Source organism: Lotus japonicus, chromosome 3, assembly GCF_012489685.1.
Source record: "Lotus japonicus ecotype B-129 chromosome 3, LjGifu_v1.2".
Taxonomy (NCBI): Eukaryota; Viridiplantae; Streptophyta; class Magnoliopsida; order Fabales; family Fabaceae; genus Lotus; species Lotus japonicus.
The window spans coordinates 82,259,390-82,503,188 of NC_080043.1; the positions used below are offsets into that span (position 1 = coordinate 82,259,390).

Genomic DNA, 243,799 nt, shown 5'->3' on the forward strand with positions numbered 1-243,799 from the left:
GGCTGAATTTGAGATGAGTATGATGGGAGAATTAAAGTACTTTCTGGGAATACAAGTTGATCAACACCAGAAGGAACATATATCCATCAGAGCAAAGTACACTAAAGAACTCTTGAAGAAGTTCAATATGCTGGAATCTACAGTGGCCAAAGACTCCAATGCATCCTACATGCATTTTGGAGAAAGAAGATAAAAGTGGTAAAGTATGCCAGAAGCTCTATCGTGGAATGATAGGTTCACTTCTATACTTAACTGCATCTAGGCCAGACATATTATTTAGTGTTCACTTATGTGCTCGTTTCCAATCAGATCCAAGGGAAACCCACTTAACTGCTGTTAAGAGGATCCTAAGGTATCTGAAAGGCACCACTAACCTTGGCTTGATGTATAAGAAAACATCAGAGTATAAGCTTTCAGGTTATTGTGATGCTGATTATGCTGGAGATAGAACAGAAAGAAAAAGTACTTCTGGAAACTGTCAATTTCTGGGAAGCAATCTAGTCTCATGGGCAAGCAAGAGGCAATCAACCATTGCATTATCAACTGCAGAGGCAGAATATATCTCAGCAGCAATATGCAGCACACAGATGCTCTAGATGAAACATCAGCTGGAGGATTATCAGATCCTTGAGAGCAATATCCCAATTATTGTGATAACACTGCTGCAATCTCGTTGAGCAAGAATCCTATCTTGCATTCAAGGCAAAGCACATTGAGGTAAAATATCACTTCATTAGAGATTATGTGCAGAAGGGCGTACTTCTTCTGAAGTTTGTTGATACTGACCATCAATGGGCAGATATCTTTACAAAGCCCTTAGCAGAGGATAGATTTAATTTTATTCTGAAAAAATCTAAACATGGACTCTTGTCCAGAGTGAAGATGGATCAGAACCTCTGACTATGATACTTCTTGATCAGAAGATGTCTAGTCCAGAAGGTAACTCAATCAGAGTGTGTGTGCCCACTGGTACTGACTCTGAAGCTGAGACAACAACACGTGTGTCAGAATTTCTGATGCATAATTCCTTGTGCCCGGTGTGACAGTCTGTTATGATTGCGTGTAGATATGCTTATCTCCTGTGTGTGATTGTGTATTTTACTGTTACTATCTATCTTTAATTTTCAGCCGTTGATCTTAAAGTGCTTTTTGAATCAACAACGGTTATTTGATAAAACCCACTATACACACACGTTCTCGTTCACTTCCGGTTTTTACTCTCGCACTCTCTGCTTTTCAAAACCGCCTCTTTCTTGATTTCTCTCTCGATCTCTCTTCATCCTTCAAACTTCATCTTCTACCTCAAACCTTCAACCTCTTCAAAATGGTGAGACAAACCAGAAGATCTACTGCAGATGCACCTCAGTTCCCTCACATGGAAGTTGGTTTGGCAACGGGTCAAAGGGGCTCTGAAAACCTGGCACAAGAACAAGTTCAAGCTCAAGAGCAGATTGTTCCAATTGCAGAACGGGGCTGTGCCGTTCACTGCGTATTTGCTCCTGAGGAACTCCAAGTCCTAGCAGAATGGAGATTCGACCTCGACAACCTGGCTGCAAATGGGTTTGATCTTCGTCCTGAAGTCCAAGCTCAAGGTTGGGGAAACTACTTCAATCGACTTCGAGGACCGGTGTATGAGAAACTGGTAAAGGAATTCTGGAAGCACGCAGACTGCGATGATACTCAAGTGGTCTCTCACATTCTTGGCAGGAAGATCATCATCACTGAGAAGTCATTCGTGAATCTGCTAGGAGCAGAAACTGCTTATGGGTATCGGTTCCAACTGACGGAATCCAAGCTGAAACCCAGCACCAAAGACAAAGTCAACAAGGCCCTGTACACCACCTTCAAACCGGGCAAGACAAGTTACAAGGTGATGGACCTTCACCCCAAACTCAGAATCTGGCACAAGATCCTGCTCAACTGCATCAATCAGAGACCGAAGGGCAGTTCTCCAGACTACATCAACTTCAACCAGAAGGCGATGTTGTTCTTCATTCAAGACAAGGAGAAGATCTGCCTTCCCTACTTCCTGTTCTCCTACTTAAAGGAATGCATCCGGAAGTCTCGCACCACCGCCTCCATCAAGTCTGCAATCAAATATATCCCTTTTGGGAGGCTGCTCTCAGACTTTCTCATTGAAAGCAACTTGGTGCAAGATTTGATCAATGCTGGTTGCACAGAGGATTTGAGCACAATTGTCAGTGATGTCTTCACTGCAAACTCCTTGAAGAAGATGGGCTTAATCCAGAAGAAGATTGCTCCTGCTCGTGAAGACACATCCTCTGACATCAGAAGCAGAAGGATGCCTCTGAATGACTACCCTCTGTGGACACAAGAAGACCATCCTGAAGCCATCAGATGCTATGTTGAAGACCTCAGGGCTCAAGGTTTCGAAATTGACCTTGATGATTTCGTCAGCAGACTACCACCAGCTCCAGAGTTTCCTTCTCCTCCCAAGAAGAAAGCTCAGAGGAAGATGGTTCTGGAAGAATCCTCTGAAGAATCTGATGTCCCTCTGGTCAAGAAGACGAAGAGAAAGCCTGATGATGGTGATGACAGTGATAGTGAGGATGGTCCTCCAAAGAAGAAGCAGAAGAAGAAAGTCAGAATCGTGGTGAAGCCTACTCGGGTGGAACCAGCTGCTGCAGTGGTCAGAAGGACTGAACCTCCTGCCAGAGTGACTCGATCATCAGCACATTCAAGTAAGCCTGCACTTGCTTCTGATGATGATTTGAATTTAATTGATGCACTTCCTATTTCTGCCTTGCTTCAACACTCCTCAAATCCACTCACTCCTATTCCTGAATCCCAACCAGCCGCACAAACCACCTCTCCACCACATTCCCCAAGATCCTCTTTCTTTCAACCTTCTCCTACTGAAGCACCACTCTGGAATTTGCTTCAGAACCCAACCTCTAGGTCAGAAGATCCAACCTCTCTCCTTACCATTCCATACGACCCATTATCTTCTGAACCAATCGTCCAAGACCAACCTGAGCCCAACCAAACAGAACCACAACCCAGAACGTCTGATCACTCTGCTCCCAGAGCATCAGCACGTCCTGCTGCCAGAACCACGGATACAGACTCATCAACAGCCTTTACACCTGTATCCTTCCCAATCAATGTTATTGACTCTCCTCCCTCCAATACCTCTGAATCAATTAGAAAATTCATGGAGGTTAGAAAAGAAAAGGTATCTGCCTTGGAAGAGTATTACCTTACCTGTCCAAGCCCTAGGAGATATCCTGGCCCTAGACCTGAACGTCTAGTTGACCCAGATGAACCTATCTTGGCTAATCCTATCCAAGAGGCAGACCCCTTAGTTCAACAAGCTCACCCTGTCCCTGACCAACATGAGCCTATTCAACCAGACCCTGAACCTGCACAATCAGTGTCTAACCAATCCTCGGTTAGATCACCTCACCCTCTGGTTGAAACTTCAGACCCTCACCTTGGAACCTCTGAACCCAATGCTCCCATGATTAACATTGGTTCTCCACAAGGTGCCTCTGAAGCTCATAGCAGCAATCACCCAGCCTCTCCTGCACCCAACCTCTCCATAATTCCCTATACTCACCTTCAACCCACATCTCTCTCTGAGTGCATCAATATTTTCTATCATGAAGCCTCTTTGAGGCTCCGCAATGTGCACGGTCAGACTGATCTCAGTGAGAATGCTGAAAATGTGGCTGATGAGTGGAACAATCTGAGCACTTGGCTAGTGGCTCAAGTTCCGATTATGATGCAGCTCCTGCATGCAGAGGGCAGTCAGAGCGTTGAGGCTGCAAAGCAAAGGCTTGCTAGAAGGGTGGCTCTTCACGAATTAGAACAGAGAAATAAGCTTCTTGAAGCTATTGAAGAAGCCAAGAGAAAGCAAGAACAGGCAGAAGAAGCTGCACGTCAAGCAGCAGCTCAAGCTGAACAAGCCAGACTTGATGCAGAGCGTCTTGAAGCTGAGGCTGAGGCAGAACGACTTGCACCAGTTGTGTTTACTCCTGCTGCTTCTGCTTCCATTCCAGATCCTCAAGCTGCTCAGAATGTTCCTTCCAGTTCTACTCAGACAAGCTCATCCAGACTCGACATCATGGAACAACGTCTTGATACTCATGAATCCATGCTGATTGAGATGAAGCAAATGATGATGGAACTTCTGCGACGCACTGACAAACCTTAGTTTAGGATCTCTTCTTTTTCCTTCTTTTTATTTAACGTTATTTTATTCAAACTCTGTTTCTTTTTATTTACTTATTCTATTCTATTCGTTTGTGATTATATATGCATATCCTTATATATATGTGTGTCACATATGTTTGCAAAAATCTCGTTTTATTCATAATTGTTTTGTGTTTACATCATATTTCTTTACATCATATAATCTAGAATGGAGGATCTCTCCTCATTCTTCTGCACTCCTGGCGCTGCTCTGACCTATCCTTCTCCAGACGCTCCAGTACATGCTGGATGTTGCTGAGCCTGATCTTTAGCTCATCCCTCTCCAGAATCTCTTATGAAGTCTTGAGCTTCTCTTCCAAACTCTCTTTCTCTTCCAGCAGCTTGAGTTCAAGCCGGCTGAGTTCTTGCACCTCCTCCACGAAGGCAAGAAATTCCTTCAGATCTCTCTCCAACTCTGGACGCAGGTCCTCTTCCAGCAGTGTTCTTGTCAGCTCCGCGATGGTAGTTGCACCCTCTGGATGCCTGATGTTCAGGAACAAGTCCTCTTCAAAGGCTTTCTTCCTCAGCTCTTCTAGTGCTACGTTGTATGATGTCATTTTTTTTCTTACTGAAAATTATTCGAGGTGTGAAGCTTACCTTTCTCTCCAACGCTTTTTATAGGCTTCACTTTCTCTCTGAAAGTTAATGCTATTACAGTTTCTCGAGGTTAAGTTCTTGGTAACTGACCCTTCTATTTACTCACTTGACCGGTGGTAAACGTTCATCCCTTGCATTAACTCTTCTATTTATTTTCGCCTAACTCTGATTCTTACCTCGTTTTCATTTTCTTTTAAACTTAGACCTTCTCTAAGGGGGAGTACCTTGTACTTCAAGCTAAGTTTTTCACACCCCAAGCTTTTTGCTTATGACAAAAAGGGGGAGTAAACCCAGTTTTTGATGTGTAAGATGTGTTAGTGTGATTTATTTTTCTTTTGGAGAATTTAAGAGTTCCACCTTCATGACCATAGATGTGTCACTGGGCAAATACAAGGAATACATTTCACTTCTTCTGAAGTGATTCTAAGTTGACTCTGATACCCAAGACTCTGATACCTTGTCCCTGACTCTGATCACTTATGCGCTCTGATTATTCGTTTTTCATCTATGTCATAAGCTTCTCACTCTGAACTCTTATATTTTTTTTTAGCTCAGAATCTAGACTTTACTAACGTTTTCATCAAGTATTAGATTCAGGGGGAGCTAAGCTCAGAATCAAGCAGTGACTTGAATTCAGAATGAGCAAGATAAACTATTCACATCAGGATAAGTCTTATTCTATATCTCTAAACTCTGAGTGAATTCAGTTTAATGTTTAAGAATTGTTCATCAAAAATCTTAGTTTTGTCATCATCAAAAAGGGGGAGATTGTAAGATCAAGTTTTGATCTAGTAGTACAACTCTATGTTTTGATGATTACAAGTTAACCTTTTGATATGAACAATTGTGGTACTCTAACGTGTTTTTCTGAGTGTGCTATTTACAGGCTCTGACCTCAACTCAATCTCACACAAATCAGAAGCACTGTGTATAAAGGGTAACCCAAGCAACGCTTTCGCATTCACCATGTTCAGTATGAACAGTGGAAAAGCTTCAGAAGTTCTGAAGCTATACAAACTCTGATGTGGACTCAGTCGCTAGAAGCTCTGAAGATCCAGAAGTTCTGATAACCAAGAAACACTGAAGGTTCAGATGTTCTGATGGTGTAGAAGACTCTGAAGTCCAGAAGCTGAATAGTGGAAACTCTGAAGTCCAGAAGCAAGAAACTCTGAAGGCCATGTTCTTCCCTCTGAGTTCAGAATCAGAAGATACAATGGTCAGAGGATCTGTGCTTTCCCTCTGACTCTGATCAACCGGCTTCACAAGTTCCAATATGAAGTATTCCCCTGATCAGAAGTCTCCTAGGTTAAAAGGTCAAGTCGCTATCCAAGTACAAAAGCAAGTGTACCTTCCTGACGACCTACCTAACGTTCTCAGCCACAGCAGAAGCTGGATTTTCCAGAACTTCCCTCCAACGGTAGCATTTCCCATGCAACGCTCAACCCTAATCCTTGGAGTATATATAGAGGCTGAAGATTGAAAGAAGCGGCGAAGAAACTAAGAAGAAGCAATACACACGCGCAAGACATATTCAAAATATTCTAAGCTTTCTTTCATCTGAAATTCATTTAGTTTACACTCAGCTTATTTAGAAGCAAAACCTTTGTAAACACCAACCTCAAACAGTTGTTTGATTTTCCTTAAGGGACCGGGTAGGTCAGTATCCTTAAGAAGACTAAGAGAGTGAATCTTAGTGGTGATTCCTTTAGGAGATCAAGGTTGATCGGATCCTAGAGAAGACTAAGAGAGTGAATCTTAGTGATAGCTAAGTCAGTGTAATTGTTAGTCACTTGTAGGTTTCAAGTGCAGTTGTAACTCTTATCTGATTAGTGGATTGCCTTCATTCTAAGAAGGAAGAAATCACCTTAACGGGTGGACTAGATTAGCTTGAGGGATTTATCAAGTGAACCAGGATAAAATACTTGTGTGCTTTTCTATCTCTTATCTTTAGCACTTAAGTTCTCGAAAGATTTGCCAAAATCTTTAAGGTGGAAGTTTTGTACTGAAAACGTTATTCAAACCCCCCCTTTCTACCGTTTTTCATACCTTCAGTGTTTACTATTAGCTTTTTAGAAGCAAATCTCTTGTAAACAATTCTTTGATAAACAGTTTGTTTAGTTCCTTTAGGAGATCAAGGTTGATCTGATCCTAGAGAAGACTAAGAGAGTGAATCTTAGTGTGAGCTAAGTCAGTGTAATTGTTAGTCACTTGTAGGTTTCAAGTGCAGTTGTAACTCTTACCTGATTAGTGGATTGCCTTCATTCTAAGAAGGAAGAAATCACCTTAACGGGTGGACTGGAGTAGCTTGAGTGATTTATCAAGTGAACCAGGATAAAATCCTTGTGTGCTTTTCTATCTCTTATCTTTAGCACTTAAGTTCTCGAAAGATTTGTCAAAATCTTTAAGGTGGAAGTTTTGTTCTGAAAACGTTATTCAAACCCCCCCTTTCTACCGTTTTTCATACCTTCAGTTGGGGAATAGGTCTTCTGTGCTAGGTTGTGTGACTCTGCAAAGAGTGAAAATTGATTGTCTGCAAGCGATTTTTCGCTTTGAATTGATTGAAGTTATTGCTTAATCATACTGTATAGTTGTGCCAGAGACTATCTTGTGATAAGTACCAACTGTTTGTTTAACTAAGCATATGATGGTAAGCCCTGGCCGAATGGCTTAACTATAGAAGTTACACGAGGTTTAGAATAACCCACTAAGCCTAGAAAGTAGTATTGCGCCGATGCGATTATAAGGAAGGTAGAAGCCGAAGAATGAATCTCAGAGAGATTCCTCATGGATAGTATACGTATGATGTCGAGGGTGTGTAGTTCCGTAGCGACATCATTGAAGATTTATCATCAGGGTGTATGTGACCACTGGATGATAGGAAACTCATTGACTGTTCCAGTGGGCTTTTTCTAGATTTCCACCTTCGATGTATTAGGCCTGATCAACTTAATATTGAGGGGGTGATATTCGGAATCACAGCTGGCTATGGACTTTGATAGAAGGATTGGTAAGATTAACTTGATTTGATCGAAGATTAGTTGAATTTGGGAGGAAAGTTTGTATTAAGCACTTGATTGTACAAGATTAAGATTTGAACCTTTGGAAGTTGATGATTGTCGTATAGACATTAATTGGTTGGTTCGTGTGATTACTCCAAGTAGAGGTAGACTAAGTCAAGAGATTTAATGTTGGAAAAATATTAGGTATTTTCTCGGAAGTTATGAAGTCATAGGTTATGTGATTACTGAGTGGAATTGTTAGAGACCAAATAGGTTGGATTTAATCAGGTTATAGATGATAGCTTGATAGTAGCAAGATTGAGAAGAATTAACTTTGAACTAGATTGTTGTAGTCGAGTTCGAGGAATAAGTTTTGCTAAGTGCATGATTAATTTGTGGAGACATTATAGTCTTAAGAGATGAATTTTCACTTGAAAAGTGTTGAATCAATGATTAAGTTAGAAAAAGAAAGTTTTAGCATAAGTTGAATCCTTGAGGTTGTTGATATGGATTTCAAAGAAAATATGCTCAGATTACTAAGTGAGATTTACTAAGTTGGATTGGAATCTTAGGGTTAAGATTTACCTTGAGAGTTGAGAATCACGTACGAGTAGGAGATTGGAGATCTGAAGATGAGTTGCGGATTAAGACCATTGAGGTATAGTATAAGAGAGATCTTGAAGTAAAGAAATTCTGAGTTGTGTAGAGTTTTAAGGTTGGTTATAAGTTGGTAATCGATTGATGTTGATTATGAGATTGCGGACATAATGAACCATGTGATAAGATTTGAAGGATGTTAGCATAACAAGTTATGACTATGGATATCAAGATCAAGTTATGAGTGTGAGAGCATGACGACACTTATCAGGTCGTTTGTGTAAGCGAAGGAGTTATAGTTTTAAGAAATGGATATTCACTTAAGAAGTATTGAAGGGTTAAGGGCCATTAGAGGACCAAACTTGGTGAAGGTTTACGTTTTAAATCTATGGATTTCTGTCTAAGGTGTGTAGGACCCGAAGTTTTTCAGAACTTGATTGAGGGATTAAGAAGTTGATTGACGAGATGGTGATTGAGATACAGAAAGGAAAGTGCTAGTATTAAGATGAATACTTGAAGTCGTTATATTTGGGCAAGTTTCATAGAGTCTAAGAGTGAATGGAACCTTGTTATGGATTCTGATGAGGTATACTAGAGTTAACCAATGAATTCTACTAAGTTGAATGAGGATCCTAGGGCTAATGTTGACCTAGTGAGCTGAGATTCATGTACGCATAAGAAATTTAGTGGCGTTAGCGGTTACGATAACGGTTAAATCTCGGAAGGTTGAAGGATCGAATGATAAAATGACTAGTTAAGTCCCTTGGGGTATGGTTATGAGTTGATCTTCTAGGGAATGAGTCTCGTGATGTGCTAGGTATTAAGGCTCAAGTCGAGATTTAATTGGAATGGTGACTAAGTAGAAGATTGATTTCATGGTACTATATGGGATTTAGAGGAAAAGATCAAGGAATAATATCCGGAACTTTTTACTGACCCTTAAGTTTCGAGGTCGAAACTTTCTTTTTGGAGGGTAGTAATGTAAGGCCCAAGTTTTTAAGCTTGTGTCAAGTAAATAGAATCCTATTCACGATTAGGGTTGATGTATCGTGAAGGGAAACCTGAACTAGAGTTTACCAAATGAAATAAATATGTGAAGGAGAAAGTTCAGGAAAAGTCTGAGGATTGTATCGAAGTCGATTTAAGTTATAGCACGACTAATATTCGCTTTAAAAACCTAGGACAAGAATCTTAGGAAATAACACTATGTTCCACCCTTGGAACACTGTAGGATTTTAGTCCAAAAATCTTCAGAGAAATGTTAGAACTTCTCTTTTTCCATATATCAAAATCGTTTCGAGGCGAAACTCTAGGATCTACGAACGTCCGATTCCAATCATCGGAAGTTTGCCGAAACCGAATCCCTGGTATTTCAAAACCCTAGAATCAACCGACAATGAAGACTTTTTCTATTCAGAGCTTCAAATGAAGATTCTACACGCGTACACCCATTTCTCTTGATGATTTCAATCTTTCTTCAGAAGGAAGTTTTCCATTCCGACATTCGATGCAAAAAGCAACTTATCGGGTAAAATAGTTTTACACCGACTATGCATTAGTTGCCAAAAATACAAGGAGACATCTTTTTAGTTTTGGAATTCTTTTGCCAAAACATATCTTAGAATTCACGGAGAATGACGCCGGAAAAATCAGATTCGCGAAACTTTCATTTTCCCGCGAATTTCCATCTTTATATATAGCAAAGAAAGGAAGAAAAACACAAATTCTCCTCCATTTTCTCTCCCAAAACCGCGACCAAGAACAAGGAAGAAGGAAGAAGAGTTTTTCTTCATCGTTTGCTTGATCGTCGATCAATCAGTTGCTACTTCAAGGTTTCGAGGTATAGTCGCTAATCCTTACCTCTGATCGCTTTTTCCATAGCTTTTCTGTAGACTTTTCTGAGCTGATAGTTTATGGGTTTTTGCAAAACTATCCTGAATCTTTCATTTCTGATTCTAAACCTCTTCTTTATGTGCCCAAGATCACTTCTGCCGGGTTAGATTTTCCGTTATGTCGCCGGAATTCCGCCGGAATCAATTTTAGCCTTAAATACCCATTTTTGGAGTTTTTGGAGTAAAGCTTCAACCTTTAGGCTGAAAACTATCGCCTTAGCTTAGTGCTAGTAGGATTAGTTGTCATAAACGTCGTTAGTAACGTCCCTGTCAAATTTGGTTTTTGGGATTTCAGTTTTGAAATTTCTAAGTTAAAAATCATGACCAAAATACCCCTGCGACAGTTTTTGATCCGATAATTTTTCCGAGTTCAGAATACCCTTAGTTACGGCTAATGATAGCATAGGAACCAAGTTTGATCGAAGAAAAATCGAGCCCCATAATTGTGAAAAGTGGCCGAACCTATTAGGGGGGGAGGAGGAAAATTTCCTTTTCCGAAAACTTGTCTTTCGCGCTACATTATCGTACCTTAGAGTATAGATTACTTCGTGTAACCTTAGTAAGTATCGATAGCTTAGTTTTCGATAGATTCTGATAGTATTTCTGTGACTTTGCTTTAAAGGAACTTTTGAGGAATTTCCTGAGGAGCAACGCTTTGCTTGTGAGGAAGAGTTAGAAGATAATCCTGGAGAATCTGCAGGTGAGGGCATCTCACTGAATCTCTAGTTAATGCTTAGGGTCGATGCTTTCGACATTGATTTACTGTTTATGCACTTGTTTGTGTTTGATTGAAAAAATGTTTTCTGAGGCTTCGGCTGACAATGTAGATGATGCATCTACTACTATGTTTTTTATGATTGACTTACATGCTATGTGCTAAGTGGGTACCTTAGGATGTGTGGTGCATGCTTATATGCTAAGTGCTATGTGGTTATTGCTTAATATGTTGATATATGACATGTTGATTGATTGTGCTGAGTTATTTATGCTTTTGCAATGAAATCTGAGTTTCTGAATGGTGAGAATAGCGGGCAGGTCATGCCGATTTTATTTTGAGAGTTTTGAGAAAGCTTGATAGGACGAATGAGATTCGGGCCTTGTTATGATGTTTATGGATCGAGACATTCTCTGGAGTCATTTGGGGATTTGGAGATCCCGAGAGCTTATATGATTTGCGATAAGACTAAAAGGATAGTATTTTGTAAAGAAAACTCATAAGACATTAAACAACCTCTAAATCTTTAATTAATGATAATAAACTCGAAAGGAAGGCGTGGAAGTCAAATCTTAGTTTTGGAAAACGAGAAGTGTCGTCGGATCCCAGTGTTGAGAAAGTTGAGAGGCTTCGAGTATGTAGATGTTGTGGTGCTGTTGGAGCAGCGTTTGTTATTGTGCTGTTGGAGCAGCTATGTTGTTGGGCTATCCTGGGGATAAGTCCGGGGAATTGATAGTTCCCGAGTATGTTGATACTCTTGCTCATTGAGCAGTTGTGACCATCGGATTGAGATGAGTCGGATGATTTGGAGATCATCATGAGAGAATGTGTGTTGTGGAAAGAAGTGTCTTTTGTCGCAGAATCGACTTTACCTTAGGGTAAGCTTTTAGAGACTTTAATTTAGCTAGAACACGTGGCGACATGTCGAGTGAGATTCGGAGACGTTGTTTGACTAATCATCCTGCATTCATGCAACATTAATGGGGTATTAACACAGGACGTACTCTGGACCTCGTCGGATTCCAAAATGGTCATAAGACCCGGATTTCCGTGTAAGAGCGTCTGTAGACGTCTCTTGTAGCAGACCGAAATGGCAGACCTACGGGTTACGGCTGATCTGACTACCGCTGATGTTGGAGTAAGAGGTACGCGGGCCGAAATGGTCCCACCGTGGCTGGTGCTAGGGCTGATCCGTTGATGTCCATCCGTTCCGGATTGCATATTGGTTGACTGGGTTAACCTGCATATCATTTCATGCGACATGCATACTGACTTAGTTGATGAGTGTGTTTGATACTTGTTAGTTCTACTTGATGCATGTTAACTGTGTTTTACTGTCGTTATATTCTTTGTGGAATAATGCAACCCTAGGAGGTTATCCCTAGTTATAAGCCTAAGTGGCTAATCTTTTAATGGTATCTATTGGTGGTATTATTTATATAATTCTTTGGAGTTGACCCTCGCGTCTTCTGTGTGTGCTTTGGCGAACAAACGCCCTTTGTCAGATGTCTTTGGCGGGCTGATTCATGATGGTTCATCCTTCGGGAGGAACTAGGGTTGAGATGCAGGAACTGGAGCGTATCGCGGTTGCGAGAGGAGGACGGATGGTGTATGTAGACTAGGTCGTTCTGGATTTCGAATTCGGACGACGATCATGCTAGCATGTAGGATTGAGTGTTAGTGTGAGCTCCTCGAGATGGGATTAGTGTAGGAGTAGAGTCCTAGCTCTGAACATCATTTGTTCCTTTGGGAACAGGGTAGTTTCCCACCTATAGCTTTTTGTGTGGTTTCTTTACGGGAATCACAGGGAGTTGGTTGGACTTAGGAGGTCTTGTTTTAGGCCATCTGGGCTGACTTATTCTCAGTTTTGAGGGATGGTGTTGCGGACACTTCACCTTTTTATTTGGTTTGTACATATTGCCTACGGGCGTTACAGTTTTCTTTCCGTCACTGGAGGTTACTCGTGACGAGGTTGTTACTTACAGCGGGGGCTGTTTATATATTGTATATTAGTTCTATTGCTTTTCGCATTTGGGTTTTATTTAATTCAGTCTTGTCTTAGTTATTATTAAAAAAAAATATTCACGTTTTTTCCGCATTAAGTTTATTTTGGTTACTAAAGTGACGCCACCGAAATCGGGGTGTTACATATAGTTTGCCTTTAGGAGATCAAGGTTGATCGGATCCTAGAGAAGACTAAGAGAGTGAATCTTAGTGTGAGCTAAGTCAGTGTATTGTTAGTCACTTGTAGGTTTCAAGTGCAGTTGTAACACATACCTGATTAGTGGATTGCCTTCATTCTAAGAAGGAAGAAATCACCTTAACGGGTGGACTGGATTAGCTTGAGTGATTTATCAAGTGAACCAGGATAAAATCCTTGTGTGCTTTTCTATCTCTTATCTTAAGCACTTTATTTGTCTCGAAAGATTTGCCAAAATCTTTAAGGTGGAAGTTTTATCTTGAAAACGTTATTCAAACCCCCCCCTTCTACCGTTTTTCATACCTTCAATTGGTATCAGAGCGCAAGTTCTGATTACCACACCTAACAGTGTTCAGTGATCCGGGCCGGTGTGAAAAACAATGGCTACCACCAGTGAAACACAGAAAGATGGATACAATGCAAAGCCTCCCATGTTCGACGGTCAAAGGTTCGAATATTGGAAAGATAGACTAGAAAGTTTCTTTCTGGGTTTCGATGCAGATCTCTGGGATATTATTGTGGATGGCTATGAGCATCCAGTTGATGCAGAAGGCAATTAGATCTCAAGGTTATAGATGACTGCAGATCAAAAGAAGCTGTACTCACAACATCACAAAGCTAGAGCAATTCTTCTAAGTGCTATCTCTTATGAAGAGTACCAGAAGATTACAGATCGTGAGTTTGCAAAGGGCATCTTTGAATCCTTAAGGATGTCTCATGAAGGAAACAAGAAAGTGAAGGAATCAAAGGCGCTTTCCTTGATTCAAAAGTATGAATCCTTCATCATGGAACCAAACGAGTCCATTGAAGAAATGTTCTCCAGATTTCAGTTGCTTGTAGCTGGAATACGACCTCTCAACAAGAACTAATTAGAAAACACTGATGAAGCATAAGAAGCCTGAGCTTAATGCTTGAAAGAAAAACATGCATGATATTATACCTTGGTCAAAGGAGTAGGTGCCGTATTGCAGGAGCAGACTTTGACAAACAATGATATATCATAGACCACAAGCTTGATGGCTTATTGATGTGGGAGTATGAGAACCACAAAATCTAACAAACCTTATCATCCCATAACACTCACACTCTTCAAAGTTATTATCTAAATGGAGGGGAGGGGAGAAATTTTTAAAATCTGATTTTATTTGAATTGGTTCAAACTTTAGGAAGAGAGAGGAGGATAATTGTAAGACCTGGATTTTCAGAACAAGTTAAGTTTCCGACTCACACGTAGAATCAGTGTAAGCGTGACAGGAGTTTGATATTTGAGGAAGATTAATGAAGAAGAAAGTTCAGGAATTGCTTGAGGAATGTTGCGTAGTTGTTTTCGGAGTTAGTGCGAGTCGTCTGCACACCTGCCTTATGGCGAGCGTGTCTAGAATAGGCTATTTCGCTCTTAAAGCAACGTTTTGAGTGAGATTTCGAACTCTCGGAAAATTTAAAGATTCTCTTTATTTTTCCATCGACCAGCGTTTCATTTCGGAACTCTGGACTGTACGCACGATAGGTTTCACTTTTCGGATGTCCGCCGACGCTAATTTCTTTGCTTCGAAACCCTATTTTCGAGCAATGGATGAAGACTTTTTCTATTCGGGACTTCTAACGAAGATTCCGTCCGCGATGCCAGATTTGTTTCGACGTTTCCAATCTTTCTTCAGAAGGAAGTTTTGTCGTCCGGCGATCACAGCAAAAAGTAGTTTTTCGGGACAGATTTAACTTACACCGCTTTTGAGATTTTCGATATCGTTTTTCCCATATCATAGATATTTGTTTTGAGTTCTGGATTTCTGACGCCAGAATCTCTCTTAGAATTCCTTGGTGAACGTGCTGCAAAAATCGGAATCGCGAAATTTTCATTTTCCCGGGATTTCGCCCGCCTATAAATAGGCGAAAAAGCAAAATATCTTTCATTTTCCTCCATTAGTGGCCCAAATTCGTGGAGAGCAAGGGGGAGGAGATTTTCGCGAAAACTTGACCAATCTCCGTGCAGTTCGTCCCTACTTCTAGGTATCGAGGTAACTAACACGATTCCTACCTCTGATTGTTGTTTCTGTTGCGTTTCTGAAGTCGTTTCTGTGCTCTAAGTTTTGAGCTTTTTCTAAAATTGTCCGATTTCTCTGATTTCTCGCTTGGGTTATGTTCCTTATGTTCCCCTGAGTCTAAAACCTCTGTCAGTAAACTCTGATTGCGATTCAGTTGTCCAGGATCTGAAAAATTGACTCAAAACTCTTTTTGTCTCACATTTCGAAACTTTATTGTCAAAAAGACTTAATCTGACTTCGTGCCTTTAGGATTTGTTGTCACGGATGTCATGAGGATCATTGCTGTCAAATTTGTTTTCAGAACTGATAACTTTGAAGTTTTGAGCCTTTATTTTGGACCAAAATGCCCCTGCGTAGTCGTATTTCGACCCGATTGTCCGAAAATTGTTCTGACAGTTTCTTTGCCTTAGTTTTACCCTAAAACTACCTTGTAAACTGATTTGATCGAAGAAAAAGAGCCGAAGCTCTTTTCTCCTTATGGCCGTGGGCTATTTCCTAAGGGGGGGGGGAGTTTTTCGTTTTCGAAAACTTGTCTTTTCGTACCTGATTGTCCCATTCTGAAGCTTTAATGCTTTTTCTATCGTTTATGTATTGTTTTGCGATCGAACTAATCGATTTTGTTTGGATTCTGCTTTGTTTTTCTCCGAGGTTCAGTTGAGGGAACTTTGGAAGACTCAGAGCAATTGTTTGAGGAGAACTTTGTTTGCGAAGCTGGAACAGCTCGAGGTTAGGGCAACTTACATATATATTAGCTATGATTTCATAATAGGCGTCGATAAATTCGACTTATGCTTTGCTATGATATTGATTATGATGATGGTTTATTGTTATGAATGTTTTCATAACTTATGATGTTGATGTTGTGTTGGATTGAGCGTTTTGACGCGACTTCGGAGTGGAGATTCATTGATCTGGTGATCTTTGACATTTCGGGTTGGATGAACAACCCTAGGCAAGTCCAAACGAGGGGTTTGAGGCTTAGCCATTTGTTGGGATTCGTTTGAATACTTAGACTTTCCCCGGGAAACTTCTTTTGGAGGGTTTTTGGAAAACTTAGAATGATTAGAATTTCGAAAACTAGAGACTCTGGGAGACTTAGACTTTGAGAAGTAAACTCATAACTTGACTAATTCAATTCGAAACGTTTTTACTAAACGAATAATCATAGGAGAACTAAAGGGGAGAATATTTACGAAAGACGGGGAAAAGTCGGCTTTTGTTGTGGGTTTGGAGAGTTTTGGAATTGGGGAAAGCCACTAAGGTGAGCTATGGTGATGATTGAAAGTCACCGAGTACTCTAGTACTCTTGGGAGTGTTGTTCGAGTCGTGCTGTATTGACCGGCACAGACTCTGGGCTTGTTTGTGGGTTTTGTGGTGGGAGTTGTGTTGTATTGACCGACACTAACTCATGGTTTTGTTGGGATTGGGTTGTGAGCTAAACACTTCCGTGGTAAGGGCGATTCGTTGTTTGGCTAACCATATTGCATCAATCGGGTGAATAACGGGAATGGTTCACCTGTGCATATCATATGGTGAATAACGGGAATGGTTCACCAAGGATGAATAACGGGAATGGTTCATCCAGGATGGATAACGGGAATGGTCCATCCATAGTGAAGAACGGGAAGCTTCACTGAGGCGTGAGACTTCGTGAAAGCATGGAACTTCACTGAAGCGTGAGACTTCGTGAAAGTGAGTAAGCTTCACTGAGGCGTGAGACTTCGTGAAAGCAGAAACTTCACTGAGGCGGGAGACCTCGTGGAGACGGGAACCTTCGCTGAAACGGGAGACTTTGCGGAGGCGTACACCTTTGCTGAAGCGGGAGACTTTGCGGAGGCGTGCAACTTCACTGAAGCGTGAGACTTCGTGAAGGCGCGAAACTTCACTGAAGCGTGAGACTTCGTGAATGTGTGAGATTTCACTGAAGCGTGAGACTTCGTGAAAGCGTAAGACCCCATTGAAGCGTGAGACTTCATGGAAGCGTGAGATTTCATCGTCGTTTACCCTAGGGCAACGACAGGGAACATTGGTTTAGTTGGATACGTGTGTGTTGGGAGGACGATACATTGTTTGACTAACCTTATCACCTAACTTCATATGTTGAGATTATGATGATTTGATGTTGATGAACATCGTTAGGTATTAATGATTGAACTGTGTAGGAGATTCGAGAACATGCTATGTATATACCTTAGAGTAGGCAATACATAACTTATATGTATATATATACAACATATGTATATATCCCCTTTATCACAAGTTGATTGTATATCTATTGTATTCTGTAAGTTGACCCTAGCGCCTTGGCTTTGTTTGTATGTTTGTGTTTGGGCGGTCGGCCTGCTGCCAGGCGTCTGTCAGCCGGTTCGTGATGATTCGTTGTGCGGGAAAGACCCGGAGCGGAACGACTATTACTGAAGCTTTCGACGAGGACCCGGACTTCATGCCTGATCGAGGGAGGGTCGATGATAGTAGTGTGGGGTATGGGTGGTTAGAGTCTTTTGGAGTTGGTTGTTACTGTAATAGCTCTGATTCGTTTTGCTTTTGGGACAGGGTAGGTTCCCGATGCATGGCTTTTTGTGTGGTTCTCTTACGGAGGGATCACAGTGAGTCAGTCGGACCATAGGGGTCTTTGCTTAGGCCATTTTGAGGCCGACTTTCTCCTAGTGGTTTGTAATTATACTTTTTCTCACTCACAGTTCTGGATCTGTAAATATTTGCCTACGGGCACACTACTTTGGAGTCACTGCGAGTGTGTGGGGCGTGGAAGTGCAGCTGAGGCTGTACATGTTTATATTTGATGTATATCGGTTAGTTTAGTAGTTGGGTTTTGTCTTTACTTCCTTATCGTTTTGATTTAAAGGAAAGAAAACGAAAAAAAATTACCTGTTTTCCGCGTAAAGATTATTTTTGGTTACTAAAGTGACACCTGGAAATTGGGGTGTTACATTGTGGTATCAGAGCTTAGTCGAGTCTTTTGGGAGTCTTTGGGGAATAGGTCTTCTGTGCTAGGTTGTGTGACTCTGCAAAGAGTGAAAATTGATTGTCTGCAGAGCGATTTTCGCTCTAATTGCTTGCGTTACTACTCAATCGGATTGAGTGGTTTGTCTAGTGCTACCGTATGGTTAGTACTAATCGGACGTTCGATGGGATATAGGATGGTGGATCTTAACCGGATGGCGGAGGCTACACGTGAGCATCATCAACGACTGATGGCGACAGCAATGTATCAACAAAGAGGAATGAACCGAACTGGAGCTGGGGGACCAATGAGGTCAGGTTCCCAAGGCTACAACGGAAGGAAGAGCTACCATAAGTGGGGACCATATCAGCGTTCCGAGGGAAGAAATCTTATCTCAAGAGAGTACAAACCGACGACTGCTGATACTGGGGGGGAAGCCAGTTGGTGACAAAGGAGTGACATGTTTTCGTTGCAGAAAGTTTGGGCATTTTGCTAACAAATGCTCAGTGATTGGACGGAGATGCTTCAAGTGTAACCGAGAGGGGCATCTAGCTGTGAACTGCAAGACCAAAGAAAGTCTATGCTTCAATTGCAACCAACCGGGACATTTCTCCCAAGATTGCAAGGCACTCAGGGGCGAATCATCAGGGAATGTTGGGAAAGGAAAACAACTTGCTCCAGAGGAAAGGATTCATGCCAAGGAGGGCAAGAGCTGAGGAGTTGAACGAGGAAGAACGTGGGAACGATGTAGGACCTTATTCGAGGTTGCTCGTGATTTAACTATAGAAGTTACACGAGGTTGGGAATAGCACACTAAGTCTAGAAAGTAGTCTTCCACCGATGCGTTTATGAGGAAGCTAGTAGTTGAAGAACGAATCTTAGGGAGATTCCGTATGGGTAGTATACGTGTTATGTTGAGGGTGTGTAGTTCCGTAGCGGGATCCTTAAAGGATTTAGTATCAGGATATTTGTGACTACTGGAGGATAGGAACTCATTGACTGTTCCAGTGGGTTTTTCTAAATTTCCACCTTCGATGTATTAGGCCTGATCAACCTAATATTGAGGGGGTGATATTCGGAATCACAGCTGGTTATGGACTTTGATAGAAGGATGTGTAAGATGAATTTGAATTGATTGAGGATTAGTCGGATTTGGGAGGAAAGTTCGTGTTAAGCACTTGATTGTGAAAGATTAAGATTTAAATCTTTGGAATTCGATGAGTGTCGTATAGACATTGATTGGTTAGTTCGTGTGATTACTCCAAGTAGAGGTAGACTAAGTCAAGAGGTTTAATGCCGGAAAAGTATTAAGTAGTTTCTCGGAAGTTATGAAGTCATAGGTTATGTGACTACTGAGTGGAATTGTTAGAGACTAAATAAGTTGAATGTAATCAGGTTTTAGATGATAGCTTGATGGTAGCGAGATTGAGAAGAATTAGCTCTGAACTAGATTGTTATAGTCGAGTTCGAGGAATAAGTTTTGCTAAGCGTTTGATTAATATGTGGAGACATTATAGTCTTAAGAGATGAATTTTCGCTTGAAAAGTGTTGAATTAATGATTAAGTTGGAGAAAGAAAGTTTTAGCATAAGTTGAATACTTGAGGTTGTTGATATGGATTCCAAGGAAATATGCTAAGATTACTAAGTGAGATTTACTAAGTTGGATTGAAATCTTAGGGTTAAGATTGAATCTTGAGAGTCGAGAATCGCGTACGAATAGGAGATCTTATGGGTGTAGGTGTGACAATAGGAGTTGAATCTTAGAAGATTGAAGACCTAAAGGTGAGCTTCGGGTTAAGACCATTGAGGTATAATATAAGAGAGATCTTGAAGTAAAGGAATTCTGGGTTGTGTGGAGTGTTAAGGTTGGTGATCGATTGATGTTGATTATGAGGTTGCGGACATAATGACCATGTGATAAAATTTGAATGATGTTAGCATAATAAGTTATGATTATGGATAGCAGGATCAAGTGGTGAGTGTGGAAGCATGACGACATTTATCAGGTCGTTTGGGTAAGTGAAGGAGTTATAGTTTTTAAGAAACGGATATCCATTTAAGAAGTATTGAAGGATTAAAGGTCATTAGAGGACCAAACTTGGTGAAGGTTTAGGTTTTAAATCTATGAATGTCTGTCTAAGGTGTGTAGGACTCGAAGTTTGTCAGAATTTGATTGAGAGATTAAGAAGTTGAGTGACGAGATGGTGATGGAGTGACAAAAAGGAAAGTGTTAGTATTAAGATGAATACTTGAAGTTGTTATGTTTGGACAAGTTCCTCAGAGTCTAAGAGGGAATGAAACTTTGTTATGGATTTTGATGGTGCACATTACGGGTACCAAGTGAATTTTGCTAAAGTTGAATGAGAATCCTAGGGCTAAGGTTGACCTAGTGAGCTGAAATTCCTGTACACATAAGAGATTTGGTGGTGTTAGCGGTTACGATAACAGTTAAATCTCAGAATGTTGAAGGATCGGATGATGAAATGGCTAGTTAAGTCCCTTGAGGTATAGTTATGATTTAATCTTCTAGAGGATAAGTCTCGATTGGTGCGAAGTGTTAGGGATTTCAGTAAGTGTAAATAGGTTTGAGTGAGGGAAGTTCTAAGGAAGAAGACGATAATAATGGATTGTTAGATATTAAGAAGAGGATTATCTTATAAGTTGTTGATAACTTGATGTTGAAGGGGATAAGATTAGTGAAGGACAAGAAATAAGGACATAAGTCGATTTTTAATTCGAATGGTGACTAAGTAGGAGATTGATTTCATTGTGCGAGTGATGATAGTTACGAAGTTGGATGTGACGTTAATGGACTATTAGATTCCAACGCAATATTTCGTCTAGGAGTTATCGAACGGACAAGTGGAGTTTTGGACTGTAGATGAAGATCATGAGGACGAGTTGAGTATTTACCTTAAGATGACAGAGAGGCACCGAGTTTAAGAAGAATTTCGGACGACCGAAAGTAAAGAAGTAAGTGGCTAAGATGGTGCGACTGCACGGAATGCCAACCGGTATCATTTCAAGCAGAGGTCCGACGCAAGTAATCGAGTCAGACGACATGAGGTTGAATGATGTTTTGTCTTTTGAGACGCCGATAGTTAGTAGTGGGGATAGAAGAGTGAAACAGTTAAGGGGAAGGCAGATTGCTTAAGTAAAGATTTTGAGGAACAATGACACAGGCACTACTACATGAGAATTGGAAGATAAGATCGAGGAACTGTATTCCGGACTTTCTCAGAACTCTGAGTTTCGAGGACGAAACTTTCTTTTTGGAGGGGAGTATTGTAAGACCTGGATTTTCAGAACAAGTTAAGTTTCCGACTCACACGTAGAATCAGTGTAAGCGTGACAGGAGTTTGATATTTGAGGAAGATTAATGAAGAAGAAAGTTCAGGAATTGCTTGAGGAATGTTGCGTAGTTGTTTTCGGAGTTAGTGCGAGTCGTCTGCACACCTGCCTTATGGCGAGCGTGTCCAGAATAGGCTATTTCGCTCTTAAAGCAACGTTTTGAGTGAGATTTCGAACTCTCGGAAAATTTAAAGATTCTCTTTATTTTTCCATCGACCAGCGTTTCATTTCGGAACTCTGGACTGTACGCACGATAGGTTTCACTTTTCGGATGTCCGCCGACGCTAATTTCTTTGCTTCGAAACCCTATTTTCGAGCAATGGATGAAGACTTTTTCTATTCGGGACTTCTAACGAAGATTCCGTCCGCGTTGCCAGATTTGTTTCGACGTTTCCAATCTTTCTTCAGAAGGAAGTTTTGTCGTCCGGCGATCACAGCAAAAAGTAGTTTTTCGGGACAGATTTAACTTACACCGCTTTTGAGATTTTCGATATCGTTTTTCCCATATCATAGATATTTGTTTTGAGTTCTGGATTTCTGACGCAAGAATCTCTCTTAGAATTCATTGGTGAACGTGCTGCAAAAATCGGAATCGCGAAATTTTCATTTTCCCGGGATTTCGCCCGCCTATAAATAGGCGAAAAAGCAAAATATCTTTCATTTTCCTCCATTAGTGGCCCAAATTCGTGGAGAGCAAGGGGGGAGGAGATTTTCGCGAAAACTTGACCAATCTTCGTGCAGTTCGTCCCTACTTCTAGGTATCGAGGTAACTAACACGATTCCTACCTCTGATTGTTGTTTCTGTTGCGTTTCTGAAGTCGTTTCTGTGCTCTAAGTTTTGAGCTTTTTCTAAAATTGTCCGATTTCTCTGATTTCTCGCTTGGGTTATGTTCCTTATGTTCCCCTGAGTCTAAAACCTCTGTCAGTAAACTCTGATTGCGATTCAGTTGTCCAGGATCTGAAAAATTGACTCAAAACTCTTTTTGTCTCACATTTCGAAACTTTATTGTCAAAAATACTTAATCTGACTTCGTGCCTTTAGGATTTGTTGTCACGGATGTCATGAGGATCATTGCTGTCAAATTTGTTTTCAGAACTGATAACTTTGAAGTTTTGAGCCTTTATTTTGGACCAAAATGCCCCTGCGTAGTCGTATTTCGACCCGATTGTCCGAAAATTGTTCTGACAGTTTCTTTGCCTTAGTTTTACCCTAAAACTACCTTGTAAACTGATTTGATCGAAGAAAAAGAGCCGAAGCTCTTTTCTCCTTATGGCCGTGGGCTATTTCCTAAGGGGGGGGGAGTTTTTCGTTTTCGAAAACTTGTCTTTTCGTACCTGATTGTCCCATTCTGAAGCTTTAATGCTTTTTCTATCGTTTATGTATTGTTTTGCGATCGAACTAATCGATTTTGTTTGGATTCTGCTTTGTTTTTCTCCGAGGTTCAGTTGAGGGAACTTTGGAAGACTCAGAGCAATTGTTTGAGGAGAACTTTGTTTGCGAAGCTGGAACAGCTCGAGGTTAGGGCAACTTACATATATATTAGCTATGATTTCATAATAGGCGTCGATAAATTCGACTTATGCTTTGCTATGATATTGATTATGATGATGGTTTATTGTTATGAATGTTTTCATAACTTATGATGTTGATGTTGTGTTGGATTGAGCGTTTTGACGCGACTTCGGAGTGGAGATTCATTGATCTGGTGATCTTTGACATTTCGGGTTGGATGAACAACCCTAGGCAAGTCCAAACGAGGGGTTTGAGGCTTAGCCATTTGTTGGGATTCGTTTGAATACTTAGACTTTCCCCGGGAAACTTCTTTTGGAGGGTTTTTGGAAAACTTAGAATGATTAGAATTTCGAAAACTAGAGACTCTGGGAGACTTAGACTTTGAGAAGTAAACTCATAACTTGACTAATTCAATTCGAAACGTTTTTACTAAACGAATAATCATAGGAGAACTAAAGGGGAGAATATTTACGAAAGACGGGGAAAAGTCGGCTTTTGTTGTGGGTTTGGAGAGTTTTGGAATTGGGGAAAGCCACTAAGGTGAGCTATGGTGATGATTGAAAGTCACCGAGTACTCTAGTACTCTTGGGAGTGTTGTTCGAGTCGTGCTGTATTGACCGGCACAGACTCTGGGCTTGTTTGTGGGTTTTGTGGTGGGAGTTGTGTTGTATTGACCGACACTAACTCATGGTTTTGTTGGGATTGGGTTGTGAGCTAAACACTTCCGTGGTAAGGGCGATTCGTTGTTTGGCTAACCATATTGCATCAATCGGGTGAATAACGGGAATGGTTCACCTGTGCATATCATATGGTGAATAACGGGAATGGTTCACCAAGGATGAATAACGGGAATGGTTCATCCAAGATGGATAACGGGAATGGTCCATCCATAGTGAAGAACGGGAAGCTTCATTGAGGCGTGAGACTTCGTGAAAGCATGGAACTTCACTGAAGCGTGAGACTTCGTGAAAGTGAGTAAGCTTCACTGAGGCGTGAGACTTCGTGAAAGCAGAAACTTCACTGAGGCGGGAGACCTCGTGGAGACGGGAACCTTCGCTGAAACGGGAGACTTTGCGGAGGCGTACACCTTTGCTGAAGCGGGAGACTTTGCGGAGGCGTGCAACTTCACTGAAGCGTGAGACTTCGTGAAGGCGCGAAACTTCACTGAAGCGTGAGACTTCGTGAATGTGTGAGATTTCACTGAAGCGTGAGACTTCGTGAAAGCGTAAGACCCCATTGAAGCGTGAGACTTCATGGAAGCGTGAGATTTCATCGTCGTTTACCCTAGGGCAACGACAGGGAACATTGGTTTAGTTGGATACGTGTGTGTTGGGAGGACGATACATTGTTTGACTAACCTTATCACCTAACTTCATATGTTGAGATTATGATGATTTGATGTTGATGAACATCGTTAGGTATTAATGATTGAACTGTGTAGGAGATTCGAGAACATGCTATGTATATACCTTAGAGTAGGCAATACATAACTTATATGTATATATATACAACATATGTATATATCCCCTTTATCACAAGTTGATTGTATATCTATTGTATTCTGTAAGTTGACCCTAGCGCCTTGGCTTTGTTTGTATGTTTGTGTTTGGGCGGTCGGCCTGCTGCCAGGCATCTGTCAGCCGGTTCGTGATGATTCGTTGTGCGGGAAAGACCCGGAGCGGAACGACTATTACTGAAGCTTTCGACGAGGACCCGGACTTCATGCCTGATCGAGGGAGGGTCGATGATAGTAGTGTGGGGTATGGGTGGTTAGAGTCTTTTGGAGTTGGTTGTTACTGTAATAGCTCTGATTCGTTTTGCTTTTGGGACAGGGTAGGTTCCCGATGCATGGTTTTTTGTGTGGTTCTCTTACGGAGGGATCACAGTGAGTCAGTCGGACCATAGGGGTCTTTGCTTAGGCCATTTTGAGGCCGACTTTCTCCTAGTGGTTTGTAATTATACTTTTTCTCACTCACACTTCTGGATCTGTAAATATTTGCCTACGGGCACACTACTTTGGAGTCACTGCGAGTGTGTGGGGCGTGGAAGTGCAGCTGAGGCTGTACATGTTTATATTTGATGTATATCGGTTAGTTTAGTAGTTGGGTTTTGTCTTTACTTCCTTATCGTTTTGATTTAAAGGAAAGAAAACGAAAAAAATTACTTGTTTTCCGCGTAAAGATTATTTTTTGTTACTAAAGTGACACCTGGAAATTGGGGTGTTACAATAATGGAGGGGAGCAAAATCCCTCCAACCTCAATTTTTTGTAAAATTATATGTTTAGAATTTCAGGCTTTAATTTGTTAAATCTGCAAAATGTTATATTTTAGAATTCCAGACGTTGTCAACCAAGTTTCCAAGGTACTTATCAATTTAATGAGCTTACCAGTAATACATGAACTTAGCTTTGTTTTATATAGCACAGTGCTAATATCATCTATTATTGCAATTCAAAGTCATTTTTGGTTGTGTTGATGCAATAATGACTTAAGCGGTCAGAATTGCAGGTATGTAAATATATAAAAGGGTATAAAAATAATTTTAATTATAAAATTTCTTCCTCTTCATGAATCAAATAAAAATAAATTATTTTTCCTTATCTTTCCTTTTGTGAACCAAACGTAATAAGTATTAAAATCACTCTCCTCCCTTCCCCTCCCCCCTCCATTCAAATCTCTCCCCTCCCCTCCTTTAAACCAAACAATATGTAAGACAAGAGTAGAGAAGAACAACAGATTAAAAACTTAAAGTGTGATGCTCTCAATTGTTGGGTGCACTCGATGTTGGGATGCTTCACTCTACTAGGATGCAATGAACATCTGGAAGATGTCTCTATGGTTTCCTTCGTTGTACCCATCTTCCCAACCATATGCATTAATTCCACAGAAAACTTTCTCATCATTGAAGTGGCATGCCGTAAATATTTGACTACTTGCATTTGCTAGTTGCCAATTTCTGACCCACGTGCATTAACACCGATGATATTGAAGGAGAATTATGCCTATATAAAGAACACCAAAACTAAAGAAAGAGCACAACAACTGATCAGTGAATCATAATTATAAATCAAAAAGAGAAATCCAATAGACTAGGGAAAATGAGTCCCAACAATATCAAACAAAATCATCAACTTCCCACAATAGAGGTTGATGATGCTTACCAAGCTGCTTTGGTGCTATATATGTTTTAGTAGAATCATGCCTGCAATATTAAATGCTGCTATTGACCTCAATTTGTTTGAGATCATAGCAAAGGCGAAAAAATGTGGTTTAATGTCTGCCTCTGAGATTGCTTCTCTTCTTCCAAATTCCCAGCAGCACCAAGAATTGGCTAACAGGCTTGAACGCATGTTGCCTGTGTTGGCTAGTTATTCTCTTTTGAATTGCTCCATTCGAACCAATGAAGATGGAAAGAGAGAGAGGGTTTATGGTCTCACACCCGTTGGTGAATACTTTGCGTGTGATAGCAACAATGGAGGAGGCTCTTTGGGTCCACTCTCAACTTTGATGCACAGAGGATATCACGATATTTGGTAATCAACATAATAATATGCTCATCTAATTTGTCTCACTTTGAGTTTTACCTGGCTAGCATCTATTACATTAAGTATTTTTTTATTTTAATATCTCTTTAAATTTACAATGCAGTTTCTTTCAGTTTTTTTTTCTAAATTACTTTTATAATTTTGTTTTTAATTTTAAGATGTCTATTCAACATTTTAAAAATCATTATTTCAAAAATAGCTGAAATCCGATTGTTTGGAAAAACCATTATGATTAACTTATAAGGAAAATCTACAATAACATATGAGACAGAAAATAAAAAAAGTACTTTTAATTAGTGTAACTAAACACAAATCAACTTAGCTAAGTGGGTTGATGTAGTGGCTCAACACTCCATTCCTTAAGCAAGTGGTAGGGTTCAAATCTCAACTCTTTTGAATGTAAAGCTCATTGGTTAGCCCCTACCGTTTAATGAGTTGACTGTGGGGCTAGAGATCGGTCTTATGACAATGCAAGGTTGTGGAGATACCTTCGTCAGGAAACACAAATTAACTTATCCTTTTCTCAAAATCTCAGGAAAAAAAATCACTATTTTTAGATAGTTAAATATGTTCATAGTACTTTAAAATATGGGCATGAACTGGATCTGACCTCTCTAAAAAAATTCCATAACTTTTAGAGACCAAAGTCAATTCAATGGCTTCATTTTCTAGCGGTTTATATCGATATTAAAATCAAGAATAATTAATTAGTGACAGTTAAAAATCACGGCTAATACACAAAACTGCCATAAAAGGTATGACAAAGACTAATTTCACCTATTTCATTAATGTTGGACTTTCAAAAATATTATAATAATAAATAATAATGTTGAAGATGAAAGCTATAATATTTTTAGAGAGACTAAATTTAATTCACCCCTATTTTAAAGGGACTAAAACCATATTTAATCTTTAAAATTATTATTTCTAATATGAAACAAACGCATTAAACTCTTTCAACAAAATTTCATGAAAATTTGGCAATGATTTTGTTTTGTTTCTTTACCAGGAATGATGTAAAGGATGCAATTGTGGACCCAAATAACAACAACCATTTCCAGAAACTTCACGGCTTGTCCAATTGCATCCTTTACATCATTCCTGGTAAAGAAACAAAACAAAATCATTGCCAAATTTTCATGAAATTTTGTTGAAAGAGTTTAATGCGTTTGTTTCATATTAGAAATAATAATTTTAAAGATTAAATATGGTTTTAGTCCCTTTAAAATAGGGGTGAATTAAATTTAGTCTCTCTAAAAATATTATAGCTTTCATCTTCAACATTATTATTTATTATTATAATATTTTTGAAAGTCCAACATTAATGAAATAGGTGAAATTAGTCTTTGTCATACCTTTTATGGCAGTTTTGTGTATTAGCCGTGATTTTTAACTGTCACTAATTAATTATTCTTGATTTTAATATCGATTTAAACCGCTAGAAAATGAAGCCATTGAATTGACTTTGGTCTCTAAAAGTTATGGAATTTTTTTAGAGAGGTCAGATCCAGTTCATGCCCATATTTTAAAGTACTATGAACATATTTAACTATCTAAAAATAGTGATTTTTTTTCCTGAGATTTTGAGAAAAGGATAAGTTAATTTGTGTTTCCTGACGAAGGTATCTCCACAACCTTGCATTGTCATAAGACCGATCTCTAGCCCCACAGTCAACTCATTAAACGGTAGGGGCTAACCAATGAGCTTTACATTCAAAAGAGTTGAGATTTGAACCCTACCACTTGCTTAAGGAATGGAGTGTTGAGCCACTACATCAACCCACTTAGCTAAGTTGATTTGTGTTTAGTTACACTAATTAAAAGTACTTTTTTTATTTTCTGTCTCATATGTTATTGTAGATTTTCCTTATAAGTTAATCATAATGGTTTTTCCAAACAATCGGATTTCAGCTATTTTTGAAATAATGATTTTTAAAATGTTGAATAGACATCTTAAAATTAAAAACAAAATTATAAAAGTAATTTAGAAAAAAAAACTGAAAGAAACTGCATTGTAAATTTAAAGAGATATTAAAATAAAAAAATACTTAATGTAATAGATGCTAGCCAGGTAAAACTCAAAGTGAGACAAATTAGATGAGCATATTATTATGTTGATTACCAAATATCGTGATATCCTCTGTGCATCAAAGTTGAGAGTGGACCCAAAGAGCCTCCTCCATTGTTGCTATCACACGCAAAGTATTCACCAACGGGTGTGAGACCATAAACCCTCTCTCTCTTTCCATCTTCATTGGTTCGAATGGAGCAATTCAAAAGAGAATAACTAGCAAACACAGGCAACATGCGTTCAAGCCTGTTAGCCAATTCTTGGTGCTGCTGGGAATTTGGAAGAAGAGAAGCAATCTCAGAGGCAGACATTAAACCACATTTTTTCGCCTTTGCTATGATCTCAAACAAATTGAGGTCAATAGCAGCATTTAATATTGCAGGCATGATTCTACTAAAACATGTACAACAACCATTTCCAGAAACTTCACGGCTTGTCCAATTACCAGTATTTGAAGAAAGATACAGATCTAAATCTCTTATTTAACAAAGCAATGGCTAAAGTTGGCCCATTAGAAATGAAGCGAATCCTTAAACTGTATAAAGGATTTGAGGGAGTATCAACATTGGTTGATGTAGGTGGTGGAGTTGGTCAGGCCTTACAAAAAATTATCTCTCAATATCCTTCAATAAAAGGAATTAATTTTGATTTGCCTCAAGTAATTCAACATGTAATACCTCTTCCAGGTAATATATATTATTCCCTTTTAGTTTTCATTATGTCTGAACTACTATTTTTTAACAAAGTAATCGTAGAAATCACCACAAGTAAAGTCTTAGGTGACTCACTAATATTTTGACATGTATCATAGGAAGTTCTAGCTCATGACACATACAGGGCGATCTAAGGTTGAGCCTCATATATATTAACTGGAGTGATTTAGACAACATTTTAAAAAAGGGAACAATTATGTTAAATTTCTAGAAAAATATTGGTTTATGTTCATTTAGCCAAAACTAATTAATTAGAAAATACATGTTTTGCTTAAAGGGATTGAGCATGTTCCAGGAGATATGTTTAAAAGCGTTCCAAAGGGTGATGCCATTTTGCTAAAGGTTAGTGAGCTATATGAAAGTTCAATTTTATATTATATATATATATATATAATATAAAATATGTACTAATCACATTTTTCCATTGTCTTTGGTCATTTCAGCTTGTATGCCATAATTGGGCAGATGAAGAATGTGTGATGATTTTAAAAAACTGCTACAAAGCTTTGCCAAAAGGTGGAAAGGTGATTGTTCTGGACTACATAATGCCAGAAGTCCCAAATCCAAGCAACATCTCTAAGCATATTTGTGCTATTGATAATGTAATGTTTCTTATAAATGGTGGAAAGGAAAGAACAGAGGATGAATTTAAGATTTTGTGCATGAGGGCTGGATTTTCCAAATTTTGTGTTCCTTGCAGTGATTTCTTAGCTATATCAGGAGTGATGGAGTTTCACAAATAAAAATAACAATACAATGACTTTGAATTTCAATAAGTATTGTTAGAGTTGGAAAAAGTTTGAGGGGGAAAATGCTGAAAGACATTATGCAATTTATTTTTCTATGTAATTATGCAGAATTATGAGTTCTGCTTTGATGTTTTTGTTTTTTTAAGGTCTCTTGATTTCTGGTGGCTTAATTGTACAAGGGCTTTGGTGGTTCTCTTATATTTTTCCCTTGTTAGGTTTGTTGTGTTTGTAATTGGTTACATCTTGTACTCAAAACTCATTTTCATTATTGATAAAGTTTGTTAGGTTATACTCCTACTGTTTTCGAAATGGTTGTTGTTTTAGTTTTTCAAATATATTCTAAAATGGTTGTTGTTTTAAGAATTCAAGACAACTAATTATTTCATTTTCTTCCATATATACCATCATTTAATATTATATCTCTCACCTACCGCCTTCAATTCTCACCAATCATAATTCTCACCAATCACAATTATCACCAATCACGTACTTAACAAATAACTATCATTCTTTCTCTTTAAAAAACTAAAATTTAAATAAGAGTGTTTTAGCCAAATTTAATATTAATTAATGAACTATTAAACTGTGTGTATTACTTTAAATAACAACCATTTTGGAATGGAGTACAAATTATATACTATATAATATTTCTGAAACAAAAAAATGACAACTCCGACAAGTGTCACCCGGCCCCCTCATTCTATGACTTTTTTTCATAAGCTTTCTCTCTCATACTATAATTAGTAAGTAGATGATGTCAAATTTATATTTTTTGATTTTTTAATAATTTAACTATTAAATAATTCCATATTTTTGAAAATGATTAATGTATTAATAGTTATTAATGACATTAGAATAATTAATAAAAGTCAATTGTGTCTTTTTTTCAAAAATAAGTATTATATTAATTTGACATTTAATGGTTTTTCATGACATTAGAATAATTAATAAAAGTCAATTGTGACTTTTTTACTATTAGATGTATGTTGACAAAGTTTTTTTTAATGATTATGGTTATTTTTTATATAAAAAAATAAAATAAAAAATTGAATGTAATATCTCACGTTCAAAATGATATTAAACATGTTATCAAAAAAATTGATATGAAACAATTTTAAAGGATTGGTTTGGAGATGAATTCATAAAATTTGTATTAAATGTTTCTGTATATACATCTGAAAGATGAAAATGATTTTGATATATTTATTCAATCCTTCACACATACACGATTTCATAATTCAGACCAAAAATAATTTCCATAGTTTGGTTTACATCTTCTCAAGCCACACCATAAGCATTGGTATGGGTAAGACCAGAAAGACCCTTCTTGACTCATACCCAAGGATATTCATATTCTCACCAATCTCCCCAAGTGAATGCTACAACTTCATCATGATTCATTTTCAACAAGAACTCTTCACCCTTTTCATTTACCACCCTAAACCTGCAATCCCTCAACATTTTCCCTAAATTTCAAACATTCATCTAAGAGACAGAGGTGAGGATTGACTATAATTTTGACTCACCATCAATTTTGATTATAAGTTGTTTCCTTTAGGGCCGACCTGATATGTCTCTTCCTTCTTGGTTGGTGAATCAACGCAAGGGTTCCCTTGCTCTGTTAGACGGCGTGGGTGAGCCTTTCCCTTGCCCATCTCTCGATCGAAGTCCTTGCTTCCTCTCGGCGACGACAATCGTCCTTCGTTGCTTTCTTTGCCTTAACCTCTAGCACTTAGGCTCTCAATCTCGCAACACTCCACCTTCGTTCTGAAACATTGCTCTCGTTCTCATTGACACCACAGTCAGCGACTCGATCAGTGCTATGTGGTTTCCTCTTTCTGTGGGTTGGTTGGGTTGATTTCATGGGGGGGGGGGTTGGTTGGTTGGCTGGGTTTAATTTGTCCTGGGTTATGGGTATTTTCTAGGTATTTTACATTGGAGATTTCTGGATTTTTTGGTGGTGGTGTGGGAGTGAAGGGGAGGAGGTGGGGGAGAGGTTCTAAAACTGGAAATCACTCGAGTTGTGAGGTCAAGAGGTGGCGGCGGCGACATGGCCGACGCTGGTCAGGTGAACGACGGTAGGTTGGGGAAGATGAAGAAGAACAGGGGATTGGGGAAGATGGAGGGAGATTGGTAATTTACATTTTTATCAGTTTTTATCATCATTTAATTATAACAATCCAATAAAAGAATATTCCAAGATTCTCAGAGCCAACGACATATGATGATGGTGCATTAGTGGACCAATTTTAAAGTTGTCCACCCTAGTGGGCACCGTATTTAATATTTAAGATAGAATCAAACCAAAACAACACTCTATGTATTTAGACTTTAGAGCATATTAAAATAATCACACCTGTATCTATATCTATAGAAGAAGTTTTTGCAACCTTAAGGGTAAACTAGTAATGCAACAATTTGTTACACTACATTAAAAATTTGACTATGGTCATTTTGATAAAAATGAAAATTATTCTCCTATACTCAATTATAGCCGTCCATTTCATAGAAATCTCATTGTCTTTTTGCATTTTCAAATGTATTCACTAAACTTAATTATAAAAATCGATCAATGCATTCATTCATAGGGTAGGGGGTCTTAAGAACCTTTGAAGAGACCTTTAATAATCTTTCATTTTTTAAAAATTTTCCTCGAAGAGGCTTTAAGTGAAATACTTTTTTTTACGTGAAACTCTATTTGACTTTTCTTTGGCATTAATCACATTAGTTGCGCTTGTTAGGTCTGAGTAACAGGTGTGTGACATGGTTTTTTTTGGTATAATAATATTTATTTGCTTTTAATACCATAAAATTTACCAATTATTTTATTTTATTTCTCTGATAATTTAATTTTTAAAAAGTGAGATATTATGTTACGTCAACTCAATGCAATAAACTATTAAATTATTTTATAAAAAACTAAATTAAATAACGTAACATTAAGATTAAAAATACAGAAAAAAATTATTACGCTTTTACAAAACAAAATCAGTTACATTCATAAATAAAAAATATATTTCTATATCTAAAATAAGTTTATTCTTTTAATTCATAATTTTTTATAAACATAACAAACATTACACAGATTTTAAACGATTTTACATTATAAATAAAAAAATGAACATTCCCCGTGCACACACGGGGAACAATACTAGTTAGGACCTAAGATTATAACAAGGTTTCTTTTCTCAAAAAAGAAAAAACAATTATAGCAAGGTTCATTAATGTTTTGATTCAATAACAAAGGTGGAATCAATGAATATAAAATCGGGGCGTTTGCCCTCCCAAGTAGCCAAAAAAAAAAAATGAATATAAAATCCATGTGTCAAACAAGGCCTACTAGAAATGTCTAAGAGCCCAGCAAGAGAGGGAGGAGCCCATTTGGGTCATGACTTGCAGCCCATTAGAATTGCCGACTCAACAATTAATTTATTCCCCCTCTTCATGTCATTGACAATTGATCAATACAGGGGATGGAGAAGACCTGAGAGAGGAGTCATCAAATGCAATGTGGATGCAAGCTTCTCACCTCAGACTAGGAATTCTGCAGGAGGCATTGTTTTCAGGGATGATATAGGAGAAGTGAGTGGTGGAGCTGCAAAGATTCTTTATGCCAACTCAGCTCTGGGTGCAGAAGCTTTGATCCTGAGGGAAGCAACTCTTATGGCTGCAAACATGGATATGCAAAGAGTTACTTTTGAATCAGATAACAAACAGGTCATTGAAGCCTGCACAGGAAGAAATTTAAAAGGGGAAATTGAACAAATCATTAGAGATATTCGAAACTGGAAAATCAACTTCCCTTCCTGGAGTTTCATATGGATCCCAAGGACAGGAAACCAATCTGCTCACTCAATTGCTGATCTCAAGAAGCAAAGAAACTTGCCTCCAAACTGGATCTGGTCCCCCCTCTTGCACTGAATACTGCTCTTCAGAATGATAAACAGGATTCGTTATCAGATAGCAACTCTATGGTAAGGAACTTTAGACAGGTCTGGGTTCCTAGACAGTGTTGATTTTTGCTGGCTAGAGTTGCTTGGGGATAACCTTTTGTTTCTGTTTTTTCTATCTAGTCTCTTTTGGGAATCAATTTTATTTGCTTCTGTTTCTGATAGGCAGGGTAGTTGGAGGAATCCTTTATGGCTTTCCTAATCTTTCTCCCCCTTTAATGCCTCACTGTTTTTTACTCCTTTGTGCTGTTGTTTTTTCCTGGTCCAGACTGCAAGCCACGTCTCTATTGTTTATGTATTGGGGCATCTGTAGGAAAGTCTGGTTTGTATTTAGGCTCAGGCCTATTGGGCTTTCGGCTCATCTTCAATGCAGTTTCTATCTTTGACCAACAAAAAAAAAAGACAATTGATCAAATACCGACAATATATGTGGGAGAAATTGAGAATCATGAAATGAGATTAAACCTAAAACATAGAAATAAGATCTTCAAATTAAATAATCCCCCGCAATAGAGACCCTTTGACCAAATATTTTCTGTCAAGCTAACACCCTAGTGAGCTACAACATTTTGTCCATTGGGTTATCTCAAAATCTCAATCAATCATGTTATATGGAAATGAATTTAAGGAATGAATGGGAACACCCAGGATGCCTTCACTTTCCAAGCATTAATCAAAATTAAACTTGGAGATATATATATATATATACAGGGGCGGACCCACGTATACCCCCTGGAAAAAAAATTTCTACTTACCCCCCTATGGTAATTTTTTTTGAACCCCCTGAAATTTTAAAATTGCATCCAGGTCCCAGACAACACTAACTCCTCTCTCTCTCTCTCTCTCTCTCTCTCTCTCTCTCTCTCTCTCTCTCTCTCTCTCTCTCTCTCTCTCTCTCTCACGCACTCATTCTCACCTCACTCACGATTCACACCCCTTGTCATGTCCTGACCACCACCGATCCTGGCGATCCACCACCGGCCGACGCACACTCAGTCCACCACGCTCTCACGCACTCAGTCCACAACTCTGTCACGCTGTTAGGCACTCAGTACCCTTCTCTCTCTCTCTCTCACGCTGTCACGCACTCAGTCCACCACCACCTGCCACCAGCACACCACGCCACCAGTCCACCGCCACTGGCTGCCGGCCGCACAACCCCAAGTACCACTCTCTCTCTCTCTCTCTCTCTCTCTCTCTCTCTCTCTCTCTCTCTCTCTCTCTCTCTCTCTCTCTCTCTCTCTGTTGTTGAAGCTTGAAGGTTAGTTAGGAATTGGAAACCCCCAAATTGAAAAACTCCAAATTGAAAACCTAAACCCCTGTGAAGCACGGGTACGCCAATTTGGCCACCGCACCGGCACCGGGTGCGGGTACGCCGTGGGTACGCCCCGGTGCGCTCCGGAACGCACCAAAAATCAACGGGTACGCCGTAGGTCATTGGGTGCGTCGGCGGTGCGGCTCGGGTACACCACTAGATACTTTAACCTAAAAAATTGATTTTTTTTTACTAATTAAATAATTAAAAAATATTTTCCCAATTCTCAGATAGTAAATAAACCTAATTTACTCCTCAGTCACGTTCTCAATTCTCACCCTCTCCACTTGAGCCGTTTTTCTTCTCTCTTCTGCACTGACGTTTCTTCTCCTCTTCTTTCTCAGTCTCTCACAGTCTCACGTAAGTTCTCTACGCCTCTACCTCTCTTCTCCTCTTCTCTCTCACGTTTAAAGCTCTATGTTAGGAGTTGTTTATGAGCTATTCTGATTTTGTGCTATTGTCTATGTTAGAGGATTGATATAGCCTTTATTTTCTATTTTTACTTCACTATATACATAAATATACATATATCTATATTAATGTACCCAGGCGTACCCGCACCTAGGATTTTCTAAAAATGTCGTACCACGTACCCGGTACCACACCCGTACCCGTGCATCCTAGCTAAACCCCCAAATTGAAATGTGAAGTGAAGGGAAATTGAAAACCCCAATTAGTTGTCAATTGTTGAATTTGCAGAGCTTCTGTTGTATGTTTGGGGTAATATTGAAATTCATAGGTTAATCAAATGGAAAGCAACCAATGGAAATTTTTACTGTTGATAATCTTGCTCTTCCTTGACGAGTTTAAAAGTTTGAGTTGTATGTGTTCCTGGGGTTTGTTTGAACTTGAAGCAGATATCCTGCATTATCTTTTTACCACTAAAAGAAAATCCTTAGACTGGGACCTTGGTCATATTCTGATTGAAAATGTAAGGGATGGAGTATTTCACTTGATTTTTTTCGTCTATGAAGTTGGCAAGAATCTTGTTTACTTGCGGTTTATTTGCAGCAGCATATTTCTCACTTTACAAATTATCCTTTCCTCACAAAACATTCCAGTCATTTTCAATTTTACATGAGAGTAATTGGTTTGATTTAAATGGTTTGATTTAGTAATTGGTTTGAGATTGGAATGTGAAGGGAAATGTTTTCAGATTGCTCAAGTCTGTCATGAATGATTTGCATATAACTTCATGTATTAATCTAATTTAAGTCTACTCTATCTTGTGAAGGTCATGGATAAATTTGAACCCTCTGACTCCGGGGTCCTGGATCCGCCACTGTATGTATATATATATATATGTTATATATATATATTTTGATTGCTAATGGACAACTTTATTGTCACTGTTAATTAAGAGACCAAAAGTTTAAGATACAAATTTCAACTCCCATATTGAATTGAATTTCAGTTCTAAAATCACACATCAATGAAATTATAAGAACAAAAAGTTCAAATAAACCTCTTCATCTTGAGTTTCAAAAAAAAAAAAAACCTCTTCATCTTGAAACAATTCCTCCCATCAGGGCTTCACACAAGTCAACTTCATGAACAAGTAATCTTAATAATATATAAAGCTCATCCACCAAAGTGGGCCACATTGCTACATAATTTCCACATGTTTGGATTCTATTGGTTGTTACTATGATTTTCCAAATGTATGTTTTTGATTGGTCCATTGGTTCTTAAATGAATTTCCACATGTTTGATTGTTATTGGTTCATATTGTTGACTCAATAAATTAGGAAATGAAAACAATAAATAATGGATATGACACCTAAAAATTAGTCACCTCAAACTAAGGAATTAAAGAAGCCTATACTAAAACAGAATTAATGAATTTAAAAGGAATTCAATTTTTGAATAAATTGAATTCAATTTTCTACTAAAATGACCTATAATATCAACTCACTAAAACGACCTATTTTATATTTTTAAAACGTGTTATCACAAAGGAATTTTGTGGGATATAACCTAAAATATTATTTTGCATCAACTCAATAAAATGGCTAGGTGCACTCTTTTTCAATTTATTGTTTTTTTCCTCTTGTTACGTAGGCACCATTTTTTTTCAAATGTCAAAATTGAAAGGAACTTAAATATATCACAACTGATTTATCAACGCTGATAGTTCTTCCCTATTTTTTTCTCCTTGATCGCCTATTGTTTCTTGACTCATAATTGACATTTGGTTGTGTTAATTGGCCAAAGAGAAAGTATGCCTACTATAAGATTGGCATCTGCTAGCGATGTTACTGATAGAATATGATTTATTCCTGCAATTATATTGATTGTATTCCTGTAATTAAGCTAGGCAAAATAGGAAATAGTTTGACTTTTGTATATTCAGTTTTGTATTTATACCCTATTGCTATCAATGAGAATGGCACCCATTCAAATCATACTATTCTCTTACATGGTATCACGACCTAACTGATCCCTACTGCTTCCGCTTCTGTTTTTCCCTGCCGGCCTCCTTCTTCCTCCCTTGGGTCACACCGCTGCCGGCCAAGCACATCTGTGCTTCCTTTCCTTCTCACGCCGCACCGCTCCTCGCCGTGCCGCGCCGTGCCGCGCCGCGCCGTTACTTGCGCTGCCTCTACGTTGCTGTCCATCTCCCACGCTAGTGCTCCTCCACCAGCGTGTGTCACTGCCACCGTCCGTGCTCGCCACTGTTTGGACCAGCCGCTGCTCCTCCGTGCCCAGCAACCGTAAGAGACGCAACACTCCTCTTCTCCTCCTCACACAAGTGCGTCTCTGCCTCCAGCACGCCCCAGCACCGTCGCCTCCTCCTCTGGCCGCCGTTCCCATCGCCAGGAGCCGCTCAAGCAAGCCAGACCCGCTTCCTCTCATTCGGGTCTTTCCTCCTGCAATTTTTTTTTCAAACCCGTGACAGCCCAGTCACGCGGGTTCCATATTCACGGTCCAACAACGGCCCTTGGTTCACCCAGACCGGTTATTTCCTTCCGGTTCACTCAGCTTTCACTCTTGTTTAATTGTTTTTTCGAGTTTTGCAGCCATGTCTTCCACCGGATCGGATCATGAGACACCCACATCATCCGTGGTTGCTGCCCCAACTCCTTCCTCAAGCAAACCGGAGTTCCACCCTGCTCTCGCTGTCAACAATATCAAAAATAGCATCCCTTTTATCCTGGAGTTAGAAAAGGATCATTATGCTATGTGGGCTGAATTGTTTGCGACCCATGCTAGGGCCACCCGTGTTATTCACCACATCATTCCCCAACCTGGGAAGGATCGTCCTGCTATGACTGATCCGGCTTATGAACAATGGCAAACTCTTGACTCTACTGTCCTTCAGTGGATCTACTCCACCATTTCCTTTGATCTGCTTGCTACAATCATGGAGAAGGGCTCCACTGCTATGGAAACATGGAATCGTTTGACTGCTATTTTTGAGGATAACCAGAACTCCCGTGCTGTTGCTCTCGAGCAGGATTTCTCCTCTACTCGCATGGATGATTTTCCCAATGTTTCTGCCTACTGTCAGCGCCTCAAACACCTATCTGATCAGCTGAGGAATGTTGGTGCTCCTGTCACCAATCATCGTTTGGTTCTCCAGTTGGTTTCTGGTTTGACTGAGCCCTTTCGCGGTGTTGCTACACTGATTCGTCAAAGCAACCCCTTGCCCACATTCTCTCATGCTCGCTCCATGCTCACTCTTGAGGAGGCTGGTCTGGCGAAAATGCAGAGCACTACCACTCACACTGCTATGCATACTTCGTCCCCGAGGGACTCTGATGACTCCTCTCAGCCGCGCTCCAACCGTTCTGGGACTGGTCGCTCGAACAATCGTTCTGGATCTGGTCGCAATCGCGGCAATCAGGGTCGCTCTAGTGGACGTGATCAGCGCGTGGGATCCCGGTCCAATGGCTCATCCGGCTCCTCTACTGCAGCTCCCAACCCACCCTGGCAGCCACCTCAGTTTCCATCTTGGACTCCATGGAGTTGGGCTCCTCCTCCTTGGGCTATGCCGCCATGTCCTTATCCCACCTCTCAGTGGACTCGCCCCACCGGTCCTCCGCGCCAGCCAGGCATCCTCGGTGCTCGTCCTCAGGCATACACTGCTAGTGCTTCCCCAGCACCCACTGACATTGCGGCTGCCATGCACACCATGACTCTCACTCCTCCCGACAGCACTTGGTACATGGATACTGGCGCCTCGTCTCACTCAGAGGCATCACAAGGTAATCTCTCGTCTTATTCTAATTTGAGTCATTTAAATCAGAAACTGATTGTTGGTAGTGGTCAGGGTATTCCAATTCAGGGCTCCGGTCACACAACCATACCCACCTCAAACCACCACAAATCTCTTCACCTTAACCATGTCTTGCTCACACCTAATATTATTAAGAATTTGATTTCTGTGCGACAACTCACTACTGACAATAACGTTTCTGTTTCCTTTGATCCTCTTGGCTTCTCGGTCGCTGATTTCAAGACGGGGATCCCTCTTCTGAGATGTGATAGTGTCGGCGATCTTTATCCAGTCACCAATCCCACTCATTTTGCTGGTCATGCTTCTGGTTTCTGGCACGATCGCCTTGGTCATCCTAGTGCTTCTGCTTTACAGTCTCTTCATAGGAATAAGTTCATTGCATGTGAACATTTGACTTCTAAAACTATTTGTGCTTCGTGTGTTTTTGGCAAACATGTTAAGTTGCCTTTTGTTTCATCCACTAATGCTACTTTGATGCCTTTTGATATTTTACATAGTGATCTTTGGACATCACCTGTTTTAAGTTCTTCTGGCCATCGTTATTATGTTTTATTTCTGGATGATTACACTGATTTTCTGTGGACGTTTCCCTTAGGTAACAAATCTCAAGTTTTTGAAATGTTCACCTCTCTCACTAATCAAATTCAAACACAGTTTTCGCAAAAAGTTAAATGTTTTCAATGTGATAATGGGCGTGAATATGATAATGCGTTGTTCCATCGCTATTGTGCTGCTAATGGTCTTATTTTCCGTTTCTCTTGCCCTCACACCTCTTCTCAAAATGGCAAAGCAGAACGCAAAATACGCACTATTAACAACATGATTCGCACTCTTCTCGCGCATTCATATGTTCCTCCCTCCTTTTGGCATCATGCACTTCACATGGCCACTTATCTCCTTAATATCCTTCCCCGAAAAGCGTTGTCAAATCAATCTCCCACTCAACTTCTGTATCATCGTGATCCTACCTACACACACCTTCGTATCTTCGGTTGTCTTTGTTATCCCTTGCATCCATCCATGAGTATTAACAAACTGCAACCGCGCTCGACTCCGTGTGTCTTCTTAGGGTATCCCCTTAATCACAGAGGTTATAAGTGTTTTGATTTGTCGCACAGAAAGGTTATTATCTCTCGGCATGTCCTTTTTGATGAAACTCAGTTTCCCTTCAAACACATGTCTCCCTCATCCACCTTGACCTATGACTGCTTCACTGATGCTCCACATCCCTCTCTTATTCATCAGTGGACCACTACACCTCCCACTCCTGAACCCCAAGCCACACCACCGACCCATCCGCATCCTCTTTTGACGGGTTCTTCGAACTCTACAACCTCCCCCTCTATATCAAGCAAGTTTAGGATCGACTCCGTGTGTTTTTGAATCATACTATTCTCTTACAGTTACTCTATGTTTCTTTTATCTAATTGTAGGTCTATAAAACTTTGAATAATTATTGTTTTTACATTCATATGAGAATGATTTTTTTTATTTGCAGATGCTCACAAGCTAAAGGCTCTTACCAAGCAGTACAAAAAATGATATAATATTAATAATGTAAACAACTGCATGTATGTATAATGTAAGAAATATCAAACATTTCTCTCTCACTCTCTCCCACCCTCCTCAGTTTCCCCCCTTTTTTTATGTGTGTGGAATAGATTTTTGTTATAATTTGTTAAAAGAATGTAATTTTTTGTGTAAGTATTCTTATTCTTTGTTATGCTTCATAAGGTGATATTCTCCATGAATTAGGTTCTTTAGCATTTACTATGCAATCATCGAGGGTTATTTATTTTTCTACACTATATGGGGGCAACTATGAATTCTTGATGTATTTAATGAGGAATTACGGCCTGTTAGCCTTTGCCAAAGTGATGTCCATATTGAGAAATGCCAAAGTGATTTGAAGGAAACAATTACAAAGGGAATGAAGAGAATATAGAGCACAGTTTTGATGTACTTGCTAAGAGAAGCTCCAAGGTGTTAATCTTATCCTCTGGTAAGAAGAGGAGAACGAAAAAAAATATGGTCTAATATAGTCTTCCATACTTTGTAATGTACAAGCATGAAATTCAACAATGTTCTTCTGGCATGGATATTATTTTTCTTACTTGATTGGCTTGGTATGAATTATTGCAGGTATAAGTTATGTTGGAGCATTTTTAAAGGCAGGATCCAAGAACATAGCCTTTGAATTCATAAATGGAACTCTTGGTGGAACTTGAGCAAAAGAAGACAGTGGATGATCAGAAAATACCCTATTAATGATGACCCGAAACAAAAAGACACAATAGCTTGCTATTGGCCTCCCTCTCCAAGTTTTTTTTTCTGCTAAAGAATCGTGAAGAGATTTGATTTTTTTTTACATTTTTTTAATAGTAAAATACATCTGAATAGAAACATAATAAAACCGGGTATCACGTATTAGTCTTATATATAAGATCTCCCATTATATTGTAGGAATATATATTATCTTCGTCTATATATGTAACTCTTTTTTAAGTTTTTGTAATTCTAAGTTTTTTTTTTTGAAAGGTGTAATTCCTAAGTTTTAACTATCACTAATAAACTTTACTGGATAAACTTTTTTAAAAATTAATGCATTAATTGATCTCATTAGATATTTTCTTAATAACTGTAATTGTCCCGAGTCTTATAAATAAGAACGAGATAATATCAATTGAGATTGAAATTAAGATAATACAATAAAATAGAAAACATAGTGGATCAAGACATCAGTAAAATATGAATCACTATTAACATCGAAGTGAGAGAGAAAATAAAGATAAAAATGTAAATTCACTTTGCCACATTCTTGACCATGTACAAGCGAAGGTTAACAAAGAAAATATCCCACTAAATTAGTAATGAGGATGATATTAAATCAATAACATTTAAATTCAAATTAAATTAGAGTTTTTTATATACATTTTTGAACTTATGCATATTCAAAGGAAGAGTTTTTTTTTTTGAAACTGAAAGATTAAATATTGTTGGGAAAATTCAATGTATCTAGATTAAGATTTTTGGAACAACTCACCTCATTGTAGCTACATGGTTTCCCCTCAGAAATTGGAGCTACACGGTTTCCATTCTCGCCAGTGGTAAAAATTATTGGAATCCTTCTTTGCTATAGACTTTAATAATCCAATAGTGAAATATGTTCTCCTTGAATTTAAAGGTAAAAATTTCTCACGAGAGAAATATTTTATGTGAAAATATTTTAATGTTAAAATTAATTTGTGCTTTTTCATAATTTTATCAGTTTTAGGAGTACACATACATATATATATATATATATATATATATATATATATATATATATATATATAAAATACATATAGTTTATTGAATTATGTATAAATTATAAGATTGTTTAAATAAAAATTACAGGATTAAAAGCTCTCAATGGATGAATCATACATTAAAATATTTTTCATGTTAACTAGAAAAAATACATATATATATATATATATAGTCTTTATTTATTTATGAGAAGAATGCAAATTACGACCCTAAGGTTTGGTTCCCATGCGATTTAGACCTTAACCTTTTTAAATGTGTATTTATCTTCCTGAACTTACTAAAATGTGCAAAATAACCCTTCTATTGATTTTCCTTTTTTAAGTTTTAATAGACTTTATCACATGACATCTCTCTTTCCTAAAGTACCACCCTCATTTCAGATTTTTTTAATAAAATAAATTAAAACACTATTTGAGTATTATATAAACATGTTTTTAAATTTTGAAGTTGAAAATTTCTTTTGTATAATTATAGGAAATCAAGACGGAAAAAAAAATTAAAAACTCTTATGTATAATAAAGCAAATCCAATTTTACCTCTCATTCAACACACTTTTTTTATAGGCAAATGTTAGTGGTTAGTTATTAGTAAGTTAGAAAATCCCTTCAAATTTCTCTTCCAGGATTCAAACCCTGGACCTTCCCCTCCCCTCTCCAACCCTTATGTCCTCTTGCTCTCATTTAACGCATGTATTTATTTAGTTTTGTAAACAATAATATATTGTACATGTTTATTTATTTTATTGTTGATAATAATAATTTTAAATGTTAAAATTTGTTTTACTAAAAAAAATTTGGAATGTTTTAAATGCTAGAATTAGGGAAGAGCGAGAATAATTCTTAAGGGGTATTTTAGGGGAAAACATGTAGAGTGATAAAGAGTATTAAAACTTAAAAAAGAAAAGTTAACAAAAGAGTTGTTTTGCACAGTTTAGTAAGTTTGGGGGAGATGAATGGACCTTTTAAAAGGTTCGGGTCTAAATCGCACATGCGGCAGACCTTCTTAAATTGCAAATTTAAAATTTTATACGGGAAAAACATATTAATTACTTAAAAATAGTTTCACGTGAATGTTAATAGAATAACTTTAAAAAATTATCTTTGTTATACAAATTACAAAAGGTACGTATTTCACTGGGAGAAAGGAGTGAAATATCTAAACACACTTCAAAGAAAATATAAGAACATACAACAGTGCATTTTATTTTACGTCAATGGGTGGTATAGTTGAGTGTCTGCAAGAAATGAGAGGGTTGTCACATCTTTGTTGTCAAACTCAGGAGGATTCTACTTTTTATATGGCTACGGTTGAACCGGAAAGACTTTTGTCTGGAACACTTAATCCGCGTGTACTTAGATCAAGATGACTAATTGTGCTTAATGTTGCTTCCAGTGACATAGTATCATTACTCTTGCCTAGAGGCAGAATAACTCATTCTAAATTTTACATTCCATTAGATGCTACCGAGACTCTGCCTTGCGATCTGATGAGGATTCTGAAATCCTGAGTGGTTACCACAAAATTTTTGAACGCCACTAAAAGTTCAGAAATGTCTAACCACGATCTATTATTGAAAGTTGATACTCCAATCATGCTTTTGAGAAATATAGATCAAGCAAAAGGTTTATGCAATGTAACCAGGTTAATTGTGGATGAACTTGGTAGACGTTTTATTGACGTAACTGTTATTACGGGAAAAAATGTTAATGACAAATTGCACATTTCAAGAATGGACTTCATTCTTCTGATTCCAAATTTCTAATTAAATTAAGAAGAAGATAGTTTCGGATTGCAGTATGCTTTGCGATAACCATAAACAAAACCCAAGGACAAACACTATCTTAGGTTGAACTCTTCCTTCCGAGACCCTCCTTCACTCATGGTCAGTTATATGTAGCTCTCTCTAGAGTACGCTTAAGAAATGGTCTTAAACTTTGTATACTGGATGAGTCGGGCAAACAATAGACCAGTTTTGTAAATGTAGTGTTTAGTGAAGTTTTTGGAAATGTTTTTTTTTTTTTGACAGGAAGTTTTTGGAAATGTTTGACGTATACAACACAATTTCATTAGCATTTTTCTCTTCATATATTATTACACGATTGACTTATACACAATTGACTTATTTATAATATGAAACTAATTTATTTATTAAAAAGTTCTAACATAAAATTTCGTGCAACTCTTTCCGATGGATCAAAAAAATAAAATTCCGTGTAACGCACGGGTTATCGCACTAGTTATTAAAGTATTTCCTTAATCTGTGGGCCCGCTTCTTCATCATCCAATCTTTATCGTTGAACTATTTACTGTCACCATCGATCATTCCATGAGCCTAGCTACGTAGAATTTCTGTCATCTGAATTCACCCCTGAGAGTCTGAGACCCTTCCAGGTTTAGCTAAAGTTCACATACAGTCATAGTAAAGTAGAACCCTATACCCAGCTAGCTAGCACCTGATATAGTGACAAGTGTAACACAGTAACAGAAAGTGCAAATTAACCTAACAATTTCCCGAGCACATTTTACTAAATTACTTAATCATAGGAACGTTTGCAAGCAAACTCAGCTACTACTTTCACTGTGCCAGATGTGGGATATTGAGCTGCTTTCAAATGATTTCTGCCAACTAAAATCAGTGATTAGGGAATGGCCCCCACTTTTTAGGAATCTACTGCACTGACTATAATTTTCCTACTTTTCTTGTACAACGAAATTATGCTTTGTTGTACCAGGGAAAATTCTTTTGGTTCTATATGTTTGCAAAACTTTAGTTGTCCTGTTTTCTACTCAATTAATAATTAATAATTAGGTCACCAAATGGATTGACTAGCTATCTATTTGGTTTTACGGTGCAACAACATTTGACACATGGTTAATTCACATTCTCAATTTCCAATACACCTCAAGATGAAAGTAAAGGAAGAAATTCTTCCGTTGAGTGAATAAACGTTCACTTTCAGAATGCAAACACACACTGTTTCATTCCATTCTTTTTACTACATGGTCAATGGCTTGCGATCAATCACATCTCCAATTGCCTCTCCACTTTTTTCTTAATTTCTTTTCTTCTTCTTTGATTTTTGAGTTTAGCTTTAATTACCAAACAATTGAAAAAAAATCAAATTTAAGATTTGACACCAACACATGCACATCAAGCACAAGTAAAAGGCCCATTTATTTGAAATGTGACGCATATGATCAGTTTCACTTTGGGGAATAATATGCCTTTTACTTTTTAGTTTTTTTTTTTTTCATTTGGGGCTTACTGACCCTCATCAAATTCTTTCAATGATACAAGTTATGTGGTCGATATTGGTTAGGCAAGCTAGTGATAATGAATAGCTAGGCTAATAGGCTAAGAGGCTCCCCTGGTGGACTGTCCTTAAACCCCGGGCCACTGCTATAACCAATCACTATCATTTCATAATTAATGTGCTAGCTACTGTGCCAAGTTAACTCATGCTTAATTATAGCACAAGTTATCTGAATTTCCCTTCCAAGTTATTCTTAGCTAGCCTATATGCTCAGGATTAATTAACAGCCGAGAAAATGAAATCAAGCCATGCACCACGCATATGTATAATTCTCAAGTGTTGGTGGTTATATACCTTTAAATTAACAGTATCATGCATGATGATGGGTGTGAAAGAAATTAAATAGAAAAAGCACAAAGAATGAAAGTGGAATTTTTCTTACGCTGTGTTTGGTAGGATAGAAGTTCCATAAAGAGAGTTGCAAGAGAGAGGGGTATACGGCGAGATATATAATTGCGCTTAAGACAATTACGTTTGACAAATTTTGTGATACCCTGAAATTCTTTTGGGTACGGTACCCTGACTAAATGAAATTGTGAAATTGAATGGCAGAGAAATAGAGAAAATTAGACCTTTTAACTTTTGTTGGAATCTTAGACGTCATGCCGGTTGTTCCAGCTGTTTTTAAGTCAGAATCTAGTGGTGGAAGTAGAAATGTATGTGATGTAAGAACAAGAGAGTTATTGACCATAATAAGAGTGAGATATGGAAATTGGTGTTTGGCGAACGACAAGATAATGAGATAATCTACTAAAATGCTCATTAATGATCGTGCTAGAGGCTTTTAGAAGTTAAAAAATTGGAGATAAAGTGGTTTTAAATCATTTAAAGTATTGTACCCTCATTTAAATTAAGGTATCATAGCAAACATATATATATATATATACTACTCCTATATGATTGGAAATTCAACAGAAATAACAATGACTACTCAAACACATAGCAGTAAACAGTGGATTATAATTTTGAAAAATCAGTGCAATAATGATAAATTTTAGAAATATTAGTGTAATGTTTCTAAGAGTAATAAAATAAGAGTAATTAGTGTCTCATAATAATTATACCTGACTTAACAAAATTATATTTTAAACAAAAGGTTAAATTATATTCCATGAGAATCTCCCGCACTCCTCCCGCAGAGGTCTCTGTCTTGCCGTAGTCTATAGAGAATTAAGTAGTAGTAGTATATTTGAAGACAAGCAATCTTCTTGGGATCACCAAAATTTTGTACACTTTTTCTTTTTTTCCATTTTCCGTATAGACACACACACATCCAAATCCACCATCTCCTTTCACTTTCTTTTACTAAAGCTGCAAGCTAGCTATACCCTTCGTCCACTTTCACTTTACCGGATACTACCATTCCAAATTCTAATTCTAATGCGTCACAACACAAAACATGGTCACCCAGCCACACGTGTGAGTCCCACACTCACAATATTTTAAATTAAGGTTGCCGCACAGTCACCGTTGTGTTCACATCGATCGTGATTCGTGGTCCTTTATATATATGGTAGGAAATCAAGAGTAATATATTGCGGTTTGATGTGAAATGAAATTTGAAAAAAATGTATATGAGATATGTCTAATTGGATATCTAGGTATCATAAGTGCAATTTAAAACAACACACACGTAGTTGTCACAAGCCTGAGTGGAGAAGTTCTTGCTAGGCACCAGGGGAGCAACACTCATAAAAAAAAGGTCCCCCCCCACACAACCCTTGAAAATGATCAATGTGGTTAATACAGGTGGTGTGTGTCTGTGTGAATATGACTGTAGACTTTATCATAATTAAGTTTTAGTTAAAAATTAAAAATATATGAAAATTTTCATGGTTTCATATATTCATACGTTGAATGATTATATTAATTAAGATAGCTACAAATCATAAGAATGAATTATAGAAGGGGCCGTGTATATGTGTGTGTGGATGAGGATGAGAACTGCTTCATTGATCTTTCCGTGTTGTTTGCTTTGGTTTGACAGATATGTATAGAGGATCTCAATGGGATCAGTGAAGGTAAGAACACACGTGTGCATGCGCGACAGTTATGGAGCATGTAGGGTCAGTTCATCACGTGTGGCTGCAAAGTGAATAAAAGCAAAAGACAATTGTTGAAGGCTAGCTATGTGTCTATCTATGCCATGTTGATGTTGCCAACCGCCTGCCTTTCAAGCTCTCAAAACCTATTTCTATGTATAATAAATGGTTTTCTCGCACCAATAATGTCTATTACAGTTGATAATTAGCTGAACTCCTTAAATATATATATTTAAGTGTTTAATGCTTAGATTGTGTTTATATGAAATTAAAAATGACGATCCAATTTGGATATCTTAGTGCAACAAAAACAATGATAGTGTATATATATGTGGTGAAAGGATGCAGGAAACTTCGCTTCTTGTTCAACAAAGGGAAGTTGTAAAGCTTCTAATATGTGCTTTAATTTCTTGTATTTCATTCTTGTTCAACAAAGGGAAGTTGTAAAGCTTCTAATATGTGCTTTAATTTCTTGTATTTCATAGTACATCCGGAATATTGGAATAAAAGAAAAAGATAACACTTTTTCTTTCTTTTCTCAGCTGTTTATCATTGTTTAATTAATAAAAAGAGAATATTTGATCTGTAAATCCTGATCGATGTATCCACCTTAATTTGTTTGTCATCTCATATCCGCTGAATTCCCCGTATTTGGATAAAAGCATACACACATTATTATTTCTATTCAACAATGTTAAACAAGAAAATATTTGGTTGATCTATAATTGAACAAAGTAAATTATTTTGGACATAAATAATTTGCGCTAACTTTCAAAAGTAGCTCATCCACATAATGCAATTCGTAATTGTTGATAGAAAGAATATATATCTAAGAAAGGAAAAAAAGGAAGCACGCATAAAAACAAAGTTGACAGCCCAGACAATATGTGTAAGCTAATCACGACCAGTTATATATTTGCTTTTTCTCCTGGTCAATTTATGAATAAACGTCTGCTAATTATTAAGGAGATTATTAGGGTTACCGTTAGAGAGATGAAGACAAATCTGTTGTAGAAGACAATAGCATGCACAAAACCGATGTTGTTAAATGTAGCATTTGACACCCTATATACATGCACCCCTGTGGTTGGACTTGGACAAGGTCAAGCCAGTGATGAAGGCTCTTGTGGCACAAGTGGTGTATGCTGTGTGGTGGGTAAGTGACATACCCAGCAAAGGAATGCCACACCTACGTAGTCTTGCCACTGTTGACAGCATGAACATGTACGTCTCTTGGATTTATATATAAAAGATTATATATTATGTGCTAAAACGGACAAATTCATGGTAGCTGAGACATTAAATCAAATCATTCACTGTAGCAGTTAGAGATTCCATGGTGTACAACCTTCTTTAGGAAGATCTTCTAACACTTCTTTTTAGGAATGAGTCTCTTCTGCTCTCCTAAACATGTCATTGACGCTCAACTCAATAATCTGGAGATACTTTCTCCAGTTAAAAATAAAATCATATATTCACTATCTCGTGCGAATATTTTATATATTTTTAGAGCAAACTATCATTATGGTGAGTTTAGATATTAGTATAGTGAAATTGCAAATTAATCCTTGGGCCGTTAGAGACTTGTTATTTTTTTTTTGAACAGCCAAATATATTAAGCAAGCATAACTGCATAAGGGGTGCTTGAAACCCAAATACAAAAACATAGGTACAAAATGGGTAGCTCACATCGTAGAGCTAAGCGTAATTGTAGGTGAAGAGTCAGGATTTAAACCTTGAAGAGAGATAATTTGTACTAATTTACTAACAACTGATACTTGTCTATAAAAAAATACAAAATGGTACCCACACACCAGATCACGTGAACAAACAAAGTAAGTCGGGCCTAAGGAAGCATGAAAGCCCAAGTCAGCCACTCACTATACACCAGTAAGGTTATGTCGCCAAGGCTTCTTGACTCCAAGCCTTGGGAGCCCGTTATGACAGTACGATCGACAAAGCCATTAATGTTAGAGTATGAGGGGAAGACCAATAATATGAGAGAGATCTATAATGGAGTTAAGAGATAAACACCATAAAAGTGATCCAACCTCACATCTTGACTCAAACCTTAAGACAATAAGTGATCCAGTGGCTTTCCAAACTTATATGATCTTTGATTAACTCATTATTAGCCAATGTAAGACTTACTACTCACACTTGAAATTTTCAACATTCTCCCAGGCAGGTGTGGAGTGAGTCCCAACATCATCATACTCCCCCTCAAGCGGAAGCTAGAAGCCTAGAACCATGATTTATGATACCACTTTTAGAGTTAGAGGGAAAGACCAAGAATATGGGAGAGCTCTATAATGAGCTTGAAAGATAAGACCATAATAGTGATCCAACACACATCCTGACCTAAAATCTTAAGGTAATGAGTCTGTGGGTTTCCACACTTATATTGTCTTTAATTAACTCATTATTAGCAATGTGAGACTTAGTACTAACACTCGAAATTTCCAACAATTAATACCCCAATAGAATCCAAGCATGGTCGACTAAGGTACACGCTAATGTGTGTTAGTTGTTCGTTGTTGCTACAGTAGACTTCTTAGCTTGATTATTGGGAGGCGGCCGTACACCTACCCCTAATACTTGTTTCATTGAAGTTTCTAATCTTATCTAGAGACTCTTCTTCTAAAACACTCTCTTTTGGTGCTTTAACTTTTTTTTTTGAAGCATAAAAAATTTATATCACCTACTTTATTTTGTTAATATTGGCTGGTGAATATTTATATGCTTTTAGTATGGGTTTAGTTTTGAGATGTTAAAGAGGTGGAGGAACTTCTACTTGGATAAATTTAAACTTGGAGTTATGTTGAAAAGGGTCGACACTACCCATTTTCACTAAACTTCTCGAGAAAAGAATATTGGCTGATAGAAAGAATCACTGAACTTCTATCTTTTTTGGTTTATCAGAAAGATAAATTACACCTGTCAGGAATCGATCCATAGACCTACTCCTACCCAACACATATGTCCCCCAACTCCTACCACGTGAGCTATCCTACTGGAACCACTGAACTTCTATCTAGCGTAATATTGAAAAGAAAACAAATAAAAAAGAAATTTACAACATAACGATTCTCTCCCTTTAGAAGGCTTTTTCTTTCTTCTTTTTTCCTACCTAGCAAACTACCAACAAATTTTCCGATTGATCCTCCTATGTTTCTTTTCTTTTTTGTTTTAGGCTTTTATGTTTTGGATATGAATTTGAGCATTTGTCGCCTTTCTCTGTTGCATTAACTATCATTGAAAAATTCATGGCTTAATCCTCAAATTAGTCCCTGTCTTTGTTTCGCCGTCTGAACCAGGTCCCTGACCGGAAAAATTTGTGGCATCAATCCCTCTTGTTCAAAAATGTTTGGAGCCAGTCCTCGCCGGAGCTCGGAGCTCCGGCAAGGGATGAAGTGACATGCTGACTGTTTAAATAAAGGTGACGTGGCATTAAAAAAACATTAAAAATTAAAAAAAATATTACACATCATATAATTAACCTAATTAAACCTATTTCTAATTGTAACCCAAATTTAACTAACCAAATTTAATTCTCCCCCAAACTTATCCTAATTTCCCCAAATTAACCCAATTCCCAATTGAATCAATTGAAATTAGGGTTCACGTGTTCTTCCTCTTCTTCTCCTCCCCTCTCCTGATCTTCTTCTTCTCCTTTGCTGTTATTCTTCTTCTTCTTCTCAATCGATTTCCCACAGTTGGAAGGGGAAGTGGAAAAGGGCCGCGTACAGGTGTGTGCTGTATTTCTTCGTAGGGATGAAGCGTTTTGTGATTGATCCGGTGGTGAGCTTGAGCGCTGAGAAGCAGAGCCAGAGTTTGGTGGCGGTGAGCGGTTCGATTTTGTACTGAGGAAGCTGTTGATTGTGGTGACGCCTACCTATAACCGTGGGTTTCAGTCCTACTTTTTGAATCGGTTGGGTCAGGTGCTGCGGTTGGTGTCGCCGCCAGTTCTGTGGGTTGTGGTGAAAACGAAGGCGGCTTCGTTGGAGACTGTAGAGGTGCTGAGGAAAACGAGTGGATGTGTAGGTATTTGGTGCACTGAGAACTCCACGGATGTGAAGGACAGAGGGGTTCATCAGAGGAACACAGCGTTTTAGCACATTGAACGCCAGAGTTTCTTACTTTTTTCCGTTTCTTGTTGTTGTTCCTGTTATGTTTGTTTTAATCTTTTTGCTGGTTTTGTTCTGGGTACTTGTTACCTTATTCTATTCTCTTTTGTACCACGGGTTGGAAGATTGAGAAGAAGAAGGAGAACAACAGAGGAGAAGAAGAAGAAGATCGGGAGAGGAGAAGAAGAGGAAGAACAGATGAACCCTAGTTTTTTTTAGTTTCAATTGATGCAGTTGAGAATTGGGTTAGTTTAGGTTTAGAATTAGGATCAGATTAAGTTTAATTAGGTTAAATATGTGTTTATTATATTAAGTTATATTATTTTTTTTAATTTTTAATGTTTTTTTAATGCCACGTCACCTTTATTTAAACAGTCAGCATGCCACTTCATCCCTTGCCGGAGCTCCGAGCTCCGGCGAGGACTGGCTCCAAACATTTTTGAACAAGAGGGATTGATGCCACAAATTTTTCCGGTCAGGGACCTGGTTCAGACGGCGAAACAAAGACAGGGACTAATTTGAGGATTAAGCCAAAATTCATTTATTAAAGATTAAGTTTTCATAACTTTTTTTTTGTCTTCATCATTCTCCTGTATTAAGTTCAACAACATTTATTTTATATTTTGTTTTAACTTTTGCTACTTTTCTAACTTGTAGGCTTTTTGAAAGATTTAACCATATAACCATGTCGATTGTTGATATATACCTGGCAAAATCCGATTCCCTTGACCCCATCCCTAAATATTGAACATATATGAATATGATCATAAGAACTTTAAGTGATCATGCAATGAAAGAGCTGGACACAATCAATATTCAATAAAATATAAGAGAAACGTGAAGTTAAGTAATATATTTCAAATTTAATCAATGTAAAAGATTCTGTTATTTACATAATTACTGTTTCAAGTAGCAAAAAAGAAGAAGGAATCTCACCATTATGTCCACTCATCAGACAAAATATACATCCTTTACATAACCTATGGCCCGTTTTACCATTTGTAAGTTCTTTATGCTTTCCATCTGTCTTTTCTTTGTTATTGCCCAAATTATCTAATTCATGAATTTATTAATAAAATATTCAATCAATATTCATTATTTTGCGATATTATAAATAAGTTAAAATAAAAATATAGCAACATATTATTAGATATTTAAATAAAAAAGTTACAATATTGTTAGTGCATATGACTTAAATCCTTATCTTTTTAACATGGTGGGCTAACCAAACTTATATATATTACTTAAAGAGAATCAAATATTTACCAACCTGAATTAACCACTCATTGATAAGTTAATCTTATTCTTGATATCTCTGATTCACCCGATATGTTCGTCATATTGGTGAGTCCAAATGGTGTGGCTCAAAAACATATATCGACTCACCTATCCATAAGACTCTACTATCACTCAAGCTTGATTCATTCTCACAACACCCTGAGTTAAATCACTCCGAGCTGACTTATTGTAAAACCTTTTCAAGTAAACAATCCTAAAACTGACACATCTCAATATCCCCGAGTAATCAACCTCAAACAGACCTTTTAAAATGCTTACCTCATAAATTATCGATAAACCATGGGGACACAACACAACCTGACCCATAGCCTCATAACCGAGACAACGTAGGTTCCAACCTATAGTGTAACACCCCATTTTCTGTTATTAGGTTATTTATTATTTTATTTTAATTAGTATTATGGTATATGGTAATTAAGTGATTTTATTAGATAATTAAGTGATTTTATTAGATAATTAAGTGATTATGTGATATAGATAAATAAGGTTTTAGGGTTTAGTGTGAGTAATTGAGAGTGGGGCCCATTGTATGGCTATTTAAGGGTTAGGAGTGAAATAGAAAGAAAGAAAAGAAAAAAAAATAAGGATTAGAAGAGAAGCAGAACAAGAAACACGTGAAAGCAGAGAAGGAGAGGAGAAAAGAGGAGAAAACTTAGAACTGATCTACAAGAGGTAGGTAAGGGTTTGAATTCATGTTTTATGGATTGGTATGATAGTGGATAATGATAGAAAGCATGATTTAGGAACCCTAGGTTGCAAAAATTCCCAAATTGAAATAGTTAGGGTTTGGTTTTTAGATGATTTTGGGGGTAGATGATAGGCTTGCATGATGCGCAGAAATTTACGTTCTCTTGTACCCTTTTTCGTGCTATGTTAATGGCCGAATTTGAAGAAGTAGTCTTCATAAAAGTTGTAGGTTTTTCTGTTACGAAACTTTTGCCACTGGTTTCACGTCATTCCGACGTCTGTAGCTTGAGTTATGTGTATTTTAGTGAGTATAGGTTAAGTTGTCCAGTTTCTTACGAACTGCGGTTAGTGTACGATTTTTCCTGATTTTTGTACTTTGAATTGTGACTTGAAAATTTATAGAGGTTTACAAAACGTGTATACGGAACCATGATAAAAATATTAGATTTTTCTGAGTATATTTGATAATTTACATCTGTTTAATAGTTCATTAGATGTGTGGTGCGCGCACATGGCGAGTTACGCAGGAAGATGTCGCAAGATGTCGCGACATGGCGAGTTGCGTAGGGAGATGTCGTGAGATGTCGCGACATGGCGAGTTATTCAGCGACATGGCGAGTTGCGTAGGGAGATGTCGTGAGATGTCGCGACATGGCGAGTTGTGCAGTGAGATGTCGCGAGATGGCGAGCATGAGCATGTCGCGAGTTTTTGGGAAAATTTAGAGAGAAATCCAGTCTTTAGGAAATAGTTGCAGAACCTGTTATATATGAATTATATTTAATTTACATCTATTTTTAATAATCATTATATGATGTTGTTTCTGAATTGATGTTATGTTTGAGATGCTAAGTTGTTGTGATTGCAAGTTGTATAATTGATAACATGTAATATGTGTTTTGTGCAACTGGTGATGAATATGCTAAAATAATTAGGAATTGGAGATGGTCCGAATATGCATATGTTAGTTGAGTTTTGCACAATACACTGCATAGTTGTCAAGAGGCAATGTTTGCTAGTTCTCGTGGAGGCTAGTGACTTGTCCCAAAACTGGAGTGGTTTTGAAGCCTAGAGCGAGGGCTTTATTGGTGGTTATCTGTCTGGAGTGGACGCGGTGATACCGCTAAGGATAACAACTTTGGTACCAAAGACATTTGCACGGAGTCACACTTGAGTCATATAAGTTATTGTAGGGAGTTATTGATGTTAATTAAAGTTAACTGCAATATCTTTGGAGAATTTTGTTGTTGTGGTAATTGACAATATTTATATTTGCTTTGTCTGAGCTATGATTATGGAGTATTGTCATACTTTGAAAATTAATTGATTATATTAAATTTTATGATATATTTTCTTTATTATGTATGAGAAATTTATGGATAATTTTTATAAGCTTTCGCATTACTTATTATTATGCTTATCCATATGATATGAGTTCTCACCTTTCTGTTGGAATGATGTTCTATGCGACATCGCTCAGGTACGGAGGACAGTGGAGCTTCTCACGAGGGTTAGTCAGAGGAGCTAGTCTTTTAGATATGCTTTTAGTGATGGGAGTCATGCTCTATTATGTAACACCGGGGAAACGCTTAGTTTGAACCTTGATGTTAGGAGTTATTTTGTGAACTCTCTTTATTTATTTTTGGAATTATGTTTTAGTTTGGAGTTGAAAAATAAATCTGCTGTGCTATGCATATTACGTTATGACACTAAGTTTGGAAATTTATATATTTATTATGAGCATGACAGATGTTTTGATTTATGGTTTTGGAGATTAAATGTGATACCCTCTTAGTTATGCATTTTACTCTAATTTATGTTATAATATTTACGCGGGGGTTTAGAGGGTGTTACATATAGCCTCACCGATGCGGCATAATTAATCGAGTGAGAGTCAAGTCCATAAAAAAAATTCAATAATCAACACTTACTAGAACCAGGCCTGACAAATGGCCTCAATATGAATCCCGAGAAATTTTGAAATGAATCTGTGTTTCACTAGCCTAAAAAACTACCCCTCGTCAGCGACACACTTCCCACGCTGAGCTCTTAGCCTAAAAAATAAAAGAAACAACAAAGAGGGGATTCATCCATCGTTCGTTAGTTGACCTAGAGGACAACACGCTCATAAATTCCAAGGGCTGGCCTTAAAACTCGCCAGACCTAGGAGAGCGAGTAATGTTGACATCACCTTAGTTCATCCGACCTCGTACCTACATGAGAGACTAAAATGAAAGAACTAGGTAAGTGAAGTCTAAGGAATATGTCATCGAAGCATTCACCAACCCTCAAAGCTATAAACCATATTTGGGTGATATATCGAATTCGTCGAATCTAATCCTTGTCTAATTTACTTGACTATTCTAGGCCATCTTTTTTTGTTGAATAATATAATGGATGAGAAAGAAAAGTAAAACCTACTGAATTTACAAATACATAGATCAATTTGATTCAAACTAATATGTTACATCAATACTAATGAAAATTGTTATAGCTAACCAAAATGACCACAAGACTGAATATCGCATTGGAGGACTGAAAGGCTTTACAATAAAGTGAACAACATGTTAGTCAGTTGGAATGATCAAAGAGAGACTCATTTCTTTTGAAAATTAATTTAACAGAATAAAGCCGACACATTTACTGTACAATTGCAAAGTTATTCAAGTGTGATCATCATCTCGAAAGTCATTCACAAATATTTCTTCAAAGCCCAATGCTTCAATTACAGGTTTTACGTACAATGCATATAAATATAAATAGAAATTCAATCATTCATTTATATGCATTCCCACTTTGAAATAAAAATTAACTTTTCATGAAAGAGAAAACGCAAGAAACCAAATGGTAATTTTATTTTTTGCATTAAAATAGTTTATGGTTAAATTTAAGGGGAAGAAGATTGCTGTAATGATTAGAATTATTTGGAATCCAAGGAATCGTCAACGCTAAGATGAGTAGGTGGTTTCATACCCACTATCCAGTATATATTATCATTGTTGTTCTCCCCACTCCACCAACCATATGAAAACAGTAACAGAGTATGGTGTTTAAATTTGAAGCAAATCATTTTTATTAGATTACAAAGTTATTTTTTAAGCCAATAATTACACAGTTGCATGCCAAACAATTCCTTAATGTTTTATTATCATTTGCGGTTAGGGCATCAACACCACGCCCTACATAGCCACTCTTAGCCTATGATACTTTTGAGCATAGCTTAGCCTTTTCTTTTCCTATAGTCCAAGCTAACTAGCTTTGAAAGGTTCAGATTTGTGCCTTAAAAATTTGTTAGTTAAGGGTTTTCAACTTAATTAGCATATCACACTGTTATGATTTAGTGGTCCTCCAAAGTTGTTGTTAATTTTTTATTATTATAATAGCTGGGTTTTCATTTCTAAATTGATTAAATGGTTGCTGCTTTTTATGCTAATTTGAAGAATAAAGGAAGAGATGCTAATTTTAATTTGTACGGTACGTGGGGAAAAAGAAGAGGAAAGAATATCATAATTATTTGATTAAACTAAATACGGATAGAGAATAATTAACAAAAGGAAAAGTAAATGATAATTTTGGACACTGAAGTTTTCTTGTTTGTTTTTCTCGAGTTTCCCTTATTGGAATCAAGCTAGATAACGTGAGAATCCCCATAAAGTTGGTTTTTTTCCTACCTCATAGCATGTAGTATGTAGTCTTTTGTCATAGAAACTGCAAAATGTTTGTGATGAAGGTTAAACGTTCAATTTGGTTTGAAACCATCAATTTAATTGAAGGATGAGACAAACAATGAGAAAAGGTCAAATTGACATGCATGAAACAAAAGAAAAACATAGGATACTAATTATGAATAATGTGAATCTTGATTTAAAATTTAAGGTACCACAGCAAGCATGAAATTTATGGTATTACATCATGTACTAAAATTCATATACCTTAATCTGACTTAAGGTACCACAACAAACACTAAATTTTTATACCTTTTATCTTAAAGTATATATCCTAATAGTCTAACATATTAGACTAATTTGGGGTTGTAGGAAAGATAATATTCAGCCAATTATAATAGAATGTGTTTATCATGAATGTATTTTTGACAAACTTGAATGTAAATATAAGCCATTAACCTTTCAAATAATTGAGATATAAACTCTTGGCTAAGCCAACCAATTTGACATCAAGGTTTTAGAGAATCCAAGCGCAGATATTTTGTCCACATCTTTGGCGACCATGCCTTATATCTCTACCCTTCTTTCTATTAAACCCATCATTTGACCTCTTTTTTGCTGCCTCTAAAATCAACAATGCCTCCATTGAAAATCTCTCCACCGAGCTGAGTAAGTTTACTAAAATTAAATTCCAAATTAAGTTTGAGATCATTAACTAAAATGAATTTGGAAAATTCAAAAGAAAAACAAAGGATCTCATTAGATTAACAAACCACTTTTTGACTATTGCTCCCACGCATATGAGATGCATGAAGATAGTGTTAATTTCAAGCAAAAGATGAGCCCACACACAAGAGAGTAAAAGCAAAAGTCTTCCTTTTTTTATTGCCATGAATAAGTGTAGAAATTCTGCCTTTGCTTTCAACTTCATCTTCATTTTCTTCACCCTCTTTAATTACTCTTTTTATATTTTCCTATTTCTTGTGCAAACATCCCCATCAAATGGATGAAATCTTATGATTCAAACTCTCTTCATTCTCTCCAACCAATGAAATATTGACATGTTGAAATTGCAAATTCGTAAGTGCTTACTCATTTTTTTTAATTGACATAATCAAAATTCAGAAACCATCTTAATCTCATCAACCATGTCCACCCTCTTTTGCTCAGTGTTGCTAAGTGATTTTATAGAGTTATGATTCAATTTTCACTTAATTTTATTTTCTATCTTTTTTTTCTTTCAATCATATCACATATTAAATCTCTTATTCTTTTTCAATCTCTTTTTTTCCTCCACTTCATTTTCATTTATGAGTTTGTGAGTGAAACAATTCAATAATACATGATATACACACAAGCTATCAAATGCAAAACCAAGAAGGGTACTGCAAAAAATTATTAACAACAACAATATGAAGGAGAAATATAATGGAGAAAGAAAAGAGAATTAGATTAAAGAACTAACAAAACAACAAAAAAGATCAGAAATCTTATTATCTGATGTAAACCCCCACACCATTAAATCCTAATTAGAAAGTACACCCCCACCTAAAATTTTTTCTCAAAATCACATCACAAAGCCATTGGCAATAGCTCGATTGGTTTTGAAATGGGTAGTTTCATACACAGGTAATTCTTCCCTATACCTCTCAATCCCAATTGCTGATAGATTATCCAATTCAAATAGGTCAGAACTTGAACAACTTTCTGCATCATCATCATCTTCATCTTCACACTGCATGCGATCATAGTCCCCTGCATTCTTTTTCTGATAATTCTTCAACAATTCTCTTGCTAACTCCTCCACCCTTCGACTCTCGTTCATCACATGCAACCTTAGCTCCTCATCGTTACTCTTTCCATAATCAGCTTCACGCAGATTCTTGTGCCCACATGGTCTGCAATCTTCATCCACTATCACACTCACAGGGCAAAATCTCACAGATCTTTTTGCACCTGATCTTGAAGATGGGGTTTTGCTCAAACAAGACCTTGAAAAAGATGAAGCTGATGAACAAGTAGAAGAAGGTTGTGCTGAGTTTGAAACCTTTGTTGTTGTTGTTGGTGGTGTAGTTGAAACCTTTGCCTTTTTGGCATTTCCTCCACCAGAATTGAAAAGAGAATTCAGAAAGCTAGCTAGCCTAGCACCTGGTGAAACGGGTTGCTTTGCTTTCTTCAATTCACCGTACAAGATTCTCAAAGCTTTGGACTTAGTTTTCCCAAAACCATGCTGTTTCGGACGGCTCGCCCCGATGCTGCCGGTCCAAACAGTCTCTCGGCCAGTGTCATTCAGGCTGGCCGTGTGACCGTTTGGACCGACCTGAGCCGTGTTGGGGCGAGCGGACGGTTTTGACCGACCGGAAAAGCTTCTGTGACCATCATCAGGGTTTGGTAATTTTTCAGAAACACTGGTCCGAATTGGCTTTGGCCTCTGCACTCCATAGAAGGACTCTGATTCTGATGAAGAGAATCCACCAGCAGAACTTGACTCTGAGGAGGAAGAGCTTGAATACATGGAGAGTGTATTGGAATTGCTTCGTGTTCTTCGTTCCAACTCAGTCAGTGAATTCCTTCTCTCAGTCCAATTCTCTACCTTCCTGGTTCTGCGAAAGCTGGGGTTTTCAGCTTCAATTTGAACACTCTGTTCTTCTCTGAAGCAGTTGCTCTGTTTCTGCTTCCTCATGGTTTCTCTGTAGAATATGAGTGATTCTTCTTTCTCTTCTGTTTGTCCTTCGTCGATGGAGCGGTAGATAACGTCAAGAAGAGTAGAAGAGAAAGAAGGGCTTTTTTCTCTGTGGTGTTGTTTCCTGTGATCTCTTGAGGTTTTCTCCCACTTTTCCATTGCTATGGTGTTGTTCTGTTTTTTATACAGAGAAGAAGAGAACAGGGGAAAACAGGGGATTTTGGATGGTATCAATTACTTGGCCTTTGTTGTCTGCTTCAAATAGTGCTAGTGTGAAAAGCTGTTGCAGACTCAGTGTGAGAAAGAAGAGAGGAATTATGAGGAGGAAAATGGAATGATTGTGAGAAAGGACAAGGCCATGGCTGTGTTTGGAAAATGGAAATCACTGTGGGAGGACATAACAGGAAAGGGGAAGAAAGAAAACAGACATGAGCATTGATGAGTGCTTGATGGTTTAGAGAGAGACAGTAATGAAAGCCGAATTCCACGCCTTGGAAGAGAAGAGAGAACAAAGGATGATTGAGAGAGAGAAGAGAGAAGAAAGAGAGAGAGTTTTGGAGAGTGGTTTCTTTTGGATGCTCTTATAAGGGATGAGGGAGTAGAACTAGCCAGGCTGTCCACAATGATGTGGAATTTCAATTTTTTTTTAAAGCCACATGTCTTATTCACTAACACAATCATGTTCAAGTCGGGTATGATTATTATAGATGATAAAACTCATTCTATTATTTAAGGCATCTGCATTCAAGGACTCAAACCTGAGACACCTGGAGTTGCATTTCAAGGACTCGAGCATGAGACATCTATATAAGTTATAACAACCCTACATAAGTTGATGTACTGTTTTGGTGGTGAATTTCACTTATTTAATATTAATACTTTGATTATTCAAATAATTATTCTCCTTCATTCTCTCCTAAAATTTTCCTTCATCACATGAAATGACACTAGATCCTTACTTTCTCTTTATATACATGAAAAGAAAGGAAATGTATTGTTTTGTAGGACCATGCAAAGTAGATTTTGATCCTAACAGCACAGTATATTTGGATCTGAGTCTAGATGCTTTGATCATGTAAAGAAGATTCCATTTCTGCAATATAAATTTATTGATATGAAAATCTGAATTTGGATGCAGTTATTCATGATCTTAACAGATATGCAGTTTGGTAGAATTTCACTTCACTGTAAAAGCTTGATCCCTTGCCTATTAAGTTCTTGAATTGGTGCCCTTTATGATTAAAGGGTTAGGGTAGTGTGTTAGCTCTTGATGGGAAATGGGAAATGAGAGATATGAACATGTGTGGAGCACTTCCAACATAAGGTATTATACTGCTGTATTATGTAGTATTGCCATGATAATCTGTTTGCACAGTCAACTAATGCGGCTCCAGAACTAAATTTTGGGCTTTATGAGTTCATTTATGTTTCTGGATTCTAATGCCCGTGATTCTTCAAATCAACACTATTCTCCTTTTGCCTATTTTAATCAAGTGCAGATGTCTAGGTATATGTTTAAAAAGAGAACGTTGAGGAGGTAGGGGGTAGGATTTGTTGGTGTTAAATTCACATATTTTTCTAAGTTTCTTAGCAGTAGTATCATGCTTCAATTTAACCTTTTTTAAGCTTGTGTTACAACGGTCTAGATCTGATAATTTGACAGCACGTAGTTGTAGGATTAGTTACGGTCAACTTATGAACGACTAAGACCGTTAGTATTCTAAAATAACCGTCTACCGATGTCTATATGTAGACCATCATTAACTTGACCATTTTTCTAAATTCTAGTCGTTAGTTACCGACGATCAAAGCGATCAATAACTTGATGATCTTTTTAAATTTAGGTATTGTCGACCAAAGTCATCGGAAGCCTATAAATCGGCCTTCACATGACATTTTCATCATGGTTCCTTATTCTTCTACTTCTTTTTCTTCTCATATGTTTTCCGTACAATCTTTCTTTAGTTTTTCTATTCAATCATCTTTAATTTAATTTTTTATAGTATAATTAGGAATACTAAATAAGTATAATAATTAGAAATATATGAAACTATGAATAGTGATAATTTGAATAGACAAAAAAGACTCATGTCGATGACAATATCAACTTTGTTAGAGGAACTTTGATAAAGTTAGCATTTCCATCAGGTGCATATCAAATCAGTTATCAGACCATCAATAACTTACCAACGACTATCTCTGTAATAATTAACGGCCTAGATATTTGATAATTATCAACGGTCATTGACAACCAAGACCCTCAGTAATTAATCTTTAACAAAAATTCAATTATCAACGACTTTTATTCATTACCGACGAATTTTGAGCATTTGTGATACCCAGTTTTTGTAGTGCTAGAAATAATGCAATAGTAAATGGATGAGTTTTTACGTTCACACAAAATGTAAACATAATTTCACATATACAAATGGTTAATTAAAAGTTTACCATATTAAGTCAACAATCAGTGGAGAAATGAAATTTGATCACGATAAATTTAGTATGAAACGCTGAGCGCTATAGAACTTCAAATCCGCACACTAGCCTTTCATTATCGGCATAAGGCTATTCCGATTCCTGAATTATAGAAGCAAAGATGTATATCCATCTGGTAGCTCCTGTTCAATTATGGAAGCTCACTTAATTGACAATACAAAAGAAATAGTAACACACATATGCTTGTTCACTTCTATCCATAGTCAAATTTGTACGTGTCTATACTAGTGGGGCAATAGGAATAGCTAGAGAGAGTTAGTGGGAGCATGATGTGTGCTTATTTGCACAATGATTGTTCTCGTGGCTCCTAAACTTTATGAAGAGAAAGAGACGGAAACAAATTTTGAAACAAAGAAGGCCATTAGAGATCTTATTAGCACTAAGAAAGGATTAGAATGAGAGAATTAATTATGAGAATATAGAAAAAAGTGATGAAAAGTGAGATTAATTAAGTTGATAAGGTAGCTAGAAAAAGGCATAATCCAAACAAATACAACAACGTGTGTGTGAAATGTTCGCCTACTAACTTAGTCTTTTGTGGCCACACATTTTGTACCTCTCTCTCACTCTCTTTCCTTCTTCCTTCCCTTCATGCTCAAGAAAATATTTCATAATGAAAACTACCAGCTAGGTTGCTAATATAATAACACTTCCACCAAGTGTCTTCTATAATTATTATACAAAAGCAATTAAATACACAACTCATATAACTAACAATCATGGGATGTTATGATGATACACGAGTCTCAACCCTCAAGTTCAAGTCTCATGCGCAAGATATTAATAATTTAGTACGTATGAAGTACTTGGCTAGTTAAAAAAATGATTTCCAAATTACAACTATTTTCTCATATCAAACAATTTGGAGATTTTATTATCATGTCACTTGTACTATAAACCATTTATGAGAAATTGATTGTTAAATTGATGAGTAATCACTCCAAAATTCTATCCTTAAGAAATAAGGATGTTCAATATTAAGTCAGAGCTAGATTTTAGTAGGATTATGAGTCCAATAATATATTAAGTGAAACTATAGTGCAAATAGATATAGGGTGCATCTTTTTGTAACCACATATATATATTAGTGTTTACAATTTTGAACGGGTAAAATTAGAGGAGATTAAAAACCAATAATAGCCTCTTTCCTCTTCATATATTTACATGATTAATATGAGAGTAGGATGCCATCATTCTTTATTATCTCTAATTTCTCTTGCTATATACACAACAAAATAGCATATGCTTGTTGTTGATGAGACTCATTGTAATGATGGAACAAGTTTCACAAATTATTTAGTATGATAAATGAAATGGGAGGTAAAAAAATAATCGGAGAATGTTCACATTGCCTAGGTCAATGCTATATATTGATCAAAGTTCTTTGATTGCAAATGCACCTAGAAATACTTTAAGCTTATATTTTTATTTTATTTTTCTCTTATACTCTTGTTTTAAAATATTGTGAGATGTAATTTAAATATTTATTTTGAAGAGGGAGGTATATTAGAGTCGTGAGATAGTTTAAGTGAAGTTTTCACAATGTTTATTTTCTACTTGTTAGTTTTGACAACGGTTATGGTTTTTCTCTGATTTTGAAATTTCACATTATATTCTCTTATTATTGATTGTCTTCATATTTTATTTCTTTATGATGTGACGTGTTTTTCCCACCGTGCATATCAGAGGCAATGGTTCAACAATGGTAACAACTTTAGGACAGTTTCCACATGGAGACATGGTTGACATCGTGAAAGTGTTGTTTATGAAAGTTCTTCCTAGCTAGAAAACATTGATGTGTAAGTGTGTTAATTGTAACCCACTTCTCTTTTTCTCAGGAACCTACCTAGTACTGCACTGCTGATAATCAGTATGCAGTTGTGGTGGTGTTCTGATAGAGAAATTGGATGGAAGAACTAATTTTGACTTGCAGTAAGTGGTTGATGCAATTGGGATTACACAAGGTGAGTATGTAATTGTCCGGGTGCATGGAACAAAGACGTTGTTTGACATTGATGCAAGGTGTGTGTTAATAACACACATGCATTGGTTGATCTGAATGCAAGATGTGTTGTGATAGGGCACTGACATTTGGTATTGATGCAAGATGCATGGTTAGACGTACTACAAGAAAACACTAAATAATTACCAACAACTTTTACCGATGATCACAAAACTGCCGCAAAATCTCACTATTACTGACGGTCAGGACATAGATAACGTGTTTAGAATTGCTTTCAGATCATGGATTAGCTAAAGAAAGTAAATTGTGAGGGTTAAGTAGATCCCATTTAGATCAAAGCTAGTGACCAATACGGGGACCCAAAACCCATTCATATATATGTCACATTAACATGGCCTAAATAGCCCCCAATTAAGATAAAGTCACTTGCATTGTGCTCCATGTTGCTATTGTCATCATCCTTTCCTAAGAACGTATTAAAGTTTATTCTTTGTGGATGTACTCTTACTCTCCACCAATGTTATCCCATTCGAATAGACACGCTACCACTTGAGCATGTTATAGGCACCACATATGTTCTATTTTTATCCGTCATTATTAAACTCTTAACTTCATAGTTAAATAATGAGGTGAGCAACCACTATGTTACGCCTCGTATTTCATATTACATTATTACTTCTTTTCATTTCTTATCCCATGTGTACATACATCATTTTTTTTACTACGTTATTCTACTACAAATATCAATGTTTATTGATAAGAAAACATTCATTTCATATAATGCGTTTGTTTTTGCCTTTCCGAAACTTTTGTTTGTAGCACCTATCATCGAAGTTGCTGTTGTCTGAAACATCCCTGTTGTTAAGGAACCAATCGCCCCACGTAAAACACACTTTGTCTTCGAAACACAAAGGCAAGACCGGTTGAATTGATGCAGCTGCAGTGAGATTTTAATAATAATAATAATAATAATAATAATAATAATAATAATAATAATAAGGATAACATCAAAAGCATCAAACGAAATCAAATAAACCCTACTACTCCCTCTTAATTTTAATTTTCAAATCACTGGATATACCGCAGTTTTTCCTTTTGGTTCAATAATAATTTGTATGGTTTATGAGGAAAAAATTTCTAAAACACTTGTTAAAATATTATTAGGTTACCTAGACATGTGTTAAAATATTATAGGACTACCTAAAGTACTACGTGATTAAACTAAAAAAGTCATGAATAATATTCACAAACTCTTGTTAATAACACCCCCTGTGCCCCTATCACCTTGACAAGATTGTCATATATGCGTGTACATGCATACACACGTCAAATGACACTATAACATGGTTTAATTTCTTTTGAAAATGTGAAATCAATCAATATAAACATAAACAGTACACTTTGTTTGATATGAACCGTTAATTACATATTCGTGTACTAGTTGAATAATTGTCTAGTATTCATGGGAAGCATGATTGATACACTGAAAGAGAAAAACATAAGTCCACTTTTCTATGTAAGCCGAGATTTCGTTTCAACAGGTTAATCAAATGTAAGTTGTATTTGTTTGATAGCCGTCAATGAATTGCTAAGAATAGAAGAACACACGAAGATGGGATTACAAGACTTAGCTTGCTACGTATATAATCGTGCTACGGTCGATATCATACCAACTTTTCCATTGTAAAACGAAAATTATTCTCAAACATACCCTTCCACTAGACATTTAATCAACATATATGTTAGCGATGGTTTTTAACTGCCACAAACATCAATGATTAAAAATTGCCCCTAATGTTTATTTTGATTGATAATTGTATGTTTACATGAACTAGCTCGTTATAAAATATGGTGGTTTCTATGAAGATGCAAAATTGGTGTGATGCTTTTTCCTTTTTGAAAAAAGAAAGAAAGAGATGCATTTGACACCTCTCCACACTACAAAGTTGGTTGGTAGCCATTTCACCATATGCTTCCATCATTTCCTCTAACTTAGTTTCAAATCGTGGGTCACCCCATCCACCACAAACCTTAGCTTCAATCAAAACTATATATTGCTTGCTTTGGCCCATTTAGATCGTTTAGTTTTCGCAATGCAACCACTTGTGATAAATCAAGCATCACGTTGCGGCTTAATGCATGTCTATCTGTTTAATTAACTATTGATCGATGCACTATTATAATTAAAGTGAATAAAAAACATTCAAAATTCCATGTGATCCGTATGAAGTATGAACTAATCAATCACTCAAGAGAGTTGCGTTGAGTAGGGAATGGTGGTGTGGATATTCTAGTCTCTACTGGTGATATCTGAAAAACACTTCGATGCTCAAGTTAGAATATGAGTGAGAAGCGGGAAAGATATGTGAATAATGCATACCTCGTGTTTCATGAATTTTGCCTTTTATAGGGTTCGCTTTTGAGGAATCTGAGATAGGAGAGTCTGAGATTGCATGGATTGTCTCGATTGCCTACGAGGTACGGTGATTAAGGGGAATCGTTGGATTGTTTGACACCTCGTTTAATTCAGACGGGTTGTAGAGAGCTTGCGTACAACACCAGGTCCTTGAATGTTGTGTCCATTCCCCAAGCAAAGAGTGGCTGGCTTTGGAAAGAGTGTGGTTAGTTTTGAAGTTATCCAATAACAAGCGACGATCAGACATTGGTGGCAATTATGTTTGAGTAACATGGGATTGATATGTCCACAAAGTTTATTTATCATGAGAAGCGTGTTGTTTCCATCGTGATTGGTAGGAGTCTGACTGGCAAATAACTTCTCGTAGGATATAAGTTGGTATTGCGTGATTAGTATGTTGGGTCTTAGTCGGTAGTTACAAGTTTTTTGCCATAGCCTTTGTTGCGGAGTGCATGTGCCTTCATGAGGTTACTCAGCATGAGTTAATAGGTACAATCTGCTCCCTTGTTGCCGTTGGCAAATGTTGGTAGTGCGGCAGAGCGCCTACCAACCAGGCGTCGGAACAGTGGTTTCAGCTCTTGGCATTAGCAGAAGCTAGTGACAAGAGGTAGCTTTTCCTACCCTAATGAAAAAAGTTGGTAAATACAACTCCTAAAAACACTGTTAAATATAATGAAAATGATGTGTGATTAGATTTTTGTTAAATTTAATGTAGCGACTCAAAAATGCCAAATCTTACTCTTTGATCATATTGAAGTCGACATTATAAATTCTAACTTCAGAAATAATGTTTGCTCAGCATCAAAACAAACATACACTTGAAGTTGAAGCACTAATCTGAAAAGGAAAAGCATGCAGCTCAATTGACTCTAGTTAAAAACTATGAAGACACTAAATAGCAAAATGAGTTGTGTGGATAAATGCTCATTGTCTACCTAGTTGAGACTTTTTGGATTCCGGTTATAACTATCATCCAATGCCATGGATTTGAGAATGAGCATTATGAGGGTCCTACTATGAGACACGAAACCTAAAATAGACTATCAAGTATCGTTCGGGTTCCACTTCCAATGGATCCAAAAGCAAAAATATGCATTTAAACATTTCAACATATGCACACATTACATTTAAAAACGTGAAGTTAATTTCAATTTTTTGTTTTTCACTGAATGGGCATTTGGGGTTGTTGGGTTATTAAAAATCCATTAGCATTATGGTAGTTAATTTTAGTAGAGTTTCTTTCAGGAGTAACAAAAAGAGCAAAAAAGCCAAGTCCTAGCCAGCACTCTGAAAGGATGATTCAAGACAAGTTGTTTTCCAGTGTCAGAATGTGAACGTGCACCTAGTCCTCCTCCTACTCTTGGGATGGAAAACACAAAATAGGGTCTAAAACTCTAAAAAGAAGAAGTGTAGTTGTCCCTATTAAAAGGGGTTGGAGGATTCAGACTTTGAACAAAAGGGGTTTATAATACAAAAAGAAAAGCTACACCAATCCCGAGGAACAGCTCCATCCAAATACAAATCTAAAGACCACTAAAGTGAACCCCATTACAACAGCAGTGCCAAGATATAAGGTTCTCTAGTCACATCCGTACTCTCTGCAAAAGAGATAAAGCACCCCTCCGAGCCCCAGGTCTCTTTTGTTTCCAGCTAATTAATCAAAGAAAATTCTAGTAAAAAAAACGGTCTTTGTTTTTTGTATTGCTTTTTCATTCAGGCTTTCCCAAAAGAAGAGAAGGTGATCGAGAAATGAAGTTTAAAATAAAGTTGCACTGAAAATATTTGTGACAGAGATGTTGTATGCACAGGATTTTATCTTAAGGCCGAAAAAAGAATTGCATTTAAATATCAATTGAGTGCAACATTAAACTTTTGTCTCAATTTATAAGAATTTTGCTTAATTTCCTTTTCTTAAATTATGTGCTCACCTTTGTTAACATTATCAACCATGGTCATGGATTCTTTTCACATGTTATGAAGCCTAGTAATGTGCATTCTAGAATTTCAATGCACTGAACCTGATTTTCAACCAAACATGACCTTTGCCTAATATGCATCCTACATAGTTAGACTGATGTGAATAGAGACTAAAATGAATTGTTATCTAATTTTAAAAAATCATTCTCTTTTGGATTGCATCATACTAATCCCCTCTAAATTTTTTGGATTGAGTCATACTTATCCTTCTCTTTTCTATGAACTCAGCCACCAGGAGATACACTTGTCACAAATTCTGAATCCAAGTGACACTATCGTGTTGATTTCACTTAAAATTAGCAAGAAAACATCATTAGGAGGACTTGGGGGATTACTATCGCCAGAGACTTATATGAGTTTTTCAGCATTATGAGAAAAATGGATTTTAGGAATCAGGTTTGACTTTCTGCAGTCAAAACTCTGAATAATTCCTGAAGCTACTGCATATTAAGGAGAATGAAAATTTAATTAATGCCTGCATGCATTTGTAAAAAAAAACAGTTAAGTTATTCATTTCACAATGGAAACAGAAACTTCTCTATATCTACTTGAGTAATTCAGTCCCTTGTACAGAAATTGGGTTAAATTCACTTTTTAATCCCCTTCAGAAATTTGTTGTCCAATTGAGGTGACCCAATTGGGGCTGCTGATATGCACCAACCTGTGCTCCAGGAGCAGCTGCGGCCACCCCAACTCCAACATTGTTGCCAATTGCTGGTCCCAAATGGTGAGGACTAGCAGCCATAGCACCTGGCTGTGGAGGAGTGTGATACATGCCAGGGAACTGCATGTGAGAAGACTGAGCTGCAGCTGCTGCATTGAAGGAAGCATGACCAGTGTGTGAAGCCATGTAAGCACCATGAGGGGTTTGCCCGGGCATGTTATAGTATGGAGTAGATTGCACACCGGGATGATCCCTTGGATTCTGCAACCAGATTTCTGATGTCTCAGCCTGTAAGTGGGAAAAAATGACACTGCATTTTAGTCTTGTAATCAAGATCAGGAAGGAAAAGGCAGGCCAGAAGCAACAAATGGTCTTATTGACAATATAATCTACAGAGATTAAGAGAACAACAGAGGATCAATCTTTACTAATCTTGCCCTAACAGTACTCTACTTCCTAGTAGATTGTGTATCACATGAATGATGGAACCCAAGATGCAGTGCATGTTTGGGTAAACGGCAGAAAACCAGTGTGAAGACAAAATCATGGTGCACAAAAGCAAAATCTAAGGGAAGTTGCTTCTATCCACCATGATTTTGACTCACCATGATTTTATACCGTGTATTAGACATGCACTCAGTGTATCGCACCTTCTGTCGACTAAAATTATGAAATTGAAGGAGAAATGGAAGTGATATCAATTTTAAGCAAATGGACTATCCAGAGTTAGGCAGAAAGGTGCACATAATTAGCTCAAGCACCAGGTCAAAGATGAGATAACCGCCAAGCAAATTAAATAGGACAAAACTCATGAGTGACCGTACTGTTTATAAACTTGTGATATGACCCTTGGTGAATATGGTCCTATTTCGAAAGAGTCCGTAAGGATGAGGCAGCAAAGAGAATCAAACATGACTTCACAAGATTATCAACTAGGTTGTAATGTAAGGTGCTTGCAAGGTTCAAATGATTAATTAGGTTATAACCTATCAGACTTTTGCAGGGGAAGATGAAAGAGAAAAAAAAAATCACAAGTGTCAGGTGCACTTAACTGAGTTGGTCTCAAATCAAGAAGATCATGAAATGCTTTTTAGCGAATATGTCTGCTTATGTTTAATTTTTGCTTAAATTCAAACAATTCTTTCCTTCACTCATCAAAACACAATGAAAGCATATTACCTGAGGATTTGGGACATAAAGATTATCTTTGTACTTGACTCGAGATGAATCTTCTAAAGTCGTTGCACCCCCGACCACACCTGGAGCTATCATGGCATACCCAGTTGGATTAGCAAAATTTCCAAATCCTGTAGGACTTCCGGCAGGAACAGGTTTGAACTGCTGAACTCCATATTTAAGGCTGTTGGCATTAAGATGAGAACCCCCTCCCGGCATCATCAAGTAACTACTGCCATTTGCTGGATGAGGATAGGGAGCACTATTTGAATATCCTGGCATACCCATAGGTGGAACGTAGACTGGGGACAGAAACTGCCGATATGGCATAAGGTTAGCATAATGTGAAACATGAACTTGTGGATACATCTGTGCCACTGGAGGTTGCTGTTGTTGCACCATGGAAATTGAGGACGCGGGAATATTGTGTGATGCATGAGAGCTCAAACCCTGCATTCACAAAAGAATACCATGTCATTTGGTGTTGCATTTAAAAGGGGAAGAGAGAAAGAGAACTCTGTCTGGTGTGTATGCTGTGAAAAGTATTCCTGATATTCATCCACAAACACCAAAGCAAAAAAAAAATGATATATTCTTGCAAATGATCTTCGAAAAACTGGTTATATCATTCAATATACAAGGTTCCAAGGGATATTAAAAGCACCCTAAGTCAAACAGACAACTTCTTCAAAAGGCTTTAAAATTTTACAAAGATAAACAAATTCAACTTAATCGTTCTGCAAAACTAGGGTAGTGGATAATCAAGAAATATTCATTAGTAGCATTTAACAACAGCTAGAATGGAACAAAATAGTTCACTCTCTCTTCTTTTTTATGGAACCAAAATGTACGAAATTTTGCTACCATATGTTCATTCTCTTGTTTTTAATAATCACCTAACATGGAATAAAACTTTAATCTTACGTTCAGTTCCATTCTAACCTGTACCAAAGGCTACATAAGTTTCATTGAGTGAACTCCATTGCTCACTCAGACACAATACAGGGTCAAGGAAAAAAGTACCATTGCTCACATAAACTCTATTAAAATTAAGTAATTAAATGACCTCAAAGGCTCAAACACTTTATTAACGTATAATTTAATTATACCTCCTGGGGAGACAGAACCTGTCCTCTTACAGATTCATCCATTGTGGGTCTGAAATAAGCAATGTCATAACCAGTTGGAGGGTCATATGCCTGTTTGGAAACATGAAGGTGAGAACGAAAAAAAGACAAAAAAAAAACAGATGTGTATATGTGATGTGATTAAACAGATATGCAACAAATGTGCCATTAAACAGGTATGAATAAATGTCAAGAATGAAAAAAAAAGGGTCGGACTAAGACCATAAACCTTTCCCCATCAAATATATTAGTAATTAACCTTGATGGGTGGAAATGCTCAGTGATGTTAACATGTTAATGAGTTTTTCCTGTTCAACTGTCCAAGACTGTTGAATATTGTTTTTCAGTTCCTTCAATTCTATTTCCCATCTCAATTGCTCTAATCAACATAATTTTCCAAAATATACACATATTAATTACTACCTCCATTCCTAGTTAATCATCCAGAAAAGTTGTATTTTTTTTCCAATTTTACTCTTTAAAATGTATTTTATCTCTCATTTATTCTTCTCACCAGGGCAATATTTGGAAAGACATCAATTAATGCTCTCTTGAAATTTCAAGTGGGACAGTTAATAAGGAACGGCGGGAGAACTACTTAGCATCAACTTATATTTCTTTATTCAGGATTTCTTACCTTTCTTTTATAATTAGATCATCGTTTCAATTAGCTTTCTACAACAAACCGAGATGATATGCACTTTTTCCCAAGCATTGTGTGTGCACTTCCCATCACATAAAATGTTAATAGCATAAAACAACCACACCATACATGCAAACGCTGAATACATAAATGTGGTCCATTAATAACTACCGTGGATTCGGGATGAGGGCCAGCCCCTCATTGATGAGGGCCAGCCATACTACCGTGGATTCATGGAATACATAAATGTGGTCCATTAATAACTTTTCATAGACCTTAAAGGAAATTTCAATGACAAACTGACTTGGATGGTAGAGTTGAAAGAAATCACTAACCGAGAAGCCTGGCATGTCATGAGAATTGTGCTGCTGTGGCTCAGAAGGTGCATAAGACGGACTACTATCACGCACCAATCCAATATTGACATAAGTATCAAGAATCTGTGGGTTTGAGGATTCTTTGTTATCAGGCAAATGTTGCTCAGCAGCAGTCGCAGATGCTGGAGAGTCCGACCCAGAACTTCTGATATGATCATCCCGTAGATCCACCTGCTTGCTCCTAGAAACATCGTCAGCGGACAACTCTTGAGCAGGTACTGTCAAGCTGACATCAAATTTAAATAACATTACAACTAGGTTATGGAAATTCATATGAACAATCATGTTCTTAGTAGCAGTATATAAGCATAACAAGTTAAGCACATTTCAGTGAAAAAAACTTTCTACACAATGAATATCACTACCAAAATAATCACAAACACTTCAAAGAACAGCTGGTAAATATTAAGCCCACCCACCCAAACGAAGTCATTAATTGTTCAAAAGAATTAAAAAATAATAGAAGCTGCAGGCAAAACAAGAATGCCAACCTTGGAGTTGATTCCACATTTGACATTTCGCTAGCTTGTATTAATTGATCCTTAGATTGCTCCATCAAAGAATCACGTTCTGTCCCAATGGTACCAAAGGTCAGTCGACACCGATCAGTCTCTGGAACTCGGATATGTTGTGCAATGATCACATTTTGGTTCTCAAATATATTTGCTTGGGAAAGTTTATCTTGAAGCTCTGCTATATCTGATTCTTTATGTTCAGAATTTTCTGCTGGAGGTGAAGCAGATTTTTTAGGTGTTCCAATCACTCCAGGACTGTTGCTTGTCTTCTGGCTTGATTTAGGTTTCCACTCTTTATTATGCTGGGAAACTGTATCAGAACACAACAAATTTCAAAACATGGATAACAGTGGCTAACAATAAAAAAGAAATCACTCCAAAACTTATATTGGCTCACTGAAGTGGGTTAGGAAATAGGTAGATTAACCAATTGTGAACACGGTATTCAAAAACAATGTAAAGAAAAATGTAATCAAAGGATTACTACACTGAAAATTGGCATTGCAACAAGGAAACTGGTCGGAACCAAGTAAAATCAAATCAGTTAAAACAAAAGCATAATACATTATAACATTCAATCATTTCATTTTGCCAACATAAACCATAAAAAAAAAAACTGAACTATAATGCTGTATACGCCCCCCCAAAAGTAAATAATTAAGTACCTAAGAGCAAACTACAACATTTTCACTCATGTTATGCTTTCACACTAATGATCTCTAATCATGAAAGAAGATTTTGAAACAATAATTTAATAGAGCCATTTCAATGATATACCTCTCTGATGTCCCGCGAGTTGTTGATGCGGCCTACTATTATACTGATTGTTAAAGGTTGGTCTGCCAACTGGAATGCCAGGGAATGAGGGTTCAGTTACATTAGTTTGACTCAATTGTTCCCTCTTTGAGATGACGCCAATTGATTGAAATGAATTTGCAGATGTACCATCTTTTCCAATAAGAGAATTAGAATTAGAACTACTGGGAACAAAAGATTGCTTCGCTTTGTTGTCTGAAGACTGCCGCTGAGCAACACCAACCACCCCAACTTCACGCTTAATTGCTCCAACAACACCCGATGATCTGGAATTCGGAGAGGGAACGTGAACTGGATCCGTTGAAGAGGAATACACCCCAATAGCAGAACTGGTTGATACCATTGTGGAAGAATTTAGATGGGTCTTATTAGGCTTAATTGGTTGCACTCGTGCGGCAGCATTCAAAATCACACCTTGCTTCTCCTCAGAAGTAATTTTCTTGACATTAGAAACTGCATCTTTTGACTGCCCAGTGTGTGCGTCAGAAGGACCATTTGGAGCCTGAGAATTCCTAGCACCAGATGAACTTTGATTGGCGTGGGCTGATGAGCTGTAACAAATATAATACATGAATTATATACAAGATTTAGCTATCTACGTGAGAAGAAATCCATGATAAATACCGCATTTAAATTATCAAATATATCTTCCAAGTCTGATTTCGAAGGCCAATTGCATTAGCTCAACATAAAGAAGGGTAGCACCAATGAGCCCTGGTCACTTTCATTTATAGTGCTATCTATTATTACGCACAAAATATTCATGGCACTATCTGTTGCAGGCCCAGAGTACACATGTACTATTTTAAGTGTCATGTAAAGGACAGAGGAACACTTCTTTTGTTTTCAAAGTATAATATTTAAATAATTTGCTGTTGTTTAACGATTTTATTCAGTGAGGTTTGCATTTTCAAGTGCCTCTGGTTTCAAGTTCAACACGAGAAAATTTTAAGGACCTAGAGTCCTAGACCCTAAACCCTAAATGCTATAACAATATTAAATTTATTCTGTAATTATTCTATCAAGAAAGGTTTATCAGTTCTCATCATTTGATTCCTTTCTAACCCCTTCATGCCTACATTTACTCTTAACTTCATATCACTTTGCGTAAGATAAAAGTTCAGTTTGCATACATCCCAACCCAGGTTTTACATAATCACATCTATTACATAAATTTATTCTATGACTGGGAAATGCTTTCACAACTTAGGTATACAAACTTTCTTTCACCTCTGAACACACTAGAATGCAACCCAAAAATGATGATTAGGTCATAAAAAGGATGTGTGTGCATATGTTGACACCTACATATCTTAAAAATAAAGCACAATCAACTGAGCCTGCCAAATCCAGATAATTTAAAAATCAGAGCATACCCCTTTTCAGATGTGCTCACTGTTGATTGCTCAATCGTTGACGTTGAATGTTGCAGTGAAGGAGGCTTTACTTCTCTATATATTTGATTTACTCTGTTGTCTCGGACAACACGAAACTCTCTGCTGACGCCTGAACAGTAAGAATGAATGTAAGGATCAATTATCATAATGTTAAAAATCATGCAATTTAAAAAAGAGAGATCCATTTAGTTATTTGAAACAAAAAGAAAAGTTATCCATTTAGTTATTCGATCTCTAGAGAAAACCACAATATGATCCCTGATCAATAGATTTACAATATAAAACAAATTAACCAGTCCCCTACCCTCTATGAGCCCAAAAATTAAAAAGATAAGCAGCAGCAGCAGCACACAAACCACCCTCTGAAGTAAAAATCATGTCATCATGATCATAACTACAAAGTGAAACCAAAATGCAACACAACTCTAGGACAATAATGATAATCAATATGTTGGTGGCTTAAAACTCATTCAGAAGATTTAACATAAAGTACAAAATAAATGCCGGTGCTGATCAAAATGCTAATCAGGGCATCACACTTTAAACTCTTAAAATAGGGAGAAAATAAGAGAATTACCAGGTAAAGTATTGCGAGAATAGTTTGTTTTTCGAACATTACGTTCATAAGGGGTATGAACTTTCATTCCTTGACCACCATTCTCAGAATGCTTCCATGGTTCAGCTGAAACCTTGTTCTCAGCATTCTTCCGTGGTTCAGCTGAAACCTTGTTCTCAACATTCTTCTGTGGTTCAGCTGAAACCTTGTTCTCAACATTCTTCCGTGGTTCAGCTGAAACCTTGTTCTCAACATTCTGAGTCTGCAATAACAATACTTGTTAATAAATTACGAAGAGAAAACCACTATTCTTCGATGTTACTATAGATTTAATGAGCCACCAAGAGAAGTATACAAGACATGATACCTCCTTCTTTCGGTCCCTCCTTCTCTTCACCTCATGGAATGTATCTGAATAAAAAACACAATGATCATTAGGAGAATATGACTTTTCACTGTTCAGCTTTTCCTCAAATCACTAGCTAATTCGGGACATAGTCAAAACACAATTTGAATTAAAAGAGAAATCGGACATGGGGCAAATATCTATAGCAGAATAATGTGCATGGTTCAAAATACAAAATTCCAGATACATACTCTAATGTACACTATACACCACCTAATTATTATTGCACTGCACACCAATGGGCGCTCACACATGCAATAACTATTTAAGCACACGTAACTTAGACCATATGATGTCTAGAAATATTCCTCCCCGGGACCATAGATTGTAGGGAATAAATCAATCATAATTTGCATCAAAGTTGGGCCTCACATCACAGAGATACCAGAGTTTCTGGATTATCTGTTAAATAGGCCTGCAACTTATCAAAGATAACCCTGCTAAACGCCTATAATTTCACTCAATATAATCTGTCATTTTTTGTTTTCCTCTGTGCTCTGAATGCAGAAGGACAAAAACATTAGATGATAACTTGGAGTAGGAACTAAACTTACCAATAGAGGAGTGGGGTCAGTGGGATTTGGGACATGGAATATTGTAATAAGAGCAAGCTTGTTAATGGCAGATGGCAGAGAGCCTCAGCCAAAAACCCGCCATATATGAAATAACGGCCCACCTATGATGGATTATGGCGGGATATAGGCCATGGTGGAAAGCCAAAAAACCATTGTGCGAAATTGCCATTGCGGCGGGTACCATGGCAGATATTTGATAACACTAGAGCAGTGTTTGTCCGAGTAAAGTTACCGATGCAAGAAAGTTAGGCAAAATGGAACCAAGTCGCCCTCGTTTTGCATCATCCCTTTGATGAGAAGAGAAGTCTGGCGTGGTTCAGGCCCACATTTTTGCTCTCTTCTCTTTTGGCGAAGATATGAGGGTGAGGAGCAGTCCTTATTTTTCATTTACACAACTATCCTTGTTAGTGGGATGTTAAAGCATTAAAAAATGTATATTTTGGGGGGTAAAAGTGGCATTTAAGTTTTAATATAAAAGTAATATTCTCCGTACTTTCTCTGTTCAACCAAACAACCGGAGAGAGTCCACGTCATTCATTCCCTTCTCTTTCATTTCTATTATACCAAACGCCCTACAAAATCTATTCTTTTTCTCATCTCTTCCTGACTTACCTTCTCTCTTCTCTCTTTCTTTCCTAAACCAAACAAGGCGTAACCGATTAGTAATTATATTCTTTCCCTCTAAATCTCAAACAAAACTGGAAAAGAAGTACAATTGGAATTGTCTTTAGCATGTGCTATAACAGTGCTGTTAATTGGCGGGTCATGGCAGAATGACAAATCCCGCCATTCATAACAAATAATGCCAGAATAGGGCGGCCATATGGCAGGATATCCGCCATGGCGGAAAGCCGAAAAAACCGAAAAACCGCAGTGGCATATATGTGATAACACTGCAATAATCATTGCCCTAAAACTTCACTAGGTGTCACTATTGATCAGCTCAAAAATCACAATAGCGACAAAACATAAGCTGCATTGCAATAATCAGCTGCAAGCCTGAATAGCGAAAAGAAAACCAAAAATATGAACAAATGCAGCCCTAGATCAAAAATCAATAAGCCAATCAAATAAGCCTTAGGTTTTCAAAGTTCAAACTAATACAAGCTCCACCAGAACCAAGAGGCTCAACCAGGTTTGCCACCAAAATCAAACCAAGGAACATTGCTCCGAACCCTCAAAAACAGGTTTCTCACACTGGCAAACTAACCACCAAAATGCAGCCCACATGTGAATTCCACACACATCAAACAAATCCTCAGGGAACAACATTTCACAGCCCTACCATAAATCAAAACCCCAAAGGCAGGGGCAAAAAAAACAAACAAACATTTAACAAAACCCCATTAATCCAAAATCCAAAAACAAGCCAACACAATCAAAAAAACACAAAATCAAAACCAAAGAAAGGGAAAAAAAAAACAAAACAAAAGTAGGGTTGAAGAAAGAAAAACAGAGTGGCCCCAACCTTGGTTAAGCAATTTCTGAGTGGTTTCATTAGGATCCATGTTGGTTTCCTTGAGGGCGACATAGATATCAGCATCGGAATGATTCCCAACGATTTCCTTGATGGATTGGATGGTTTTTCTCACCTTGGCAGAGAGTGCGTTGGTTCCAGTGCCACCTTCGGTTCGCGAAGCAGGGACCATTGCAGCGAAAAGTGAAGACGACCCAGATGAGAAGACGCTAACGCGAACTCGAAAAAGTAAAACTTGACGACGATGCAGGAGGAGGAAGGGAAAGAGAGGTTAGGGTTTTATCTGGGTTGGGTTTTTCTGTTGAGAGAGAGAGAGAGAGAGAGAGACAGTCTCTCCAGAAAGCGGCTCTGAGAGAGAAGAGAAGAGAAGTGAGTGAGGGTTTTGAAAACGTTTGACAGATGACTTTCTTTTATGTTTGAGGAAAACTGGGTTTTTGTTAAATTATGATTATGCCCTTTGGGTTAATCTTAAATTGGGAATTAATCCACGTGGGTTAGTGGAAGATACAAAATCTATATATAAAAGTTGTCATCTCACATACAACTGATACAAGCATGAGGTTGGAATTTTTGTCTCTTTAATTTGAATAATTTGAAAGTGAATCTTCTTTTAGGTCATCTGTTTCGAAATTTGTCTAAATCAATAATGATATGGGTTTATTTTAATGTTATGATGCCTCTGATTGCTCGTTCTGTGCAATTACATTTCTGATTTCGTAGTTTGTTTCAGCAGCGATATCTTGGATTATGGTGGATATGAAAGTCGCGGAATGTATTACGTAGCTGATTTTGATTGATGTTTAAACTTGGAGGGAAAAAAGTGGGGCAAGCAAAGAACGTTGTTGTTGCATGGGACACGACTTTAGCGCCCACCTGATTTGCTCCCTGTACGAGTGTAGTGACCAGATTGGTTTCGTATGGTGCAGCCATGCTAACGTGTTATGGAACACGCTGATGCGAGAATTTATGTTGATGGAAGATGGATGGCGGGTATAGGTAGTATGGGTTTGGATGAAGTGCTTTGTGACTTAAATGGAAGTTGGTTGACTAGAGTTTCGACGAGCCTAGGGTAGGGGAATTCATTCCTTGCGGAATTCCTTGTCGTTGTACATGGTATGAACCGTGTATGGATTTGGGTCATAAGGATGTTGTGTGCGCCTCAAATTGCAAAGATGTTATGGAGGTTCTCGCGAACAATGTGGATGTTACCACAACTTGGGGAACAATACTATTCTTCGCATTAGAATTATGTTTCACTGGTGATGGGCAATTAGATTGTCTCTTATTCATATGGAGCAAAATTCAGTGGCTAATGCTTTAACTCAGCAAGCAACGATTGACTGATTTTCTCGTTTTGTCTAGAGATTTCCTCCTTCCAGCATGGTGGTGCTTCAGTACCGAGACGCTCTAGATTAGCATCATTTGTTGTCTTTTAATTTTCCATTTGTAACCAGCAAAATTAGAAGAACTTTTTTTAGTTTATTCATAAAATTTAAATTCAATTTAAAATAAATGATTTTTCAAAATGTTTTTACTATTTAATTTCAAGTCTAAAATTTAAATTAAGATTAAGAACTTTGAAGTTTCTCACTAGAATCTTATATCGATCAGATATAAAAACGTATCTTTCGATTGAATGACACTTTTACAATTTTAAATGTGAAGGTGTCTCCATCTTATCTGGAGAAAAAAAAAAAAAACCTTCAATTTTTACAAATCACTTTTAAGGAAAATGAAATAGATTTATACTTTATAGTGTCTTCCCATACTCTCATCTACCCTGCCTAATAGGATCAAATAGTGATATTTTTTCGTGCCCAAATAACACATGAGAAAACTAAGATGGACCTTAGTCACACAAAGCCTCTAATCCACATGGTTCACACGCTCTAAAAAAAGTGATAACTTATAGTTGGGAAGAAGATTAACAATTTCATTAAATCACCTCATGAATAAGGAAATTTTGACTTGCCCGTTGCATAAACCCTCTTGGTTCTCATTCCTAAGTGGATAGACAACTACATTCAAATAGTTTTTGGACCATCAAATCAAACTATGTGATATTCTTTATAATCTCATTAGTCATTACAAAAATCTTGGTAAATCATGTAAGATTGTTTCTACAACATATCATATCATAAGCCCTCTGCAATGCAGTTTCATTCTCGAAAAAGGGACAATTGGTAATGCCATCAACCTCCAAAAGAAGCTGTGAATCACACGACAAATTTAAAGAAGAAACTGGGGAACCTTGCCTTTAGGTGGATGTAGGAATCATATGTATAACAGTCTAGACCGATGTTTCCTTGAAACCATACAAAGAGAATTTGGATATCAAGAAAGTCTATTACTTTTATCATGCACTGTGTTCCAACATCCAAACTATCAGTTCTATGAATTGGAGACTGGCTACCAATTTTTAGCCTGAAGACAGGACTTCCACTATCTCCTTAATTTGTGCTTTACATGGAGAAAAACAGATTTTTTTATTTTTTATTTTTTTACGTTGGTAATTTAAGTTGAAATTTAGGAACTGATGGGATGAAATAAAAGTAGAAACTACCTACTTGCAAAAGGTATGAAGTTTGATGTGCATGTGCACATTTTTCTCAAAAAAATATGTATATTGTATTCACGAATGCTTCATGCCGTATGGATCTTTTTCTGCATCATTATTTTGAAATCATCCACTAATCATATGGTAGCACATTTTTATCTCTTCATGAATATTTGTCGCTCATTGAACCTGAATCAACACATAAAATAATTTTACTCAAACATCAATACTTATGCTAGAATAATAATATCACTGCAATGCAAACATAGTTACATGATTACATGGGGCTTTAGAGGTCAGGTCATGGTGTTCTTTGCATCTAGACGTGGTGTTCCTTTTCTTTTTTTGGAACAAGCGATTGTCTCTAACATGTTACATGGATATCAGATCTTGTCCCTTCTAGCTTAACACTCACTTTGCTTTAAATATGGCAGATGTCACTCCTAAATCCTAATCTGGAGTTACAATATACAGACGGTTCTTATTTGGCCTTTCAGAAGGTGCAAAAGGCAATTAAGCCAACGTGGATTGACAGACTTGACCATCAGGACTTGGATTTGAGCCTAACTCTCTCAAGGGTCTGGGTCCGAATCTCCCTATGTAAAGAAAATCCCAAGTTGGTGGATATTCTCTCGGTAAGATCTCCTAGCGCTTCAACATGCTATTGGCGTAGTCTACACCACGCAGACCTATACTGGCCTCCACATGGAAGCAGAAAATTATTGCTTCCAACAAAAGAGTATTGCATGGAAACATGTGTAGGGCTGGTGAATCGCGTAGACGAACATACCATACCAATAAGAGCCATATCATAATTCTAAAGTACCTTTTTCACAAAATGGTTAATGACAGCAATTTTGTTAAACAAGCTCCACCATATAAAATCACGAGTTAGCCCTTAAGCTAACATATTTAGAGCTTTAATTCTATGATAAAATATGTATAACCTAACCCTTGTCCTTTGCCATCATGACAGCTATTAAATTCTCTCCATCTTTGTCCTATCTTCTATTTATAGACTGCCACTAATTCTTGATCAGTTATAGAAACTGCTAGACGTTTTCTGATGCATTGAAAGAAAACAGGTACTTGGTTATCAAAGTTTCTAGTGATTGGCTTTCTGCAAAATTTCCAGTTTAACCATTTTGATAGAACCAATTGACCAAACATATTACATCACATGGAATAGTTCAAAATTCATACAAGATGGAAAACACTAGACAATTCCCAATGCAAGAAGACACTGATGCTATCTCCCTAACAAGTTTAACTGTAACTAAAATCTCACTATCATAATTTAATTATTTCCCAACACCTGCGTTTCTCCACAGCTAAAGTGAACTCCAAAGTTGAAAGTTGCAGTTACTTGCAAATTATCCACTGGAAAAGAGGAAACTGAATCTAGAATGCACAATACTGTAAAGCTCTCAAGTTGTACTCTGTTAGCCTGCTGAAGCAGTTGTCTGTGTAAGGGGCTCTTTTCTACAGTCACAATCACAAGTATTGTTCTTGTATCCTAGCACGGTTCTCTTCCCACCACAATCTGGCGTGCACTTCTCCAAATTTTTCGCGGCTGTGCAAAAGAAAATTTTAATTTAAATGAATGTGATTGGTCATAAAAATTCAGCTTTTGAATATACAGCAAAAGCTTTGGTCAAACAATGCCATAATGTCCTGTTATAAATCATGTTTCATGACAGACTTTTAAATTCCAAATCCGTCTTAATGATTTGGTGTATACCTCCAATTTAATTTATAAAACCTAGAAGCTTAAAAAAATCAGAGAATCAAATTACTAAGCATAAACAAGATACCAAAATTAAGGAAAGACAATTTTCAAAAATCCAGGAGCAACACAACTTGGTTAGGACTTGGGAGGTATCATGCACCAGTTAAGATAGTTAGCTACAAAGAATTAAAAACTTTTGCATTAAAATAGTTTATTTTCCATTCTTATGATTTCTGCATACCTGAACCGGACACGCCTAAGTTCTCTAGCTCCACCTGGCAGCGCTCTGATGGTGATGTATACTCCTGGTTCATCCTGTTCGACCCATTCGGTTTCCATTTCACTGGCATTGCTGATTGAAAGCTCACCTGAGCGATCTTCCTCTCCCGAGGAACTTGTCCTTACAGAACCTTCAATGGATGATCTCTCAGTCTTTGGCACACTAATGGTGGAAAGATTAGGTGTTGATCCTAAACCGCTTGTTTCATAACGAGGTTGAGGTTGCCTTTGGTGGTGATCCAGTGAATCTGATGAGGAGTAACCCATTCCCATTGGTTGGTGAAGATGACGGGGCAGGCGCTCTTTACTGAGAGGAGGAGTGGCAGGGCTGTCCCTCGCAGATTCAATCCTTGAGCTCTGAAAAAGAAAAAGAGAAGTCGATTCAAAACTGAATATTCTAAATGAATTGCTCATGTGAATATAAAAGGTAACAATCCACTGCCTTAGTTAATTTATAGGTCACAGATTAAGTAGGAAGACAATCCTTGCACAACTCCATGCAATTCAAAGCCAGGTTTACCACTCAAACTCATGCATTGGTTTGGAATACACATTTAATCATGAAATTCTCAACAACAAATAACACAAAGGTGAATCCTCACCTCATCCTCAGATCTAGGTGGGGTTGGAAGAGGAACTGCATTTTGATCGAACCTTTGAACATTGTACAACTCCATGACCTTGTCGTAATTCTCTGCCCACCACCTCTGTGCTTGCCATTTATTGAACATTTCACGGCTGATCACACACATAAAATAATTAGATAAAAGAAGAAACCTGACATCTAACACAAGCACATTTTCCTTCATCAAAAAACTTTCAGCCTGTATAGGACTAAAATGGTCAGCTCATTTTGGGAGACAGCACTGGTATAGTAGTATAGACCCAAACATTTCAAAAAGTTTATAAACAGCTCCATCCCCTGGGTTCTGGGGAAACTGTTTGTGCTCAGGGTACACAAATTATTTACCAATTGATGCACCCCTGGAAGTTTTACCTACCCAGAACTATAAGTCCAAATGAGATTTGGATAATTGGATCCCCCAACATGGTTGCGTTGAGCAAAAAAAGCAGTTAAATTTTATGCTACTACAACCTCCATACGTTGTTTCCAAATTGTTGTGAGAGTGACTTAATAGAAACCTAAACTTTTATGAAAGATAGAAGTGCCTTAAGTTATAACTTGTACCAGTTATAGTTAAATCGTGTAAGTTAATGAAAATATTCAATAACAATAAAGTAGAATTTATGTTCATAAACTATTTATTGAATGGACCCTTCTAGTTTAATTCGTGTATTAAAATTTCCTTTATAATTCAGAACAGAGGGGAGTGTTCTTGACAAATTTGGTTGTCTTTCATAAAATGAAAATTGCTATGGCACAAAAGTGAGGCTGGCCTATTTAATTGCATAGCTTCCTTTACTTTATTTCCCCCTTTTACACCCCCTCTGTTCTTTGTTCTTTTCCCTTTTTCTTTTTGGGGGATGAGAGGAGGGAGGGCATTTGAATGATCAGGCTAGGAGATAAAAACCCTTTTTGCTTTTGCCCCGTTCTATAACAACCAGTGAAGCATGAGTTACTGACAGTGGAACAAAGCTAGAGGCAATACAAACAAGATAGATGCTGCCAATCTAGAATCTGGACAGCCTTTGAAAAGTATGTGATCACTCTCAAACAAACATGTACTTAATGCCAGATCAAAGAAGTGAAAGTTTAAACAACCAAAGGACAAAGTTACACTGGTTAAAAAGCTAGTTGCCTCTGCCAAATGACAATTCTGACATCCTGAAGCTACTCGCATAAGCTTCTCCCCATAATTAATTTTGAATTTAGAATCAATTACACTAAGAGCTCGTGCAATTTCCAAAACATACAAGAGAGAAGGGTAGTACCTGAACCGTATCCTCTTCAGATCATTCCCACCCTGAGGCAATGAAACAAAAGTAATAAGCACACCAGGCTCCACTTGTGCAATCCATTCCCTGGGCTCATCCTCCTCCGTTAACATCACTGACTCAGTACGTCCACTCACTGATGCTGGTGTTCCTTCCCCACTGGAAAGCCCTTTCAGTCTTGCTTCCATTTCCTTACCCCACATCCTTGGGGTTGAATTGGAGCTACCAGTTCGGTGGTAGGCCATGTGGAACCTTGCTGAATCTGAGCCCACATCAGAGTCAGCATACTTTCGATTCTTGTTATTATTGGAAGATCTTGAACAAGGCTTGCAATTCTTATAGGCCCCAGAAGCCTTCACTGCCATGTCCTTGATCTGGTAAACAAAAACTAGCTCTTTGTCACCACAGAGAAAAACAAAATAAGAAAACATTGAAAGACAACACAATTGGGTATCTTCTATTCCATGATTTGTTCCTCAAACTTCAAGGAATCACAAAAATGAAATCCTACATGCCAGGGCAGGAACAAGAACATGGACTTTTATAAAACTGACAAATTCATGTTAGCAAAATAATGAGTTTCTGAATCTCTTGTCTAACTATTAGCATTCAAATATGAAGAGAATTACACAATTGATTACTAAAACAGTTCTAAATGGCTTTGTGAATTAACCTGAGCAGTGAGAGCCTTGATGGCTTGCTTGGTGCTGGGTGTTTGCACAGCTTCTTCCTCTTCTTCTGGTTGAAGAGATCCATTATTAAGCTGCTTGGAACAAGCTATGCAAGTCAACATTTCTGATACCCTTCACCTGATTCACACTCTAAACGGCAAAAGATCACCAAGTTACACCCCAAATCAAACCAATGCTGTTATTAGAAAAAGGTTGACACTTTGCAGCAATTAAACAAACAGAAGATCTGCAGTCAACTCAATCCACCCCAAAAACACAAAAACCAAATCCTCCATTGAATGTGATGCAGTGCACAAACCCAGTCAAATTCAAACAGTGATCCAATGAACAATGAGGACCAAAATCACAACATTTCAAACACCCCTTCAGGGAAGAGATGGAGAAAAAGAAGGAGAAGGTAAAAGGGTAGGCTGAGATGTGAAAGATCTATGACAATGAGATCAAAATGCATTAAAAATGTAATCTTTATGATTTATTTATATAGCAGAGTTGGAGTAAACTAGACTCTGCCTCTCTCTAAGAGTCAGAGGAGACTTAACATAAGACACACAACACACGCATAACAACAAATACATAGAGTGCAAGTTAGAAACGAGTACCCTTTTCAGTGTTTGTGAAGAAGGGTCATTGAGATTCGGGTTCTATGAATGTATGTAGCTGATAACTCTACAACGTGTGAGGTTTGGCGTGATGACCTGGTCCACTATGTGTCTATTGTGCAGCGTGGAGCTTGTGACAGTGTGAATGTGAAGTGTTATATATAGTGAGAGAAAGGGTGTGAGAGAGAGATGATGCATGCGCCACCCTATGGTTTAACTCAGATGACACACAGAGAGAGATGAGAGACAGGGGAAAAGGTGAAAATGGGAGTGTAGCGGCGTGAAGTTATGTGCTTTGAAAAAAGAAGCATCTCTTCAGTTCTGTGATTTTTTATCCACTTCACTTTGCCCCCACACATATGTTGATGTTATTCTCCACAAAAGTTGCCTCAATTTCGTTTTCATTTTTCATAAATGATCCTGAATTTTTGCTACATAGTACTTGATTGCACTATTTGTGGCTGATTACTGGTGTCTTTGTTACATGTGTATGAAGTTTCATTTGCCCAAGAAATTGGGTGTTGTGTGATATGAAATACCTAGAAAAATGTCACATGTTATACCCCTAGAAAAAATAGGGGTATTATTGTAATTTCAGGTTGATTTGAAGTTTTGTAAATTTTACACAAGTTTTTGTCACTTTAAGTGGTATAGACTATCGAGACACTCCTTCATCATCTACTACCACTTGCCACCTCCCATTATCCCACCTTCAGTCACCTTGCGTGTTTTCAAGCCGCCTTGAACAAACCAGGTCATCTGTTTGCCATCATCATTGTCATCGTCGTTGCCCTCTTCTTGGCTCATCACCACAGTTCACAAACGTCGACAACCAGCATCTCCCGTTAGCCACACGTCTCCATCTTGCGATATATGTGTATCCCTCACTGTCTCCTTCACAACTAGATTGCAAGTCGTCTTGTCCCAATATGCCTCCCCATGTGCTATATGTGCGAACACTCATTGTTATCGTTGCTCCTTGTCTCCTTAACCATTAGATTGCGAGTCGTTTTGCCGAAGTACGAAGAGGCTTAAGCGTCAAAACCATCCACATGTGTGCACTTGTTGGCTACCACATAGTTTTGTATCTAGTTATTATGAGTTTATAGTTCAACCTCACAATAAACATTTTATTGATACTTCAAGTGCGTCTCTTTAACCCCACTAAAATACTAAGTTATGTATGGCTATGTTTGGCATGTTTAGCTGATAAGCTAGCTGAAAACTTATAAGCTAGCTGATAGCTAAAAGCTGATAAGCTAGCTGAAAACTGATAGCTGAAAGCTGAAAAGCTACGTGATTGAAACAAAAGTGTTTGGCAAAACTAGCGGTTAAACAAGCTGAAATTATAAAATGACATAAAATGACATACTTGTATAATTATTTTTATATTTAACATTACTTTATTTTCACATTAATACTAATATGGTATTAATATTAAAATTATTATCACTTTAAATATTTTTATTAACTTCAGTTATTTATCATCTTAAAAATATAATATTAATTTTTATTTATTTTTATTAATATAATATTTATAATACTTGTGGTGCGCAACGGTGTGGCGGGAATTGCATACATAAGTGTGAGGGGAAAATAAGTTTAGTGTTTTTATAAATATATAAGGGTAATGGTAGAATTTTAATAAAATAATAAGGATAAAAATGAGAATAAATTTAATAAGCTATAAGCTTTAAGCTATAAGCTACCTGAGATAGCTTATAGCTTAAAGCTTTAAGCTACTAAAATAAGCTCCTTCACCAAACACTTTTGAAGAGCTTTTAAGTTAGTCAAATAAGCTTTAAGCTAGTCAAATAAGCTATAAGCTAGCTGAAATGACATGCCAAACATAGCCTATGTATTAGCATGAGCATTACCACATGTCATAGGGGTAAACATGTAACATGTGTACTCATGCGGCTTTATGAATATGCATCATATTTTCCTTAATTAAATATAGGAGAAGAGAGGGGTGGGAAAAAAGTGGGAACCACCTACTTTATTCAATCTCTCCAAATTTAGAAGAAACTTACTCTCATTTATTTCATTTACAATTTTAGGAAATAAATTACAATCATATAACATATATTATATAAATATATATATATATATGTTTATAATAGGTAATTAGGTATAGTTATTTCACACAAAAACATCATTATTTCTTCTTCTTTCTAATCAATCGGATGAAACATGAGACTAGCTACCACTCGTTTTTTTTTCTCTTGTACTTTCTTCGTCCTTAATTATAAGACACTTTAAAAGACATATTTGGTGTTCTTTGTATAAGATCTCTTACTAGATTTTAAAAATATTTATTATCTTTTTTCAAGTATACCCTTTCTATTTACTTTGTAATTTCAAAAATTTTATTACCACTAATTTTTTCAAAACTAATACATTAATTAACATTATTACATGTTTTTTTTAATAAGCATATCTGACTAAAAAAGATATTATAATTAGGATTTAGGAATGGATGCAGTAATAACCAATTTCAAAAAAAAAATCCTCATCTTTTTCTCTCTTTTCATCTATGATTCTAGTATTCTACCACCAAACATGCCTAGTACGTGTGTGAAGGAGATTAGGAGAATGACAAGAATCTATACACAAGCATAAAATAAGGAAATGCAGTGATCGTGTGCATATGTGACATCAGTGTCATTTGAACACTCGTGTTGTTCGCAGTACGCTAATGTTGGACGCATCGGATTCAAAATTCAATGGGTGAATTCTGTGATACCCATATTTTTTTTCGGGTGTGGTACCTCGTATAGTACTTTAAGTTATAATTTTGTTATTTTCTTAAAAAAATGGATGATATATTGTTGCAATTTTTAAGAATTTAAGTTCAATGACTCAATGAACTAATAACATATTGTATTTAAGTTTGTTTATACTGTTCAATGCACAATTTGAAAAACTACGGTTTTATGTTTAACTTTCAACTTTGAGAGATCATCTAAGATCCTTTCTTGTCATGATCTTCTTTCTTCATGCCTCATCTATGTTGAACCTTGCAAATCTTCATCCATCATTTTATTTTAAGTTCAAATTGTTATATTTTTCTATTAATTTATATCATTCTGGGTACCACGCCTTAATCTGGCTTAAGGTACCACAGCAAGCACCAAATTCAATTAATAAGTGTAAGCCTACCAAAATTGTTGAAATTGGAGTTTGGAGGCCTAGTTTCTTAGATAATTGTCTCATTATTAAGTTGTTAGCTGTTGATATTATTTTGACAAAGGAATCAGAAAATGTGTTGCAGAGTCACGGGTAGAATCTAATTCAAGCAAATCAGTTGTATCTATTGATTATGTTCACATGGATCAAGCATCAGTCATATTAACCAGAAGAACTACTGCTTCTCTCTCTCTCCCTTTTGTCCATTTTTGTTCACAGTCGAAACATCTTCAAATTCAAAGCTACCATAAACTTCCTTTTCTAGGTTTTTTTCACTGTTTTGTTTCATGCTACAGTTCTAGTCAATTCTTAGTTGGTACCAATTTGATAACTGTGTTAAGTCATTCAATGCCCACATGACATGAGTAAGGACTAAGGAATGTAAAATAATTAATGTATATTTTATTATATATTAGGGTAAAAAAATTATACACCATAGCTACTTTCTTAATTTTTTTTATAAGAATTTTATCATATTTCTCCCGAATCCTTCATTCTATGAAACCATTTGTTCACGTCGTGAATTCTAGAAGACTAAGCAAGGATCAAAGTGACTCAAACTTCCTTTTATACATCTCCAAAGAAAGGAAGGAGCGAGATGGTGGTTTTTGTTGTTCCCGCGAAGCAAAGATTATTCACCAAGCGAATGAAGTGGGTCAATCTCTTTTTGACTTCGGTCAAATACTTTACCCCAGGTGAAGTACCAAATTTTCAAGTGAAAGTAAGGAATTACCCTGTTTGATTCGTAAAACTTTCACTGACATAGCTCACCAAGTGTCCCTTAAGAAATCGCCCCCTATGCGTAGGTACAATGATAAATATCAATAAAACAATTTTGACCTATATATTCAAATCTCTCATCAATATTTGTGAACCACCTTAGGGAAAGTTAAAATATTCTAGAAGCAGGAATATTATGTATGGGCTTTTGGTCCAGCTTTCACACCTCGATCGGTCTATGAGTTCTTCAGATACGCCTTCTCGTGCACATAGAGTCAGGTCAATCACCCACAAGAGTAAATCTATTACTCTATCCATAACACAAATCCACCCAAATCCAATTGATCCAAACATTAGGCTCACGATATGTTGGTCTAATGGTTGACTAGTAACATGAACTTAGTATGGTCACTTGCATGAGAGTATGACTGACCTAATGTGGAAGCTCAACCTAGTTATGAGAATATGGCCAACATGATGTGGAAGTTCACCTTGGTTCCCTGCATGAAGTATGATCAACCTGATGTGGAAGTTGTGGAATGCGAGTATTGTCGACCTAGTGCGGGGACTCAACCATACTGGTACACCATTCAATCAAATTATGCGCTATAAATTTATCAACTTTGAATCCTCCAGAGGATTCAATTAAAGTTATAGCTAAATTATATTTGAGTAAAATAATTATGCTAAATTTTTAATTGAAAATCTTAGGAATTAGAGAAATTTGTTTTAGCTGTTGAATTTTTACTAGTCTCTATCTGCATCATGGTTTCCGATTGGTGGACTGCATTTGTGCCTTTGTATTTGGTCACAACATGACACCAAACATATTACACATTCGAAAATCTTTTTACAATTGATTTTGAAATAAGATTAAATTATGGGATAAGCTATTAAAAAAAATTCTAAATTTCAGAATTGATTTTGAGAAAAATAATTGATCAAGCAAGCTAATAATTCCGTTCCTCCGGAACTCGAAATTGCACAAATGCATTGTTTGAACAAAAACAACATTGAGTTTACTTAATGTGTAGTTAATCTTCGTTAACCTGTTCTTCAGCTTACAATCTTCATTAACCTTTATCATGAATAACAAAAGAGATAAAGTCCTAATAAAGATGAAAAGATTTGTCTCCTTATACAAGGCTGCACTGAAGCGATTTTGTTACTTGCAAAAGCAGTGAGTGATCGAACTCTGTTTGCACCTAACACACCACGGGGAATGAAAAAGACAACCCAACTCTTTTTCTAAAGAGCTAAATGAAAAGAACCGTTAACAGTTACCACAAATCTTTGTGTGATGCCAAACTTTCCCTGTGCCTCAATCAGAATTCAGAATTATAGAGCTATCATTCCTTTAACATAAAAAAGCTAACTCTCTATGCATCAAATGATTAAAATATGTGAATTTTCAAGTTAGAGCTAACAATGATTTGGATTAGGGCCCAGTTTGGAAGAGCTTATTTGAGCTTATCTGACAGCATAAGCTCTTATGTCAGTGTTTGGGAGGACTTATGCAAACAGCTTATGACCTGCCATAAGCTATTTTCAGCTTATTTTCATAAGCTACTCAGGATAGCTTATGAAAAACAGCTTATGCTTATATACAGCTTATTTTTAATTTATTTCAATAAATTTTCAAAAATAGCTTATGAATAAGCGCTTATGACATAAGCGCTTATGACCATAAGTGCTTAATTAAGCTGTTTTTTCAAACAGGACCTAAATCAACTTCCTTTCGATCTGTTGTTGTCAAGAAGGGAGGAATAAAGTGAAATTAATACACTCTTTCTTGTATAGTGGAAGCTCTTTTTGTTTCTTTCCGGTTGCAACATTACACGGGAAGAGACAACCGCTAGATTCCTAATTTGAAAACGTTATAAGTAAGAAATCTTACTTCTTAAGGAATTCTAATACGTGGAATTCTGAATTTTGTTTTCTAAAATAGTTTGGTCTCTTGACGGTAGAATATGACTTGCATCAGGATAATACAGTGGCAGACTGGCTACCTCATTTGGGCTCGCGCTCCTTAGCCCCGCAATATAGTGTTTTAGATTTTCTCATGTTGAGCTACAAACTCTCTTAATGCTATTCGGATGTTGGATTCCCCCCTTGATGTCGCACTTGGGAGCTCTATTGTTGGAGATTGTTGGCATCTCAACCCCCCGTCTGTGGCCAGTGGCGGAGGGAGGGGGTGGCCCATAGGGGTCATGGCCCCACCCTGAATAAATAGTTTATTTATAGCCATTATGTGTATTGCTTTTAGACTTTTTTACCTTGCTGATATAAATTTAAAATTTATTTACCAATCTGGTGCAACTTTTAAAATATTTACACAACTAGTGTAAATCGCCACTAGCATCGGCGATATATATATATATATATATATATATATATATATGTATATATATATATATATATATATATATATTTTCATGTTTTAAAGAAATCGCCAACAGTCGTGGCGATATATATATTTTTCTAGTATCGTCATAGTCATTGGCGTTAACCAAATATTATATATTTAAAACTTTTGAGTATCGCCACTAACATTGGCGATTTTGATTTTTTTGAGTATCGTCATTCCTAATGGCGATGTCCTTTTTTCTTTTTTTAACACTTGTACTGCTTATTGAATTGAGTCCAACATTATATCTAGGGATGGCAACGGGTAGGATCGGGCACGGGTTTTATAATTACCAAACCCAAACCCAAATCCCAGAACACAAACCCAAACCCAAACACAAACCTTATGGGCGATAAAATGAAATCCATGCCCAAATCCATTGGGTTTCGGATTTACCCGAAACTCAAACCCAAACTCATTAGTTACGTAGCAACTCAATCCATAACTTAATTACTTTCATATAAAAGAAAAGTGAAATTCATAGAAAGAAAGAAAAAAAACAAATACTATTCATCATCCTCATCCATCACTAAAGTGAGACAACAATAGTTTAGAGTTTACTTTCTCAAACATACAAAAGTACAATTAATCATCAAACACTAAGAACAAAGTTTATAAATATATATATATATATATATATATATGTATGAGGGTTTTTTTGTAATTTTATGTTTCGGGTATCTTTGGGTTCGGGTTTGGGCGGGTATGGGCACGGATTTAACTAATACCAAACCCAAACCCAAACCCATAAATGGCTACAGTAACGGGCAAAACCCAAACCCAAACCCAAATCCAGTCAACTCGGATTTTGCCCGTCAAATCGGATCGGGTTCGGGCGGGTACCCATGGATTTGGACAAAATTGCCATCCCTAATTATATCCATAAACAGACCAGTTGCTCAAGAAGTACGTGACAATCTTATTTACAATTACAGTCCCACTTATTGCGGGAAGGCTGGGAAAGGATATGATGAAGTTTATATATTTGCACCAGTCTAAATGCTGGAGAAATCAGCCAATAATAATAACATACATGCATGTATGTATGATGCTTATTATGATGTAACGTTGTGTGAGTAATTATCATTGTTGTTATTGCTATGCACAAAAATGAAAATAAGATACCATTGTTCCAAAAAAAAACAAGTGTTAAAAAAAGAAAAAAGGACATCGCCATTAGGAATGACGATACTCAAAAAGTTAAAAATCGCCAATGATAGTGGCGATACTCAAAAGTTTTAAATATATAATATTTGGTTAACGCCAATGACGATGACGATACTAGAAAAATATATATATCGCCACGACTGTTGGCGATTTCTTCAAAACATGAAAAATATATATATATATATATATATATATATATATATATATATATATATATATATATATATATATATATATATATATATATATATCGCCGATGCTAGTGGCAATTTACACTAGTTGTGTAAATATTTTAAAAGTTGCACCAGTGCACCAGATTGGTAAATAAATTTTAAATTTATACCAGCAAGGTAAAAAAGTCTTGCTTTTACCCTTCACTGGATAATTCTTTCAAGTAATTGATGATGACCTGTTGGATTTTCAACCAAATACACTGGCATTTTCGTAGAACTTAATAATTAGCTACCTCAATGTGATGTTATTTAAAACTTTCCTCAGCTTATAACAAAATGAAATGTTTAGTTGGCTGTAGCAATTATTATGAAAGATTTATAGAGTTTAGATATTGTATTTACTCATAGTATTTACTCAATCCCTTCAAAATAAGAGTATCTATTTTTCCGGTCAAACAATTTAATTAAACACTTACGACAATGAGTGTTTATTGTATAAACACTTTATAAGTTAATCTGTGAAGCTTAATAAGCTTAGAATAGGTTATAAGCATATAAAACACTTATTTATAAATTAATATGAACAACTTATGAAAATAAGCTAAAAAAAATTTATATGTATGTCACAAATTGTTGACATGAGCGCTTTCTCAAACATTTGTATAAACGTTTATAATAAATTGTTAACTCAAATAAAGTATTCTAAATGCAAATAACTATTGGAAACATGGAGTATTAGAGGTGTCAAAACGGGTTAGACACAACAGGTCAGCCTGACCAAAAGCATAGGTTGGGCTACCAATATTGAAGCACGATCTAGATTTGACTTAGTTCACTAACCCATTTTTTATTTTTCTTATTTATTAATTATAAGCATGTAAAGGTGCATATTAAAATAAAAAAGTAATAGTAGTAATAAAATATTTATTTTTATTTTTATTTTATGTATTATATCACTTTATGTTTTCATGTATTAGAAAACATAAAGTGGGCCTGAGACGTTAATTTTGACCAAGCCCAACCTAACGTGAAACTCAAATTGACATTTCTATTAGGTTATTAGAGTGTCGGGACAAACTACCAAAAATACTTATCACATTATATGCTTATTTGGTTTTAAGTTGAACTCAACTAAACTTCAATTGGGATCTTTTGATTCCTTTCACGTTCCAATCGTAATGAGGTCTCGTAACTTAGTTAGTTCTTAAATATTGATGCACCGAATATGATTTTCTACTTAAAAACAAACATGCGTATTTGCCCAAATTTTTAAGGTCTTTGGTATGTTTATCTTAGCGATGTTTTCTTGATTAATGTGAAACTCCAATTCTCCCTTATAGTTTTCTTCTTTTTTTCTTCTTTTTGATTAAAAAAATTTAAAAAGGCAATAATAGAACAATTTTCCTTGAGGAGGCTGATTCCAAAGTAAGAAGTCTATGTCATGTCGTGCTCAATGTTTATATAAGGAATAGTACATATTAATATGCTTGCCTTTCCCCCAATACATGTTCAAGAGAAGAAACCTGACATTCCGTTTCAAAAACTCCTAGTATTAGCCACTGTAGCTCCATATTATCTGACAATGTATTTATAATATTTATACATTATGGTAAAACACTAAAATTTAACTCAATTTTTTGGAAGACAAGCTCTAACGAAAGCCTCAAACTCACTGAGTAAATAATCAATGACATTGGTTACTGGTTAGCAAGATGTTTCTTGAAATTACATTTTGTTAATGTGAAATCAAAAGTTCATGACAGAGACAGTTAATATATCACATGGGTGTTGCTCCATAAGTTAATAATGCATAGAAGAGTAATTAAGATTTGCTCACATTTGTTATGATACTTGAAAATTCAGACGCTATCACGCATGTAAGTGTTGAAGAATTCAATATGAGGGTGGATTCAAGGGATTCAAATCTTGTGTTTCTTTTTTTTTGGTTACATGGAGGGGCAAGGCCCCGAAAAGCGAAAAAAACGCTAAGAAACAGGAACACGGAGAGAAGCCAACGCTTCACCCATATCCTGGCACAGAAAGTGGCGACATTCTGCCAAAGGAGTTTGCAACAAGTGAATCCCAAAACCAAAGACATGGGCTGCCTTAGCAACAAGATTCGCTTCCCTTGGAGCATACCGGAACTTAACCTCGACACCTCTAGGGATCGCACGCCGAATTGCCCGCACCATTCCTGAGAACGGTTCTGCGAAAGTGTTCGACGCCGTGATCGCTTCAACCGCCTCAGCCGAGTCGCTTTCAACAATCACGCGTGGATATGTTGGCCACGGCATGGCTTCAACAGCTGATCGGATGGCCCAAAGCTCAGCCATCAAAGGGTTCGACGTTCCCAGCCGTCTACAGAAACCTTGTACCCAGTGACCAGAACTGTTCCTGAGAACACCACCACATGCAGCCTCTCCAGTATCCCAAACCGAGCCATCGACGTTATATTTCACCCACCCAATCGATGGAAAAAGCCAAACTGTACTCGTTTCACTCTGAGGACCAGTAAAACCATCAAAGGATGCTGCAGCACGCTCGTCGTGGATGCAGGAGTTAATCCACGCAATCACCTGGCTGAAATCCCAAGGTGTATGGTTGAACACAACCTCATTCCGCATGCGCCACAAACAAGAGAGACTAATCACAAATCTCTGGGTCCATGTGTTGGAATCACTATGAACAGGGCCACCTCCCATATTCCACCGCAGCCACTCCTCTATCTCCAAAGAGAAAAACGAGCTATCCAGGGTACCAGGGAGGGATGCGTTCCAGCACGATCTCGCAAACGAACAGTCTCTCAAAGCATGAAGAACTGTCTCAGAAAAGGTGCCACAAACTGGGCAGATATCATCCTCCGTCAAGTGATTGGCAACCCGCTTGGCATTCACCATTAACCCGCCATTAACGACCTTCCAAAGAAAGAACCGAAACCGTGGTGCTCCCTTCCACCTCCAAATCAACCTCCATAAGGGATCAGCTGCAGCATGTTCCATATCTTCTGTCAAAAGCTCATAAGCAGAACTCGTGGTGAAGACTCCATTGCTGGTGCGACCCCAAATGGGCCGATCAGGTTCCTCGGAAAGGTGAGTTGGAAGAGCCAACATAACCTCCTGAAAGATCACATCGGGCACCAACTCCCTGATCCTCTCCAAGTCACACAAACCAGTACCGTGGTATAAGTCAGCAATTACACAGTCAAGCATTAAAGGTGGTACGGGTTCGAGAGCTACTTCCTCTAGGGAGATACCGGAAACAAGCCACCGATCAGTCCAAACGCGAGTCGCTTGGCCACTCCCAATCTGCCATCGAATTCCACGATTAAACTCTGTCCAGGTGTTGCGGACACCATGCCAAATGGAGGACTCAGGGCTTCTACGAGTAACCCAAGGCATAACCCCTTCCCCACAACCATACTTGTGCTTCAAAACCCGAACCCATAGGGCGTTTGGCGCTGTAATCAGACCCCAATTAATCTTCATAAACAAAGCCTGGTTAAACTCATGAAGACGTCTAAGACCAAGGCCCCCCACTGACTTTGGAGAGCACACCCGATTCCAAGAGACATGGCTATAGCTGCGACCACCCGCATCCGCGCCCCAGATGAAACGCTTCTGATCTCTTTCAAGCCGATCACACACATACTTTGGCAGGAGCATGGTCTGCATACAGTAAGTTGGGAGAGCTGCCACGACTGATTGAGTCAGCGTTACCCGACCTGCCAGGCTCAAGGAAGATGCTTTCCACGATGCTAACCGCTGCTGGGAATTTCGCAGGAGGAAGTCATAGGTGTCTTTGTTAGACCGGCGATGAAGAAGTGGCACACCCAGATATTTACCCAAATCAGAAGTAAGAGAGATCTGGGCTGCACTACTCAGCTGATTAGCCCGCACCCTGCTGATATTACGGGAAACCAACATCCGTGACTTCTCCAAACTAACGTTCTGGCCCGAGGCTTCGCAAAAGCGTTCCAAACAGGATCTCATGACATCAATCTGCTCAAAAGTAGCCTCCCCAAACAGAAGCAGGTCATCCGCAAAGAAGAGGTGAGAGATTTGTGGACCACCACGGGATAGGGCCACAGGCTTCCACGCACCGTTCTCCACCTCCGCCTGAATAAGATGAGCCAAGCGCTCCATACAAAGCACAAATAAGTAAGGAGAAATTGGATCCCCCTGACGGATCCCGCGAGAAGGAGTAAACGGGGTAGTCTTTGACCCATTAAACAAGACCTGAAACGAACAGAGACTAACACAGTTATGGACCAAGTCACAAAAGTCATGGTTAAAACCCACTGCCATCAAGGTATCCTTCAAGAAATCCCAGCTGATCCTGTCATAAGCTTTTTCAAGATCAATTTTAAGCGCCACCCAACCTTGCTTCCGCTTCAAATTCCGCATGGAATGAAAAACTTCCTGTGCAATTACAATATTATCTGAGCTATGTCGTCCCGGAACAAAACTGCACTGATTAGGAGAAACTAAGGAATGCAAAACAGGTTTCAGCCTATTAGCAAGCACTTTAGTCATAATCTTGTAAACCACATTACAGAGGCTGATCGGCCGGTATTGCTTCAAGTTATCCGGTTTATCCACCTTCGGTATGAGTACAAGCAAGGTCTCATTAATCTCCTGCACCTTGGCATGGTCAAGATAACAACCCTGGATTAATTTAACAACTGATTCCCCCACAACCTCCCAATGCTTCTGAAAGAAGATGGGTTGAAGGCCATCCGGCCCAGGAGCCTTGAGAGGGCCCATGCTGAACACAGCCTGCTTGATCTCCTCCGCTGTGAAAGGAGCCTGGATCTCCTCCAACTCACCCTACCCAAGCGGGTTAAAACCCCGAGCGGCCGGTAGTGTTCTAAGCGGGCCTGGGGACGTATACAAAGAGTCATAGAACGCCACTGTCATTGAACGAAGAGCGTCCAAGTCCGTAACTAGGGCCCCCTCCGCCGTGGTGAGTGCCTCAATCCGATTACGTTTCCTACGGGTCTTGGTATAGGCATGGAAGAACCTTGTGTTCCTATCCCCATGTTTAACCCGCATGCATCGAGATTTTTGGTGCCATATCATCTCCTCCTGAACAAGTACACGATTATATTGCTGCCAAAGCTTACGTTGAAGGTTATGGAGAAAAGGGTTATGCTGCATCCTCAGTTTAGTATTAATCCCTTCTAACCTCTTCATTAGACGACTCTTTCGGCGAAACACATCCCCAAAGACCTGAGAGTTCCACTCAGTCACATCCCTCTTGAAACACTCGGAAGCAGAAGCCCAATCAGAGTTATTACGCCAAGCATGACTAACCACATGAGGGAATCGATTATCCGTCAGCCAGCACGACATAAACCTGAAGGGGCGTTCCAACACATGATGTCCCTCCTGAATGGAGCTCCTAAGAAGAAGAGGTTTGTGATCTGACTTCAATTGGGGAAGATGAAGAATGGAAGAATCTGGGTAGGCTTCCAGCCAGTCAAGATTGCAAGTGCCTCTGTCGAGCCTTTCCTTCACTCCACGCCATTCCCAAGTAAAGGGTGGGCCCTTAAAGCCCATATCAGACAACTGACAACGATCCATGCACAGACGAAATCTCCGCATGGAAGGGAAATTTGCAGCGGCGCCACCATATTTCTCATCAGCTCCCAAAATAGCATTAAAGTCACCTATCACCATCCAAGGAAAATTGGCATTGGCACCAAGGTCCTCCAGCGAGGTCCACAATAAATTCCTGGTGGCCACCTGTGGACTACCATACACAAACGTCACTAAAAACGGGCTGGTGGAAACTCCACATGTCAATTGAGCATGTACAAACTGTCTGTGAGCCTGGAGGACCTGCAGTTGGACTTCATGAGACTTCCACAAAACCCATATACCACCCGCAAAGCCCTCAGCATCCACAACAAAAGAGCTATCAAAACCTAAAGAGGAGACAATATTAGTCGCCCTAGACCCACTAGCACGGGTCTCAAAAAGTGCCATACAACTGATATGATGCCTTATAGCCAAGTCCTTGATCAATAGAGGAACCCCCTTCGCGGCAGCGCCTCTAATATTCCAGGTTAGGATATTAATCATCATAAACAAACAGTATGTAGGCATGGAGCACAGGTCCTAGGAGGACCTCTTGGTGGACCTTGGGGATAGGCTTCTATCCCTCTCCCTTCGCACCACATCATCTGGCATCCCACCACCTACAGGCTGCTGCGGAGAGCGAACCTTCGACCGCCCTGGACGGGTATGGGTTTTTGGAGAGCTACCTACTGAACTGGAACCATTGCTAGCATACATATCAGGAGTAACACGCGCTGCCTTCTTCATGGTCTTGACAGAAACAGGATTCTTTCCTGGTTCGTGCATGGGCACGTGAATAGCATCTGCTTTGTCTTGTGCGCGGGGCCCACCCTCTACACCGACATTAACTGGACCAGAAACAGTAGGAATATTCCTTCCATGATTAGTGGGGTCAATATCATGAGTCAAACTAACAGCATTATCTGATTTTGAGGATTCACCAATCCTCACTTCCTCAAATGCCGGGACCTCATTAATGCCAATCATTGCAATTACCAGGGAATCATTAATACCAATTATTTCAATATCTGATTCTTTTTCAAACTCCTGGGGATCCGCAACTGCCTTACTTGTCCCACCGACATTTGCGCCGTTATTTCCCAAGACTTGGAACCGTGAATCATGAAGGGAACGTGGTTTCGGGTCGGGTTTTGACCCTGAGCCCTGGTTCCTGATCTGTGGTGCCGCCGGAGAGGTAGGGACAACACGGGCTGCCGGCCTCCTAGTGTTACGCCGCACAATCATCCAGTCACCGAACGGATTCGCCTCCACTGGAGATGGCTGTCGTTCTGAGGTGACCATGACTCCAGCCGGTGGTGAAGTTGGGTTAGAGCGCTGGTAAAGTAGAGGACAAGACTCAACCTTATGGCCAAAGCGGCCACAATGAAAGCAAATCTGACTCAAGCCTTCGTATTCCACTTTGTAAACACGGTCATTAAAATCGAACTTAGCCACCAGTGCTTTACTCAGGTCAACCTCGATGCATAAACGAGCAAACTTAGCACGCTCAGTACTAGCAGGGATCAAACCACGCTTCTGTGCAGCCTAATGTGCAAGTTCCTCTGCTTCCTGCATCCTACTGTTACGCTCATCGATCTTCACCATCCTCCCAAGTTGCTCACCAATTCGCCATAGAAACTTCTTACGATGATATTCAACAGGAAAATTTGGCAAACGGATCCACACCGCAGCTCTGCCCAGTTGGCCCTCCTCAGGGATGAATTCCGGTTGCCATTTCTGAATAGCCAGGCAATGCCCCATGACGATCCAGGGTCCATCATCAAACACGTGCTTGTAGTCTACCTTCTCGGCGAACCGAACCACAAAGAAGTCATGACTCAGATCAATCATCTCCATTGTGCCTACTGGTTGCCATATCTTTTCCAGTCGAGGCCGCAGGAAGCTGAGGTTCATCCGCTTCCCCAAGAGCTTGATAATGATCGCATGACGCCAAGGGCGGCGTGCTTCCCATATCTCCCGCCGGGTAACCCTGATCTTAGGGCAAAGAGGATCACCTTCGGTTGAATCAGTTGCCATAGCCGCTTCATCATCATCCTCTGCCGGTTCGTCCTCCCCATCTGATTCCTCTCCTTCCATAGAGAGGGGGTCCAAATCCGGAAGCTTGTCTCGACCATTGATGCCAGAGCAGATATCCTTATAGGAGAGTGGCTTGCGTGAGAGAAACATCCTCGTAGCAGTCTCCCCTACGCCACCCAGCGGAGGCTGGCCTTGCACCGGAGGACCCCGCTTGGCTTTGAAAGTACTTCGCCGGAGGATGTCCCGCTCCTCCGGGGACACATGGCCACCGCCGCCATCACCATCAGTCTGGACGTTGCTAGCACGAGAGCCCATTAGAAAAAAAAAAAACAAAAAAAAAAAAAACAAATCTTGTGTTTCTGATATTTCATTTTTCGTCATACCAGTATAATTGTATCATGACATTTAAAAAATACACATACAATTTTCATGTTATTTTTTAATTGATCTGACATAATTTTATTTGTGTGATGAGGTTAACAACAAATGAAGACATAAGATTTCAATCCGGATTCAAAATCTTCCCATCTGATGAAAAAGGCTGAAGGCCCACCAAGTTTCGTAGAGGAGACATTATGATATGAATTATTTCAACACCATTAATATATGGGATCGAGTTAATGTTGATCAATTGAGAAGAAGATATGTTTGTCATGATGATATCAGTGGAGTGGACCATCAAGTCACATGCTTGCGAGGGAAAAGATGGGATGCGATTAGCTTTAATACTATGTTTCAAGAATTGAGAGCATGTAGACTTGGTTGGGAGAGTAAACAATGATGGTACTTTGGGATGCTTCAATCATTCTATCTGATCCCAATTCATGAGCCAAAAGGGAATGATGAATAGGACATTAACTGTTTTTAGCAATATCTTCTCAACTCTTTAAAAACACATACAAAAAAGGTACTTTGGGTTTTAGATGAATCCATGCATATATATGCATATAATTTGTGACAAGTTGAACACTACTTTATGCAAAATATGTATGGATTGGTCATAAATGGGCCAATGATAACTTTAATTTAAAGAGGTCTTATAAAAATTATTTTAATATATACTCATCTTATTACATAATTAGCCATCACTTTAAAAATTGAATCGATATGATATGACCAATTTAATTGAAAGCCAAACATGCGATCGGTCCCATCAAACATGTTAGGTCAAATATTTCAGCCAGATTTCAGAATACTAAGAGCATGTTTGTGAAAACATTCATCCAAATGTGGATGTATGTTTTTTGAATTCAACTAAAATGAGGCTTTCACATTTTGATATGTTTTGGTCTTAGGAAAACGTGAGCTCTATTTCCAAGGCAGAAAATGTAACAAAATTGAGATGTTGACGTTAATTCAAACATATTCTAAATGTGTGTTCGTAGAAAAATTAAAGTTATGTTTTATAATGTTTGAAACCTAAATTTGGCTTTCCAATATTGAAAACGAGAAAGGAGAAAATTAGATGGACTAGCTTCCAACTAAAAGGAATAAGGTGGCTTCTAATGTAAAGCGCCTTATGGGTGTTTTACAATGCACCACTCATATTGTCTTATTGTAGTAGGTTGTAATGATATAATTAAGGTTAATAGTCAAATTAGTCTCTGATTTTGTAAACGAGTTTGATTTTAGTCCCTAAGCGGAAAAATGATGTTTAGTGACAGTCATTTTTATAATTACTGGTTGTTTTTACCGCCATTATACAAAAGAGGTCGCTACGACAATCATCTTCCCCTGATTGTCCATTGGCTCCATAGCCACCACAACCTCATCGACAAGTTAGATGATCATCCCTACCTCCTCCTTCATCTCCTTCTTATGAAAGAGAAGAGAGGGTTTAGGTTGCGGGTTGATGCCTGAGGCTAGTAGTTAGAGGCGACAACAAGAAGTCGAAGAGGATGGAGGGGATGAAAATCTCGATTTTGGAGGGTTCGATGGAAGCGGGTTCACGGGTGTGGATGAGAAGCAAGATCAACTTTGGCAACAATAACAACGAGACCCATGAGGTATAGTTCATACCACAGTGGTTTAGGGTAGTCAACTTACTGATTGACTTTGATTTAGTTATTACTTATTTCGCTATTTGTAAACTTCAGGCTAAGATTTTTCCCCCACAACAAATTTGTTCCCAAAAATTAGCCCACTGTTTGGGCTCCAAACAAATCCTTCACAAAATCGTATATATTCTCACAAACAAGCACCAGGTTTGCCCACCTCCATAATCAGCCACTCTTCAATAACCCTGCACAAAGTGAACAGATCAAACTTCTGTGAATGATTGCAATAATTCCTCGAGATTATAGGGAAAGGAAAGAAAAGCTATCACAATTTACTGCACCTTACACTACAGATCCAAGCTACAAAACATGGCGGGCTGAAACTTCAATAATGGTAGTGTTGTTGATCGATCCCTTAGAGCTGAAAATACCTGTTCTATAGACTACAGTGCAAGAGATGCAGTCTGGTTTTAAATTCATCACTTTCAATATTCCCGCCACTCTTCGAAACAGACTCAAGGAATATGTCAGTTACAGAATATTTTAATGGCTGATTGAATCATGGCAGGAATTAGATTGGTTTTATATGCAACAGTGGAAGTTTGCCTACACTAGTCTATTGTATAACCAAATACTCAAGAAATATAGATGAAAAATTTGGATAAAGTCGTGGATGTTCTGCCAGATACACATTCCAGATTGAAATAATCCATATTGAATCAATGATGTGTTTGACAAGTTAAACAAAATCTGGCTTTGCAGAACAGTTATTTCAATCTTATATAAATGAATGATGAACATAAACGCGGAAATAAATAATTAATTTACCATATAAAAACCAACATTGTTCCAAAAGGAAATAACGTTACCATCAGAAAACTAATATTTCTGCTATATATAAAAATAACTTTGCATTGTCAACTAAACTACTCCAGCAAGACTATTGTAATAGACATTTGTAATTGGTAACAAAAATCATAGATCTGCCCTGCCAGGATATCGTGAGAAGGGAATCACATCTCTAATATTTTCCAGACCAGTGGCAAAAAGAATCATCCTTTCAAAGCCAAGACCAAATCCAGCATGTTTGACTGTTCCATACCGCCTCAGATCAAGGTACCACTCATATGGCTCCAGAGGCAGTCCCATCTCGCTTATTCTGCAATATAAAATCAATACAAATAAGAAAAATAAAGTGAACAATCATCCAATGAGTTCAAAATCCTTGCAAAAGGAAACAAAGTAAGCAAAGATAAAGTAAAGAGACCACATTTATGTGTTATGGATTTATAGGGTAAATTTGAATTCACCTTTTCACAATGACATCATACCGCTCTTCCCTTTGGCTTCCACCGATTAACTCTCCAACCTGAAATTACATTTACATGTTTCTCTATTATTAAAACCCAAAAAGTCACAAGGTATTAAGATATATCTGATCAGTAGCAAGGTACCCTAAGCTTACAATAACAACAAGACAGTCTATTCTCATTCGGTGGAGTTAGAAATATCATAATGTCCTATTGTAAATTATGGTTCATGACAAATATTTAAATCTAAATCCTTCTTAATGGTTTGATAACCAATTTTTCTTGGCTCTTCTACCTTCAACTATTGAATATTCTCTCCTTACTAGGATTCTATAGGTCTTCTCCCAGGAACCATGAACATGTTCAAAACAAAATATGTTGGATACATACCTTGGGGACAAGCACATCCATAGCAGCCACAGTCTTTGAATCGTCATTGAGGCGCATGTAGAATGCTTTGATATCTTTTGGATAGTTATAGACAATCACAGGTTTCTGGAATTTTACCTCTGTTAGGTATCTGCATAAAATCACACCCTGAAGTTATCACACAATACAATTCAATAAGAACAAGAATTTGCAAAAACAAATTTAGAAGTACCTTTCATGCTCAGATGCTAAGTCGATCCCCCATTTTACTTCATTCTCAAATTTCTTGCCATTCTTGACAGCTTCCACTAGTACTTCCACTGCTTCTGTATATGAAATTCGAATAAAGGGGGTGGAAGCCACCATTTTCAAACGATCAATGCAGCTTTTATCAAACTTGTCTGCCATAAACTCCATATCTTCAAGACAGCTGTCAAGTAACCACTGACACAAAAACTTCACATATGCCTCGGCGCAGTTCATATCGTCCTAATGCAAAAGCACCAAAGAAGTAAGGGATAAGTGGGCAGTTCAACATTGCACTAAACATCAAATATTTGAATTGACATTCGGCTGATAAGTATATGTCTGATGATGACTAATACATTCCTGAGAGATGAAAGAAAACAACAGTATATTTCCTTAAACTAAAAATAATAGCCACTTAAGATAACCATAATAATCTTGAGAGTGGGATCAAGTTTTGTATACCTCTAAGTCTGCAAACGCAATTTCAGGTTCTACCATCCAAAATTCTGCCAAATGCCTTGTCGTGTGAGAGTTCTCCGCGCGAAATGTTGGCCCAAATGTATACACACTACTGAGAGCACATGCATAAGACTCAACCTGAAGCTGGCCTGAAACAGTTAGAAATGCTTGACGGGCAAAGAAATCTCTAGTATAGTCCACCTTTCCATCCTTTTGAGGTATACCCGGCTTAAGTTTAGATCTCTCCTCCACCTTAGAGAGACTCTCCTTCGCCTTCTTAAGATCATCCACAGAAGCACTAATTTCCTGCTTTCTTGCTTTAGCAGATTTCAGCTGGGAAACAATCCCCCCTTTCTCCTGAACAATAAGCCTAGCAGCTTCTACATCAGCTTCCGTCGGAGGTGGATTATGTATTAGTTCCTTCTCCAGCCTCTCAGCTTCACTGAGCAAGGTTGTCACTTGAAACATTTCACCGGCACCCTCACAATCACTCGTCGTGATAATTGGCGTGTGCACATAAAGAAACCCATGCTTATTGAAAAATGTATGCGTCGCATAAGCAAGAGCATTCCGAATTCGAGCAACTGCAGAGATCTACAGTCAAACCCAACAATCATCTAATCAAACTTACTAGCTTCAAAAACACAAACCATTTCTAAATTTGCAAAACATAAAATGCAATCACTAATCAGTTCATTAGAACAAAAATACAAACACAACCCTAATAACTATCAAAAATACCAATCTACTAGCATGACTGCTTGGTTTTAACCAAATTTGATTTTTCAAAAAAAATGTAGTTTTTGTACTAAAATCCAGGGTTGTTAATGGCGGGTAGCGTAGCATAGCGGCAAGCCCAAAAAACGTTATTTCAAGCGCGCGGCAAATAGTGCTATTGCGCCGCTATGGCGCGCTATTAACAAGCCTGCTAAAATCACTTCACTTCAAACTCATTCTAACTAAAATCAATTTTCATAAAACAAATCCAATTTATACAACAACAAAATTGCTAATACTCATGCAAATGCACATTGCACAAAATTGCTAATACTCATGCAAATTGCTAGAACTATATTCAAAATTTTAAATGGCACCATCAACTGATAGAAAATGAAGCAAAAGGGTGAAAGAAAGATTACAGTATTGGTTCTGGAACGAAGGTGAACGAAATCTCTCAAGAACTCAAGAGTGAGTCTGCTTTTGGGCAAAGGATACTTGGCAGGATCAACAGTACCCACATGAAGAACCTTATCAGCGCGAAGCTCAACCTTCTGCTTAGTCCCAGACGGAGGAAGCTTGAGATGGCCATCGACGACAACACAAGTTCCGGTGGGAACAATGTGCCCTAACTCCGCCAACGAAGCCTCCACAATCACCTGCAGGTTGCCGGGGCAGGACCCGTCGTTGAGTTCCAAGAAAGCGAAGGCGTCCTTATCGGCCTTCCTTCCCGTCTTCACCCACCCGCCGACCCTCGCTTTCTGCCCCGCTAGGCCGGACCCGCCGTCGCTGCGGGAGATTATGGATCGGATTGGGAACTGAGGTGATGGTGGCGGCGGATAATTGGGCCGTCGGCGGTGAAGATTGGTCTGCCATTGTTGGCGCCGGCGGTGATCAGTTACAGTCACGGCAACTCAGACAGTGAAATGGAAAATTCAAAAACCCTTTTTTTATTTGTGTAGGGTAATGAAGAATGAAGAATATTAGAGTAATTGGACAATGGAAGATTCACTCACATGCTTGATTTTAGGGTGTCATTAATTAGCATAGAAAAGGGCTTGAAATTTGAGCTCATAGTTGTTAGCAAATGGTGCATGGGTTGGAGATTTATCCTTAGTGTGGACTTCGCAATGTTGAGTTGTTTTCTGATTCGAAGCTAGTTTTAGAGCTTTTGATAGAGGATTATCTTTTGTTTCATCGTTATGCCTCGATTATTACTTGGATTAAGAGATTGATGAGGCGTGATTGGGTTGTGTCTTGCTCTCATTTGCTCTGTGAAGGTCAAGGAAATGCAACAGCGGATTTTTTTTGGCTAAACTTGGGTTTGTCTCCTCATTCTTGTTGTCGATTTGGGATAGGCCCCCTAAGGATCTTGCTCATGTGTTGTTAGAAGATTGTTTTCCCAGGACTGTAGTTTTTATTAGTTGTTTTGTTTCTTTTAGCTATTTGTACCAAAATAATAATAAAAAACTACATTTACGCTTAGGTTCTCGCCCGAGTTTAACTAACTCTGTGTGTTTTAATTTCCGTTAAACTCAATATGTATTCATGTTAAACCTTTGATCCACGTTAAATTTAACGTGACAAATTCTAACTTCTATGCTGGTGCATTAAGATACGTGAAATCACGTTTGCGTTGATTTTAACGCTAAAACGAACATGCACTTAATGATGCGTCATGTGAACGTTATAGTCTAGTGACATATTCACATATACTAGCGTTTTTACCCCGTGCGTTGCACGTCGAATATTGATCTCATTATTTAGACACGTATTAAAAAATTAAGATATAATAAAAAAATAAGTATTCAACCAAACAAAATCAATCACAATGGTATCACATAACTTGCAAAATTTGATAATTTTTTTTATATATTTAATCCTAAATATTTTTAAAATTATGAAAAATATACTTAAATTAGATGAAAAATTGTTCCCGAGAGTTAGCAAAAGTGGTAAAAGCTATGAGACATAAGGGTTGGAGGGGAATGAAGAGTTAGGAAAAAATATTAGTTTTTACCTGAATTATTCTTAATGTAAAATGTTTTTCCCCGTGAAAGTTTTTTACCATGTGATTTAAACATAAATATATAGTACTTATTTAAGAAAAATGTTTTAAAATCTGACCGAAAATTTGGTCCCAATTACTATTATTTCGTACTCATATTAAATTTCAAACTCAATTTTTTTTACAATTTTTTAAAAAAGGAAATTCATTAACTTAAATTGAATATTTACTCCTTAATCTATGAGGTGATTCTATAAATTATATTTATTTATTTAACAATAAAAGAAACCCAATTAATTTTTGTGAGCGTTTCTTACCCGTGCATTACACAGCAAATTTTGTTCTTTTTATTTAAGTATGTATGTTCATATCAAAATTGATATACTGAAATTAATATTGCCAAGATTTACATTAGGCTTAAAAAGGTGGAGGATATTGAGGCCAAAAAACGTGGATCACACCCCAAAATAAGTCTCTGCATTTAATTACTTATCTACCAATACTTTTCAGAAAAATGTGATTAGTTTTCCCAATATGTTCGTTTGCGAAATTGAAGACATATGTTGTAAATGTCTTGACCAATTCCCACTCTGAACAATTTTTCTGTTTCTTTTGAAATTATGACCCTTTTAATTGTTTCATCGTTGTGGGCTTTTGGTTGATCCATATCTCATTTATAATGGGCTCAGTTATGACTCGTTTATATATAATGTTTTCATTTAATAGGAAACAAAGAATCAAAATTATAGGGAAATTGATTTGTATAATTAATTTGTGAAAATCTCTCTGGCTATGACACTTGTCAGCCAGAGAGAGGGGTGAGAGGAAAATCATTCTGGCAATGTCATGTGTTAATTTTTTGTGGATAAGGATTTTCTTTTAATAAGTATATAGATTAATGAGGTTGATGCAGCTTCCAACAATGTCTAGATTTTTCCACCTCACCAAATAACTTTACTCCCTAGTTAACTAAACTTCATTTGAGCTCTAATTAACAAGAACTACTTTGATAAACCTCAATTTAATTTCCTAATCATTAAGAGTATATCTATCGAACTATTGAAGGCATGATGGGAGGAAGAACAAGAACAACGGTCCTCGGCCATTTCGTCATCATCGTTCCCAACGTCCTATTAATCAAACTCCTATATATGTGTATGAGGTTGAAACTGGGCATGCGAAAGTGAAGGATGAACTCATGAACAACAAGTAAGAGTTACTCTTCCATATTTACCCCTCACATTAATTGTATGTTTTCAATTCCAAAGTTACCGCCTACCATTAATTACTACTCCCTCCGACCCTAAATAGAAGACCTATTCCAAAAAATTGCGCTTATTAAGAAAACACTTAATGTGACTAATTAGTGTATTGATTTTTTAAAAATGCATACATTATTCCTTATTTACCCTTTGTCATTTTCTCTCACTAATAATCATTGCATTTATATCAAAAGTCATAGTTAGTTGGATTAGTAGTAATTAATGGCAGGTGGTAACTTTGGAATTGAAAACATACAATTAATGTGAGGGGGTGAATATGGAAGAATACAAAACCTTTTGCTAGATTATTGTAAGAGGTCTTATATTTAGGAACATGAAAATTTTAAAATTAGGTCTTATAATTAGGAACGGATGGAGTACTAATCAAACAAGTTATTTTTGATATAAATGCAATGATTATTAGTGAGAGAAAATGACAAAGGGTAAATAGGGAAGAATGTATGCATTTTTTAAAAACCAATACACTAATTAATCACATTAAGTGCTTTCTTAATAAGCGCAATTTTTTAAAATAGATTTTATATTTAGGAACGGAGGTACTACAACCATGAGATCATAAACCTATGATGAAAATGTAAAGAATGAATAGTATTATGCACGACAAAATATTCACAATAACGAAAAATATTTGCCATAAGTAGCTAATTTAATTTCGCATTCTAGTGATTGTTCATTGCTCTTTTAAATCATGAGTTCTATCCTCTTGAGAAAGTGTGAGATGGTGGAGGAAAGACGTAAGGACAATGGTGGAGGAGAAAGATAAGTTGGGGATGATGTTGGTAGAAGAGACTAGAGAGGAGAGGAATGTCGTCGGGTGGAGGATGATGGTGGGGGTAAAGAAGAAGGAAATAATGAGAGTGGGGTGGTAGTAATTTGCTTGATTGCTTTTTTAAAAACAGTTTTTTATTTTTTAAAATCGGAAACCAAAACTTGCATAGCAAAAATGAGAGAAAACCCACACTAAAAAAAAGAAGAAGGAGAAACTCACTTATTTGCATAGTAAAATCACATAATATGGAAGAGAACTTATTTATTGTGGGAAAAACAAGTACTAAGTAGAAGGAGAATCCCTATAAATAAAACTTCTTAAATAATCTGAATCTAATCTAGCATTTTTAACTAATAGGTTTTTTTTTTGTTAAAAAAAAATCTTGACATACTCCCTCCGTTCCTGATCTTTTGTTGTTTTAACTTTTGGTCTAAATTCCAAAACTTTTGTTGTTTTACGAATCCAATGCATTTTTTTTCAATTTATTCCATGTATACCCTTATTTAATACTATATCTCTCACCTACCACCTCTTATTTTCACCAATCAAAATCATAAAAAGTTTTTTAACCAATAACTATCATTCTCTTTCTTCACTTTATCTTAACATTAAATAAGGGTGTTTATGTCAACAAATATATCAATAATTACACTCTTAAACAATGTGCATAACCTTAAACAACAAAAGATCGGGAACGGAGGGAGTATTTGTTTATGAATTTGGTCTCTTTTAGCTACAACAAAACTTTCTTTCATCCAACTCATCCCAGATCACTAATGTCACATAAGTCTGCACAATGCAATTAACAACTACATAAAGTCATAAACACAACACCATCCAATATAAGCACGTGGAGATGGATGGATTGACTAACGTTACCGCCATCAACACATTTTAGGGAAGAACATGGCTGATTGTATATTGGAAATGTTTGATATACACTTAAATATATAATATATAGACATCTACACTGAAAAAGAAAAATAGTGATAAATAATATAACTCTTATATATTTCTCATGGATTAATCTTTAAAGTATTATTATTCACTAAATATTTAATAGATAGATCAAGAATGTACTGCCAAGATCTATAGTCTGTACATTATTCATCCATCTTTGTGTGTGTTTGGAAAACTTCTGCAGATCCACGTTTGGCCCCGATCCACGTTTGGCCTCTCCAGATTTGAAACCAAACACACACTTTGTCATCTTGTTTATTGTTTATGCAGTTATGCCGGGAATTTGGTTTGGCACCCCACCTATTGGGTTTCGCACCCCACTTTATTAAAAACGGGAATTTAAATTTCGATTTTAATACGAAAAAAACGGAAATTAAAAAACCATTATGTATTTTAGCATATGTGGCACATTTTCAACCGTTCATTGCATATAAAAAACAAATCGGAATTTTAAATTCCGTTTTAAAAATGGAAATTAAATTTCCGTATTGAATACATGGGGTGCCAAACCCAATAGGTGGGGTGCCAAACCCAAATCCCAGTTATGCCTGTGGCTGGCTGCAAACATAAATAATTGGAAGAATGGAGAACAAGAAATCATGGTCCATGATGCTACAAATAATCATCGACAGAACCAATCAAACCCTGCCACATCATCAAACCTGGTCCCACTCAACCCATCCTCTGACCCACCACCACCCTTCAGCACAGCCTCCACAGCCAATAACCATACCTTCCTGATAAGCTTCGCCTGCAAATTCAGCTCAGTCAGAGAAACACACACAAAACAAAGCTTCAAGATCACTTTCCATTCAGCTTCAAATTCATTCTGACCAATCATCACGCTACTTTGATTCTTCAGCAAAACCCATTTTCCCAGAAGCTTCTGAAAAAAGAAACCCCTTTTTCTCTCTGAGCTAACCGAGCTATACCCAATACGATTCTCATTCAGAAGCTTTTCATTTCTGAGCAAATTTTCAATCTTTTTGAAAAATAACGCCACCCCATTTGTTTAAACAGAGCAAAGGAGAACGGGTTATTAGTTTATTGCTCATCCAAGAAAAAACTGAAAAAAAAGGTGGTGAATTTTCTCGAGGTTTGAAGCGAGTGGCGTTTGTTTTTGTTTTTTCAGAACATGTCTTTGATTCGGCGCAGAAAAGGGTCGGAAACCGATAAGGGGCAGGGTCAGAGTTTGGAATCGAAGGTGGAAGGTGAGAGAACCGAGAAAGAGGGAGATGATAAGAACAACAAGAGGAAGAAGACGAAGCAGGAAGTGGGGGAGGTGAAGAAGAAGAAGAGAAGGTGGTCGTGTATTGATAACTGTTGCTGGTTTGTGGGGTGCATTTGCACGGTGTGGTGGTTTTTGCTGTTTCTGTATAAGATGATGCCTGCTTCGTTTCCTCAGTATGTGACAGAGGCGATTACGGGGCCTATGCCGGACCCGCCGGGCCTTAAACTTAAGAAGGAGGGGCTCACTGTGAAGCATCCGGTGGTTTTTGTGCCTGGGATTGTGACTGGTGGGCTTGAGTTATGGGAGGGTCATCAGTGTGCAGAGGGATTGTTCAGAAAGCGCTTGTGGGGTGGTACCTTTGGAGAAGTCTACAAAAGGTATCATCAAAAACTTTGCTGGTGTTTGTGTTTATAAATCCTAATTTGAGGTTTATGGCTTTTATGATGTTTGGTCTTGCTTTGGTTTGTGGGATGTGGCTTGTGGCTTGTTTTGTTATGCTGCTAAGTGGTTTATGGTAATTGTATGTTCTTGTTTTATTTCCTCTTTTTCTTTTGTGTTGATTATGATGTGGATTGTGGTTGGTGATTGTAAATGTAAATGATCTGAAATGTGAACATTTGATGCTGATTGGTAGGTAAACTGTTCAGTAAACTTGTCACTATAATTTCAAGTTGTTGGATTTGTTGACTTATTTCTATTACTGGTGGAGTCACTGAAAGCATGATTTGAAGGGAGCTTTCCTTATATGGTCTTTGTTGATTGATGATAAGATTGCTTGAGATGGTGAAATTTTGCTCTTTTGAGTAGGTTTATACTTTTACTCATTCTAACAATTATTTGAATTAACTTTTCATAAGAAAGTTTATTCTCAGATTTTGTCCTTATAAATGATGTAGCCATCATTGACTCTGATCAAGATATTTTCTAGCACTGTTCCTATGCCTCCAATACTCATTTAGGAAGATAAATGATTACCTAATTTTGATCTTTAAAGTCCAAATTGGACTTGTTTTAATGTGTTGTCGAGTGTTAATTGTGAGGGGTTGCTTGATTGGAAGAATTTCAGTCTTGAAAGTGTAGGGATTGTTTCTGATTGACATTAATTTCAGTCAACACAAATAATTTCTGGACTATACATCAGCTACCAGCAGGAGTATTAGAATAAGTTAGTTTTACATTTGGAAGTGTTGATCCTTACTTATGTTCTAGATAAGGTGTAAAAGATAGTTCACCAAAACTAGAGATTTTGAAATGTTCTTGCTTTGCTGGGAGTATTGGCACTGCTGAATTCTTTGAGAAGCCCCTTCTTACTTCCCACGGCTGTTCCTTTTAATTTGCAATCTTTACCTACGCTATTGATGCTTGTAACTAAATTCAAAATTCTTTCAAAATAACCCTAGAAGCAGTGGAGTAAGGGATCATATCTTGTTCTCTAATTGATATTTTGCAGACCTTCTTGCTGGGCGGAGCACATGTCATTGGACAATGAAACAGGAATGGATCCACCTGGCATAAGAGTGAGGCCTGTCTCTGGACTTGTAGCTGCTGATTACTTTGCTGCAGGATACTTCGTGTGGGCGGTACTGATTGCTAACTTGGCACGCATTGGTTATGAAGAAAAAACTATGTTCATGGCTGCATATGATTGGAGAATATCATTTCAGAACACTGAGGTATTATTTTAAGTGATAAATATTGCATGGAGTTGTTATGCTTCACCCAGAGAAGTACATTGATTATGTACCTGTAACTGTAAGAAGAGAAAAAAGTTAGGATACATATATTCTGAACAACTTCTGAATCATTTCTCCCCATTAACAAATTGATTCATCAGGTGCGAGATCAAACACTAAGTCGGTTAAAAAGCAACATAGAACTTATGGTTGCCACGAATGGCGGGAATAAGGCAGTTATTATTCCACATTCAATGGGTGCCTTGTACTTCCTTCACTTTATGAAGTGGGTTGAAGCACCAGCTCCAATGGGTGGTGGGGGAGGACCACATTGGTGTTCCAAATATATAAAGGCAGTTGTAAACATTGGTGGGCCATTTTTAGGTGTTCCTAAGGCTATATCAGGGCTTTTCTCAGCTGAAGCCAGGGATATTGCTGTTGCCAGGTAACTTTACTTGGTAGTTAGGTCAGTTACTAAGTAGCAAGTTGGTGATGCCTAAGTGTGTGTTTGGATATCAGTTGAGTGTAATGTGAACGGACTTTCAACTTAATAATCTATAAGAAGAGTTATGTTACTTTTGTCTCGAACTGAACTGCTGACTTCCGTTTGCACTGGTCCAACAGGTATCCAAACATGGTCTTAATATGAGTTAGCTAAGAATATTTATGTCAGCTACTCCGAGCTACCTCTTTTCTCCAATTTTTCAAATCATCTGGGTTTTATAATTCCCTTTAAGTTAACTTTTCCCCTCTCCCTTCTTTAGAATTTCTTCTTTGAATTACAGATTCTGCTAAATAAACATTTGGATTAAATACTTTCTGTTTCTCCTACTACTGATCTTTATTGGAGAAAGAAAATTCTAATTGCATCTGGCACTCATGCTATCCTTTTTTTTTTCCCTTTGTTAAGCTTATTTTTCCATTACATTGAATCTGGTTCTTTCTTGTTATATGTATATCAAGGGCGATAGCACCAGGATTTTTAGATAATGATGTGTTTCGCCTTCAAACCTTGCAACATGTCATGAAGATGACCCGCACTTGGGATTCAACAATGTCAATGATACCAAAAGGAGGGCACACTATATGGGGTGGTCTTGATTGGTCACCAGAGGAAGGCTATCTTCCTAACAAGAATAAGCAAAGCACTGACAATACTCAGCCGACAGGTCAAGATAGAAATAAAACAAAAGTTCCCAACTATGGAAGAATGATATCGTTTGGAAGAGATGTGGCAGAGGCCCATTCCTCTGAGATTGAGATGACTGACTTTCGGGTGAGCCTATTTTAGACACAAGATTGCCATGTTTCGAAACTTGTTCGAAAACTACGGTGAAGCCAAAATCACGGTGACAAAAGCAACTTCCCTTAGCTTTTTCTTTTGTCAACCATGATTTTGGCTTCACGTGATTTTCGAACGAGCTTCCAAACATGCACGTAGTCTGGTACACTTGCTTCTTCTTTTACCATGTTGTTTTATAGTTAAAGCTCAGTTTTTTGTTAATAGGGTGCCATTAAGGGTCTCAATGTAGCAAATTCCTCTTGTCGTGATGCGTGGACTGAATACCATGACATGGGAGTTGAGGGAGTAAGAGCTGTTGCTGACCATAAAGTTTTCACAGCTGACGCAATCATAGACTTGCTTGATTTCGTTGCTCCAAAAATGATGGCTCGTGGTAGTGCTCATTTTTCTTATGGCGTAGCTGACAATTTGGATGATCCTAAATATGAACACTACAAATATTGGTCGAATCCCTTGGAGTCAAAGTGAGACTTATCAGTTTTTCACTTTTATCTTATTTGTCCGTTTATTTGAACAATTATTTTTGTTCTGCATTTCTGAATTCAATGCTTTGGTGGTAGTGCTTCATAATAGCTTAGCTCCGTCAATGTAGCATGTTCACTATATTAGTCATATATTGGTTGCCAGTGTCTCTTAAGTCTTAATCACTTCTCATATGTAATGCTTTTGTAGTTAGTGATTTTTATCTATAATTTGAAAGTGTAGGTTACTACCGTCTTTATATTGCTTTTCTGTTACTGTTATTATTATTTTTAAAGGAAGCTTTTCCATCCCTCACCTTATTATTATAATATGAATTCTCTAGATTGATCAACTTCCCTTACAAAAGGAATATGTTGCATTTGGTTGCTTATTTTATTCCCCTTATTCAAATGATGCAGGTTGCCAAATGCTCCTGATATGGAAATCTTCTCTTTGTATGGAGTTGGCTTACAAACCGAAAGAGCTTATATTTACAAGTTATCTCCCTATGCTGATTGTTACATTCCCTTTGAAATTGATACCACAGCAGATGGTGATGATGAAGATATCTGTCTGAAGGATGGAGTGTACACTGTTGATGGTGATGAGACTGTGCCGGTTCTAAGTTCTGGCTTCATGTGTGCTAAAGGTTGGCGCGGGAAAACAAGATTCAACCCTTCTGGGATCCACACTTATGTAAGAGAATATGACCATTCTCCTCCAGCCAACTTTCTGGAGGGCCGGGGTACACAAAGTGGTGCTCATGTTGATATTATGGGAAACTTTGCATTGATTGAGGATGTTATAAGGATTGCAGCTGGGGCAAAAGGAGAAGATTTGGGAGGTGATAGGGTGTATTCTGATATCTTTAAATGGTCTGAGAAAATCAAATTACCTTTGTGAATGAAGCAGATTGCACTTACATTCTTCCACAGGTCTCAAAGTCTCGTCAAGGATCACATCATATACATTTTTTGCAATGTAACTTCACTGCTACCGAAGTTCTATAAGAAACTCAGAAGCTCTGGTTCTGCTGATCAAATTCAGAGTTCAAGGATGGTGAATTGTGCAATTGGTTAAATGAAAAGGTCATGTATTTATTGAATATTATGGTTAGGAAAGTAAGCATTTGATTTATCATCATTGAGAAATGGGACCAGGGGGCATGGTTCTGATAGCTAGGGTACAACTTAAAGCATCTGTAGGTGGTTTCATTGTATCATCATAATTTTCCATATTACCCCTTTTTCTTCCTCATTATTTATAAGACTCACTAGTGTATAATCAGAAGCTCTGAGAGAATGGCAAAACGTAGTTACGGAAAGTTTAATATGCTTGATATCATGTTTGGAAATTTTCCTAAAATTGCTTCTACAGGCAAAATTAATTATGGAGAGATGATACAAACATGCTATAAATGAGTTTTTTTGTTAGACAAACTTATTGGTTGGGTCGTTCTTCTAAATTTTGAGAGGAATATCTTCCGAAAACTGTGTATGACATGATTTTAGTGGATGAAAATGGCTCAGGATATGAGCCTCTTCACATTGGCAAAAGAAGTGGGTTTAGTGGTGGCTCAAGAGCATTTGCATTGACCTGAAAGCTGGATCATGGTGATGCCCTTGTTTTTAAATTGATTGATGCAGAGATTCAGCTGAAGATGAAGAGGATACTTTGGAGGAAGAAGAAACAACAAGAGGGACAAAGGCCAAAAAAGCTGGTAGTAAGGGTGAACCAAAATCAAACAAGTCAAAAAAAAAAAAACCTAAAACAGGGCATTGTACATGAACCTAAAGAATCAACGAATCTGAACTTTGAAGGAAGAAGAAAAATGTATGTAATAATGAATCAAAATCAAACAAGGCGAAAAAGCCAAAGGCACTTATAAAGCTGCATGTTATTGTTGAATCAAAAGGGAAACCAAAATTTGAACCTGTGAAACCAAAGACGAATACAAAGCTGTCAAACAAGACAAGGAAATGCAGAGAAGGCATTGCAAGTGAAATTGGTGACATAGATAATACTTAACAGCATCTTTTGAAAAATAATGTTGTTAAACCAAGAGAGGATAGGCTAACCGGAGCAAGAAAAAAAGGACTTGTTCAGAGTGCTGATAGTTAGTTAAGGAAAGTGAGCTAGTTGAAGAAGCTAGCAAAAAGCATAGGAGAAAACAAGTTACAAAGCTTTTCAGAAAGAAAGTGTCGGCTTGGAACTATTTGTTGGGAATTTTCAAGTGTGAGTAAGTCTCACATTGGAAGCAAAGGATAAGTTTGAGCGGTTTATAAGTGTGAGGACCCATACACCCATTGCCTTAAGGTTTTGGGTGAAAGATGTGGTGTCTGGTCCACTTATGGTTTGTTCAAAGGCCAATGTGGAGTTTTATCCCCAATTTTAACCATCTCCTTTGTTTGGCCCTTTATCTGACCCAACAAGTGGTATCAGAGCCGATGGTTGGTGTAGCCATGGTTACGGCTCCTTGTGTCGAAAGTCTTCCTAGCGGTGTGGCTAGGCAGCGGGTTCCGTTGACGCGGTGAAGCGAACGGCGGTGCAAGAGTGGATAAGCTTCCGCGGAGGGGACCATGATAATGTGGAGATGACTCGCACTTGAGGGGGATATTGTTGAGAATTCAAGTGCGGAGTTGGAGTCCCACATTGGTTAAGTATGGGTGAGGAGAAGACTTTATAAGAGATGTGACCCATAAACCTAATCCCTTAAGGTTTTGGGTTAAGATGTGGTGTCCAAGATCTCTTAGTGTCTTGCTTCTCGGCCCATGAGCTCCCCTGTCTCCCCCAAACAGTGGTACCAGAGCCGATGGTTGTTTGACCGTGGGCTTGAGCCTCTGAGACTCAGGAGCACAAGCCCTGAATGACGGCCTCTGAGGTTCTAGATGAGTACAAGCTCAACTTTCGTTTGAGATGGACTCACACTTGAGGGGGAGATTGTTGGGAATTTTCAAGTGTGAGTAAGTCCCACATTGGAAGCTAAGGATAAGTTTGAGTGGTTTATAAGTGTGAGGACCCATACACCCATTGCCTTAAGGTTTTGGGTGAAAGATGTGGTGTCTGGTCCACTTATGGTTTGCTCAAAGCCCAATGTGGAGTTTGATCCCCAATTTTAACCATCTCCTTTGTTTGGCCCTTTATCTGGCCCAACAAGTGGTATCAGAGCCGATGGTTGGTGTAGCCATGGTTACGGCTCCTTGTGTCGAAAGTCTTCCTAGCGGTGTGGCTAGGCGGCGGGTTCCGTTGACGCGGTGAAGCGAACGGCGGTGCAAGAGTTGATAAGCTTCCGCGGAGGGGACCATGATAATGTGGAAATGACTCACACTTGAGGGGGAGATTGTTGAGAATTCAAGTGCGGAGTTGGAGTCCCACATTGGTTAAGTATGGGTGAGGAGAAGACTTTATAAGAGATGTGACCCATAAACCTAATGCCTTAAGGTTTTGGGTTAAGATGTGGTGTCCAAGATCTCTTAGTGTCTTGCTTCTCGGCTCATGAGCTCCCCTGTCTCCCCCAACAAGTGCTTGATCAGATATGAAGCAGCATTTGTCTCCCCACTGATGTGGTTCAACACATTATCATCAACCCACTGACGGATGTAGCCACACACTTGTCTGTGAAAGAGAGTCCATGCATCATCTGTTTTATTTGCAGGCTTTTCCTTCAGGAACACAGGCTGATAGAAGTTCTTCACATAAAGCAGGTCTTCCATTCTTTCTTTCCAAAGGGAATAGTTATTGCCATTCAAAAACACCATTCGGCTCTGATACCTCTTGTTGGGGGAGACAGGGGAGCTCATGGGCCGAGAAGCAAGACACTAAGAGATCTTGGACACCACATCTTAACCCAAAACCTTAAGGCATTAGGTTTATGGGTCACATCTCTTATAAAGTCTTCTCCTCACCCATACTTAACCAATGTGGGACTCCAACTCCGCACTTGAATTCTCAACAATCTCCCCCTCAAGTGCGAGTCATCTCCACATTATCATGGTCCCCTTCGCGGAAGCTTATCCACTCTTGCACCACCGTTCGCTTTACCGCGTCAACGGAACCCGCCGCCTAGCCACACCGCTAGGAAGACTTTCGACACAAGGAGCCGTAACCATGGCTACACCAACCATCGGCTCTGATACCACTTGTTGGGCCAGATAAAGGGCCAAACAAAGGAGATGGTTAAAATTGGGGATAAAACTCCACATTGGGCTTTGAGCAAACCATAAGTGGACCAAACCATCGACTCTGATACCACTTGTTGGGGGAGACAGAGGAGCTCATGGGCCGAGAAGCAAGACACTAAGAGATCTTGGACACCACATCTTTCACCCAAAACCTTAAGGCAATGTGTGTATGGGTCCTCACACTTATAAACCACTCAAACTTATCCTTAGCTTTCAATGTGGGACTTACTCACACTTGAAAATTCCCAACAATCTCCCCCTCAAGTGTGAGTCCATCTCAAACGAAAGTTGAGCTTGTACTCATCTAGAACCTCAGAGGCCGTCATTCTGGGCTTGTGCTCCTGAGTCTCAGAGGCTCAGGCCCATGGTCAAACAACCATCGGCTCTGATACCACTTGTTGGGGGAGACAGGGGAGCTCATGGGCCGAGAAGCAAGACACTAAGAGATCTTAGACACCACATCTTAACCCAAAACCTTAAGGCATTAGGTTTATGGGTCACATCTCTTATAAAGTCTTCTCCTCACCCATACTTAACAAATGTGGGACTCCAACTCCGCACTTGAATTCTCAACACTATTAACTAGTAAAAAAAGTTGTCGTGAAATGCAAGCATGGCTTTTTTAAGGAATCTTGGGATTTGGGAAGAAGACATGTTCTATGTGGACCCAAATGTCACATTGAATTTAAGCAATATATAAGCAACTCATTTAGATTTTAATCAAATGACAGTTTAACTTAGATGGAAGAAGGAATAATCTTGCAATCAATGCAACAGAAAGGTGAAAAGCTTCCAGTATTAGAGAATAAGAATCAAACAAGGAGAAAAAGCCTAAGGCAGCTACAGAACGGTAAGCCACGGCTAAATCAAAAGGGGAACTAACTCTTGAACAAGTGAAACCAAAGGCAGCTACAAAGCTTTCAAACAAGACAAAGAAGACATTACAAGTAAGTTTGGTGACTTAGGTAATACTTACTAACATCTTTTATTTATGTTTGCATAAATAAAAATGAGTGGTAATAGAGTGAGAGAAATATAATCACAATATTTAGTTCAGTAATATTAAAATAATTATTAAATCAGAACATACATGCATTAAAAATATTATTTAGTAACACGTAACTATTTATCAAACGGGTGACGACATCTATCAAAGAATCGTACTGAATGCTTTTAACATTTTTTTTAATTTAAAAACATGCTAGCATATTTCCTGGTTGATACAAATTTACGTTTAGAGTCATTGATTTTAAGAAACCAATATATCAAAGGTGTTAAAAATTTGGAGTGTTTGTTAGGGGAGTAGAATTTAACTTGACCGTCAATAAATCAGATTTTAATTTTTAAAGAGATAATAATGTTTGGGACACATTATATAGAGTTACAATTATATATTTATTTATTATTACAACCTTCAAAAATATCTCTCTGTTATTTCAGTGTTTCGTAGCGTTGTTTCTCATTTCTCTCTCCTCCTCCGCCTTCAAAAACCGAACCACTGTGTGATCACGACGGAACCCTTGTTCAGCGCCTCCGCTACGCTTCTCTCTCTCCGTCGCTGCAATTCGTGGCTCCGTCGTCTTCATCCTTCCAATCCCTAACTCTCCACACCCTTGCATTCTCAGCTCCATCCTTCAACTCGAACTTAATTTCGTTCTGATCAAGTTCCCTCAGGTATTTTCCCCTTTTCTTCTTCAACTCCTTTCTTTCTCTTCAATTCGTGCTACCAGAAATCAGGATCATGTGTTGATTTCATAGGTAGGTGGGTATGCGTGTTGCAAATCCGGTTGCTGAGTGAAGAAAATTAGTTTTGAAAATTTTTGTGGTTTTTGGTTGATGATTGATCAATTGAGATATATGCATTTTGTGACTAATGTGAAAGTTGAAGAAAGATGGTTTTTTTTATTGAGGAAGGAGAGGATCGGGGGAATTAAGCTAAAGGGGAGGTGAAAATCATGGCTTCTTCATGAAGATTGAATTATGGCAATAGAACTTTAATCCTTGAAGGATCTGGTGTTGTTGTGATGCACTAAGCTTTGAAGTCAAGGATTGTTGGTATTTGACATTTGAAGGCTTTCCTGGGTGGGTGTAGGGGTGGTTATGTTGAGGGCATTAGGGTTTGGATTTCTGCACTTTGTTTTAGGTTTTGGAACTGTGCAATGGTTTTGTGGGGTTTAAGGATTAGTTTTTTGCTTGGAAAGGTGCTTGTCTCATGAGGAATGAAATCGTGTGTAACCCCCCGGCTGGGACTTTGGATGATTTGGATTAATATAAATATGGTGGTGCTATTGCGGGTATAAGCCGGAACTTGTTTTTTTTTAAAATCTCTGAGATCTAGGTTATGTTGGTCATGGAGATGGGGAAGAATTCAGTATGCAGTTAGAACTTAGAAGGGAAAGAGAAAGGCTGAACAGTTAATCTGGGGGAAAGAACAGGAAGAGATTGGAGTTGGGGAGAGAATAAAAACCTTACTTTTCAAGCCTTAATTAGAAGAGCAGTTCAGTATGCTTAATTTCCTATGAAATAAAGCTTCATAGATTAAATTTTTAAGACTCTTGATTGTTAAATTACTTTGCACCAGTCTGTTGTAAATATTTATCTCACAGGCCTTATAGAATCCTTAATTCGCTATGTAAATGTAACCAGATATGGAGTCAATTTTAAATTTATTATATGGCTGCCTGAATTTCAGCTGTAGACATTTAATAGAATCCTTTGTAGTATTTCATTATATACTTTCGGCTTTGTAATGCATGCATGTATATATGTATGTCTACCCTTTCTTTTCCATCTTTTCTAGAAGGTAATTCTGTAAGTTGACTTCCTATGTATTCTAGAATCTAGATTAGCTGGTCAAGGGCTGTGGGTGAGGATGAATTTGCAACAAGTTGGACAGCCTAAATCATCTAATGGATATGGTCGTCGGAAATCTGAAAAAGAAGGGGCAACTAAGTCTGATAATAAGATTCCCTCTGGTAAATCAAATACCAGCAGATTAGTGAGCACAGGTGAACTTCTGATCCGAGTTAATTATTATTTTCTATTTTCCTTTCTGCTTTACTGATATTTATTTTTACAGGCGCGATGACTGGCAATAAAAGTGGTAGTGATGAGAGTCCTTCACATGATCGACTAGTGTATTTAACAACATGTCTTATTGGGCACCAGGTGGAAGTCCAGGTGAAAAATGGATCTATATACTCTGGAATATTTCATGCAACAGATACTGACAAAGATTTTGGTATGTTCTGTTTAGTTTGTGCTATTGATTTTGATGATATTGAAGACAATAATACTTTTATATTTCTGTTTAGCTGAATTGGTTCATGTTCTCACTTCTCATTATTATGTTTTATAGTTCATATGGTATTTGAATTTTGAAATGCTTATGTTATCATTACTGTTCTTTTAGGAATCATTTTGAAAATGGCTCGCTTGACAAAGGATGGCTCTTCGCGAGGGCAGAGGTCTGGTGTAGAACTTCTCAACAAAGCTCCTTCCAAGACTTTTATCATACCTGGCAAAGAACTTGTACAAGTCATAGCGAAGGTTTGCTACTTTATATATATATATATATTTGTAATGTACTGGGAAAAATATGGTAGTAATTTCAGTTTAAATTCTGTTATTTTTTTTAATTATTAGATTGGAGACTGTATAGGACTATAGGCAATGGTTTTTGAAAAAAAGTATTAGTCCAGGATTAGGGTAAGTTGCTTTGAACATACACTTAATGTGTTTATTGATGATACTTTTTATGTATTATTTTTGCAGGATATTGCTGTTTCTAGAGATGGCCAATCTAGTGAATCTCACTATGACATGCATCAGGAGATCATGGTTGATTCAGTCATATCTCAATCTCATCATGTTGAGATAGGGAGAGAATTGCAACGATGGGTACCTGATGAAGATGCTCCACAGTGCCCTGAACTGGAAAATATCTTTGATGACCCTTGGAATAGGTAGTTTACATTTCTCTCATTGTCCTGAATATCTTTTTTTATAAACAATTGAATTGGATTCACTGGACATGACATAGCAGGAGCTTCATATCACCAGACTTTAGACTGCCCATTTTTAGAATTATTTCTTTTCTTGAAACCTTGACATGAGATGCATGCTTGTCAGTCCCCTTTTTCTTTCTTTAAACTTTGAAGTTGGCTGAGAAACAATAGTATGTACTATGTAGCATTTTCCCGCTTACTGTAGGAATTTTATTAAAAAGAGGATATAAGATGCTGGTCAATGTCTCAATTACATTTTTTTCCTCCATTTTATAAACACGGGATGTAGGCAGGACCCCAAGAAGTGTTACCTTATCTATGATGATGAATCATTAGTCATCCTCATTGTGGATTAGAATTACCTTTGGACATTGATTCTGTAAATTTACTTATAATTTTTATTTTATTTTCTGTAATCTACTTGTTCCTTTTACTTTCTAATCACATGTTTCTTGTTTATCTACATGATTTTTTGGAATTAGATTTAGGGACAATTCGATTGTGACGATTCTATAAACTTTTTGCATGGGACCAACTTTTTAGTGGAATTTCCCTGAGGAATTCTTTAAGTAAACATGAGCTATCTAATCTAATTCTCTTTATAGGTCGCAGTTATGATATTAACAGTTTTAAGGAGGATTAGACTAGTATTACAGTTTGGATGAGATCTTTGTTATTTGCCCTGTGGGATGTTCTTGTAACAACTAACAAATGATTTTATTAACAATGAAAAGAAATCTTTTTAAGAGCTTAGGAACTTTTTGTATATACATTTATCATAGGCACTCTATTTTTCAGGCGTCATTTTTCTCCCTTTTTACTTGAGCAATATAACTCTCATTTTTTCATGTGTAGTTGAATTGTTTCCTCTTGAATCCTTCTCATTCGTCATTATTACCTATCTAGAAATATGAAAAATAAAAAGTTCAGTTGTTTTCTTGTGGTATCTCAATTCTATTCTCAGGGGCTGCCATCCAAGAACATATTTTGAAAGCTAAGAAATATAAAAATGGGCCCTGTAGAATTATCAGAAGTATATTGGCATAAAATCTGGTTATGAAATATTCTTATATAGCAAAATGGAAATTATGGATTTTGTGGTGTGTCCTTACTTATTAATACAGGGCTTACTTGAGTATAAACGACATTGTTACTACCATTATTTATATTCAGGTTTTTGTTATTTGTTTCTTCTTTCTGATTGTATGTTCATAGTTTTTCCATTTTGTTTTACATTGACTAAGACAGTTATATTATATTTAGGGGATGGAATCAGTTTGAAACAAATGAAATGTTGTTTGGTGTAAAAAGCACATTCAATGAGGAAATCTATACAACAAAGCTTGAAAAAGGGCCTCGGACAAGAGAATTGGAAAGACAAGCTTTAAGAATAGCAAGAGAAATTGAGGGTGAGGAAACCCAAGATCTTCATCTAGCAGAGGTTGGTGTGACTTCAGTCTTTTATTTTATCCCTTTGTGATTTCTGTGGTTTTTGTATTTAGTTTTCTATTTGTATCGCTCAACTACATATTTTTCTCAACAGGAAAGGGGCCTTTACCATGATAACTTTGATATTGATGAAGAGACTCGGTTCTCCTCAGTGTATAGGGGTAAAGGTGTTGATGATAGTGGATGTGATGAAAATGAGGACAAGCTGTTGGATTCACTCAATACTGAAACTTTTGGTGATATGTCTGGTTCGGTTATTATGAGGCCAGGTGATATAAGTGGCGGAAAAGGCAATAATGGAGCTCAAACATGGTCAAATTTATCCTCTGTGGTATCTCCCCAACCAGTTATTTAAGTGTTACGATTTATTTTTACTTAGTTTCAATCATTGGTCATTTTAGATGACACTGGGTTGTCCTTTCTTGTGATTGAAGACTTCCATAATGTATTCATGCTTAACTGATCTTAGTATAAATATTATTTTAGATCTGCTAGCATGTGGCATTTTTCGAGCACGAAGGCACTACTCTGTGATGTTGTCCATACTCTACTTCAATATTGCGGTCATGCAATTTTAAATGTGGTGGTTCTGTTAATTACTTGAGCTGGCAGTATTAGTAAAACATTAATAAGCAGACATCATTTGACTAATTTTAGGAGTTATGATATTTTCTTAATTATTTCTGCTCGAAAGTGTGCTAAATGTTCTGAGTCTTGTTCTGCTTTTGAAATTAATGCATTACATCAAAATCAATATATTGCCAAAGTGTGAATCATTTGGGCCAAAAGAAAGTTGGCATCAATGTTCCCATGTCCAAGCTTTTGCTTTCTCCACTCTTCTGAAATAATTATTTTACATCCTAAATTCAGTACAGTATTTCATGTTGCTTTTATATACAGGACCACTTACGCTCTGGTTCTTATGATCATGCTAAGCAGTTAGTATCTGATCTCCCTGCCCAAAGCTTATTGTTTTCGGATGGGGAAAGCAGGTGTTTGTTGTCTTCTACTTTTCTATTTATTATTATTTGTTCTCTTTTACCAAAAGGTGGCTTTTTAGAAAACATAAAGACAACCTCTTTAATGAATTCTCATTCCCTACAAACTTGCAGGATTCATGATAATTCAGTTCGTGATCTACATGGAGCCAACAATAGTACCGCAGGGGAAAGTAAAATGGTGAGTTGAAGTTTCTTTGTTACAACTCTCATACTCTTGTCTACGTCAATATCTTGCATGAGATTGTTAGTCTGATACTCCTATATCTCATTTTGTTTCTTTTTCTCCCCATTAATTGTTGCAGCAAGCTGAGGATGTCCAGTTGTCGAAATCTGAGGGTTTGTGAAATTTCTTTCTCAGCTCCTTGTTTATTGACTAGGTCCGAAGCATGATGCCTGAATCTAATGGATGAAACTAAATCAATGCCATTTAAGAGACGTTTTTTTAATTATAAATTAAGTGCTGAAGCTTTCTTCAGTACTCAATTGTACTTTGAGTGGAAGCTTTGACCTACATTTAAATTTTCATTTAATCGTTGATTCTTTCATTTAGGTATTGTATTCCTCTGATGTTGACATGTCTTAGTGCAGATTTACAGTCATCACTCAACTTGAAGAAAGATGGCTCTGATAAAGGGGAGTTATCTCCTAATGCCACCTCCAGTGCCCCCTCTGCGCATACTTTACCAAAAACTGATGAGAAAACTGGGTCAATTGGGGAGTTGACTGGGGGTTCGGCCTCTGTCAAAGCTAATGGGGAAACGAAGTCTGTAAATTCACGTAGAAGACTGGGTAGTTCTATATCATCAGGTTCAGATTATGTGGCAGGTGTGACAACATCTTCCGCTCGTGGTCTATCTCCAAGTTCTTCAGTTGGTTCACTGTCTTCCGAGAAATCATCTCTGAATCCCTATGCCAAGGTGAGAAACTTCAAAATTGACTTTTTAGGTCTCTTTTTTAGCTGGCATGTCTCAGGTCTTCCCTAATTGATCTCTCCTTTATTGTTGTCAGGAATTCAAGCTCAACCCTAATGCCAAGAGTTTTATTCCAACTCAGACACCTGTTAGACCTCGCTCCCCAGCGTCTGATGGTTCCTTCTATTTCCCAGCTGGTGTATCTACTGTACCAAGTATGCCGGTCATGCCCATGGGTATTGGAGTAAGTATTTCATGGAAAGTTGTTATCAATCTTCAGTGAGGAAAATATTTATTATACTATCTTAGTAAGTGTGTCAATATTTTCTTGCATAGGGTTTTCTGATAGGCCATTATTGTATAGGGGGTAAATATTTATTGTACTAGGTCTACTACATTTCTATCCACTGGTAGTAAACTGATATTGAATGGGTTACTTTTCTATTCTTATGGTGCTGATCCGGTATCATCTAACTTATGCCATTATATTAACTTCAGTAGAATTTCTTGGTGACTTTTGGTATATAAAAAAATATGAATCTTAGTAGTTGTTTGCTTATCTTGTTTCAAACTCCTGGAGACCATATACTTTGAGACTATCTTTGCTATTGGGTAAGAAAATCTAACTGGTAGGATGTCTGAACTAATACATTTGGAAAGCCTCTTGTGTTTACTTGAATGAAATATTCTGATTGATTATTCCATGAAGCTGAGTACATATATATATACAAGAGTTTAGGGATAGCTAAATAAGGAAAAGATCTATCCTAATAAAAGATAAAATATACTAAATATATTTATTCCCTATTTATTTTATCTACATATCTCAACACTCCCCCTCAAGTTGGAGCATATAAATCGTATGCATCCAGTTTGTCACATATATATTTTATCCGGGGACCTCGTAAAGACTTGGTAAAAATATCAGCCAGCTGATCTTGAGAGCAAACAGAAGAAGTCTTGATAGTACCACAAAGAATCTTCTCCCTAATAAAATGACAATCAACTTCTATATGTTTTGTTCGTTCATGAAAAACCGGATTAGAAGAAAGATGTAAAGCTGACTGATTGTCACATACTAAGTTCATAGGAGTAATCGCACAAAACTTCAACTCCTGAAGTAAGTGCTTCAACCACAAGAGCTCACACGTAGTATGAGCCATAGCACGATACTCAGCTTCGGTGCTTGATCTAGCAACAACACTTTGTTTCTTACTCTTCCAAGAGATGAGATTTCCACCAATAAAAACACAATAACCAGAGGTGGATCTCCTATCACCTGCATCACCTGCCCAATCCGCATCTGAATATCCAGTAATACTAGTATGACCTCTATCAGTATAAACAAGACCTTTTCCAGGCGACCCTTTTATGTATTGAAGTATCCGAATAACAGCCTGCCAATGACTCTTACAAGGAAAGGAGAGTTTAAAAACTGACTGACAACACTAACAGAGAATGATATATCAGGCCTGGTCATTGTGAGATAATTCAACTTTCCTACTAACCTCCTATATCTTCCTGGATCAGAATAAGGCTCCCCCTGGTTAGGCAGAAGCTTCACATTAGGGTCCATAGGAGTATCCGCAGGCTTGCAGTTAAGAAGGCCTGTTTCTTCCAAAATATCAAGCGCATACTTTCTTTGACAAATAGCAATGCCAGACTTTGACTGAGCTACCTCAATCCCAAGATAGTAATGCAAAGATCCAAGATCCTTAGTCTGAAAATGCTGAAACAGGTGCTGCTTAAGAGCTTGTATGCCCTCTTGGTCATCACCGGTGATTACAATATCATCCACATAGACAACAAGATAAATGAACGTCTTTGAGGATGAACACCTAAAGAAGACTGAGTGATCCGCTTCACAACGAACTAACCCAAACTGCTGAATAACATTGCTGAAACGGCCAAACCAAGCTCGGGGTGATTGTTTCAGACCATACAGAGACTTTTGCAATTTACAAACTAGTCCTGACTCCCCCTGAGCAATAAACCCCGGTGGTTGCTCCATATAGATCTCTTCTTCCAAATCACCATGTAAGAAAGCATTTTTAATATCCAGCTGAAACAAGGGCCAATGTCGCATAGCAGCCATGGCCAAAAATAAACGGACAGATGCCATCTTTGCAACTGGTGAAAAAGTATCACTATAATCCAAGCCATAAACCTGAGTGTACCCTTTGGCAACAAGACGAGCCTTCAATCGATCAATATGTCCATCAGGGCCTACTTTAACATTAAAGACCCAACGACACCCAACAATAGATTTCCCTGCAGGAAGAGGAACAAGCTCCCATGTATTATTAGACTCTAAAGCTGTCATCTCGTCAATCATCGCTTGACGCCAACCTTTGTGAGATAGGGCCTCCTGTATAGTCTTAGGTACAGTAATGGAAGATATGGTAGAAACAAAAGCGTAGTATGCAGGGGACAAGCGATGATATGAGAGAAAATTATAAATAGGATGGGGATTACGAGTAGAACGACTACCTTTCCGAAGGGCAATGGGCAAGTCAACAGGATCCGAAGCAGGAGAGGAGGCTGGATGAGGAACCAAATCACATGTCTCATTTCCTGCAGAAACTGAGTCGTGGGGCTCATCCGTTACAGTACGTCGTGGGCGACGCTCATAAGTAATGCGATAACGAGACATATCAGGAGCTGGCGCTGATGGAGTGGAAGTGTCTGCTTGAGGAGTAACGACCGAAGATGGTGACATAGACACTTGAGGAACAGGTAAAACCACAGGAAAGATATCTAGATCAGATTGTTGACCAGTTGTAACAAAGTAAGGTGTATCTTCAAAGAACGTGACATCTGCAGAAGTGTAGAACTTATGTGTGGATGGAGAGTAACACTTATACCCTTTTTGAACACGAGAGTAACCTAAAAAGACACATTTGACAGCCCGAGCAGACATCTTATCACGACCTGGTGAAAGATCATGAACAAAGCAAGTACAACCAAAGACACGAGGCAGAACACAAAATGAAGATTCCCTAGGATACAACATGAAATGAGGAATCTGATTACCCAAAACAGATGATGGCATCCGATTTATCAAATATCCTGCAGTCAAAACAGCTTCACCCCAAAACTTTAAAGGTGCATTAGCATTGATCAATAAAGTACGAGCCGTATCCACAATATGTCTATGTTTTCTCTCAGCTACCCCATTTTGTTGGGGTGTATGTGGACAACTAGACTGATGTATAATGCCATGAGACTTCATAAAAGAGTTAAAGGAATCAGAAAAATACTCTTTAGCATTATCACTTCGTAGAACACGAATTTTCAGGTAAGACGGCAAATTAAGATCAGTCATCTGGAGATTTGCCAAATTACGTACTGAATCATACAACCGCTGAATATCATTAGCATAGATGTCCTGTGCCTTTTTCCACACATCATAACATGTTTTGTAGGGACGAAAGTGAACAATCAGTCTAGGTTCAATTGCCTGGTATAATAAAGAAACAAGTTGATAATCAGCCTTCTCCCATTCCTTCTTCTCAGAAGCATCAATATCAGCACACTTTTTAGTAAGGTGCTCGGACAAACCTTGACCCAAAAACCAGATCTCAACAGCATTGGACCAATCTAGATAATTTGCCTCATTCAACTTCTCAGAAGTGATAACAGGAGTCCCAGAAAAAGCAAATGAGATGAGACTCTTCTTCTCACCCTTGGGAGACTTATCCTTCAGCAAATCCTCCATGAAGAAAAAGAACAAACAGAGACAGGGAAAACAACCGCAACCAAACAAATCCAAACACACTTCAAACGAAAGGCTCACTGACTGGAACAGGCCAAAAAACAGAAACAAGAGACCTCAAACACAGAAACGAACCACAGAAGAGGAATCCTGGAATAAAAACAAGCAAACCCAGAAAAATTGTCAGCGGCGACCGGCGGCGACGGCAGCGGCTGGCGGTGGCGGCTGATCACGACACAGTGGTGGCAGCAGCGGACTATGGTAGCAGCAGCCAACAGCAGTGGTGGCGGCCGGTGGTTGCTTCCGGAATTCTAAGTGGTAAAAATAAGGGTTAGCCTACGATGGCTGAAACCCTAAACTAAACTAGTAAACCAGAGGGAGACTTGAATCAGAAAGCTCTGGTACCAACTTGAATGAAATATTCTGATTGATTATTCCATGAAGCTGAGTACATATATATATACAAGAGTTTAGGGATAGCTAAATAAGGAAAAGATCTATCCTAATAAAAGATAAAATATACTAAATATATTTATTCCCTATTTATTTTATCTACATATCTCAACATGTTTGATCCATGGTCTTCTATTCTATTATAAGAGATGAGTATTGCCATATCTTTCATTTGATGATTGCCATAATTTACTTGGATGTGTCATGCTAGTATCCTCTGTCCCATATTCTAATGCATGTTCAGATTGGTACGGAATAGGGAGTGGCATGTGAAAGTTCACTAGCTCCTTCCATTTTTAGGTGTGTTGTCATTTTTTTGTAGGACACCTGTATTTCTTATGAAATGTAGAGAATATAACTACATAACTATTGAATGGCTTAGCTGCATCATAGGATTAAAACTTTATGATTAAGTGCCAAATTGACCTGGTCACTCTGTAGGAGACTATATAGAACTTTTAGCGATATCTCAAAGTCGCCATTACCTCTGACTTTATTCTCTTTGCAATCTTGATTATGTTGGATTTGGTGTGCAGGTTGGAACTACTTTTGCAGGGCAACAACCTATCATATATAATCCACAGGTAGCACAAATGCCATCCCAACCATATTTTCATCCGAATGGACAACAGGTGGATTTAACTTTGGTTTTTCCCTGGTGACTTCTTTGTGAATATTGATATTTCAGAATAATTACTTCATATTATTAATCTCATTGCAGTATGGACAGCTTGTTGGTCATCCTAGGCAAGTTTTCTACATGCCGAATTACCAACCTGTAAGGACTGACATGTTTTATTCATTTTAGTTAAAATTATTCTCCGTTTTCCTCATGCTTCAATACATGAGTGTGCTTTAATTCTACGTATCTCAGTTTTGCTGTCCTCAGCATTATGATAAGGTCATGATAAAATTAGCTATCTCAATATATTCATTGATATATGCTGATGTATCATGGATGTTGGATCTTCTTCCTTGTAAAATCATGGACCAGGGCTTTTCTTCATATATGCATCTTATCTGAATTTGAAAAGTCTTAGCTACCATTAATATGCCTCTGGCTGAACTTCTGTGTTCAATATTTTGGGATCTCAATCTTTCTGATCTGTTTTTACAGGAGACGCAATATAAGGGACGGAATTATTGACTACTTAGTTGATTGAATTCTGCTAAGTTCGATCCTTGCCTGAAAAGAATGAACTCAGTGGATTGTGTGGAGTTTCAAATGACCAGGATATCTGTAGCTTCTTGGAGGACATCCATGAAGTTTGATAATTCGCAGGCGAGTTGGCTCCTTGTGGGATATAAGTTACTGATCTTGTATTCAGCCATACATCTTTTGGGATTTTTCAGTTTTCTCTTCAGTATTATTGTGCAACATTTACTTAATTATCGTCTTCTATAGTTTAATTACTACCCATTCTTTTAACCTTTAGTAACCGTGTTGTGTTCCTCTCCTCTCAGTTAGATACAGGTATATTTCGTATGTTTCTAATGATTTGAGTCTAAACTCGTTGAAACGTTTGCACTGGGTTGCTGTATAACTTTGGCTTCTTTTAATGAGAGCTGAATCAGTAGGCAGTAGCTCCCATGCCATTGTGAACATGAAGGGTAAATAACTCCGATGAAAGATATTTGCAGAATTACTGAGTAATATATTAAAAATAATTACAAAATTTAGCAAGATGTTTTGGTCTAGGTAAATGGAGACGAAGGAAAGAGATGGAATGGAAGTTGTCGCTGTCAAATGATACATAGACCTTGTGAAAATGCATTAGTTCTTTATCAACCTTGGTCTCATAGCTATTATTTTTCATGAATTCAAGTTGTCCATCTGTGTTATAATAGGAATAGGATAAGAAAGTTAGATGGATAAGATAAAAGTATAATAATATTTTATCCAATTTAATGTTTGATGCGCAACAGACAGTAGTACAATATGATGTAAATTATAGGCAAATGAATGAATTATTGTATCATGGCGTCAAAGCTCTAATAGAGGGTCTTAGGTAATGGTAGTAGAGGGTGTTCAATGCATGGCAATGAAAGGGTGTTAATCTGTAGTGGTGGTGGAGGGTGTCCTGCAATGATGATAGTGATCGAGAGATCTCGATGGTGGTGGCAACGGTGGAGGATGCCGAGTTGTGATGGTAAAGCGTGTCAATGATGGTGATAGTGATTAAGGGTGGCTAACAACGGTTGTGATTATGGACTGCGCTAGGTGACAACAATGAAAGATGCTCGCAAGGATAAGGCATGTTGATGTATTCACATATTTTACTTCTGTTATAGAGCTTGTGCATAGCCGTCTGTCCACTTCTCACCATCATTTTTGGATTATAAGTCATATTCATGCTTTGATCAAGAAAATCGGGTTGTCTCTCTTACTCATACTCATCGTGAAGGAAATGTGTACGCAGATTTCCTAGGGAAGCTTGGTCCTCATTCATCTGATGAGGTTCAAGTCTTCTATGATGCATTGGATAGATTATGACCTATGCTGACTTTGGGTTACATGGACACTTTTTTTCTTTCTTTCTATAATGTAGGTCTTGTTTGATGGTTTTTTTTTTATGCCAATGGTATAAAAAATATTGCAACATGATCTTTTTAGTAAATAGTCTTATGGCTTAATTGCACTTTTGGTCCCCCAACTATTGCCTTCCTGCGAAAATCGTCCTCAAACTTTAAAATTAGCAAAAAAAGTCCTCCAACTATACATGTTGTTGCACTTTTGGTCTGCCGTTTGCCTTTCGTGAGAAAACTAATGTGAGAAGCTGATGTGGCTCCCTCACACGTGTCTCACGTGACTTTCTTCAGAGAGCTTGATGACTGGACAAGTCACATGCTTCTCACGCGACTCTAAAAGGGTTCCATGGTGAAGAAGACGATGGAGGAGGGAGATGGCCGTTGGAGCCTTTCAGAGTTACGTGAGAAGCATGTGACTTATCCAGTCATCAAGCTCTCTGAAGAAAGTCACGTGAGGCGCGTGTGAGGGAGCTACATCAGCTTCTCACATTAGTTTTCTCACGGAAGGCAAACGACAGACCAAAAGTGCAACAACATGTATAGTTGGATGACGTTTTTTGCTAATTTTGAAGTTTGGGGACGATTTTCGCAGAAAGGCAATAGTTGGGGGACCAAAAGTGCAATTAAGCCTAATCTTATTTATCTATGAGTTTGATGTAAGCTAGCACATAAACCCTTATAAGCGGCTTTAACTATTTCTATCCCTATGCTCCATGGCTTCGCCAGTACTTGGCACTCTGCATATTGTTGCTACTACAACACCTTCCATCGCCATTTTGCACCTACTAGAATTTCATACTCCCTTCACAATTTTCACTGCCACTTACTCTCCATGGTCACCATTACCTGGTATCTTTGGCAGCTACCAACTCCAAACACCATCCATTATTATCATCACAACAATCTAACATTGTCCACCAATGTTACCGCTTCCATAGTGTCATCACCTGACATCTAGGCATACTCGATACCACGTCTTAACTATGACTCCTCCGTTCCTTTTTAAGTGTTGTTTTAGAAGAATTTTTTTGTTCCTACTTAACTGTCATTTTAGTGTTTTAGGGTTACAATTTGTCAATTATACCCTTGCTTTTTCAATAACTCTACCTTACATTTTCCATAAAATTCTCCTTTCTCAATAACTATGAAGAACTTTATGACTTTATGATTAAGTGAGAGTGGTTAATGGTTTAATGATATGAGAGAGTGGAAAAAAACTTACAATCTACTATCTTGGTTGGAGAGCTTTATGATTTTATGATTGGGATGTGAGAGGGTAGAATGGGAAAAAACTCTAAAAACCCACTATCTTGGTTGGAGAGCTTTATGCTTAAACGACACTTAAAAAGGAACGAAGGGAGTAGCATTTAGCACGTGTTATTTACAACGTCTTAAAATTTACTTACAAAGAAGTCATTTTAACTTGTGAATCATAATTTTCTTGATGCATATTTGAATTTGAGTTGAATGTTCTTTGTCTTCCGTTGCGTGATTCCAAAGCATTAAAAGTGTAATAATTTGGTGACTTAAAGTTGAATGTGTTTTTTTGGCACTTTTAGATTGAACCTAACCGTTTTCTAAACACACCCGACAAAACCATGTTTTAAAGGTATTTATTTGACGGTCCTTAAATTGTTATTATTTTTTGTGAGTTAGAGTATTCTCCCAAAATATATTTTTCATAAAATAAATTCATCAATGTGTGGTTGATTTAATTAGTATATGTTTGATTTTTCAGAGATTTCTGGTGTTGGCTGCAATTTCTTGGAGCGTTCTTATGATGCTGATGTTCTGGTTGTTCCACTTTATGATTCCCCGAGGGCTTCTCATGATCATGGGTTTGCGGAGGGGCTCTTTGCCTCTCATATAGAGGAAGCTTTATGCGTTTCTCTACCCCGATATCAAGTGAAAACCTTAGGCTTAGGGGAAGACCTAAGAAAACTGATAAATGTAGAAAGAAGATTGGTCTCGTTGATTGCTGCGGGGGACTAAATCAATGGAGGAAGATGTTGTGGAGCCGACCGGAAGAGAGTTGATGGGGCTACCGATGGAGCTGTCGGAGCCTAATGGAGTTTTGACTAGGACGCGGAGTGCCTTGCATATGGGGAAACGCTTACACATGAAATATAATTGCTGTGGTTCTGCCGCCTTCTTTTAGATTGCTTCCTTGATTAATGCTCGTAGATATTATCGTCTATGGATAATTGAAATTAAGTGACTTATTGTTCTCCTAGATTAATGCTCAGAGACCTTCTTAGGGTAGGTGTGAGGGCGTCGTGGTTGGGGTTTTGGTCTTTGGGGTTTTGAGGGGTGGTGGTGGGTGCTTCGGGGTTTTGTTTTATTGGTTTGTGGAGGTTTCCTCTTTTCCTCCTTGTTTGGCTTTGGGGTTAGTCTTTGTTAAGCTGGGTTGTTGATTTTTTATCCCTTTTTAAGAGACATGTATATTTTTGATAACATTATCCTCATTAATATAATTTTTCTATCGAAAAAAGAAAATTAGTTAAATAAAAGTAAATCAAGATAAATTCTAGAATTCAACCTAGAACCATATAGTTAAGGGATCTAAATCTCTTCCATTGGAACCTATAATTAAGGCATATTAGTTGTAATTTTCTTCAAAGGACAATCACCTTCTTTAAAAATTAGAATACTGTATTGACCAAAAAAAAAAAATTAGAATACTGCTGCAAATTTTATACATTATATACTATCACATGACATGATGATTAGCTGCCAACTCTTATGGGCCGTCATTCTTCTATTTTGTTTTTTTTATCCTTTGTTTTTTACGCATAATTATGTTTCAGTGTTATTATTAATCCTAAACTAGAGTAGGTTTTAACGTGTAACTCTTCATCTGAAAACCATCTTAGTGAAAAAGTTATTTTTTCCAACAATATTCATTTAGTGAAAAGGCTATCCAATTGCCCTTGCACATATATATAAGACTGAATGTGTTTTTTCTTTTCAACACATCAACAAGCAAGCTGAAAGATACTAAGTGTTTGCCTTCAATCTCACGTACTGCAATACTCATAGTCTAAAATCCATAGTTTTGTTTTTTCTTACTTATTTGACTACTTCTTGAACTATTAGTGTCTTCTTCAAATAGTCTTTCTTTTGGTTTTTTAAATCTGTTTTCAGCATGAATGAATGTTTTGGTTACAAATAGTGAAGTATGTATTCGTTTGCTTTCTTTGTCAATACATAAGATATTACTATACTAATTATTTTATTATTTTTACTACTCTGAGATAACTAGATAGTGAACACTGTTATGACTGTATGAGTGTTTTTATCCCTTTTTGATTAATTCTGTAAGTTGATCTATAAATTCAATAATTTTTTCAACTTTTTATGTTATTTATTTTTATGCATAATATTATATCTCTCATAAAAATAATGAGAATTCATTGCTTTCAGGGTTTGTTTTGTACCATGGATAACAATGACAATGCTGCTATTCGCTACAGGGGTTTTTTCCTGTACATTGATCCTCAACTGGTACTAAGTCCTATGCTTTGTGCTTTTAAAATATTTTCCACAATTTTTATAGCATACGTGATGTTGTTTTTTCTCTGGATGCAATGCAGGAATACACTCAGTTGCCTCCTATGTTTGTCAGTGAATATGGCGACATGGTTACTGAGACTATTACGTTGATTGATGCTGGTGGATCTATGTTTAATGTTTGGATGCAAAAGAATGCTGATGTTTACATGTTCACTGCGGGTATTTCTGACCTGAGGATTCAATACAATTTGCTTCATGGTGGATGGTTGGATGTCTACTATTTGGGTCAATCTGAGTTTCATGTTAAGATCATGGATAGGGAATATAGGGAGGTTAACTACTTTTCGCCACCTATCTTTCGTGAGATTGGCTGGGTTGATGCAAATTATATACCAGTTCAATATGACAGTGATGCTGACGAGCTTAATGAGGAATTTTATAAAGAGTTTTATTTTACACTGAAAAAATCTCATGTGGTCAGCAATAAGAAGGTACATTTTATCAAGCACCATTCTAATTGATTTTTTTTTTCATTCTATACTACCTTTATGGATAAGTTAATTGAGATCTTTCCATGTTATTTTTAGGTTCTTCCTGCAGCTTTGATCAGGTTTGCTATGCTGCCTATGAAGCCAAATCGTTGTGTGTTGAGGGATGAATTTGGTAGGAGGTACTTTTGCACCCTGTATTGGCACACTACAAGGTTTAACGAAGGCCATTTCAAAGGAGGATGGATTGAGTTTATTCAAGAAAGTGGACTGACTGTGGGGGATATGGTTTATATGGGGATAGACAAGAGGGATCCAACTGTGATTCACATTGGGAAAGTTAATCCATATGCATAGTTGGAAGTAAGTAGTACAATCCTTAGTATAAGGATTCATTTTGCAACTTGGGGCTGTCATGTTTGAGAAAGGCTTTTGTATTCATGCCACATTAGAAGTTGGTGTTTTTCTCTTTTGTCATGTCTGTTGTCTTTCTATCTAAAATTAGTATTACTTTCTATTTGCATTGTTGTTTTGTTGAAGTGTTTTCTGCCTCACAAGGGAGGGGTTGTTCCCTTGGAATGGTTTTTTCAATTAATGGTTATCATTTCTAGAAAAATAAACGTGTCTTTCATAATTTTAGTAACTAAGCTTATCATCAATGGACTACCAAGAAATGGTGTGTGAATAGTCAAGGAGGAAGAAAAAAAAAGCTATTTTGACACATCTTTTTATTTTATTCTATGTGCTGTGTTTTCTTTTAGTTGTCTACTAATTAAGTTAGTTTATTTTATTGGTTTGAAAATGTGATTACAGTAAAAGTCTTTAATTTTGTGACCTACTTTCATGAAAAACGGACTCACCAATTGATATTCGCAGTAAGTACAATATCAGCAAAAGAATAATGCATAACACTAAACTACATATAGCTAAAAGAAAACAGAAGTAGATCACTTAAACTTAAAATCACAATAGATGTGATATGTGTGTTATTGAATTCATTATGTTGTTCCATATTGCACTTTAGACCTTAAAAATGAATGTTGAATCAGTTGTTGTAGAGCATGTTTGGATAACAGTTTGCTAGCTATATGTTCTAATTCAGCGGAAAGATAAATTGGTGGTGTTTCAATACCGACTCAAATTTAGCTACCAGCTCAATCCCTTTCTAGACCACTATGCTTTTGGTATAAAAAAAAAGTAATATCATAATTTAAATACGTTCTTACTATACGTGTTATCTGTATATTTAGAAAAAACCTGATATCCCATTGTGAATTTATCCCATTCAGATTTGCTTTCATGAGGCAAGTAAGTGTGCGATGCAGTCCAGATATAATTTTTGTCAGATACTCTTACCTTATTGCAGCATTCTTCTTCCCACACTTATGTTTTGCATATCTTGGGATCGATGCAACTCATTTGAAATTAATTATATTATTCTCTTATTAATTATCTAGAAGAAATAAGCTCACTAAGCTACTCTATGATCTATGGCATGCGTGAGACAACTTTGCTGCACACCATTTAATTTTTTGTTTAATCTCCTAAATGTGTTAGAAATGGTAGTTGGGTGGTTATTAAATCACACCCAACCCCTTCATGGCACTATATATATATATATGTAAGTTGGTGTATGTGTGATTTCCATATTGAGTTCCAAACCAAAAGAATCTTGGCCTCTCCAATACTTTATGCATTTTGTTCTTTCATCTTCTGCTCATGGACCGCCTGATCCGTCGTCCCCTCAGTTTCTATAAAGGATGGGTGATAGTAACTAGCCATCCATATGAGGTATCTGTGACCACAGTTTGTATATTGTAGAGCTTACTTCAATCCTCTTTGCATTTTTCCTAATTCATTTTTTTACATGTTAATAGGTTGAAACAGAAATTTATCCAGATTTTGCTAAGAAGCACAATTATGAGCTGCGTGATTACTGGCATTTGATTGATCCCCGCCAAAATGTGCATCGTGTTCGTTATGTTAGAGACCAAAACAAGGCAGTTCTGACTGAGGGGTGGGCTGATCTTCGAAATTTCTATGGTGTGCATGGTGATATGTGGGCTCTGCTCAAATATGTTGGCGGTTCATTCTTTGACATCAATGTTTATGGCATTGGCAGAGGTGAGATTGACTACCATCGAGTTGTTGTTCAAGTTTCACCGGCTTCTGATCAGCCCGATCCAATTGTCGGTCCAGCTTTACCAGCTCCACAAGCTTTTCAATTTCTTGAACCAGATCTGCCTGCCCCTCAAGTCTCTGGTCCTCAACCCATGCCTCAATTCGCTGCTGCATTTTCAGTTGAATGTTCATTTACCCAACATTTAACAGACTATCAAGCTACTGGACCTCAGATGGTTTGGTTTTAATTGAGATTTAAATATTGTTTATCATAAAAAAATTCCGCTACATATTCACCAGTTTTAATTTTGTTTTTGCATGCAGAATCTGCCCGTGCACGCCTCTACTTATCTCCGCACCTGTGGGTCGGCTCCATGGACGCTTAAGGGACCTTTAGGTGATGAGGTTCAGTGCAATATAATTGCATCTTCACAGCATCCATGTGCAAAGATAGGGAGTGGATGGAGGAGATTCTGTGAGATCCACAAGTTCCAAGCTGGTGATGTTTTGGTCTTCAAGTTTTCAAATGCACAGATTCGGGTTATAAAGGTGGAGGGGCGATGGGCTGGAAGATATTTTAGGGCTGTTTTCTGAACCTAATTGCTTGGATGGATGTTTTCCTATAATATGTGATAGTTTGTTGATGTTGTTGGTGTCTATGACTATGTATAAGTAGTCTGTGTTTGTTCTATGAGGAAGTTATGTTTGCCGTCTGTTTTATTTTGGTTACCTTAAAGTGTTGGTGTTCTTCAGACTTTTCAATGAGATGTATGGATGAATCAGGTTTAATCTATTTAGCCATTGGAAAAGTTCTTATCTATATCAAATTTTATTTATCTTCATCTTAAAAGATTACATTAATTTAGTACTTGATAATTTTTTGATGCTACTAACCCAATGAAAATATGATCATTGTTTTCAAAATTTCGATTTCTTAATTGGATAATACAGAAGCATATTAAAAAAAAATCTTACCATAACAGACTAATTTTGTTTAAGATATCTCTTTCAAAAAAAAAGTTTTTTAAGATATCTTTGGTTTGTTTTTCAAATTTCAAAAAAAATGATTTAGAGATGTCAAAACACATTAAGTTTTTTTTGTTGGAGATTGTTTAAAAATTAACATAGATTCTGATCATTGCTTTTCAAAAAAAAAATTAATTTAATAAAATATGAAAGAAACCACCTAAGGGGCTAAAAATTGAATTTAGCAAAACTGATTTTATTTATTTATTGAATTACCACAACTGGATTAAATATAAATATATATATATATAAAAATTATAGACAACTTTTTATTTTCATCACTAATGTTATTTTTTAAAAAAATTTAGAACTTTAAACTTAAGAAGACGATCCCAAAGAGCACAAACTAAGAAAAGGCTATCAGAAGCCAAAAAAAGCTTAGAAATTCAACACAATGTCCAAGTGGAAAAACCAGTTCCCACCCTTCCATAATCCAAACAAGATCGCCATCAACAGTCCTCCCTAAAATGGGTCTTCCATTAAAGATAAAACCTGTCCACCCTCTTAAGAATCAATCTATTCAGGTGCCAGTAATCCGGATGCATACAAAAATTATGATAGTTTAAATATATATATATATATATATTGAAAGTAATATATTGAAAGTAAAATTTTATTCAAATAAAAGATAGGAACAAGCAAGCGGTGTCCCTGGGCGCACCTATACTTCAGATGAAAAACATAACAAGATAAAACAGAAATAGAAGTCTTGGCCAAATGAAGTGACAGCAAGATAACAGAAAATTCAAATTGGGTAAACCAAACCAACATCCCCTGGAGCCACATCACGAGACAGCTATATTTAAATTTGGTCTTCCATATATAATCTGATTAATGGTAGATAGCTTTTATTTGAAGAAGATATAGTCCTAACTTAATTTATTATTTAAATTTGGTCTTCCCTTTCCTATATAAATAAAAAATATATTTTTTCCAATCACCCACCAAAAAAATAAGGTATATAAAAAGCTACGTTTTGACAAAAATACAAATCTTATTTATTGGATTTTCATTATTGTTTATAATTAGATAAAATCAATATCACAAATTATTATATATGAGTTTTTTTCTTTTTTTGCTCATTGGGATGGGATGGCATACTATATAGGTTGTTTGCCCCTATTTTACTCAATTAGCAGAGTTTTTACTTTAAAGAAATAGGTTAGAGTAGACTAAATAGGTTATCATAATCTAGATAGTGGGTTTTGTCTTTTATTGCTGCAGCTCAAAAAAGTATTAAATATTTTGAATTTTATTTCTCTATCTAATTACCCAGAAATACACAAATTCACCATTGCATGTTCACAATCTTTGAATCTCTTTGCTCTGTATTCTCCAGCTATGGATGCTTCCTCTGCAAGGGAAAATCGCAGAGTAAGGTTGGCATCAATTCAAGCCAAGAGAAAATGGAATCAAAACTCAAACCCATGTAATTTTTGTGTTTCTGTAAATTATTCCTCTCTTTTAATAGTATCTATTGTTTGATTATTTTTTGTTTTTATCTATTTAACTGATTTATGAACATTTTTAACTTGATGCACACACTGATGATGGAATTCCTTTATCAGGTTCAAGTTCAGGAAAAAATACTAACACTCAGACAAATGAATCACAGAATTTGACGCAAGTGACTCTCTCTATGAAAAATCCTATTATGATAGAACCTTATGGAAAAGGTATGTTGAAGTTTTTGTTTTTTATCAACAAAAGGTAATAAATATTAGAATAGGAGTATTAGGTGTACTCCAAACCAGTACATCAAGAGAAACAAACTAACTGTGAACAATAAAAAATATGAATAGACAAATCTGTTTTGCAGTCACAACCGCCAACACAAGAAAATTTATTAATTTTTTTAAGTGGTTTTATGTTACTTTGGTTAATCATTAGTTGCATGTTGACAATCTTGGAATTTTGCTCTGTATTCTCCAGATATGGATGCTTCCTCTGCAAGGGAAAATCGCAGAGTAAGGTTGGCAGCAATTCAAGCCAAGAGAAAGTGGAATCAAAACTCAAACACATGTAATTTTTGTGTTTCTATGAATTCTTTCTCCTCTTTTTTTTTTTGCTAACCCAAATGTATTAAGGAAGTACTAGGTCTAGGTGTACTTCAAAACCAAAGTAAATATACAAAGAGAAGGAGGGGGAGGGAAAAAATTGAAAACTACAACGAGTCCAGGGAAGGATCGTTTCAAACAGAACAAGTACAGCTAACTAAGCACCTTGAAACCCACCCCACATCACCCTTAAACTCTGATCTATACTTATACAAGTCAAACACCTCACTTTACTCTCACCAGAGACAGATCAAATTGTTTGATTATTTTTTGGTTTTGTCTATTTAACTGATTTATGATTATTTTTAACTTGATTTAGACACTGATGATGGAATTCCTTTATCAGGTTCAAGTTCAGGAAAAAATACTAACACTCAGACAAATGAATCACAGAATTTGACCCAAGTGACTCTTTCTATGAAAAATCCTATTATGATAGAACCTTATGGAAAAGGTAAGATGAAGTGATTTATTAATTTTTTTAAGTGGTTTAATATTTCTTTGGTTAATCATTGGTTTGTTTCAATTTTGTATTTTTGAAATAGAGAATATTAAACCTCTTGCAATGAAGAGGCAAAAAGATAAGCACACTACTTACCAGGTTGAAAGTCTCAACCAAAGTTTAGAAGAAAGGAATCAAGGTTGCAGTATGAGGAGAATTGCACTGTCTCCGTTGATCCAAGGTATAATGTTAAAATAAATGTCTAGGGTTTTTACTATTTTATATGAAATAATAAATTTTTGTTCTTTTTTTCTTCTTCTGGAAAGCCAAATTGGATTAATGGGGTGAATAAGGGGTAGATAGTTAGAATAGAAAGGTTAATACAATTAGAAAGTGATTTAGGAGAAATCTAGCAGAACATGAATGTGAAGGATTAAATCAAATGGATTTAGTACACAATTTTCTTTATTGTTCCATAATCCAGCAGTTGTTCACGTTCCCTTCTAGCAAACCCACATCATGTTGCCTTCATCTAATAAATTGTCCACTTCCTTTGTCATGCTTCTGTTCATATCTAAATTCAAACAAGATTTCAAACAATAGAGACACTGATAGCAGAGATTTTTTCACTGATAGCAGAGATTTAATTCAGCATTTATGACAGCCCTTCTAAACATATTTTAGCATTGTTCACCCATTCAAAGTAGGAATATATATGAATCCCCTCATTTTATTTCTCAGCCACCTCCAAATTCTGAATTTTAATCTTTGTTTCAATCTAATTAAAGTGAGATGCATTGGTGTACTTTTTCCTATGGAATATGAAAAATGTGATTTTTTTTCCAGTTAACATCCAAGACAGATCTATTGATGGACATGAGTTCACCACTCCTACATCTCTTTTATCTGAAAGAGCTTTTTTCAGCAGTCCAAATTGTATGACAGGCTTTGTTTCAGGTATAATGTGCATGTGTTACTAAGCTTTTATTTTTTTTCATCCACACTATGCCTTGCTTGAAAATATCTCCTAACAAAGAAATTAAAAGTAGCATTATTTGGTTTCAAACTTCTTTTTCCCATATGTTTCTGTTTTTAGAAAGAAAATTGACATTATATTAAAGTCAACCACTTGGGAACAAACTATATGAAGTGAGTAACAATGGATTAAGTGGTTTGAAACTTTTTATTTTAGATTGCGTTGAATATTTCTCGGCTTCTTTTTTCTAACTTAGAATGAGTGAATTCTCTCTTTTAGTTGTAGTAGCTATGCATGTTCATTCTTCTGATTAAATTTTTTTTTACTACTGTTTATATGTCCTAGGAATTATGGGACAATCATCTAACTCATATGGGGATAACCGAAAGAGAAGAATGAAAGATCTTAAAGGAAAGAAGTCGATTAGTAACCAAGATAAGGGTATTTAATAATGAATTTCTATTTTTTTTGTGTATTGGACATTATTAATAGAATTACTATTTTATACAGAAAATCAAATGATCCCTAATGTGATGGGTAGTGCACAATTATCATGTCAACCAGAAGTTGTTACCCAAAGCAAATATAATAATACCATTACTGATACTCCTTCAACAATTTTATCTATACCATTACCAGAAGGTAACATGTAATTTCATTTTGTTGTATATAGGAGTTTTATATTCTCATATTTTAAAGTAAAAGATTTGTTAACTCTCAATTTTGTTGTCTCATTACATATTATTAGCTAAACAAGCACGCATGAGTAGACTTGAAGCTAGAAGAGAAACTCGAAGGCTCAACAGCATAAGTTGTCATGGTATGTCTTTTATAAAAATAACTTGCCAACAATTTTTTAAGTAGACTTTAATTTATTTTTTCTTAATTTTATAGATGTCAAATCTGGCCAACAGAAAATGAAAGGGAAGGCTAAATTAAAAACTGCATTTAACCCTGCACTTGAGTTGCATCTAAGTGGCAGAAAGATTACTCATCAAAGTTCTAATCAGATTCCATTATATTCCCTGAATCCAGGTATTGAAGCAATTCACTTCAAAGTTTTGAAATAAGATGTGTTGTTGAATTAATGATCTAATATCACATTCTTTTTTTTTTACAGAGTATAACACGCCATCTTCAGAGGTTACTCAACTGTCTGCAACCACACATCATATTGGAGCTATTGAGCCTGGCTATTCTATGATAGGTACTGTTACATGTACTATTTATAATGTAATGATGTTTTATTATATTGATATACGAATTTAATATTAAGGTAATTAATATATTGCATGAATAATTGAAGGTGAATTATCTGATGGTACATTTGGAAAGACATCTACATCAAGTGGCAAGCGGACAGTGAATAAGTGTCGTAGAGGGAAGAATATATCACAACCATTATCTGTGCTTGAATCCATATCCAGGCATCAACCTGATTTTGATAGTGATAGAGGAGGCCAGCATCATACAAATGAAGAATCTGTGGAGTTTGAAGGTAAAGGACTTCAGAGGATACTTATATTATCATAGTTCGTTTAAATATGTAACATTTTATATAGTTTTTATATTTGATGTAATTTTTCTTGGATTCTACTTGGTTAGTTAACCATGCAGATGGAAGAGGCTCATCACATCATCTTTCACCATTTGTGTCACAAATGTATGCATCGGCAGAAGTTGAAGGTATAATGTGTATTCTTTAGGACTAATTCATGATGACTTACGAAATGAAACATGTATGCTTAAATACATTAATTGTTTACTTAATTTCTTACCATATTTAAATTATAAAATTGATGTGTTTTCTATTTAGCAGAATTGTTGGACTTTGGTGATGCCACTTATACATGTGGTTACTGCAACTCTATTATGTGGTATGAAGAGAGATCAGAGAAATCAAGACAGCCATTGAATCCGGAATTTTCTATATGTTGCATGAGAGGGAAGGTTGATTTGCCAATATTGCTTAAGCCTCCTACATTGCTTCTGAATTTAATAAGTGGTGTTGACCCACGATCTAAGAACTTCAAAGAAAATATCAGGGCATACAATTCTTTGTTCTCTTTCACTTCACTAGGGGGCAAAATTCAGACTGGATTGAATGATGGCAATGGTCCTCCAAATTTCATTCTTAATGGGCAGAACTACCATAGAATGGGAAGTTTGATTCCTCCTGAAGGAGCCCCTCCGAAGTTTGCCCAGCTTTACATATATGACACTCAGAATGAAACTGACAATAGAATGCGGCACTTTCGGTAATTTTTAGTTATTTCTCTGTATTTCAATTCTTCTATTATTCTTAGCGAACACCATCTTACTTATATTTTTTAACAGGTCTGATGAACGCAGAAATGTGTTGGATCCTTCACTGGTTAAAGACTTAACAGAGATGATTGATATTCATAATCCGGTAGCAAAATTGTTTAGGAGAGTTAGAGACTTTGCCAACCATAATGAGGGTTCAAACTTTTATCTGAGGTTGTTTCGTAGAAGAAACAAGGATCCAAGGGTATATAATTTGCCCACGTCTGATGAAGTGGCAGGGTTAATTGTAGGAGACATAGAGAATTTGGAGGCTGGAAGGGATATCATTGTGAAAAAACAATCTGGTGAGCTGGTTAGAATTCCTGAGTATCATGTATCATTTTTGCCCCTTCAATACCCGATGCTATTTCCATATGGCGAGGATGGTTTTCAAGATGAAATACCTGTGAGTGAGGCCTTTAGTAACGATGCAGACAGAAAAAGGTTTAAAATAAGCATGCTAGAGTTCATTTGTTTCAGATTACAGGAACGAATAACTGAATATGGAAATATTGTGCGTGCCGGAAGGTTGTTTCAGCAGTTTATTGTTGACTGCTACACAATGATTGAGGCGCAAAGGATGACTTATTACAGGAGGAATCAAGATCGTTTTAGATCAGACATACTTAGTGGTCTAGAAGATGCTATATATAGAGGTGACATTGAACCCTCTAGCGCAGGTCAAAGAATAATTTTACCATCTTCTTTCACAGGTGGTACAAGGTATATGTTTAATAATTGTCAAGATGCTATGGCTATTTGTAAAAGGTTTGGGTATCCCGATTTATTTATCACAATGACTTGCAATACTGCTTGGGATGAGATACGTAATTTTTTATCTGTTAGAGGTCAGCGACCTGATGAAAGACCTGATATATTGTCTAGAGTTTTCAAAATGAAGCTTGATCAGTTTTTGACTGACTTGAAGAAAAATAATTTATTTGGAGAAGCTGAAGCAGGCATGTATCAATTTTAATAGTCTTATCATTTAGCTTAACGTATTTCATGTATATAATTTCAGTTACAACTCTAACAAACTTATTTTTTTGATATATTTCTATAGGAATGTATACTGTTGAGTTCCAGAAACGAGGCTTGCCGCATGCTCATATTTTATTGTGGTTAAAAGGAGAAGCCAAGTTGAAGACAACCGATGATATTGACAGAGTGATATCTGCTGAATTACCTCATCCTGATCTATATCCGAATTTGTATGCTGCGGTATCAAATTTTATGATTCATGGGCCATGTGGTGCTGCCAACAAGTACTCCCCTTGCATGAAAGATGGTGTTTGTTCTAAGCGTTTTCCAAAAAAGTTTCAGAATCGTACAGTAATTGATGATGATGGCTTTCCTAAGTATAGAAGGAGAAATAATGGGATAAGCATTATAAAAAAGGATGTTGAGATTGACAACACATATGTTGTGCCGTACAATCCCACACTTCTCATGAGGTATAAGGCTCACATTAATGTTGAATACTGCAATAAATCAAATGCCATAAAGTACCTTTTCAAGTATGTTAACAAAGGTCCTGATAGAGTAACCGTTGAGATAGCTGGTACTGATCAGAGTTCAAAGAAAGAAAATGTTAGGGATGAGATTAAACACTATTATGATTGCAGGTATCTATCTCCATGTGAAGCAATATGGAAAACCTTTAAATTTGATATACATGAAAGGTGGCCTCCTGTATACACATGTAATTTTCATCTTCCTTCTGAGCAGAGTGTAACTTTCATGGATCATGAACGGATTGATGCAGTTGTGGCACGACATAAAGAGTTAGAAACCATGTTCACGTCGTGGTTTAGTGCTAACAGAGAGCATCCGGAAGGACGTCACTTAACTTATGCTGAATTTCCTACAATGTTTGTGTACGACCCCAAGAAAAAGGAATGGCGTTTAAGACAACAAGGTTTCTCTATTGGACGTCTCAGATATATTCCCCCACAAAGTGGAGAGCTTTTTTATTTGCGTATTCTCCTTACTGTGCAAAAGGGGTGCACCAGTTTTGAAAGCATTAGAACAGTAGACGGTGTGTTACACAACACTTATCAAGATGCATGTGATGCTTTGGGATTGTTGAAAGATGACAAAGAATATATAAATGCAATTAAGGAGACAAGTGATTTGGGTTCTGGTCAACAGCTAAGGAAACTATTTGCCCATATGTTGTTTATGAGCACATTGAGCAAGCCGTATATTGTTTGGGAATCAACATGGAAATTGCTATCTGATGGACTTCTTTATGAAAGGAGACGTCGTCTTGGTATGCCAGGTATTTCTAATTATTATTCAAATATTATAGTTTGTATATGAGTAAGTTGATATTTAATATTAAAACTTAAATTATAATTTAGGTTATTAGTATGTAAATAAAATTATAAAATATGATTCAATTTCCTGTGTTATATGTATTACAGAATTGCGAATTGAAGATGAGGAGCTTGAAAACCTCACTTTAATTGAAATAGAGAAGTTGCTTCAAAACAATGGAAGATCTCTTAAAGATTTTGAATGCTTTCCTTGCCCAGACATTTCTGAGATGCTTCAATTTGACAATAAATTTATTGCTGATGAACTTAACTACAATAGAGCAGAGCAAGCAGAGAAGCACATGTCATTGTTAAATTCTCTCAATGATGATCAACGGAATGCCTACAATCAGATTATGGACGCAGTTTTTTCCGAATCAGGTGGATTCTTCTTCCTATATGGTTATGGGGGTACTGGAAAAACATTTGTTTGGAATACACTGTCTGCAGCATTGAGGAGCCAACATCTAATTGTTGTTAACGTTGCATCAAGTGGTATTGCTTCTTTATTATTGCCTGGAGGTAGGACAGCTCATTCCAGATTTTGTATACCTATTGGTGCTCATGAATATTCAACGTGTAATATCAAGCAAGGAAGTCTTCGGGCAAAACTTTTACAGCATGCAAGCTTGATTATTTGGGATGAAGCTCCTATGATGAATAGATATTGTTTTGAGGCTCTTGACCGCACTCTTAGAGATTTGATGTCGATCCAGGATAAAGGGAATGCTGGAAAGCCGTTTGGAGGTAAGGTTGTTGTTCTAGGAGGTGATTTCAGGCAAATACTTCCGGTTATTAAAAAGGGCAGCAGACATGACATTATATCTGCTACTATCAACTCCTCAGATATTTGGAAGCATTGCCAAGTTCTAAAGTTGAATAAGAATATGAGGCTCTCAAGTTCATCAAGTTCAGATGATTTGGCTGAGACAACAGAATTTGCTAAATGGATTCTTAATATTGGAGATGGGTGCAGTGATTGTAATGAGTATGGAGAATATGATGTGACAATTCCAGAAGAATTACTTATTCTAGAGTCCGAGGACCCATTGCGTGAATTGATTAATTATACTTATCCTGACATCAACAATAATATGAACAACTTCAAATATTTTGAAGAAAGAGCAATATTGTGCCCCACTTTAGATGCTGTGCATATGGTTAACGAGTTTGTACTCTCAACAATTCCAGGTGAGGAAACTGAGTATCTTAGTTCTGATTCGTCATGTCCTTCGGATGCAGATTCTGAGATAAGAAGTGAATGGTTTACCACTGAATTCTTAAATGATATTAAATGTTCCGGTGTTCCTAATCATAGCTTGAAGTTGAAAGCTGGGGTACCTATTATGCTATTGAGAAATATTGATCAATCATCAGGATTGTGTAATGGTACAAGGCTAATAGTGAATAGATTGGGCAAAAATGTTATTGCTGCCACCGTGATAACAGGAACAAATGTTGGTGATAAAGTATTTATTCCCAGAATGAGTTTAGTTCCTTCTGATCCAGAATTTCCATTCAAGTTCGAGAGGAGACAATTTCCAATATCTCTATGTTTTGCGATGACCATAAATAAAAGCCAAGGGCAATCTTTATCGAATGTTGGTCTCTTTCTTCCTAAACCAGTTTTTACACATGGCCAACTATATGTGGCTGTGTCTAGAGTAAAAACAAAGAAGGGTTTGAAGATTTTAAGCTTAGATGAAAAAGGAAAGATGTCTAAATCGACCAAAAATGTTGTGTACAATGAGGTTTTTGATACTCTATAATTGATTAATCAGGTAAACACCAATTTCTATATTTCTAAATATTCTTGAACTTCATAAAAAAATTATATTCATGAACTTGATTATATTATATTCTTGGAAATTTTAATTTGTTCTTTATATTATAATGCATTATTTTATTTTATTTTTTTTTAAATTCAAATATAGAATAGAATGGTCAGAGACCCGGTATAGGAGTTCCTATCAGATGCAAAAAGCACCATGGAAAAGGAAGCTAACGAAGGCCACAATTTCCTAGCTAATACAAAGCCTGTTACACACAAGGACCTCTCATCATTTTGAAGGAATGTAATAAGCATTAAATTCATCAAGTTGGTTAGTAGTCTATATTTTTAAACTACAAAGTTATAATGTATATTATTGATCATTTAGAGTGTTGATTATACTGTTATTTTTGTGTTTAGGACATGGTTGCTCACGGCTTGGAATTGGGATATGTTTATATGCTGGCAACATTCTTCAAAAAGATGTGATATAATTGTTGATTTTTTTGCAAATGTGATTTGAATGGTGGCTGATGAAAGAGATAGCTATTTAATTTTTGGAATATAATTGACATGATAAAACTTATGTTTAGATGTTAGCACTCTTAGATATGAGATGGTTGTCATATGCTGTATTCAAGATATTTTGTTATAACCTAAGTTCTGATCTGAAATATATTTTGTTCGCAACTGTAATATTTATATGATGTTTGAAAATAAATGGTTAAATATATATTGATTAGCTATGTCCCAGGTAGAAGCTAAGTAAGCATTATAAATATATCATAATTAGTTCAAAAATAATTTTAATTTTTTTGTGAAAAATCTCCCGTGCATGGCACGGGCCACTACACTAGTACAATATTAAATAGAAGAATTCAGTCCCTATTAGGAATGAATCTAATAAAAAAATAAAATATGTGGCACAATATTCCTGTCTATCCTAAGTATGATTTCCATTTCCGCCGCCAATCCTCCTTTCCAAAACATAAGTTGTTTTAGAATTTGTATTATATTCCACTTTCAAAAAAAAAAAGAATTTATACAAGTTGTTTTGCAAATTCAATGCATTTTTTTCTTCTCTTTCTTCCTTATATACCCTATTTAATATAATATCTCTTAACTAGCACTTTCAATTTACACCAATCACAACTTTCATTATGCACATAACCAATAATAACATTTCTCTCTCCTTAATATTTTTTTTTTAGTCTTGACCAAAGTATCCCCACAGCCGACAACCGTGAGACTAATCCCTCGTCCCACGGTCAGCACACTAAGCAGTAGGGGGCTGGTTAAGGAGTTTTTTTCTATTCGCGAGAGCAGGGATTCGAGCCCAATAACAAACTATAAATATGGGTATTTCAATCAAAATATTTATCAAATAGTAATGAGTTCTTAAACAATGTGCACAACCTTAAACAACCTGTTCTGTCCTAAGGTAAGCTTACGTCAGAAGAGGAATATAAAGCAAACCCTAGCAAAGCACCTAAATAGCAAAGATGTAATAAAAAGGGAATATTCTCATTAATTGTTCAAAAGTCAGCAGTACAAGGTGATGACCTTCCCTTTTATAGAGGGTTGGTCATTTTTCCTACATTTGGGCCTGACAACCAGGGCCCAAATCCCTATGCATATAAGACAAATCCAGAAGAATCTTCCAGCTGATGTCTTCTTTCGCATGGCTGACTCCTTGTTTTGGGCGGGCATGGAAGTCTGTATGCTCCGCCCAGCCCACATGCCCCCAAGACATGAGACTCAGGTAGGTTGAGTCGAAATGTCTTCAATACGTTATTTGTCGCTTGCCTTTACTATTCACTGAGTGATTTTTGGTGGAGTTATTTGTGAATGTTGGTTGTTCTTTACTCCCCCTTTTGCTTTTGTTATTATATCGCCATTCTTCGTAATCGCTTGATATGTCGCCACTTTTATGTTTTGTTGTTACTCCGCCACTCCACTTTCATGTTTTGTTGTTACTCCGCCACTTTTATAGCGATATGTCACTATTGTCATAACCGTGAATCACGTCTTTTCAACTGACACACACAATCCTTGTTTTCCGGGATTCGTCATCATTTGCCATGAATGTAGTTTCCATTTGTGCGTCTCGAGGAGTTATGCCTTTTCACCTCACACTTTTTGAATTTCAAATCCCACGACTCTTCGCTACCTATCTCATTCATTCTCTCTCCTCTTTTCCCCTATAAAAACCCCTTTTAACCTCTCATTCCTTTACTTTCTGAAACTCTCTTTTTTACTCTCTGAAACTTCTCTGAACTTCTCTCACTTTCTCCTCTTTGAACTCCGGCGAACCTTCGTTTACTCCGGCCGTCGTCATTGCGCGGTGTTCTCCTTTAGCCGACGTTCTCCTTACCCAATCTCTCATTTCTTCCTCCGGTGAGTTCTTTACATCCTTCCTTCTCATTTTATTTTCTTTCACTTTCTTGACACTGTTCATCTTCTTCCTTTAACTTTCATGAAACTACCCAGCATGTCACTGCATAGTGTTAGTGTTTCCTCCTTAGAACTTTCATCACCTTCAACAGAGGGGGAAATTTCTGCCCTCTCTGTTATTGAAATCCAATCCTCGCCTTCCATTCATGAGGATTCCGGACCAGCCGGCTCTGTTGATTCTGTGCTTTCCTCCAATGGGGACTTATCTTCGCTCGAATGGCGTACAAACGTACATTTGGTTGAAGATAAGTGTATGTGGCGTTCCATCTGGGGTAGTATTGGGAGCATTAATTCGCTTCGAATATCTGCCCAAGGGTTTACGAAAGTAAATCCAGCCACTTCTCATAACAAAGACCTTCAGCTAAACGTTCTCCCATGCGACGAGGATGATTGTGTTCTTTTACGCAAAGAATCATCAGATGAATCGCTCGACTTCTTCTTCGTTTATGGTTATTTTTTCACCGATTTAAACATTAAACTTCCTTTTTCGCCTTTCATATGTCACGTTCTATCCTTTCTGAATGTGGCGCCTTGCCAACTCCAGCCCAACGCCTGGGATTTTATCCGTTGTTTCGAAATTCTATGTGAACATTTGAGCTTCACGCCCACCTACCCTTTGTTCTTTCTTTTCTATAAGTCAGTTACTAAGAAACCTACTTCCGTGAAGTGGGTCCCTCTTCTAGCCCGAAAGAAAATGAGTCGGTTTACTGCCCTCAAGAGCCATTACAAGGTATGGCAGAAAAAATACTTTAAAATTGTTGAGTCGCCTGGAATAAAGGATTTGTTCCGAGATTCCAGCAATTATCCTCTCTTCCCCTTTTATTGGACGAAAAACCCTCGCTGAAAAATCTCTGTTTCATATGACGCCTTAGACGATTCTGAGCGAGGGGTCGCCGACTATCTTCGTTCATTGCCGGTTGTCTCTGGTCATGAGTTGATTGAGGCGTAGAAAACTGGCACTTTAAATCAATTCTTTAGTAAGTTGATAATCTTCACACATAACTTGCTTTTTTATTCATGCCTCACTTCTAATTGTGATACTTTCCTGTGTAGCCACGATGGGTAAAGGCAAGGTCGACGCCAGCCCGTTGAAGATGAAAGAGTATCTCGCCCAATCTGCTGAGGCGGCGAGGAAAGAGCTGCAGGTGCTGAGCAGAAGAAAAAATTCGAAGGTACTTCGGATTCTGACAACCTCAGGGATCCTAAGCGCCAAAAAACTTCAGGCGCCACTGAAAGAACTGCTGGTGGTAAACCTCTTCACCAGACGACTCTCAATCCATCCGGTTTAGCCTCCAAAGGTAAACCGGTAGAGAAAAAGAAGGGACATGACAATGTCCCGCCACCCCGAGAAGATCCAAATATGCTGATTAACCGCCCGCCAACTCCATTTGGCCATGCTGGCTCTAGTTCAGCCATTGGAGGCGAGGCTCTCCCCTCTTTGCTAAGCTTGTCCGATCCTCACTTCAACGGCTTGGACTTCATGAATCGAACCTTTGACAACAGGCTCCACAAAGACATTTCTGGTCAAGGTCCCCCCAATATTGCTTCCATGGTCATTCACCATGCTCTTTCTGCCGCCAGTACCGTGGCGGGTATGGCTCACTATGTGAAGGACTTGCATGCGGCCAAGAATCATCTTGAGAAGAAGGCGGCTGACTATAAGGCTGCATATGAGCGAGCGAAGGTCGACGCTGAAACCGCCAACAAGCACCTGAAGTCTGCCGTGGAGAAATGTGCTAAGTTAACTGAAGACTTGGCGACTTCTGGCCTGCTCCTTCAAAAGACTAAATCTTTGAAGGAAGCCATTAATGTCAAACACACTGCTGTTCAGGCTAAGTGCCAAAAGATGGAAAAGAAATATGAACGCCTGAATGCTTCCATTCTAGGGCGTGCATCCATTCAATTTGCTCAAGGCTTTCTCCAAGCTAAAGAGCAAATCAGTGTTGTTGAACCAGGCTTCGACCTTTCCCGTATCGGGTTTTTGAAGGAGATCAAGGATGGTCAGGTGGTCAGCGATGATGATGTTGATATTGACCTCCTTCCTCAGTTCAATTCTGAAAGTGAGTCTGAGGAAGGGAATGACGAAGATGGTAATGGCGAGGACAAGAATGGGGATAGGGGAGAAGGACCCACAAGCTGCCGCAAGCCAAGACAACAACGCCAACAATGAGAACCTGGCTTAAATTTATTTGTTGTTTCATTTTGTTTAAGTCAAGATTTGCTTTGCCCTTTTGTTTGTTGTTGTTTAAGACATGTATGGGCCATGCCATTTTCTTATCTTTAATGAAGTTCTTTTGAGTTTAAATGTTGTTACCTTGAAGTTGTTATTTACTAAATTTTGTTAACGTTTATGTTTATATACCTTAGCCGATTTTTCGACGAGGCTTGGTTTCTAGTGGCCACTAGAATTGCCAAGACTTTTGATACTATATGGCGATACTTTCTTATTCCGAAAGGATTATTCGCGGTATTTTATACCCTGATACGATTTGCGCCGCATAAATTCGTAATATAAATCAAAAAATAAACAATTTCTTGAAATGATTTTTTTCATTACTTTCCATACATGGGAGCAATTGTCCCTTCATTCTTTACATATGCCGCCTCATTAAAAACCTTTCCAAAGAAAGGGAAAAAGAGTGCGGCTTCATTCATTTTTGTTGTTCCCCTTAGCTAAAATACTGCTTCAAATGTGAGGCGTTCCATGTTCGTGGAATCTTTTGACCATTAAGTTGTTCCAATTTATAAGCTCCTCCTCCAACATCACCAATTATCCTGTAAGGCCCGCCCCAATTGGGCGAAAGTTTGTTATGCTTGTCGGGTATAGTATTCTTTCGAAGCACCAAGTCTCCTACCCTCATAGTTCTTGGAACCACTTTTGTTGCGAATTTCCTTGCAACCTTCACCTTCCCCGCCTCATTCCTTAAGTGTGCCTCCCGTTGTTCCTCAGGCAGCAGGCAGCATGATTAGATTCGCTATCAAACTCTCCCCATTGTCGTCCTCATTAAACCGGGTTACTCACCAACTTTGGTTTTCAACTTCCACAGGGAGCATGGCATCAGTTCCATAAGTTAGACGATATGGGGTTTCCTTCGTGCTTGTCTGTTCAGTCGTGTTATATGCCCATAGGACGCCTGGTAGCTCCTCCGCCCAAAGACCTTTCGCCTCATCCAATTTTTTCTTTAAGCCCTTCAGAATAACCTTGTTGGCTGATTCTGCCTGTCCATTGGTCTGTGGATGTTCCACTGACGCAAATCGCATTTCAATTCCCATCTCCGCACAAAATTCCCTGGTGACATTGCTTGTGAATTGAGCCCCATTGTCCATTACCAAAGCCATGGGGACCCCAAACCTGCACACAATTCTTCGCCACAGAAAATTCCTGACTTTGGCGGCTGTAATAGTTGCCACTGCTTCCGCTTCTATCCATTTAGTGAAATAATCAACCGCTACAATGATATACTTCATTTGTGCCTTTGCTACTAGGAATGGTCCCAAAATGTCAGTCCCCCACATAGCAAATGGCCAAGGTGCCATCATGGTTGTTAACTCTTCAGGCGGGGCTTTTTGTAAGTCAGAAAAAACTTGACATTTTTCACACTTCTTGACGTATTCCAGACAATCATTTTTCATCGTCGGCCAGTAAAATCCTGCCCTCAATACCTTTACTGCCAATGATCGCCCACCTATATGACTAGAGCATACTCCTTCGTGAACTTCCACCATGATTCCCTAGGCTTCTCTTGTGTCAACACATTTGAGCATAGGAGACATAATTCCCCGTCGATATAGCTCACCGTCTACCAGTGTGTAAAAACTTGCCTCCCTACGCTTTTCTTTTGTGTTCAGATCATTATCCTTCGGGGGATTTTTGAGGAAAGCCTTGATTGGCTCCATCCATGAAGGCTCGCCTTCAATCACTGACTTCACTGCTTTTAACTTAACCTCCACCAAGTCAATACTGGGGCGAGGAAGGGTTTCCTGGATGACTGTTTGATAGTTGCCTAATCGCCCCGTACTGGCCAATTTTGCTAGCACGTCAGCCCTTTCATTTTGACTTCTTGGAACATGTTCTATTCTGATTTTCTCTATCTCCATCATTAATCTATGTACCACTTCCAGGTATTTAGAAAGTTGTGGGTCCTTCACTTGATATTCGCCTTTTACTTGTTTAACAACCAGCTGTGAGTTGCCTTTAATGAATAATTTCTGGACGCCTAATTCAATGGCAAGCCTCAATCCGGCGATTAGTGCCTCGTATTCTGATTGGTTGTTGCTCGCCTTAAACTTGAATTTCAAAGATTGCTAGATGACCATCTTATCCGGGCTTTCAATAGTTATTCCTGCCCCGCTTCCCGTGTCGTTGGAGGATCCATCAACGGACAGGACCCACTCTCCCTTAGTTTTCTCGCCTTTTGTGGGTGTTAATTCCGCCACAAAGTCAATCAAACTTTGGATTGTAACTTGGCCCCTTGGCTCATACTGTATATCATATTCAGACAACTTGACTGACCAGCTGACCAACCGCCCTGACAAATCGGGTTTCTGGAGTACCTGCCTTAAGGGAACATCAGTTTTAACTCTGACTTGGAAACTTTGGAAGTATGGCCTAAGGCGCCTCGCTGTTTTTAGAATTGCCAAGGCCGTCTTTTCAATTTTTTGGTATCGCAATTCAGCTCTTTGCAGAGTATGACTCACAAAATATACAACCTTCTGCCTTTTCCCTTCTTCCTGAAGCAACACCGTACTGACCGCTTTATCCGTGACCGCCAAGTAGAGCGTCAAAGGAACGCCTGACGTGGGCTTGGATAGTACCGGTAGCGTTGCTAATGATTCTTTCAATTTGATAAAAGCTTGTTCACATGCCTCGGTCCATTGAAACTTCGAGTTCTTTTTCAAACAAGTGAAGAACGAAGCCGCTTTGTCTCCCGCCATGCGTCCTGTTAAACGTTGTACTTCCTTGACACTTGTTGGGCTTTTCATTTCCAAGATCGCCTTGCCTTTATCTGGATTTACTTCTATCCCCCTTGATGTTAACATGAATCCCAGAAACTTTCCCCCTTGAATCCCAAATGATCATTTCTCGGGATTTAGCTTCATTCGATATTTTCTTAGTTGAGCAAATGCTTCCTTAAGAACATCGCCATGGTCACTAGACCTGGCGGACTTAACGATCATGTCATCCACATATACCTCCATATTCCTGCCAACTTGGCTTGAAATTTTTTTATCCATGAGACGTTGGTATGTAGCTCCCGCATTTTTCAAACCAAAAGGCATGGTTTTGTAACAATAATTCGCCTGATTAGTCATGAATGCTGAACTTTCCTCGTCCGAGGGATGCATCATGATTTGATTATACCCAGAGTATGCATCCATGAGACTTAAAAGTTCATTTCCGGAAGCCCCATCCACCAATTTATCAACATTGGGAAGAGGATATGAATCTTTGGGACACACTTTGTTCAAACCTGTGTAATCCGTGCACATTCTCCACTTCCCATTGGCTTTCTTGACCATCACTACATTGGCGAGCCAAGTTGGGTACTGTACCTCTCGAATGAATTGAGCCTTGATTAATTTTTCAGTTTCTACTTGCACTGCCTTGTTCTTTTCATCACTCATTCTTCACCTTGGCTGGATGACCGGTGTCGCCCCTGGCCGTATGGCCAGTTTATGAGTGATCACATTGGGGTCAATCCCTGGTACATCATAAATTGCCCACGCAAAGAGATCCAAATTATCGCCCAAAAGGGTGATCAACCTTTCCTCCTGCTCTTTTGTTAAACTTCTGCCAATCTTCAAAACTCTATCATTGATTTGCGCCGATTTGATTTCTTCCAAAGGTTGTGGGCGGAAATCATCAGCATCATCCCTTGGGTCTAAGCTAAACCCTTCTTGTGGAAAAATTTCTGTGATACGGTGGCTTTCCTTGGCGGCCTTTCACCCATAGAGCGCCACACTTCTTAGGTAACATTCTCTTGCTGCGTTCTGATCTACGCGTAGGACCTCGACCTTCCCATTGCAGGCTGGGTATTTGACAGTTAAATGAGCGGTTGAAATTACAGCGCATAACTTGTTAAGGGTGTCCCGCCCCAAAAGTACATTGTAATTGGCTCTACACGCCAATACTAGATACTTCACTTGAAATTTCTTGACAAACCCTCCTTCACCAAAAGTTGTTGGTATTTCCACGTATCCCCGCACATTGACACGATCCCCTGTAAATCCCACCAGGGTTCCTTTATATGGTTTGAAGTCTGACTCCTTTAACCTCAGGCGATCAAAGGCATCTCCATAAATGATGTCCGCCGAAGATCCCTGATCTAAAAACACTTTTTTCGTCATGTAATTGTTAACCCTGATTGTTACTACAATCGGGTCGTTGTCATGAGGAATTACATGTGCAAAATCCTGAGGGGTGAATATAATGGGAGAGTGATTCAACCCACATTCGCCCTCGTATGCCTCATGCACGGAATGTACTGCCGCCACATAACGCTTTATGGCCATGCTAGAAATCGCGCCCCCTCCAAATCCCCCTGCAATGTCTGTCCAACTGCTTTCAAGATGGTGCTTAGGGGAGCATTCAACTTAGTAAGTGGAACTGGAGTTGGCGAGGCACCATGTTGACCAGCTGAGGCTGTAGTGGTACCTTGGGGATTTCTGTGCCATGTATTATGGAATCCGGGTTTAGAGTTTTGATATGGTCCAGGCCTTGGCATACGTGGAGTTTGAGCTATCCTTGTTTCCTTTCCAGCCTTGGGTTTCTCCTGCGAAACACCGCCAGGCTGGGCATGTTTTCGCCCCTCCTCCCTTTCTTGCTTTTTCTGATCGTCTTGCTCAATTAGGATGAATTCCTGAACGCGAGCGCGAAGATCCATCATGTCCCTCGCTGGTCGCCTTGTTAAATCTCGATTCAAATCCCCCGCCCTAAGGTCATTTTTGAAAGACGCCAGGCATACATCCGGGTTATCCTCCTCCAGTTGAACATCCATCTTACTGAAGCGCGCCACGTAGGTCTTTAGCTTCTCCCCTGGCTGTTGATGTATGCTGATGAGGTCAAACATAGTTGCTTTTGTAGTTTTGTTGGCGGAGAATTGAGTTAAGAATTTAGTAGACATATCCGTAAAATTGTCAACGGAGAAGGGCGGTTGTCTGATGAACCACTGCATTGCCATTCCCTTGAATGTTGAAGGCAATAATCTACACTTCACCTCGTCCGTCGCCCCACCAATTACCATCTTGGTGTTAAAGTATCTCAAATGTTCCATGGGATCAGAGTCGCCCGAAAAGGCGTCTAATGCCATTGTTTGCAAATGCTTTGGTATGTCCACCTTGGTGATGGCTGGAACAAAAGGTTGAAATTCGACGATGTCCTCAGCCTCAAGACGTTGTCCTTGTTTAAAATCTTGCCTCTGAGTTAAATATTCTACCTGGGCTTGTAACTGCTCGTTTTGGGTTTGTACCTTTTGCAAAGTATCCAACATTTGTTGCAAAGCCACAGGCGTGATACCCGTTATTACTTCTTGTGTTTTCCTCGGAGCGTTGTTTTTAAGATCCTCTAAATTTACATATTCAGGCGGCGTTGATCGTCGCTTGACACCTAGATCTGATTTGGCTATCAGATCTGAGGGCTTTCCCAGAGCTAAGTTCACCAGCGACGCTGGTGACTGCGCCACCGAGTGAACCCCTTCCGAGGAAGCCTCCTGCTCTTGCTCTTGAAGTATTGCATGATTGTTGTCTCGACCGCCGCCGCATCCGCCCTGACGACCACCACCTCTCCGGCGATGATCACGGCGGCCCACGCCGCACGAACGGGTCTTCATGAATCGTAACTCTCACCCTCTACGTCACTGGTAGATCTAGGTTAGAGCCACAGACGGCGCCAATGTTCAGTCCTAAGGTAAGCTTACATCAGAAGAGGAATAGAAAGCAAACCCTAGCAGAGCACCTAAATAGCAAAGATGTTATAAAAAGGGAATATTCTCATTAATTGTTCAAAAGTCTGCAGTACAAGGTGATGACCTTCCCTTTTATAGATGGTTGATCATGATATGGACTTTTCCTACATTTGGGCCTGACAACCAGGGCCCAAATCCCTATGCATATAAGACAAATCCAGAAGAATCTTCCAGCTGGCTTGTGGGTCCGCCTAAAGGGGAGGGCGAGAATCCTCAGTGTTTCACCAATTCCCGCCATGTCTTCTTTCGCCTGGCTGACTCCTTGTTTTGGGCGGGCATGGAAGTCTTTATGCTCCGCCCAGTCCACAACCTATATATCATCTTTTATTCTTCCGTGTACAATTTGAATAATAGTCTTCATGATTCATTAACTAATCAATTACTATCATACAATGATTATCCATCTTGTAGAAGATGTTATGAACCTTGTCATCAAGAGTTTCAATGGTTTATAGAAATTAAAAAGAGGGATCGGTATTAATCTTGAAATTAGACTAGAAACCACTATTAACATGTTAAAACAATTTATATTGCAAAAAGATTATTTGTAATGAAAAGTTGACTTATAGGTTAGTGTGAAAAAAACCTCAGTATTTTAAAGTTACCAAAATAAGATGTTAGTTTATAAATTTTAATGTACCAAAAGAATCAATATTTTGATTTTGAGGTAAATTAGATAGGATGAGAAGATTCCAATCTTAAGGCAATTATTTGTTAAAAGTGAAACTATAATTTTTTAAACGGGTAAGAACATCGAGATCAAAGGTAAAAAGAATGTCATATTTTAATTTTACTTTATCATTTTACTAAGATACCGATTTAGTGAAAGGGAAATTCAAGTTTCAATACTCTCAACATTGTCAGAAAATATATATTAGTAGCAAACTGGATGAAAAGTTAACCCATTTTATTTTATTTTATTAATATTCTTTTATGCAATATTGATTGTCATTTTGTAAAATTGTGATTGAATTTGAGATGAAGAAGTTATCTTCTAAAGTTTGGTCGCTAATTCTATCTTCATCAAGTTCTACATAATGTTTAACGGACATTGAGGCTTTTTTCAGCATACATATTAGCGTCTGTCAGAAACCGCCACAAAATGCAAAGTACATGAAAATTTATAATACACATATTCTTTCTTACAGTTTACTGTTGCAATACAAACCATCACAAAAGTGATTTTTTTTTATTTTTATGAAAGTTTTAAAATCCCATTAAACGCCTTTTTTATTTATTTCTCCTTAAATGTATATACTATCCGATCACATATATAAGTAAAAAAAATAGTTTAGGTTCATTCATTTAATAAATGTATCTATTCACAATTAATGACTAGATATATTCATTAAATGAATGAACTTAAAATGTTTTTTTCTTTTATATGTACCGGAGAGTGTATGTCGCTAATATAACGCGGAAAACTATGCTTTTTCCATCTATTTTTTCAATCTTACGGTTCTTACCAAACACACAATTTACAGAATTTACTCTTTTTCTTACACTTTTTTCCCCTCATTCAAGAGTTACATCAAAATTAAATTTTTATTGTAAACACAAATACAAGTATGACGATTAATTTAAGGATTGTCGCAGGCATTTATGACAAACACAGAAGTCTAAGGGTAGGAGGAAGAAGGAGGGTTCATAGTCTGAATATGATGACTGGGAGCTTCAATGTTCAAACCCTCAAATTTAAAACCCCGCCTCCCAATAAATATTATTAAATTCCACTAATTGACAAAAGAAAAATGTATCTAAACAACTTGATATTTTAACCTTTTCAAAATCTGATATGAAATGGTAGCTCTTCTCACCAGTGGCTTAAAGAAATTGATCAAAGATCAATGATTTTTTTTTTTATTATGAACAATATTTAAAATTGTAGTTATATTCATGGTTTCAGACTTTCAGGTATATTGAAATTTGAAAGTAATAAAAATATTATGAAAATTAATGAGTAAATACAGCTAATGCCATTGCAGTTTGCAACAGTATGGAAATCTGAAAAACTTTGTTGTTAGAATTGATTTTGGAAAATATAGTAAAAGTATAAGTAACCTATAAAATAATTTAACTTTTATGGAAAAAAATAAAATAACGGATTCTTGTCTTGCAAGTTTTTTCTTTAACCATGATAATAATAAATAATAGTATTGGGGAATTGAAAAGGGTGGTGGAGTGTCTTGAAGTGGGTAGAGAGAGAATGAGCTTAACTTGATTGACATGTGTTAATGCGACAGAGAGAGAGAGAGAGAGAGAGCAAACATCCCTTCAAGCTGCTGGACTTAAAAGAGACCAAACATGAGTGAAACACTATAAAGACAAGATAGTACTGCAGGGTAGTGGACAGTGGTGGTAGCTATGATTCTTGTTTAAGAGTTCACACATACATACATGCAGATTCTGGTAAGTAGCAAAATCCCATTTCTGATTCCTCTTCACTTTACGGAATTTCCGAGGTTTCTCTCTTTTGAACTCCTTTTGCCTTGTTTTGGTCTATATTCATTCATTCCCCTTTTTTCTGTATTATTTTTCTTATGGTAAAGTTTCTTTATTTTTCTAACTTGGAGTTTTGATGGGATGGTAGTGAATCAATAATAAGGTTGCTGATCTTTGATAGTGGGATTCTTGTTATGGCTAATGAGACACACTTCTATTTAGAGATGGCCTATGGTTTTGTTCTTGTTTCTGTGAATATTCTGGGGAATTAACCATTTTTGGAAAAGCTTTTCAATTTTGTCATGTCTTGCATGATATTATAAGCTGAAACTTGAAAAGGAGGAATTTCTTTTCATTTAATCCCTCTTTCTTATCTTTCAGTTCACATGCATTCTATCTCTATTCTTTTGTGTTGGTTCAATCCTGTCTTCTGCTTGATTGTTTTCTTAAGGTTGTCAGTCTGTGAATGATCCTAAACTCTGATGTTTTTCACATTAATTTATTAACACCCTATTCATTGGAATGCCTTTGTTGTTGCTTCTTGCTTTTTGATGGCCTACTGCGTGCATGTTTAGAAACTCATCTATAATTGATTCTAAAGCCAAATCAATTCTAGAGAGCTTCTTTTTGGGTCTTTTGACTGATATGTCCTTCCTAGTTTGGGAAATTGTGGCAGTCCCTCCTAATAGAGACTAACCCTTGCTTTTAACTGTCGTAATATGAGAAGCTATTCAAGCATGCTATATTGTTTAGATGAAGGATGCATGTGACTTTCTTCTATAAGGCAATTCAATTGTCATAGAGTGCACAGCATAAGTGGATTCAAAATTTGAAACATTAACTAGTGGTTTATACTTTTTTTGAACCTCTGTTCCAAGGCCTTACATGTATCTAATTGGAGCATCTACATACTCTATTAATCTATTTCATGTTGTCTGATATCTTTCATTTCAAGACAGTTACAAGATGATAATGTTTTCAACTTTTCTGTCAAATAAAACTCTTCCCCAATTCACAAGCATGGATTTGTTTTCTGTATACATATGCCAAAAACTCATATCCAAGGATGTATGCCAATTGGCCATACTCAATAACTATTTATAAACTAGTAGCTACTGAACTTGTTTGTCTTTTCGTAAGTGCATGTAAAGATTAACATGTTCATTTATAGTTTGGTATGCTCATCTCATTCCAAATTTCTAAGTTCTTGCAATTGGTTTGCATAGTTTGGTTGCTAAATGCTAAGTAACTGCAACAGCAATCTGATAGGTATATACTACTTTGGGAAACTATTGATTGGGAAAGCTGTAGCTAAATCCTGGTTTCCCATCATAGTTTTTTTTATTCTCATTATTTTGTGGTAATTGAATTGCTACTCTGATAGGCTCTCTGGCCCCATATTCTACCCATTTAACATCTCCTTGTGTTCTTGGATTCTCATCATGGGGTACTTTTTCTGAATCTGGTGTGCAACAATCGTCCATGTCCACTAGTTATACCATGAAGATGAGTTCTTTACCACAACAATGTCACCAGACTAAGCCACTGAGTTTGAAATTTCAAGACCAAGATTCTTGTTCAACTCAATCAACAGGGCAATCTTATCCGAAAGTTGGTTCAGCACAATCAGGTATTGCTATTGAAATCCTGTCTATATCTGTATTTCTGACTCTGCTTATCAATTGCATGTTATTAATTTTATCTGTTTTAGGCATATCTATTCTATTGTGAAGCTTCAGGTGTAGTACTATGTATGGTAAAAGAATAGAAATGAAGTATATGCAATTTCTGATTATTCTGCAATTCTTAATAAAATCTCCTCAGTTACCATTGACAATGGTAGAAAAAATTATAATAAGCTATTCTTTCAAAAGTTGAAATTGATCTTAGATTGCTTAACTAGTGTCAGAAAATGTTTTGTTACTTCCTAATGGGTATTGATGAGTATTTTGCTCTAGGTCAAATTTCTGTTCAGTATAGCAATTCTTCTGATTGTTCAACAGTAAGCAAAACTGGGGAAGAGAGTGTGGAAGGTTTCATCAGGTCATCTGCAGTGACTCGGGATTTTACCTTCCCTCCTTCACAATTGAGCTACAACCAATCACTTGTAAGTATATATGTGCTTGTTTCTTAGTGGACAGAAGATAATTTGCTCATCTCTTACCGAAAATTTACTGTTCAGGCGAATATTGCTTTCCACCATGCTGAGCCATGCTTCAGTGGCCTACTAGCTGCTCCATATGGGCCACAGCCTAATGTAAGATATTCATTCATTTATTTTCCATTTTTGTCTATGAGCCCATGTGGACGCGGACCTAAGTGTTCCGTGGTCTGTACCCAAACAAGCTCTATTTCTCTCAGTTTGTCTCCAGCCTTAACCGTAAAATAAAATGTTAAAATTCTTGTTTGACAGAGTTATGGCATCAGATTTATGTTTTATCTGGAGTATTCTGTTTATAACTGATGTATGAGATAATCACTTTATGCTTGCTCCTCCTTCTACCTTCAAAGTTTGGTACAATGCTGTGTCTTCTGATTATGCTGAGAATGGCCTAGGCTTTGTTATGTCATGGACTGAGATTTAGGGAAAAGCCTTTCTGGTATAGCATGATATTCTTATTATTATATATAGTTCCCTTTTCAATTGGAATAAATCATGTCCAGAGTTTTTGATAGACTTCCAAATAGATGTTGCTAGGAGTAAATGATGCAGTGGTTGAATCCTGTTTATGCCTTTACTGTGCTTCTTTAAGTTAATAATTGAATAGTCCATGGTCCATGCTCTTTTCTAGTTGTCCTGTTTATACATCCTTGGGAATCTTAGATAGTCATCCATGCTTAATTAATTTTACAATGTGTTGTGCTACAGATAATTTCCCAACCTCACAGATTCTTATAGTTCATAAAGTATGTTTTGTGAAGAATCTTTCTATTTAAAAATGATTATCAGCTCTACTCTTCTCGTTGTGGATCAGATTCTTATTCTTTCATTGCTTTTATTATTTATAAAATTACCTTTTAAGGTGGAGCATGGAGAGCTTGTTTCTTATATTTGACCTAAGATTTTTTATTATTAAACTTGAATAATTAGAGATGCATTCTTCACTAGACATCATAGTTATTCTTAAACTTTCCCAAAGGTGGTGGAAAAGGAAAGTGGGCTTTCTATGGCTACAATTCAAGCTTCTATTTTGGATTGACGAATTTGTTCCTAAATTAAATTAATTACCTAAAGTTGTCACATAAAATCATGAAACTTCTAGTGAACTTACATGCTTGTAACATGAAAGATGAATTCTGTCCATAACTGAATTCTTAGATATATAAACTATGCTATCAAAATCTGTCCAGATTCACCATGCCCAGCTAATAGGAATGGCTCCTGTTCGAATTCCTCTGCCGCTTGATCTCAGTGAGGAACCCATATATGTGAATGCAAAGCAGTACCATGCTATTCTCAGGCGCAGACAGTATCGTGCAAAGCTCGAAGCACAGAACAAACTCGCCAAAAATCGGAAAGTAAGTACAAATTTTGCTTCTTCTCCCTTTTAAGATCAATTTTTTTCTGAACCATATTATGAATATTGTGTTCTGCAGCCATATCTTCACGAGTCACGCCATCTACATGCAATGAAAAGAGCTAGAGGTTCTGGCGGACGTTTCCTGAACACAAAAAAGCTCCAAGAGTCAAAGCTCACTTCAAAGAACCATGGCTTTGGTGCGTCCAATTGTACTCAGTTGAATCTGAGCGGAAACATGTCAGAATCTGAGGTCGGTCGAGTGGAAAACTACGGAGATGGTGTTTCCGCAACCACCTGTTCTGATGTTACAAGTGGATCTAACAGTGACTGCATCCTCAAGCAACAGGAATTAGAGTTCAGACTGTGTGGTTACCCTTCTCATATTGGAAGAAATATGCAGGGTTACGCGGCAAACATGGGTAGTGGTGGTGGTGGGAATCCACACCATCTATCAGTTCTTCTCTGAAAAAGTGGCACATTGTAGCTAGTTATTCCTCTGCATTCAGTTGGAGAAGGTAACTGCTTGTGTTCCATTGGGAAGTCATCCTTGGCTCATTTATATTATGTCTTACTAGTTTGTTTTCATGTTAATTGTTCAAGAACAAGGATAGGAACCTTTGCCAGATATTATGTTTTGTTAATTGTCCAAGAATAAGGATAGGGACCTTTGCTATATATTATGTATTATGTATTACTACTCTGAAAATGTTTGGTCAAAGAAGAACATTGCAAAAATTCCGTTCGGTCCTTGTCGTGTTTCCTTTGGTTTATATTGTACTTTAAATGGTCTTGGTAACGCCCTCACAAGCATTAGTGGGTAGTTCATAGTTGTTTTGAATAGTAGATAACTCCAGACATGAATGTTCATGTTTGATTACAGTTTTTAAAAATTATTTTCTTTTATAAAAAAATTGAAAAAACCTGTTTAAAATAACTTTTTTGGTAGATAAAGAAAATATTTACACCCCCAGTGGGCCCTGTTTAAAATACCTAGGTTGTTAGAAGATATTTTTTCTGTTTTTAATTACATGTCTTTTAATATTGGAAAACATCTCAGGACTTAAATTTAGTTTCTTTTATTTTTAACCCAGGACTTCGAAATTTTAATCCATCAATTACCATTTAGGCTATTCATTGTTTTTGTGGTGAGTTTAGCTCAATGGACCAAATCAAATACTATCCACCGCACAATGGAAAACTACCAAAATGAATCAATGCCAGACATTTGAAACTGGTATAGCCTCCTGGAATTCCTCCTGAACATCCTCCTGTCCGGTTGTTAAATTTTTGAAACATGGCAAAACCATTAATTCCTCAATATATACCATAACCGGCATCCCTTAAATGCTTGAGCGTTACGACCAGATTTTCATCCGCTGCCAAAGCAGCTATCTCCGTCGCTGGAGCAACCATCACCGAATCCCCCACTACAATCACACCTTGATCCTTTCTGACTTCAAAATCCACCGGACAATATGGCGGCAACCGTTCAACAAATGGTTCGCAGTACCGTGATAGTATTGGGAATTCTTGCTGTTCTTTTCGGATTTATGGCTGACAACACGAAGCCTGTAGCCGGAACACCATTACTTGCGGGTGATGGAACTAGGACATGTAATTTCCCACATGATCCTACAACTGCATTGAGGTATCCTCTCACTGGTATTTCATATTGCATCCTCCGCGATTGGGCGCCTGTTTACCCATACAAAGGAAAGGTTGTCCCAAAAAGGGCTATGTTTAAGAACAGGCTTTTTACAGGATTCTTCAGCTTGGCCTTGTTTATCACTGGATCAGCTACAACAATGTTGTTATGGCCAACAATCCCCCAACAGGTTCACCTGACAAACAATGTATATCATGATTTCAGCCACGAATGCCCTCCAGTGAAAACTAGTGATGATCTTGGAGTTGGTGTCATCTTAATAATTGATTCCTTTTCTATCATGGTTGGCTTCCCTCGTGTGCGCTCTGGATGCTCGGGAGGATTATTTTAAAGAAGATTAACAATGGTGAATCTAGTACACCTGCTTCTGAGGCTAATGAGAGTATTGTTGCCAGTTTATCTTATATAGATTGAGAAGAAAAGGCTGCAAAAGCTCAAGCTCCTTTTCCAAAACATACTCAACATCCTTTATTTGTCTGCACGTCTCAATCTGCCACTGAAAGAAGAGGAAAATGCTGAAGAAGTTGCAGCACCCACGACTGAAGAACAAGTTTCAGAACCAGTTACTGCTATAGCAGAACCTATATATCCCATAGTGATAGAAGAAGAGGAAGAGGAAGAAGAACCTTATTTCCTCATAAATTTCCATTAACTGAAGCTAGCATATGTTAGATTTTGGTATGGAGACTTGTCTTGGGTTTGACAGACCTCTATGGGTTGTTTTCCTATGTTTCATTATTTATATTAACTTTTATATAATGTAACGCCTCGACTTTCAAGGGCCACGGTAGTAATTTATCTCAATAAATATGCAATCTGTTTTCATAAGAAAAAAAACCAAAATGAATCAATAATACTTGACTTGAGTAATTTAGTAAATCAGATATATGTGATTTTTTGAAGAGAGAAAAAAAGGTGGGTCATTAATAGAAGTTTCTTCCTTAATTATATCTCAAATTCATAAACGAACTCAATAAATATAATTCATTATTCCCTTTTAAAACATATAAAGATTCAATCTTCTTTCCATAAGAATTTTACATCTTCCTTATTAGCAATGTGATTATAAACATTCTACATACAGCCAAATAAAACCACAAACCTGTTGATGTTCAAAACTTCAATCCTCATCAAACTTGGATTTCAACTTCTCAATAGCAAACATGGGAAGATATAAAATTTTCACAAATAACAAATCATTCGTTTTTCCTTCTAAAAGTGATAATTAGTTTATTCAAAGTTCAAACAAACCATCATATTTCTATTTGTCTCTATCATTCAAGCAAGTTAAACAATCCCAAACAAAAGAGCTCTAGTGCCACTCTGATAGAAAATTCTACATAATAGCAAGAATAACTCAAACAGGGCAATAACAAATAATCGCAGCAACTTAAAATCACACAAACGAAGAGACACAAGATTTTTATATGGAAAAACATTCTTAATGCGAGAAGTAAAAAACGATTGGCTCATTTTAGTCAATCATGCTCCACTATGATCAAAATAAGGGTATAAGAGTCTCATATAGCAGCACAAATTGTGCTCAACAATTGGCAACAACAAAGTAACAAATATAAAATATAGAACCAAGAAAACTAGAAAAACTAAAACTATGCGCTGCTGTTGTACCGTGTTTTATTCCATTTTAGGCACTCACCCATCAACCGTTCAGAATGAAAAAACACAAGTTGCAAACATGATGTCCAAATTTCAGCCCAATCAAACGGTTAAGAAAGTTGCAGTGATGAATCTATCACAAACTTCTTTGAGTTTGGGTGAAATGCAGTGTTATCAGACTCGGACCGGTGATCGACTCGGTCGAGACACTGGGTCAATGGTTCAACCACTGGGTCATTGGTTCGATTGCTTGACTCGGTTTATATTAAAAAAATATAATAATTTAAAATATTTAGTATATCATATATATAAAATAATATGCATTCTTCCTAACAAGAAGCAAAGTGGTGTAGTGGAAATTTGGATTAGCTTTCTTCCTTCAAGGTTCTGTGTTCAAGTCCTAGCTATGAATTTTTTTAAATAACTCACAATCAAAAACAGTTTTGACAAAAAAAAAGACAAAATCAGAAAAAAAAAAAAAAAAAACTGACAGGTCCATAAAAAAACCGGCTGAGTCGCCGGTTTATTCCCTGAACCGGCCGGTCCAAACCGGTTCATACCGGTTGAATTGCATGGCCGATCCATTTAATGGCTCGGACCGGTCAGGGGGTCCGATTCCCGATTCAACCAGTCGAACCGGCCGGTCTGGTCCGAGTTTTATAACACTGGTGAAATGTGTCTATCCACTCTTCTCTCTCACTTATTTCTTGCCTTTTTTATCAAAGTGAACTCTCTCTTACTCTAATATAACATCTCTATTAAAATATGTGAGATGAGTGTGCTCGCATAAATTGAGTTTTTTTGCATATAGAAAGAGAGTCTAAAACCCAACAAGTTAATGGTTACTTCATCAAAATTTTCTAAAACAACTTTTAAATTTAGTTTTTCAAAACTGCAATCAAACAATATCTAAAGTTTTCTCTCACTTCTTGAATTATCAAATGGAAAATGCTGTGGGGCACGACCTTGGGGCTCGTGCACCACGCACGAAGCATTTTCTGGCGGTTAGAAACCGCCAGAAACTGTAGCTTTTCTTTTTATTTTGACAGTTGTAATTTTGTGGCGGTTTTGAACCGCCAGAAATAGTAGGTTTGCTTTTTTTTTTGGCAGTTGTAATTTTGTGGCGGTTAACCGCCACAAAATTACTCTCGTGCATTCTTCGTACATGCCCTCTCGTACTATATAGCATTGCTCTTATCAAATACACATAAATCAATGGTCAGATGAAACAAGTTGACACTCAAATTTTTTTTCCAATGGAGAGCATCCTGATATAAATACTTAGCGACACATCATGTCATTTAGGGTGACTTTAAATACTCACACTGCATCTATGTACACCATTTCCGATCGTGTATCTTCCAAAAGTACACTTAAGATTTTAAAGCTTGTGCAAGATCTGGTTGGTGTGAAAAACATTTTGTTTATATTTTTAAAAATAGTTTTTATTTTCAAATTTTTAATCTTAAGAAAATATGTTTGTTATGATTTTCACTGACACCGTCATAACCGACCTTAACCTCCTCCATCACTGTCACTACCACCTCCACCACCGCTGTCATTGTCACTGCTTTTCACCTAAGTGCTCTCAATTGTTTCCATTTCATAGAAAATGAAAACGTTATTTTTATTTTATAATTAATAGTTTAATATAATTACAATTAAAATAGTTAATACAATTAATAAAATTAAAATCACATATTTTGTAAACTTTTTTTTTGAAATACACTTATTTTGTGTAAACTGAAATAAACAAGTGTATATATGTATACATATATATATTTTTTTTCAAAATACATCATAGGGTTAAATAACGTGAGCATGATGCAGTTTTGAAAAAGTGAAGACTGATTGAGAAATAATTTATTTGCAAAAACATGATAATTTTTTAATTAAAATGACGTGTGGTGCAGAGGATGATGCACTTGCAAGTTGCAAAGCAATATTCATAAATTTTGACCCAAATTTTACCAAGTACAAAAAGTTCAATGTATTTGAACTGCAACACACAGTAAAAAAAAAAAAACTGAATACACAATTTTTTAATAATTTTCTTAATCTCTTTTTTTTGAAATAAATTTTCTTAATATCATTAATAGCAAAACAATATTAAATATTATTTATATCATAAAATAATCAAAATTAACATAAATAGAAAAAGAAAAAAAAAATAAAAAGAAGAAAGAGTTGTTGTGAAGTGCAAATTCTGCAGACTGCAGAAGAAGCAGCAGCGAGAGAGAGAGAGAGAGCCACCACCACCACTCCTCCCACCTTCTCCTTCACTCTTCCTCTGTCAAATCTCCTTCAACCCTAAACGACTTCGTTTTCACCCTCTCTCTCTCTCTCTCTCTCTGCTTCCTCTGATTTCGCTTTCACTGCACCAGAGGAAGAAGCCATGGACTCGCGCGCACAGTATAATCCTCGCACCGTCGAAGAGGTTTTCAGGGATTTCAAGGGTCGTCGCGCTGGTCTCATCAAAGCTCTTACTTCCGGTATATTCATAAAACCCACCATTTTTTTTCCATTTGAATTTCAAAGTTTTTTTTTTTAATTTCAATTTTTCAATTCAATTACTGTGTTCAACGCCGTTTTCGTAGTAAAGTAATGTGCTTTCTGTGTGAAGTTCTTGTTTTTTGATTTTATTTTTCAATTTCGCTTAATGGGTCATCAAATCCGGGTGGGTTTTGTTTTTCAGTATCGCTGTTGTTGTTTTTGACAAGATTAAGGGGAATTTTCTTGAGTTTTGAATGAGAAAGTTTGGATTTTTTGAAAAATTTCACTGAAAAAAAGTGCGCCATGTTTGTTTAAATTGAGGAATTGACATGGTTGAGGTGTTTTGTTTTTGTTTTTGATTTTTACTTTAGTTTCTGCTGGAAATTTGAGTTTTCCTAAGCTGTGTGCAAATTTTTAGTGTTTGAGTATCTTGTGAACTTGCATTGTTAGGGTTTGATTTGTAAAACCCTAATTGTGCTTTATCATTCAAAATTGGTTTGATTTGAGAATTGGGTTGTTTTGTGTTGTTCTGGTCATTTTCCTTTTAGTTTGCTTGACTTAGGTTTGCGTTGCGCTTGATGCGGAGGATATTCTATATGTTAACTGGAAATTGATATACAATGCTTTGTTTTGCTTGTCATATTCTTATATTTTCCATTTAATTTATATTAACATTCATTTTCAATACTCGAATATGACATTCAGTACTTCACTACATCATTCAGCTTTTATGTTTACTTATAAGTTTATATATATGAAGCTTTTGAAAGCTTTTCCATACTGATGAACTTTTTTCTGCTTGGTCATGCTGTTGCAGATGTTGAAGATTTCTATAGCCAATGTGATCCTGGTCAGTTACTCTCTCTTTTCACGGTCTTTGTGTGCCGCATCATTTATGTTTTGGAATAGTAAATTGGTTTTTAACTTGCTGGGGGCTGATTGCAATTGGGGCCTTTATAAAATTTAATTATCACTCTGTTGATTTATTGTTGTATTCGAAGGATTTTTTGCTGAGTGCAGGTTTGATTATTATTGGTTTCTTGGGTTTGCACTTAGTTTCACACTTTTCTTCTTTAATATATGTACTGCAGTTAATCTTATGAGATGCTTCTATTTTAAAGTCTTCAAGTTATTTGATCTCAAGATTAATTTACACCTCTTCGTTCTTGCCTCAAGGAACATCATCTAAAACTAGCTAATATGTTCTATTCCTCTCTAATAGTAATTCCTTTGTGGTGTCTTGAGTTGGAGCTTAGTTATGTGTTTCGTCTTAAAGTTAACTGTTCTTTGTCATGTGATTTTGTTACCCTGAATTCTGATGTGCTGGGTTTTGTACTGCGTTCCTTGTGCTGGGTTTTGTTATTTTGAATACTGATGTGCCGGGTTTTGTTTGCTTTATATGTTTAAATGTAATTACAGATTGTATTCAAGAATAATGTAAAGGTTGAATATAGTAAACAATATGATGAGCTGAATGACACTAGGGATTGGCATGGTGCAAAGTTTTAACCATGAAGTCCATGAGTTGTTACTCTGTTGCTATAACTTGATTATCAATTTTGGTTATTGACCATTCTTAGGGTGATTGCATTGCCAACCTATCATGTCAATATTGTTTTCGCATTTGATGCTTTGATACTTCTCAAAATTCTCTTGATTGTAAAGTTTTCTTTGGAAATAAAGATATTATTATGCAGCTCTTCTAGCTGTAAAGAAAATACTGTATATAAAGGATTACAAAATGTTTGTAGGGATTATAAGTTTATAATGTTTTCCTTTTTAGGTATTTTATTTGGTACTTGTGTTTTATAAATCAGTTACTTGATTCTTTCAGAGAAAGAGAATTTGTGCTTGTATGGCTTTCCAAGTGAGCAGTGGGAAGTAAATTTACCTGCTGAAGAAGTTCCACCAGAACTTCCTGAGCCTGTGCTAGGCATTAACTTTGCTAGGGATGGCATGCACGAAAAAGATTGGTTATCCCTAGTTGCTGTCCATAGTGATGCATGGTTACTTGGTATTGCCTTCTATTTCGGAGCCAGATTTGGGTTTGACAAAGCTGACAGGTACTGCATACTCTAACCTATATTCTTATCTGCAGTTAACTATAAAAAAGATGACTTAGGATGGTTGACAATAACAAAGAAGTTAGGGTTTTGCTTGTCTGAGTGATCACATTGGTTCAGTTCTTTCTTTATGTTTCTTATTCATCCATGTACTCATGATTTGCATTTGTAATGCAGGAAACGCCTTTTCAATATGATCAATGAACTGCCAACAATATTTGAAGTTGTTACTGGTGCTGCAAAGAAACAAGTTAAGGAGAAGTCTTCAGCTTCAAACCACAGCGGCAGCAAATCCAAGTCCAGCTCTAAAGCAGTAAATATTTCTATCCTCTCAACTACGTGTGACAAATACATCTATTTTTCATGCATCCTTGTTTCTGTGCTGGAATGGTGAAATAGTATTTAGTGTGTGGGGTAGATCTATATCATTTTCAGAAGATAAATCTACTACCAAACTGGTTGCTAATACAAGAATATTATAATGTAAGAGGGAGGAGAGGGATTTTTCCAAACCTTCCTGTTTTGGTTCAAATTTTGGAAGGGGAGGGGAATGTAGAGCCAAAATCCCTCTCAACTCAATTTTATCTTCCCTCCAAAAGTGGGGGCATTTGGAAGAGAAATGATTTGTGTGATTAAAAGGTCCTTCCTCATATTTTAAAACCCAAAATTGTATTTTAAAAGTAAGGGCAATAAAAGTAAATTTGCTTTTCTGACTGATAGTGGTACGATTATATCACGTTAATGTTTTTAAAGTCTATTTCGGAACTTGGATGCCATGGTTTAAATAGAATATGATTCTGCAATTTCACTACAAAGTTGTGTGGGTTGGGTATAGAAATACTCAGACTCTTATTATAGGGTTCTCTTTTATTCCTTAGCTAGTTTGTTTTCTCACTCAATTGTTGGCTGGTGGTGCAGCGGGCTCCAGAATCTCAGGTTAGGCAGTCAAAGCCATTGCCACCAAAAGACGAGGATGAAGAACTGGATGAGCAAGATGACGATGATGATGATGAGGAGGATGATGATGAGCATGGAGAGACCTTGTGTGGGGCTTGTGGTGACCATTATGGCACTGATGAATTCTGGATTTGCTGTGACATCTGTGAGAAGTGGTTTCACGGGAAGTGTGTGAAGATCACTCCTGCTAGGGCTGAGCATATCAAGCAATACAAGTGCCCATCATGCACTAACAAGAGAGTTCGCACTTGACAATCTTTGTTGGAGTATTTGCTGATTATGTTGTTTTGCTATTGTTCTTAGATTTTGCAGTTAAATGGATAGTTTCTGTTGGACACGTGTAGGTTTCTTTTCTAGTCTTTAGGATTCTGCTGTGCTGGTTTAATTTATGTCAGCTGCAATTCAGTTGATGCCTTGTGTTTGTTCAATTTGTAGTTTATGCAGTGATGACTGGGAAAGTGAAGTTTTTTTTCCTGAATGTTAAGGGGAAACTAGGGTAATTAAACAGGAATTTATTTGAAATGATGTTATGATGTTGTTGCTAGTTTGCTTACCTGGTCAGCCATTTTGCATGCGTTTATAAGGCTGGACGGATTAAAGATCTTTGGTTTTTAAATGATGTCTTAATTTTCTGTTCCACCAATGAAATCTTGTCATGTCAATTTAAAAAGACAATGGACAGTTACAATTTACAAAGCTAGACATGTCGAAACTTTATTAGTAGAACAGAGAATGAGATACAGTTTGGGGACTACAGATTTCTGGATCTAGGAAGATTGTTGCAACGTTCAATTGAGGCGATTGCATCTTCCCATTGGCATTCGATGAGGAATTGGCTAGTGCTTATAACTTATATCAATAAGGAGTTATTTGTATACTCAATGTAATCAAGAAAAGATTGATTAGCGCTTACACTAATAAGTACTTATCTTATTATATAGCCATGATAAAGTAATTTATTTTTCGAAAATTCTATGTAAACTAGAAATTAATTTTTATTTGTATATTATACTTCATATTTAAAAAAACTAGTTATTGGAACGTTATTTGTGAGGTGGATTGTGCATGACTGCTTTCTTCCCTTGAGGATTCAGAGAGTATGAATTTTCTTCTGTTGACCAATTGTGTGGGAGAAGAAGTAGGAGTATTAGGGCCTGTTTGATAGCAGTTTTAGTTTTCAGTTTTTAAAATAGTTTTCAGAAATAATTCTTAAAAACAGTTTTCAGAAAAAGAAAACAGTTTGAATGACATGTTTTCGAACATTTAGAAAACTGATATCTGAAAACTAAAAACTGAAACTGAAAACATATTTTACCTGTTTTGGTTTTTTAGTTTTAAAAACTGAAAATGAGAACTGTTTTAAAAAACTGTTTTTGAAAACAGGTCTTACCAAACAAGTTTTCAGTTTTTAAAAACCGAAAACTGTTTTGGAAACAGTTATCAAACAGGCCCTTAGTCTTCAATTGATTCCCAGAGATTGCAATGTCTCGGCAGATTGATTTCATCGCTATATTTCATAGATGTTCCCCAGCCTGATCGGGAGACTCTTCTCATACCATGCCCATAGTTTTTGTATTTTTTGTCTTATTTTCTGAAGCATAAAAAAGGTATTTATAATTCTTGCTTTTTTCAAGAACAACTTATCAAAATAATCAAAACTTAACTATTTTAAAACTGAAAACAAACACTTAAAATGTGAACATGTGTTTGTCTAATAGTCGTACGTAAGATCCCCGTAAGGTAAAGACACATGTTTAAATCCTGAAATAATCATCTGTTGAAAAGGTTGTTACTGTTAAAGAAGTTAAAAAGAAGTGATATTAACACACTCTTTTAACACCTTTCACACACTCTTTTAAGATATACTTCTTAGTGGTGTAAGATAGGTGTCCTCCTTCGGGGGGTTAGATTTCCCACCCCCATTACGAGATTTCACACCCTCATTTTCGGATTTTTAAGTTCCGAATTATATTCTGAAATTAATTCATGATTTACATACCCGGTAGTGTAAAATATAATGTAACACCCCACTTTTAAGTTTTCGAAAGGGTTTTAAGTGGGGTGACATTTTTAATGAGTGGGGTACCAAATTCAATCTCCTTGGGAGGCAATCCCTGTTAACCCATTACATTAATTGATTTATTTTCCAAAAAGTTAAAACTGTGTGATGCTAATATTTTCAGGGATTATTTATCAATGAAATGGCACCTTGGAAAGAAATGCGTTATCCATTCTCGCGGGAAGAAACGGTTGGAGGAGCGTGACACTGCCAACAATGGTGTTGTTGGTTTGTGCTGCTAAGCCTTCTTCCACGCTTTTACTCCAAAACTTTGCTCCTTTCACTTCCCAAAGTTCAAGAACAGTGTTTGGTTCCCCTTTCCAATTCACCAGAGAGAATGGTTCTGTTGTTCCACTTCTTGTTGTGTGTCATGCCAAGAAGAAAATCAGCTTTGTGGATCAAATTCTTGATTACATTGAAGGTGGATGGATAATTTCTGCACATACCCCCCAATCTTTTTGTTTTCCCAGTTCTGCTAATTGTCTTTGATTCTCTGTTCATTTCTAGGAGGTCCCAAATTAAGGAAATGGTATGGTGCACCTGATCTTGTTCCAAAAGATGGTCCTGCCACAGAGGATAGTGAAGATGATTTTCCTGGTAATTAAGTATGGCATAGTGATCTTTGATTATGAATGCTTAGATTTATATGGTTATCTAGCTATCTTGGTTTTTAGCATTAGTGATTTTGTTCTGACTCAATTGTTTCAAAGCAGATGAAGTAAGGGATGCAGTGCTGGTAACAGATGGGGACAGTGAGATGGGTCAGGTCTGCTTATAATTATGTTCTACTCATAATCTTGATTGATTTCCATTAATAATTAAATTCTGACTTTTTGAGCTGTGTTTTCTGGTTTATGTAGATGGTGATATTGCAATTGATTGTGAAGAAAGCTCGAATAAAGACACTGGTGAAGGATAAACGGGTTGCACTTGAAGCCTTTGGAAATTATGTTGAGGTGAGTGAGGTTTTTTTGCAAAACCAATAATATATAGTAACTATGTTGTTGTTTGGGAACTCATTATTGATTACAAGGTGCTTGTTGCAAAGTCAATGGCAGGTGATACAAAGGACAATCGATTCCTGAAGAAAGCTCTGAGAGGAGTTCGCACAATTATATGCCCAAATGTATGTATACCTTGCCATGCTTCTAGACATATTTGTAAGCTCCGTGAGACAAATCAACAAGAGATGAGACAAATAAATAAAACCATTCATAAGCCGGATTTGCTTATTTCATAGTTTTTCAATGAAGTTTAGCTTTCTGTCAAGGCTATACTCATTTTTCTGTATGGAAAGAGTGAAGTTTCTCTTCTGATAAGCAGGTAACATAAGTCACTGCTATACAAGATTAGATTTCATTGTAGAATCCCAGATCACCTTAGCAGAATTAAAATTGACAATTGATGATTCATTTTAGCTTATTAGAAGAAGATAGTCTGGACTTGTACTATGAAAAGTGAATTTGTTTGGTATTAAGCAATGATCACCATAATTTTGTATGAAATGACCAGCAGAGAATCAATTGTATGCAGGATACCTTGGTCTTGTTCAACTGAATAGACATAGAGCATGTTTGGTTCAGCTTATTTTCTCTCTGAATCAATTCTAGCACTTAGAAGCTACCCACAGTGTGACAATAGCTTCTCCCTAGATTGATTTTAACTGTAAATTCAATTTTAGAAGAATTTCCTAACATGCTAATGGTTAGTGCATGTATATGTGCTGTTCGATACTTGAAAAGAGGGAATCAATTGACTCCTAGTAAAACAGTTCATTTTTCACTTGAAACTATTTCCACTCCATTGAATTATTTCATTATTTTTCTAGGAGGGTTTTCCTTCCAGCGTTGGGAGCCTTCAAGGGGTACAACATGTAATCTTCTTATCACAGGTACTTTTTCTTTCTTTTCTTATACATACAGTACTTCGCGCCACGAAAGTTAATATTCGTTTTGTTTTAAGTTTTAACAAAGTTGCAGTTGTCAGTTTATAGTGGTAAAAGTGGCATTCAATCTATGATGAAAAGCAATGCAAGGAAATTGGTAGAGCAAGATGAATCAGCATTGGTGACCTCCGGAATTCCTTACACGATCATTAGAACCGGTGCATTACAAGATACACCTGGTGGGAAGCAAGGTTTTACCTTTGACAAGGTACATACTACAAGTGATAAAGGTGCTGACTATTTATAATATCATAGCCATGACTTATGGGATATTTTCTACAATAGGGTTCTGCAGCTAGTGGAAGTATTAGCAAAGAAGATGCTGCTTTTGTGTGTGTAGAAGCCTTGGAGTGTATCCCTCAATCTGGATTCATATTTGAGGTGGCAAATGGGGAAAACAAAGTTTCAGATTGGAAAGAATGTCTAGCAGCGTTGATGGAGAAAGCGAGTCAGCAAACTTAGTCACCATTCACAAGGCAAGGCATGTGTATCTCTGTTTTAATTCTTTATGTGTAGGATGTTCTCAAATGGGTTTGTGCTGTACTCCATTTGAGAAAGGCGGGCTTTGTGATTTTTCTCACCTTTTAGTGAACAAAATTGATGGTTTTGAGACTAGAACTGCATATTTTAATTTACTTCCAGTCACTAAAAAGGCAAGAACTCGGTAGCTTCTCTATTAGTAAAACTTTTCATCCAGTTTAACTACTTAGGAAGTAGATGAAAGATAAGTAAGCTCATGCATGATGTTATTCAAAAGTTTCCCCAAAATTCATTTTGATGTCAAGACTTTGAGCACGAGGTCGATTCTGCTGCGCTAAGAGAATGAAGACAATGTCTACAATGTATCCATGTCTCCCCCTCCACTTTCAGTTTCCAATATCCATTGTTAATCCTCAATTCCCCTCTGCATCAACGTTTGTGGAATCCAGTTGGTCGACATCTTCATTATATTCTTCGGTCCTGCAACATTCCCCTTTCCAACAAATGTAAAGTTCTCCATTATTTTTATTGTTCAATGAAAAAAAGTTACAAGTTCCCCTTTTCTGGTTCAAGTTTAAAACATTTTCTACCTTTTGAGATATGTACTCTGATGTTTGGGTCCATCTTCTATTATAGAGAATCTATTACTTTATTCTATACCAGACTTAAAAACAAGGTTAAACTTAAATATGTTTGTAGTCCCCAAAAATTAAGCAAATATTATTGGCTTTAGCCCTGAAAAAACATTTCTTAGTTTTTAATCCTTTTATCTGTTCTAGTTCTTACTGTTATGTTTTGCTTATGTGGCTCACAAAATGATGACTCACCCTCTTGGAGTTGTTTTTTCTTATATAATTTGTCATTGTGGAACTCACCCATATAAATAGGGAAGAGTTTTGGACCCTATTGTTGATGGAAATTTCCCGACGAGAGATATGAAACCGTGACGGTGAGCCTAGCTACGACGGTGATGGAAGTGGTGGGTGTGGATGAGTGAGTTCCGTTGTGCAAAATTAGATAAAGAAAACCCCAAGTAAAAAGGGTGAGTCATCATTCCATAAGTCACATAAGCAAAATTTAACGGCAAAGACTTAAACCAATAATAATGTATATTTTCAGAGATTAAAAACTAATAAATATTTTTTAGGGACTCAAACCAACATTTGATTAATTTTCAGGGACTAAACATATTTCAGCCTAAAAACAATCAGCTGGCACCAGATTCTGGCAGAAGCTGAATCTCACCTACCACAAACGAACAAAGATCAAAACAAAATATGAATTTCATTTGAGCAATATTGTGTTAGATGTTGAATTGTAATATGGATGGTAAAAAAAAAATACTGATCTACAGGATGACCTTTATTAACGATCGAGGCCTGTTTTAAAAAAGGTTATTTTATGATTGTGCAGAAATAATTTCTTTTTATAGATTATATCTTGACATTTGCAAATTACAACAAGAAGGCTACAATGTAACTTTTGTTTGAGGAATAATTTTTGCACACACTAAACTTACTACTTACACATCCTAAACATTTTTCTTCAAAACATACCCTTAAAATGAGTACAGACACCCCTTGACCTCTTTCAGAAATAAACTTTCGGGATAAAACTGTTATCTACACTTGCAGGGAGGGGGTTCTCTACAGTACGACGAAGGGATGGGGAGACACAGATAGGCTGAGTGGACCAGACAAACTGTGTAATAAAATTGGTAGTACATGAACAAGTCTGGTTTACTGATCCAGATCACGCCACCGTGGAAGTGGAGGAGTATGGGTAGCTTGTCTCTAGTGTTTTCTCTATCATGTATTAACAACGGATTTGGGATCATGGAGATCCCGGAGAAAATTGAGTCTGAAAACAGGGTGTGTGATTAAGATATACTCCCTCCGGTCCTATTTATAAGCATGAAAGAGAAGAAAAATCTTGGTCCTTTTTATAAGAACCAAATGAAAGTTTGAGCTATATTAATAATTTTTTTCCAATGATGCCCTTATTAATTCTAACTTGTAGAATGTGTCTCATTAATTATTCTCTCTCTTTCCCACTTTCCAACACGAATAACAAAGGGTAATTTTGGAAGTTTATTTTGATTCAAGACAAATTTATTGCATTTTATCTAGTTTTACTACATTTCTTAAACTATGTGATTTTTTTTTGTTGCTTATAAATAGGACCGGAGGGAGTAATTAACAACGGGGTATCTGTAAAAAGAAATTTTGAGATGTGTGAAAAACAATACCCCTTTTGTTTTAGGTAGTAGTAGTGGCCTAGTGGGCAAAACTCCCACACCCACCCAACATGTTGGTAGCCCCACCATTCAATTAAAAGTGATCCTCAGCTAACAAAACCTATGTGGAGATAAGATTAAAAAATACCTATAAGTTGTTCCCACTCCTGCTAACTAGCATAGATCTAAGTAAGTGGAAAACATGAGTATAGTCGAAGATTCTTGAATGCTGATAGTGATAAGGGTCGGCTACTTTTCTCTTTTCTTTTCAACTGTTTTCAAAAGCCTTTAACAATTGTTAACAATTGACATGGGAGACAAGATTCAACCTAAAAACTAGAGCTCCCAAATATTGAAATCCACAGTTACTAAGTCAGCTAAGCTACTGGATGCTATTTAATTTGAATACTTAGCTATCCAACTTCTAACCCAGATTGACACATTATCAGAACAAACTTCAAAATTAGAATAAACATATGCATGATTTCAATAGTGCCCAAGAAATGTAGATGTGTTAGAAGAGATTTTTATTTATATATCAACCAGCAATGACTTACATTGATGAAGCAGTCATGCGGGCAAGCCCAAAGAGAAGAAAAAACAGATACAAGATGAAAAAAGACAAGAGTGGAATTTAAACAAAAGAAGAGAGGAAAAAACCTCTTCTCCTTCTCTCCTGTGTTCCTTTATGATCCTGTTATAAATGTATCCTTTATCTTCATGTCAGAACATCCTGATTTTTTGCGGAAAGCCGTTTTAGGAACTCATAGGTGGTGATCATTGTTGTCGCGGACATTGACATTGAAGCCCATCGAGGTCCCAATCCTCTATAACACGCCGTCCAACCACCTTCCTTAACCAGATTCCTGACTGTCTGCATAATGGTTGGTCCGCGGCGGCCGTTCTCGTCGCCATCCAAGACCTGCAGTCTTGTCTTGATTGTATCCAATGGCATGGTGATCAAAGCAGACATGCCACCTGCCATTGCTGCACTGACTCCCTGAACTGCCATAACAGTTTTTGCATCTGGCCTCAATGCATTATTAGTTTCCTCACCCTTCTTGTTGCACAAGTAGTACCCAACTCCACCCCAAACCATCCTCTGTGCAACAGAATATGAAGCCCACCAAACTGCATTTGAAGGTGCATAGGTCAAAATTGATATCCCAAAACCCCTATACAACCCCCTAGGACCATCCGTATTGAGAATTTTCCTGAAAGCATCAATCCCATTGATATATCTAACAGCAGAACCCTTCGGATTACTGGAATTACAACAACCTTGTACCATCAACCTCTGGCTCACAACATCAACCGGGGTCCACACAAGCTGAGCTGCCATAGCTGCACTCAACCCAGCAGCCGCACTGGCAATCGCAGCAGCAGTCGGTTCAGCAAAACCAAACCTAACCGTCGCAGTCCCCACATTGCTCTTAGTAACCTCAAGGGCAGCCATGTATAAAGCTCTCGCAGGGATCGTACCCATCAACGAAGTCCCAAACCCGCGATACAGCGCGCGAAACCCCTCACCCCTAATCAATGTAAATGCAGTCTTGATGCAAGAAACATGAGTCTGAGCCACTTGCTGCCTGGTTTTCAAAACAACAGCAGGATACAGGGTTGCAGAAACCCCAGAGAAAAGGGCAGCACCAAGAAAGAAAAACTTGGATTTATCCAGCATCTGCCAATCAATTTCGGCCGGGAGATGAAGAACCTCTTCGCCGCCAGATTCTTCCTCCGCCGCCACAGTCATACTCATTTTCGCCACTTTCCCCAACCCTAGAATCAAACCCTAACCACCTTAAACCCTAACTGTACAAGCTTTGAAAACCAAAATTGGGAAATTGAACAAACTTTATTGCAAAAACAAAACAAGGAGAGAAATTCTAACTGTACAATTCGGAAATTGGAATCATGTGTTATGGTGCAAATTGGAGAGGGAAGAAGAGAAGAGGGTGTGTTTTTTCCTCTTGTGGAACCAGGTTTTGGATCGACGGTGTGATGCGATGAATAGATCTAGCATTTCTAAATCAACAGGGAGAGTGTCGCAGATGGTTCATACCGATGAAACTCGACGGCGGCGGAGGGAGGTTTGAACCGTGCCGGAGAATTGGAAGCAGCCATCGGCGTCAGAGAAGCATAGATATAGAGAGAGTGGTGGATTACCGGAATGAGAGAGGGATTTGAAGGTGAAAATGGGTGTGGGTGAAGGAGATGAGACTGACACGTGTCAGTTGTGGATTTGGGATGGGTTTTGTTTGTTTGGCAGAGTGGAGTGTTGTCCGAGAAATTTAGTGACGTGGGAATCCTTATCCATTAGCTGATTGAGATTTGGTTGGTGTGCTGTGGGGTGTTCCACGTGACTAAGTTCTTCATTAGATTCCATTACTAGGGATGAAAATGGGAAAAAATAGAACAAAAACTAGGTAAAGACTCAAATAGGACAATGAGATTCTAGACTCAAGCCATGCTTCGCTAAAGCATCTGCCATGACATTTGCCTTCCGAAAAACAATAGAACAAAAACTAGGTCAAGACTCAAATACGACAATTATACCCCCACACGCCATCATGCTAGTCACTAACAAGGCTGCTCCATCAGTGTTTAGTTTTTAACCCAACCCACCTCCGACAGAAACCATCGAATATCCGGAGACTCCCTTCTTGGAGACATCACTCGAGTTACATGAGTCGTTCTCATGGCTTCCTTGTATTGGGTCACCCTTGCACAAACCTGGTTGCAATTCGATGAGCTTCCTGACATGAAGTTATCAAACACCTTCCTATTCCTCACATACCATATCGTATCTAGCGTCAGTCCAAACATCAAGCTCCAATCCTCCACATCATAGTGAGCCCCAGCCTGCCCAACATTCTCCTTCATCTTATATATCATAATTTAAAATGATTCTTATAAAAATATTTCATATTTTTTAGTTTTTCGTTCTTGAAAAAATTTGACCTTTTGAAAATAGTTATCAAGATTATAATGTCATAAATCATTTTTTAAAATATTTTCTTAATGTCATGCTTAAGAACTTTGTGACCTGTGGTGGGAATGTAAGGAATAAGGATGAGGTTAAAAATTAAAATGAGTTAATGGTTAAATCAGTCCTTAAGTTTATAAGCGAATATGATTTTAGTCTCTCTGAGAAAAAATGATGTTTAGTGGCGGTAAAAAACCACTAGTAATTATAGAAGTGAACGCCACTAAAAGTCATCTTTTCTCAAAAGGATTAAAATCAAATTTACTTACAAACTCAGAGATTAGTTTCACCATTAACCCAATTAAAATGCACCACTCCGTGAGAATTGGGGATAAGCAAGAGGATATATGAGGATGTGAGGATGGGGAGTGAGGTTAAAATTTGTAGGAATAATAACATTCAACAAAATTCAATTCTGAACTATATTAATTTCTCCGTTACTTTATCAAATGACAACTGGTTTAATATTTTAAAATTCTACATTCAGTTTCATAGTTTTAATAATACTAATAGGTGGGTTTTTTTTTTTTTTTATCAGCAAAAAAAAGATGTATTAATATAGAAGTACTAGGTCTACTCCAAACCAGTTGCAACATGTCAAAACCAAGGAAACAAAAGAAACAAAGACATATTCACAAGTTACCTCTAAATAAATACCTACAGTACCTAATTCCACTCTCATTGAGAGCCTAATGACAAAATCTAAAACTGCTTCTGATATCACAATCAATAGGGCGGAAAAAACAGCAGCATAAGACCAGATTTTGTGACTCAAAAAACAGCAAAACAATTCCACACTTGCTCCTTCATATGACAGCAAAGAGGCACACACATAATCAAAACCACAGCCCTCAATCCAAGTCTGAGATCACAGGTTCTCCAAGCACAATCTCGGTTGTGAGATTCAGTCATAAATTGAATAATTGAAGTTCTTGTTTCTCACCCTTATCCAATTCCAAGCTCTCATTTGAGCTAACTCTATAACAACTGCTGCATCCTTGTGATCATTCTTAAACACAATTTTGTTCCTATGTAACCATAACGACCATGCTATTGCTAGCCAAACTGTCTTCATCAGGCCCTGCTGTTTTAGTGTGTGAAAATCATTGCCAAACTGCAAGAAATGCACTGAAACACAATCTGGAAGTGCAGTCAGAACTCCTAGCCATCGGTGACATAAGGACCACACTTGGTGAGAATAGGTGGGTAATATATTTATCATATTCAACATATTTTTTTTGGTCAATATCATATTCAAAAAAAAAGGTCCTACCTTTCACCAGATTCAAGGCTTAGTAGCCTTCATCAAGAAAAAAAAGGGTTGGGCCGGGGCATGCTGCTCATTTTATATCCCAATTCCCAATTGAGGGATCTTCATTTTTTTTTTATAAGCAATAAATTATATTGAAGTGAAGTACAAGGGGTACTTCAACTCAATACAAAAAGAGTTAAAATAAGCTAGGTGAAAAATTACATCTCAACTTGTAAATGAAAGAAAGCCCCTAGGAGGTTAGATTTAGAAATTTGCCTCATTAAAACCTCACTAGGAAAAACCCCCTTAGAAAAACCTAGTGAGGAAAAAGAGTACAAAACGCTAAGTCCAAAGCATACCACCAAGGGATCTTTCATTTATAATTGTAGAAATTGTGTGATCTATGTCAACCTCACTTCATGCTGCACTTATCTGCTTATAGGCCCTGTTTGACTATTCTAAGCTTCAACTTCACCTTAAACCTTCACTTAAGGCTTATATTTTTACATGCAGCCTTGAAAAACTCACCGTTTCACTGATTATACTAATTCGGCTTTATTCCTCTTCAAAACAACATTGTTCATTTTTTTCCCACCTGTTCTATTGAGAACATTGAACACTTAATCTTTTCTCTAAAAATAGTAATAATAACAAATTTTAGAAACCAGATCGTTATCTCATATAATCGATCGCACTTCATCTTTTTTTATCATTTTACCATTGACTGATAGTGATTCTATACACGTCTTTAAAATCATTTTTTCAATTGAACCATTATTTACTTGACAATCGTTGACTTTTCATGACACTCTATACTTGTAGATATTTCAATCACCTACCAGTCTCTTTTTGGTGTAAAGTAATTTGTATGAAGTTATATTGACTCTTGATCAAGTTATAAGTTAGATGTATTCATTTAAAATTAATTAACAAAAAACTTTTCAAGTGAAAGACAAATATCTCTTTTGGATGGTTAAATCTGAAGCAACTAGAAATTGTGAAGCAATTGAAAACCAAACATCCAGACAACTTTAGTATTAATCATGAACAAATATTTGTGGGGAAGCAAACTTGTGTGATATATCCAGCTTCCATTCAATTACATACAAAAGAACCAAAATGAGCACACCTCTATAGCTGAGGTGGTTTATTTGCTTTAACCCTTGACAAGAAATATCAAAACTATTAACACCCCTAAGCTACTAAAATCCATATACACAATTTTGATATGTGTGCACTGTAAGTTTCAACCCGTCGGAGTAGTTTGTTGGTTTGGAGAATGTTTCACCAACCGACTTCGGAACCAGCAAAACATTGAAAAACATCAAACTTCAACCAATAAAATTGAAGTAGTCCTTCACCAGCAGCAACATAAGAAGCGGAAGAACTGCTTGAGTAACCAAAACACAAAGCGGCAGAAGAGAACCAGACACAACAAAACAATTAATCCCACCCAAAACAGTATATAATACCGTGTGATCCGAACAACTGTTCTGCTAGCAGGGTTCAGCACCATCCAAATAGCTATCAAATAGGCCCCTGCAGTGCAAAACACTGAGGTGCACATGATTAATATAAGCACCCACATAACTACCCTGTTACGGAGGGGAAATCCACTAATCATTAACAGGATTATGGTCTGAGATGCTGAGAAAGATATGGTACATAACAGAATAAAAATCTCATATTTCAACTTTTGGTCACTATCACCAAAGGCTAACACTGAAGTTCCAGCTTTGCATATTTTATCAGGAGCACAACCTTGCTGGCTATTTGTGTCTGTTTGCCAAACACCTCCTGGTGGGTTTATAGCAATTTGGAAGGTTAAGGTTGCAATAACTGTGGCTACCACCATAAGGGAACCTCGCATCTCTTCCATCCAATTCCCCTTAAAGTTTTGGTACCTTGATTCTGTTCTTTGATATGCTCCATTCTGAGACTCTGCTCTTGTTGGTAGCGACCTTCCCTCCATTGTTTCTTTTTCCCTAGACCCTAGTACGTAGATGTCTTCTCTGACCTTTCTGTTATTAAATACAGCTTCTTTGGGTTGATTAAGTGTGATTACAATATCATGGAAAATGGGCCACAACAAGTTAACAAAATGCGAATAACAAAGGGATATAATTTCAGTGAAGCTTCCGCTGAAGCTGGGGTTGGGGTCAATGGGGGGTTTTTTTCTCTGGTCAAATGTGGTTGGGGTCAATCTGATTGGAGTGTCACAAAATTTCTGCAAGAATTAGGCAATATTTGAATATTGTGCTGAATTCAGAGACTAGAGGAAAATGGTTCAGATGTTAACCGGTTAGATCACTTATTAAATCCAATGACGTAATACTCCTACATATTTAAAATTTCTAACAAACTAAACATTATTTATAGTGCAAGTAAATGGTGCAATAATAAATTCATCAACAAGTCAAGTCAATTAAGCAAGAAGGTCTAACACAATAGGTGAATAATTAGGCTATTTAAGCATTTAGTTGAGGGTTTTATCACCGAGTGTCGTGTAAGAATAACTTATTGGGAGAGACATAACCAGTTATAGTGATCTCGGAGTCTCAAGGAGATTAGTCTCATGAGTCATGACTGCTGGCTATGAAATACTTGGTATCACCAAATTTTTTTTTTTGAAAACATAATGAGCAGTAGAAACACACGCTAAGGCCAGTACGTCAGTTTGAAGCAGATGAAGAGCTCCATCAAGAGCTTCCGCAAGCCAAACAAAAAAACCCATGTAAAAGAAAAATTTGGCCAAAAAAGCCACTATGCTTATCAGTTCTATGAACATAAGAGAAATTAAAAACATCAAATTTGAAACTAAATCACAACAATCACTAACGATAGTGGCAAAATAAGAGCTATCACTAGGGGGTTGTTTCCAAGCCTCAAAGAGAGTGAACCGGTCAGTCTCAAAGCAAACGTGGCGGAATCCAAGATCAGGAGCCAAAGCCAACAAACATCCATAGTAGAGAACTTGAGCAATCACGTGAGAAAGGACTTCAATACATAACATTTAATAGTGTCACTGCCAAGACCTCACCATTGTAATCATGAACAACACATCCAAAACCTGCCAAACATGCCTTTGAAACACATACATCAAAGTTGAGCTTGAATACACCACCTCTGAAAACGCGCCTCCAATGCGCCCGGGTGGCCAGGGGAATATGTATCTACAATATCTCCACCAGGGAAGGACGCATGAATGTCTCGCACTGTAACACTGAGTCCAACATGGTTTGGTCCACACAGAATAACAATTTGTTCCTAGCTTTCCAAATGGAATACAATAGAGCAAGAAAATAATCAATGCCATGAAGGCTAGCTTGTGCAATAAAATCCTGCAAAAAACATGAATAGAACAATCATTTTCCAGCCTTAACCTTAAAGGAGAGGCGAATGATGATCGTTTAATCACATGACAAAACAGTAAAACATGATGTACATTCTCTGACTCTGAAGGACATCAGGGACAAGAGAGGTCCAGCTCAATACCATATCGATGAGGAGAAGCACGCACCGGTAGATAAGAAATCTTGAAGTAGAGAAAGGTTGAAGATGATAAAACTGAAAAGCTGAATCAATTGATTGATTGTAAATTGTACAGAGAGCTTTCTTTTATACACAAGGTAAAGCAATTAACCATGGTTCTAACTAACACTAACTAGAGTGGTTAACACTAACTAGAGTAATCAACCGACTCTAACTAACTAACCACTAGTAACTAATCCTAGTGGTAAAGTAACTAACTATTTACAGTAACTAAAGGAAAGATGGTAAAGGTAAAACTCATTATCTACACTATGTAATAGCCCCCCTCAAACTGGAGAGTGTATATCAAACAGTCCCAGTTTGGAGAAGATGTGTCGAAAGGGTCCTGGAGTCAAAGGCTTCGTGAGAATGTCTGCAAGCTGATGAGAAGATGCAACTGGAAGAAGATGCACTAATCCTTGCTTCAATTTTTCACGAACTATATGACAGTCCAGCTCAATGTGTTTCGTTCTCTCATGAAAGCTTGGATTATGAGCTATATGAATAGCTGACTGATTGTCACAATACATGGAGACTGGTGACTGTAGAGGAGATTGAAGATCATGCAATAGGTAGCTTAGCCATTGGATTTCACAAACTGAAGCTGCCATGGCACGATACTCGGCCTCACATGATGAACGAGAAGCAGTGTTCTGTTTCTTGGATCGCCACGAAATCAATGATGTACCCAGAAACATACAATAACCAGTGATAGACCTGCGTGTGTCAGCACAACCGGCCCAGTCGGAGTCACTAAACGCTGTTAAGACAGAAGATGAAGAAGCAGAATAGAGGAGACCACATCCAGGATTGCCTTTGATGTATCTAAGGATCCTGTGAGCTGCTGCTTCATGAGCATCACTAGGAGCAGAGAGATACTGGCTCAATTGATGCACTGCAAATGAGATATCGGGCCTAGTAGTTGTGAGGTATAAAAGTCTACCTATGAGACGACGATAAGAGCTGATATCAGCTAGGGGTGTCCCTGTGGTAGCACTAAGCTTCTGTGAGCTATCCATGGGAGTAGTTGCTGGCCTACAACCAAGCAAGCCTGAGTCTGAGAGTAATTCAAGAGCATACTTTCTCTGATTTAGCACTATTCCTGTTGTAGATCTAGCAATCTCAAGACCAAGGAAAAACTTTGCTTCTCCCATGTCTTTGATACGAAACTTCTCATGTAAAGAATGCTTGACTGTCATGATCTCTGTCATGTCATTTCCTGCCAATAAAACATCATCCACATAGAGCAGGAGAGCAGTGAAAGTGCCTTTGCTTCCTGACTTTATGTACAGTGTGTGATCTGCTGAACTTTGTTTAAAACCAAGATCCTGAAGTGCAACACAGAGGGTCGAGTAACATTGCCTACTGGCCTGTTTGAGTCCATAGAGGGACTTTTGTAGGAGACAAACTTGATTTGGTTTAGAAGAAGGAAGACCCTGAGGTAATGCCATATAAATTTCCTCATCAAGGCTGGCATGTAAGAATGCATTGTCCACATCTAATTGGTGAAGAAACCAATTATTGGAAGCTACCAAAGCAAGCAGCACATGAAGTGTAGTCATTTTAGCTACTGGGGAGAAGGTATCCATGAAGTCTATGCCTTCCACTTGTGTATAACCTTTGACAACCAAGCGTGCCTTGTACCTTTCTATGGAGCCATCCTGTTTGTGTTTCACCTTGTAAACCCATTTGCACCCAATTGGAGTTTTGTCAGCTGGCTTATCAACAAGAATCCATGTGTGATTTCTCTCCAAAGCCTCTAGTTCCTGATCCATAGCCTTCCTCCAACACTCATGCTTCACTGCCTCAGAGTATCTAGTTGGCTCACTGACTGTAGTAATGTTCATGACAAAACCTCGATAGGAAGGGGTCAATTTATGATAAGAGATGACTTTGGACAAGGGATAGGATATACCTGTACTAGAAGGAACAGTTGGCACAGCAGTTGCAGCAGTAAGAGTGCAATGATAGTCCTGCAAGTAAGTAGGAGGTTTTCTTGCTCTTGTAGAAGTCCTCTGGATATGAACTGCTTCAGGATTAGAGAGTGGTCCTGAAGATATAGAGGGTGGTCTGGGCGCAGGATGCTCAGGATAAGAATAGTCAAAAGGTTCTTCTGGTAAACAAGATGGTAAAGGTAAAGGACTGAACTCAGAACTTTGGTCAAGGCTACTGGAATGAGAATAGGGAAAAATATTCTCATGAAACACCACATTGCATGGTATAGATATGTTTCTAGTTTTCAGGTCATACACAATATACCCCTTGGTTCCTGGCTTGAAGCCTAAAAAGATACACCTTTGAGCCCTAGGGTCAAACTTAGTCCTATGACTGACAAGAGTTGATGCAAAGCAAAGTGAACCAAAGACCTTGAGAAAAGACACATCTGGAACTTTGTTATGAAGAAGCTGAAAAGGGCACTTATTTTCAAGGATAGGTGTAGGAAGTCTATTTATCAGGAAAATAGAATGGGTAATAGCATGAGCCCAAAAAATCTTTGGAAGATGTGCTTGAAACAATAATGCACGAGCCACATTCAAGATATGTTGATGCTTCCTCTCAACAATAGAGTTTTGCTGAGGGGTTTCAACACAACTTGTTTGATGGATTATTCCTTTACTGGCATAGAAGTGACTAAGAGCAAATTCTTTTCCATTGTCACTTCTTATGCTCCTAACAGTGGTTCCAAACTGGTTTTCAACTAAGGCACATAAATTCTGAATTAAGAACTGAACTTCAGCTTTAGATTTTAATAGGTATACCCAAGTATATCTAGAATAATCATCAACTATTGTTAAGAAATATGAGAAACCATGCAAGGAAAGAACAGACATAGGGCCCCATATATCAACATGTATTAAACTAAAAATGGCAGAAGTAGAAGAAGTACTCAATGGAAAACTCAATTTCTTTTGCTTTGCAATTGGACATACATCACAAATGTGTTCTTTAGTACACTGTACATAAGGAAAGAGATCCCTTATTGACTGCCCTTTGACAAAAGAAGGGTGTCCTAACCTATAGTGCCACAAATTGTGCACTTTGGGATCAAAACTACAAGATACATTGACAGTAGGAATAACAACAGAAGAAACAGAAGACAGTACTGAATTACAACTTGAATGAGGGGTAACTGATGATTTATTGAGGATGTATAGTCCCTTGACTGCTTTAACTGTGCCAATCGTCCTCCAAGCACTGGAATCCTGTATCAAACAAACATCATCATTGAAAATTAGCCTGTAATGAAGACTCTTAACCAGCTTATGTACAGAAATCAAATTGAACTGAAAACTTGGCAGAAACAGCACATTGTGTAAGACAAAACTAGGAGTAAGATGGATTGATCCTTTGATCACTGCTGACTCAGTTACTCCATTTGGTAGAGAAACTGGAATGGAACCTACATGACTATAGGAACTAAAGTAGCTCAATGTGTTACAGATATGATCTGTAGCACCAGTATCCATAACCCAAAAAGTGTCAAGGGGATTACCATTCTTGATAGGAATGACACTTGTGCTGCTATTACCAGATTTGCTAGGAAGGATCTGAACACAAGAATTCACACTGCAGTGTGTTGTGAAGAGGAACTCTTTGATTCTGAGGTTGGAAGAAGAGCAAGCAAATGGTGATACTGATCAGCTGTAAACCCAAATCTTGTGTCTTGTCCTGAAGATCCTCCCTCAGAGTCTTGATCATCATCAGCAATATGAACACAATTGGCAGACTTGTTTGCATATTTTGGGTTCTTGAACTTGAACCCTGGTGGGAAGCCATGCTTCTTATAGCAATCATCAACCGTGTGACCCATCTTCCCACAATATGAACACTTCTTCGAGGAATACCTATTCCCCCCTGAATTGGAATGATAGCCTCCAGAACTGGACTGAGAACTGTGATACCCAGAATTGGATTGGGATTGAGAACTCCCTGAATGCGATGTTGATGCACCTCCTCTATTGTCGTGTGAACTTTCCCTTGAGGCCATCATCGCCTTAGACCCAGAGATGTTTTCTGCAGAGAATTGCCTTTCTTGTTGAGCAATGAGAGCGAACACACGATTCACATTGGGTAAGGTATCCAACAGCATCAATTGTGACCTAACCCCTGAAAACTGATCATTCAAGCCTTTAAGGAACCGAACCACTTGATTCTTGTTCCTTTCTTCTTCGATATTCTTGATCGCTCCACAAGAACACCGAGGGTTACAGGTACAAACAGGCAAAGGATTCAAAATGTCTAATTCATCCCAAAGAGTCTTCATGCTTGTATAAAACTTTGAGACAAAACTATCACCTTGTTTCAGACTGAAGATTTCTTCCTGAAGCTCTGAAATTCGGAATAGATCCGCTTGTGAAAACCTCTCACGAAGCTCTTTCCAGACGTCGGTTGCCTTGTCACGCCATAGAATCGATTGTGCGATCTCCACGCTCATGGATTTGATGAGCCAGCTCAGAACTAGCATGTTGCAACGTTGCCAGAAGGGTGACACAGGATGATCTTGAGGTGGTTCTGCAATCGATCCATCTACAAAACCCAGCTTGTTCTTCGTCAAGAGACTCATCTTCATGGCCCTCGCCCAGTTGTGGTAGTTTCCCTCCGAGAGCGGCGGCGAGACCAGAACGGTGGAGGGGCTCTCGTTCGGGTGAATATAGAAGGTGTGGGAAGCGGTCTGTGCATCTTGCACGGTGAAAGGATAAGCGGCGGGTTCAGCCGCCATGGTTGCGCAGCAGAGCTCTCTCTAAGAGAGCTCTGATACCATAAGAAATCTTGAAGTAGAGAAAGGTTGAAGATGATAAAACTGAAAAGCTGAATCAATTGATTGATTGTAAATTGTACAGAGAGCTTTCTTTTATACACAAGGTAAAGCAATTAACCATGGTTCTAACTAACACTAACTAGAGTGGTTAACACTAACTAGAGTAATCAACCGACTCTAACTAACTAACCACTAGTAACTAATCCTAGTGGTAAAGTAACTAACTATTTACAGTAACTAAAGGAAAGATGGTAAAGGTAAAACTCATTATCTACACTATGTAATAGTAGAAGCTCGAGACAAGTCCTTTGGGATATTCTTTCACACCTTGGCAAAGTATCCGATTTTTAAATCTTTCTCCAAATATTTTTAGGAAGCATTGGAGAATATGAAGTCAATGCCAAATCATTATCATTGTGTTGCCGAATAAACTTATACCTCGACCGCTTCGTGTAAATCCCATTAAAAGAGTGCGACCAATAAAACAACTTAGGGTAGGATTCCTTTGTTGCGTAAGAAGGATGGACAAGATTTTCCAATTTATTAGTGATCAAAACAAATAATCAATAAGCTCAAGAATCCAAACCAAAGTAGAAGGAAAAATTAAATTGGAAACAAGCTTAATACCAAGTTCGTTAGCAACCTCATCTCTATAAACCAGAGGATCCGGCCATTAGGAATTCATCGATCATCCTAAGTATTCACGGTCCTACCATCACCAATTTTTCACATTCTCCCGTTTTGGAAAATCCAACCTTAACGGACAATGATAGGTGCATAACTAGGGCGATAACATTTCTGAGCAACAAAAAAATTCCCATGTGGGAAACAAATAGGTTTATAGACCTAGCTAAGAAAATCATTACGATGCAACATAATACACCATTAAATCTTTCCCACAAGTGCCATGTTGAAGGTCTTGAAATCTCAGAAGTCGAGACCTCCATAATTTTTTGAACGACACAAACTATTCCACTTAAGCCAATGCATGCTCTTTTTAGTCACATTACCACCCCAATAAAACCTACTAGTCATCCCTTCAATATGACAATCAAACACTAACCGGTAATAAGAAGCAAGACATAATTTAACAAGGATGAATTGAGATACCGCCTTAACAAACACCCCTCTTCCCGCTCTAGACACGGTCTTTTATTTCCACTCTTTCAACTTCTTCTAAACTCAGCCCTCGATAAAATTAAATACCTGGGTCTTTGACTTATCGATCATAGTCGAAAACCCCAAGTATTTATCAAAGCAATCCACTGTATTAACATTCATCATAAGTTTAACCTCATTAAATCAATTCTCCAACACATTTTGGCTGCAAGATAGCTAAGATATGTCAAGGTTTATGACTTGTCAAAAAGCTCGCTTATAAGTGGTATGAACATCCTTTACCTATTCCACTTCTTGCAATATTGCCTAGGGAAAAACAATGCCATTGTCTGCAAACGGTAAGTGAGAAATAATTTGTTTAACACAAGCAACCTTAATTCCATGCAAAGTAGAAGAGGTAATAGCTTCATTAATCAACACAGAATAACTTGCGTAAGTCTCCTTGGGACAATCATGTAACATGTACATGCCACATAAGGCAATCTTGTTTGAGCCTTAAACATGTACGTCCTCATGTAGCTAGCTTCTCGAGCGAGTATTTTCCCATACATGATACTCAAATTAAAACATTTAAAACATTGTTTAAATTGATTCAAACATGTATTACATTACTCAACTCTAAAACATTGCTTAAATGAATTCAAACATGTATCACTTGAATAGCTGAACCCATCACATATCACTCTAGCACTGGAGTTTGGGTGTAAAATTATCATCCTTTAAAACATTGACCCTGATTTTGATTCTTGCGGCAAAAGTATAAACACTCCAACCACATTATTTGACCCCAATAGTTCCACGTTCGCCTCAGCGGAAGGTTCACTGAATTTACATCACCTTTAGCTATTCCCACGTAGAAAAGAAGCTCTATTTAATGGAAAGGCTATGCATCCTAAGAAAACTAAGAAAAAAAAAGGACAATGGATAGAAGATCACTACCAACAAGAGTAGCCCCTCATAATGAAGTAGCACATGGAGATTATGGAACAAAAAGCAAACAGGGGAATTGGTTAGAACAAATGCGAGGTTCTCTTATGATTGTAGCCACAGTGATTGCAACCTTAACTTTTCAAATTGCCATAAACCCACCAGGGGGTGTTTGGCAATCAGACACAGATAGCCAGCAGGGTTGTGCAGCTGGAAAAATTTGCAAAGCTGGTACTTCAGTATTCGCCTTTGGCGAAAGCGACCAAAAGTTAAAATATGAGATTTTCATTCTGTTATGTACCATATCTTTCTCTGCATCTCAGACAATAATACTGTTACTGATTAGTGGATTTTCCCTACGTAACAGAGTGGTTATGTGGGTGCTTATAATAATCATGAGCATCTCAGTAATTTGTACTGCAGGGGCGTATTTAATAGCTATATGGATGGTGCTGAACCCTGCTAGCAGAACAGTTGTTCGCATTACCCGGATTTATGTAGTGTTTTGGGCCGGGTTAATCGTTTTGTTGTGTTTCATTCTGTTCTGTCGCTTCGTGTTTTGGCTGCTGAAGCAGTTCTTCCAACTCTTGTGTTGCTGCTGGTGAAGGGCTACTTCAACTTTATTGGTTGAAATTTATAGTTACTTAGTACTTAGTACTTACAGACATATAAAAAATTGTGTATTATCTGGATTAGGCGAGTTAATAGATTTGATTTTCCTTGTGTTGAAAGCAAATAAAATTGTGTCTGTCTTAAGAATTCATGATGTGTCTAATTGTGATTATCATGTGCTCAATAGCCAATTGCAGTAGGTTTAACAAAGAGACATTTGTCTTCTAAATTTGGTAAAAAAAAAAGCAAAATTGAAACCGAATATATTGTCAAAGAATGCTGCCACCAATCCATTGCCATACAAGTCAAATAGAGAGTTGAGAGTAGGGATGGCAATGGGTCTCGGACCCATAGGGTACCTGCAAAAAATACTCACTATGGATAATGTAAAAACCCGCTAGATGGGTATGAGGTTAGGTATGAGTAATTACCCGCAAAAAATAGTGGGTATGAGTGCGGGTATGGGCACTATAGTACCCAACCCGCCCCATACCCGCACACATATAATATTATTATTATTATTATTATTATTATTATTATTATTATTATTATTTGGTAATATATTAAGTTATTAATAAATTAACTTAAGCTATAACTTTCAAACTTACTTTTTTTTAAAAAAAAATAGCTAAGTATTTAAGATATTTATAACTATTGCTAATTTACTCCCACTTATTTTTAAAATTAGTAAGTTAATAACCTATAATTTTAAGACTATATTATAAATCTAAAATTATAAATTTAAAGTTATATCTTTCTCGCTTATTTCTTCTAAAAAAATTATGCTTAGTTGAATGATTTTACTTGTTAAGTTTTTAGATAATCTTTTGTATTTTTAATTAGTGTTTTTTATTTAAAAAGTTAGTTGTATTTTTGTTTTCGATTAACAAAAATAGTGAAAAATTATATTTTGGTTAGCTAAATTGCGGGTAGTGGGCACAAGTACGGGCATATAAGTACCCAGAGGGTACGGATACGGGCATTCAAATTGCTACCCACGCGGGTATGAGGACGGGTACGGGTAATTTTTGAAAACACGGGTATGGGGATGGGTACTATAGTACCCTACCCAAACCCTACCCATTGTCATCCCTAGTTGAGAGTGATCCAGTGATTGTAAAAGAGACAATTTAGCTGACTTTAAGGAAGCTATAGAAGAGCCTAGCTATTAGTACTTAGTAGGAACGTTACACCCCATTTTTCCGTTATTAGGTTATTTACTATTTTATTTTAATTATTATTAGATTATATAATGATTTGAATAAATAGGTGATTTTACTATATAATAAGGTAATTATGAGATTTTATTATATAATAAGGTGATTAAGTGATTTTATTAGATAATTAAGTGAGTAGTTGAGAGTGGGGCCCATTATAAGACTATTTTAGGGTTAGGAGTGAAATAGAAAGGGAGAAATCAGAATTTGAGAATTGGAGGAGTTAGCAGAGCAGAAGAAAAGAAGCGTGAAAGAGAGAAGGGGAGAAAAGAGAAGAAAACCTAGAATTTGATCTTCAAGAGGTAAGGGTTTGAATTCATGTTATTTGGATTGGTATGATAGTGAATAATGATAGAAAACCTGATTTAGGAACCATAGGATGCAGTTTTTTCTAAATTGAAGGTGGATAGTTGAATTTAGGGTTATGAATTGTGGGTGGAAGAGAGGGGGTAGCGCGCCGCGCATGAGGCCGCAAAAATTTACGAGCTCTTGAACCCTATTTCGAGCTGTGTTAATGATCGAATTTGAAGAAGTAGTCTTCATAAAAGATGTATCCCTTTCTGTTATAAAACTTTTGCCGCTGGTTTCACGTCATTCCGACGTCTGTAGCTCGAGTTATATGCGTTTTAGTGAGATAGGTTAATCTGTCTCATTTCTCACGATTTGCTGTTAGTCTTAGATTTTTCATGAATTTTGTACTTCGAATTTCAACTTGAAAATTTACAGGGATTTACAAAACGTCTATAGAGAACCATGATAAAAATATTGGATTTTTCTGAGTGTATTTGAGGTATTTAAAAATTCGCCTAGGTTGCTGTACAGTTTATAACTATTTTGAATAAAATGAGTCATTTTAGGTGCAAATGTTGTTTTCGAAAAAAGATGTGGTGCGCGCGCGTGGTGTTGTGCAAGGCGCGGTGGCGCGCAGCCATGGCGAGGGTTGCGCGCGAGGGAGGTGGGGCATGTAGGTAGTGGTGCGCGCGGTATCGCGCACATGAGGGGGATGGTGCAGAGAGATGACTAGTTTTTGGGGAAAATTAGGTAGAATCCAGTTTTTGTATAATAGTTGTAAAACCTGTTATATATGAATTATATTTAATTTATATATGTTTAATAGTTAATTATATGATTTTGTTTCTGAATTGATGTTATGTGTTAAGTTGCTAAGTTACTGTGATTGCAAGTTGTGTGATTGATAATATGTAAGTGTGTGTTTTGTGAAATTGGAGATGATGTGAATTGTTGAGCTGGTGATGAATATGCTAAAATAATTAAGACTTGGAGATGGTCTGAATATGCATATGTTAGTTGAGTTTTACACAATACACTGCATAGTTGTCAAGAGGCAATGTTTGCTAGTTCTCGTGGAGGCTAGTGACTTGTCCCAAATCTGGAGTGGTTTTGAAGCCTAGAGCGAGAGCTTTATTGGTGGTTATCTGTCTGGAGTGGACGCGGTGATACCGCTAAGGATAACAATTTTGGTACCAAAGTCATTTGCACGGGTCTCACTTTAGTCATATGTGTTAGGGAGTTGTTGATGCTAATTAATGATAATTGTGATATTTTTTTAGATTTGATGTTGTGGTAATTGGAGACGATAATATTTGCTTACTTGATGCTATGAATTATGAAGTATTGTCATAACTGTGACATTGATTGATTATATTAAATTACATAATTTATCATTTGTTAGTGAAGTCTGAAGAATTTATGTGGAACATAGATAAGCTTTTACATTATTTATTATGGGTCCATTTATTATTATGCTTATCCATATGATATGAGTTCTCACCCTTCTGTTAGAATGATGTTCTATGCGACATCGCTCAGGTACTGAGAATAGTGGAGCTTCTCGCGAGTAGTCGGAAGAGCTAGTATTTAGATATGCTTTTAGTGAAGGGAGTCATGCTTCGTTATGTAACACTGGACAAACGTTTAGTATTGTACCTGAATGTTAGGAGATATTTTATGAACTCTCTTTATTTATTCTTAGATTATGTTTAATTTTGGAGTTGAAAATAAATCCGCTATGCTATGCATATGATGTTATGACATTAAAGTTGAAAATTTATATATTTATTATGAGCATGACGGGTGTTTTTGATGTATGTTTTTGGAGAATAAATGTGACACCATCTGTGTTATGCATTTTACTCTGATTTATGTTATAATATTTAGGCGGAGGTTTAGAGAGTGTTACAGAAACAGATCATGAAAATCAAAATATAAAATTACATAACATAACTACCCAACAATTCAAAAGTAATGGAAGAAGAGATGGTAAGGGTTTTTTTTCTTCACTTTTTTAAGGTCCTTTCATAAATATACATTTTCCTTTCTTTTCACATTTCTTTACACATTCTTAAGACCTTAATGAATATTGATAATGACCTAACCTGATCAACCTCTTGAAACTGTTGAAGTGTTGAGTGAAATTGTATCGGATATGAATGTTATACACGTTGTTTTTTGGATTTTTTTCCTGCCCCTTCTTCATTAAGATTAGGGTGATTGCTTTTTGGATTTTTCAATTATTGCAATTATTCAGTTGATTATTCTTTGGGTGTCACCTAATATGCACCACTTTTTAGTGGTGCAACCTTGCACCACTATACCAATTGTCCATTTTACCCCTGTTAAAAAAAATTATTTTATAAAAAGAAAAAAATATTGGTATTACCGGGTGGATTTTGATGGGATTAATTTTTTGAACAGGGGTAAAATGGACAATTAACATAGTGGTGCAAAGTTACACCACTAAAAAGTGGTGCATATTAGGTGGACCCTATTCTTTGAATGCTTTCAGTGATTCAGGTTGCAGCACATATTTGACCGTTTTCATTTCACAAAGAATCAGACAAGGCGTCTCGCTACGTTCCCTTACAAACAAGGTTTTATGGTATGCATTTCCCACACTCCTTTTTAAATCTTTAATCCATTTTCTGTAACTGAGGAGTCTTATGGCCTGTTTGATATGACATTTTTTAGAACTAAAAAACCAAAATAGCTAAAAAATATTTTCAGTTTCAGTTCTTATATATCAGTTTTTTAAATATTGGAAAACATGTCATTTAAATTGTTTCTAGCTTCTTCTAAAAACCGTTTCTAAAATTGTCTTAGAAATTGAAAACTAAAACTGCAATCAAACGGGCCCTTAATTCTTTTAGATTTAGTGTGAACTTCTTATTTCCTGATTCAGTTTTGTGAATTTTGTTTCTAGGCCTATGTGACGAATGATAGAAGTTATGGGAATTATTATTCAGACACCCCCCCAAAATGTGTGAATTGTCAAAAATGCCCTTAATAAAAATTTAAAATACCGCTCCCTCCCTCCCCAGCTTCTTTCTCTTGGCTTCTCCCCCCCCCCCCCCGCCCCCCCCCGACTACAAATTTCCAAATCCATTATAGCAACCTCCAAACCCATCAACCTCTCTCACCGCCGGCCACCACCACAGACGCCACCGTGTTCATAGTCTCAGTCCGCCCACACCGGCGTCTCCTCTCTGCCATTGTTCGCCGTCGTCTGTAAAGGTAACTGTTGCATTTCTCGATTCAGATTTGTCGCGTCTTAAACGTGCGTTACAAATGCTCGTTAAAAGTGCGTTTGTAACGCCCTTGTTGAGTGCGTCATAAACGCACTCGTTAAGAGCGTCTCCAACGCAGTTTGTAACTGCGCTGTGCCATTGATTTTTTTATTTTATTGTATTGACGCAGCATCAAACAACGTCTACGTCGCACTCTTATCGTGCGACGCACTCTTATAGTACGACGTAGACGCATGTTCATAGTGCGATTATTTGCAGTTCAGAACCAGTAAAACCGTTTATGTATCTGTTCATTTCAGAATGAGTTTCCCTGAATCATATGAATGACATGAAGTTCGAGGGGGAAAATAACTGGCATGAAGTTTTACTAAGCAAGGGGGAAAATAACTGGAATGAGTATCCCTTATAGATGCATTGCTTCCTTGATGGGCAAGGGGGAAAATAGCTGGCATGAAGTTCGACACGAAATGATAAGGGAGCTTACATCGCGCAAGACAGTTTACCTTGATTTGTATACCACAAACAAACATTACGATCAGGTAATGCAAGTCTTGCATCTTGCTCTGAGGGAGATTGCAACAATGGACAAGTGGTTAAGCATGCCTGATATGGGCCACATTGTTGCTACAATGTACCAGATTATGTTTGTGACCTTATTAGTTAAGGGGTGCTCCACATACCTTCCTCTCACCGGTCCAGTGCCACATCCGTCAGAGCACTAGATTGTATGTTTGCTCCTTGTCAACAACAACCATTGGGTGAAGGTACTTTTCATTATTATATTTAGTATACATTCACATTACATAACATTATAAGGTTATTAACAATATAAATCATCATTTTGTAGGCGCATATGTCAAGTGACTTTCCTTTGCCGGTGATTAATCCACAATTGCGCTATCATTGTACCGTTGAAGCTCGTGGTTGGGAGCGACCATACCTAGATCGCATGGCCAAATTGTGGAGAACATACCGCAGAGCGATGAAGTCGTAGATCTCACTGGTGACTAGTTTATTTATGTTGTAGTTGTAATGATCTAATAGTGGAATTGCAAATTGCGGTCGTTGTTGTAAAGTAACAATGTAATATTATTATAGTAATATAAAATGATCATTATCTGTTTCATTTCCTGCAACATTGTCATTATCTGTTTCTGTTTTGAGGTTGTGTGTGTGTTTCTGTTTAAGTTTTTGTTTCTGTTACCGTGTGTCAAGTTTCTGTTAAATGTCGCATAATGAAAGTGTGTCTCAACTGCACTTTAAACATGCGTGACAGCCGCAGTCAGAAAGTGCGATAAAACTTGATGGTATTAATTTATCACACTTTCTACTAGCGTCAACGACGCTTGTTCATGATACGTCTTCATCGCCCTTGGAAAAGTGCGACAACACGTTGTACGTCCTAGAGTGCGTTCGAAGGGGGTATTTTAGAGAATCTAGTATTTCCTTGTGTCTAAATAGATGTGAGGGTCTGAATAACAATTCTCAGAAGTTATATATATGGACAAAACACAGCCAAGTAAAATTTGTACTTTTGTGTCTCCTCACAAATAAAATTGCAGAATTTGCTCTGTGGTCTAAAATTGAGTCTAGGTATGATTTGGATATTGTATGTGTGTGCAGCAACTAGAATTATAGGTGTAGAATTATATTACAAATAGACAAAATCAGATCAGCCAGATGGAGAAGCTACCCCAAGTAAATTTTGCCAGATTCGGATTAAACTTGTAGAATCGATTTTCAAAATTAGTTCTAAAACATCTTCATAACGATGAAGATCCATGTTTGAGACTCTGATCCACATTTTAGAATTGGAACCAAACACATTATCTCCCAAACAATTTCCTGTGTGGCCCAAAAACTTTGCCCAACCTCTCTTTGTAGGAGCTCTTTCTTCTCCATAATCTGTTGACTCCAGATGAGTACTCATTTTATCACTTTTGCAATTGCCTCACTCCTGTACCTAGCTTGAAAATCACATTCCACATCGATATATAGAGAAGATTTTAGTTTGCTGATGAGGTTTTTTGGGTTGTCTTATGTTCACGTACTCAATTTTTTTGTGACATGGCGGGCCAGAGACCCAATTAGTTCACTCAATTATTTATATGTCCTCAACTTGTCATGATGAATGATGTCTCTACTGCTCTACAATACGTGCTATGATGTTGTCTAGAGGGATTCCACTCAATTGACAAAAAAAAAGGGATTCCGCTCATGAGCAAAAGACAAACATAGGGATGCGATGAAGGAGATGGTGTCAACATTCCTGACAATGATAATAATTGATTTATTCCACCCGTTTTGAGTATCGATCGGTGCTTATATTTAATTTGCTTGTTCTTGTTCAGTTTGAGATGTGCAAGGGAGGATTGTGTGGTGGTGGTATAGAGGTTGTTAGTGGCTGCAGCCTGCAGGGAAGAAAGAAGAGGAAGGGGATAGATTTTGTGTTAGACTTGAATGTTGTCTTTGGGGCAAGAATACTTATTAGGCAAACTTTTACATGCTGGTTGGTGAGGGAAGGTTATAAGTTGTTTCTCCCATATCCAATCAATGAATGCCAAATGGAGATTTGTGTCATGTCATTTTAACTTTTAAATTTTTTAAATAGATCCTTCAACTATTTATTTTATAAATTTTACCATATAATAAAAATACAATTATTTTTCAAAAAATGTTTATTTTCAAATTGATTTTAACCTTATAGAAATTGATTTTAAACATTTCAAGCTGATTTGGGGTAAATTTATTGATCCAATCCTTCCTCCTCTCCTTTGAGTTCATTTTCTTATCTGTGCTGTTGTGACAAATTAAATACAGGAAAATGCTAAACACTCCAAAATGAAAACTCAAAAACACAAACACTGGGCAAACTATCCCTCCGAAGGAAAAAAAAACTCAGAAAAACCAAGAAGCCTTCAAACCCCTTTAAACAGAAGGCTAATTTAATCTTAACGCAAGAAATGCCAAATCCACTAGCTAAAAAAGAGAGGCATGTAAGTGTGTACAAAATCTGCTACATAAAGTGACCCTGCATAAGTAGTTGCAAATTTGCAATGGTTTCTTGCAACAAAACTAAGACCTGCTCCACAATCAGCTTTGATAGACGCAACCATATTGATTTTAATAGAATCTGTTGGAGCCTTGGAGGAGTGCAATAATTGGAAGGGTGTGATGAATTGTAGGAGGAGCACACTATATCAATACAGGTAGGCAATTAGCGTGAAAAAGCAAGTGCCAAAGTTTGATCTACAGACTTGATAAATTGATTAAAATGAGTTTTGTTCCTTCTTACATATTTTCATTTTTATCAAGCAAACTGATAGAATGAAGAAGCAAATTTTACTCATTTCACAAACAAACTCAATGATTATCCATGTCGGCAGGAAAGACCACCGCTAAGGGGCGGCTTGCAGCGGAGGTACAAAGCAAAATAAAATCTTATTTTAGGTTAACTTAATTTTTTTTTATTTCAAGAACTATTAAAAATTATAAATAGTTGAGGATAAAATACTAAATTTAAAAAAATTTAGGGACCCAAGTTTAGAATATAAAATTTACTAGTCAAAATGATGACATGGCACCCTAGCAGCTTACTATTGGTCAATATAGGGAAGGCATGACTACTGTTTAAAACACAAACAACATTTTTAAGTTTGCCTACTTATTAATTAAGTGTCATGAGTAATTACAAGACTAAGTGACTAAGTGTGATTGTGTCTTGGTTCCAAGCCCTACGTGACTATACTGGCCATGTGCTCTTACATACATACGTATTTACTTGGCTTTATTACATTGTCATGCATTGGTCAATCTTGGTAGTAGAGCATGTGCCTAGCTCTTAGCTTGCAATGCAATGGCCTAGTTCTTCATTTCCTCACAAAATACAAAACAAACCCATGTGCCTTACATATTATTTCCGTATATTGAAAGAGAATCTCATGTACATATTGTGAGAGGCCATTAACTTTGTTCCTGCAATAGTCATTCTAACTATTCAAAAGCCATGCTCACTACCCTTCTACTTCTTTTTCAATAGGGTTAACTATCATATTGGTCCCTGTGTTTGAGTCGCCGTCTGAGGTAAGTCCCTCGCCGGAAAAATTATTGTAAAAGATCCTCTTCTTTATAAATCATTTGGAGCAGGTCCTCGCCGGAGCCCGGAGCTCCGGCGAGTGATGATTTGGACCGGTGACAGGGCAAAAAAAGCTGACATGGATTTAAAAAAAAATTAAAAATTAAAAATTAAATAACACTTCAGAATATTGGACCCAATTAACAACAAAAAAAAAACCCTAAATTAATTAATAAAATCAATTCTCCCAAAGTAATTCCCCAAATTGTTCAAAAAGAATTTCCCCAAATTAACCCAAATTTTCAGTCATTCTAATCAAAATTAGTGTTCATATTTTGCAACCCAAATCTTCTTCTTCTTCTCCTCAAATTAGGGTTCAATCCAAATCCTGTTCTTCTTCACCACCACCAACCCCAGCAGCCTCCACCACTTGAACGTAGCAGAAGCACAAACACTGCAACAACGATCTGGATCTGAATCTGAGTGCGACGGAGGACGATCCTGGCGTCTCAAACCGCCGCCACCGCCGCCGACGAAGATGACGGTGATGATGAGCAGCGTGAACGAAGATTTCTTCCTCCTCGCACCGTGACAGAGACCTCAACCTCTTTCTCTGCCTTCGATTTGCGCCGATTCACAGCAATGCTTGGGTTTGCAGGTTAGGGTTCCAGATTGGTGGTATTTGGGGGGTTTGGTTGAATATGGATGAGGGTGGATCCTTGGTGGTTCGAGGGTGGTTGTTTGTTCTTGCTTCTACCTTTGGTCGTAAAGTCTTGGAGGCAATTCAAGTTGGTGACCAGATTCTGTGTTCTGTGTAGCTGCTGCATACCTGTTCTGTTCTGTTCTGTATTGGGCGAGGTGTGTTCTTGTCCTCCCCTGTGCGTCTCTGACTTGCTATTTGTTATATTGATGTACTGATTCGGTTGGGATTGAGCCTCCTCCATGTCGGAAGCAGAAGAAACTGTGGGTGAAGCCTGATGAGTGGATCTATCAAGAGAATGAAGACTGATGTTTTGGTTTTTCTGGATCTATCAAGTGGTTGATCGATCTCTTCACCTCTCTCTTCTCTCACCCATGTTATGGGTTCTTCTGGATCCAAACTTAGATTGGGGTGGGGATTTCGGTTGGGGGTAGGGGTTGGGGTTTTGGTTTTGGTTCCGATTGCAGGTGAGGGTGAGGATGCGGGTTGGGGTTTGGGGGTGAAGTTGCGGGTTAGGGTTTGGGGTTTGCGGGTGAGGGTTGAGGTTGGGTGAGGTCGTGAGGGTTTGCAGGTGGGTGAGGGTGAGGGTGAGGTTGGGTGAGGGGGTTTAGAAACTGTGGGTGAGGTTTGAGGTTGGGTGTTCTGGGTTTGTGTTGTGTACTGGGTTTGAGGTTGGGGTGTTTTGATGATGATGATGATTCTGGAGTGTTATTTTTTGGGTTAATTTGGGGGAATTGAAGTTAATTTGGGGGGAAATTGATTTTGTTATTTGATTTAGGGTTAGATTTGGTAATATGTTTAATTGTAGTTAATTTGATTAATGAATCTGACATGTAATTTTTTTTAATTTTTTAATATTTTTTTAAATCCACGTAAGCATAACTAACACAGTCAGCGATCCAAATCATCACTCGCCGGAGCTCCGCCCTCCGGCGAGGACCCGCTCCAAAAGTTTTTCAAACACGGGGACTTTAGACCAAATATTTTCCGGGGAGGGACTTACCTCAGACGGCGACTCAAACATAGGGACCAATATGATAGTTAACCCTTTTCAATACATATTAACTTATAAAAAAAAAGCCATGCACACAAACAAAAACCATGTGCAATGATCACAATGTATTTAAATTAGGCAGATCTAACTCAACCTAAAAATTAGTTCAAGAGTTGAAGAATGCTAGCTCTACCTTTTATAACACTTGTTTGACCATATCTCTAGCTAATGTAAGACTTCTAACATACACACTCACGCCCAGGGTTGGACATTTGGAGCGTGAAATGAACATGTACAGGTGATCCAAATATGAGAGGTCTCTACAACAAATAAATCTAGGATAAAATCTGATACCATAATAAAATTAGGGACACCTAACTCAACAAAAAAATAGCTCAAGAGTTGATGATTTCTCTACCATTTATAAAAATTTGTTTGTTTATATTTCTAACCAATATCTCTAACCAATATAAAACTTCTAACATAATAGAGAGGTGAGATCGAGATGGAAGTGTACTCTCTGCAAATATTCTTCCCAACTTTAGAGGATACAAATCCACAAAAACATGTGGTATTAAATAGATCAAAGAAACCACAAATGCAACAAGAGAAAAGAAATGAAAACTACTTAACACACGTCACACATGCATCTTTAAACAAAGTACTAAATGGACAACAACATCATTAAGGCATTAATCTAAGATATAACTCCTCTTCCACGTATGAAAGCAGGATCAAGAGTACCCCTGTAATGTACTCGAACAAAAATTAAGTACGACAAATTTCGTAAATCATGCATACTCACATGAGCATGCATGCATCGATGGGAGATGAAACCGTACGTATATAACGTGGTGCATGCTTGGGTGCCCATAAATTCAGGTGAGTGTAAGCTACAGGAGTGAGGTGGGCCAATAATATATGGACACTTAATATGATAAGTGCTGACTAAATCATTTTTACATTATTTACACTATAACCCCAACTGAATTATAACTTACTAAATATGCCCTCACCCTTTTCAATAATTATGTATATAAAACTAAGTTTTACCACGATTAATATGACTTTTTACAATGTATTGAGATTAGGTTTTCTGAACTTCCATCAAAAGTTTCTATTTTTTTTTTTTAAGCAAAATTGTAATAATAGGAATACTAGGGTATTTTCCAACCCTAAGAAAAGAGAAAAAAATACAAAGAGGGGGAAGAGAATTAAAAAGCCGCAGCCTGCAATCTGCAATAGCATAACCAAAAAAAACAGAGAACCCGAGAACAAGGTGACAACACCAAGACTCGCTTAGCTGCCAATACAGCAGGGAAACTTGGCCAAAACAGAATAAAAACTTAAGACTAGAAGGAAGAAACCCGAGGGATTTCTGTAATTTTGAATTGGAATTCCCTCGTCGAGTACCAACCTTTGTTCAACTGATTAATGGATGGAGTCCAACTCAGACATGCATTTCTGTAGTTTAAAAAGAGATGTTTAAAGTTTGATGGGGAATTTTTTTTGGTTTGTGGTTTTGGTAGGTTTCTGTGATACTGGATTGCCAAGTGATATTGCTGTCTCCATTGAGGGTGTCACTTTCCATCTTCATATGTGGCTATGACCACCTTTCACAATTGTTCTCTTCTCTCCACTAATCCGTTGATGGGAAATTCAATTTGTATGAACCCTAATTGATAGGATTTGGGGAAATTTTGAAACCCTAATTTGAGGTGTTAAAGAGATAGAACCCTAAAACCAGAGGCAAAATGAAAGTGAAAGAAGGTGAACATATCTGAAACGAGGGGAAAGAAGGTGAAAAAATTGGATGACATAAGGACTGAATTCAAAAAATAGAAGGTATTGGAGTTAGTTTATAATTACAAAAAACTTACTGGTTGATTCAGAGTTTCAAGAACTCCACAATATTATTAATAAATAATCCACATGTAATTTTCCTACTGATACATGTCACTCCTGTATTTGACCCATATTTTTTTTGCTTGTACCAGAGGAATTTCCTTTATTCATAATCTGCAACCAATTGCAACCATACGAAGCTAGCTAGCTAGCTCGTGCGATTCTCATTGTTGTTGCTGCGGGCGACAACATTTAATGATCCATTTAACCACACGGTAAACCATTCGTATGATGAGATAAACACCCACGATTCCTAACAAGTGAACCCAGATTTTGAGTACTCGTCCAAACATTTTATCAGCAGCCTCCCAAACGGGATCTAGTGTGACCATGGAGGCCGCAAACATGTAGGTGAGAGCGAGGCTGGTGATGGTGATGCACATGCCGATCGACAAAACCCATATGACGAGTCGATGTTTGAGAGGGATTCCACTCACCAACAAGAGACAAACAGTGAGGGACGCGATGAAGGAGACGGTGTTGCAAATCAAGAAATTTGTATAAACCTCCTCCTCGTACACAACAGCCATCACAGCTTCTCCTGGGCATTGAATGGTATCATTGTCCCGACAAATCCTAGCAACAGATACTGGAACTCCGCCATTTGCCTGAAAGACGCCGCCCGGCGGGTTAGTGGCGAGTTGAAAGGGCATTGTGGCGACTATAGAAGCCATCAAACCAAGGAAACTAATATCAAACGTGGAATCCCACATGTGGGGTGTTGACGGTTACTTCTTCAGGTCAGCCTTGAAGTTGTGTTTAAGCTGTCAGTTGGTTCTTAAGAAATAACTAATTTCCCAACTTTAAAAGAGTGATTCGCTCACTCACTCTTTCAAGCACGTGTTAACCTTCTAGAACCTTGCATAATATCTTCATCGTGTGTTGAGACCCCTTTGTACCTTTACCCAAATCGTGTCCAGGTTCAAATCCTAGTCGTTTCATTATGAGAGATCGGTTGCTTACATTGATACAACTAGCTACCCCGGCGACTAATCTTACCATGCTAGTTAGCGAAGCGTTTCGGCTACCGTGCTAGTCGTTACAGAATTTTTAGATACCAACAGGTTAATATTAGGAATAACTCTTTCTCACCCACGACTAGGTACCTCCACCACTAGCAGAGACGCCACCACCGCAGATGAAGCTGCCACCTCCCCCATCTCCTCTCCAGTCCCCCAAACCTCCAACACAGTTCACCATCTCAACTCTCGACAACCTTCTTTTAATTGTGCTTGTTCTTTGTAGAATGTAGATAGTGTAAGAAAAAAGGGAAGGAAGAATGAGTAATTGAATAATGGACAAAAAGTACTACAAGGAACATAGTTGCGCTGTGAGGGCTTCTGGAGTATTTTTGGTATGCAGGAAAATAGGGCTTTTGGAGTTTGAAACAAAGCAATTTTTTTAGTACATCGAAAAGATAAATTACACTCGTCAGGAATCGATTCTTGGACCTCTTCTAACCAACTCATATGTCCCCCAACTCCTACCACTTAACCTATCCTGTGGGTTTTTTAACAGAGGCGAGGTTAATGTTCCAAAAAAAATATATCAATGATTATTAATATATTCTTTATACTGTTATTATCATGTGCTATTTTCTACTTTTTAGAAGGTAACACAGTTGTTGAATTTTTATTTATTTCAACTTTTAGCTTTGACAAATTTATAAATTGATTTTCATTATAAGTATAAATTGATTAGTATCTCTTATACTCAAATTAATTATATATTTAAATTGTTTATAAATTAATTAGTACCTGTAATAAATTTATTCTCACCTTAACTTCATTTCCCAAACAATTTCCTATACAGCCCAGAAACTTTGCTCTCTCTTGGCCGACAATTCTTAATACAGGAGAAATAGTGAAGATTTTAGTTGATATGCTGAAGATGTATTTGTGTGGTCTTTGTTCACTTAAATATTTTTGCTTTTTGACATGGCGGGCTAGAGGCCAATTAGTTCAGTAGTTCACTCAATTATTTATTTGTCCTCAACTCTACAAGTCAGTGTCATGACGTCACTACAATACGCCATTACTATGATGCTATTTTAAACACAAGATTTTTTTTTTCTCTCTCTTCCTCTTATATAACATATCATATTTATTACTTTTCTCTTCTTCTGTTTTGTTGTCTAAAAAAAAGTAAAAAGTAGTATATGAATCTTTTAATTTGACTACGTTTAAAATAAGATTGTTTTATAAAAGAGTTTAATGTTGCTTCGTCCCTAAACTAAAACGAGAATTTGGTTTCCATCCCTAGACTAATTTCTTAAAAAAATTGCCTTTAATTTGTTAGCGTGTGTGGTTTTTGTCATTTGACCAGTTTGACAGATGACATGGCTACTGCTTACTCTATGTTGTTGTTAGAATCCATTTTGCGTCCAGACCTCAATTGAATGCGCCAATTTAGGTCGTGTGAAGACAATGGAAACTTTGCAATAGCGACACGGCCGTGTACATAAATTTTGGGGCCTAAGGCGAAGAATCTTAAAGAGACTTACTACGTTTAAAATAAGATTGTTTTATAAAAGAGTTTAATGTTGCTTCGTCCCTAAACTAAAACGAGAATTTGGTTTCCATCCCTAGACTAATTTCTTAAAAAAATTGCCTTTAATTTGTTAGCGTGTGTGGTTTTTGTCATTTGACCAGTTTGACAGATGACATGGCTACTGCTTACTCTATGTTGTTGTTAGAATCCATTTTGCGTCCAGACCTCAATTGAATGCGCCAATTTAGGTCGTGTGAAGACAATGGAAACTTTGCAATAGCGACACGGCCGTGTACATAAATTTTGGGGCCTAAGGCGAAGAATCTTAAAGAGACTTAGTATATTATATAAAATATAATTTTTTATATTAATCTTGTAGCTAACTTTTTGATCTACAAAATCATTTATTAGAGTTTTATAATCAAACAATTTTAACATTTCGCTTTCAATAGATAAAAGAGCTAAACTGTTCAATCTTTCTTGTAACACTATTAACCTTAGACATGATTTAAGCAATTTTAATTTTTAGAAACTTCTTTTAGCAGTTGCAAATGTTACAAGGATTTTCAATAAAATTCTATATGCAATATAAACTTTTGGAAAAGAATTTAAGGTTTTAATACCAGGAGGAGAAGTGTAAGCATCTAAACACGGAGAGAGTGAAAGATTGAGAGAGAAATGAAATAAATTAAGGGATAAAGGAATTTATTTTTTGAGATAAATAAATATTTTAAATTATATTAACGATGATGTTAAATAATTTTAAAAGAGATGATAATATTAATGTATCTCCCCCTTTTAACTAGCTAATTTTTAGTGAAGAGGAATTTTTTTATTTATTTTGCTTTGGTCCACTATTAATCTTTATTTCTGGTAGGTATTTCCAATAAATCTAATATATTAAATTTGTTTCTAATATATATTTCCAACGGTTTTTTTTTTGTTGTCAATGTAAAGATTTTCATTAGATGAAAATGGGCCTAGCCCAGATACAAGCTCCAAGAGTCAAATGTCCTCAGCCAGTCCAGCATTATGATATGATTCCATATGTTTCTAATATGCATCTTGGGTACTAAAAAAAAAACAAACAAATTTTGGCCCTAATTTTTTGATGGGGCCTTAAGCAGCAACCTTTTTAACCTAATGGGTTGCACGACCCTGAATAGCAAGACAAGTCCCATTTGGCATGCCAATTTGTTGGTTTACAAATAAACATGGGCAAGGTAGTCGCGTGGGCTGACTGAGAGAAACCAACGTAACGATTTCATAATCAAGCAATTACTTGAGAAAGAGACTTTGTTTCTCAATGCAGGTTCTTAAGACACTTCAAAAGACTCTTATTGATCGCTATTGAGAGGTTTGTATAAGTGACAAAGGCTATTGAACTAAGGTAAAACGAAAATATATATATTAAAGCTTAAACGACTGAAAGTAAATGACAGAAAGTTATATAAATAAAGTGTTGGATTGATAAATGACTCAAAGACTATAAATAAACTTAAAGGCGAAAAAGTAAAAGCTAGGCAAAGATAAATACAGGAAGTTTGTAGTTTAATTGATTGATTGTGTTATGTTTTGTACAAATAACCTTTCCTATATATTTATAGAGGCAAATTCTACTAGCCTACGACAGTTAACGATCACTAACCACAACCCATGTTTCCTGTTTTTCTACAAGCATTTACATCCGAGGGGTGTTGGTGGTTGCTTCTCTCTCACCGGTGTCGCAGATTTCCTTTGCCTCTCTACCATCGGTTCAACGTGCCGCTTCTAGAATCTTCACTGATCGAAGCCTCAAAACGGCGCTGCGTCTGAAATCTTCACCGATTGACCACTGCACTCCTCCTCTCAGACGATTTCACCACCGCACTTCATTCAGGTATGTTCTTTGAAATGGGTAGCAAAGAAAATTTTACATCAACTGGTTCTTAAGAAATAACTGCTTTCCCTATTTTAAAAGAGTGAACCGCTCACTCTTTTAAGCACGTGTGGACCTTCTAGAACATCCCAAAATATCTTCATTGGTATTAAGGCTCTTTGTACCTTTAATTATCCAATCTTGTGCAGGTTCAAATCCTAGTCGTTTTATTGTGAGAAATTGGTTGTTTACATTAGTACAGCTCCCTATCCCGATGACTAATCTCACCACGCTAATTAGCAAAGGGTTTCAGCTACTTTGCTAGCCGTCACCTCCCCCATCTCCTTTCCTGTCCCCCAAACCTCCAAACACTATTGCGCCGTGAAGGGCTTGAAACCATAGTTATAAAACTCGGCTCGAACCGGCCGGTTCGACCGGTTGAGCCGGGAACCGGACCCTAGACTGGTTCGAGCCGAGCATCGGATCGGCCATGCAAGCCGCCCGGTGTGAACCGGTCAACTCGGCCGGTTTTATGATTAAACCGGAGACTCGGCCGGTCTCGGTTGAACCAGCCTTTTTTTTTTAACAGAATTTTTTTTCTTATAACGAGCCTTTTTTTTCCCTGCATTTTTTTTTTGAACAGAGAACATTTTTTTTCCTTAGAACCGGCCTTTTTTTTTTAACAGAGCACTTTTTTTTTTCTTAGCATTTATTAGTTGCGAAAAAAATTTGGAAAAGTGTCTAGCTTGGATTCGAACCCATTCCCTCAAGATTCAATGCTGTGAAACTTACCACTAGGCTAGACAAGTCTTTTGATATAATGGTTACAATTAATTGTATTTATATAAACAAAAATAATACTATACAAATCTTTGACAAGTAAACATTAGTTTTTTTTTTTTTGAACGAAAGTAAAGATTAGTGTTATTACACAAAATAACTAAAACACAACCCAACCATTATAATAATTACTTATATATATATATTTAACAATAACTATTTCTAAACTTTATTTAACAATAAGTTAAAATAATTATTTGTGTGTTTTTATTATGAAGTTATTAATTAATGTTAGTTAGTATTATTAATTCTTTTAATTTTTTAATATAGAATGAGTCAAGTTGTTCTGTATATAATTTCTTTGCAAAGTCTTCTTGTCGTTTCTTTGAGGACAAATTAAAGAATATGAATAACAAGCTTTGGTGTTGTAAAAAATTGAAAAATTGAAAATCTTTTTAGCTAGCCTGAATCAGAAACTGGATTATATACAAGTTGTTTCATGTGCATATATCATTTGTTAGCTTATAATGTACAAGATCTTAGTTGTTTATTCTGTTTTAAACTTGTTTCTCGCTTTTTGTTGTGATTAAAGCGTAAAATCGATGTTGTTTGATGATGTTTAAAACTTATTTCAGTTATTTGTGAGTTGTGACATTTTGTTGTGGTAAAAAATTCCTTATTGCTTTTGTGTGTATGGTATTTTGTGACATTTTATTATGGTATTATGAATTTTTTTAATTTTTTTTAGTATCGACCGAGTTAAACGGTTCAACCAGTGACCCAGTGGTTGAACCATTGACTCATTGACCCAGTACCTCGACCGAGTCGATCACCGGTCCGAGTCTGATAACACTGCTTGAAACAAAGCATTTACATTTTTTTAATTTATATCAGTGTTTAACTTTTTTTTAACGGAGGGGAGGTTTATGTTTTTTCACAAATTAAAGGGGGCATAAGTGTTATTGATGCAAATCTGAGAGAATGTGAGTGCAATTTTTCTAATAAAATAATCAGATAGAATTGAACTCTTTAGTGTTTAAATTGACAATTTTGTAAATTTATACATATACCCGGAAAAAAAATCACCAATGATTATTATTATATTCGTTACCTACTTACCTGTTATCAGGTAGTACTATTTTCTACGGTTAGAAGGAAAACAAGTTGTTAAATTTTTATTTATGCGACTTTTAATTTTACAAAATTTTAAGTTAGTTAATATCTCTTATATACATGGTAGTCAGTATCGCACGATACGTATCCCGATACGATACGAAAATCAACCAAACGATACGTATCCCATGTATGTATCTTTTTGTGTTCGTATCGTGACCTGTATCGCGCATATCGCATGAGTATCGCACGATTCGTATCCCGATACGATACAAAAACAGTTTTTCAAATGTCGTTTCATCTTACTCCCCTAAAAAAATTAGGGAGTGGGCATTTAATTTCATTAAAAATTAGTAAATTGCTCTAAAAAGTGATGTTTTCTTTGATTCTTTCACCATTTCACGTTCAACTTCACTTCAGCAGCCCTTTCATGTTTCACGTTCAACTTCAGCAGCCCTTTAATGGCTTGGAATTAGGGAGTGGACATTTAATTTCATCTCTTTGATGTTTAGTACTTTAGTTTGGCTTATGGCTTGGAATTAGGTTGAACTTGAACTTTGTGAGACTATTTTTCTACTTATGACTTGGATCTTTGATTATTTTGAACTATATTTAGATAATATATTAGTATATTATTTAATTTATGACTTAATTTTTTTTGTGTCCGTATCTTACGATACACGTTACGATACGATACGCGACACGGAATTAGGGTCTAGCGATACACGATACGTATCTCGATTTGACTACCTTGCTTATATATACTGAAATTAATTGTATATTTAAATTGCTTATAACCAGTGGCGGCGGATGCACCTTAATATGAGGGGTTCATCTGAACTCCCGAACAATATTTTTTCTTCACTTATACCTCTATTTAATATTTTTTTAAACTCCACGAAAATTTTAAATTATACTAGTAGACCAAGTTTTGCACATATTTGCACCAAAGACTCATATTCACTTACTCCTCCCACTCTCTCTTACACACACACACGCACTCAGCCACTCACCCTCTTTCTCTCGCTACCCCAAGTCTCACCCAACTGAGAAGTGAGAACTGCAATCAGAATTATCGTCTGCAAAATAGTTCAACCTCAAATTATGTTTCTTTTGTTCAATTCTTCTGATTCGAGTTAGTGAGTTAGTTAATTACATAGTTCTTGAAGATAATCGAATTATTCATTTGTCTGATCTTTCTTGAATTGGAAACTTTTAATGAAAATAGTATATGTTTTTGGTGTTTTCAGTTTAGATTTCTCACCTCAATTAGTCAATTTAAACTAAGATATTTTGTAAAATGCTGATTAGGGATAAGTGAAGTAATCTGCACTGAAATCATCATCATCACATGTAATCTCCACTGAAGGAGTGAATACTTTTTTACTATATGAATGAGTTGAAGCACCGCTGTTAATATTCCTATTCGGCTATTCCAATTTCTTGGTTAATAAAATTGTTCAGTATTTTATGTATACTTTTTTATATTACTATGTAGTCAATAGGTAGCTTATATTTGTCACCGCAGGATAGCTCAATTGGTAGGAGCTGAGAGACTATGGGTTGGGTAGGGGAGGTCCAGAGATCGATTTCAGAGATCGATTCTTGCGGGTGCAAATTATATTTCCGATGTAAAAAAAATAGGTAGCTTATATTTATGACAACTGACTCATTCTCTTGTAGTACTCAACGGTTACCAGAAGTGATTCTTTTCGCAAAGTTTTTCATAATTGGATTTGTCAAACTTGATAATTTTATTTGTAGGCAACCAATAACTATAAACATAACGAAGGAGCATAAATTCAGTATAGCACAATAGAAGTTCAATTGCAGTCCCTAAAAGTCCAAGAAATTATTGAATGTCAAAAGTGATACTAAAATGATAGATATTAGTGAATCATACATGCATATGCAAGTGCATATATACATAAATATTTGCAGATGAAAAATTTCAAGTGACTGATACTTTTTCCTCTCTGTTTAATTATTTGGCTGCTATTTTTGTTAGTAAGTAAAATGATAAGAGAAAGTCGTTTTTATATTTTTCTGCAAGTTTTATGTAAGATTTAACTTTATTCAGTTTTCCCTCGATTGAGGGGAGAAAATGATTGCTAGTGTTAGTGTAAGTTGTTCAACGATTTCAAAATATAAAATTACGTAGAGGACAACTATGACTTGTATAATTTTTTATGTATTAGTATATTACAGTTGTTTTTAATTATATTTTTATCGATGTGTTCGTTTTAAAAAATTTGAACCCTGACCCGGAGCTGGATCCGCCACTACATAAGTTAATTAATATCTCTTATAGACTAATACTCACCTTATCTTCATCTCCTAAACAATTTTCTATACGGCCAGAAACTTCGCCCTCTTTTAGCCGCCAATTGTAGATGAGTACTTATATTATCAATAATTAATGCTTATTCAAACTGTAATTGGCTCACTCACATTGAAAATCACAAGCCAAATCGATGCAGGATATATAGAGAAGATTCTAGTTAATTTGCTGAAGTTGTGTGGTCTTTGTTCACTTAAAATCTTTTTATTTTGACATAGCGCGGGCTAGCTAGAGACCAATTAGTTCACTCAATTATCCATTTGTCCTCAACTTTACATGTCAGTGTCATGTAGTGATAGCAAGAAAACCCAAATCCACGGGGTCCTACCCGAACCCAACCCGACATTTTAGGCGAAATCCGATATTTTTTGGTTTGGGTGTAGGTTTGGGTTTCACCCGAATTTTAAAACTTGTTTGGGTTTGAGTGTGGGGTTGATTAAACCCGAACTCAAACCCAAACCCAAACCCGAATTTGTGATTGTTTTTGTTATTTTGTTATATTATTTGTGGTTGTTGTTGTTTGTTGAAGACTTCGACTGAGAAGTTTAATTAGAAGAATATTGAAGAATGAAGTCTAATTAGACATTTAAAATTGAGATGTTTATAAATCCATGAATCATGCTGTTTATCAGCTTATATTCATGAACTATAATTTTTCCTTTCTATTGCAAAGATGACGGGGTTTAATGAGCTTATATTCATGTTGTTTCCGGATCAGGTATTTGAGTTTTTTGCGGGTTCAGTGCTCACATCGGGTTTGGATTTGGGTTTGGGTAACACGAAACCCAAGGGTTGGGGTTTGGGTTTAATTTTTGCACCCATATTGAATTTGAGTTTGAGTTTGGGTTTAGGTGTTAAGTTCGGGTGTGGGAATGACCAAACTCACACCCACAGGGCCCATTGCCAACCTTAGTGTCATGACGACACTATTATACGTCATGCTATGATGCTATCTAGTACTTTCTCCATTCCTATTTAACTGTTCATCTTGAAGAAATTTTTTTTTGTTCCTATTTAACTGTTCACTTAGCATTTCAAGAGAGCATTAAATGATGTTTTTACATATAATGTCTTTAACATAACAATAAATGAGGAGAAAAAGGGTAAACTAGGAAAACAATACTCATTTTTTCTAAAAATCAACAATATTAATTACACCCTTAATATGTGTGCCTCCACACAAAGTGAACAGTTAAATAGGAACGGAGGGAGTATCTAGTAGGAAGGTCGAGATGCAATAAACACAAGAACATGCTTTTAGGTAGGATTGTCCAAAATGAATCGGCCCGATCCGTAACTGTAAAAGTCAAGTCATTTTTTTATCCTTTTGGACAGTTTGGGTTGAAAAACAAGTTAAGCGAGTGTTAAAAACTGGTTTTCTATGGTGTTCCGCAGTCGATTTCGGTTTGAGATCTAGCCTAATTGAATCAAAACAAACGAGAGAAATACTTAACAAAAACAAAGAGTCCAGCCCATTATCACTCTCAATCTAGCAGCAAGTGAAAAAAAGAGTCCAACCCACTTCACTTTAGATTTAAGTGAACCCTAGTCGTCTCACTCTCATGCACTTTCGCTCTTTCACTCATTCTCTCTTGCTACGAAATAACCCTAACGTTATCGCCCTCGCTTTTCACTTGCAAGTTGCTACGTCGCAGCGAGCAGTGACATATCCATAAATGTTCGGTTGTGGGGGCAGTATGCACTTGGAACTCTTTGGCACAAAAAACAGCAAAACAATTCCACACTTGCTCCTTCATATGACAGCAAAGAGGCACACACATAATCAAAACCACAGCCCTCAATCCAAGTCTGAGATCACAGGTTCTCCAAGCACAATCTCGGTTGTGAGATTCAGTCATAAATTGAATAATTGAAGTTCTTGTTTCTCACCCTTATCCAATTCCAAGCTCTCATTTGAGCTAACTCTATAACAACTGCTGCATCCTTGTGATCATTCTTAAACACAATTTTGTTCCTATGTAACCATAACGACCATGCTATTGCTAGCCAAACTGTCTTCATCAGGCCCTGCTGTTTTAGTGTGTGAAAATCATTGCCAAACTGCAAGAAATGCACTGAAACACAATCTGGAAGTGCAGTCAGAACTCCTAGCCATCGGTGACATAAGGACCACACTTGGTGAGAATAGGTGGGTAATATATTTATCATATTCAACATATTTTTTTTGGTCAATATCATATTCAAAAAAAAAGGTCCTACCTTTCACCAGATTCAAGGCTTAGTAGCCTTCATCAAGAAAAAAAAGGGTTGGGCCGGGGCATGCTGCTCATTTTATATCCCAATTCCCAATTGAGGGATCTTCATTTTTTTTTTATAAGCAATAAATTATATTGAAGTGAAGTACAAGGGGTACTTCAACTCAATACAAAAAGAGTTAAAATAAGCTAGGTGAAAAATTACATCTCAACTTGTAAATGAAAGAAAGCCCCTAGGAGGTTAGATTTAGAAATTTGCCTCATTAAAACCTCACTAGGAAAAACCCCCTTAGAAAAACCTAGTGAGGAAAAAGAGTACAAAACGCTAAGTCCAAAGCATACCACCAAGGGATCTTTCATTTATAATTGTAGAAATTGTGTGATCTATGTCAACCTCACTTCATGCTGCACTTATCTGCTTATAGGCCCTGTTTGACTATTCTAAGCTTCAACTTCACCTTAAACCTTCACTTAAGGCTTATATTTTTACATGCAGCCTTGAAAAACTCACCGTTTCACTGATTATACTAATTCGGCTTTATTCCTCTTCAAAACAACATTGTTCATTTTTTTCCCACCTGTTCTATTGAGAACATTGAACACTTAATCTTTTCTCTAAAAATAGTAATAATAACAAATTTTAGAAACCAGATCGTTATCTCATATAATCGATCGCACTTCATCTTTTTTTATCATTTTACCATTGACTGATAGTGATTCTATACACGTCTTTAAAATCATTTTTTCAATTGAACCATTATTTACTTGACAATCGTTGACTTTTCATGACACTCTATACTTGTAGATATTTCAATCACCTACCAGTCTCTTTTTGGTGTAAAGTAATTTGTATGAAGTTATATTGACTCTTGATCAAGTTATAAGTTAGATGTATTCATTTAAAATTAATTAACAAAAAACTTTTCAAGTGAAAGACAAATATCTCTTTTGGATGGTTAAATCTGAAGCAACTAGAAATTGTGAAGCAATTGAAAACCAAACATCCAGACAACTTTAGTATTAATCATGAACAAATATTTGTGGGGAAGCAAACTTGTGTGATATATCCAGCTTCCATTCAATTACATACAAAAGAACCAAAATGAGCACACCTCTATAGCTGAGGTGGTTTATTTGCTTTAACCCTTGACAAGAAATATCAAAACTATTAACACCCCTAAGCTACTAAAATCCATATACACAATTTTGATATGTGTGCACTGTAAGTTTCAACCCGTCGGAGTAGTTTGTTGGTTTGGAGAATGTTTCACCAACCGACTTCGGAACCAGCAAAACATTGAAAAACATCAAACTTCAACCAATAAAATTGAAGTAGTCCTTCACCAGCAGCAACATAAGAAGCGGAAGAACTGCTTGAGTAACCAAAACACAAAGCGGCAGAAGAGAACCAGACACAACAAAACAATTAATCCCACCCAAAACAGTATATAATACCGTGTGATCCGAACAACTGTTCTGCTAGCAGGGTTCAGCACCATCCAAATAGCTATCAAATAGGCCCCTGCAGTGCAAAACACTGAGGTGCACATGATTAATATAAGCACCCACATAACTACCCTGTTACGGAGGGGAAATCCACTAATCATTAACAGGATTATGGTCTGAGATGCTGAGAAAGATATGGTACATAACAGAATAAAAATCTCATATTTCAACTTTTGGTCACTATCACCAAAGGCTAACACTGAAGTTCCAGCTTTGCATATTTTATCAGGAGCACAACCTTGCTGGCTATTTGTGTCTGTTTGCCAAACACCTCCTGGTGGGTTTATAGCAATTTGGAAGGTTAAGGTTGCAATAACTGTGGCTACCACCATAAGGGAACCTCGCATCTCTTCCATCCAATTCCCCTTAAAGTTTTGGTACCTTGATTCTGTTCTTTGATATGCTCCATTCTGAGACTCTGCTCTTGTTGGTAGCGACCTTCCCTCCATTGTTTCTTTTTCCCTAGACCCTAGTACGTAGATGTCTTCTCTGACCTTTCTGTTATTAAATACAGCTTCTTTGGGTTGATTAAGTGTGATTACAATATCATGGAAAATGGGCCACAACAAGTTAACAAAATGCGAATAACAAAGGGATATAATTTCAGTGAAGCTTCCGCTGAAGCTGGGGTTGGGGTCAATGGGGGTTTTTTTCTCTGGTCAAATGTGGTTGGGGTCAATCTGATTGGAGTGTCACAAAATTTCTGCAAGAATTAGGCAATATTTGAATATTGTGCTGAATTCAGAGACTAGAGGAAAATGGTTCAGATGTTAACCGGTTAGATCACTTATTAAATCCAATGACGTAATACTCCTACATATTTAAAATTTCTAACAAACTAAACATTATTTATAGTGCAAGTAAATGGTGCAATAATAAATTCATCAACAAGTCAAGTCAATTAAGCAAGAAGGTCTAACACAATAGGTGAATAATTAGGCTATTTAAGCATTTAGTTGAGGGTTTTATCACCGAGTGTCGTGTAAGAATAACTTATTGGGAGAGACATAACCAGTTATAGTGATCTCGGAGTCTCAAGGAGATTAGTCTCATGAGTCATGACTGCTGGCTATGAAATACTTGGTATCACCAAATTTTTTTTTTTGAAAACATAATGAGCAGTAGAAACACACGCTAAGGCCAGTACGTCAGTTTGAAGCAGATGAAGAGCTCCATCAAGAGCTTCCGCAAGCCAAACAAAAAAACCCATGTAAAAGAAAAATTTGGCCAAAAAAGCCACTATGCTTATCAGTTCTATGAACATAAGAGAAATTAAAAACATCAAATTTGAAACTAAATCACAACAATCACTAACGATAGTGGCAAAATAAGAGCTATCACTAGGGGGTTGTTTCCAAGCCTCAAAGAGAGTGAACCGGTCAGTCTCAAAGCAAACGTGGCGGAATCCAAGATCAGGAGCCAAAGCCAACAAACATCCATAGTAGAGAACTTGAGCAATCACGTGAGAAAGGACTTCAATACATAACATTTAATAGTGTCACTGCCAAGACCTCACCATTGTAATCATGAACAACACATCCAAAACCTGCCAAACATGCCTTTGAAACACATACATCAAAGTTGAGCTTGAATACACCACCTCTGAAAACGCGCCTCCAATGCGCCCGGGTGGCCAGGGGAATATGTATCTACAATATCTCCACCAGGGAAGGACGCATGAATGTCTCGCACTGTAACACTGAGTCCAACATGGTTTGGTCCACACAGAATAACAATTTGTTCCTAGCTTTCCAAATGGAATACAATAGAGCAAGAAAATAATCAATGCCATGAAGGCTAGCTTGTGCAATAAAATCCTGCAAAAAACATGAATAGAACAATCATTTTCCAGCCTTAACCTTAAAGGAGAGGCGAATGATGATCGTTTAATCACATGACAAAACAGTAAAACATGATGTACATTCTCTGACTCTGAAGGACATCAGGGACAAGAGAGGTCCAGCTCAATACCATATCGATGAGGAGAAGCACGCACCGGTAGATAAGAAATCTTGAAGTAGAGAAAGGTTGAAGATGATAAAACTGAAAAGCTGAATCAATTGATTGATTGTAAATTGTACAGAGAGCTTTCTTTTATACACAAGGTAAAGCAATTAACCATGGTTCTAACTAACACTAACTAGAGTGGTTAACACTAACTAGAGTAATCAACCGACTCTAACTAACTAACCACTAGTAACTAATCCTAGTGGTAAAGTAACTAACTATTTACAGTAACTAAAGGAAAGATGGTAAAGGTAAAACTCATTATCTACACTATGTAATAGCCCCCCTCAAACTGGAGAGTGTATATCAAACAGTCCCAGTTTGGAGAAGATGTGTCGAAAGGGTCCTGGAGTCAAAGGCTTCGTGAGAATGTCTGCAAGCTGATGAGAAGATGCAACTGGAAGAAGATGCACTAATCCTTGCTTCAATTTTTCACGAACTATATGACAGTCCAGCTCAATGTGTTTCGTTCTCTCATGAAAGCTTGGATTATGAGCTATATGAATAGCTGACTGATTGTCACAATACATGGAGACTGGTGACTGTAGAGGAGATTGAAGATCATGCAATAGGTAGCTTAGCCATTGGATTTCACAAACTGAAGCTGCCATGGCACGATACTCGGCCTCACATGATGAACGAGAAGCAGTGTTCTGTTTCTTGGATCGCCACGAAATCAATGATGTACCCAGAAACATACAATAACCAGTGATAGACCTGCGTGTGTCAGCACAACCGGCCCAGTCGGAGTCACTAAACGCTGTTAAGACAGAAGATGAAGAAGCAGAATAGAGGAGACCACATCCAGGATTGCCTTTGATGTATCTAAGGATCCTGTGAGCTGCTGCTTCATGAGCATCACTAGGAGCAGAGAGATACTGGCTCAATTGATGCACTGCAAATGAGATATCGGGCCTAGTAGTTGTGAGGTATAAAAGTCTACCTATGAGACGACGATAAGAGCTGATATCAGCTAGGGGTGTCCCTGTGGTAGCACTAAGCTTCTGTGAGCTATCCATGGGAGTAGTTGCTGGCCTACAACCAAGCAAGCCTGAGTCTGAGAGTAATTCAAGAGCATACTTTCTCTGATTTAGCACTATTCCTGTTGTAGATCTAGCAATCTCAAGACCAAGGAAAAACTTTGCTTCTCCCATGTCTTTGATACGAAACTTCTCATGTAAAGAATGCTTGACTGTCATGATCTCTGTCATGTCATTTCCTGCCAATAAAACATCATCCACATAGAGCAGGAGAGCAGTGAAAGTGCCTTTGCTTCCTGACTTTATGTACAGTGTGTGATCTGCTGAACTTTGTTTAAAACCAAGATCCTGAAGTGCAACACAGAGGGTCGAGTAACATTGCCTACTGGCCTGTTTGAGTCCATAGAGGGACTTTTGTAGGAGACAAACTTGATTTGGTTTAGAAGAAGGAAGACCCTGAGGTAATGCCATATAAATTTCCTCATCAAGGCTGGCATGTAAGAATGCATTGTCCACATCTAATTGGTGAAGAAACCAATTATTGGAAGCTACCAAAGCAAGCAGCACATGAAGTGTAGTCATTTTAGCTACTGGGGAGAAGGTATCCATGAAGTCTATGCCTTCCACTTGTGTATAACCTTTGACAACCAAGCGTGCCTTGTACCTTTCTATGGAGCCATCCTGTTTGTGTTTCACCTTGTAAACCCATTTGCACCCAATTGGAGTTTTGTCAGCTGGCTTATCAACAAGAATCCATGTGTGATTTCTCTCCAAAGCCTCTAGTTCCTGATCCATAGCCTTCCTCCAACACTCATGCTTCACTGCCTCAGAGTATCTAGTTGGCTCACTGACTGTAGTAATGTTCATGACAAAACCTCGATAGGAAGGGGTCAATTTATGATAAGAGATGACTTTGGACAAGGGATAGGATATACCTGTACTAGAAGGAACAGTTGGCACAGCAGTTGCAGCAGTAAGAGTGCAATGATAGTCCTGCAAGTAAGTAGGAGGTTTTCTTGCTCTTGTAGAAGTCCTCTGGATATGAACTGCTTCAGGATTAGAGAGTGGTCCTGAAGATATAGAGGGTGGTCTGGGCGCAGGATGCTCAGGATAAGAATAGTCAAAAGGTTCTTCTGGTAAACAAGATGGTAAAGGTAAAGGACTGAACTCAGAACTTTGGTCAAGGCTACTGGAATGAGAATAGGGAAAAATATTCTCATGAAACACCACATTGCATGGTATAGATATGTTTCTAGTTTTCAGGTCATACACAATATACCCCTTGGTTCCTGGCTTGAAGCCTAAAAAGATACACCTTTGAGCCCTAGGGTCAAACTTAGTCCTATGACTGACAAGAGTTGATGCAAAGCAAAGTGAACCAAAGACCTTGAGAAAAGACACATCTGGAACTTTGTTATGAAGAAGCTGAAAAGGGCACTTATTTTCAAGGATAGGTGTAGGAAGTCTATTTATCAGGAAAATAGAATGGGTAATAGCATGAGCCCAAAAAATCTTTGGAAGATGTGCTTGAAACAATAATGCACGAGCCACATTCAAGATATGTTGATGCTTCCTCTCAACAATAGAGTTTTGCTGAGGGGTTTCAACACAACTTGTTTGATGGATTATTCCTTTACTGGCATAGAAGTGACTAAGAGCAAATTCTTTTCCATTGTCACTTCTTATGCTCCTAACAGTGGTTCCAAACTGGTTTTCAACTAAGGCACATAAATTCTGAATTAAGAACTGAACTTCAGCTTTAGATTTTAATAGGTATACCCAAGTATATCTAGAATAATCATCAACTATTGTTAAGAAATATGAGAAACCATGCAAGGAAAGAACAGACATAGGGCCCCATATATCAACATGTATTAAACTAAAAATGGCAGAAGTAGAAGAAGTACTCAATGGAAAACTCAATTTCTTTTGCTTTGCAATTGGACATACATCACAAATGTGTTCTTTAGTACACTGTACATAAGGAAAGAGATCCCTTATTGACTGCCCTTTGACAAAAGAAGGGTGTCCTAACCTATAGTGCCACAAATTGTGCACTTTGGGATCAAAACTACAAGATACATTGACAGTAGGAATAACAACAGAAGAAACAGAAGACAGTACTGAATTACAACTTGAATGAGGGGTAACTGATGATTTATTGAGGATGTATAGTCCCTTGACTGCTTTAACTGTGCCAATCGTCCTCCAAGCACTGGAATCCTGTATCAAACAAACATCATCATTGAAAATTAGCCTGTAATGAAGACTCTTAACCAGCTTATGTACAGAAATCAAATTGAACTGAAAACTTGGCAGAAACAGCACATTGTGTAAGACAAAACTAGGAGTAAGATGGATTGATCCTTTGATCACTGCTGACTCAGTTACTCCATTTGGTAGAGAAACTGGAATGGAACCTACATGACTATAGGAACTAAAGTAGCTCAATGTGTTACAGATATGATCTGTAGCACCAGTATCCATAACCCAAAAAGTGTCAAGGGGATTACCATTCTTGATAGGAATGACACTTGTGCTGCTATTACCAGATTTGCTAGGAAGGATCTGAACACAAGAATTCACACTGCAGTGTGTTGTGAAGAGGAACTCTTTGATTCTGAGGTTGGAAGAAGAGCAAGCAAATGGTGATACTGATCAGCTGTAAACCCAAATCTTGTGTCTTGTCCTGAAGATCCTCCCTCAGAGTCTTGATCATCATCAGCAATATGAACACAATTGGCAGACTTGTTTGCATATTTTGGGTTCTTGAACTTGAACCCTGGTGGGAAGCCATGCTTCTTATAGCAATCATCAACCGTGTGACCCATCTTCCCACAATATGAACACTTCTTCGAGGAATACCTATTCCCCCCTGAATTGGAATGATAGCCTCCAGAACTGGACTGAGAACTGTGATACCCAGAATTGGATTGGGATTGAGAACTCCCTGAATGCGATGTTGATGCACCTCCTCTATTGTCGTGTGAACTTTCCCTTGAGGCCATCATCGCCTTAGACCCAGAGATGTTTTCTGCAGAGAATTGCCTTTCTTGTTGAGCAATGAGAGCGAACACACGATTCACATTGGGTAAGGTATCCAACAGCATCAATTGTGACCTAACCCCTGAAAACTGATCATTCAAGCCTTTAAGGAACCGAACCACTTGATTCTTGTTCCTTTCTTCTTCGATATTCTTGATCGCTCCACAAGAACACCGAGGGTTACAGGTACAAACAGGCAAAGGATTCAAAATGTCTAATTCATCCCAAAGAGTCTTCATGCTTGTATAAAACTTTGAGACAAAACTATCACCTTGTTTCAGACTGAAGATTTCTTCCTGAAGCTCTGAAATTCGGAATAGATCCGCTTGTGAAAACCTCTCACGAAGCTCTTTCCAGACGTCGGTTGCCTTGTCACGCCATAGAATCGATTGTGCGATCTCCACGCTCATGGATTTGATGAGCCAGCTCAGAACTAGCATGTTGCAACGTTGCCAGAAGGGTGACACAGGATGATCTTGAGGTGGTTCTGCAATCGATCCATCTACAAAACCCAGCTTGTTCTTCGTCAAGAGACTCATCTTCATGGCCCTCGCCCAGTTGTGGTAGTTTCCCTCCGAGAGCGGCGGCGAGACCAGAACGGTGGAGGGGCTCTCGTTCGGGTGAATATAGAAGGTGTGGGAAGCGGTCTGTGCATCTTGCACGGTGAAAGGATAAGCGGCGGGTTCAGCCGCCATGGTTGCGCAGCAGAGCTCTCTCTAAGAGAGCTCTGATACCATAAGAAATCTTGAAGTAGAGAAAGGTTGAAGATGATAAAACTGAAAAGCTGAATCAATTGATTGATTGTAAATTGTACAGAGAGCTTTCTTTTATACACAAGGTAAAGCAATTAACCATGGTTCTAACTAACACTAACTAGAGTGGTTAACACTAACTAGAGTAATCAACCGACTCTAACTAACTAACCACTAGTAACTAATCCTAGTGGTAAAGTAACTAACTATTTACAGTAACTAAAGGAAAGATGGTAAAGGTAAAACTCATTATCTACACTATGTAATAGTAGAAGCTCGAGACAAGTCCTTTGGGATATTCTTTCACACCTTGGCAAAGTATCCGATTTTTAAATCTTTCTCCAAATATTTTTAGGAAGCATTGGAGAATATGAAGTCAATGCCAAATCATTATCATTGTGTTGCCGAATAAACTTATACCTCGACCGCTTCGTGTAAATCCCATTAAAAGAGTGCGACCAATAAAACAACTTAGGGTAGGATTCCTTTGTTGCGTAAGAAGGATGGACAAGATTTTCCAATTTATTAGTGATCAAAACAAATAATCAATAAGCTCAAGAATCCAAACCAAAGTAGAAGGAAAAATTAAATTGGAAACAAGCTTAATACCAAGTTCGTTAGCAACCTCATCTCTATAAACCAGAGGATCCGGCCATTAGGAATTCATCGATCATCCTAAGTATTCACGGTCCTACCATCACCAATTTTTCACATTCTCCCGTTTTGGAAAATCCAACCTTAACGGACAATGATAGGTGCATAACTAGGGCGATAACATTTCTGAGCAACAAAAAAATTCCCATGTGGGAAACAAATAGGTTTATAGACCTAGCTAAGAAAATCATTACGATGCAACATAATACACCATTAAATCTTTCCCACAAGTGCCATGTTGAAGGTCTTGAAATCTCAGAAGTCGAGACCTCCATAATTTTTTGAACGACACAAACTATTCCACTTAAGCCAATGCATGCTCTTTTTAGTCACATTACCACCCCAATAAAACCTACTAGTCATCCCTTCAATATGACAATCAAACACTAACCGGTAATAAGAAGCAAGACATAATTTAACAAGGATGAATTGAGATACCGCCTTAACAAACACCCCTCTTCCCGCTCTAGACACGGTCTTTTATTTCCACTCTTTCAACTTCTTCTAAACTCAGCCCTCGATAAAATTAAATACCTGGGTCTTTGACTTATCGATCATAGTCGAAAACCCCAAGTATTTATCAAAGCAATCCACTGTATTAACATTCATCATAAGTTTAACCTCATTAAATCAATTCTCCAACACATTTTGGCTGCAAGATAGCTAAGATATGTCAAGGTTTATGACTTGTCAAAAAGCTCGCTTATAAGTGGTATGAACATCCTTTACCTATTCCACTTCTTGCAATATTGCCTAGGGAAAAACAATGCCATTGTCTGCAAACGGTAAGTGAGAAATAATTTGTTTAACACAAGCAACCTTAATTCCATGCAAAGTAGAAGAGGTAATAGCTTCATTAATCAACACAGAATAACTTGCGTAAGTCTCCTTGGGACAATCATGTAACATGTACATGCCACATAAGGCAATCTTGTTTGAGCCTTAAACATGTACGTCCTCATGTAGCTAGCTTCTCGAGCGAGTATTTTCCCATACATGATACTCAAATTAAAACATTTAAAACATTGTTTAAATTGATTCAAACATGTATTACATTACTCAACTCTAAAACATTGCTTAAATGAATTCAAACATGTATCACTTGAATAGCTGAACCCATCACATATCACTCTAGCACTGGAGTTTGGGTGTAAAATTATCATCCTTTAAAACATTGACCCTGATTTTGATTCTTGCGGCAAAAGTATAAACACTCCAACCACATTATTTGACCCCAATAGTTCCACGTTCGCCTCAGCGGAAGGTTCACTGAATTTACATCACCTTTAGCTATTCCCACGTAGAAAAGAAGCTCTATTTAATGGAAAGGCTATGCATCCTAAGAAAACTAAGAAAAAAAAAGGACAATGGATAGAAGATCACTACCAACAAGAGTAGCCCCTCATAATGAAGTAGCACATGGAGATTATGGAACAAAAAGCAAACAGGGGAATTGGTTAGAACAAATGCGAGGTTCTCTTATGATTGTAGCCACAGTGATTGCAACCTTAACTTTTCAAATTGCCATAAACCCACCAGGGGGTGTTTGGCAATCAGACACAGATAGCCAGCAGGGTTGTGCAGCTGGAAAAATTTGCAAAGCTGGTACTTCAGTATTCGCCTTTGGCGAAAGCGACCAAAAGTTAAAATATGAGATTTTCATTCTGTTATGTACCATATCTTTCTCTGCATCTCAGACAATAATACTGTTACTGATTAGTGGATTTTCCCTACGTAACAGAGTGGTTATGTGGGTGCTTATAATAATCATGAGCATCTCAGTAATTTGTACTGCAGGGGCGTATTTAATAGCTATATGGATGGTGCTGAACCCTGCTAGCAGAACAGTTGTTCGCATTACCCGGATTTATGTAGTGTTTTGGGCCGGGTTAATCGTTTTGTTGTGTTTCATTCTGTTCTGTCGCTTCGTGTTTTGGCTGCTGAAGCAGTTCTTCCAACTCTTGTGTTGCTGCTGGTGAAGGGCTACTTCAACTTTATTGGTTGAAATTTATAGTTACTTAGTACTTAGTACTTACAGACATATAAAAAATTGTGTATTATCTGGATTAGGCGAGTTAATAGATTTGATTTTCCTTGTGTTGAAAGCAAATAAAATTGTGTCTGTCTTAAGAATTCATGATGTGTCTAATTGTGATTATCATGTGCTCAATAGCCAATTGCAGTAGGTTTAACAAAGAGACATTTGTCTTCTAAATTTGGTAAAAAAAAAAGCAAAATTGAAACCGAATATATTGTCAAAGAATGCTGCCACCAATCCATTGCCATACAAGTCAAATAGAGAGTTGAGAGTAGGGATGGCAATGGGTCTCGGACCCATAGGGTACCTGCAAAAAATACTCACTATGGATAATGTAAAAACCCGCTAGATGGGTATGAGGTTAGGTATGAGTAATTACCCGCAAAAAATAGTGGGTATGAGTGCGGTATGGGCACTATAGTACCCAACCCGCCCCATACCCGCACACATATAATATTATTATTATTATTATTATTATTATTATTATTATTATTATTATTTGGTAATATATTAAGTTATTAATAAATTAACTTAAGCTATAACTTTCAAACTTACTTTTTTTTAAAAAAAAATAGCTAAGTATTTAAGATATTTATAACTATTGCTAATTTACTCCCACTTATTTTTAAAATTAGTAAGTTAATAACCTATAATTTTAAGACTATATTATAAATCTAAAATTATAAATTTAAAGTTATATCTTTCTCGCTTATTTCTTCTAAAAAAATTATGCTTAGTTGAATGATTTTACTTGTTAAGTTTTTAGATAATCTTTGTATTTTTAATTAGTGTTTTTATTTAAAAAGTTAGTTGTATTTTTGTTTTCGATTAACAAAAATAGTGAAAAATTATATTTTGGTTAGCTAAATTGCGGGTAGTGGGCACAAGTACGGGCATATAAGTACCCAGAGGGTACGGATACGGGCATTCAAATTGCTACCCACGCGGGTATGAGGACGGGTACGGGTAATTTTTGAAAACACGGGTATGGGGATGGGTACTATAGTACCCTACCCAAACCCTACCCATTGTCATCCCTAGTTGAGAGTGATCCAGTGATTGTAAAAGAGACAATTTAGCTGACTTTAAGGAAGCTATAGAAGAGCCTAGCTATTAGTACTTAGTAGGAACGTTACACCCCATTTTTCCGTTATTAGGTTATTTACTATTTTATTTTAATTATTATTAGATTATATAATGATTTGAATAAATAGGTGATTTTACTATATAATAAGTAATTATGAGATTTTATTATATAATAAGGTGATTAAGTGATTTTATTAGATAATTAAGTGAGTAGTTGAGAGTGGGGCCCATTATAAGACTATTTTAGGGTTAGGAGTGAAATAGAAAGGGAGAAATCAGAATTTGAGAATTGGAGGAGTTAGCAGAGCAGAAGAAAAGAAGCGTGAAAGAGAGAAGGGGAGAAAAGAGAAGAAAACCTAGAATTTGATCTTCAAGAGGTAAGGGTTTGAATTCATGTTATTTGGATTGGTATGATAGTGAATAATGATAGAAAACCTGATTTAGGAACCATAGGATGCAGTTTTTTCTAAATTGAAGGTGGATAGTTGAATTTAGGGTTATGAATTGTGGGTGGAAGAGAGGGGTAGCGCGCCGCGCATGAGGCCGCAAAAATTTACGAGCTCTTGAACCCTATTTCGAGCTGTGTTAATGATCGAATTTGAAGAAGTAGTCTTCATAAAAGATGTATCCCTTTCTGTTATAAAACTTTTGCCGCTGGTTTCACGTCATTCCGACGTCTGTAGCTCGAGTTATATGCGTTTTAGTGAGATAGGTTAATCTGTCTCATTTCTCACGATTTGCTGTTAGTCTTAGATTTTTCATGAATTTTGTACTTCGAATTTCAACTTGAAAATTTACAGGGATTTACAAAACGTCTATAGAGAACCATGATAAAAATATTGGATTTTTCTGAGTGTATTTGAGGTATTTAAAAATTCGCCTAGGTTGCTGTACAGTTTATAACTATTTTGAATAAAATGAGTCATTTTAGGTGCAAATGTTGTTTTCGAAAAAAGATGTGGTGCGCGCGCGTGGTGTTGTGCAAGGCGCGGTGGCGCGCAGCCATGGCGAGGGTTGCGCGCGAGGGAGGTGGGGCATGTAGGTAGTGGTGCGCGCGGTATCGCGCACATGAGGGGGATGGTGCAGAGAGATGACTAGTTTTTGGGGAAAATTAGGTAGAATCCAGTTTTTGTATAATAGTTGTAAAACCTGTTATATATGAATTATATTTAATTTATATATGTTTAATAGTTAATTATATGATTTGTTTCTGAATTGATGTTATGTGTTAAGTTGCTAAGTTACTGTGATTGCAAGTTGTGTGATTGATAATATGTAAGTGTGTGTTTTGTGAAATTGGAGATGATGTGAATTGTTGAGCTGGTGATGAATATGCTAAAATAATTAAGACTTGGAGATGGTCTGAATATGCATATGTTAGTTGAGTTTTACACAATACACTGCATAGTTGTCAAGAGGCAATGTTTGCTAGTTCTCGTGGAGGCTAGTGACTTGTCCCAAATCTGGAGTGGTTTTGAAGCCTAGAGCGAGAGCTTTATTGGTGGTTATCTGTCTGGAGTGGACGCGGTGATACCGCTAAGGATAACAATTTTGGTACCAAAGTCATTTGCACGGGTCTCACTTTAGTCATATGTGTTAGGGAGTTGTTGATGCTAATTAATGATAATTGTGATATTTTTTTAGATTTGATGTTGTGGTAATTGGAGACGATAATATTTGCTTACTTGATGCTATGAATTATGAAGTATTGTCATAACTGTGACATTGATTGATTATATTAAATTACATAATTTATCATTGTTAGTGAAGTCTGAAGAATTTATGTGGAACATAGATAAGCTTTTACATTATTTATTATGGGTCCATTTATTATTATGCTTATCCATATGATATGAGTTCTCACCCTTCTGTTAGAATGATGTTCTATGCGACATCGCTCAGGTACTGAGAATAGTGGAGCTTCTCGCGAGTAGTCGGAAGAGCTAGTATTTAGATATGCTTTTAGTGAAGGGAGTCATGCTCCGTTATGTAACACTGGACAAACGTTTAGTATTGTACCTGAATGTTAGGAGATATTTATGAACTCTCTTTATTTATTCTTAGATTATGTTTAATTTTGGAGTTGAAAATAAATCCGCTATGCTATGCATATGATGTTATGACATTAAAGTTGAAAATTTATATATTTATTATGAGCATGACGGGTGTTTTTGATGTATGTTTTTGGAGAATAAATGTGACACCATCTGTGTTATGCATTTTACTCTGATTTATGTTATAATATTTAGGCGGAGGTTTAGAGAGTGTTACAGAAACAGATCATGAAAATCAAAATATAAAATTACATAACATAACTACCCAACAATTCAAAAGTAATGGAAGAAGAGATGGTAAGGGTTTTTTTTCTTCACTTTTTTAAGGTCCTTTCATAAATATACATTTTCCTTTCTTTTCACATTTCTTTACACATTCTAAGACCTTAATGAATATTGATAATGACCTAACCTGATCAACCTCTTGAAACTGTTGAAGTGTTGAGTGAAATTGTATCGGATATGAATGTTATACACGTTGTTTTTTGGATTTTTTTCCTGCCCCTTCTTCATTAAGATTAGGGGTGATTGCTTTTTGGATTTTTCAATTATTGCAATTATTCAGTTGATTATTCTTTGGGTGTCACCTAATATGCACCACTTTTTAGTGGTGCAACCTTGCACCACTATACCAATTGTCCATTTTACCCCTGTTAAAAAAAATTATTTTATAAAAAGAAAAAAATATTGGTATTACCGGTGGATTTTGATGGGATTAATTTTTTGAACAGGGGTAAAATGGGACAATTAACATAGTGGTGCAAAGTTACACCACTAAAAAGTGGTGCATATTAGTGGACCCTATTCTTTGAATGCTTTCAGTGATTCAGGTTGCAGCACATATTTGACCGTTTTCATTTCACAAAAGAATCAGACAAGGCGTCTCGCTACGTTCCCTCACAAACAAGGTTTTATGGTATGCATTTCCCACACTCCTTTTTAAATCTTTAATCCATTTTCTGTAACTGAGGAGTCTTATGGCCTGTTTTGATATGACATTTTTTAGAACTAAAAAAACCAAAATAGCTAAAAAATATTTTCAGTTTCAGTTCTTATATATCAGTTTTTTTAAATATTGGAAAACATGTCATTTAAATTGTTTCTAGCTTCTTCTAAAAACCGTTTCTAAAATTGTCTTAGAAATTGAAAACTAAAACTGCCAATCAAACGGGCCCTTAATTCTTTTAGATTTAGTGTGAACTTCTTATTTCCTGATTCAGTTTTGTGAATTTTGTTTCTAGGCCTATGTGACGAATGATAGAAGTTATGGGAATTATTATTCAGACACCCCCCCAAAATGTGTGAATTGTCAAAAATGCCCTTAATAAAAATTTAAAATACCGCTCCCTCCCTCCCCAGCTTCTTTCTCTTGGCTTCTCCCCCCCCCCCCCCCGCCCCCCCCCGACTACAAATTTCCAAATCCATTATAGCAACCTCCAAACCCATCAACCTCTCTCACCGCCGGCCACCACCACAGACGCCACCGTGTTCATAGTCTCAGTCCGCCCACACCGGCGTCTCCTCTCTGCCATTGTTCGCCGTCGTCTGTAAAGGTAACTGTTGCATTTCTCGATTCAGATTTGTCGCGTCTTAAACGTGCGTTACAAATGCTCGTTAAAAGTGCGTTTGTAACGCCCTTGTTGAGTGCGTCATAAACGCACTCGTTAAGAGCGTCTCCAACGCAGTTTGTAACTGCGCTGTGCCATTGATTTTTTTATTTTATTGTATTGACGCAGCATCAAACAACGTCTACGTCGCACTCTTATCGTGCGACGCACTCTTATAGTACGACGTAGACGCATGTTCATAGTGCGATTATTTGCAGTTCAGAACCAGTAAAACCGTTTATGTATCTGTTCATTTCAGAATGAGTTTCCCTGAATCATATGAATGACATGAAGTTCGAGGGGGGAAAATAACTGGCATGAAGTTTTACTAAGCAAGGGGGAAATAACTGGAATGAGTATCCCTTATAGATGCATTGCTTCCTTGATGGGCAAGGGGGAAAATAGCTGGCATGAAGTTCGACACGAAATGATAAGGGAGCTTACATCGCGCAAAGACAGTTTACCTTGATTTGTATACCACAAACAAACATTACGATCAGGTAATGCAAGTCTTGCATCTTGCTCTGAGGGAGATTGCAACAATGGACAAGTGGTTAAGCCATGCCTGATATGGGCCACATTGTTGCTACAATGTACCAGATTATGTTTGTGACCTTATTAGTTAAGGGGTGCTCCACATACCTTCCTCTCACCGGTCCAGTGCCACATCCGTCAGAGCACTAGATTGTATGTTTGCTCCTTGTCAACAACAACCATTGGGTGAAGGTACTTTTCATTATTATATTAGTATACATTCACATTACATAACATTATAAGGTTATTAACAATATAAATCATCATTTTGTAGGCGCATATGTCAAGTGACTTTCCTTTGCCGGTGATTAATCCACAATTGCGCTATCATTGTACCGTTGAAGCTCGTGGTTGGGAGCGACCATACCTAGATCGCATGGCCAAATTGTGGAGAACATACCGCAGGAGCGATGAAGTCGTAGATCTCACTGGTGACTAGTTTATTTATGTTGTAGTTGTAATGATCTAATAGTGGAATTGCAAATTGCGGTCGTTGTTGTAAAGTAACAATGTAATATTATTATAGTAATATAAAATGATCATTATCTGTTTCATTTCCTGCAACATTGTCATTATCTGTTTCTGTTTTGAGGTTGTGTGTGTGTTTCTGTTTAAGTTTTTGTTTCTGTTACCGTGTGTCAAGTTTCTGTTAAATGTCGCATAATGAAAGTGTGTCTCAACTGCACTTTAAACATGCGTGACAGCCGCAGTCAGAAAGTGCGATAAAACTTGATGGTATTAATTTATCACACTTTCTACTAGCGTCAACGACGCTTGTTCATGATACGTCTTCATCGCCCTTGGAAAAGTGCGACAACACGTTGTACGTCCTAGAGTGCGTTCGAAGGGGGTATTTTAGAGAATCTAGTATTTCCTTGTGTCTAAATAGATGTGAGGGTCTGAATAACAATTCTCAGAAGTTATATATATGGACAAAACACAGCCAAGTAAAATTTGTACTTTTGTGTCTCCTCACAAATAAAATTGCAGAATTTGCTCTGTGGTCTAAAATTGAGTCTAGGTATGATTTGGATATTGTATGTGTGTGCAGCAACTAGAATTATAGGTGTAGAATTATATTACAAATAGACAAAATCAGATCAGCCAGATGGAGAAGCTACCCCAAGTAAATTTTGCCAGATTCGGATTAAACTTGTAGAATCGATTTTCAAAATTAGTTCTAAAACATCTTCATAACGATGAAGATCCATGTTTGAGACTCTGATCCACATTTTAGAATTGGAACCAAACACATTATCTCCCAAACAATTTCCTGTGTGGCCCAAAAACTTTGCCCAACCTCTCTTTGTAGGAGCTCTTTCTTCTCCATAATCTGTTGACTCCAGATGAGTACTCATTTTATCACTTTTGCAATTGCCTCACTCCTGTACCTAGCTTGAAAATCACATTCCACATCGATATATAGAGAAGATTTTAGTTTGCTGATGAGGTTTTTTGGGTTGTCTTATGTTCACGTACTCAATTTTTTTGTGACATGGCGGGCCAGAGACCCAATTAGTTCACTCAAATTATTTATATGTCCTCAACTTGTCATGATGAATGATGTCTCTACTGCTCTACAATACGTGCTATGATGTTGTCTAGAGGGATTCCACTCAATTGACAAAAAAAAAGGGATTCCGCTCATGAGCAAAAGACAAACATAGGGATGCGATGAAGGGAGATGGTGTCAACATTCCTGACAATGATAATAATTGATTTATTCACCCGTTTTGAGTATCGATCGGTGCTTATATTTAATTTGCTTGTTCTTGTTCAGTTTGAGATGTGCAAGGGAGGATTGTGTGGTGGTGGTATAGAGGTTGTTAGTGGCTGCAGCCTGCAGGGAAGAAAGAAGAGGAAGGGGATAGATTTTGTGTTAGACTTGAATGTTGTCTTTGGGGCAAGAATACTTATTAGGCAAACTTTTACATGCTGGTTGGTGAGGGAAGGTTATAAGTTGTTTCTCCCATATCCAATCAATGAATGCCAAATGGAGATTTGTGTCATGTCATTTTAACTTTTAAATTTTTTAAATAGATCCTTCAACTATTTATTTTATAAATTTTACCATATAATAAAAATACAATTATTTTCAAAAAAATGTTTATTTCAAATTGATTTTAACCTTATAGAAATTGATTTTAAACATTTCAAGCTGATTTGGGGTAAATTTATTGATCCAATCCTTCCTCCTCTCCTTTGAGTTCATTTTCTTATCTGTGCTGTTGTGACAAATTAAATACAGGAAAATGCTAAACACTCCAAAATGAAAACTCAAAAACACAAACACTGGGGCAAACTATCCCTCCGAAGGAAAAAAAAAACTCAGAAAAAACCCAAGAAGCCTTCAAACCCCTTTAAACAGAAGGCTAATTTAATCTTAACGCAAGAAATGCCAAATCCACTAGCTAAAAAAGAGAGGCATGTAAGTGTGTACAAAATCTGCTACATAAAGTGACCCTGCATAAGTAGTTGCAAATTTGCAATGGTTTCTTGCAACAAAACTAAGACCTGCTCCACAATCAGCTTTGATAGACGCAACCATATTGATTTTAATAGAATCTGTTGGAGCCTTGGAGGAGTGCAATAATTGGAAGGGTGTGATGAATTGTAGGAGGAGCACACTATATCAATACAGGTAGGCAATTAGCGTGAAAAAGCAAGTGCCAAAAGTTTGATCTACAGACTTGATAAATTGATTAAAATGAGTTTTGTTCCTTCTTACATATTTTCATTTTTATCAAGCAAACTGATAGAATGAAGAAGCAAATTTTACTCATTTCACAAAACAAACTCAATGATTATCCATGTCGGCAGGAAAGACCACCGCTAAGGGGCGGCTTGCAGCGGAGGTACAAAGCAAAATAAAATCTTATTTTAGGTTAACTTAATTTTTTTTTTTATTTCAAGAACTATTAAAAATTATAAATAGTTGAGGATAAAATACTAAATTTAAAAAAATTTAGGGACCCAAGTTTAGAATATAAATTTACTAGTCAAAATGATGACATGGCACCCTAGCAGCTTACTATTGGTCAATATAGGGAAGGCATGACTATGTTTAAAACACAAACAACATTTTTTAAGTTTGCCTACTTATTAATTAAGTGTCATGAGTAATTACAGACTAAGTGACTAATGTGATTGTGTCTTGGTTCCAAGCCTACGTGACTATACTGGCCATGTGCTCTTACATACATACGTATTTACTTGGCTTTATTACATTGTCATGCATTGGTCAATCTTGGTAGTAGAGCATGTGCCTAGCTCTTAGCTTGCAATGCAATGGCCTAGTTCTTCATTTCCTCACAAATACAAAACAAACCCATGTGCCTTACATATTATTTCCGTATATTGAAAGAGAATCTCATGTACATATTGTGAGAGGCCATTACTTTGTTCCTGCAATAGTCATTCTAACTATTCAAAGCCATGCTCACTACCCTTCTACTTCTTTTTCAATAGGGTTAACTATCATATTGGTCCTGTGTGAGTCGCCGTCTGAGGTAAGTCCCTCGCCGGAAAAATTTTGTAAAAGATCCTCTTCTTTTATAAATCATTTTGGAGCAGGTCCCGCCGGAGCCCGGAGCTCCGGCGAGTGAGATTTGGACCGGTGACAGGGCAAAAAAAAACTGACATGGATTTAAAAAAAAATTAAAAATTAAAATTAAATAACACTTCAGAATATTGGACCCAATTAACAACAAAAAAAAACCCTAAATTAATTAATAAAATCAATTCTCCCAAAGTAATTCCCCAAATTGTTCAAAAAGATTTCCCCAAATTAACCCAAATTTTCAGTCATCTTAATCAAAATTTAGTGTTCATATTTTGCAACCCAAATCTTCTTCTTCTTCTCCTCAAATTAGGGTTCAATCCAAATCCTGTTCTTCTTCACCACCACCAACCCCAGCAGCCTCCACCACTTGAACGTAGCAGAAGCACAAACACTGCAACAACGATCTGGATCTGAATCTGAGTGCGACGGAGGACGATCCTGGCGTCTCAAACCGCCGCCACCGCCGCCGACGAAGATGACGGTGATGATGAGCAGCGTGAACGAAGATTTCTTCCTCCTCGCACCGTGACAGAGACCTCAACCTCTTTCTCTGCCTTCGATTTGCGCCGATTCACAGCAATGCTTGGTTTGCAGGTTAGGGTTCCAGATTGGTGGTATTTTGGGGGTTTGGTTGAATATGGATGAGGGTGGATCCTTGGTGGTTCGAGGGTGGTTGTTTGTTCTTGCTTCTACCTTTGGTCGTAAAGTCTTGGAGGCAATTCAAGTTGGTGACCAGATTCTGTGTTCTGTGTAGCTGCTGCATACCTGTTCTGTTCTGTTCTGTATTGGGCGAGTGTGTTCTTGTCCTCCCCTGTGCGTCTCTGACTTGCTATTTGTTATATTGATGTACTGATTCGGTTGGGATTGAGCCTCCTCCATGTCGGAAGCAGAAGAAACTGTGGGTGAAGCCTGATGAGTGGATCTATCAAGAGAATGAAGACTGATGTTTTTGTTTTTCTGGATCTATCAAGTGGTTGATCGATCTCTTCACCTCTCTCTTCTCTCACCCATGTTATGGGTTCTTCTGGATCCAAACTTAGATTGGGGTGGGGATTTCGGTTGGGGTAGGGTTGGGGTTTTGTTTTGGTTCCGATTGCAGGTGAGGGTGAGGATGCGGGTTGGGGTTTGGGGTGAAGTTGCGGGTTAGGGTTTGGGGTTTGCGGGTGAGGGTTGAGGTTGGGTGAGGTCGTGAGGGTTTGCAGGGTG

At 37.3% G+C, this 243,799-nt stretch overlaps 16 protein-coding genes and 2 pseudogenes across 21 annotated transcripts; 9 read left to right on the forward strand and 9 right to left on the reverse strand.

Moving 5' to 3' along the window:
- Nucleotides 1-26,182: 26,182 nt before the first annotated feature.
- Nucleotides 26,183-30,457, forward strand: LOC130742816 (isoliquiritigenin 2'-O-methyltransferase-like; annotated as a pseudogene).
- A 3,050-nt stretch (nucleotides 30,458-33,507) lies between these two features.
- Nucleotides 33,508-34,083, forward strand: LOC130744850 (uncharacterized). Its single transcript, XM_057597012.1, has one exon. The coding sequence runs from the start codon at nucleotides 33,508-33,510 to the stop codon at nucleotides 34,081-34,083; it is 576 nt and encodes a 191-aa protein (XP_057452995.1).
- Nucleotides 34,084-59,537: 25,454 nt separating this feature from the next.
- On the reverse strand, nucleotides 59,538-61,352 carry LOC130746481 (protein BIG GRAIN 1-like B). The gene has a single exon (XM_057599116.1). It carries the CDS (start codon nucleotides 60,948-60,950, stop codon nucleotides 59,676-59,678), a length of 1,275 nt encoding a protein of 424 aa, XP_057455099.1. The 5' UTR covers nucleotides 60,951-61,352; the 3' UTR covers nucleotides 59,538-59,675.
- An 8,745-nt stretch (nucleotides 61,353-70,097) lies between these two features.
- LOC130746482 (GBF-interacting protein 1-like) lies at nucleotides 70,098-79,758 on the reverse strand. Its single transcript, XM_057599117.1, has 10 exons — nucleotides 79,364-79,758; nucleotides 77,282-77,325; nucleotides 76,936-77,176; nucleotides 76,338-76,467; nucleotides 74,923-75,512; nucleotides 74,122-74,455; nucleotides 73,589-73,856; nucleotides 72,593-72,682; nucleotides 71,487-71,933; nucleotides 70,098-70,595 (listed from the first exon to the last, which is right to left on the reverse strand). Exons 1-10 carry the CDS (start codon nucleotides 79,542-79,544, stop codon nucleotides 70,248-70,250), a joined length of 2,673 nt encoding a protein of 890 aa, XP_057455100.1. The 5' UTR covers nucleotides 79,545-79,758; the 3' UTR covers nucleotides 70,098-70,247.
- A 3,288-nt stretch (nucleotides 79,759-83,046) lies between these two features.
- On the reverse strand, nucleotides 83,047-87,468 carry LOC130746483 (protein Brevis radix-like 2). Its single transcript, XM_057599118.1, has 6 exons — nucleotides 87,125-87,468; nucleotides 86,507-86,654; nucleotides 85,831-86,207; nucleotides 84,540-84,675; nucleotides 83,900-84,294; nucleotides 83,047-83,502 (listed from the first exon to the last, which is right to left on the reverse strand). Exons 2-6 carry the CDS (start codon nucleotides 86,624-86,626, stop codon nucleotides 83,424-83,426), a joined length of 1,107 nt encoding a protein of 368 aa, XP_057455101.1. The 5' UTR covers nucleotides 86,627-86,654; nucleotides 87,125-87,468; the 3' UTR covers nucleotides 83,047-83,423.
- A 12,138-nt stretch (nucleotides 87,469-99,606) lies between these two features.
- Nucleotides 99,607-100,887, reverse strand: LOC130744851 (uncharacterized). The gene has a single exon (XM_057597013.1). It carries the CDS (start codon nucleotides 100,885-100,887, stop codon nucleotides 99,607-99,609), a length of 1,281 nt encoding a protein of 426 aa, XP_057452996.1.
- A 4,314-nt stretch (nucleotides 100,888-105,201) lies between these two features.
- LOC130746485 (asparagine--tRNA ligase, cytoplasmic 1-like) lies at nucleotides 105,202-108,796 on the reverse strand (annotated as a pseudogene).
- A 4,325-nt stretch (nucleotides 108,797-113,121) lies between these two features.
- LOC130746487 (phospholipid:diacylglycerol acyltransferase 1-like) lies at nucleotides 113,122-118,518 on the forward strand. Its single transcript, XM_057599120.1, has 6 exons — nucleotides 113,122-114,125; nucleotides 115,199-115,421; nucleotides 115,583-115,866; nucleotides 116,385-116,697; nucleotides 116,929-117,188; nucleotides 117,606-118,518. Exons 1-6 carry the CDS (start codon nucleotides 113,653-113,655, stop codon nucleotides 118,087-118,089), a joined length of 2,037 nt encoding a protein of 678 aa, XP_057455103.1. The 5' UTR covers nucleotides 113,122-113,652; the 3' UTR covers nucleotides 118,090-118,518.
- Nucleotides 118,519-122,784: 4,266 nt separating this feature from the next.
- LOC130746489 (polyadenylate-binding protein-interacting protein 3-like) lies at nucleotides 122,785-134,338 on the forward strand. Of its 2 annotated transcripts, none has more exons than XM_057599126.1 (15): nucleotides 122,785-123,041; nucleotides 124,205-124,375; nucleotides 124,447-124,608; nucleotides 124,780-124,916; nucleotides 125,142-125,332; nucleotides 126,638-126,815; nucleotides 126,918-127,154; nucleotides 127,724-127,815; nucleotides 127,936-128,002; nucleotides 128,127-128,160; nucleotides 128,413-128,741; nucleotides 128,833-128,979; nucleotides 133,440-133,535; nucleotides 133,625-133,681; nucleotides 134,021-134,338. In XM_057599126.1, the coding sequence occupies exons 2-15, from the start codon at nucleotides 124,240-124,242 to the stop codon at nucleotides 134,048-134,050; spliced, it is 1,893 nt and encodes a 630-aa protein (XP_057455109.1). In that variant the 5' UTR covers nucleotides 122,785-123,041; nucleotides 124,205-124,239; the 3' UTR covers nucleotides 134,051-134,338. The 2 variants fall into 2 exon arrangements, with proteins under 2 accessions (XP_057455109.1, XP_057455110.1); XM_057599127.1 differs by having other exon boundaries at nucleotides 124,212-124,375.
- Nucleotides 134,339-141,092: 6,754 nt separating this feature from the next.
- On the forward strand, nucleotides 141,093-142,284 carry LOC130746493 (uncharacterized). The gene is made up of 3 exons (XM_057599132.1): nucleotides 141,093-141,224; nucleotides 141,311-141,790; nucleotides 141,879-142,284. Exons 1-3 carry the CDS (start codon nucleotides 141,153-141,155, stop codon nucleotides 142,146-142,148), a joined length of 822 nt encoding a protein of 273 aa, XP_057455115.1. The 5' UTR covers nucleotides 141,093-141,152; the 3' UTR covers nucleotides 142,149-142,284.
- Nucleotides 142,285-143,831: 1,547 nt separating this feature from the next.
- Nucleotides 143,832-153,162, forward strand: LOC130746488 (uncharacterized). Of its 4 annotated transcripts, XM_057599124.1 has the most exons (20): nucleotides 143,832-144,009; nucleotides 144,149-144,256; nucleotides 144,513-144,602; nucleotides 144,984-145,091; nucleotides 145,183-145,320; nucleotides 145,926-146,036; nucleotides 146,401-146,496; nucleotides 146,566-146,697; nucleotides 146,804-146,875; nucleotides 146,950-147,090; nucleotides 147,176-147,262; nucleotides 147,362-147,553; nucleotides 147,661-147,741; nucleotides 147,875-148,313; nucleotides 148,393-148,806; nucleotides 148,891-149,321; nucleotides 149,426-150,643; nucleotides 150,789-152,461; nucleotides 152,615-152,782; nucleotides 152,872-153,162. In XM_057599124.1, the coding sequence occupies exons 1-18, from the start codon at nucleotides 143,922-143,924 to the stop codon at nucleotides 152,447-152,449; spliced, it is 5,607 nt and encodes a 1,868-aa protein (XP_057455107.1). In that variant the 5' UTR covers nucleotides 143,832-143,921; the 3' UTR covers nucleotides 152,450-152,461; nucleotides 152,615-152,782; nucleotides 152,872-153,162. The 4 variants fall into 4 exon arrangements, with proteins under 4 accessions (XP_057455107.1, XP_057455104.1, XP_057455105.1 ...); XM_057599121.1 differs by having other exon boundaries at nucleotides 148,393-149,321; XM_057599122.1 differs by having other exon boundaries at nucleotides 148,393-149,321; nucleotides 152,620-152,782.
- An 11,893-nt stretch (nucleotides 153,163-165,055) lies between these two features.
- LOC130746492 (nuclear transcription factor Y subunit A-3-like) lies at nucleotides 165,056-169,567 on the forward strand. Of its 2 annotated transcripts, none has more exons than XM_057599130.1 (6): nucleotides 165,056-165,278; nucleotides 166,696-166,941; nucleotides 167,270-167,418; nucleotides 167,494-167,568; nucleotides 168,663-168,830; nucleotides 168,909-169,567. In XM_057599130.1, exons 2-6 carry the CDS (start codon nucleotides 166,794-166,796, stop codon nucleotides 169,296-169,298), a joined length of 930 nt encoding a protein of 309 aa, XP_057455113.1. In that variant the 5' UTR covers nucleotides 165,056-165,278; nucleotides 166,696-166,793; the 3' UTR covers nucleotides 169,299-169,567. The 2 variants fall into 2 exon arrangements, with proteins under 2 accessions (XP_057455113.1, XP_057455114.1); XM_057599131.1 differs by having other exon boundaries at nucleotides 166,805-166,941.
- A 4,731-nt stretch (nucleotides 169,568-174,298) lies between these two features.
- LOC130746494 (PHD finger protein ALFIN-LIKE 4-like) lies at nucleotides 174,299-178,172 on the forward strand. The gene is made up of 5 exons (XM_057599133.1): nucleotides 174,299-174,607; nucleotides 175,426-175,458; nucleotides 176,443-176,671; nucleotides 176,849-176,984; nucleotides 177,590-178,172. The coding sequence occupies exons 1-5, from the start codon at nucleotides 174,511-174,513 to the stop codon at nucleotides 177,878-177,880; spliced, it is 786 nt and encodes a 261-aa protein (XP_057455116.1). The 5' UTR covers nucleotides 174,299-174,510; the 3' UTR covers nucleotides 177,881-178,172.
- Nucleotides 178,173-179,826: 1,654 nt separating this feature from the next.
- On the forward strand, nucleotides 179,827-182,250 carry LOC130746491 (uncharacterized protein At2g37660, chloroplastic). The gene is made up of 8 exons (XM_057599129.1): nucleotides 179,827-180,108; nucleotides 180,195-180,284; nucleotides 180,401-180,453; nucleotides 180,548-180,643; nucleotides 180,736-180,813; nucleotides 181,516-181,578; nucleotides 181,667-181,840; nucleotides 181,918-182,250. The coding sequence occupies exons 1-8, from the start codon at nucleotides 179,904-179,906 to the stop codon at nucleotides 182,092-182,094; spliced, it is 936 nt and encodes a 311-aa protein (XP_057455112.1). The 5' UTR covers nucleotides 179,827-179,903; the 3' UTR covers nucleotides 182,095-182,250.
- Nucleotides 182,251-184,858: 2,608 nt separating this feature from the next.
- On the reverse strand, nucleotides 184,859-186,560 carry LOC130746490 (uncharacterized). The gene has a single exon (XM_057599128.1). It carries the CDS (start codon nucleotides 186,105-186,107, stop codon nucleotides 185,067-185,069), a length of 1,041 nt encoding a protein of 346 aa, XP_057455111.1. The 5' UTR covers nucleotides 186,108-186,560; the 3' UTR covers nucleotides 184,859-185,066.
- Nucleotides 186,561-195,679: 9,119 nt separating this feature from the next.
- LOC130744852 (uncharacterized) lies at nucleotides 195,680-196,837 on the reverse strand. The gene has a single exon (XM_057597014.1). The coding sequence runs from the start codon at nucleotides 196,835-196,837 to the stop codon at nucleotides 195,680-195,682; it is 1,158 nt and encodes a 385-aa protein (XP_057452997.1).
- A 15,297-nt stretch (nucleotides 196,838-212,134) lies between these two features.
- Nucleotides 212,135-212,683, reverse strand: LOC130744853 (uncharacterized). The gene has a single exon (XM_057597015.1). It carries the CDS (start codon nucleotides 212,681-212,683, stop codon nucleotides 212,135-212,137), a length of 549 nt encoding a protein of 182 aa, XP_057452998.1.
- Nucleotides 212,684-229,843: 17,160 nt separating this feature from the next.
- Nucleotides 229,844-231,001, reverse strand: LOC130744854 (uncharacterized). The gene has a single exon (XM_057597016.1). The coding sequence runs from the start codon at nucleotides 230,999-231,001 to the stop codon at nucleotides 229,844-229,846; it is 1,158 nt and encodes a 385-aa protein (XP_057452999.1).
- Nucleotides 231,002-243,799: the final 12,798 nt, after the last annotated feature.

Coding starts and splice junctions, on each gene's coding strand:
- LOC130746488 (XM_057599121.1), top strand. CDS start 143,922: ATGGATGCTTCCTCTGCAAGGGAAAATCGCAGAGTAAGGTTGGCATCA. Junction 144,257..144,512: donor GATAGAACCTTATGGAAAAG/GTATGTTGAAGT, acceptor TGTATTCTCCAG/ATATGGATGCTTCCTCTGCA. Junction 147,742..147,874: donor TGCATCGGCAGAAGTTGAAG/GTATAATGTGTA, acceptor TCTATTTAGCAG/AATTGTTGGACTTTGGTGAT.
- LOC130744853 (XM_057597015.1), bottom strand. CDS start 212,683: ATGTGGGATTCCACGTTTGATATTAGTTTCCTTGGTTTGATGGCTTCT.
- LOC130746487 (XM_057599120.1), top strand. CDS start 113,653: ATGTCTTTGATTCGGCGCAGAAAAGGGTCGGAAACCGATAAGGGGCAG. Junction 114,126..115,198: donor TTTGGAGAAGTCTACAAAAG/GTATCATCAAAA, acceptor GATATTTTGCAG/ACCTTCTTGCTGGGCGGAGC. Junction 116,698..116,928: donor TTGAGATGACTGACTTTCGG/GTGAGCCTATTT, acceptor TTTTGTTAATAG/GGTGCCATTAAGGGTCTCAA.
- LOC130746494 (XM_057599133.1), top strand. CDS start 174,511: ATGGACTCGCGCGCACAGTATAATCCTCGCACCGTCGAAGAGGTTTTC. Junction 174,608..175,425: donor CATCAAAGCTCTTACTTCCG/GTATATTCATAA, acceptor ATGCTGTTGCAG/ATGTTGAAGATTTCTATAGC. Junction 176,672..176,848: donor GGGTTTGACAAAGCTGACAG/GTACTGCATACT, acceptor TTTGTAATGCAG/GAAACGCCTTTTCAATATGA.
- LOC130746490 (XM_057599128.1), bottom strand. CDS start 186,107: ATGAGTATGACTGTGGCGGCGGAGGAAGAATCTGGCGGCGAAGAGGTT.
- LOC130744850 (XM_057597012.1), top strand. CDS start 33,508: ATGTCTAAGAGCCCAGCAAGAGAGGGAGGAGCCCATTTGGGTCATGAC.
- LOC130746489 (XM_057599126.1), top strand. CDS start 124,240: ATGAATTTGCAACAAGTTGGACAGCCTAAATCATCTAATGGATATGGT. Junction 124,917..125,141: donor TTGTACAAGTCATAGCGAAG/GTTTGCTACTTT, acceptor TTATTTTTGCAG/GATATTGCTGTTTCTAGAGA. Junction 126,816..126,917: donor AAGATCTTCATCTAGCAGAG/GTTGGTGTGACT, acceptor TTTTCTCAACAG/GAAAGGGGCCTTTACCATGA.
- LOC130746493 (XM_057599132.1), top strand. CDS start 141,153: ATGGACCGCCTGATCCGTCGTCCCCTCAGTTTCTATAAAGGATGGGTG. Junction 141,225..141,310: donor TAACTAGCCATCCATATGAG/GTATCTGTGACC, acceptor ACATGTTAATAG/GTTGAAACAGAAATTTATCC. Junction 141,791..141,878: donor AAGCTACTGGACCTCAGATG/GTTTGGTTTTAA, acceptor TTTTGCATGCAG/AATCTGCCCGTGCACGCCTC.
- LOC130746483 (XM_057599118.1), bottom strand. CDS start 86,626: ATGTTGACTTGCATAGCTTGTTCCAAGCAGCTTAATAATGGATCTCTT. Junction 86,208..86,506: donor TCAAGGCTCTCACTGCTCAG/GTTAATTCACAA, acceptor TTTGTTTACCAG/ATCAAGGACATGGCAGTGAA. Junction 84,676..85,830: donor CTGAAGAGGATACGGTTCAG/GTACTACCCTTC, acceptor GTGTGTGATCAG/CCGTGAAATGTTCAATAAAT.
- LOC130746482 (XM_057599117.1), bottom strand. CDS start 79,544: ATGGTCCCTGCTTCGCGAACCGAAGGTGGCACTGGAACCAACGCACTC. Junction 77,177..77,281: donor GGAGGGACCGAAAGAAGGAG/GTATCATGTCTT, acceptor TTGTTATTGCAG/ACTCAGAATGTTGAGAACAA. Junction 75,513..76,337: donor GTGAGCACATCTGAAAAGGG/GTATGCTCTGAT, acceptor TATTTGTTACAG/CTCATCAGCCCACGCCAATC.
- LOC130746481 (XM_057599116.1), bottom strand. CDS start 60,950: ATGGAAAAGTGGGAGAAAACCTCAAGAGATCACAGGAAACAACACCAC.
- LOC130744852 (XM_057597014.1), bottom strand. CDS start 196,837: ATGGCGGCTGAACCCGCCGCTTATCCTTTCACCGTGCAAGATGCACAG.
- LOC130744854 (XM_057597016.1), bottom strand. CDS start 231,001: ATGGCGGCTGAACCCGCCGCTTATCCTTTCACCGTGCAAGATGCACAG.
- LOC130746492 (XM_057599130.1), top strand. CDS start 166,794: ATGTCCACTAGTTATACCATGAAGATGAGTTCTTTACCACAACAATGT. Junction 167,419..167,493: donor TGAGCTACAACCAATCACTT/GTAAGTATATAT, acceptor TTTACTGTTCAG/GCGAATATTGCTTTCCACCA. Junction 167,569..168,662: donor CATATGGGCCACAGCCTAAT/GTAAGATATTCA, acceptor AAATCTGTCCAG/ATTCACCATGCCCAGCTAAT.
- LOC130744851 (XM_057597013.1), bottom strand. CDS start 100,887: ATGCCTACATACTGTTTGTTTATGATGATTAATATCCTAACCTGGAAT.
- LOC130746491 (XM_057599129.1), top strand. CDS start 179,904: ATGGTGTTGTTGGTTTGTGCTGCTAAGCCTTCTTCCACGCTTTTACTC. Junction 180,814..181,515: donor GCACAATTATATGCCCAAAT/GTATGTATACCT, acceptor TTATTTTTCTAG/GAGGGTTTTCCTTCCAGCGT. Junction 181,579..181,666: donor ATGTAATCTTCTTATCACAG/GTACTTTTTCTT, acceptor ACAAAGTTGCAG/TTGTCAGTTTATAGTGGTAA.